The 231,506-nt window shown below is 36.9% G+C and overlaps 1 protein-coding gene, 1 non-coding gene and 1 pseudogene across 12 annotated transcripts; 1 reads left to right on the top strand and 2 right to left on the bottom strand.

Annotated features, from left to right (window-relative positions):
• Window positions 1–57,104: 57,104 nt before the first annotated feature.
• On the bottom strand, window positions 57,105–216,556 carry COBLL1 (cordon-bleu WH2 repeat protein like 1). Of its 11 annotated transcripts, XM_055291935.2 has the most exons (17): window positions 216,333–216,496; window positions 215,530–215,620; window positions 175,738–175,758; window positions 116,094–116,282; window positions 102,014–102,215; window positions 99,867–100,095; window positions 99,014–99,052; window positions 94,220–94,317; window positions 93,870–94,106; window positions 76,771–76,924; window positions 76,257–76,331; window positions 74,925–75,041; window positions 72,671–72,905; window positions 71,553–71,647; window positions 66,412–67,982; window positions 64,371–64,547; window positions 57,105–58,394 (listed from the first exon to the last, which is right to left on the bottom strand). In XM_055291935.2, the coding sequence occupies exons 1-17, from the start codon at window positions 216,418–216,420 to the stop codon at window positions 58,308–58,310; spliced, it is 3,705 nt and encodes a 1,234-aa protein (XP_055147910.1). In that variant the 5' UTR covers window positions 216,421–216,496; the 3' UTR covers window positions 57,105–58,307. The 11 variants fall into 11 exon arrangements, with proteins under 11 accessions (XP_055147910.1, XP_055147911.1, XP_063465519.1 ...); XM_055291936.2 differs by lacking the exon at window positions 175,738–175,758 and having other exon boundaries at window positions 66,412–67,952; window positions 216,333–216,494; XM_063609449.1 differs by lacking the exons at window positions 175,738–175,758; window positions 215,530–215,620; window positions 216,333–216,496 and adding exons at window positions 211,760–211,863; window positions 214,884–214,897 and having other exon boundaries at window positions 66,391–67,952.
• LOC129490880 (small nucleolar RNA SNORA70) lies at window positions 59,823–59,957 on the bottom strand. The gene has a single exon (XR_008660355.1). It is a non-coding gene; the product is annotated as a small nucleolar RNA SNORA70 (small nucleolar RNA).
• LOC129490956 (uncharacterized) lies at window positions 118,720–118,797 on the top strand (annotated as a pseudogene).
• Window positions 216,557–231,506: the final 14,950 nt, after the last annotated feature.

The following is a 231,506-nucleotide window of genomic DNA, read 5'->3' as shown; positions in this document are numbered from 1 at the left end:
ACCACGCCCGGCTAATTTTTGTATTTTTAATAGAGAAGGGGTTTCACTATGTTGGCTAGGCTGGTTTCGAACTCCTGATCTTAAGTGATCCGCCCACCTCAGCCTCTCAATGTGCTGGAATTACAGGCATGAGCCACCACGCCACACTCAACCTTTATTTTAGAATCAGGGGGTACATGGCCGGGCACGGTGGCTCACGCCTGTAATCTCAGGACTTTGGGAGGCCGAGGCAGGCGGATCATGAGGTCAGGAGATCGAGACCATCCTGGCTAACACGGTGAAACCCCGTCTCTACTAAAAGTACAAAAAAATTAGCCGGCGTGGTGGCGGGCGCCTGTAGTCCCAGCTACTTGGGAGGTTGAGGCAGGAGAATGGCGTGAACCCGGGAGGCGGAGCTTGCAGGGAGCCGAGATCGCGCCACTGCACTCCAGCCTGGGCGACAGAGCAAGACTCCGTATCAAAAAAAAAAAAAAAAGTAGAGAATCAGGGGGTACATGTGCAGGTTTGTTACGTGTGTACATCGTATAATGCTGAGGTTTGGGGTATGATTGATCTTGTCACCCAGCTACTGAGCATAGCACACAACAGTTAGTTTTTTGGCCCTTGCTCTCCTCCCTCCCTCCCCACTGTAGTAGTTACCAGTGTCTATTGTTGCCATATTTATGTCCATGAGTACCTAATGTTTAGCTCCCACTTATAAATGAGAACATACCATGTTTGTTTTCCTTTCCTGAGTTAATTCACTTAGAACAATGACCTCCAGCTGCATCCATGTTGCTGCAAAGAACATGGTTTTGTTCTTTTATAGAAACAAATTTTTAACTAACTTTTATTATTAATTTCAATTGATATGAGAAACCCTGAAAATAATCTGCATAAATGTGTAGAATATTTGGAAGGTGTCTGTAATCTCCATGTTTATTTGTTGTCATTAAAGTACATTGGTTGGCAAAAATAAGAAAAGCAATACATGTCATAGTAAATATTATGTTAGGGGAGGGCAAACATAATATAAAGTTTAAAAAGATGGGAAACAATAGCAATTTAATAGAGTGGCCTCTAAAATAAACTAATTTGTTATAGTGTAAGATGAAACTATCAAGCCTCCAATTTATAAGTATTTCTTGCCTAAAAAATAGAAAAGAAATTAAGCTTTACTTATCATTAATATAGATATTTATACTGGCACCTTCACACCCTCTGTATATTAGCAAAGTTCAGTTCATACCAAGTGTATAAGTTATACCCAGGGCATATTATGAGAGTCGATGCTGTTTGAGAATTACTCTAACACTCTTGGGTTCCCTTTCACTGTTTTGCTATGGATTGTGATTTCCCTGTCCCATTAAGTCACTTTTAAAACTTATTATTTTCAATATTGTAACGTTTAAATACTTTGTAATGAGGAAGACAATGACCACGAAATTGTTGTGTTCTACTGGTTATCTTCCCAAAGTACTTGAAGTGGTTGTTGAAATAAAAAATGGAGTTTACATTGCAAATTAGTTAAGTGCTCCAAATTTGCTGAACTTTGCTGCAATTACAGGTAGGCCTCTGTAGAATGCTACCTGGTAGATACTTTTTAAAGACAGTTTAAAATTGATTCCATCAAAATAAAATTGGTGTTTTATCAACGAGTGATTCATCAACTGTCTTTTTGAAAGAAACTCACAAAAGGAAAAAGCATTTTGAAAATGAGTCTTTAGAAATATTTCTATTGTTATGTGATTTTGCTTCATTTTAGCAGCAGCTGTAAATATGTCACCTGTAAGTACTCTAATAATTGCTTCTTAATTAAAAAGACACAAACAAAAGAAAAATTCTTAAGCCAAGCACACTAACGGGGTGCCTGTAGTCCCAGTACCTCAGGAGGCTGAGGTGGGAGGATTGCTTAGGCCCAGAAGTTTGAGTCCAGCCTGGGAAACTTAGCAAGACTTCCTTACTAAAAACAAAACCCAAACCAGCAACAAAAAACTTGGTAACATTTTATACCTGTTTACAAATTTTCTAAATAAAGAATTTCAGTGGGTCATGAACTCATTGCTAAAAATGTAACAATTTAACAACTTCTGATTAGGTGTCAAAAACAAGTATTTAAGAAGACACCACGTTGATGAATTTCAACAAAACATTTGCATAATTGTTAGATAGGATTGAAAAATTAGTATCATGATTTTTTAAATGCTACCTTTCCTGTACTCTTTCTATTAGAAATACAGATTTTTGTGAAGTATAATTTTCATTCAGCCAGGTTTAAGAAGCTGAACTAAACTCTTAGGTTGCAAAATATTAAAGTAACACTTTCATACAATTTCGGCATATGCAATTATATAACTTTCACTAAAAAAAAAAATTTATTAAGAGCAAAGATTTTATATATCAATAACTTGAAAATTATATAAACATTATTTTTTCCTTTTAATCTAGTCTTTAAAATATTCTGCTTATATATCTATAATTATTGTTAAAATAAAAACTTCAGCTGAATTAAATTTAAAAGAGTTTAATTGAGCAATGAACAATTTGCAAATCGAGCAACCCCCAGAAGCATAGCAGATTCAGAGGGACTCCAGGGGTGCCTTGTGGTCAGAAAAGTTTTATAGACAAAAAAAGTAAAGTGATGTACAAGAATTGAAAGTGAGGTACAGAAACAGCTCAATTGTTACAGGTTGTCATTTTGCATTATTTGAACACAGTTTGAACACTCAGCAGGGTATAAGTGGTTGAAGTATGGCTGCTGGGATTGGCCAAGACTCATCTATTGTTAGAAGCACATACTTCTAAGTTAGGCTTTCAGTCTTGTCTACCTATTAAGTTAGGCTGCAGTTCATCCAAAAGGACTCAAATATAGAAGTACAGAGTCCTTCTCAGGCCATACTTAGTTTGCTTTAACACTATGCATATGTCATACCATGTATAATATAATGGTACAGTAGTCTATTATCCAAATAGTTTAGAGCCCATTAATTTAATAAGCTAAAACAAGCAAAATAAAATGTATTTCTTTCAGAATAATAATTCTATTGAAGAGTACACAGTACGTTAATGTCTCTTATTATATAAGCAGTAACATGGGTGCTATCATGACTTCCCTATGGGTCCTTTTGCTTCCTCAGTCCCTTCCTCCATAAAAATATTTAAATTATATTTTATGAATGCTTTGGTATAAAGGTGAATATATTATTTAAAGTTACTTTTTTATTATTAAAATAATTAAATCACTTTATGTACCCCTAAAAGTATTGTAGGCCCAAAGTGCTGTGTCTACTGAGCTGTATGAATATGTTGGCCCTGGGACCAACACCACAAGAGACGACATGGAGCTTCTAAAGGGCACTCCATTTTACCCATCCTCACATTTAGGTTTGTTTCATAACTAATATTCTGTTTGTTACAAAAATAGCCACACATGAGGGCCAGGTGTACTTTGAGAAATGGCTAATGAGTCACAGAATATGTGTTTTCTCCAAATAATCCCTTAAAGACATGAAGCCTTCCTGTTTGAAAGATGGTGGTTTCCTCAAAACAGCAGCCAGGACAAGAAAAGGGAGAAAACATGCACCTGAATCCACCAGCTAGGAACAGGTGGACACGGAGGCAGACTGTATGCAGGTCCTGCCAGAATCAATAAAACAGGAAGTCAGTGCTCCAGTCTTCAACAGAATTAAAACCCAAGCTCCTTGCCATGGCCTACAGCCTGGCCCCATGCCATTCTATCCTGTCTCATCTGCCCCCTCATTTTTCCTTCGTCATGCTGGCCTTCCTCCTGTTCTTCAAATACAAACATACTAAGCTCACTCGAGCCTATAGGCCCTTGCAGAGACATTCTTTCTCCACATTGAGGAAAAGCTATCTCCTTTGTGTCACTTAGGCCTTTGATACATGTTACTTCCCCATAGAGCTTTTCCTCAACAACCCTTCCCTCACCACTCTGGTACATCACCCTGTTTTATTTTCTTCATAGAATTCACTGCTGCCTGAAGCCATCATGAACATTTATTCATCTGCATATTGCCTATCTCCCCAAATTGAATGTATGCTCCATGGTTGTGGAGAGCAAGTCTATCTTGGATCCTTGGAGCTCCTTGGTGCCTAGAACAGGACCTGGTCCAAGAAATGCTTATCCAATGAGTAACTATGCTCAACTGAACATCTCCCTCCCAATCCTTTCTTCCTCTACTTCCACTCAAGCAGTTCAGTTCATGGCCCTGACTCGAGCATATGACCTTTCATTTTCAGAATATCAAATCTAATTCAGCACCTATTTTAACATAATATATTTGAAAATAGCAATTTGGACAGGGTACAATATATTGTTGTACAATCAGGAAGCTGAGAAAAATCTACCTACACATCTTAAATCTTTTTACTTACTGGTACCAATGCGCTTCACATGAGTATGCATCACATTATTAACAAACTGAAACATTGTTACATAAAACCTTTTTGTGCTACATCCAGAACTTGGGTGACAGTTTGGGTGAAATGATGTAATACATACATTGTACCCAGTGATCATGCATGTTTTTCTCAAAAGTGAAGGCAATGGTAGAGAATATAGTACTTGATATTTATTTATTTATTTATTTATTTATTTATTTATTTATTTTTGAGACGGAGTCTCGCTCTGTCGCCCAGGCTGGAGTGCAGTGGCGCGATCTCAGCTCACTGCAAGCTCCGCCTCCCGGGTTCACGCCATTCTCCTGCCTCAGCCTCTCTGAGTAGCTGGGACTACAGGCGCCCGCCACCACGCCCAGCTAATTTTTTTGTATTTTTAGTAGAGACGGGGTTTCACCGTGGTCTCGATCTCCTGGCCTCGTGATCTGCCCACCTCAGCCTCCCAAAGTGCTGGGATTACAAGCATGAGCCACTGCACCTGGCCAAATGCTTGATATTTAAAATATGAACAGTAGTAACATTCCCAGGGCCTCTTTCTACAGCCACGCAGAGCTATTTCCAAGCAGGAAAGTTTCTGAAGTGCCTCACTGCATATTTTCATTCTCTGTGGAGCAGTTGTAAGCCTATTGTTAAATGGTCACTAATTGGTAATACTCAACTAAAAAACAAAACTATGGAAGACAATTTTTAAGTCTCCCCTGCCTCCAGAGACTGATTATTCAGCTGCTAGACTTTCTGCTAAAACCACTTCAATTTTCCACTCCCCCTGCTCACACTTCATTACCCATCCTTCTCCACACACACTCACAGACCAGCCAACCAAGAGGAATTTACTTACTGCTGGTGGTGTGTTCAGTACTGTGCCAGAGCTTTGAGGATAAGGAGGTAAAGTGTGAAAAAAAAAATCGTTTCTGTTCTTGGAGAGTTATAGTCCAGAAAAGAGACAAAATTACTAGGCATAAAAAAATATTGAATCCTAAAGGACAAAATACAACTACAGGAAGCAGACATAGAGCTCATTCTCCAAGTAAGAGAGAAGGGCATTTCAGGCAGATGGGTAAAGACATAAGACATAAAGAAAGAATGAATATGGCTTGTTTGTGGACTTTGAGAAGACTTTCTTAAAATGAAGTCTATGTTGGGAAAAAGTGGGAAATGAGGTTGGTTAGCAAATCAGAACATATCATCAAGACATGGAATGTTAGGCAAAAGTATTTAGATTTGTTTCAGCAGAAAAGTCGGTATTGTATTTACTCTCATCTTTTTTTCCTATGTCCCATTTTGTAGAGAAAATAAAAGACTTCTTTTTGTTGAATAACCCCTTCCTGGAAGTCTTCTATTTGTAGTAAAGACAGTCAAAATCCTTTGAAGGTATGTTAAGAATAGTGACTGAAACCTCAAGCTGAAATTTTTAGCATTGATATGTTTTTTCAATGTTCTGCTATTTTAAAACTTAAATAATTTGGTCTGGAGGAATGAGAGAAATGATCTTTAATGAGATGTGACTTTTTATGACAATGAATGGATTTTTTATTTCAGCTCATCTTAGAACACAGTTGCTTTCTCAACTATTATAGCAGCTTTTGGTTTGTCTCAGAACCTAGAATAAGAATATTGTATGCAGCTGGGTAATACACAGCCTAACTTTTAATACTTTTAAAAAACTTACTGGTTATTTCTAAATTATTGTCAAAAGAAAGAAGAAAACTGACATTTGCAGAGCATGTTTTATGGATCAGTCTATTAATTAGGATAGATTAGGATAAATTGCTGTGAAAAATTTACTCTCAAATCCTGGTGGCTTAACAAAACAAGGCTTTGTTTTTATCACGTGGAAAGGACCCCTTTGGCAGAGGTTCTATTCCACATAGTTGCTGGGGGATCCTAGATGACACAATTGTCATCATCTGCAGCTCCACCATCTGGAACACATGGTCTCCTTGGTTCCTGCAAGGGGACAAGAGTGTGAAAAATCACATGCTGGCCCTTCTGTGCTTTCACACCTTGGCCAGGACTGGTCACAAGGCTCCCCCTAACTGCAAGCAGGATTCTGGGAAGTGTATTCTTCTATTTCCATCTGGGAAATGTCTTCCATGTATCCAGGACAGGGAGGAAGGCCAGATTTGAGTGGGCACAAGTAAGGTCTACCATGATCAGACATTGAGACAATGTGCTTCCTATTTTTTTAAATCACCACACAGCTTTAAGGAGTAATGTTATCCTCATTTTGCAGATGAAAAAAACCAAAGGAGAGGTAAGGTAGAACAAGGTTTGGGTTTGAGTTTAGTGCCGGTATATACTAGTTGTAGGACAAATAAGCTATCATTTCACCCCATGATCACTTTCTGAGCCTCTCGTTGGTGTTAGGAGCTCCTCTTTTGTCTTCTCATAGCAATCCGTGCTACCCCATCATCATCACAGTTACTGTATTAGAACTGATTTTATAACGGTAACTTTCTTGAGGAAAAAGAGATTTTCTTTTTCAGTTTTACCTCTTGTGCCTAGTCCAGTAACTGGTACCTGGTAAGTCCTTAATGTTTATTGAGGTAATAAACTCAAATACTTACCTTTTTGGCCATCTATTGGTGTAAGAGGTCAGAAGATGGCGATGTTGATAATGACAAAGTACCTTGCTATGTTCCGAAGAGGCATACCACAAACATGTACTTTTTAAAATTCTTGAGTTTTAAAAAATCCATAGGAAGATTATTAATATGATATGGTGGCAAACAACATATAAAACTCACAGGTATGTTTACTTACTATGGCATTAGTTTCACAAGACCACGATAACAAAGTACCACAAATTGGGTACTTAGAAAAACAATAGAAATGTTTTGTCTCACAGTTCTGGGGGCTAGACGTTTGCAACAAGTTGTTGGCAAGGTTGGTTCCTTTGAGGAATTTGAGGGAGAATCTTTTTCATACCTCGCCTCTGGCTTCTGATGATGCCGAGTCCTTGGTGGTCCTTGGCTTGTAGATGCTTCTGTTCAATCTCTGCTTCAGTCTTCACATGGCATTCTCGTAAGTATTTTTCTCTTTTCTTCTTCTTATAGTGGCACCAGTCATATGGTATTAAGGCCCATCCTAATGACCTCAATGTATCTTGATTACATCTGCAAAGACCTTATTTCAAAATAAGGTCACATTCACAGGTATAGGGGTTAAGTCTTCAATATATCTTTTTAGGGGACACATTCAACGCATAACAACTGTGAATAGTATTTTTAAAATATTTGCACCAGTATAGGTAAGATCAGTAGATTTCAAATGAAAATGCAAATCTCTACTTCTCTGTAAAAATCAGAAGATTTGGGGAGGATGTGCATTCCCACATAGCATCAATTCCCTATGAATAGCTACCCCTTTAGGTGGGCCCTATGCTCTCCAGTTTGCCACACTTCCTGCTGAACTCCCATGTCTCCCTAGCACCAAGGCTAAGTTTCAACTGTACTATTAAAATGCTAATACCAGAATTCTTATACCCAGACTGCTTCACTACACTGTATTACCTCTCTGGCCCTGGGGATTCATGATTTTGAAACTCCCATTATATAAAGGAAATCAGCTCTACAAACAGAGACAAAAGTTTGCTAAATTCATTTTACCATATAGTACTTCTTTTAGACTTCCAGTATTATTCACTACCAAAAATAATTTATTTACGACAAATCATTTCAGAATAATTTATTTAAAGAGTCTGGAATATAATCAAATAGAACTCGAGACCTGAAAGGGTACTGTGAAAAGAGAAGATATGGTCAATAATCACTTTTGTACAAAAGCAGCTGAAATGATGTTGGCAATAATTAAGAGGAAGAGATAGAAAATCAGTTGTATTATATGAACCATCACAGGCAAGATTAGAAGATACTGTATTCAAAATCATTTTAATGTGGTCAAAACATAGTAGAAAATTTATGATTTTAACCATTTTTAAGTGTGCAGTTCAGCGATACTAAGTACATTCAGAATGTTGTACAAATATCACCATCATCCATCTCCAGAACTCTTTTCATCTTACAAAACTACAACCTTATGCCCATTAAACAATAACTCTCTATTTCTCCCTCCCTCTAGTCCCTGGCAATCACCATCCTATTATCTGTTTCTAAAAGTTTGACTGTTTTAGATACTTCATATAAGTGGGATCATGTGGCATATATCTTTTCCTGACTAGCTTATTTCAGTCAACATAATGTCCTCCATGTTGTATATCGCAACAGGGTTATTCCTTCTTTCTTCAGGCTTAATGATATGGTTTGGATCTGTGTCCCCACACAAATCTTATCTTGTAGCTTCTATAGTTCCCACATGTTGTGGGAGGGACCCAGTAGGAGATAATTGAATCATGGGGCAGGTCTTTTCCGTGCTGTTCTTGTGATAGAGAGGAAGTCTCATGAGATCTGATGGTTCTAAAAAGGAGAGTTTCCCTGCACAAACTCTCTCTTTGCCTGCCACAATTCATGTAAGATGTGACTCGCTCCTCCTTGCCTTCCACCGTGATTGCGAGGCCTCCCCAGCCATGTGGAACTGTAAGTCCATTAAACCTCTTTTTCTGCCTAGTTTTTGGTATGTCTTTATCAGCAGCATGAAAATGGATTAATACACTGAATATGTTTTTTAAAATCCATTCCTCTGTTGGTAGACATTAATGTTGCTTCCACTTCTTGGCTATTGTGAATAATGCTGCAATGAATGTCAGTACACAAATATGTTTCTGAGTTCCTGTTTTCAATACTTATGTGTATGTACCTAGAAGCGGGACTGCTGGGTCATGTGATAATTCTATTTTTAATTTTTTGAGAAATGTCTATACTGTTTACATTCTCACCAAGTGTACAAGTGTTCCAGTTTCTCCATGACCTCACCAACACTTGTTATTTTCTGATTATTTTGAAAGTGGCCATCTTAATTGGTGTGAGGTGATATCTTACTGTGGATTTGATTTGCATTTCCCTAATGATTAGTGTTGTTTAGCATCTTCTCATATGCCTGCCGGCTATTTCTGCATCTTCTTTGGAGAAATATCTATTCAAGTCTTTTGTCCATTTTTTAATTGGGTTGCTTTTCTTTTTCTTGTTGAGTTTTAGTAGTTTTTTATGCATTCTGGATATTTACCCCTTATAAGATATATAGTTGGCAAATATTTTCTCCTATTTCATGAGTTGCCTTTTCACTCTGTTGATTGTTTTATTTGCTGTGCAGAAGTTTTCAAGTTACATTAGTCTCATTTGTCTATTTTTGCTATTGTTGCTTGTGCTTTCAGTGTCAAATCCAAGAAATCATTGCCAAATCCAATGCCATGAAGATTTTTTCCTGTGTTTTCTTTTAGGAGTTTTATAGTTTCAGATCTTACATTTAGGTCTTTAATCCATTTTAAGTTTTGTATATGGCATAAGGTAAGGGTTGAATTTCATTCTTTTGGATATAGATACACGGTTTTCCCAATATCATTTGCTGAAGAGACTATCTTTTCTCTCTTATGTAGCCTTGGTGCCTTTGTAGAAGATCATTTCATCATTGTGCTTTGAGATTCCATATGAATTTTAGGATTCTTTTTTTCTATTTCTACCAAAAATATGCCATTAGGATTTTGACAGTGATTGCATTGAAGTCATTGATTGATCTGGGTAGGGTGGATATTTTAACAATATTAAGTTTTACAATCCACAAACATGATGCATTTCCATTTGTTTGTGTCTTTGTTGATTTATTTCAGCAATGTTTTATAGTTTTCAGTGTACAAGATTTTTGCCTCTTGGATTAAGCCTATTCCTAAGTATTCTTTTTGATACTGTTGAAAATCATATTTTTTCTTAAATTGTTTTCAGGTTGTTTATTGTTAATATATAGAAATGCAACTGATTTTTGCATGTTGATTTTGTATTCTTCAACTTTGCTGAATATGTTTATTAGTTCCAACAGGTTTTCTTATAGGATCATTAGGGTGTTCTACATAAGATATCATGTCATCTGTAAACATAGATAATTTTATTTAGTCCTTTTGTGTTTGGATTCTGTTTCTTTTTCTTATCTGATTGCTCTGGCTAGGTATTCCAGTGCTACGTTGAAGGTAAGTGACAAGAGTGGGTATTCTTGCCTTGCTTCTGATCTTAGAGGAAAAGTTTTCAGTTTTTCACCATTGGCATTTTCAAGTGCGTCCGTGTGAAGAGACCACCAAACAGGCTTTGTGTGAGCAATAAAGCTTTTAATCACCTGGGTGCAGGCAGGCTGAGTCCGAAAAGAGAGTCAGCGAAGGGAGATAGGGGTGGGGCCGTTTTATAGGATTTGGGTAGGTAAAGGAAAAAGGGGGGTTGTTCTCTGGCGGGCAGGAGTGGGGGTCACAAGGTACTCAGTGGGGGAGCTTTTGAGCCAGGATGAGCCAGGAGAAGGAATTTCACAAGACGATGTCATCAGTTAAGGCAGGAACAGGCCATTTTCACTTCTTTTGTGGTGGAATTCATCAGTTAAGGCAGGAACCAGCAATCTGGATGTGTACGTGCAGGTCACCAGTGATATGATGGCTTAGCTTGGGCTCAGAGGCCTGACATTCCTGTCTTCTTATATTAATAAGAAAAATAAAATGAAATAGTGGTAAAGTGTTTGGACAGCGAAAATTTTGGGGGATGGTATGGAGAGATAATGGGCGATGTTTCTCAGGGCTGCTTTGAGCGGGATTGGGGCAGCATGGGAACCTAGAGTGGGAGAGATTAAGCTGAAGGAAGATTTTGTGGTAAGGGGTGATACTGTGGGGTTGTTAGAAGGAACATTTGTCATTTAGAATTATTGGTGATGGCCTGGATACAGTTTTGTATGAATTGAAAAACTAAATGGAATAAGAGAGGGAGAAAAACAGGTATTAAAGGTCTAAGAATTGGGGCGACTGAGGACATCTGATTAGAGAGTGCCTAAGGAGATTCAGCATAGTCCTGCCAGCAAAGATTATTTATTTACTTCAAGAGTTAAGAGTGGCAGTTTGGGGATAGCACCAGGAGATATCAGCTGTGATGGCTTGGAGAAACAGTGTAAACCGGCAGTGTAAACAAGAGCAGGGCAGGTATGAGTAGTTGAGAACGGTGAATAGGAGTATGACTAGACAGAAGATAGTAGGGATGACAAGTTTTTGTGGGGCACAGTCTAAGTTGGTCTGGTGTCTGGAATGAGACTGGGGCCTAATAAAAACGAGTGCCTACACAGGAGCTCAAATGGGCTGTACCTTGTAGCATTCTGAGGACAGGTCTGACTTCTGAGAAAGGAAAGTCGTAGAAGTATTGTCCAGTCCTTTTTAAGTTGGCCGCTGAGCTTGGTGAGGTGTGTTTTTAAAAGACCTTTAGTCCGTTCTACTTTTCCTGAAGACAGAGGACCGTAAGGGATATAAAGGTTTCACAGAATATTAAGAGCCTGAAAAACTGCTTGGCTGATTTGGCTAATAAAGGCTAGTCTGTTATCAGACTGTATAGAGGTGGGAAGGCTAAACTGAGGAATTATGTCTGACAGAAGGGAAGAAATTACCGCGGTGGCCTTCTCAGACCCTGTAGGAAAGGCCTCTACCTATCCAGTGAAAGTGTCTACCTAGACTAAGAGGTATTTTAGTTTTTTGACTCAGGGCATGTTGAGTAAAGCTAATTTGCCAGTCCTGGGTGGGGGCAAATCCTCGAGCTTGATGTGTAGGGAAGGGAGGGGGCCTGAATAATCCCTGAGGAGTAGTAGAATAGCAGATGGAACACTGAGAAGTTATTTCCTTGAGGCTAGATTTCCACGATGGAAAGGAAATGAGAGGTTCTAAGAGGTGGGCTATTGGCTTGTACTATAGCATAGCCTGCCTTTGCTGGTGTGTGGCAATTAGGCCTGGTGGAACTGCCAGCCATAAATCAAGCGTGATCAGGGTGAGGAACAGGAAAGAAGGAAATATGGGGAAATGGGGTGAATGTCAGGTGGATCAGAGAGATACAGTTATGGGGGTCAGGTGTGGTATCAGGAATAATGTGGGAGGCCAGATTGAAGTCCGGGCCAGGAACAATGGTAATTGTGGGACTTAACAAAGAATGAGTACAGCTGAAGGAGCCGGGAAGCAGAAAGTATATGCGTCAGGTATGAGGAAGAAAATAGATTTTGGAAGTTATGAGAAATGTAGAGAGTAAGTTGAGCATAGTTTGTGATTTTGAGGGCCTCTAAAAGTATTAGGGTGGCAGCAGCCGCTGCACGGAGACATGATGGCTAGGCTAAAACAGTAAGGTCAAGTTGTTTGCACAGAAAGGCTACAGGATGCGGTCCTGGCTCCTGTGTAAGAATCCTGACCACACTAACCATGCCTAGGAAGGAAAGGAGTTGTTGTTTTGTAAGGGATTGAGGTTTGGGAGATTAATCGGACACGATCAGCAGGGAAAGCACGTGTGTTTTTATGAGAATTATGCTGAGATAGGTAACAGATGAGGAAGAAATTTGGGCTTGACTGAAGTGATGGGGGCTGTCTGTGAAGCCTTGCAGCAGTACAGCCCAGGTAATTTGCTGAGCCTGATGGGTGTCAGGGTCAGTCCAAGTGAAAGCGAAGAGAGGGTGGGATGACGGGTGCAAAGGAATAGTAAAGAAAGCATGTTTGAGATCCAAAACAGAATAATGGATTGTGGAGGGAGGTATATGAGGATAGGAGGGTATATGGGTTTGGCACCATGGGGTGGATAGGCAAACCAATTTGGTTGATAAGGCATAGATCCTGAACTAACTTGTAAGGCTTGCCTGGTTTTAGGACAGGTAAAATGGGGGAATTGTAAGGAGAGTTTATAGGCTTTAAAAGGCCATGCTATAGCAGGCAAGTGATAACAGGCTTTAACCCTTTCAAAGCATGCTGTGGGATGGGATATTGGCATTGATCGGGGTAAGGGTGATTAGGTTTTAATGAGATGGTAAGGGATGCATGATCGGTCGCCAAGGAGGGAGTAGAGGTATCTTATACTTGTGGGTTAAGGCGGGGGAATACAAGAGGAGGACGCAAAGGAGGCTTTGGATTGGGAAGAAGAGCAGCAATGAGATGCAGCTGTAATCCAGGAATAGTCAGGGAAGCAGATAATTTAGTTAAGGTGTCTCGGCCTAATAAAGGAACTGGGCAGGTGGGGATAACTAAAAGGAGTGCTTAAAAGAGTATTATCTAAGTTGCCACTACAGTTGGGGAGTTTTAAGAGGTTTAGAAGCCTGGCTGTCAATACCTACAACAGTTATGGAGGCAAGGGAAACAGGCCCTTGAAAAGAAGGTAATGTGGAGTGCGTAGCCTCCGTATTGATTAAGAAGGGGACAGACTTACTTTCCACTGTGAGAGTTATGCGAAGCTTGGCATCCGTGATGGTCTAGGGGGCTTCTGAGGCGATCGGGCAGCGTCAGTCTTCAGCCGCTAAGCCAAGAAGATCTGGGAAGCAGTCAGAGAGCCTTGGGCCAGAGTTCCAGGGGCTGTGGAAGTGGCTGCCAGGTGAGTTGGACAGTCCGATTTCCAGTGGGGTCCTGCACAGATGGGACGCGCCTTAGGAGGAATCCTGGGCTGCAGGCATTCCTTGGCCTGGTGGCCAGATTTCTGGCACTTTGTAGCAAGCTCCTGGGGGAGGAGGTTCTGGAGGAATGCCTGGCCGCTGCAGTTCAGGCATTTGGAAGTTCTTGTGTGCTGGAGATGTGGCTGGGGTTTGTCTCACAGTAGAGGCAAGGAATTGCAACTTTTTTCTATTATTGTACACCTTGAAGGCAAGGTTAATTAAATCCTGTTGTGGGGTTTGAGGGCTGGAATTTAATTTTTGGAGTTTTATTTAATGTCGGAAGCAGATTGGGTAATAAAATGTATTTTGAGAATAAGACGGCCTTTTGACCTTTTAGGGTCTAGGGCTGTAAAGTGTCTCAGTGTTGCTGCCAAAGGAGTCATGAACTGAGCTGGATTTTTATATTTGATGAAAAAAAGCCTAAACGCTATCTGATTTGGGATAAAGAAAAAGGAGCATTAACCTTGACTATGCCTTTAGCTCCAGCCACCTTTTTAAGAGTAAATTGCTGGGCAGGTGGGGGAGGGCTAGTCATAGAACAAAACTGTAAGTCGGACCAGGTGTGAGGAGGGGAGGTGATAAAAGGATTATAGGGTGGAGGAGCAGAGGCTGAGGAAGAATTGGGACCTAGCTTGGCCTGGCGAGGAGCAGCCTGGGGAGGAGGGGAGAGGTCAGGTGGGTCTGTAGAAAAGGAAGATTAGAAAGACTCAGCAACGCTTGGGGTTAGGACTGAGGAGACAAGTGGGAGGGAAAGAAGGAAGATTTGGGATGAGTTGCACTGGGAACAGAGACTAGAGAGGGACCGGTGTGTAAAAAAATGCCTGGACATCAGGCACCTCAGACCATTTGCCCATTGTACGACAAGAATTATTTAGATCTTGTAAGATGGAAAAATTGAAAGTGCCATTTTCTGGCTATTTGAAACTACTTTCGAGTTTGTATTGGGGTCAAGCGGCATTGCAGAAGAAAATAAGATGCTTAGATTTTAGGTCAGGTGAAAGTTGAAGAGGTTTTAAGTTTTTGAGGACACAGGCTAAGGGAGAAGAAGGAGGAATGGAGGGTGGAAGGTTGCCCATAGTGAAGGAAGCAAGCCTAGAGAAAAGGGAGAGTAGAGACACGGAGGGAAGGGGTTCGGGGTTCTTAACTTCCAGAAAAGCAGGAAAGGGATTGGGGAGCGGAAATAAGGGGTTGGGGTGCAGAGATATAAGAGGTTGGGGTGCGGAAATAAGGGATTGGGCGCAGAGATAAGAGGTTGGGGCACAGAAATAAGGAATTGGGGCGCATAGATACGAGGTTGGGGTACTTTCCCCTGCTCTAGAAAAGCAGGACTTGCTGCTCAGGGTGAAGGAGAAGTGATTGGGGATTTCTTGCCCCTCAGAAAGGCAAAGAAGGGGTTCAGACATGGAGACAAGGAGTTAGGGTACTTGCCCCTTCCCCAGAAAAGCGGGACTTGCCGCTAAGGGTGAAAGACCAAGGCAGGCATCCCTGCGTGGTCTGACACCTCTGAAACGTGGGTGAATAATCAGAGAGGCGTCCCTGCAATGATTAAACACCAAGGGAAGGCTGCCTTCCCAGTCTATGACCGGCGCCGGAGTTTTGGGTCCACAGATGAAATGTGTCTCCTTTGTCTCTACCAAAAGGTGAAAGGAATTGAAATTAAGAGAAGGGAGAGATTGAGGAGTGGAAAGGAGAAAGTGGTTGAGGGACAGTGAGAGAGGTTGGAGAAGAGAGTAAGAAGAGGCCGCTTACCCGATTTAAAATTGGTGAGATGTTCCTTGGGCTGGTCAGTCTGAGGACCTGAGGTCGTAGGTGGATCTTTCTCACGGAGCAAAGAACAGGAGGACAGGGGATTATCTCCCAAGGGAGGTCCCCCGATGCGAGTCACAGCACCAAAAATATTTCATGCGCGTCCATGTGAAGAGACCACTGAACAGGCTTTGTGTGAGCAATAAAGCTTTTAATCACCTGGGTGCAGGCAGGCTGAGTCCGAAAAGAGAGTCAGCGAAGGGAGATAGGGGTGGGGCCATTTTATAGGATTTGGGTAGGTAAAGGAAAAAGGGGGGTTGTTCTCTGGCGGGCAGGAGTGGGGGTCACAAGGTACTCAGTGGGGGAGCTTTTGAGCCAGGATAAGCCAGGAGAAGGAATTTCACAAGACGATGTCATCAGTTAAGGCAGGAACAGGCCATTTTCACTTCTTTTATGGTGGAATTCATCAGTTAAGGCAGGAACCGGCGATCTGGATGTGTACATGCAGGTCACAGGGGATATGATGGCTTAGCTTGGGCTCAGAGGCCTGACAGGCATGATGTCGGCTGTAGGCTTTTCACATATGGCCTTTATTATGTGGATGTCATTCCCTTTTTATTTTCCTTTTGTGTTGAGTGTTTTTATGATGAAAGTTTTTGGAGTTTTGCAAAATGCCTTTTCTACATCAATTGAGATGATCACATGGTTTTTGTCCATCATTCTGTTAATGTAGTGTATAACACTGATTGATTTTCATATGTTGAACCATCCTCACATTCCAGGAATAAACTCCACTTAGTCATGATGTATAATCCTTCTAATGTGTTATGGATTTGGTTTGCTAGTATTTTGTTGAGGGATTTTGCATCAAGAGGCAGTGTTCCCCCACTTACATTTTTTTTTAAGAGTTTGAGAAGATTAGTTTGTCAATTTTGTTGATCTTTTCAAAGAATGAGCTCAGTTTTGCTGACTTTTTTCTCTTCTGTATTGTATTAATCTCTGCTGTACCCTTTATTATTTCTTTCCTTCAGATAACTGTAGGTTTAGTTTGATCTTCTTTTTCTAGTTACTTAAGGTGTAAATTTATGTTGGTGATTTGAGATCTTTCTTCTCTTGTAATGCAGGTGTTCCTGCTGAGAGACCCACTTATAATCTTATGGAAATTCCCTTGTATGTGATGAGTTAGTTTTCTCTTGCTGCTTTTAAGACTCTCTTTTTGTCTTTGTCTTTTGACTTTATAATGTGTCTTAGTGTGGGCCTTTTTACATTCATCAACATTGTAGTTCCTTGAGCTTTTTGAATTTGGACAACCATTTTCTTCCTCAGATTTGGGAATTATTTCTTCAGATAAGCTCTCTGCCCCATTGTCTCTCTTCTTCTTCTTCTGAAATTTTTATAATATATATATTGCTCTGCTTGATGGTGTCTTATAAGTTCCTTAGGCTTACAACACTTTTCTTTGTTCTTTTGTTGTTGTTATTCTCTTGATAATTTCAAGTGACCTTTGAAATTTCAATGTCTTTGAAGTCATTGATTCCTTCTTCTGCTTGACCAAGTCTACTTTCATCTGTTCTAGTGAATTTTTCAATTCAGTTATTTTATTTGTCAGCTCCAGAATTTGTTTGGTTCTGTTTTACTAGGTTTTTAAACAATCTATTTAATGATACGTTCAATTTGTTCATGCATCATTTTTCTGATTTTGTTTAGTTTTCTGTCTCCTCTAAAAGCACATTGAGCTGCTTTAAGACGATTATTTTAAATTCTTTGTTAGCTAGTTTCACAGATCTTTGTTGTTTCTTTAGGACTGGTTTTTGGAAATTGGTTTTATTCTTTTGAATTGGCCATGTTTTCTTATTTCTTTGTATGCCTTGTGTTTTGTTGTGACTTTTGCATTTGAAACACAGCCACTTCTCCCAATCTTTGTGCACTGGTTTTGTACGGGGAAGACCTTCATAAATAGCCTGCATAGAGATTCTAGTGGCCTTACAAGCCTTTTATGGGAATGTATCTTCCCTGAACTTGTGCATGTAATTTTATAGTGAGAGGTTTGCCAGTTTATTTTTCAGGAACTTGTCATCCCTTGCTCTCTCTGATGTCTGTCTGTAGTACTGCACTTTCTCTGGTGCTGCCACAATTCACGGAGCTGCATTTTGTTCTCAGGCATCCAAAGCATCCCGGTTCCCTGTTAATGCTCCAAGTTAGGAGAGATAGAAACCAATCCCTCAGGCAGTGCCCTCCTCCCACCCCAAAAGCTGAAACTTGGACATACATTCCAATCTTCTTCTTTCCGCCAAGGGAGAAGCTGTACATTGGGGCTTTTCATTCAGATTATGAACAGTAACAGCTTAGGAGGAGCTTGCTTCTCCTTCCCATTTCAATGGGGCTATTCTTGGCTTTGTGTTTGCCTGGTGTACTTCAACTTTCTAACTGAATTCTACCATTGTCACAAAGGCTTTTTGAGCTGTGTATTGTTGTTAAGTCAGTGTTTCTGTCGGGGAGCAAGGTCTAGGCACCTTCCCCTGCCAGCTTGCTGGCATTATTCCTAATATTATTAAAAGTTATAACACCCAACTTTAAGGAATACACAGAGAATTTACAAATGAGAAAATGAAATTACTCAAAGGACTCATTAAATGATGCTAAAATGTTAATTTTTTTCAAAATTGTTGTTTAAATTTATTACAAAATATAAAGTAACCACTCTGCAGTATTCAAAGAAAATTTACTTAATAATAGGGGAGCAATAATAGATCTTTAAACCTAGAGTGGCCCTGGAAATATGTCCCTCAGTCATTAAATTTTCAGTGTTCAAATTCATTTTGTCTCACTTTTTACCTCCTCCAGCAAATCGGAAACTGTTTCTCCTAGTATAACCATTATCTTGAGTAAAAACAACATTACCAGTCACCAGAGCAATAAATTTTCCTGTCTATCTCCCCTTTTACCCTCAGCCACATATGATCAGTGATTTGGTTCTGTCATTTGCTTTTTCGTTTTTGTTTTTCTTTCTTTTTTCTTTTCTTTTTTTTTTTTTTTTTTTTTTTTTGAGACACGGTCTTGCTCTGTTGTTACTCAGGCTGGAGTGCAGTGGTATGATCATAGCTCATTGTAACCTTGAACTCCTGGGCTCCAGTGATCCTCCTGCCTCAGTCTCCCAAGTAGTCAGGTCTACAGACACGTGGCACCACACTCAGCTAATTTTATGTAGAGATAGGATCTCGTTATGTTGCCTAGGCTGATCTTGGACTCCTGGCCTTCAGTGATCCTCCTATCTCAGCCTCCCAAAGCACTGGGATTACACACATGAGCCACCGAAACTGGCCGTGGCCTTGTCACTTTTTACCTTATAAATACATAGGGAGAAATGTATCTCCTTTTTCTTTTTATCCCCCCTATTTTCCCCTTCATTAGGCCCTCTCCACTACACCTTTTAGAAAAGTTTTTCCTCATTGTTTTTGGTAGAAGCATTAGTACTCCATGATAATCAGAAACAGATTACCTTTTTGCATATTTCTTAAGTGATAAAACACTATAATGTAATAAAATCATTTGTTAAAAAAAGAAAAAAGAAAATTCAGCTATGAATAATCACATGAATACATTAAATAATTCAGGCCTTCGTTACCTCCTAAGTGAACTGTTGCTCTTCCTGGAAACTGGTCTCCCTGTTCATGACTCCCCAGTGTGGGATTATTTTTCTACACTCACACCATGGCAATTCATACCTCTGTGTTCTATATAAAATAGTGCGTCTACTCAAACATTTAAATGCCTTCTTTTGAATGCATTTAAATGCACCTTTTGTTACTCATCCTTCAACTCCGTCTCACTTCCTCTTTGGATCCTACATAGTTCAGTTAGTTTCTTTTCTTCTGTGCTCTGGTAGCATATCTCTGTTTATATTTTATTACACTCACTTCTCAAACTGATTCACTGATCAGCAGTATCCATAGCCTGGAAGCTTGTGTGAAATGAGGAATCCCAGGTCCCACTCCAGACCTAGTGAACCACAATCTGCATTTTAAGGAGATCCTCAGGTGGTTCCTATACACATAAAAATTTGAGAAAGGCTTTTATTGACCATATCGTGTGAGGTTTGGATGTCTGCCTTTCACACTAAATGCTGCATTTCTCTGGACAACAACCATTTATTTCATTTTTTAATCTAATTCAGTGTCAGTTTATGCTAACCACTAAATATATATTAAATAAGTGAAAGAGAAAATGGAAACAGATGGTTTAGTGGTCACCTATGTTGGAGTGACAAAGCCAGGATTCTATCGACATTTATACTATGCCACTTACAAAATGTCTTTCCTTTCCACTTCTGAACCTCCAAGAGGATGGATGACACACTTATAGTCACTAAGGCTATTTTAAGTGGCAAAGAGGACTCTAGAACACCAGAACACTAGTTTTTTTCTTGAGACTTAGTTGAAGATCTTCCCATTGTGTCATTTGGCCTCTATCTGTCAGAAGAACAAATGGGAAACACATTAATTGAACTTCTGTCCTCACAAGGCAAGTTTCAAAGAGCATCTGCCATGATGAATGAAAATATGTGTGTTGTTCACAGTGTGTTTCAATTCATTAGTACTGGATTAAAGTCCAGTAAGCCAGGATCAGTGAACATCTTTATTCCAAAGTTAAGGCAGATGCCCTAACTGAAAAACAAAAATGAAAACAAAAATGTAAGAAATAATTAGGAATATAATTAATTTACCAATTTGATTTTCTCTATCTGGTGCAATAATTTTCTTGTAGCATTAATTATATTTTATAGTACATTCATTTAAATATGTGATACATAATGATTACAAATTTCCATTTTGAATAAGACATATTTATACCCCAAATGACTCTTTATTTATGTATTCCTAGTATGCTTGAATATTTTGGGCAGAAAACATACATGATGTTTTATAATTGCCACCAGTATATCTTGCTTTTCTTTGTTTCAGTTTTGAAATAACTATCATGCCATAAGTGGCCTATTTACTCATTATTCCTTTATTTATGGGATATGCACTATGTTCTAGGCACTGTGATATGCTATACCATCAGGAAATTCTACCTCTGAGAATCTTATGGGGAAGTCGGGGAGATAGCCAAAGAATCTAGTAGTTTACAAGGAACTTTTACAAAGGGGTAAACAGCAGGTACTTACTATGGTCTGAAATTCATATGTTGAAATCCTAACCCAAGGTATTAGGAGGTGAAGTCTTTGGGAGGTAATTAGATCATGAGGACAAAGCCCCCATGAATGGGATGAGTGCCCTTTTAATAGAGGCTCCAGAGGTACCTCGCAACAAGGCACCATCTATGAACTAGAAAATGAGCCTTCACAAGACACTGAATCTGCCAGTGCCTTTATCTTGGACTTCCTAGCCTCCAGAGCTGTGAGAAATAAATTTCTGCTGTTTGTTAGTCACCCAGTTTATGGTATTTTGTTATAGCAGCCTGAATGGACTAAGACAGTACTAAAGGGCGTCTAGTAAGAAATAGGACCAGGCCCAAGTTTGGAGAATAGAAAAGCTTTTGCAACGATAACTATGAAGCAAGGTCTCAAAGAATGAGTAGAATTTAATATGACAAATTATGTAGAATAGGATGTTCTAGGAAGAAGAAGAGAGCCACATGTGTAAAGCCCTAAGCCAAGAGAAGGAATGAAAGTTTCAAGATAACTACAAGTAGTTCAGTAAGGGTGGAGCAGAGCTTTGCTGGTGCCAGGGAAAGAATGGTATGGAGAAAGATGAGTTAAAGCCAGACAAGAAAGCAGGGGCAAGATCATGAGGGGTGCTGAATATCCCACAAAGGAATTTGGGTATCATTTTAAATAATAAGAGTAATATGTAATGCATTTCTAGTGCTTACTATAGGCCCTGCACTGTTCTAAACTCATCTCACTTAGTCTTCACAACCACCATATGCTCCAGGTACTGTTACTACTACCAATTTTTCAATAATAAAACATACTCTGAGAGCCACTGCAAGTGAAATCTTCTCTGAAGATTTGGTCTTGGTTTGGCATTGGCTGCCAAAAGATGAAGCCAGGGAGATTCCCTGTAGGTATTTTCCTTGGGAACCATCACAGATCCACTGTGAAGAGGAAAGCCAGCCAGTTCTGGAGTATCATCACCTTTTGCTCCAAGAATATTTGCAATCTTTCCCGAAGGAGGGAGAAAATATTCTGTATTGGCTTAAAAAGGCTGAATCATTCTCAGAGGTGAGATCTAGGCTACTGAAGGAATGACTCAGAGGAGGTGAATTAAACAGAAAGTTGCCAAATTTCCTCATAGAAAACCTTGGAACCTAGTCTCTCATGAAAGGGTTTCTGTACCAAGAACCTACATCCTTGGGAAAGGTGTTTCCTGAGTTTGCTGTCTGCTAGTTTATATACTATCTCTAGACAATCAAGCTGTGCTGTAGTTCAGAAAGCAAAATGAGATGATGTAAAAAAAAAAATTTTCACATTTCTGCTCACACAATGGAAAATTAGATGCAGAACCACTACATTTAACCAACTTTGTTCAATAATCTTTAGTTACACCTGTTTTATAAACACACATAAAACAAGCCATTGGAACATCAAAATGTTAGCCCACTTGGTTCAATAGGAGTTTCATGATATTCGTGCATTGGGTACTGCCAAGTCCTGGGCATATGGCTCCACCATGTGGATGAGACTCTGCAAATAATACAATTTTTTTTCTTTTTTTTTAAGACAGATCTTGCTCTTTTGCCCAGGATGGAGTGCAATGGCACAATAATGGCCCACTGCAGCCTTGACAGCCCAGGCTCAAGTGATCCTCCCACCTCAGCCTCTTGAGTAGCTAGGACCACAGGCATGCACCACCATGCCTGGCTAATTTTTAAATATTTATTTGTTTATTTACTGTAGGAATAGTGTCTCCCTCTTGCCCAGGTTGGTCTCAAACTGCTGGTCTCAAGTGATCCTCTCACTTCAGCCTTCCAAAATGCTGGGATTTTAGGCGTGAGCCACCATGTCTGGCTGACAATAATTTTTAAAAAATAATTTAAGGTTATAATAAAAATCAGAGATCACAGGTCAAACCCTTATTTTATAAACAAAAAGAGTTAAAGCAATTATATGAACTAACTCTTAATTCACCCATTCAATCATTTTAATTATTTTTTTCATCTTCTTTCCTATGGTTTTCTTTTTTTTTCTTCTTTTCTTTTTTTTTTTATTATTATACTTTAGGTTTTAGGGTACATGTGCACAATGTGCAGATTTGTTACATATGTATCCATGTGCCATGTTGATTTCCTGCATCCATTAACTCGTCATTTAGCATTAGGTATATCTCCTAATGCTGTCCCTCCCCCCTCCCCCCACCCCACAACAGTCCCCGGAGTGTGATGGTCCCCTTCCTGTGTCCATGTGTTCTCATTGTTCAATTCCCACCTATGAGTGAGAACATGCGGTGTTTGGTTTTTTGTCCTTGTGATAGTTTACTGAGATTGATGGTTTCCAGTTTCATCCATGTCCCTACAAAGGACATTAACTCATCATTTTTTATGGCTGCATAGTATTCCATGGTGTATATGTGCCACATTTTCTTAATCCAGTCTATCGTTGTTGGACATTTGGCTTGGTTCCAACTCTTTGCTATTGTGAATAGTGCTGCAATAAACATATGTGTGCATGTGTCTTTATAGCAGCATGATTTATAGTCCTTTGGGTATATACCCAGTAATGGGATGGCTGGGTCAAATGGTATTTCTAGTTCTAGATCCCTGAGGAATCGCCACACTGACTTCCACAATGGTTGAACTAGTTTACAGTCCCACCAACAGTGTGAAAGTGTTCCTATTTCTGCACATCCTCTCCAGCACCTGTTGTTTCCTGATTTTTTAATGATGGCCATTCTAACTGGTGTGAGATGGTATCTCACTGTGGTTTTGATTTGCATTTCTCTGATGGCCAGTGATGATGAGCATTTCTTCATGTGTTTTTTGGCTGCATAAATGTCTTCTTTTGAGAAGTGTCTGTTCATGTCCTTTGCCCACTTTTTGATGAGGTTTTTTGTTTTTTTCTTGTAAATTTGTTTGAGTTCATTGTAGATTCTGGATATTAGCCCTTTGTCAGATGAGTAGGTTGCAAAAATTTTCTCCCATTCTGTAGGTTGCCTGTTCACTCTGATGGTAGTTTCTTTTGCTGTGCAGAAGCTCTTTAGTTTAATTAGATCCCATTTGTCAATTTTGGCTTTTGTTGCCATTGCTTTTGGTGTTTTAGACATGAAGTCCTTGCCCACGCCTATGTCCTGAATGGTATTGCCTAGGTTTTCTTGTAGGATTTTAATGGTTTTAGGTCTAACATTTAAGTCTTTAATCCATCTTGAATTAATTTTTGTATAAGGTGTAAGGAAGGGATCCAGTTTCAGCTTTCTACATATGGCTAGCCAGTTTTCCCAGCACCATTTATTAAATAGGGAATCCTTTCCCCATTGCTTGTTTTTGTCAGGTTTGTCAAAGATCAGATAGTTGTAGATATGTGGCATTATTTCTGAGGGCTCTGTTCTGTTCCATTGATCTATGTCTCTGTTGTGGTACCAGTGCCATGCTGTTTTGGTTACTGTAGCCTTGTAGTATAGTTTGAAGTCAGGTAGAGTGATGCCTCCAGCTTTGTTCTTTTGGCTTAGGATTGACTTGGTGATGCGGGCTCTTTTTTGGTTCCATATGAACTTTAAAGTATTTTTTTCCAATTCTGTGAAGAAAGTCATTGGTAGCTTGATGGGGATGGCATTGAATCTATAAATTACCTTGGGCAGTATGGCCATTTTTACAATATTGATTCTTCCAACCCATGAGCATGGAATGTTCTTCCATTTGTTTGTATCCTCTTTTATTTCATTGAGCAGTGGTTTGTAGTTCTCCTTAAAGAGGTCCTTCACATCCCTTGTAAGTTGGATTCCTAGGTATTTTATTCTCTTTGAAGCAATTGTGAATGGGAGTTCACTCATGATTTGGCTCTCTGTTTGTCTGTGATTGGTGTACAAGAATGCTTGTGATTTTTGTACATTGATTTTGTTTCCTGAGACTTTGCTGAAGTTGCTAATCAGCTTAAGGAGATTTTGGGCTGAGACAATGGGGTTTTCTAGATATACAATCATGTCATCTGCAAACAGGGACAATTTGACTTCCTCTTTTCCTAATTGAATACCCTTTATTTCCTTCTCCTGCCTGATTGCTCTGGCCAGAACTTCCAGCACTATGTTGAATAGGAGTGGTGAGAGAGGGCATCCCTCTCTTGTGCCAGTTTTCAGAGGGAATGCTTCCAGTTCTTGCCCATTCAGTATGATATTGGCTGTGGGTTTGTCATAGATAGCTCTTATTATTTTGAGATACGTCCCATCAATACCTAATTTATTGAGAGTTTTTAGCATGAAGGGCGTTGAATTTTGTCAAAGGCCTTTTCTGCATCTATTGAGATAATCATGTGGTTTTTGTCTTTGGTTCTGTTTATATGCTGGATTACATTTATTGATTTGCGTATGTTGAACCAGCCTTGCATCCCAGGGATGAAGCCCACTTGATTATGGTGGATAAGCTTTTTGATGTGCTGCTGGATTCGGTTTGCCAGTATTTTATTGAGGATTTTTGCATCAATGTTCATCAAGGATATTGGTCTGAAATTCTCTTTTTTGGTTATGTCTCTGCCAGGCTTTGGTATCAGGACGATGCTGGCTTCATAAAATGTGTTAGGGAGGATTCCCTCTTTTTCTATGGATTGGAATAGTTTCAGAAGGAATGGTACCAGTTCCTCCTTGTAACTCTTGTAGAATTCAGCTGTGAATCCATCAGGTCCCGGACTCTTTTTGGTTGGTAAGCTATTGATTATTGCCACAATTTCAGAACCTGTTATTGGTCTATTCAGAGATTCAACTTCTTCCTGGTTTAGTCTTGGGAGGGTGTATTTGTCGAGGAATTTATCCATTTCTTCTGGATTTTCTAGTTTATTTGCATAGAGGTGTTTGTAGTATTCTCTGATGGTAGATTGTATTTCTGTGGGATCGGTGGTGATATCCCCTTTTCCATTTTTTATTGCATATATTTGATTCTTCTCTCTTTTCTTCTTTATTAGTCTTGCTAGTGGTCTATCAATTTTGTTGATCTTTTCAAAAAACCAGCTCCTGGATTCATTACTTTTTTGAAGGGTTTTTTGTGTCTCTATTTCCTTCAGTTCTGCTCTGATTTTAGTTATTTCTAGACTTCTGCTAGCTTTTGAATGTGTTTGCTCTTGTTTTTCTAGTTCTTTTAATTGTGATGTTAGGGTGTCAATTTTGGATCTTTCCTGCTTTCTCTTGTGGGCATTTAGTGCTATAAATTTCCCTCTACACACTGCTTTGAACGTGTCCCAGAGATTCTGGTATGTTGTGTCTTTGTTCTTGTTGGTTTCAAAGAACATCTTTATTTCTGCCTTCATTTCATTATGTACCCAATAGTCATTCAGGAGCAGGTTGTTCAGTTTCCATGTAGTTGAGCGGTTTTGAGTGTGTTTCTTAATCCTGAGTTCTAGTTTGATTGCACTGTGGTCTGAGAGACAGTTTGTTATAATTTCTGTTCTTTTACATTTGCTGAGGAGAGCTTTACTTCCAACTATGTGGTCAATTTTGGAATAGGTGTGGTGTGGTGCTGAAAAAAATGTATATTCTGTTGATTTGGGGTGGAGAGTTCTGTAGATGTCTGTTAGGTCCACTTTGTGCAGAGCTGAGTTCAATTCCTGGATATCCTTGTTAACTTTCTGTCTCGTTGATCTGTCTAATGTTGACAGTGGGGTGTTAAAATCTCCCATTATTATTGTGTGGGAGTTTAAGTCCCTTTGTAGGTCACTCAGGACTTGCCTTATGAATCTGGGTGTTCCTGTGTTGGGTGCATATATATTTAGGATAGTTAGCTCTTCTTGTTGAATTGATCCCTTTACCATTATGTAATGGCCTTCTTTGTCTCTTTTGATCTTTGTTGGTTTAAAGTCTATTTTATCAGAGACTAGGATTGCAACCCCTGCCTTTTTTTGTTTTCCATTTGCTTGATAGATCTTCCTCCATCCCTTTATTTTGAGTCTATGTGTGTCTCTGCACGTGAGATGGGTTTGCTGAATACAGCACACTGATGGGTCCTGACTCCTTATCCAGTTTGCCAGTCTGTGTCTTTTAATTGGAGCATTTAGCCCATTTACATTTAATGTTAATATTGTTATGTGTGAATCTGATCCTGTCATTATGATGTTAGTTGGTTATTTTACTCGTTAGTTGATGCAGTTTCTTCCTAGCCTGGATGGTCTTTACAATTTGACATGTTTTTGCAGTGGCTGGTACTGGTTGTTCCTTTCCATGTTTAGTGATTCCTTCAGGAGCTCTTTTAGGGCAGACCTGGTGGTGACAAAATCACTCAGCGTTTGCTTGTCTATAAAGTATTTTATTTCTCCTTCACTTATGAAGCTTAGTTTGGCGGGATAGGAAATTCTGGGTTGAAAATTCTTTTCTTTAAGAATGTTGAATATCGGCCCCCACTCTCTTCTGGCTTGTAGAGTTTCTGCTGAGAGATCAGCTGTTAGTCTGATGGGCTTCCCTTTGTGGGTAACCTGACCTTTCTCTCTGGCTGCCCTTAACATTTTTTCCTTCATTTCAACTTTGGTGAATCTGACAATTATGTGTCTTGGAGTTGCTCTTCTCGAGGAGTGTCTTTGTGGCATTCTCCGTATTTCCTGAATCTGAATGTTGGCCTGCCTTGCTAGATTGGGGAAGTTCTCCTGGATAATATCTTGCAGAGTGTTTTCCAACTTGGTTCCATTCTCCCCGTCATTTTCAGGTACACCAATCAGACGTAGGTTTGGTCTTTTCACATAGTCCCAAATTTCTTGGAGGCTTTGTTCATTTCTTTTTGTTCTTTTTTCTCTAAACTTCCCTTCTCACTTCATTTCATTCATTTCATCTTCCATCAGCGATACCCTTTCTTCCAGTTGATCGCATCTGCTACTGAGGCTTCTGCAATCTTCACGTAGTTCTCGAAACTTGGCTTTCAGCTCCATCAGCTCCTTTAAGCCCTTCTCTCCATTGGTTATTCTAGTTATCCATTCTTCTAATTTTTTTTCAAAGTTTTTAACTTCTTTGCTATTGTTTTGAATTTCCTCCCATAGCTCAGAGTAGTTTGATCGTCTGAAGCCTTCTTCTCTCAACTCGTCAAAGTCATCCTCCATCCATCTTTGTTCCGTTGCTGGTGAGGAACTGCGTTCCTTTGGAGGAGGAGAGGTGCCCTGCTTTTTGAGTTTCCAGTTTTTCTGCTCTGTTTTTTCCCCATCTTTGTGGTTTTATCTACTTTTGGTCTTTGATGATGGTGATGTACAGATGGGTTTTTGGTGTGGATGTCCTTTCTGTTTGTTAGTTTTCCTTCTACCAGATAGGACCCTCAGCTGTTGGAGGGTCTGTTGGAGTTTACTAGAGGTCCACTCCAGACCCTGTTTGGCTGGGTGTCAGCAGCGGTGGCTGCAGAACAGCGGATTTTTGTGAGACCACAAATTCAGCTGCCTGATAGTTCCTCTGGAAGTTTTGTCTCAGAGGAGTACCCGGCTGAGTGAGGTGTCAGTCTGTCCCTACTGGGGGGGTGCCTCCCAGTTAGGCTGCTCAGGGGTGAGGGACCCACTTTAGGAGGTAGTCTGTCTGTTTTCAGATCTCCAGCTGTGTGCTGGGAGAACCACTACTCTCTTCAAAGCTGTCAGTCAGACAGGGACATTTAAGTCTGTGGAGGTTCCTGCTGACTTTTTGTTTGTCTGTGCCCTGCCCCCAGAGGTGGAGCCTACAGAGGCAGGCAGGCCTCCTTGAGCTGTGGTGGGTTCCACCCAGTTCGAGCTTCCTGGCTGCTTTGTTTACCTAAGCAAGCCTGGGCAATGGCGGGAGCCCCTCCCCCAGCCTCGCTGCCGCCTTGCAGCTTGATCTCAGACTGCTGTGCTAGCAATCAGTGAGACTCCGTGGGCATAGGACCCTCCAAGCCAGGTGTGGGACACAATCTCCTAGTGTGCCGTTTTCCAGGCCCGTTGGAAAAGCGCAGTATTAGGGTGGGACTGACCCAATATTCCAGGTGCCGTCTGTTACTCCTTTCTTTGACTAGGAAAGGGAACTCCCTGACCCCTTGTGCTTCCCGAGTGAGGCAATGCCTCACCCTGCTTTGGCTCGCGCACAGTGCGCTTCACCGACTGTCCTGCACCCACTGTTTGGCACTCCCTAGTGAGATGAAACTGGTACCTCAAACAGAAATGCAGAAATCACCTGTCTTCTGTGTCGCTCAGGCTGGGAGCTGTAGACCAGAGCTGTTCCTATTCGGCCATCTTGGCTCCACCCCCCATTTTAATTATTGAATAATCAGATTAATATGTTCAATGGGTATTTGCTTTATTTTTGTCTACATATAATCTAAGCCCCTTTTGTACTTGGGAGGAATTTTGTTGTGTAAATGTGGTGAGGCAAAAACCCTACTTCCCTCTAGGGAACTGGAAAGAACATTCAACCTCTCTTCTCACCCTATGAACTAAGATATAGGCATGTCTCTTAGTAACCAACAGGATATTCAATGCAGGAATGTTGGATCTGTAGTAAGTGACAGATTGGGATAGTTAGAGGTTGTTCTGGAGGAGGCAATAGAACTTGACTAGGTCAAGTAGTCATAGTCGTGGTAGCTGTTCATGCCAGCAGCAATGGTGAGGACCTAGTGGTGGCACTGCTAGTGACAATGTCCTATCAAGCTGTTACTGAGATATAAGTTTAGATACATTTTCTCTTTCCACTCTCTAAGGCCCATTTCCTGAGCATGGCTCTTTAGCCTTCCTGTGGACTGTCTGAGCCAACCTATATTCTTCCAGTGTAGTTCTTTTCTGTTTAGTAAAGCCAGAGTCTGTTTTTGTTGTGCAGCAAAAGACCCTGATTTAAACAGAAATTGTTACCAGTAGCTAGTTACAGCACAGAGCCTCAGTGAAATGGGCAGAATCTAGGGTTTTTATCTGACCTTGTTGAGGCTGAAGGAATTTTAAATCCTAATCATTTTAGGTATGGAATTTAGATCTGCCTCATCCTAGCATGGAAAAGTGAAACAGCTAATTAAATTATTTCCTGTGGTTACCTGGAACAAATCCTACTACCCTGTAGTTGTCACATGCTGTGTGGTTGCCAAGACAGGCTGCGTATAGGTGCCCCAGTCACCAGTCCTAGTCTTTGAGTGAGACCAGTGTAGGTACTAGATATGTGAATGAACAAGCTTACAGATGCTTCCAGCCCACAGCCATGGAGTCATCCCCAGGCTTTGAGACTTCCTAACTGAGGTCACAGATACCATGGAGCAAAGATAAATTGTCTCCCACATCAACTCCTTACCTAGAGAATCCATGATTAGAATAAAGTGATTGTTTTAAGACACAAAGCTGTGGATTAATTTTTTATGCAACAACAATAACTAGAACAGGAACCTACACCAATTCAGCTGTTAAGGCACTGGTTAGACAGGCAGGCACTTGAAAATAGTGAACTCGGAGCATTGTGGAGGAAGTTTCGGGAAAGGGTATGCTGAAGGGGTATGATCTTTTATAGTGAGCCCAGCATGAGAATATATTTCTTGGAAAGTTATATATTCACCACAAAGCCTCTAGTGTGAATAAGGTGACCCATTCAGTAGACGTAAGTCGCCCTTCTTTCTCAGAAAATTCCAGTGGACATCACGAATGGAATGAAGGTTATTCACCGTTTCAACAACATGGAGTTCTTACCATTGGTAACATGGCTACGGTCTTTATGAATGCTCCATTTTTATTTTTTATTTTTTTATTTTTGCAGTTGCAAGATTTGATAGAGTGAAATAGAGTGAAAACAGAGCTCCCATACAAAGGGAGGGGACCCAAAGGGGGTTGCCATTGCCAGCTTGAATGCCTGGGTTTATATCCCGATCATTGTCCCTCCCACTGTGCTCTCAGGCAACAGATGATTGGCTATTTCTTTACCTCCTGTTGTTGCCTAATTAGCATTTTAGTGAGCTCTTCTTACTATCTGATTGTTCATGTGTGAGCTAAGTTGTAAGCCCCGTGTTTAAAGGTGGAAGCAGTCACCTTCCCAGCTAGGCTTAGGGATTCTTAGTCTGCCTAGGAAACCCAGCTAGTCCTGTCTCTCAGTCCCCCCTCTCAACAGGAAAACCCAAGTGCTGTTGGGGAGGTTGGCCGACAACCGCTCTAACTGCTTCCTGCTGAATTGGGGCATAGTAGGGGTGGTGCAGTTGAGATTTCCTTGGGAGGGGTGCCTTTGATGTCATTAACATCAGAGCATGGGCTAGCAGGCCGGTCCAGGGGTCTGCGGTAGATCTTAGTCATGGACTGCATCTGGGGCTCCATTTGAAGAACGATTTGTAGTTTTACAGCTTCGATTCTGGAAGAGACAAATGTAACAAGGAGGTTAAAGATACAGGGATTGAAATGTATGGCCTGCAGTGCAGGGGATTATTTCTTTGGCACACTTCACAGGCCCTGACCATCTGCCTGATAGTTTTGAAAAGGCCTGGTCCAGCAAATAATAATTTGGCCATCTGATGAGTGCTATCAATGCCTAAGTGAAAGATTTGGTGAAGGGTTTTAAGTAATTTCCATTGGTTAGCTGCAGGCAAAAGTATTTTTCCTTCTTCGGTGGCTAGCCATCCTGAGGGGAGAAAACTATGTCCTCATGAGGTTCCCCAATCTATTTCTCCTGCTGAGCATTGGGGCTTGGTTTCCCGGAGGGGATTACCCCATGCTAGGGGTCCTTCTATAAGCATTTCTAATGGAGGGTCCTGCCTTGTGGCTCTTTTGGCTTCAATATCTGCTTGACGGTTCCCTTCTATTTCCCCTTCCTTTCCTTTCTGATGACCCCAGCAGTGTAAGACTGCCACCTCTTTAGGTTTCTGTACAGCCAATAATAATCTTCTAATGGCTTCCTTATGTTTGATAGGTGTTCCCTCGGAAGTTAGGAATTCCCTTTCTCTACATATTGCTGCATGGGCATGGAGGACTAGATAAGCATACTTAGAGTCTGTATATATATTTATCCTTTTCCCTTCTCCTAATTCTAGTGCCCAAGTGAGGGCTATTAGTTCTGCCAGGTGAGCACTAGTTCCTGGAGTGAGGGGATTACTTTCAAGTATTCCATTACCACTGACCACTGCATACCCCGCTTTTTGAAGTGCTTTTTCTACAAAGGAACTTCCATCAGTATACAAGTTGAGGTCAGGATCAGTCAAGGGAAACTCTAAAAGGTCCCCTCCAGTGGCATAGGTTTGAGGAATTACTTGTTGACAGTTATGTTCTATCTTTTCTTCATTGTCTGGAAGAAATGTGGCTGGATTAAGAGTTGCACAAGTGCGCAGTCACAGCACTGGCCCTTCAAGTAATAGAGCCTGATATTTAAGTAAATGGTTGTCTGACAGCCACAAGTCTCCTTTAGCAGTGAGTATGCCATTCACATCATGAGATGTCCACACAGTAAGATCTCTTCCTTGTATTATTTTAACTCAATTTTCTAATAGCAGTAGACCATTGTAAGTCCTTATAAGCATTATACCTAGAAGGACCAAAGAACTGTTTGGTGTCAGGTTGTCTAGAGTGGGAAACTGCCATCTTTTAGGGAATAAGGAGTGAGTAGCAGAAATCTTTCCTTCTTGCAATAAATATTTATTCTGGATTCTTTTTTTTTCTTTTATTGATCATTTGTCTCTGTCCTTGCTCTATCTATAGATTGTCTACCATATGTAAGGGCATGGTATCCCACACAAAATTCCTTCAGTTTAAAGGAAATAACTTCATAGAGAAACAAGGCAATGAGCTAACATTCAAGGGATTTGTTGGTATTGCATACTCCATGAAAACTCAGATGAGCTTCATCCAGAGTCAACAGCTTGCAAATTTGAGATACTGTCCTGCAGAATATGGTTTATGTTCTGAACAAGTGACTACCACATGGCGTTCTTTTTCCCCCTTAGCTAAAATATATGCATCTGGAATCCTAGGACTGGAAACTGGAATGCAAGGCTTTGAGATTACACTTATTGACACATTCTAATTGCTTTCTGTCCTTTTGATTTTGGACTCTGATAGCATAGCACCAAGAAAAGGGGAATTCTCTACCAAGAGACACAGTAATATTGCATTGATTTGGAAACTAAGGCTGTACCTGATGAGTTTGGATTTTTAATGCTGTAAGTAAACAGGGAAATAAAAAGATTGTTACTGTTGTTAATGTGATATTGTGTTTTCTAGTTCCTCTTGGGGGAAAGTAGAGTTATTGCTATACTTGGGGATTGGGAGAAAGTGTCAATGAAATTATACTGCATCCTGATTCAGGAGGGCCACAAGGGGTTCAGATCCCTCACTGTGACCCACTGAGATTCAAACTGAAGGCAAAGGAAGTGAAGTAGAGGAGGAGACTCATAAAGTTCCACTGAGGCCTCAGCTGAAAAACAAGCCCAGTAGTACACTACCTACGTTCCTTTTGGTGTATTATACTCAGACTGTGTTGCTTTGTTATTAATGGTTTCTGTCAATTTGTAACCAAGAGTTGACTGGTACAGTTTCCTGATTGGTTGTTGACTCATTTTTATGGAAAATGATACAAAAAGCAGCAGACATCTAAGTTCATATGTAACTGGAATCATATAAATTTGCATCCATTTTAACTAAATGACATTATATAAAGCAATCATAGCTCTTGAATAATACTATATTTTAAGTAACTGTGCATATAAAACATTACAAAATAGGGTTTATTTGATTTAAACGTTTAATCAAATAGTGATTTACACCCTAATGGGACTCTTATTTCCTGGATTTTATAGTTACAGAGACTGTACCTGTGAAGTTATTGATTTTTAGATAGTATTTTTCTGATTCAAAATATTTATTTGTCAGCTTAACATAAAATCTTTCATGTGCCAAACATAAAAATTACATTTCAACTAGTTTCTACCATGAAATTGAACTCCTTTCTTAAATATTCTTTATAATAAAAGTAATGGAGTTTGGGAGGAGAACATTACTCTTTAGTATATTACATTCAGTACCTTATTATTGGGGGAAAGAGTGTCAAAGTTTAAGAATTAATCATTTTTGGAGACTATAACTCACTATGATATTTATATATTAAGAAATAAATATTGTGAGTTTAAAAAAATGATAACCAGCTATGGGATGGAAATAAGCATTCTATGAGTATTAAAATTATTTGCCATATGACAGGAAAATGAATCCTTGAAGGATACAAGCTTTGGCTCATACAAAGAAGAAACTGTAATGATTTGGGGTTGAAGTCTTTCACAATAAATTGATAGTTATGTAAGAATATTATCTTAGTTTGTTTATAGAGCAATTTATCATAGAAAAGTGTTTAATTAAGACTAAAATGATTTACCACTGACATTTTAAGCATTTCCAAACATTTCCACATAAATTAAACATGATGTAACTGAGTGGTACATTAAGCAATGTTCCACTGTTGATTCATGTGGAAATCACCGAAGTTTCACTGATTACTATCTTTCCAGTGTGTATTAATGTAGATGTCATAGGTATTTTCATGAGAATCACACTTCAATGTGCCATTTTAAATATTGAAATAGAGTTTTCAAAATGTCATAATCTTTTGCAGATCCATATCCAGTTTGGAATTTAATTTATAAATAAGTACTATAGTGTTAGGATTACTTCAAGTAAAGCCATATATTTAACTTAAGGCATATTTAATTATTTGTGTTTTTCAACAAATAAATATTTATTGTTAAGAAGTCATGTTTTTTATGGTTATTCATTTTTGATTCTAGCATAAAAACAATTTTGGCAATAGGCTGCTTCTTAATTCTGCTCTTTTGAGCTTCCTAATAATCACACAAACTATTCACTCTTGTTTTTAAATTCCTATCCAGATATGCATCAAAAGCAATTTAAGGCAGGTTACTGAGATCGTTTTTAATATAAAGAAATTCAACATGTTTTGAATTCAGAAGTATTTTTAAACAAGGTAAAGGAAAAATAAGTATGGAAAAGTTAGATGGAGCCAGAAGTCGAGTTAACATCTAAAACACATACACTTGCTAGTGATGAGCTGCAAATTTGGCTTCAGGCTCTCCAGCAGCCAGATATTCCTTAAATAGCTTGGGTCTGTCTTCTCACAGAAGCCAAAAACTTGTCTGAATGACCTTGAGGCTACTCAGCCTTGCTTAGTAAAGCATAAGATTACAAGTAGACCTTGCTTCACACAGGAGATTTGTTACCAAGAAACTGTGTGGAAATGGAAATTTTGCACATGGAATCATATTATAAATACACTAATGAAGGAATCATAAATGGCTCCTTTCAAAGAAAACCTACAAGTACTCCCTGTATAACATGGAACTAATAAACTTACTTCTGTTATGCATTTAGCATTTTTAATGTTGGATTTTCTGAAGAGTCAGTGATATAGTTTCAATATATGTCCCTGCCAAATCTCATGTTGAAATGTAATGCCTCGTGTTGGAGGTGGGGCCTAGTGGGAGATGTTTAGATCATGGGAGTGGCTTTCTCATTAATGGTTTACCACTATCCCTTTGGTGCTGGGTTAGCACTATCCCTTTGGTGCTATCCTCGTCATAGTGACTGAACTCTTGGGAGATCTGGTTGACTAAAAGGGTGTGACAACTCCCCTCACATTCTCTCTCTTGCTCCTGTTCTGGCCACGTGACATGCCTGCCCCCATCTTGCCTTCTGCCATAAGTCAAAGCTTCCTGAGACCTCCCTGGAAGTTAAGCAGATGCTGGCACCATGCAAGTATAGCCTGCAGAATGATGAGTCCATTAAATCTCTTTTCTTTATAAATTACCCTGCCTTGGGTATTTCTTTATAGCAATGCAAGAACAGCCTAATACAGTCAGTATAATATCATGGCAACATCCTTTCATCTCAGTTTCATGGTAGTAGAGATATTAAATATATGCATTGGATTTTTCAGGGCAGGGTTTTAGTCAATATGTAAAAACTTCTAATTTCCATTTTGTTTTATCATGTTTTATTGCCTTCGTTTAATATTCTGAAGGCATAGGGCAACCTACACATTTAAATTTTTTTCTTCAATGCACATACATTTGAAAATGTAAATAAAGGTAGCTATAACTATAATCCAACATATCCCTAATATTCACCAGTTAATGTCTACCACAATGCATTCTAAATATTGAGCCATGAATCATTTAAAATATCTTTATTTTTTAAAGTCCTTTTTGAATGCTTGTTCACTGTTGGTAGGAATGTAAATTAGTTTAGCCACTGTGGAAAGCAGTTTGGAGGTTTCTCAAGTATTTGAAAATAGAACTACAATTCACCCCAGCACTCCCATTACTGCATATGTACCCAAAGGAAAATAAATTGTTCTACCAACAACTATGCAACAGAATTCACCACAGCAAAGACATGGAATCAACCTGGGTGCTCATTGATGCTGGATTGGATAAAGAATATGTGGTACATATACACCATGGAATACTTCACAGCCATAAAAAAGAATGAAATCATGCCTTCTGCATAAACATGGATGCAGCTGGAGGCCATTATCCTAAGGAAATTAGCACAGGAACAGAAAATCAAATATTGCATGTTTTCACTTATAAGTGGAGCTAAATCTTGGGTACACATAGACATAAGGATGGGAACAATAGACACTGGGAACTCCAAATTAGAGAAGTGAGAAGGCAAGGACTTAAAAACTTCCTGTTGGGTACTATGTTCACTATTTGTGTGACAAGATAAATGGAAGCCCAAACTTCACACAATATACCCTTGTAACAAATCTGCATATGTACCCCATGATCTAAAATAAAATTGAAATTAAAAATAGAGGAAAATAAGCTTTAAAATCCTTTTTGCGTTTACTAAAATGTATAATCTTTTATGATCCATAAAATAAAAACAATCAGATTTATTGGAGACTTTATACCAAGAAGAGGCTTAACAGATGAAATGACAGTTTCCCATTTTGCAAAAAAGAGCCCATGATGCAGAGAGGGTAAGGTTTTGCTTCCTGTTCTATCCCACTGAGTATTGTTAAATGAAGTCCTATGTATTCGCACATTATTCTCTGATGACATTGCTCAAGTAGTCACCAATTATGGTTAAAGTATAGATAAGCACTAACATGTCATCTACGAAAACAAGGGAGTCATCCCATGGTGTTACATTACCATTTGGAGAGCCATAATTTTCTTTCCTAATAGCTAGTATTTTCAGATGTTAAAAGACACAAATCAAAGAATAGAGTCACATTAGAGTCACTGCCTATATTTGAGACTTCATGACAAAATGAAAAGTTCAATATTATCTTATATTTCTTACATTGAAAAGTACTTTAGGGCAATGATCCACTTGGGAAAGAAAGTATTTCCATATGAATAACTCAAAAAATAAATCACCAGCCGCACAAAATGAGGGATAATCAATCATTGCAGACAAAGTCAATGAATACTTAGCTAGTTTACTCCAACACGATTAAAATATATAAGTACTATTCAACCATAAGACTAAACTGTATAAACTAAGTGACAAAACTTTTAATAACAGGTGAGTAAGAACAGTTAATTTCTTCATAAGGCATCTATTTATATTGAATAAATAAAAATAAAAGCATTTTCTCTGTTTACAACAGAGCATTTGAATACAAGATGAGAATAATGAGAAGATGCCCTTAGTGACACAAAACCATGGTCATTTAGTTCTCCTGAAAAATTAACCAAATAAAGTGCTGTTTAAGAGCTGGCATTGAGTTAACCCTTATGTCCAAAACTGAAAATGAAAGTGTGGCTAGTTAGCCAGGGTGCCTTTAAAAAATACACAAAACAGGGTGAAAGAAAAAGTACATTAGAGAATCAACAAATAGAAATGAAAGGTTAAATGGTCATATCAAGATGGCAGATAAAGGAAAACAAAAGTGGGCTGGGCACAGTGGCTCATGCCTGTAATCCCAGAACTTTGGGAGGCCAAGGCGAGCAGATCGCTTGAGGTCAGGAGCTTGAGACCAGCCTGGCCAACATGGCGAAACCCCGTCTCTACTAAAAATACAAAAATTAGCCAGGTGTGGTGGTGGGCGCCTGTAATTCCAACTACTCAGGAGGCTGAGACATGATAATCGTTTGAACCCAGGGACGGAGGTTGCAGTGAGCTGAAATCGTACCACTGCACTCCAGCCTGGGGTGACAGAGTAAGACTCTGTGTCAAAAAAAAAAGAAAAAAAAGGAAAAGAATGAATAGCTACTGAAAAGGGAGCCTGAAATTCCTGTTGATGGTCAGGAAAAACAGTCAGTAACAGGAAAGAGCAACATAAGTGTCTACTGTAGTTTAAAAAAAAAAAAAAAAGACATGGCATAATTTTTGAAGTGAAATCTTACTGTAGATTGAAGACCCTACTCCAGAAATTTATTCTCGATCTTTTCTAAAATGGCTTATTCGGAAAGAAAAAAATTACACAGTTGATATCCCTGTTTTAACACCATTGCTGCTATTTATTCAATATTACCTACCGTAAGCTGGATGGTAGCTATTTTTTATTAAATTAATTCAAATGTTGTTTGAGAAATGCAAAATAATTAATAAATGAGCTAAATAAAGGGAGGAAGAGTATGTGGGTTTTTTGACATTAGAAGAGTGTGTCAGTTTTCCTCTTCTCACCTCCAGCAACCATAACTATTTAACCAAACACATCAAAAACTACAGACCTTACCATTTGCCTTCAAGGAGAATGGGTATGTTTCAGGTTTACAGATGCATTATCCATCCTGGTGAGAAAACAGATTGAGAGTGCTAGTGTTCTACTTTAGAATGATGATGTTAACAATAGTATATTATATAGTTTCAAATAGCTAGAAGAATATTGAATGTTCCTAACAAAAATAAATAAATGTTTGAGATGATGTGTGATACATATGATAATTAAGCTGACCAATCACTATATAGTTTATGTATTGAAACATCACTATGTACCCCATAGATATGTATAATTATTATATGTCAATTAAAAAATAAAATAAAACTCTGAACATGAAGTATAGTTATACCTCAGAGATACCGCAGGTTCCATTCCAGACCACTGCAATATAATAAATATTGCAATTAAGCAAGTCACACAAATTTTTTGGTTGCCCAGTACATATAAAAGTTATGTATACACTATACTATAGTCTAGTAATTGTGCAATAACATTATGTCTAAAAAAAAGTACATACCTTAAAAATACTATATTGCTAAAACATGCTAACGATCATCCGAATCTTCAGCAAGTCATAATGTTTTTGCTAGTGGAAGGTCTTGCCCCAGTGTCGATAGCTGCTGATAAATCAAGATGGTGTTTGCCGGAGGTTGAGGTGGTTATGGTAATTTCTTAAAATAATACACCAATGAAGCTTGCCACACTAACAAACTCTTCCTTTCACAGAATTATCTGTAGCATGCAATGCTGTTTGATAACATTTTACCCACAGTAAGACTTCTTTCAAAAATTGAGTCAGTCTTCTCAAAACCTGCCGATGCTTTTTCAACTAAGTTTGTGTAATATCTAAATCCTTTGTTGTCATTTCCATCTCAAGAAAACACTTTCTTTGCTCTTCCATAGGAAGCAACTCCTCAACTGTTCAAGTTTTCTCATGAGATTGCAGCAATCCAGTCACATCTTCAGGCTCCACTTTTAATTCTAGCTCTCTTGTTATTTCTACCACATCTGCTGTGATTTCCTCTACTGGAGTCTTGAACCCTTCCAAGTCATCCATGAGGGTTGGAATCAACTTCTTCCAAACTCTTGCTAATGTTGCTGTTTTTACTTCCTCCCATGAATCACAAATGTTCTTAATGGCATCTAGAATGGTGAATCTTTTCCAGAAGGTTTTTAATTCACTTTCCTCAGATCCATCAGAAGAATAACTATGTAAGGTATAGCCCTACAAAATGTATTTCTTAAATAATAAGATATTTATTTAATACTATATATTAAGCATTAATCTCTTTATATATCTTCAACAGAGGTCCTGGGTGACTAGGTGCATTATCAATGAACAGTAATAGTTTGAAATGGATCTTTTTTTCTAAGCAATTGATGTCAACAGTGGGCTTAAAATATTCAGTAATCCGTGCTGTAAACAGAGGTGCTGTCATCCATGCTTTGGTGTTTTGAGCACAGGCACAGTAGACATAGCATAATTATGAAGGATCCTCGTATTTTTGGAATGCTAAATGAGCATTGGTTTCAACTTAAAGTCACCAGCTGCATTAGCCCCTAACAAGAGAGTCAGCCTGTTTATTGAAGCTTTGAAGCCATGCATTGACTTCTCTCTAGCTATGAAAATCCTAGATGACATTTTCTTCCAACAGAAGGCTGTTTTGTCTATGTTAAAAATATGTTATTTAGTGTAGCCCTGCCTTCATCAATGATCTAATCTAGATCTTCTGCATAGCTTGCTGCAGCTTCTACATCAGCACTTGCTGCTTCACTTTACACTTTTCTGTTACAGAGACAGCTTCTTTCATTAAACCACATGAACTAACCTCTGCTAGCTTCACATTTTTCTTCTGTAACTTTATCTTTCTCAGCCTTCGTAGAATTGATGAGAGAGTTAGGATGTTGCACTGGATTAGGTTTCAGCTCAAGGGTATGTTGTGGCTGCTTTGATCTTCTAGCCAGACCACTAAACTGTCTCCATATCAGCAATAAGGCTGCTTTGCTTTCTTATCATTCATGTGTTCACTGGAGTAGCACTTTTCGTTTCCTTGAAGATCTTTTCATTTGCATTCGCAACTTGGCTGTTTGGTATAATAAGCCCGTCTTGGCTTTTTTTTTTTTTTTTTTTTTTTTTGAGATGGAGTCTCACTCTATTGCCCAGGCTAGAGGGCAGTGGCATGAGCTCAGCTCACTGCAACCTCTGTTATTTTCCAGTTTCTCTGTTATTTTCCAGTTCATGATTGTCCTGCCTCAGCCTCTCAAGTAGCTGGGACTACAGGCATGCACCACCACTCCCTGCTAACTTTTGTATTTTTTGTAGAGGTGGGGTTTCACCATGTTGGCCAGGCTGGTCATGAACTCCTGACCTCAGGTGATCCACCCGCCTTGGCCTCCCAAATTGCTGGGATTACAGGTGTGAGCCACCACGACTGGCCTGTCTCGGCTTTTGACATGCCTTCCTCACTAAACTTAATCATTCCTAGCTTTTGATTCAAAGTGAGAGACATGCAACTCTTTCTTTCACTTGAACACTTACAGGCCACGTAGGGTTATCAATTGGCCTAGTTTCAATATGTTATGTCTCAGGAAATAGGGAGGCCTGAGGAGACAAGAGAGATGGGGGAATCGCTGGTTGTTGGAGCAGTCAGAACACACACAACATTTCTCAGTTGTTTGCTGTCTTACATGGGCAACATTTGTGTTGTCCTTAAACAATTGCTACAGTAACATCACTTATCACATATCACCAAAACATGTATTAATAATGAAAAAGTTGAAGATATTACAACAATTACAAAAGTGTGACACAAGGACATGAAGTGAGCACATGCTGTTGGAAAAATGGCACTAATCAAATTACCTGATGCAGGGTTGCCACTAACCTTCAATTTGTAAAAAATCCAATGCTTGTGAAGTGCAATAAAACAAAGCACAGTGAAATGAGGTATGCCTGTATATTTAGTGCCCTGCTTTTTAACTTTTCCTTTTTCTCTGTTATTTTCCAGTTCATGATTATAATTATTTGAAGGAGCAAAACATCCTTATCTACTTGTCTATTGTTGAACCATCAGTTTGCTCCTTGGGTTTCATTTATAATTAACACTTCATTTGAGTTCTGCCTGAATTTATATACTTTTTTCTTTTTAATTATTGCCTTAGGATAAATTCCCAGGAATGGGAGAACTGTGCCAAGTGGTATGAAATGTATGAACATTTACAGCACATTTACAGTACACTTCATAAGTGTTGCTAAATTGTTTTCTAACAGGAACGTACCAATTTATCCTTTCCTTAGCAATAGCTGAACATAGTAGTTTTTCCCCCAAAAGTTGACAGCAATTATGGTTTATCATTTGTCCGTCCTGTGTTTTTAGATACTTTTGTTCTCTTTTTTTCCTCATTATCTGAAAGGGAAGAGTTGATGGACTCAGAGAGCATAGGATTTTTAACTTAGTTTGGAATGAATGAGGAATCTTGTTTTCATTCAATAGCCTTTGTTACATCCACTGAATGAAATATTATGCAGGAATAAATAAGGACAAACATGAATGCTACCTGGTAATATAAAAAAACACATTCAGATTGCTTCTCAGCCTTTTGGCTGAGAACAAATGTAAAAACACATTCTGGAATTCAATTCAAAGGAAAAGGGAGACTTACAGGGTTTGGCTTGTCCACTTATGTTTCCAAACCAATGCCATATGAGAGACAACTGTGTATACTCAGCCTTGTTTTATGCCAAAGACTTTCTTGCAACATGGTCTGTTTCCAAGAGTAATACACATCTATTTTTCCAAGAACACTGCTTGCTGCCCAACCACTTCTAGCTACCCACAAAGTTCAGAAGAAATGGACTGAATGTGAAGCCCTGTAACTTTGCTGGATGTACCCAATTGGGAACACTGCAAAACATTCTTTCTAAAAGGATAGGACATCTATCTAATTCTTTTCTGGGTACTTATCTATCTGGTTCAATTGATTCCATTCACATTCCAGTTTTGCCACTTCACTGTGAAAATTTGCATGTGGCTTAAGCTTTGACTCAGTTTACTCATCTGTAAATGGGAGTAATAATGTTTCTCATAGGTCTGTTGTAAGGATTAAATAAGTTATGATATTACAGTATCTGGGATCACATAGTAAAGCATTAAGTAAATTGTCTTTTTGTCGTTGTTGTTGTTGTTGGTGTGTGAGAAACCTGACTTTCTGTATTGCACCAACTCCAAATGCCCAAGTCAAAATAGCTTGCTAGGGACTGTCATTTCCTCTCCTTGAACTGTTATTTTTCCATTGAAAATATAATACAGATAATAAAGAGCATAATAACAGTGGCTGACATGATTGAATGCTTATTGTATACCACATTCAGTATTGAGTGTTTTATATGCATTTTCTTATTAATCTTCACAAGCACTCTATAAACTTGGTACCAGTTTTCAGATGCAGTGACAGATGCTTAGAGAACCTAAATAACTTGCAAAGACTGACCAGTAAGTGGAAGAATTTGAACTTGAAAGCAGTCCTTCCCATCAGAATATATGTAGAAAAAGAGAAAAAAAAAGTACATAAATGTTATCAGTGGTTGTTTCTGGATCATAAAATTAGGAGTGATGTTTTAATTATCTCTACATCTATCTTTTATATGTATAAGAACATATTTCTCTGATAAGAAGTTTTTTCAATCTATTCCAAATAATGAAGATAATAGCATTTCTAGCTAACAATGAATAATAGCAATCTTATTGCTCACTCTTGTGAATTAAAAAATAGTCTATCTTTGAATCAGTCTTTTTATCCTTTGCACAAAGAAGTTCTGTTATGGCTTTCTAAAAATGAATACAGTGTTTTAGAACCTGAATTCCATCTACTTTTACTTAGCAAAAATGTAACGTGCAGATTTTTTAAAATTCAAGTTAAAATCCAACATCAGTTTTAAGTTGGGATGAGAAGGCCTCCTTGCCTTTGCCCATGATGACCCTGTGGGAAATTCCCCCCAAGAGCCTGCATGGTGATCAGCAACAGAGAAGAGAGGCCAAATGGAAGCAGAAACCAAGGCTAGTGACATGCTTAGAAGAGGAAAGTTTGTCCCACACTCAATTATTTCTCAGAACTCATGAGGAATGGAGAAGAAAGAAAAGCAATGGTGGCAGATCAGATTCATGGCCAATTGACATTTTTTCTAGTGCCTGCCAAGTCCTGGGTGCTTTCACCAGTATTATCTCATTTCATTCTTCAAGAATAGCGTAAAACAGGCGTTATTAGTCCCACTTCACAGGTAAGGGCAATGAAGTCCAGGCATCAAGCAGTATTCTGAAACCCACACAGATGATAAGCAATAGACAAGGGATTAGAATTCTGGTCTGCAAACCTCTTACTCTTTTCTCTATATAATGCGGCCAATACCTTCATCACTCCCAATTCTCAGAAGTAAAGGGCATGCAGTAATCTATTATTAGAAGCATTATATGTGAGAAAGTATCTATAAATTAGAATACTATAACAAAAAATAATTAGTAAATAAAGAAGTATGGTTCTATTTGCACACCAGTTCTGTACTTCCTTTTCTTTTTTTTGTTGTTTTTTTAAATGTAAGAACCTATTCTTTGATGACATGTTTCTGCTCAGGACAGTGTTTGCTAAGCCTTGCTATGAAGTGCAAGGCAAAATTTCATTTAGTGGTTTATAACAGATTTTATGTGTAAAAACAAATAGACTCATAATATTACTTTAACTAGAACCACAATCCACAACAGACTTGCTAATTATTCTCTCCTCTGAGGTCTCTGGAAAGGTGATGACCAGTTCCATGACTCATCCCTAAGGCTCTCATCATCTTTGACATTTCTGTCAATTTATTATTTTTGATATCTGTCAACATAGAGATTAAACAGAGGAGAATGTGGACTCATATTGCTTCCAGAGCTTTATGAGGATAAGGACATTTAGACAATGGAATAGGTTACTGAAGCACGTTATGAAGATTTTTTTTTTTTCCAAGAGGCTGAGCTGTCATTTACTTGGAATGGCTCAGGACAGTTCTTACTGGAGGCAGGACTATGGACTCATTAACCTCCTAGCCCTGTAACTCTATCAATCTCAATTCTCACCACAGTTTCAATCAGATACGGCTGCCTCTAGTTTCATTCTGGTTGGTTTAGTGTGGTTGTGTGTGTTCACGCAATTTTCTGTATTGCAGGGGAAGGAAAGTATCTTCAGTATGTGTCTATATCTGTGCATGAGGCAATGTGTATGGTAGGTCTTTCCTTACCAAAAGTCTCAGCATAAAATGTATTGATAGAGGTGTACGCTGGTATATAGGAAAGTACCCTGTGACAAATATAGATGATTCTTTTTATTTCTCTTTGCATATAGATGAACACACAGCTGCAGTGCTCTCAGGAGGCCTAGGAGTTGACTTAGTCCAAAGGAATGACTGTGCTATTTTTGCACTTTCCCTCACATTATTTCTCAAGGCTTGAGGGAATTTAAATGTGACTTACTTGGCAATGACAAGTGTCTGTCCCTTCAGTGCCTCCTGAATGAGATCATTTACACAAATCACTTCACCATAGCTCACTGTATTTTTCATAGACAAATAGTATCACTTAAATAGAATCTAGATTTCAAGAAAGGAGAGGGTTTTTTCTTCTTCCCTTAAAAATGACTTCGTAAAAAAATGTCACCATGAAATTCACAGTATTGGTGTGACGATTCATTATAATATATGTTTTCTGGAAGAGACAAGGGTATTTCAGAAGCACCTTAGTATTACAGTTAAAAGACTTGAGGCTCTGAGAAGTGAAGTAACTTGGATAAGGTCTCCTGGTAAATTGGTACATCCCCAGGCCCATAACCCAGATTTCTGGTATCCTGGTCCAGACTGCACCCTCCCTGCACTGTGTAACTGGAGCCCCACACACTCGTGAATAAAACTGATTCTAGCAAAAACAACAATAATTTAAAAATTCCCTTCAATTAAATGTTACTGAACTTTTCTCATGAAATATAATTTTGGAAAAAGCAATTGTATCTATAAGTATACATAATTCATGTCTGTTATTCTTGATTTTTATGAGAACTTTCTTATTACTGAAATAGTGAAATTTGTTCTGTTGTTAAAATCTATTAAAATGGAAAAAAGTAATAAAGCTTAAAATACATAATAAATATAAAATCTGAGAATGTGACCAGGCTTATTCACCTCTACGGAAAGAATAAGAAAGGCCCAACAGAGAGAGGGGCATTAGTTAGAGGCATAGTACTTTATATTGTGGGTACTTGGTGAATGTTTTTAAGCTCCATCAGTAAGGCTGGGCGCGGTGGCTAGGCCAGGCGTGGTGACTCACGCATGTAATCCCAGCACTTTGGGAGGCTGAGGGGGGCACATCACTTGAGATCAGGAGCTTGAGACCACCCTGGCCAACATGGTGAAACCTCATCTCCACTAAAAATACAAAAATTAGCCGGGTGTGGTGGTGCGTGTTTGTAATCTTAGCTACTAGGGAGGTTGAGGCATGAGAATCACTTGAACCCAGGAGCAGAGGTTGTAGTGAGTTGAGATCGGGCCACTGCACTCCAGCCTGGGTGACAGAGACTCTGTTTCAAAAAAATAAAAATAAATAAATAAATAAACTCTATCAGTGAATTCACTTCACAGGAATTTCCAAGTTTGTAAGCCACTTTTACAAGTACTATGAAAGAGTTCTGTGCTTATATGTTTGTGTATTGTTCATGGCAGAATATGTTTAAATGGAAATGAAAACAACTTTGGGCAAATTAAACCTAACCAAATTTTAAAAAATATCTATTTAGAAACTTGAGAGAATTCTACAATTACATCAAGAATGAAGCTGGCTATTGTCATATTATTATGCTATAAATAATATTGACTACCTCTATTATAACATTTGTAGGAAGGTAGAATTGGTATTTCTAATGGTCTATGCCTCATTTAGTCAAGCTAAAATATAAAATTTACTGTCTTTTTGGGGTTTTTTTTGTTGTTGTTTTGAGACAGAGGCTCGTTCTGTCGCCAGGCTGGAGTGCAGTGGCACCATCTTGGCTCATTGCAACCTCCACCTCCCAGATTCAAGTGATTCTCCTGCCTCAGCCTCCCCAGAAGCTGGGACTATAGGCATGCACCACCCCACCCAGCTAATTTTTGTATTTTTTTTAGTTTGTATTTTAATTTTAATTGAGATGGGGTTTCACCATGTTGGCCAGGATGGTCTCGATCTCTTGACCTCGTGATCTGCCCACCTCGACCTCCCAAAGTGCTGGTATTACAGGCGTGAGCCACTGCGCCCGGCCAAAATTTACTCTTATTCATGCATTCTTTCAACAAACATTTATTGCATGCCTAATATGACAGGCAACATAGAAGAATGAGGACTCTAGAGTCAAAATGCCTGGGTTCATGTTCTGGCTTTCTGTTTACTAGATACGTAATCTTGGATAATTTGTTCCTCAGCTTCCTCATTTATAAGATGGAGGTAATAATAATACCTACTGTTATTATTTATTAAATGATTAACATCAATGAAGCATTTAGATGAAGATATGGTAAGGGCAAAAGCTCCTGTTGTTATGATGTATTATGGATTGGGGATAGAGGGCAAACAAGATAGATATGGTGTCTACCCTCATGGGGAAAATTGGGTAAATAGCTTTTACACTACAATTTTGTTAAGTGCTAAAAGAAGGTATAGCATGAACAATATAACATAGTTCTAACATCTCTTTAAACATTCATGCATAATTTTCTTCGCTATTGCAACCAAGGGAAGCCACACAGTATATTGCTATTTCACATGTTGGTAACTGAGATTTGAAATCTTTGTTATTTCTACAGTAAATCATACCCTTTTAAATGAAGCAAGTGAAATTTCATATCTGTGACATTGTGTTGGGCAGGCATCCTTGGAATAATTCATTTCTCCATTTTATTCTTATTTCTTTATGACCACTTAAAAGTTTCAAGAAAACAGTCTTAATTTCATTGTGCTACATTCCTTAAGGCACAAATCTTTGTGATGCTTCAGGGACCTTTGTCTTGATAAAGACAAGTACTTCAGGAAAGAAAAAAAAAATGAAAAGACCAACAGCCAGTGTTTGTTGACGATGAGCTCAGTTGTTCTTCACATGGTGCAACAGATGGCATTGACAGACTGATGGTTGGGAAGGAGGAAACCTGCATCCCCAATTTCAAATACACCATTGTCTCATACCACAGCACCATGTCATAATTACATATTGATTTCTTTTCTTCTAATCCCACTGTCAGCCTTCTACAAGTGAGCTGATTTGGATAATCTGAAAAAATATTAACCAGATATCTCTCAACACACTTGTCATTTTGGCCCTATCTCAGATATCAAAGAGGCTTGAGGCACAGATTTTAAATTTATATTTAAATAAATATAGGCTTGTTCTGCAGACAGCTCATCTAGACAAGAATTTAAAAAAGAAAAGAAAGCTGCCAAAGAATCTTCAAGAAGTCAAACTCATTTCTCTGAGATTTTTCTTAAAAAATAAAACAAAATGATTTTGTAGGATTCCCCAAATGAGGATGGGACAAAAAGTGAGCCAAAAGTCCCAAGGTTGCTAAAAATGACTTACTTTATCTTTAGCATGCGTATTAAATGTCTTATCTTAAATTTTAGACAAGGTTTTTGAGGTCTCTTCTAAAATACAGGGGTAATAAAAATGATTTATTGCTTTTCTTTTCTTCCACAATGACATGGGTATTCTTTATGGTAGGAGAATAGAAAACTTGGGACTCACCCTTTACATTGAAAGACAGATAACATAAGCACTGGCCACCCGCTGCCAAGCAAGATGCGGTCCAGTACTGCTGTGGTTATATGGTGAACTGTGACAGCATTTCCACGGTGTGGTACTTGAGTGCACTAAAAATAGGCAACCCTGAACTATACTGCAGTTGAAGGACAAGATAAAAATAGGAAAGAAACTTGAAAAATAATTGTATAAATAGAGTACAGGGATTAACAACTCAACCCACAGGATTGAATTCCCTAATAAGTTTTGCTATTTTTATTGAACACAGGAAAGAAACTAACATTTAAATATCTAAGAGAAATGTTTAGTATAGAAGTGTTTTCCGAATTTAAGAATGGTTGACATTCAAGCAGAGATAATGTATACCATAATTTCAAATAGAAGTTCTTTAATCTTTTTAGCTGGGATGTGCCTTTATATCTTTTAATGGTACTCCTTTCACTAAACACACACATATAAACACACTCACATACCTGCACACAGACACACACACACACACACAAATTGGATAATATCTGTCAGCTATAAAAAATATAATTGATCTTGTAGATGTAGCTAAAACCTGACCTTTATTTGCAGAGTCTCAGCTTTGGTCTTGTATTCAATTCCCAGAAAACAGTAAGGACTGGGAAGAGCCCAAGAAATAAAGGCATCTATGTCATTTGGCATAAATGTAACCAATATAGAGATGGCATCAAATAGTTAAATATTCTTCATATTTCCTTAAAATATTTAAAATGCTGGTTTCAGTAATTCTGGGATGGAAAATCTGTACCAGATTACCAACTCTTGGCCTCATATTTCAGTCCTCTCTCATTTTGCCTTCTGTATTTCCACCAAAAATGCCATCGATTCTTAACTCTGCTTTTTTTTTTTTTTTTTTTTTTTTTTCCCCTTTCTCTGCCAGGAGTCTAGAGGCAGAATCCCATCAAAATCAGACTTGGATTTTGGCAAAGGATCATTAACTTCTGAATTTCTGGCCACTTCCAGGAGATTAATTTTATGATTATGTCACCTGTCTGCTCAAAACTTCATAGGATTACTTAGAGGAATTCTACACTCTCTAAACCTGCTATTCATTTTTAACAGTAATACATTAATTATGCATTTATTTTATTCAACCAATTTATATAATAAACATCTCTAAATCCACTGTTCAATTTATATCACAGAATAAACATCACTGATAACTTACCTATGTGTCCCTTGCCTAACCTAATCCTATCCCCCTTTCTCCCTCTCACAGGTAACCAATCTCCTAAATTTAATGTTTATCAAGCCTCCTTTTAAAAATCTCTTAGCACATATATGTACATCTAAGGTTATAATTTTATATGTTGCCTTCTGTGGCTTTCTTCAAACTTTTTTTCCTTGACATTGGCTTACTATTATTTATCTGTGTCCATTGGAACTTGGGCTGTTTCTTTCTTTTTCTTTTTTTCTTTTTTTTTTTTTTTTTTTGCTATTACTAAAGCATCCAAAGTGTACTGCAAACATTCTTAACATGTCTTCTGGAAAATGTACCTACTTTGGTTTCTCTTGGGTAAATGCCTAAGAGTGAAACTGTTGAGTTTTAGGTTGTACCAGCAAAGGTACTGGTAGGAACAAGATCAAATTGTGTAACTGAGGAAAGTTTAAAAAAAAAAACTATTATGGGACAACAAAACATGCTAGGACTAGCAAGGGCAAGGATCCTTAAACATCCCTAGCCCTAACAAGGCACAAAGAGGGAGCTACTACTTAATCTCAAAAGGGTAGCTGCAGCTTTAAAAGATTACTCAACAGAGCTCTAGCTTTCAGTAGAACTCAGTTTAACAAACTGGCAGAGAAAGAGTTGATCTCACTAAGAACCTTGACCTGACTCTCTATCCTTCTCTCAAATGTCTTGCCATGGTCTCTCATTGGCTGAACCAAATCAGAAGGCAGAATGCAAGGAAACCATTCATGGTCCACTTCCAAGAACGCAGTGCAGGGTGGAGAGGGCTAGGATCTAGATCTAGAGAGATAAATGGATATATGCAAATGTTAGATATTACAGAATTCCCTCTTATTTTTCAAAGTGTTTGTACTAATTGATACTGCCACCAACAGTGGATAAGATCATACTGGGCCATATCCTCTCCAACACTTAGTATTATTAGACTTCTGAATTTTTGTAAATAGGCTCAAATTGTTATCTCTTTGTGGTCTTGATTTGCATTCCCTCAGTTAACTGCTAACACTGAGCTATTCTTCGTGTTGACTAGTTAGACACATTAACTCTTCTGTAAAATTTCCAGTCATATATTATGGAAATTAAGTTTATGCTAAAATTTACAGAGAAGAGCAAAGAGCAAGAATAGCCGAAGACATTTCTGAAGGAGAAGAAAAACGAGCAACTTTTCTTCAAGATATAAAGGCTTATTATAAAGTTATAGTAATTAAGACAGTAATATTGGTGCAGTATACACATCTTGACCAATGGAACAGGAAAATAAAAGCCCCAAAATAGACTTAGGAATTTAGGGATCATCAAAAATGATGGAGATAATATGTCAGATCACTGAAGAAAGGCATGGTTATTTAACTAATACAGTTAAAATATTTGACTATTCATATAGGGAGCAAGAAGAAAAATGGATTGCCATCTGAAACCATACAAAAAACTTCAGATGAATTCAGACCTTAAATTTAAGAAGCAAAGCCTTAAAACTTTCAGAATAAAATACCAATGAATGCCCCTGTCTGACCTCAGGGTAGAAAAGGATTCCTTAAACATAATACAAAAAATCTTAACCATAACAGAAAATATTGATGCATTCAATTATGTTAATAAGAAATTTTCATTAAGACAATTTAAATAAACAAGCTACAAACATGAAGAGAATATTTATAATTCATGTAACTAATAATGAGCTAGTATCAAGAATATATAAAGCACTTCTGAAAAAAGGCAAATGACCTAGTGGAAAAAGGGACAACTTACATTTCTAGCATACTTTTCTTTTATGACCGTGTTTTATGAACCATCACTAGTCTATAATTCTTGGAGGACTAAAATTGTCTTAGCTATCTTTGTTTCTTTATGACCCAGCACAGTGCCTGTTGGAAAGAAAATGGTCAATGCATGTTCATCAAATAAAGGAACAGACTTGTCACCCCAGAATAATGCAGACTGTTAATAAAACTCACCACATGCATGCCCTCAGAGTCTTTCCTCTTATATTCACATTACCAACTCCTATCCACCCAGTTTTGGAAGTCCAGATCACCAGTCCCTTTACATCATGTCTTCGCAGCCTCTAGCATTTAGCAAATGTTTCTCTGGGACATCTCATGCACTGTTGGATTATGTTGCTCCACATTTCTATGTCTGTCTCCTCTGACTTCGATTCTAGACTTCTCAAGAAGGCCATACTTCTCTAAAGCACAGTGCCTAGTAAAATTCTAGGAGGTGTCCCATATTTATAGGGGATGTGGTGCAACACCTAGTACAAATTACCAGCCATCCATCAGGTTTCAAAATAGCAGAATAAGTGGTCTTGGAGAAATACTAGTCACTTTCATTATGATTTTTCTCAGGTTTAGGCAACTGAGATAAGGTTACAAAGATTAGAAATGTAATTTATGAGGTACTCATTGCAAAGGAAAAAAAAACTTTTTGAAGATTGTTCAAGTACATAGTTACAATTCGAATAAGGCAGCAGAGTATAACAGAAAAAATGGGGCCATGGTATCAAATATGTCTTCAACCCCAGCACCACCCTAGGGTGCTCTGAGCTTCATGAGTAAAATGTGATAAAAATCTACCTCAAGGGACATGTAGCAGAGTAAATGGTAGAGAAGTGGTATTTAAATTTCATTTTCCCTATTTCTCCCCTCCCTCTTAAAAATAATGCCGTGTTCCAGGAACAGAAAACCAAACACTGCATAAGTGGGAGTTGAACAAGGAGAACAAATGGACACAGGGAGGGAAACATCATACACCGGGGCTCTCAGGTTGGGGGGGGGCGGTTCTAGGGGAGGGATAGCATTAAGAGAAATACCTAATGTAGACGATGGGTTGATGGGTGCAGCAAACTACCATGGCACATATATACCGATGTAACAAACCTGCATGTTCTGCACATGTATCCCAGAACTTAAAGTATAATAAAAAAAAAAAAAAAATGCCATGCTCCATCAGACCTTGCAGTGTATGGTGTTTTTTAGTTAAAACTGAACCATAACACCCTTAATTAACTGCTAATAGTGAGATGCTTTTGCCAAATTCCTACTTGCCTCGCATCATCTATCCTGACTTGACTAACATTCTTAATGGGTGGAGGGAGAACAAATGGCCACAAATTAAATGTCTTTACCCAAATGAATAGAGTGCAATCGGTCACTGTAACAGAAGTATGTGAATAATTTATTTACTGACTTTATTATAAGTTCAAACATGCAGACAAGTTAAAAATCATGTACAATATACCCACCACCTAGATTTAACAATTGTAACTGTCATAATAATAACGTAGAGAGTAATGATGACATTACCAAAATTTCCTAAGTATATTATTTTCCGATCCCTTGAAGGTATCCAAAACCCACCAACAGAAATCTTCCAAAAAGCTTCTTCACTATGAACTCTTCAGTGAACTTTTCCCCATTCATAACTTGAGGGCATCTCTGAGGGAGAACTACCAAGGAGCACACAGGGTGTGTTACTCTTTTCCGTAATGACGCCTCTTGGTTTCTTGACTTAGGGAGTCCTGGGCCTGCTCACTTCTATTACTCATATGGCAGATTCTGCTTCTTCCTTCTTTGTACACTTTCAGGTTTTCAACGAAATAGCACAGTTGCCAGATTTAGCTAAGAAAAATACAGGATGCCTAGTTAGCTTGAACATCAGATAAACAATATAAAAATATAAGTATATCCCAAATATTGTATGGGATATACTTATACTAAAAAAGTAATTTGTTGTTTATCCGAAGTTCAAATTTAACTAGGCATTCTGTATTTTATCTTGCAATCCTGTGAAATAGACAAATTTAATGACCTTCTGAAGGGGGTCTAGATGACTTTGACAGCTGGGCTCTCATGCTTCTAGGTCTGAAGATAAAATGAGAGAAAACTATAGAGAAAGGGAGAGAATATACTTTTGCACCACAACTAAGAAAAAAAATATTTAGAATTGCTTTTAACTGGTTGGGAGCTAGACAGAAAGTCTGAGGTGTGTCTGTGTTGGATTTAGTAAGTCATCTGTGAGATTCTGGAGGAAACAGCATTGTGGAACTGAACAGACTGAATGAATTTATGATTGGGGTTAGAGTCATACGTGTATGGTTTGTTTAACAGGGTGTATTGCACCTATTGCCACATTAATGCTGTATATAAACCAGCCACAAACCTTGGTGGTATTGCTGGGGCAAGCGTTTATTGCTCACACATCAGAGTAAGCTGGGGGCCTGGCTCTTGGATGATCTAGGCTGGCCTCAGTGGGGAGCTCTGCTCCCTGCATCTCTCATCCTTTTCTTAGGACCATTCAGCTGTCTCAGAGATGTCTTTCTCACAGCAACATTTCAAATATAGTGAAAGCAAGCAGAAATACGTGAACCTTTGAGGGCTGGTCTTAGAACTGGCACAGTGTCATTTTCACTTCATTCTGTTACTCTCAAAACCCGCTTCTATGGGTGGGAGAGGGGGCTCTGCCTCTTTAATGAGAGGAGCTGCAAAGTCACCCAGCAAAAGATATGGATGCAAGAGAGGGAAAGAACTGAGGCCATCGCTGCTATCACAGCAAAAGGTATGGATGCAAGAGAGGGAAAGCTTGAGGCCACACTATGCCTATTGCTATCGCAAGGCACGTGGGCTGGAAACGAAGAATAAACTGGGGAGCAAAAAAGTTGCTTCTTTTGAAAACTATACATTTGTTTGCAACTGTAGCATTTTTTTTCTTCTCCAAGAAAAGTAATTAGCAAGACTTCCAAATGATTTTTTTCAGTTTGTGAAGCAGAGATGCCAACAGATCTCTACAAATTACCAGAATGTTCCACAACTCTTTTCAAAATACCTGTCAAAAAAGTTCTGAGCACATGGTGGCATTTTTTCCTTGTTGTAAACACAATGTATCTATATGAAGAGTCTAACATATTAAGGACGGAAATTTGCAGGAAAGTGGTAACATTTAAGAGAAAAGGAAAACCAACTGAAGATTCAGAACAAATAACTTCCTATTCTGGTATCCCTTGAAATCTAGCACCAGTTTCTTCATCATTTGCTACATTTAGTTATGGGGAAGAACAGACCAGTAATTGCATGTGGGACTCTGAGACTCCTCTGCTTGTGTGGCCTTTGTAAAACAGCAATCTTTGCACACCTTTTAAATATGTGGATCAAATAAAAATCTTGTTGTAAACTCTGAAATATCAAATAAATAGGAGCTATTTTTACATCTAAAACCTCAGAAACCACTTTGACCCTGGAAATCTTCACTATGACCTCTAATTGCAAGTTCTTTTCTTTCAAGTCAGTTATCAAAATCAGTAGGTTTTAAAAATGATGAGTTTGATTCTTAGCTCTTTGATACTTATTTTCTCTACTGGTAGTGGGTACAAAGTAAACTGGAATTAGACACATACATAATTGTATCAATTGGGATGCTTTGGGTTTTAAGCACCTATAAGTAACTAGGTCTCAGGAGAAAGATTGGTCTCATTTCAAGGACTTGGATAAGGTGACAGAGTGCGTATGCTGTTGCCAGTGCCTAGTGGCCAAGGCCAGATCTGGCAGTTCATGAAGAGGTGAAATCGGAAGAAGGGTCACTCATCAAAGAATAGGGAGTATATTAGGCAAATAATACCTGTTCACTAATAGTATTGACATCAGGTAACTTTAAAAGATGAATTGCCTGCCATTTTTAAAATAAATGTTCATTTTTATTCATATTAATTCATTTTTCAGAAGAGAAAATGAAGCATAGAGAAAGTAATTTACCCAAGATCCCATGACTCATAAGTGGCAGACTTGTGATCTCAACCCCAATCTCCTCATTCCAGCCAACATTATGTACCGAAGCAAGAAACAATAGAATGGCTAACGGAAATACGATCGATCTGTATGTGCAAAAAGAAAAGCTCTTCCAGAACACTGCTGGTATAAAAGGCAAGTTGTTACACAGTATTAGAGTGTGACTCCTTTCATGTTAAGAAACACACACACACATACACACACACAAAGCCCCCAACAAACCTGCACACATGTACTTCATATAAACACATCTATATAGGGCTTCATATCAAAATATTAACAGCTATCTTTGGAGAGGGGAGTGGGATGCTGGGGATGAAAAAGAATGTATTTTATGCTCTATCATATATATATATATAAAATCTGAATTACAATTTTATTATATAAATAAATAACTTGATTGGGGGAAAGAAGGAAAAGCAAAATGCCTAGATGCTAAAAATAATACATGAAAGTCAAAAGTTGGTTCTAGACCATTCCTGTATCTTACTTGTGCTGTTATTTTAGGATATGATGAGTGAAAACTACTTGTCACAAATTTCTTTCCCCATTGAGAGGATAGCACACATTCTCCTAAAATGGTGTAGATAAGGCAACTTTTCAGAACATACATGTATTAATGGTTTATATACATAGCCCCCTAAATCCTATGTAACCTTTGAAACATTATTTTATTATAATTATTAATTACAAGTAAACTAGAATCTAGAATATAATAAGCACTTGTTTTCAAACAGCAGTTTATAAAATACTACAAACACAATTGCTGCCTCTTATAAATCTCAATTCAGTCTTTCTTGGTTCCCACAGGTAACCACCAGCAAATTTTTTTTCTACATATACAGCCATAATTTATAGTATCATTTTTATATTTATACTTTATGTAACTAATTTTGTAAAACATACCTTGTCCCACCACTCACTCTTGTCACTTGTTTTTGAGATGTATTCATGCTGACACACATAGCTCTAGCTTGTTCATTTTGACTGCTGTGTGGAAGTCTATCATATGAATATATGCATTACCAAAGCTGAGCACGGGTGAGGACCCCTTTCCGCTGTTTTACACAAGGCTGCCGTGAACATTTTTGCAGATGTCTCCTTATGCATGTGCATAAGTACTTATTTAAGGAATCTTTAATTTTACTAGATATTGCAGAACTGGTAGTTATGCCAGTGTATTTTCCCACCAACCATTAGAGTTCCCACTGTTCGATGTTCCTGACATTTGCTATTTTGAAACTTATGTTTTTGCTAATTTGATGTAGTACCTTTCCATGTTTTTAACTTGTATTTCCCTTATTATCAGTGAAGAGTATTTTTTTTTTTCCATGTTGGACTTTTGAATTTCCTCTTGTAAGAATAATGTGCTGATATTTCTATTAGGTAGACTTATCATGAGTTGTAGGAAATTTTATATCTTCATAAATTAAGCCTTTCTTATATATTAATATATTGAAAACATCTTACATGTCACTTGTCTTTAAGTCTTCAATCCAACTCAAAATATAAGAAGGTTTAAATTAGGGATCCAAATTTATATTTTTATAAGTAGATAATTATGCCAACACAATTTTTTTAAAAAAAATTCACTCCTTTCTCTACTTGCTTATAACAGCATAACTTAAGTATCTATATATGAGGGTCTCTCCAACTGATTCAAGGAAAACAGCAGCAACATTTAGCATTTAAGATGGCCATGCCATGTATCAGGAACTATGCTAAACATTTTACATGCTTAGACCATGCATTTTGGAGTCAGAATGCCAGGGCTTAAATGTACACTAGGGATCCCTGGTAAATGGTAAATCTTACAAATTTCTTGTTTGTTCACTGGCTAATAGAAATGCATGCATCAGGTAAGGGAAATAAATATGCTGGTTGACACAAACTATATATTTTAAAAAGCACCCCAAATATACAACTTGCTTTTATTAAATAGAAAAAAAAATCCCCAAGAAGCAGATATCCCAGTAGTTTTAGTGAAAACAAATTTAATATCATCTTGTTTGAACAAAGCTTTTAGAATAAGTGAGCAATTAAATTCTTAAAGTAGGGACAGAACACCAACAGGCTCTAGACTCCAGAAGAGCTGTAAGCCGACAAATTGGCATTGTTTTGCTTAACAGTTTTAGCTTCAATGTAAATATATATTGTTACTTAGAATATTAGCATCTGAACTATATAATGACTATTTTATCATTTTACTTGAATTAAAACCAGAATTTCTGGAACTTCCAAATAGTCTTTAAAGTTTTTCAATATAAACATAAAGTAACCCCTATTCCTCTCTACATATCAAATGTGAAATAACTGTCACAATATATCAGCATTTTCACAGAAAGATTTTTAAGGCTTCTGGCACATAAAATGTGTAATTTCTGTGTGACAATGTCATAATTATATATAGAAAATATTTAAAATTCTTGTAGAATTTCAGTTCTAAAGATTAAAAAAACAAGAGTTCCATGTTAATAAAATATTAAAATACTATGAGCTTCCCATAAAATTGACAGTGATTTGTAATTACATAAAGAATACACAAGGCAAGTCTTTCACATTAACTGATTCATCATTGAAAATAATTACTGAACTGAATATACTCATTTGGTATCACTAGTTTTCTAAATCATTCTTTCAGCCCAAAACAGGCTTTCATATAACTTATAAATATTTCCAATCGCAACACTGAGGCAGCAAATGTCATATCTATGTTTGTCCTAGTTGTATGTCATACAAATATAAGTCTACGAATCTTATACTTTTGTCTAAGTCACCATTGTAGAGAATGTGCTGGCAAGTGAAATCAATACAAAGGGATTATTTTTCATTTGTAAAAAATGAAAATCATTTACACCTTGTTTTAAAGTTCTAAAGCAGCATATTCAACTCTTAAGGCAAAAAAAAAAGATAAAAAAATTACTATAAATTATAAATTCTGGTAACTTTTCTTTTGGCATTAAAAGCCACAGCACAAATTCTAATATTTTAACAGGTAATATATTAGTGTACATCTGAATATACATTTGCCAAAATGTTCCATCAGTATGAAGTTGGTCTGAAGTGGAAGTGAAGTGCAGTGGTGTGGCAGGGTAACATTTAACAGCCGTCCTGGGCATCGGGGGACATGGAATGGCTGAGTCTTGACCTTCCATTCACAGATATTGTATTTGATGGAATGGTAACCTAAGAGAAAGAAACACACTTTGCACCCATCAATTTAAAATGGGACAGCTGTCTAATTTTCAATTTTCAACAGTTACCACATTTTAACTTCTGCTTAATTGTAAATGGTATTTATTATTCAATAAATTACAATCAAGAATAAATGTTCATGTTACCATAAAATTTAAAAAGAGTTGTTATTTTCACAACAAATAAATAATCCATTAACACATCTTAATCTATACAGAATTACCAAATCAACACAAAGGACGAGAGCACAAACAGACTGCAAGCCAAGCTGTTAAAGAGCATTTTTAGCTACATTAATTCTGTAATTCTGGCTCCCCAAAACTGCCTCTGAGAATGTAGAAAGATAAAGTGAATTCCACAAAGCAATGAATTTTACAAGTTTTGTACTGATGGTATAAATTAATGTGAAATCCCCCTCCCAATGGCCCCCTATTGATTCAAAACAAAAAAACTAGCCCTTGGTTTTAAAAATGCTTTCATATGAAGGGTTTAAAAATTAAAATCTGTGACTGTTAAGCCAAATGATTGCACACTGAAAAGGAGTTTGTTTTTTTTTTTCCCCAGTAAGTAAACTCCTACGTTTCAAAATTCTATGGCAAAGTCTTCTATTCACAAACTGTAAGTGAATAAAAACACTAAAACAAGAATTTTCTCATAGTGTAAAATTCCAGCTTTTGAAAAATGTAAAGTCATCTGGATTCTGAATAGTAAATATCTGTATTTTAAAACATCATACTTGCAATATAATGAAGATATTTTAGACAGTTTAGATTATAATTTGTCTAATTTAGATTCATAACCAAACACTATCATTTTCTCACAAAAAGACAACTGGAGTACAAATGGCCACAGATTTTCCTATCAACCAAGTAAATTGGTTAAAAGGAAAATGAAATTGGCAAATTTAGTTTGGACTTGGCTTCCTTGTGCTTCGTTTTTTGCCTTTTACTAAATAAAGATTGGTCATCTAAACTAATGAGTTTTCTCAATTGTCTGACGAATCCAGGATGGAGCAGAGTGATTGACGCTACACACCTAAAAGAAAATGGGTAAGAAGAAGAGTTGCCACCAGCAGAAGGGAAAACTCATCTGCACTCTCTTTAGTATGCCTGTGAGATTTCTTTCCAAGTATAGCCAACAAATGACAGGTAATGACTTTCTTTTTTTTTTTGGAGAGGAGGTAGAATTTATTGGTGAGTATTAAGAGGCGGCAGCACAGTGGAAGCCTTGAACTTGGCCCTGTGCAGGGCCTCAATCACATGCTCCTTGTTCTGCAGCTTGGTGCGGAAGGACATGGTAACTTGGCCAATGTGACCTCTGGCCACAGTGCCCTGGGGCTTTCCAAAGGCACCTCGCATGCCTGTTTGGAGCCTACATTGGGGTAGTGCAAGGTCAGAGACATGAACATACATCTGAAAGGCCTATTACCAAGGTCCCTTAGAGCAACCTATATAGGAAACAGGTTGCATACACTACCAAGGAAGCTGCTGTTTGCAGCCATTGCACACTGGGCCCCCATAAGGAAAGGAACTCAGAACGCTTAATTGGCTGCAGAGGTAATGACTTCCATTGTGGAACCTTGGTCCCAAATGTTTCCGTGTACAGAATTATTTTGTAATTCTTGCCAAAATTGCAGTTCTCATAATTCTTTGTGAAGGAGAAAATTTGTTTTAGGCATTTAGAAAACATATCAATGGCTCTAAATGTCTCCAAGTAAAAGATGCTCATTGTAGCGCCATGTATAGAATCCAGTTAAATGTCCACCAATAAGGAACAAATAAGCTATGTCACATTCATAAAGTCAAATCCTATGTAAAACAATTTGAAAAAGCTTCAAAGAGACATTTGTTTATGAATGGATTTGCAGAGGATTCCATTTTGTAAATTAAATAAATTTACATACTACAAAAGCGGGCTAGAAGCTTACAGAGCAACCTATCAAGAATGGTTATTTTTGAAGAGAAATGACATCTTCTTTATTATTTAAAAACTTGTTTACTAAACTTTTAAACACAAGAAGCCGTCATTAGAATACTAGTTTATGCATTCTGAGGGCAGAGATCTTATTGATTTTAATGCCAGTTTATACCTACTTTATATCAATATTTATTTTAGTGCCTGGGACAGTGTAGTGCTCAATAAATATTTCTTAAATGGAATATCATAACTTTTTACAAACATTCATAAACAAAAAAGAAGGTATCACTTGAATGTTTTTGAATGAGAAACATATTACACTTATAATACAGATACTTAAAAAAATTTAAGAATTTACTGATGTGAATATCTACTAGTTGATTGTCTACTCTTGAAGTTTAAAGCATTTTTAGGAATTTCACATAGCTTTCTTTTTTCCATAAGGAATGTAACTATGAAAATTTCTATCATTTACATTTACTTTAAAAACGTAGAAATCGCTGCCAACCTGAAACTCTTTGGTTGTTCAAATTTAAACTAAGGAAAAACGAATTAAAAAAACTAATTAAATAAACAAAACAAGCCAGCAAGATTCTATGTGACTTACCCAGTTTTTTCCTTCCCTCCACCTTCTGTTGAACCAAAGATAAATCTTACATTTGAAAAACACGTAATACATAGTGATAAATATCAAAATATCATTCACTATTTTCAGACCTTACTTGTAATAGGGTAATAACTTGATTTTTAGTAAATCAGAGACCATCGAGTACTGAAAGCCAAAGTTGTTCTTATGTCAACACAGGCCAAGGGTAATGAATTAATCTGTCTTACTCTCTGTAAATAATTTGCTGATTCATAAACCTTAACATCACACAATTTATAACATACTGAACTCGATTTATTAATGCTTTACTTGAAGAAAAGACTAATCTCTGTGACTACATGGGGGTTGAGTAGGGGTAAGGTATGCAAAAAATCCCTTCTGAAACATGAAAAAAAAACATGGCATATTTATGACTACATATACACTAGAGCAATCAACTAGATAATTGTTCTATTGTGAACCAACCATTATAATGAAGGTTAATTGCCTGCGTATGAACCAGAGCCATAAGACAAGTGGGTACCTGGAGTTAAACTGAACATTAGGGTGCCAAGATATAGAGAAACACAGAGCCAACTTTCTGATGAACAATCTAAAACTACTATCAAAATCACTGGAGATTTTATTTGGCAATATAATTGTTGTTCTATAAAAGAAATGTCAGAATTCAAAAGAAACTAGAAGAAATCTTCAGTACAGAACAGAAACATAAGACTTAAGCAAAGATCACAAGAAATTAAGAGCCTGCCTGTGCCCATTTTTACTTCCTTTTGCAATTTTTTGAAATAGAATATATGTATAGAAAAATTCACTAAATGTAAATACGCAGCCCAGTGAAAAACAAATGTGCATACAATGCACCACTCATGTCAAGAGAAAAAATACCTCCAAGTTCCCTATTAATCTTCTTTTAAAATTGTGGTATTTTCTTCAGCATAGATTTTAGCCTTATTGTGAATATTTTTATTGCATTACAATAAATAACATTTATCTGGATTACTTAGCTTTTTGATTCCGCCTTAATTTGTGTGCATGGCCTACATCAATAAGCCCTCACCAATCCCTTTTTTCCCCTCTGGAAGTAAGCACTATAATAATTTTTATAATTACTTCCTTGTTTTTTAAAAATAACTGCCGCTTATGCATGCATCACTAAATAATGTAAATTAGTTTTGTATGCTGTCAAACTTTATGCGTATGTATCTGTGTATTTTTGTGCACATTGTTGCATTTTACTATATTTTGTCCATTTGATGGCTATATGACAGTCCATTCTTTGAATATACTGCTATTAATTCTACTAATTAGATATTAGGGTTATATTTATTTGGAGTTTTTACAAATAATATTCCATGAAAATTCTTATGTATGAGAGTCCTGGTACACAATAACAACATTTTTAGGATATGTAACTAGAAGTGAAAAATGCTGGTCATGAAGTTTGCATATTGTGAACTTTACTAGATACTATGTCCATTTTTAGTGAAATGAGATGGATTATAGATGAGACTTTTATTTTAAAAACATTAGAATCTGGCACTAAGTGCTATCAATCAGGTTCCACTGAAAGACAGAAAATTTTAGATTCAATAGAACCTAAAGTAATTGGTTTTAAACAGGAAACAATTATAGGATAATCATTTATTGCCCACTTTTTATGTTGATTCATATTCAGCTCATTCTAGAAGCAATGAGAGTTTTGTGTGTGAAAGGACTGCCAAGTCAGGGCCCATAACACACCAAGTATATAGCTGCTGGCCTGTATAATTCTGTTGGCCTAAAAGGCATTTCCAACTTAGTGCAGTTTTCTGCAATTAGTTCATTGAAACTGATGAATATCTTCACTGACCTAGTATAAAGGCATTGCAATCAGTTTCTGTGTAGTAACTTGGTTCTCCCATGGGCCTGATATACCACTGTATCTCAGGACCAGGCTGTGAATGCACAGAAGACAGAGGCTTCATTTTATTCATTTTTGTGTTCTCAGTATCTAGTACAATATTTGTTACTTATGTGCTTTAAAAATGCTTGCCAAATTTATTGAACTGAGAAACCAGTAGTGCTTGGTTTGAAACTCATCCTTAATTTACAAGATCGGAAAAAGAAAACTTTTCTAAGTGAGGATGTGTAATTTATTAACATGGGCGTTTATCCTCCTCTAAAAATATAAATTTGTCATGACCGATGAAAAACCAATTTCAATATTAAAAGCTATACCAAATTGTTATGCTGCCTGGCACGTAAAATCAGACTCTACAAATAATTTACAAAATTCAAATCTAATCCACTGTAGTATTCCCTCCTGTTTCCTCCACTCCTGACAGCACCCAGTATTCTGCCTTGTCTCCATGTTTGCCCAGACAGGGTGCCAAGTCCTCTGGGAGGAATGGCTGTCACTCATACCTCTTCACATATACACCAAGGAAGTTGGCTTATGCAGTCAAGTTTGGCCAGTGTTGATATGGTTGAAAGGCCCGGAAAGCCTTTCCCCATTTCTTTTCCTGTCTTTGTAGCATTCCTGTTCCTTTGCAGATTTAATTTCTGTTGAGCTCAATGTTTTGCTCAACAAGTCTCTTACTATTCTCTAAATGGCTTTTAAAATGATCACAGAAGGAATTCACAAAATGAAATGCCTCGGGAGTTAATGGAATAATAAGTACTTTCCTTGTCTTAGATGCAGAGGTGCTTCCAACCAGGAGAATTAAGGGGAGAAGACAACAGAGGTTTAGGGAGAGGACTCCCTCTGGGGAGTCTAAGTGCTGATGCCTTGTTCAAAGCTTCACCACATCATCGTCTCAGTGGATGAAGGGAACCCAAGGAGGAAATTCACCTGAAAAGAATTCCCTGTGACACTTGAGTGTTTTTCCTGAGAAAAAGCAGACTTCCTCTTTTTTTCTTCTTCTACCCCACAGTAAGGAGGAGCTAGATAACTTTGGCAGGACATTATTAAGATTTGAATTTCTGCATTATCTATCATCTACATTCTCTATATATTCTGCAATTTTTTTGGTTTAACCTATAAAACTCTTCCCTAAGCCTCACATATGGTAGTAACTAATCATGGTAAGAGCTGTGACTACAAACTTGTAGGTTCCTATCACTAATGTACCTTTTTTGGAACAGGAAGGTATTTTCCAAAGAGTCTTTCTCGAGGTGCTAACATAATCTCTTAAAATCAGAGTCCAGGGCATTCTCTATATAGTTATGTAAGAATGAACAAAATGCATGTTCTGCACCTGGCCCATGTTGTGGAAAACCGACCTGACATATTTTTCAAGTACGTGTAAGACTCTGGAACTCTTTCAGCTTATACTTTAAAGACATAGAACAGTAACTTTGGGAACCCTATTTAGATTTACGTGCTAGAAAATTTTTCCCCTAAGTATTAGTTTGACAGTGGTGACAATAAACCCAGTGTCACCCATCTGATAAAGAAGACTTACCCTTTTCAATTTGGCAGCAGCCTCTCCTGAACGGATTGCAGTCAGCAAACTCTGTCGCATCTGTTCTGGGTCAGAGCTTTGGAATGTTAAAGAACTTTGTCTCATAACAGTGAATGATGGGCAATCAGTTGGAGTTGGTATTTGGAAATTCTGTTCATTATGTGCAGAGTTATTTTCCTACAAAAATAAATGTGAAATATTTACATGAATGCCAAGAAAAGAATGGGCCATTTTTTGCAAAACGTTTTCATCATCAATAGTTCTTTAACAATCACCGTTTGCCACACTGGTGCTTCAGACACAGCTCTGTTTCCTCACCCACTGAATTATCTCTGCTGCCAGAGCTAAGCTGGAAGATGAGGGCATTATTTTCTCTTGAACTCAGGAAGCCAAAGAAGAAAACTGGTACCACTCTTAAATTCATAAGTACAGTGGTAATTTTATTGTTCTTGAATTAAATACTGCTGACTTCACCAATACACAGAATTGGTTAGAAAAGCCAAATGAAGATTTTAAAAAATACTACGAACTAAAAAATGACCCATTTTCATGGTTTCAACATACCAGGCTATGAAATTGCTACTTTTAAATGAGCAAAACAGTCAGAAAATGTCATATATGTTGAATCTAATATATCTTCTAATAAAGGAATACTAATTACTATGCTACACTTACTAGCTTATTTTGTGTTTCTGGAAGTCACATGGACTAAGTGCTAACCATGTTTTATTTTTTGCCATAAGAATCAATATACAAAAATTAGGAACTTCCAAACTGAAGACTAAATAATTTAATTTCGCTTCTCAGGAAGGAATATTTAGTAACTGATGTAAAAGGCATATGTTATCAAGTAATCTTAAATGTCTTTTTCAAACTGCCAAATACGTATCTTTACCAAAAAATGAGCCAAACAGGGCTCAGGCAATGACTTAAAAGCTTTATTATCTAAACCAAGCTTCCATTGTTTAGGAATGGTATTCTATTCCAAGAAAAATCACAGGCTTTGTTTCCAAGTAAAGAACTAATCTCTGTATCATACTTCTATTCCTGATGCTATATCAAAGTAATAAACATAAATGTAAAATACATGAAAAAATATTAAGTATTGTTATACAATTATGGAAAAATATTTACTTGGCAATATGGTTAACATTCTTTTGCTCTAGGAATGTTTGAAAAAGTAATATTAAATACTTCTGGAACCGTCACACAAATATGAACGTATTCTTTAAACACTATCAGAGTGAAAGTACACAAAGTATTTCTTTAAAATTGCATGAGGATTATCATAAATCGTGCTGTGAATTTCATCTTCTTCTTTGACTCTATTATCTGAAGCTAGCAAAATACAACATTTAGTTGACCAAACACTAAGTCAACAACACTCCTTTTTGGTAAATATTTAAGGTTACATAGTGGTTAGATAACAGTTTGGTCAACATACATATTATAGTTGAAAGTTGACACTGAATTAACAGAATGGGGAATTAAGAAAATTACATTTTAAAACTCTGCTTTCAATGTATTTATATGTGAAAATGTACAATATATGCAAGCTGAAGTTGAGTGTATATGATGGAAATCACAGAGCTGAGAGGCGCTCAGTTATTCTGGCTAGTCTCTCATACTGTTATTTTTCCATTTCATTAAGACTATTTCCTTTACTATTACATAGTAATGTAAAATTGGAGAATAAACTAGAAGATTTAGACAAGTTAAAAACAAATTAAGATAACACAGGAAAATAGAACCATAAACTAGTAAATACATCATACAAATGATATGAGCAAAGAAACTTTAAAACATTTGCTAATGACACAATTATATAATGATGACCTTACAGTAGTACCTAAACAAGTTATATAATTGTGAGCAAATAATCAGATTTTATGTATTACCACTCTCTTCACTACAATAGCTTAATTTCAGATTAATATGAGTTCAGAGTTAAGTAACACACAAACATATCAACATGCTTGTTAACCCCCATTAAACCATGTCACTAAATTTGAATACTTACTTTTAAAAAGGCTACAGTTACCTTATCAGACACACCAAGTTGTGGGAGGTCCACGAATTTCTTTACAGAATGAGTCTTCCCTTCCTCTGTGTTGGCTGGAGGTTGGACCGATGCACGGGCACTAGGTGACTCGGTGCGCTCTTTACTGAAAGACTGTGACCTTTTCACTACAGCAAGAGCAAACGGTGAAGGACCAGAACTTGAGTATGGTCGTGGGGCACCAAAAGTTTTCAAAGTCTTCAGATTTTGTGTGGATACCTGACTAGCAGGAATTGTCGCAGGTTTCGGAGCTATGGGAGGAGGGGAGGCTTCAGCAGGAGCCTGACTGATGACATCATCAGTTTTTTCAACAAGGGGTTGTGGAACAGAGTGAGGCGTTTTACTTAAGGGAGAAAGAGTCTGCTCTGGAGAAGGCAGCATATCCCTTTCGGTCTCTTTATTTGTCAGTTCTTTTGGAGCAGGATTAGGGGCAGCATGGACACTCTTGGCAGCTGCAGATGTCACATAGTGACCCGATACTCTCTTCTGCATCTGCAAAAAAAAAGAGCTGGGTTTGGCCTGGGGATTTGAAGCCCGAGATTTAAATTTTGATTCCAAAATATTGTTTATGTCTTCCAAATTTGGTGCAAAAGGAGCTGCGCCAGTGTCTCTTGTCATTTTGGGAGTAGGTTTCAGAGGACTAACCATGGCACCATCAGGTGAAATCACAGAACTGTGCACTTGATGCTCTGTTCTCAGGTTAGGCTTCGGTTTAAGGTTTGACAGTGGCCCTTTTGGGCTTTCAGAAATAGCAGAATCTTCTGTTTGGATGGCAGTTTCTTTCACATTCTCATGAGTGTGTTTTTTCCCTAACGCATGCATGTCCTGATCATCTTTATACTCTATGGTTTCTGATTGCCAGTCTTTCGATATTTCCAAGGATTTGGGAGGCACTATTTTATAAGTAGTCATGCCAATTTTGGGTATATACTCTCGTGTAATTTCATTTGAAGGTTTTGGCTTGGGATTGTAGTCTTGTCTATAAAGTGGGTAATTCTTTAGGTAAGAAGCAGTTGAATTTTTGTCAATCCTATCTATAGGAGGCAAAAGATCATCATTACCATGTGCACAAATTGGATCTTTTATGGTAAGTGGATCTTCTGAATGTATAATTAGGGTGCCTTGACTCCTGAATTCCCTTGAGGTATCTACAGAATCTTGTGAACTTAAGGATGAGTGTTGAGTTGATATGTTGTTATTTGAAGTTTGCACACTTTCTTCAACTTTGGAGTCAGACAAATTATGATCTTGGTGTTTCCCAACAAAGCTGTTACAAGAAGGGGTTGTCTGAATTGCTGCATCTTGCATTTTTGTCTTTTCTGCGCTGGGTTGATTCAGTTTCTGATCTGGTACTGATGAAGCTGCTAGATGGTTTTCCTTGTAACTTATAGCAGTATCAGTTTCATGTGCCTGAGAGTTTGATGGTCTCTCAACTTCCATATCAATGTTGTTATTTTTGGCAACACTTCCTACATTGATTTCTGTTTTCTTCATTCCATTTTTCATATTGTCTTCTGTGTTCTCTGGAAAGACAATTATTTCATTTTGAACTACTGAGAGAAAAAAATCATCAAGTTAAATATATGAAAAAAGTAGAAAACCTCAAGTTTTTAATGCCTACTTTCTCCAACCCGAAATAGTTTGGTTTGAATTCTACAGATAATTTTCAACTCATTGACTATATAAAGGTAGGTAGTAGCATACAGAGAAAACAGTACGGGCTTTGGATGCATACAGACTGAAGTTTGGAATCCCTGGCTTAACTAGTGTGGCTACAACATGTTAATTAACCCCTTTGAGCCTCAGTTTGCTCAGACACAAAAAGGTGAAAATATGTATATTATATGTGTGTCATTTAGATAGCATGCTCATTAGTATATTGACCAGAATAAACACTCCATAGAAGGTAAATAAAAATAAGTTTTTACTTTTTAGAAGATGTCATTCAGTCATTGTTCATGACAAAAAATAGAAATCGACAAATTCAAAAACTGTATTTTTCCTCTATTTTGACTGTCTTTTCTAAAGCCCCTAGCATATTTATATTTTCATACCTAACATTAAAAGGAAAAGAATCCCAGCAAATGCAGTTTTAATGAAGGCCTTAACAGAAAACATTAAGATTTACAGTAAAAACAGAATCTCAGTTGATTGTCTTGTTAACTAGGTATCTTTGCTGAAGGCTGTTAGAGGACTTTATTTTTAGTTATAACATGGGTGATTTCAATGACATGAAATCAGTCATAATGGTTTTGATTTTTCTTTGTTGGAAATAGGCATCCTTATTCTACAGTCAGAGTCAAAATCAAAGTAGAGAAAATAACCTTCCTCTCCCTTGCACTACTTTTCCTCTTGATTCTAATTCAGACCTCCTGAAAACAAAACTCATTTGCCAGTGTCTAGGTTAACAGAGCAACAGCTTCAAGTCAACAACATGACGGCAAAGCACTGGCAGGAGGCATGTGGAAGGAAACAGGCTTTGGAGTCTGCATCATGTGCCCAATACTGAATTAAGTCATTCCTCTGCTCCTCTATTCAAATGCCCTGAAAAATCATGCTTCCTACACGATCACTGTGCTTATCTTCAAAACCCTAGTGCCTTTTCACATATGGCAATGGTTTGCACAGCACAAGTTAAATGTGAGCCTTGGGGGTCAAACTGTGAAATTATGTCAAGTTATTTCTCTATAGTTTTATCATTACCCACTTTTACCTGTAAGGACGAGATGAAGCACACTGCCTAAAATGTAATAAGCTATATTATATAGTTCCTCTCTTAAAAAAAGAAAAAGAAAAAAGATATGCATGCAGAAAAATATCATGTTAGGTAAATTTGTATACAATTTAAAAACATATCTTCACATTTTTAAACTCTGCCTGATTGAACAGTTATTTGGTTGTGGCAGTTAATATTCTATATTGTGTTGCAAGATTCCTATATTAAACATGTAATTTTAAAATGGAACTCATTTTTATTCTTCCCGGATAAAATGCAACTGAGTATCAGAATGCATACCATCTACTTAGGTGAATTCTTTTCTCAATGACCAATTGTTATTAACTATTTTGATTTACAAAATTAAGGACCCATGCTCTTAGGAACCATAGAAGAGGCACATTTCTGCCTCTGCTCTCAATTTACTTGGTTCATAAGTATTTTTCAATGTTCGTATGAAAAACACTATTTTGAACACTGTTATAAGCATGAAAGAATTTAAGAAACAATCTCTGGCAGCAGGAAATGAGTCTAAATGTATTTCCTTCTTTCTTTCTTATTTCTAATTTTCCACTGAATATATGTATTTCCCAGAAATACTTTCCAAAAGAAAGTAAATCAATGTAAACATATATTTTCAATTGAATCCCCTTTTAAAAACCCTAATTTATTGGTTTTAGAATTATAAGTCTCTGTTTTTCATATTTTTGGTAGGTTACACCTACTTTACCATTGTCTAATTCTGAATTTCTTCTCAACATTCCATGATTATTTCCAGTGATTGGCAGTCCTGGAAACCCAGAATCCATCCTCATATACAACTGACAATGATGTTAGCCAAGTGTTTATAAACGGCTAGATCATTTTCCAAGAATGGCCAGTAAAGGGAGAAGGTATCTTTTATACTATAGTGACCCTCTACTCAAAAGTGACACTGACATTGACAAACTTACAAGAAGGTGATTTAGATAAGGGTAGGTAAAAAGGAAAACAATAAAACTACTTTAAGAATAATAGACATTATTTACTTTAAAAAACAACTACAGTTGACAAAGGTCATAGCAAAACAAACCATATGCAAATCAAAATACTACGTAAATGTATTTGTGACTCTGGCACTAACTTGACAACAAAAATCTTAACAAAAATGATTCAACTTGACGTTTTAAAGAGAAAGAAGCGGCTTTTAAGTCATAATTTCTCAATAGGAATGCTATTGCCATCACAGTACATGCTGTGAAAAACTGACTCAAGTGGAAAAGAATGAAAAAATTATTTGCTTTTCGACCTTCTCAGTATGATATCTCACAATGGTATTGAATGTGGGAGAAAATGAATCAGTAGCATACATATTCAAGTTAACAAACACATACCACAAACATACAATTTTATATATATATAATTATATATATAAGTATGACATTGCGATTATCTATGTCTTATTCAAATATGAATACTACATCCCTAAGTTTTCTAAATATCTTAACCTGGTTTTCTAGATTAACATAATAGATTAGACTATGAGAATTCATAAGCTACTTCCTTCTTAACCCCTTAAAACACCATTGTATACTTTTTGAATTTTCTATTTGCATAGGATTGTTTTTCTGAAATTCAATACTAAGTACATATTTCATGAGTATCTCAGGATTCTGCTAGGTGCCATGAGTAGTGCAAAGTATCAAATGTAATTTATCTGATCCAAGACTGCCTAATTCAGTTAAGGAATCATAAATATAGAACCACAAAGCTTCTAATAATCAAGTAAAAAAATGAAATGTTATGATTTGGATAAAAATCGAATGGGTAAAATAGATGAAAAATTGTCTTTCAGGCAAAGACAACATGAATATATGCCTTATGATATAGAAATGAGCAAATGACATCATGAGAAAAAATAAGTTGAGCTAATATGAGGATGGGAACTGGGAAATAGTGGTAAATAAGGTTATATTATTAGATGATTTGGGCCTTGAAAAATCAGGCAGAAAAGTTTCATCCAAGGAAGTTAGATGGAAAAAAAACAGAAACAGATCGCAAATAGATACACAGAGGAAACATTTTTAAGATCCAAAGTCTAAATTAGATAATTTCTATGTTTTAACAACAAAAGTAGTACACATGGTAGTTAAGGGCACACTCTAGAGCAATATTGCCCCAGTTTAAATCCTAGGTTCACCACTTACCGTAGTAGTTGTGAGACCTCAGGTGAGTTATTTAAGATCTCTGTGGCACAATCATCTGTAAAATGGAACTAAAAATAATAGTACCCGTAATATCCGTAAATGAGGTAGGTATTAAGTGAGTTATAGGAGATTAAATGAGTTAATACATATAAACTGTTAAGAACTGTCCTTGGCACATAATAAAAGTAAGAAAGTGTTGGCTATTAATTTATATAACTCACCATTCTCTTGGTTTGGGCCCAACGACTTCAAGTTTCTTATATTGTCAACTACCTTCTTTTCATTGCTTGTATCATATACTACACTGTGTGGTTCTCTGGAAGATATGACATTGTATGTTATATGTTGATACTATTGAAACACACACACACACACACACACACACACACACACACACACACGAGAAAACAGGCAATAATTTCCAAAGACAGATGAACTAAAATAATCATTTATTTCTGCCAAACATCAGAAATTTAATAGCAGAGAAAAAATATAACTGAGAAGAAATGCTGCTATGAAACATTAGCTTTCATGTGGTGGTCCCATTAAAAAGAAAGAAGCTTGGTAAAATAGACACTTTTCCAAAATAGTGGCTTTATTTTGTGATTATCAGTTATTTGCCTTTTAAAGAAAAAGGAAATTAAATGAAACATTTTAGTTTTTCATCTGGCAAGGTCAACTATATAAATCAGAATGTAGATTGACCTCACTGATCTTTTTTTCCCTTTGGTGATAGAATAGTTTAATAAGGAGACAATCTCATGCAAATTATAGTAAACCTCTGACATATATGGTTTATTTTGCTTGGTTGATTTCATCTTTATCCACATTGTTGCATTTCAAACCTAAGTGGACTAGACTATAGCTGTCCATTTCTAGACTCAAGCGGAAAGTACATTCTCTGTTTCATAAAGTTGACTGCAAAGATAATGCTCGTGATTTAACATCATACTCTAATATGCAGAATTGTTTTCATATACCAGTGAAAATCCACCAGGAATACTTGGTAAAAATTGAAAGTTAAATATTACATATAGGTCACATAGGTAACAGGCAAAACACACACACAAAAACTTTCATTTTTGAATCACACAAATAAACTATTTCTCATGGTTTATCTGACACAGGGATATTAGAACTGTCACATTTGATTTTCTTTGAATGTAGTTACATGCAAATAAGTACTTCATTAATAAACATTCTTATATAATGGTAAAAGGGATAAAGTCAAAACCAAAGGGCTGACTATATTTATGTTTAAAATATCAGATCTATATTTCAGAAGACTAGTATTAATTAAACTAATGGCCACCAACACTCCAGCACAGAGACTACTTACTGTCCATCTGTGCTTTTAGTTTCTTGTTTTTCTTCCATGGAGTTTTGTGAGAACTCTCCACTACCATTGCCAAGGGCTGAGTCAGGATCATTTTTCAGTGTATTTATTATATCAGTAGATACAAAAGGAATATCTTGTGACTTCGAAGAAATATTTTCAGCTTCAACTTTAGGCACTTCACTCAGTTCTTCCTTTTCATCTATCTCTTCAAGGCTATAATCAGAGCTTATTCCAGCTACAAAGAAATGCAGATATAATCCTAAATATTAATTTGCCTCATTCATCATATGCAATTCTGGCAAGGAAGGAATTTTGAAAAATAATAATTAGCTGGACTCTTTTAAGTTCTGCTTCAAAAATAATAGTGAAGTTCTTTCTCCTGGTGAGTAGCCACGTTAACATAAAACCAGATTATCTCAGACTCGTAATTCTCAAAACAATCTGCTATCACTCTAGGTTTTATTAATGGTAGAGACAAGATGTTAGTTAATCTCATAAACTTCAAGTTAAATATTTCATTTAAGAAGTATCTTTCAATTGAACAGTTTTTACACTCATCCAACAACTCAATAGTGCAAATTAAAGGCAAATTAATAATTTTAAGAGTGAAAATGAAAAGCACATGAGAGTTTTGTATTGTCTACAAGGGCACTCATAAAATTTGACTCAATAGTTATTAGTACCAACTATACTTGAGAACTACCTGAGCCCCCTTTAAAAATACTGAGGCTCACACCCTACTCCACAAAATCAGAATCTCTGAAGAGTGGGGCAACGGACTTTTAAGACTACTTAGATGATTCTACTATGTAACCTGAGTTAAAAGCCACTGACCTAGATGCTTAATTTTTGAAAATACAAATAGAGCAAGTATTGGACAATGAAAATTAAGTTTTATTCCTATCCAGTTTGATTCTCAGAGGCAACTTGCTTTAACAGTTTTTCCTGCATGTCCTGAGAAAGTGTAATATACATACATAGGCTGATAACCATACTCACGTTTCCTTTTGTTACTTTATTTAATATAAATGGAAGCATACTGTAGCCACCTAGCTTTTTTCTCCACTTACAATATCTTAAATATCATCCATATTAATATATATGTTTACACATAAATATTTTCAATAGCTGTGGTTAACATTTCATTGTATAAAAAATGTATTTTATCACCAACAACCAATAGCCAGCAGGGTAAAAGAGAAGGAGGCATCCTGAGCAGTTAATGTTCATGCTTATTGTCAAGATTAGCCATGGAAGTAAATATAAGCCAAACAGTGAGGTTCTGGATTTTTGCTAAATATAATTAAACATTTCCATATACATCATAGTATCTGAATGAAATTTAATTTTATCCCAAGGCTTGGGATGTGGTGGGGGGGTGGGGTGGGGAGGTGGTATAGCATCCAATTATAGTAATCAGCACATTCAGAAAATTTAATTTAAATTTTTAACATAATTCAATATTTAAAGTACTCAAAATATATTTTTAAAATTTTATCTCTAAGTATATAGACAGAAAAGTGTGCTATTTGTGCTCTTTGAGAAATAAACATGAGAAATTTTAATGGTATTTTTATCATTAATAAAAATAGATTACTCAATAAAAAATATTTAAAAATTTAGGTTTAAGTGAATATTCAAACATACATATTTTGGCAAATGATGCTTTATTATGATGTGAAATAGAAATAATGTGTCTATGATAGCATATTGTATCTATGTGTTAAGAATGTATTTATATAATTTGAAAACTCTGTATTGAGAAAAATGAAAGGCCATGATGGTTTAGATACAAATGTGTTTTTTAATTTTTATTATAAGGTCTTGCTTTGTCACCCAGGCTGGAGTTCAGTGGCATGATCATAGCTCACTGCTGTCTCAAAATTCAGGGCTCAAGCAATCCTCCCACCTCAGCCTCATGAGTAGCTGGGATTATAAGTGTGAGCCACCATGCCCAGTCTCAATTCTGTTTTCAAAGTGACCCCTCAGTATATATAAGCCAAAAAGAAGAGAAGCTAAAATTCTTCTGAACCACTGATTTTATTTAACTAATCCACTCTGTTGTATTCATCTGTATGGTTGGGAAAAACAATAAACTCTAAACCCAGATAAAATTTCAAGTGAAAAAGAAGCAACTTCTCTTTCTTTATAAAATATGTTTACACAAGGTTTCAACAGCTGATCAAATTTACAATCAATGATATCTTAACCTGCCTGATACAAAGCACCAGCCAGGAAAGGCCTGACCACCTACATGTCAATGATGTTATGGCTGCCTCAGGTGTCCCAGGGCACTCAAAGACAGAGGTTTTCTCCATCAGTTTGGGCGCAGTGCACTGCTCCTGACTGAAGAGCCCAGGGTGAAAGGTTTCTGCCAAAGAAGTAGAATCTGTAGAAATGGCACTTAGACAACAGAGTTAAGGCAAGCAGAGACCAAGAAGCATTTTGGAAGAAATCAGATTTGTTAGCTCACAATTATCCATGCATTAAACAAGAAGAGGTAAAAGGAAAAAAAATGAAAACAGATATGAAGCAAAGTTTGAATAGCATGCACTCCTTTTTATAATACTTCAGTGACTTCTAATTTCACTCAACAGTTGTAATTGTTATTATTCAATACATTTCCTTTGTGGAAAAAAATGGTGCCATTTATATTATTCTGAGTAAAGGCTGAGAAAAATCATTACTAGTTATCTGAGAGTAAGATTTAAAATCACAGAGGAGTGAAGAATTCTTACATATATATGTTAAAATTCCAAATTCTTAAATACCACTTAAAAATTAAATATTCAAGAGTGTTGTTCCTAAATGTTTCCTGTATTTGGAATATAAATTATAAAAATTAGGTGAGTTATATTAAGCATTTTTTATACTTACAAAATTATCCCCATGATAAAGTCCTAGCATGATCATATTCTATTTTTGGTATGATATTACTAGTCTATCACATTCATTGATGTCTAATAGTAACTCTAAAGATTAAAACATTTTTATCATACTTCTTAGAAAAGCTACTAAGTAGCTATTATTAAAAACACTGGAAAAGTATTAGTATAAATTATGTAACTTGTAATGGAATTTTGTTTGGAAAGAATCCTCAAGGAGAGCCATATACTGCAACAGAAAACATTTTCATGGTAAATTTTTACCGTTAGATTAGGGTAACTTGTATGTTGAGTTCATATCTAGAACAGTTGCATAAAGAAATTGTGCTTACACTTTCCTGTAAGTTTTCTTCTGCACACACCAAGGTACATTCCTAATTACGGTGTGTCATTACACTTGGGAAGGAGGTTAATAAATGTTAACCTGATACTGCATAAGGGAAAGCAGGAGACCACATAGAGAAAGTACTCAAGGACAATTCCAGAACTGAAATTTTGATCTCTGCTAGCTTCATACTCTAACTGGATTGAGGGGCAGAGGGGTGGGGGCAAGAATTCATTTCATAATAAAAAAATTGGGGAAATAAGGCCAAAGAATCTGTATCTCTTTCATGTACAAAGCATCACAAATGGATTCATTTCTCAATTATCATGGAAGTCCTTTTTCAGTAATTACACCATGGAGAATAAGGGTGTCATACCTGGGCTGGATAGCTTCTCAGGAGAGTTTGCTTCTGAAGCACTGTCTGGAGGAACTCCATCTATTGGCTGTAAGGCTAAAGGAAAGAAGCAACACAACTTATAAAGTCATATTCACAAATAAAACAATTCCTTAACAGTTTAACTTAGTTATTTTTGTATAGTTCAGAAAGCAGTAAGCCTTGCTAGAAGCCATTTTACTATCTAGCTGTAAAACACTAAAATCCACTTAGACTCCCTTTTCTACATTCAGCTAATCCTGAAATGGCAGCATCTTTCTGAATAAATTCACGGATTATGACATGCTCATCTTAGGATAATGGAGCTGTATAATTTTGACACTTTATTTGGTGATGTTTCAGATTTTTATACGGCAGCAAAGTGAGGCTAATCAAGATATATTTAAAAAGCCTAAGTATTATTTAAAAAGCATAACTTACATATCCATATCTTTCCTACTGTCCATATTAAACAAAACACGATACAAATGTAATGTTAATGAAACAACCACATTACCAGTCACACAACTATTTTCATCACTTTGATGCGGGGGTATTTTGGAGGGTGGGGAAGGTGCTTTTCGCTTTGTCCTTCTCAAAGATGAATTCCCTGCAGACGTGCTGCTGAGCTGCAGTGAACCTGCCCTCACTCTTGCTGCTTCACAGGGACTCTGGAAAACAAAATGACCAAATACAGTCCTACATTTAGAAATCAGTAGCAAACTTTAGGAAGACACTGAACTTTATGTCAAGCACAGGATATACCCAAATGGAACACAATAGTCATTCCTTAAAAACGTTTATGAAGCATCTGCCACACGCAGAAGCTGGGTACTGGGATAGATACGTAAAGAAAAAAAAAATAACGGCCTTTCTCAAGAAACTTGGGCTAGAATGGGAGACTGCCACACAAACAACTAACTGTAACGTAGAGGACTCATAAGTAACAGTGTTAAAAACTAACTTTTAAAGAAAAATCTGGAGACATTAAAAGGAAGGGATGAAAAAGGGAACATTATTTGTATAGTAGTATCTGGCTTGATTAAATCTACCTCTTTACAGCTGCAGTGTTTCAGTGAGGAACACTGCAAAAATCTATATGTCTACCTGAGGCAAGGTCCTTCAAGGTCACCTACTGCAAAGAGCTACTGCTCACACTCCTAGCCCGTGACTGTCAGCAGATCCTAAGACATCCTCCTTCAGCAGGAGTCAGTGCCTCCTGACCAATTGCCATGTCATCTTTGCTCTTTGCCTTTACCAAGAATGAATGAATGAATGAACGAATGAATGAATGAATAACTATTTAAAAGAGTTGTTCAGGTGGCTCACACCTGTAATCCCAGCACTTTGGAAGGCCAAGGTGGGCAGACTACCTGAGGTAAAGAGTTCGAGACCAGCCTGGCCAACGTAGTGAAAGCCTGTCTCCACTAAAAATAAAAAAATTAGCCAGGCGTGGTGGCATGTGCCTGTAATCCCAGCTACTCGGGAGGCTGAGGCAGGAGAATCGCTTGAATCCCAGAGGCGGACGTGGCAGTGAGCCGAGATCGTGCCATTGCACTCGAGCCTGGGCGACGAGTGAAACTCCATCTCGAAAAAATAAATAAAAAATAAATAAGAGTTGTTTGCAGTTTGTGTCTCCAATTTCTCTTATCCCACTTGAATCCTTTCAATGATACTTTTCCCAGCCTTTGATCCATTAAAATGATTCCTATCAAAGTCACCAAAGACCTTGACTATGAAGAAATCCGTGGCCACTTCTCAGAACTCACTTATGAGACCTATTAGCAACATTAAACAAAGCTGACCACCCTCCTAAAATACATTATTTTTCTTCCAGGAGACCACATTTCTTACTCCCTATAGATCCGTACTCTCTGGCTACTCAGTTTTCTGTGTCTGCTTCTCTTCATCTCCTGATCAACACTGGTGTGACCCAGAGCGTGATCTGTGAACACATTCCATTTAGTATCTCTGCTCCCTCTCCAGAGGATCTCATCTATTTAAGTATTATTTGTATGCCGACGAATTCCAAATCCATGTCTCTATCTTGGACCTCTGTTCTGATCTCCCCTTAATGTCTGAAGCCTCTTCAATTTCGCATGTCTAAAACTGAGATCATGATACTTCCTCTTTATCCCTCTGCCGCATCCTATTCTCACAGCCTTCCCTGTCTGAGTAAAGAACAAGTCATCCTTCCATTCATCCTCATCTTGTATCTGTCACATCTCACACTGAGTCAACTTTTTTCCCTTCCCTTAGAAGACGTCCAGCAACCAGCTTAACTGCTACTATGTAGTCTGAATCATTAGGAAGTACCTAATTAGACTCCATCTCCACATTGTTTCCCTATAGTCCTTCAACATAGCAGCAAAAAGAATCTGCTATCTTTAAATAAGATCATATAAAAGGATCCTATTAAAATGCAAGCCAGATTAGGTAACTTTGGTCAAAACCCACTAATAGTTCTCTTTATAAGTCCATTAACAACCTGGCATCTAGCTTTCTCTGGCCTCTCCTCTGGTAATGGAATGGCTCACTCCACTCCGGCCACACTGGCCTCTTTGCTGCTCTTCAAATGTGCTGGCAGAGTTCCTCCATCACAGGGTGGTCACCCTTACTGCTCCCTGTGCCTGGAATGCTTTTTCTTCTGATAACTCGGTGTCCCTTCATTTTCTTCGGGGCATTTCTCAAATGTCATTTTTTTTTTTTTTTTTTTGAAACAGAGTCTCACTCTTCATCCAGGTTGGAGTGCAGTGGGTGACTTGGCTCACTGCAGCCTCCACCTCCCAGGTTCAAGTGATTCTCATGCCTTAGTCTCCAGAGTAGCTGGGATTACAGGCATGCAATATGACACCTGGCTAATTTTTGTATTTTTAGTAGAGATGGGGTTTCACCATGTTGGCTAGGCTGGTCTCGAACTCCTGACCTCAAGTGATCTGCCTGCCTTGGCCTCCCGAAGTGATGGGATTACAGGCACGAGCTACCATACCCAGTCAAATGTCATCTTTTCAATGAACTCCTCCCTGACTCCCAACATTTCTTATCCCTGCTTCCTAGATTTATTTCTATGATGAGCATTTAATTGCTCTCTAACATACTATACAGTTGACTTATTTGCCTTGTACATTGTCTGCTCCCACTGGGATTGACCACAGAGGCAGGGATTTTTTTCCCCTACTATTTCACTCGCTGCTGTATGTCCAGAACAATGTCTGGCTCACAGAGGTTTCTAAGTAAATACTCCTTGAATGAATAAAAAAAATGAATGATATGCTGCCATCTTCATTTGTAAATAAAAGACCTTGACATATTCAGACCAGGGGCATGTGTAAAGCTTGGGGTATTCTAGTCTTACAAGACAACATAGGTACCTCTAAGGGAAGTGAACTAATTCATAAGATATTTTTCAGTCTTTATGCCTTGCTACACACCAAGAAAAATTTGGCAAATTTACTATTTTGTAATTTTGTAATATATCTGCCAGAGAGAAAGGGACGCCTGCCCCCAAAGAAAAGGGTTTGAGTTAGCCGTGCTCTTTGCCAACTGTATTAGATACTAAAGAGGAAGGCAGGTCACTTCAACAGGGAGAGAAACATTTAGGTCTACAGTGGCAGGAGCTTCACTGAACAAACCTCTCATAAACCCACTAACTGTGCCTCATAACAGGGGGGTGGGACAAGGTGGCACCAGGGAGATTTTACCAATAGTTGAAATGTTAAACTTCTTTCCTACTAGCTGGTAAACAGCTGCCTCCAACCCCATCCCATTACTCTGATTCCTCCTCCAAAATTCTTCAGATTTCTCTATAATCCAGCAGGAAATGAGTTAAAGCCTGCCACCCAAACTCAGATTCTGGTTCAGAGTCACTAAAGTCAATTCTGACTAAATATTATGATCATCCTGACTGGGGTAGGCATGCGGCTGGATTCTCAATGGATGTTTGAAATAATTCAAAACAAGGGCCCGCTGCAACAAAAAGGTAAGAAAGAAACGCACCAAGGAATTGGCAGTATTTAAATATTGTTTTGAATAGAATATAAAGGTTAAATAGAAATCTTTCTACTGATAATGCCTTTGTGTTCTAAAACCTTCCCTTGATATCTTAAGAGTAACACATTTAGGAAACATCAGAAAAAAAGGCCAAAAGTTCTCCCAAAAGAACATGGCCCTTCACTTTAAAAAAATAATTATCTACAAATCAAAAGCAGTAGAAGATGTGATTTTATTTCTCGGATTTACTTCTGTAAAGCCCTATTAAAGCCATGCTCCACTCCTATGGCAGATCTAGTTTACCAGTAAGAATGCAATAGGTGATAAATAAGTGGCAGCTTAATGCATGAAGCAACAAGAGCATTTGATTTTCCTCCCTAGTTCCATGTTTCCCGTGTTTCAACTGATTGCTTTCATGAGGTGTATAATAAAAATGTGTTCACCTTTAGGTCACATTCCTAATCATTGTCACTTATTGGTCTTTTCCATGATGAAAGCAGCCATGACATGAATTTCTCAATGAGAATATCTATTTGGGAGTTAGAGTTCTTATATTTTGGTTATAATAAAGCAGACAGTATAGAAATAAAAAATGGAGGAATATATACAGACTCACAAAGTTTTATGAGCCTATTCATAACTCAAAGACAGAATAACCATAGACTCATATATTTCATTATTCAGCCTAGAGGTCTTAAAATAAGCTAGCTTTTTGTAAAATGGAGTATTTATATTTTTATGGATAAAGAACTTAAAATTTGTCAAAACAGACATATTTCAGTTTTATAAATGCTAAATGTTTTTCAACAGCATTTATGAAGATAACTGGGGGAAATGCATATTGAAAAGACAAAGCCATGGACATCAGGGGAAGCATTTATTTTACAACCCTATTCTGTGACATTCACCACCCTTACCATGTTGTGCATGGGTATCATGATGGTACATGGACATGGATTACTAAAGCTGAAATTTGAATTAAAGAGGCTAAGAAAAAAGACACTGGCTGGGTGCTGTGGCTCACGCCTGTAATCCCAGCACTTTGGGAAGCCACGGTGGATAGAATATTTGAGGACAGGAATTCGAGGCCAGCCTGACTAACATGGTGAAACCTCGTCTCTACTAAAAATACAGAAATTAGCCGGGTATGGTGGTGTGTGCCTGTAATCCCAGCTACTTGGGAGGCTGAGGCAGAAGAATCACTTGAACCTGGGAAGTGGAGGTGCAGTGAGCCAAGATCGCGCCACTGCACTCCAGCCTAGACAACAAGAGTGAAATTCCATCTCAAAATAAATAAATAAATAAATAAATAAATAAATAAATAAAAATAAAAAGACATTAGAGGAAAGTGAACATGATTGTCACTAATTGATATGAGGTACAATTATGTGGTCTGTCATAACGAACTTACGCTGTTAATAATGGTTAAAACTTAATAAAGTTGAGGACAAAATGTAAATTTAACAACCGGTATAAGTCATGCAAAGGCAAGAGTTTTGAAGAAATAAGAATAGTGAGTTTAAATAATAGCCAACAGATTAATGAAGGACAGAAATGTAAATTTTCTTTTGAAATATGAGTAATATTCATATTAGCATTCAAGGAAATAGCTATATATATATATATATATATATATATATTTTTTTTGTCCTATAAGACACAGAGGCAAGAGGTTTTATGAAGACTCTTGGAAAATAATTTCAATTATTTAAGAAATTGCCAAGGGAAGTTAAGATAATAAAAATCAAATGTGGAGTTATTGTGTGTTAACTAAAACATCACTGTTAATACAAAACGGAAGAACAACTGGGACTTGAGAAAGATGTTCTACATCTACTAAAAAACCTTCTCTTGGGGAGGCGTGGTGAAAGTCTGAAGGAAAAGAAGGGACATTTAAGTCAGGAGACTTCGATATTTCTAAATAGACTGTAGCCAGGAAAGCACATGTATACACTGGGATTTACAGAGAATATACATATCTAACATGCAAGAATGGAGAGGCTCCAAACCCAGGAATGACTAATGCTAAAAGCAGACTTACTAAACTGCCACAGCATTTAAGTAATATTTAAGTAATACACATCATGAATTTAGAATGCTAAAAAATTAAATCAAAAGGCTGGGAAGACCACTGATGCCAAAACAGCAGCATTTTGTTTTTTGTTTTTTGGAGACGGAGTTTCGCTCTGTTGCCCAGGCTGGAGTACAGTACAGTGGTGCAATCTCAGCTCACTGCAACCTCTGCTTCCCGGGTTCAAGCAGTTCTCTGACTCAGCCTCCCGAGTAGCTGGGATTACAGGCGCCCACCACCATGCCTGGCTAACTTTTTGTATTTTTAGTAGAGACGGGGTTTCACCATCTTGGCTAGGCTGATCTTGAACTCCTGACCTTGTGATCCACCTGCCTCGGCCTAGGCATGAGCCACCGTGCCCGGCCAGCAGCAGCATTCTTAAGCTGTATTTTCTTCTGTGCACTTCAGGAGTATGCTCCAAAGAGTCTCTCAATAGTTCTGCTCTTGCATTCATCATAGCTAAACTACCCACTATTTCTGAATGTGAATTTGTCTAGTTGGAGAGAGTCTTACAGAGAGTTTGCAAGGTAGAAGGCAGCCCATTACAATGATTCCCAAAGAAATGGGTTTTGGAGTCAATACAAGCGGGTGAACCAGGAAACATGCCATTTATTGTCTCTGTGACCTTCGGCCTCCTCATTCATGAAAAGTAATAGCACCTATGTCAAAAGGGGCTGGGATGCTTAAATGAAATGTTATACGTAAAATACATAGCACAGTGCCTAGCATACAATACATGCTTCATAACCATCAGCTGATATTATTACATGCAATTTGTCTGTTTTCAAGTACATGAAAGTGTTCCATAAATAAAATTAGAATTATAGTTATATAGATGTTGGAGTAAAAAGTATAGGTAAAAGGAGGTATTTAAGATTGTACTCTCTGGTGACTGTGTTGGTAAGAGTCCTACTGGAATCAGTCTCAGTAATAATTAACCTTAAAACTCAACAGTGCCCAATGTTCAGGAACCGATGCTTAGTTTACTGTATAAACATTCATTGTGGGTCTAAAAATCTCCACCTTTAAGTCAACTCAGGTCTCTTCAACATACTTTAAAGGACTTTAATAAAAGTTAAATATTTAACACTACTTTGTTGAATCAGCGATGAATTCATGGATGTGTATTATAGTACATACATTTGAAATGTCTCATAAGCAAATTTAATGTGAAAAATTAAAGAACTATTTATAACTGTCTTTAGCTTTTACTACCAACAAACATTTACTTTGTTCAAATTAAGACTACATTTTAAAAAGTGGTAGAGATTAAAATTTATTAAGTCTAAAGGCTTTACAAAATGAGAAAACACAGAGGTTTCTACTTACTAGGGGAAACTGCTTTGGTTAATCATTAGAGATGTTCAATTATTTACTTTAGTTAGAGTCACTGATAAGTCTGCTTGCCATTAATGAAAACTACACTTCTAACAGGAATGCACATCACTGAATTTTATGGTCTGTAAAAAGGAAAATACCACAAGGAGAAACAGAATCTACTAATGAAAGTGGCAAGGTCAGGTTGAAAACCATGCCAGATTGTTAATCCCCCAGAATTCACACCCAGATCAGAATTTACTGATTCAAAATCTAATTAAATTTAGCTGAAGAAAATGAATCAAATGGCATTCAAGAGATTTACTGAATACTTGCGCTGTACTAGTTATTAGATATCACTTATTAATCATAGTTGAATTATAAAATGTGGGTCATTGAAATTGATGTATCCTGGATTAAAGAGTTAAATGAAAGAATACATATGGAAAATAAAAACACTCAATTAGGGGATAGAAACATAGAAGCTCAACTTCAATAATGTTGTTAAATGTTTCTAATAGAATCTGTTGGTTCTGTTTATGATTTTCACAGGTGGAAAAGGGCGGGGTTAGTGGAGAGAAGGTAAACAATCCCTTGAAATTGTCTTAAAACTCATGTTTTGTTTTTCAAGGGACAGACTCACATTATTCTTCTCCAACCTGGACATTCCCAATAAACACTATTAAATAGTATAAAATATCTTATAAATTGACATTAATTTATGATATTTGCTATTGTGTCCCAATAACTGAACTTTTCATATATCTGATGGTCAAGTTTTAACTCTTAGCTCTTGATGGAAGAATGTTAAAAAATTTTTACAACTTAGACAAGCAAGTCAATTTTAAGTGTCATTATTATATATATTATTACACTATAATAAATGTAATTTAGAAGTATGAGGTCTTGTATTGAATTTGCAAAATAAGCTATGAGTTTTTATCACAATTAAATCAGTTTTATGGTTGATGTGATAAAATTAGCTCAATCTCACAAGACACAAATAATGCATATAATCATGAGGAAAAAAATATCACTGAATCCCAAATAAAAGTCACCTCATAGAAGTTTTGGTGTCCATTGTTATATGTGTATCTTTTTACACCTGTATATACACAATGCACATAGACACACACACACGTGCATGCAAATTTTGGCTTGTATTGTATGAAAGCATAGATGCCAGTTTCTTCGTTATATTATTGTGATTTGTAAAAATAAAATGTTATCTTTTGGTGGAGTGGGGGAAGTTTATTTCTGATATCCTGTATCTCCCTGTTCTACATCCTTTTCCTCTTTGGATGGCACTTCCTCCCCACTCCTGAAAATCTAGGGCTTATGCATTCTATTTTCTTATTCTCTATATAAACCTGTTTTAAGATTCTTCACTGATGGCATAGAAAATCTTAGCCTGCCTAGGTTTTGTAGATTAAGAAAAGTCGTATAACATCAAAGTGAAGGGGTATAAGGAATAGAGGTGGCATGTCAGATCCCAGACAACCATAATAACGAGAGGAGAAATAGGACAGCAGTACCCAGGGCCTGGAGCTCTTACATCTACAGTAGGCCAGCTATCACTATGTGGACAATTTTAATGCTGCTCCTACCAATCTGCTGAAATAAATACTATGAGAGGAAGCAATGAGGTTACAGCTAGGTTCACTTATATGTGATCTAAATACCACTACCAACAGTAACTTGTACCTTTTTGGTTAATAAAATTAAACCCATTCAGGGGATTCTGAGTGGCCAAGCTTGCCACTAGATTTCTCTTAGTCATCTACTTTAAAACTCATTATTAGTCAATGATAACATGGTTACTATGGTTAACAAACTCATTAACCTAAGCATGTCGTCATCAAACATCAAGTCTTCTACCTCTTTTTAGTAATGCAATACCTATGCAAGTGTGTTAACTTTTGTGTTACAGTCAGGAGTTTAGGAAGAAAGATGTCAATCAATGTTTTATTTTGTTATTGTACTTTAAGTTTCTGAAATCCTCAGAGGAGTAATGCCAGGATTAGACACCATGATCTCATTAATGTTGATCAAACCAAAACAAGCACGTTCATCTGTTAGAGGCCAATTTTTAAAAATAGCAAAATAGCATAATTTTGTAATACTAGAGTTGGAAGAGACTTTGGGAAATTTAATTACACAACCTTATTCTACAGAGGAGAAAACTAAGTCATAGAGAAGTTCAGCAAAGGTGAAGCAAAAAAATGACAACAGCAAAGAAGAAGATCATAGACCTATTAGTAGAATTCAAGATTCTCTCAGGCCAGGTCAGGACTTCTTTCCAGCCCTTCTCTAGGCACAATAGAAAGAAACACACACACACACATTAAAAAATCCCATGTTATCCCCCTGAAGTTTTTTCCATTTGTCTTCCTGAGGCAATCCGTGCTTTCATCAACCCTATGATACTTTGATAAAGTATATAAACTAAGTCTTATTCGTGATAATCCTTTGCATACAGCATTTAGTAAAAGCCCAATGATGAGGGTCTAGCTCAATGGTACATCTTGGATGAAAAAAAACAAAAAAAAACAGGATGAACCACCAGAAAGCAGAGCTCAGGATCAAGTTTAAAAGACAGGGAATGGTGGCAACCGTGATTCCCTGTGATCACAGTGATGAGGATACAGGTGTTTTTAGCCACAGGGTAGGAGAATGTGAATAATCTAGAAGTTAACCGAGTTTAGGACCTATACCAGAGTGAAGCTACAGTCAATCAAACAAACTGGGGCCAACTCAGTTCATCCAGAAAGGGAATTAAGGCTGGGAGCAGGCTCATCCCAGTGACACCATAAGGTTATCACCGTGGCTCCAGGAAAGAGGCCTGCTTCTATCTGCCCTGGCCTCTGTTAACACATGCTGGTTACCAGAGAAAGGCAAATCTCCCCATGAGGTCACAAACATCACAGAGGTAGAGAGGGTAAGTAAACTTCATACTGGTAAAATCAGCCTCCTAACACTAATTATTTTCAATACTATTTTATTAACTCAGCATGTTATTTCAGAGAGGTACGACTTTTTACATACTAATAGATAAGAATGAGAAATCCATATTAATTCCACAAATGACCTACTGCTCTTTGAATAACATATTTTTCCTTAAAGTTTAACAATTTATTAATTCCTCATAATTCATAGTTCTTTTAGGCTAGAAGTAGAACTGTCAGAAACCTAAAATGTAATGGCCCAAAGGGTCGTCATAAGGATTAAATAAGTAATGTTCTTAGAGCCTTGTCTGAAACATTAGTAAGCATTATATAAGCATTCACCATTGCTTTTGCTATTGTGATTATGACCCTTTGAAAATCTGATGAAAACTACAGTGGCAAAGTATGTATTACATCTAGGAAAGCCTCAAAAAGGGGAGCAGATTAAATATTATACTGTGTTGGTACATTTCTCTACTGAATGAAACCAGTCATATTTTTGGAAGTACAGACAGCTGTATTCTGTACAGCAAACTGCAAATGCCATGGTAACCACTGTTCCTAGGCAATTGTAGAATTATGCATGGTGGTCCACTTTCTATATAATAAATATAAGAGGAAAATGGAGGGGAAAATAAAATATGACAACCTGTGTAAAAATCTAAAAAGGGGGATATTTCTTAAACATTGCAAATACATACTCTATTACAACAGAGGGTACAACCTTACATATTCTATGTAAAATAACTAGGATTAAAATTAAGTAAAATAGCAAAACATGTACCTGTACATTTAATAAGTATATGACAATATATCTTCTTATCTGCTTATAAACCAAGATATATATTAGAATATAAAATTGCATAAAAGATGAATAATGTAAAACATTTAAAAAATTAAGTCAGTTATTTTAAAACTAACACTCTAGGTATTAAATTTCACTTGCATAATACTAGATGGCAAAGAGTTTCCGTTTCTCAATAGTTGAGTGTTTGTCTGAAGCAGGATGCAAAATGAGACAAAATAAAATGCCCAATGAAGATCATTTCTTACAGTGTTTCCAGCCACAATGTAATATCCCAAAGAAAATGATGTGCCATGCCCATAGCCAGGGGAAAAATTGATTGCTGTTGTATATTCATCATTCCAAGCAGCAGTCACACCAAATGTGCCAAATGAAAAATTCTTCAAAAGGTTCTGTGAATTCTATGGGTCAAGGTTACCCAATGCTTTTTCCTGACTCTTCTTCCACTTATTCAAATGTGAAATCAGCTTATGAGGCTAATTTGTCAATAAGACCAGAACATCCTTTGGCCATTGATTTTATTAAATGTGCTCTTCATAAACTCTTGGTCAGCAGATACGGTACAGAAACCAGATTTCTGAACTTAGATTTATCTAAGAATTCTAAGTCACTTTCAATTTAAATCAATGTAATCGAATTTCTGACTTCCCATTTCACAAATGACAATCTTATTGTAAATAACTATGTACATTTTATATAAGAATATATGTTATATGGTTCATATAAATAAAGCATGATCTATTATATGTCTTGTTGCACAAATGGCATTTCAAATCATCAGGAAAAATCATATTTTAAAAATGCTCAAAAACTACCAAGAAATACTGCCAGAAAATTTCTAATGGGAAAGTTTTCTTTTCAAATGAACATTTTCATAGAAGATTATATATTCACCTTCATAGGAAAAATGACATGAGACTTGAAATAATGTGAAAGAGGGTACAGAGAAATTTAGGGATTTGAAAGGATACTGCAGCAATAATAGTAAAATATGTGTTCTTCAAAATGTATTCTTTAGATGGAAAAAATAATTTTAGATGCAGAAATATTCTAAGAAAGCTTGGGTTAAATCATTTGCTAACTTGGATCTTTGCTATCTCTACTAACTTTGAATAGTCTCTGGAAACTGCACAATTAGTTTGTCAAAATTAGCTCAGCAAATCAACAGCCTTTTATGTGAGCATTTTCAGTATAAGCTCTAAAAAAACACCATCCATATACTTTTGCTAATATTGAGAAATATCTTAGAAGAATGAGGCAAATTATTAAATATAGACAGCCAAAAAATATAAAATAAATGTGGTTGACAAAATTTTTCCTAAGCTACAGATTTACTGACATCAGTAAACCTTGACTAAGGCAAACATAGTTTCTGTAGCTCTTAAAAGAACAACAAAATGCATTACAAACTCAAAATGAATAAAATTGCTAATTATAAATCCCTTTGTCATGTGTTACTGACATTTATCTCTCTATCTTTATTTACCTGCATGAATAAGCATTTTTTACTTCTCATGCAATGTAACTATTTTCAATATTTTCTTTCTGCTTTATTAAAAGGTGCTTTGAAGAAAAAAAAATGGAAAAATTAGAATACTGTACTTCTGTCAAACAGCGCACCCTTGTGGTTTATTTTGTATCCTGAACAATAAAAATTAAGTGTCTAAAATTCACATACTTAGAACCAATTTGGTCATACATATTTTTCTTCCAAGTTATGTTTTCCTCAACATGCTATCATTTTCAATCACTAAAAATAGTGACATTTTACATTTTCAAATTGAAAATTAAATTGTTAAAATAGATACAAATGTTTATAGTGATAATGACCATCTTTGATTTTAAATTTAAAACAAGCAAGCAGTGAAATAAGTATGATTCACTTGTAAGTTCATATGTTTTGCTGAATTTCCTGAATATTTGCATCTGGCTATATAAACCACATTTTTACTATTTTAAAATTCATTATTATTTTTTAAAGACACGGTCTCACCCTGTCACCCAGGTTGGAGTGCAGTGGTGAGATCACAGCTCGTTGCAGCTTTGAATTCCTGTGCTCAAGTGATCCTCCCACCTCAGCCTCCTGAGTAGCTGGGACTGCAGGCACACACCACCATGCCCGGCTGATTTATTTTATTTTATTATTTTTTGCAGAGGCAGGGGTCTTACTTTGTGGCCCAGGCTGGTCTTGAACTCCTGGCTTTTAAGTGATCCTCCTACCTTGGCCTCCCAAAGTGCTAGGATTACAGGCATGAGCCACCAAGCCTGGGCTATAAACAATTTTAATTCAAGGATCAATTATATTTATATGCATTATGCAATGTACAGTCTAGTTTAGTTGGACCTTAAGTTTTCAATATAACCTTATCTAAATTCTAGCTTTTCTCTAAAAGCTTAAGAAATATATTGCTAAAAATTACATGGTCCAATTACCATAAAAGTAAATGTAAGCAATCTTTAAGTTATCCAGTACTTCTGAAAATTTACCAGATATATGAATGACATACTAAAATTTTACGATATAAGTGTGACACATTCTCATTGTATATACTATACCTGGCTATGAAAGCAGTGATTAATGTTTACTTATCAATTCTCTTGAACACCTACCATGTTACAGAATTTTGCTGGAGAACACAATTCCTGCCCTCTGGGTGGGGAAAAGAAAAAGGTAAAATTTAACAATGCTGCAAGCATTAAGCCATAATACAACCCTAAAGTTTATCTTTAGAGGATGAGGTAAGTAAGTCATGCTATACCCATCAATGTAATATTATTCAATCCTTCAAAAAGGGAAGCCCTTTATGAACTGCTAAGAATATCCAGAATAAGTCATTCCATACCAAAAAGTAAAGTATAACATGCATGTAGTATATGGCCACCTGAGGAAATAAAATAATATCTAGCATGAATATTGGTTTAAATATGCATACATTATCTCTGGAAAGACACACAAGAAACTGTTAACAGTGGTTGCCTCTGGGCAGGAGAACTTGGTTGGGGATAGGGAAGGAGAATTTATACTGTATTCCTCTTTTTATCTTTAGAATAACATATAAAACCTATACATAATGCAAATTAAGAGAAAATAAAAAGGGATAAGAGGGACAAATTCAGAGAAAGTAAAGATTATTCTGCGCTGGAATCTTTAGAAAACTCTCCATGAATCTGATAAAAGAATGGACATCCTTTGGATGGGTAAGTAGAAATGAAGAAGATGGAAGTGGGGCCATTCCATTCTGAAAAGATAGAACACAGGATTTTACATCAGCAACAATAAGTCAAATCTTCTGATTAGAGATAGAAGTATCCTATCCTATCCTATAAATGACGAGGCATTAAAAAGTTTAAAAGTAAAATTGTGATCATTCTGTAGAGGATCTTGAATGCCTAGAAAAATGACAACAAGCTATGTAACATTTCTGAAATGAGAAGTGATAATTAAGAAATACAAATGTGGCAGCTTGCCACATTGAGTATTTCAAAGACACGTTAAGTATGGGTTTTCTCTTTATACTCTGTCCTGAATTTCTCTACAAAAGATGTCAGCAGAGGGAATAAAAAAGACATCATGAAGGGAGACTGAATGAAGGACTGGTCTCTCATTAGATGTAAAAAGAAAAAAAATCAAAGATGATCTGAGCTTTTCAATCTGGTGAAAAACAATGATTCGGGTCTTAAATACGTCTTCCAGGTAGTGATAAGTCAATAGCAACTGTGAATTCAAATTGCAACTGGAAGAATACCAAGACTGGAATTACGAAGTCGATGTACAGTTTCCTAGGGCTGCCCTAACAAATTACCGTGACTGGGTGGCTAAAAACAACACAAATGTATTCTTCCGCAGTTCTGAAATACAGAAATCTGAAATCAAGGTGTTGGCGGAGTCATGCTCCCTTTGAAGGCATTAGGAAGAACCCTCCCTTGCCTCTTCCAGCTTCCAGTGACTCCTGGTAATGGTTCGCTGTGGCAGCATAATGCCAATTTCTGCCTCTGTCTTCACACGACCTTCTCTGTGTCTCTCTGCCTGTGTGTCTCCTCTTCTTATAAGGATATCTGCCACTGGATTTGGGCCCACCTCAAATCCAATATGATTTCATCTCTAGATCCTTAAATACATCTGCAAAAATTCTATTTCTAAATAAGGTCAGAATCACAGGTTTTGGAGGGGTTAGAGCTCAGACATAGCTTTTGCAAGGAACGTATTCAAACCACTACAGTTGAGAACCATCAGCCCACAAACTCAAAAAAGAAGAGACGTGTTCTCTGAATAAGCACAGAAATATAGGCCAAGACCATGGATTTAGTACCTCCAAATTTAGAAAATGAATAAAAGAAATAGTGACAAGAAAAAAAAAATAGAAGACGGCTGAGATATAAGAAGAGGCTCAAGACCAAGGAAGAAAAAGACAAATCAAGACCAAGGGGGTAATTAACCACATCAAATATATCAAGAAGTTAGTTGCAGAGATGCTTAAGAAGGTATGAATTTGTGTGTGCACTACAGCTTAATCACTACAGCTTAAGAATTTTTGCAATGAATAAATAAAAAATGGTTCTTCAGCTTCTCTAGAGAAAAACAAGTAAGTCTGGGTCCTACTGAACAATACATCAAAGAACTATCCAGATGTCTAGATCAAAAGAAAAAATAATTAGAAAATTGTATAAAGATGTGTAGTTTGCCAAAGGCAACATACTAAAAAAAAAGATTACTTAACACAGGGGCAGCAACTGGTCACAGAGCAGAGGGAGAGAATCAAAAGAAATAGCTTTCAGTGAGGTCACTGGTAGCACAGCCGAGAATTTTAAGAAACAGACTATTAGAAAGACAACATAGACCTCTTGGGGAGCCAAGTACAAAGGAAGTTTACTGAAATAGATTGGATGAGGACAGCTGGAATAAAGATTTGTGAGCATGGGCTAAAGTATATTTCTATATATATTAATATATGCAAAAAGTTAGCTACTCAAGAGTATAATTTACACTCTTCTATGATACAACAACCCTAAAAATGCTACTTCTTATTGTGAATAAATTTAAAAGGGCTACAAGCACAAAATAAAGTCTTCGGGACCCTGACTTGACCCCTGCTTACCATGCTTAATTTCAATCTCTGTTTCTTTCTCATGTCTAGGCAAGTCATAGTGTTCACATTCCTGCATCTCTGAACAGGGTTCCTTTGCCTAATGCACTCCCACACACATTTTAAGAGTGAACTCAAGAATCATCCCTTCTGTGAAGATTCACCCAACTCTCAGGCAGTTACCCTGCAAATTCTTTGTCAGTATGTGACTCTATCACTTGACAAAAACATTATCCTCCTGATTTGTGAGATTAGATGAGATTTTATAAGATTTTTTACCACAAATACTAAATTAGACAAGAAAGTCTTCATAGAAATAAGAAACTTAATAGATCATTTTCCAAGTACTGAGGTTAAGCATTTTCAAAATTCATTTCTATCTCTTTGAGTTGCACGTATGATAGTCTATAAACTACATTTAAAAACTATGGTTAATTTTTTTTAAGTCAAGGAAGCACAGAAATGTGTATCAGGTGCTTGGGAAGAGTTAATTTACTTTAGCATTGCATTTCTGAGCTCCCAAGGGGGAAACAAAATCTTTCAACTAGATACAAGAAAACTTCTCAGTGTCTCAAGTATCTCCAAATAAAATCTGCTCTCAAAGTTACTTAAATCATTCTGTCTGATTACCAGCAACAATATATACAGTCTCATCTTCAATCATATATACCTAAAAATTCATTTATTTTTCACATGGATAAAGCAAGGAATATGCGGATTGTTTAGTCATGAAAAGTAGTTTGCAAATGGATCTCCACAAAATGGCAAACTCAGGGAAAATTTGAGATTAAAGGTGAGTAATAATAAGAAACTTTGAGAAAAAGGTACACGTACAACTGTGCTTTGAAGATAAGGGTGCATAAAGGTAACTGTGATATATCCTATATAAAAAGGCTCATTTTCTTTTTTCACTGTGGAGTATCTATGTACTAGGTAGATACCAGGCTATTCCCTGGAGAATCTGTCAGGTCAAGAAGATACGTGTGGTTAGAAACCCATGAACACAACTCAAAGACTGTGTTACGGTTTAAAAAAGAACTATTCAAAAATAAAGACTGTATTTCCATTCCTATTACATGCACCAAGCAAGAGCCCCTAGTTAGGCCTTAGTAAACCAAGACTTTAGGTTTTCTGATTTTTTTTTGCTTGAATATGAAAGTTACTTAAAATGGACATTTATCCTTTACTGCATCACAGACCTGTACGTATATAAAAGATCTATTCCTAGTACCAATCTTAGAATGAGCTATTCATCTTATTACATATTAGTAACTGTTACTAATTACCAACGGTTATAGGACTACGTCTTACTAGTCTACCTAGAAAAGATAAGTTAGGTAAGAGGAAAAATAAATGGTACCCTGCCTCATCCAAAAAAACAAAATAGAAAACAAAACTACCCACCTTATCTGTCTCATCCACACTCATGGATTTCACTATACAAGAAGCAGGCCTCTCCTGGATGTGTGCAAGGTCTTGGGGGACACTCTGAGATGCTGGCATCGGGGGCAGTGGAGCCCGCCTCTTCTTGGGTGCATCCGATGGCAGGGTGTTGGAAATATATGGTTTGGAAATGGTATTGGACCTCGTAAAAGTCAGGCGGTGCTTATTTACTAGAGGGGTTGCAGGGGCACTTGCAGTCTAGTAAAGAATGACAAAGCCGAAATCTAGTAATTTCAAGATATTAGTAAAAAGCATTAGTAATTAAAAATATTTGAAGAATCTTATAAAATGCAATATAAGAAAATACTTACTTGGTCCTGCTTTTTCTTACTGCGTTGAAAAAAACTGAAAAACCCTTTATTTTCTTTCTCCTTCATAATATCTAGGTTTTGTGATATTTGGCAGGACTCTAAAATAGAAGAAAAGCATCTTACTTTTGTACGTGAGATTGACTGTTCACTTCCAAGATTTCTTTCTCTTACTTCCCCTTTGCAAACTTATCTAATGCTAAAAGCTACTAATTATAGTCTAGAAACAAGGCACTCTGCTAAGCACCTTAAATCTTATTAAGTTCTCAAAGCAACAAGCAAATATTGTCCCTATTTCACAGCAGAGGAAACTGAAGCTTAAAAAACTAAAATAGACAATCAAGGCCAACACTCAGGAAATGACAGAGCTACGACACAAACTCAATTTTTTTGACTCAGAGTCTGTGTTCTGCTTTTGAAGTATAGAAGCAAAACAGAAAAGACACTTCAAATTAAACAAGATATGAAATTGCTACCACACAGTTTGTTTCTTTATTTTGATTATACTTTTGTCTCACAGCTAAACAACTATGAAATATCTTATTCTACGAAACGTTGAGTCATTATAATTGCTCAGTACTTTGTTAAATGTTTCATAAAAGTTATTTCTTTAATAGGGTGGGTCTCAACTGGGACCAATTTTGTCCCCCAGAGGACATTTGACAAAGTCGGGGGACAATTTGATTGCCACCATTGGCAATGGGGTTAGGAGACTGTGCTGTCAGCATTTACTGGGTAGAGGCCAGTGAGGATTCCAAACATAGTACATTGCAAAAGACAGTCCCCAATGACAGAATTATCTTGTCTCAAATGTTAATAGTGCTGAAAATTAGGAAGCCATACTTTAGTTAGAATGGCAAATGTCAAACCTCAAGGTTGTATACATAATATTTATATAAAATTTTCCAAAAAGCATCTCCTAATATCAACTGAAGGGCCTACAAACAATGACACAGCCAGTAGTGCTGAGCCTCCCTGGCCCAAATTGGCTACAAATTCCATTTCCCATTAAAAGAAACCATGATTACTTGAGAATGGTTGATTATCTGTTGGTATCAAACAATGTACAAGGTAAGCTTGGGACATCTAGCCATACTAGAAAGAATGCTATCAAAGTCTACCAGGTTGTGTTAGAAGGACTCAGGAACCAACTTGAGATGGTTTCTACTGTTAAAAATAAGGATAATTTGGACATCATAAAAGTAACTCAATAAACTGAAACATGTCACATGTGTTTAATTTCATACATTCATAATGATACTAAAAAAAAAAGCCTCTTTGTTCACCTTTGTGTTACGCTAGAGAACCAGTCCATTATTTTAAAAACTGATGAAACAAAATCATCCAACTTTTATTATACCTTTTTCTTATTTATTTATTTACTTATTTATTTATTGGGACAGAGTCTTTTTTTTGAATCTCGCTCTGTCGCCCAGGCTGGAGTGCAGTGGCATGATCTTGGCTCACTGTAACCTCTGAGTCCTGGGTTCAAGCTATTCTCCTGCCTCAGCCTCCCAAGTAGCTGGGACTACAGGCATGCACCCCAATGTCTGGCTAATGTTTATATTTTTAGTAGAGACAGGGTTTTGCCATGTTGGCCAGGCTGGTCTCGAACTCCTGGCCTCAGGTAATCCGCCCGCCTCAGCCTCCCAAAGTGCTGGGATTACAGGCATGAGCCACCGCATTCAGCCTATTCTACCTTTTTCTGATTGAATTCGACCTATGTAGCAGTCATATAGCTGACGTGGGGAAGCTTGCTTTTTTAGTAATATTGATTGCAATAGACTTTCACCATTTTTCAACTCTTAATTAAGATGTAGACAAAGATCACTGATGGCTAACATCAGAAAAAAATAACTCGTTGTTACATGTTTGCTGATGGAAGTACACAGCAACACTTGAGAAGTATTCTTGCCAAAAAATCTCTTGCCAAAATCTGATCAAGCCTCTAGATTTAACCATCAAGTTACAGGAAATCGAGGGGAAATTTACATTGAAATAAAATTTCAATGACATTGGCAATAAGTTAAACATTAAGTGACACCACAGGAGGCAAACAGTAAAAATCTGAACACGGGAAGCTATAAGACAAATGACCTAGTTTCTTCAATAAATGAGTAGCGTATTTTTCTAAAAGCTTGGAAAAACAATGAGTGGTGATCTGTAAAATTCAAAAAATATTTCTTCTACCAAGCAACATATGGATTTTATGGTAAATCACAATATAATTTCAGTAACATTTGACATAAAATATTGTGTATTAAAATTTGTGAGACATAACTAAAGCTAAACCAAGAGATAAATATGCAGTCTTAAATGCTTTTATTTAAAATACCTGTCTAAAAAACCAAAATAAATTATGGCAAAATAGGGACTACTTTAGGAAAGGAAAGCTAGTTAACACCAAATAAATATAATAATACAATATGCCTCAATAACATATGAAAGGAATACTATTTTACAAAGTAAAACTTTTAAATCTGATGATTCAAATATTAAATAAGCAGCATACATTCTGCACAATGAGTTTGACAATGCTAGCAACTAATAATAATGAACACGTGGCTAGCACTTTATGGTTAAAGTTTTTTTGCGTGCCTAATATATTTCTTAGAATGACCTTGTGAGGGAAGTATCAAAAGTTATCACTCTGAGCCCATTTTCTCATTGGAAGATGCTAGCATTTACCCTGCAGGATATACATATATATAAAATGAAAGTAGTGGTATTACTCCATTATGCTCTCAGGAACTATAAGTGAACAGAGAGTTTTAGTAACTTGCACAAAGACAAACAGGCATTAAACAGTAGAACTAAAACTGGTAAAGATCCTAGCAAATCATTTTTCCTTGTATGAGAGTAAAGAATGTTTTCCCACACTGTTAGAATAATTTTTAAACATTTGTTGAAATGAAATTATTATAATTAAATTCTGAAATCAAGGGGAAGGAACCTATACTTTTTTTATATTTTGTTATTTTTTTTTTAGATTTGCCACTATTTCAATTTAAGATGGAATATACCACTTATCGCATATGGATACACAATTAAATTTAGTCACAATAGTAGATGAAAAATTCATATGGTTGTGCAATACAATAAATATAACCAGAATATTTTTTATTTTTATTTATTTTTTTGAGACAGTCTCACTCTGTCACCCAGTCTGGAGTGCACTGGCAGGGTCATGGCTCACCACAGCCCTGACCTCCCTGGGCTTAGGTGATCCTCCCACCTCAGCCTTCTAAGTAGCTGGGACTACAGGCACGTGCCACCACACCCGGCTAATTTTTGTATTTTTTGTGGAGATGGGATTTTGCCATGTTGCCCAGGCTGGTTTCAAATTCCTAGGCTCAAGCCATCTTCCCACCTCGGCCTCCCAAAGTGTTGAAATGATAGGCGTGAGCCACTGTGCCTGGCCCATATGGTTATTTTTGGTGAGGAAATTTTCAGGTACATGGTCATCCTCCACACTAATTAGCCCTTAAGCTTTCACTTAAAGCTCTACATCAGGGATCATAGTAAGTCAGGTTAAACAGTAAGACAAGCAAAGGCTTTAGCTTACTTAGAAAAGCAACACAAATACTGTAGTTTCCTGTTTCTAGAAGGCAGGCTAAAAATAATTGCATGGAAAGTTCTAAGTTTTCAAAATAGTATCAGAAAAAATAAGGAGGCAAGGGTAGTGACAACATTTGGATTGACCTTGTAGATTCTGATACTGTAAACTTTCTTTAATATTCCACTCTCTTAAGATTTGTCCACAACATTTCATATTCTGAATAAACCACATCCTTCCATTACTGGAAGGGATATTAGAAATCAATGCATTCGACAACCTCAAAATGAGGCCAGGAAGTTTATGGAATTTGCTTAGTATTATGCAGATAGAGAGTGGCAAAATTAGGAATAAAAGTCAAGTACAAGTAAAAAAATGTTGTTGCTAGAAAGAACCACAGAGACCACTATTTCTAATCTCCTATTATTATAGAAGTAGAAGGTGAGATTTCAATAACACATAATATATGCAGTTTGTTAAGGCTCGTTTTTTTAGTAGGCTGGTAATTATTAGGGTAATCAATTATTTGAGACTTTTTCTTAATGGGTGAAAAAAGACTTCCACAATTTATTTTTGGACAATTTTTAATACAGTTTTTCTCTATGAAAGGAATGTATGCCCATTATATAATTCTGTATTATAAAGAAAATAAATAATAAAAAAATCACATACCATAACCCTACCACCCAAAGGTAACCACTATTGAAATTTTTTACGTATTTCCTTTCAGCAATTTCATATGAAAGCATTTATTCACCTATTGTGTTAAACACACTTATATGGTATAAAAGCTAATTTCAGCATAAGCATTTTCCATGTTATTACAAAATATTCACAATGACTGCAAAATTTCATATGATTAATATAACACCATTATTCTGAATTACTGTTCAGTGAAATAATCTGAGATGCTTCCTTGGTACTACCAAGCTATTAGCATTTGTACCCAGTAAAGATCCTAGCAAATCATTCTTCCTTGTATGAGAGTAAAGAATGTTTTCCCACACTGTTAGAATAATTTTTAAACATTTGTTGAAATGAAATTATTATAATTAAATTCTGAAATCAAGGGGAAGGAACCTATACATTTTTTAAGGAAATAAAACCCAAGTATTTTCTAGGTTAAAATGTCATACAGAATGAACATGTTAGTGATGTTAAGAAAAGGTAAAATTAGAAGCTTATTTTCAATATATCCAATTTCATGTTATAATTTGTTTCTACTGATTCATACATCTTACCTTGTAAAGATGACTTACTGAAGACAGTAACAGAAGTGGCTACAGAAGGAGGGGTATAAAAGAGGGTAAATTGACTGTGAAGATGATGTTTGTTCAAGTATAAAACATCACTGAGTTGAAAAAATAGTCTATGGATTACATAAAGACACAACCTCAAGATAAATTTTGAAGTCTCTATGCAAAGAGTATGTAAATAATTGTCAGCTTCACTAAACTTTTATTTCTCTTAGTGAAACAGATTCATGTTGAATAAATGTTTGCATTTGTCTACTAGACATCATACAAACCAGCATTACCTAAGATCTCCAAATTTTAATACTTCATTTCTATAGATTAAAACTGGGAACTATTTCAAAAATTGTTTGAATTAGACTGATACATTTCATAAGCCAATTTATTTTGGTGTTGACCTCAGGAAAAATTTGGCAAGAAACTTCCAAACTTGAATGATAATTAAGACTCAGATAAAATCATAGTGAGTCCACAGTAATTCACACTTGATTAGAATAACAATGACTTTATATGTAAATTCTGTTTAAGCCTCAAAGCCATGAAGAATTAAGTTAAATCCTACCAAAAAAAAACCAAAGAAAAAATATAAAATGTGGATGACGGCTAAAAATACAAGTTTTAATTCCAATCTGAATAACTGAAATTAAGTTAAATGTTATATTTAACTTGATTTATATTTATTAACATTTTTTTCTTATTCCTAATGCCATGTAATTACTTTTATCTATAGGACCCATTAACTGCCATTATGAACTTGAGAACACCTACATACAAACACAATGCACAAACATATACAAATATACACATCCCACTAAATAAATAAAATAAAAGTCTTACTCACCTCTGTTGACATCCATCGCATATAATTCTCTTAGTCCCAGGTCATTAAGAGATTTTGTCAAGTCGAGGGGCTCCTGCGATTGATAATCTTTCAACAGTAGTGTATGCAACGGATCAAACTCACATTTGCTACATATAATAGGGGCAAGCTCTTGAAGTGATGCATGTGGACTCACTCTCACTATGGTCTTCTGTGTTTTCTTAAAATTAATCACTACTCTCACAGTTTTCTGAAACACATATTAAAGCCATAGTTGTACCATAATTTACTGAAACAAACATTCTACAATAATGTCTAGAATAATGAGATAACCTACAGTTACATATTCAAACAATAAACAGTACTTTCCTATTTGGTATGAAATTCTCTTTTTCATTAATGTTACTTCCTAAATCCAAAGCAAGTTCTTAGAAGCAAACACATTAGTTTATTTATTTAATAATCCAGCCATTCTATAGTAAGATTTTAATTAAATTTGAAACTAAAAAACTAGCCTCCTATCTAGTACTACTCATGTTTTCACTTTGTTTCTTAAAATATTTACTTTAAAATTAGCAAATATACATAGTACAAAATTATGTATATTTTATCCTACCCTTTGAGGAATATTTATCTTTCAAATAATTTCTCTATTGCCTCAATAAAAAAGGGGTATTTTGGTTAAGTCACTAAAATTTTTGTTTCTATTTGAAACATTATAAATGAGATAATATTTACTTTAAAATATTTACTTTAAAATTAGCAAATATACATAGTACAAAATTATGTATATTTTATCCTACCCTTTGAGGAATATTTATCTTTCAAATAATTTCTCTATTGCCTCAATAAAAAAGGGGTATTTTGGTTAAGTCACTAAAATTTTTGTTTCTATTTGAAACATTATAAATGAGATAATCCATATGAAAAGCTTAGCAGACTTTCTGGCACATAGTCATTTATCAATAAGAGAACATTAGCTATTGTGATTAGCTTTTGTTGTTACTATTACTACTTTGGCTAATTTTAATATTTTAGTAAAGAATATTTAAATCTCTTCATTAGATATCTAGTACTAATAATTTAAAATTACTAGGAAGATTTTAAGCATCTCATCATTTTATGTAATTGAATTAAATCCTGTATGGAACTTAGCAACATGAGACCATACTAGGTGAAATGTACATTTTGCAGGTCCTTAAAGACCCTTATTCACAAATATTTATTCACATATATAATCCCATGCTATAGCATAAATATAACTATTTCCATCTAGAAAAATAGCAGGGATATGTAATAAACACCTAGACAGAAACAAATACGTAGACAGAAGGCAGTCCAATATCCTAGTATATATTAATAATATTAAATCAATATTGTAGAAAGCAAGTATGTTTTAATATTTTCAAAAACTCAACTTCTTTGAAAAAAGCTTCATAACAATATGAAGAAAATGCAAGAATATGTATATTTAAGTCACATGTATCAATTTAATATACAAACTTTTATATATATTATAAAATGAAAATGGTTGATGTTCATAATGAAAGAGTATTTCTTGAAACCCATAAAATTCTACCCTATTGCTTATAGCAATAGAACAATTTTAATAAGAACCCATATTAGAATGATTGTGGTTAAACATTTTTGCATAAGATTTGTACATTAAAGAAAATGGAGTTAATGTGTAGCACACATTAATAGTTTAGATGTTAGTAAATTCAAACACAATGAAGAATTGGAAAACAAAACAAAAACACACATACAAATAGATGTTAGTAAGTTACAACTGCTGCTTACCAAGTACATAGAAGCCAAAAAATTACTTTAAGAAATTATTAGATAAATTTTCATGAAAAGATTCTAAAACCTTCCTTTACATATAAAATACTTTTTAAAAGAGTAGGTTAAAATACAAATCATTCATAATTGTTACATTCTTATGCAATCATATTGATCATTTTAGAGCACTTAAATCTAAAGTACTGCTCAAATTCTATTTAATCCAGGGATCAATAACCAACTGAATCCTAAACTAAGTGGCCTAGAAAAACATAATACCCACGTTCACATCAAATTTAACCAGGAAAGTCCATTTTTATTTCACTTAACAATGAGCTGCTGATAATGACTGAATAAGACATCAAAATATATAATGGAATTCTTACCTCTGGTATTATAGGTGTTGGTTTTTTCTTATCCAACATTTTTGGCTTTAAAATTACCTTCTCCACCTCCAACATTCCTATTGGTGTGTTTGGCTTAAATTTAATGTGGTTCTGTTCAGCTGACAACAGATCGATTGTGTAACTTGATGGATTTAAGTGATACTGTGCACAAAGGAATATCAACAAGTCCATCATAGGTTTACTGTAAAACAAGAGTATTTCATTACCTGTTATTGTTTTGAGAATTTTCTTAGAATGCTTGTCTTCAATAGATAAACAAGGCTACAAGATAGTTTTTGGAAAAGCAGCTTAAATATTGAACTATAGGCCAAGCTATAGGCCAAGGCAGGAGGACTGCTTGAGCCCAGGAGTTGGAGACCAGCCTGGGCAACATGGCAAGACCCTGTCTCTACAAAAAATAAAAAAAAAAACCAATAGCCTGCTGTGGTGGGTGTGTGCCTGTAGTCCCACCTACTCAGGAGGTGGAGGCCAGAGAACAACATGAGCCCTGAAAGTTGAGGCTGCAGTGAGCTGAGATCGCGCCACTGCACTCCAGCCTGGGCAACAGAGCAAGACCCTGTCATAATAATAATAATAACAATAACAACAACAACAACAACAACAAAAATAATCTACAAAAAAATTGAACTACAAGATATTTAAACAGACAAAATTGTAATAGTTAAAAAGTCCTGGGATAGTCAAGACAGCATGGATCCTAGTGTTAGTTCAACAACTACTTTTATGTTTTTACCAAATTGTTTCCAAATTATAAATTTCAAGAGGAGGAGCCCTTTCCTTACCCAAGAACAGTCCTTCACAACACATTATTTGTAATACAATATTGGCAGTCTTTAGCTTATGAATTGGTTACAAAGTTCTCATAAGAATGAAGCATTTGGAACAACCACCACCACTTTTTGGCTTTAGAAAACAGACTGTAAATATCTACATAGGAAGTCTACAAAATCCTAAAGGGTGTAGTACAAATTCTTTAATCATTCAAAGGTTATAAATATTCTCTAGGCACTGGAATCACAGTACAAGTATTATAGTATATCTGTTCTCATAGATCTAACACTCTACTGGATGAACTAAACCAAGTATCAGCAAACCACAATGTGCAGGTCAAAATGGGTCCACAGTCTGTTTTTGTAAATAAAGTTGTATTAGAAAATAGCCATGCCTGTTTGTTTACATAATGTCTCAGGCTGCTTTTGAGTTAGTTACAACAGCAGAATGGAGTAGGGTGACCACATCTACTATATAGGCATAGCCCACAAAGCCTACTATTTTTACTTCCTGGCCCATGACAGAAAAAGTTTATCAGCTCTTGTGCTAGAACATAAAATTGAAATAAATAAATGCATGAGATAATTTCAAATAATGAATGAATGTTTAATACTATTGGTAATACAGGACTTATTTCTATGGAAACTTTCATACCCAACTTGGGATTCAGGGATACTTATCAATTTTTTGCTTCCCTTTCCATAGATTGTCATTGTTGACACGGACTTATATTTTCATTCATATCATCAACAGAACAACATAGTCTCTGAGTCTTTCTTAATACTGTCAGCCCTTAAGGAAAGCAAACTACAAAATCTTTGGTAACATGTGCTTTCCCCAAATGTCAGGTGATCCTAAGCTGTTAGTTCACACTTAAGAATAAGGCACTAAACTGCAGTATGTAAATCGTATTTTTATGGATGGAGGCATAGGTTCATGGGATTCACTTTAGAGTAATCGGGTAGCCAGCCATCTGCATCCCACCTCGAAAGGGAAATGCACATATTAGTAAAAAGTTATTCTCCAATTTCTTGACTAGAGATATAAACCTGGTTACTGGCTTTTGGGAACTTGACAGGGAAATAGGGCTAGAAATCCCACCATTCAGTATGCTACTTTTATTTTAGTGCACCTGTTTTCATATGGCATGTCACCCCCAGTAAGCTCCCAGGCCTGCAGCCTCTCTGATGCAGTTCTTCACGGAGTCTCCTCCAGAGGTGGGGAAGGATTCACTGTCGGACACTGTGTGGTCTTGAAGTCAAACAACACGTTACATAGATTTCTGATCATCCCGTGTTCAGCCCCCATTTCTACTTTCTGTAGTCGCTGCCTACTCCTAGGCCAGTCCAATCTTTATGGGATAAGGAGTATGTTTCTTAATGGTCCCTCACACCTCCCTTCTCCCCCACATACAAGTAGCACCCTATTACTTGTATATATATAAGGAAAAATAAATAAAGGCTCTAAGTCCTTCAATTTAAAAAAAAATTCTCAGGAATACATTTCAATTCTCAAAATACATTTCCTGTGTCTTTATTAGATGGTTGCATAATATTTAAGAGTTTTACATCCTTCTTTTGAGCCACAGGCTATGCCCATAAATGTATCTATATTGCCCATGTTTTGGATTTAAACAGGACATTTTAAATTTCATCCAGAGAGATACTAGCAAAATGGTCTTGTGGAAGTTGATTTTTTGGTAATATGGCACTCTACAAGAGCAATTGGATGGCACATACCAATTCTAGAATTGGAAATAGTACTTTCTTTCATAGTAAATAAAGTTAAGAAGGATTAGGTAATGTCTAGTTAAATACAATTACAAATGCAGTTTAGCTGGAGGAGGAGAGAACTTTCATTGCCAGCTGAATGGGTAGCTGTCTGCTGTTGTCTATGAGTAAATGATGATACATGCAGACTGTATTTCTTTCTCTCTATAAATAAATGTGTCAAGTAATAAATGTAAAAACATTGAAGTTTATTCTTCCAACATCTTTTACTTCTTAAATATACAGTTTTTTTGAATCTCTGCCAGAAATACATAAGTTAACAAGACAAATGGCCGGGTGTGGTGGCTCACTTCTGTAATCCCAGCACTTTGGGAGGCCGAGGCGGGCAGATCACGAGGTCAGGAGATCAAGGCCATCCTGGCTAACACGGTGAAACCCCGTCTCTACTAAAAATACAAAAAATTAGCCGGGCGTGGTGGCGGGTGCCTGTAGTCCCAGCTACTTGGGAGGCTGAGGCAGAAGAATAGCGTGAACCTGGGAGGCGGAGCTTGCAGTGAGCCGAGATCACGCCACTGCAGTCCAGCCTGGGTAACAAAGCAAGACTCCGTCTCAAAAAACAAAACAAAACAAAACACAAAACAAAAAATTATTAAAGTTTTGTTTTGTTTTTATCCCTATTTTTGTGCCATAATTTTCATCGTTTATGTATAAACATATAAACATTTAAAATACATTTTTGATTTTTTAAAAAAGTTAGGACAATTTGATTATTTGTGTAGAAACATTGGTATTTCTATCTGTGATAAATTAATTTTCTAATCTAATAAATGGTGTGGATAATTGGTCAAGAATATTAACATAATGGCCTATTCCCTCAGTCATATTTTATTTATCTAGGAACTTTACACACTATATCAGATTTCATGAGAAAAAAGTTGCCGACTATATCATGACCTTTGCACTCAACACTGCCTACATGTTTTCTACTAAAAATGCCTCTTTGAGAGGCAACTGAAAACCACAGAACTTCTTTTTGACTTTATTCTCTCATTTTATAATTCCAGGTCCAATTCTTTATTCAATAATTTTAGAAGCCAAATTTCTCTTGAAAATATTCCTATTCCCAGACAGATAAATGCAGCAATCCAGAAAGTTCTGCAATAGACATAACTACATATGTGAATTTAATACTGCATATGAATTGTTTCTGGGGAAACAACTGAATTTTCAATAAGTGGTATTAGGAAAACTATCGGATGAAAAAGAAAAGTTGTGTATCTAACCTGATTCCTTACACCAAAATAAGCTCCATGTGGATCTTTATGTGGTTTGTGTTTTACAGTAATATGCCCAATGGAATTTTCTGCACTGATGGAAATATTCTATATCTGCACTGTCCAACACAGTGGTTACTGGCATAGTGGACTCCCAAATTTTTAATTTATTCAACTTAATTTAAATTCAATGTAAGTAGACACATTTGGTAAATGGCTGTCATACTGGATAGAGTAATTCTAACACGCTGGTTCTCAAGGTGTGATACATAGACCAGCAGCATCAGTATCTGCTGGGAACATGTTAGAAATGCAAATTGTCAAGCCCCAGCCCAGATCATTAATCAGAAACTCTGGGAATGAGGAACAGCAATCTGTGCTTTGACAGGCACTCCAGCCTATTCTGATCATACTGTAGTTTATGAAGTTTATGAAACTCTGATCTAGAGAGAAGAGAAAAAAGAAACAAGTAGAATATATAAAATATCAGATGGTGTTACATGCTCTGACAAAAAAAATAAGGAAAGAAGTTAGGAATGTCCTAATTGAAAAATGACACCAGAATTGAGACCTTCAAGGGACTGGGGTATCTGCGGAAAGATAGCTTTGACAAGTACAAAAACCTGAGGCAGAAATGTGCTCTAAGTGTTTAAAGAAAAACAGAAACTAGTCGGCTAAGGTGAAAACAATAGGCATGAAATCAGAGTGATAATCTTGTAGTGTTTAAAGGCCTTTCAAGTGAAGACTTGAGATTTTACTGAGTGAGACAGAAAGCCTCCAAAGAGTTCTGAGGAGTGATGTGATCTACTCTACTTTTTAAAAGGATTACATTCTGGTTTTTGTATTCAAAATAGGCTGGGGGAGCAGCTACAAGGTTATTGCGAAAATTTAGGTGGGAGATGGTGGTGGCTTGGACTACTCAGATTCTAGTTATATTTTGTAGGGAGCTGATAGGATTGAAGCTAATGCAGAAAGGAGACAGAGACAGAAAGAGGAGCTAGCCAGTGGAAAGGGGCCAGGATTGGAGGGACAAAGTGGCAGTGTTGCTGAAAGTACCCAACAGGAGACCTAAAATGCAAATTTCAATGATTTGCTATGTGGTGTGCTTACTGTAACTCCACAAGCCATCACTAATGTTCTGGTAGCCTTGAAAGGTGTCAAATAAAGGATGAAATTTCAAAAGCAGAAACTGAAAAATATGAATCCAGAGGTGGTAAGGCATGAAGTGAGAGCCAGAGGTGGCCCCAAGAACATAAAACTCTTGGGAGTTTACAATAAGATTATAAAGGGGATTGAACCTTCCACAGGAAGTGGAACATGGGTTCAGGCCAGCCTTACTTAGATCTTAAGCAGCAGAGTGACCTCAAGAAGTTATCTGGGTTCTGTGTGTACATGGATGTGAGCTCCCCTCTAGCAGGACCACATCTTAGTAATCTTCAGGCACCTGGCTAGGTCGCTGTTGTCGAACGGGGAATTTAGAGAAAACAGTGATTAATTCTGCTTGAAAGTCAAGGGGCTCAAATGCATAGTAGACTAATACAACTGACACATGAGAAAGCATACTTGTTGAGAGGAAGTTCATATGCTTTAGATAAAAGTAACATGGTGAAAGCTCTGTTGTTTTTTATAATTAATAAGCTTGTTTTGCCTAAGCCATGCCATCTTTACACAAAGGTGAGACACAAACATTAAATAGGGTTAAGATCTTTTCCAAAAATAGCCTCAGACTAGTTTGAATGCTTTAAATATTTAATTGACGCCTCAGCATTCAGCACTGTAACACAGGAAAGCTGACCCTGACCACAAGATTTTGAGGTTGGGAATTACTGACTGTCTAGCTTTACCATAAAGGAGTGATAACACTATAAAAGTAGGACATTAACTTTTAAGCAGGTCCTGCATCCAACGGAGCTGCCGCTGGGGTTAACTAGTCACCAAGTGCACCCACAGGAAATAAAATAATCTCTTGAATAGAGCTCAGAATTATCCACCTGGATGCCAAACTACTTCTGCCAAAGATAACAATTCTGGTTGGATAATCATCCCCCAGTCGATGCACCTGAAGGCAGTTGGCTAATGGGTTTGACCACGGGATCACCACAGAAAAGATGCCTGTCTTCCTGTTTCCTAAGGCGGGAGCACACATGAGCAGTCCACCCAAAACCTGAGGCAAATTATTAAAAGTGGAAAAGGATTGGATGAACATTATAATCACTCCTCTATATTATTACACCGCATTGAATTTTGGGTTATTTTATTACTCAGCAGAGTCTGCTTTGCATTAACATTATTTACAGAATTTTTTCTCTTGTAAGATAATATAATAATTTTCTGGAGGGCTGATTTTTTCTTTTAAGACTCTAAAAGCTCTTCTTTGAAATGAAGAAATCCCTATGCGATTTCCCACTTCTTTCAGAAATAAATAACAATTCCCTGGATTAGTTTCATATCTGTACAGTGCTTGTAAGTGCACACCAACAACCCAATTATACATACCAGTAATAGTACAGAAATTTTAAAAGATTCTCTATTGCTGCTGATGTTTATCAATCTTATGCTAACCCATGTAATTCAGTAATGAGTTCAGGAATGAAGCAGGGCTCTCTCTGTGTGTGCAAGAAATGAAAAGTACCAGGTACACAAAACAAATAGACCCATTCTCAAAATTGAGAATGCTTATTATGCTATAAGAAACATTTTGAAGAAAATAACACATGAAATTAAGATTTGAAGATAAATAGTAATAGGTCAGATTACTAAGCTGATAAGTTCTTAACATACTAAAAATAGATATTACTAAATGTAAAAAACCCCACAATTTTTAGAAAGTCACCACTTTGGACTCTATCTGGTTGTTTATCTTAGGTGTTATACTCAGAGCTAATTATAAATAATTACCGTCATACAAATTGTGATTTAAGAACACACCTACTAAACACACATACATGCCCCTTATAAAAACAAAAATACTACAAATATATCTCACTATAATTGAGGCAATTTGAATATAGACAAAGGATAACATTTTATTGACATGAAAGATGGAAATCATTAACTGAAAAAAAGCAGGTTACAAATAGCATGTAGAATATAGTACCATATTGTTGTAAAAAAGAAGAGTGCACATATAGATGGGTGTACATATATGTGCATGCCTAAGAATAAAAGGTTAGACACTACAATGTTAGAAGTTGCAATCTGCCTGCTTAATGAAATTGCATTTACAATTTTTTGGCTTATCTGTATTTTCCAACTTTCTAAAACATCTAACTATTGCACTTGTAATCACAAAAATTTAAAAACTAAAATTAGGGCTGAGCACGGTGGCTCACATCTGTAATCCCAGCACTTTGGGAGGCCAAGGCAGGACAATCACTTGAGCCCAGAGTCTGAGGCTGCAGTGAGCTATGATCACGCCGCTGCACTCCAGCCTGGGCAATGGAGTGAGACGCTGTCTCTAGAAAAATTTAAAAATTAAATTAAGTTAAAAAACAAATTAAAAAGGGTCATTATTATAAGGTGTAGATGCCAGAAAAGCAAAGGGAAGAGGGTGGCCCTGCCAGGAACAATGTTCTGAGGACATTTGTGAATACTTTGTCACCCCTTTCCCAACCAGGGGAGCAGGCAGGTGACAGAGGCTGACATTCTCCTGATCTCAGAGCCATGGGGGATATGGGAGGGCAGTGACAGAACCTAGATGACAGGATGATTAAAAACTCAAATAGTACCGATTAAAAACTCAAGTAGTACTGTTATGTTTAGGTACTTGCACAGTTAAAATGCCAACTTTTGTTTTAAGCAATTACAGCAGAATAAGGATCTAAACCAAAATTTAAGCATCTTATATAGTTAAACATGGTTTGTACCACCCTATAGATTGACAGTTTAAAAAAAAAACCCTATTATACACATATATTTATCACACATTTGTCATCAATAGACACTTCTCAATAAATATAAATATGACATGAACTTCAGAAATTTTTCTAGATCCATACTGTTCTGTTACTCTCGTTTTTTTAGCAAAAATCCCACACTGATCCAACTTTATCTTGTCATTTTTCATAGTCTACTTTTTCCCAATAGGTGGCGCTGTAATCCATGTAAAATGCTCCCCAGTTCCTCAGCGGCCCAACCCTATGCCAGTCAAAACCGCGGGCTTAGGCTCGACTCTGCTGTAAACTGGTGCTATGGCACAGGCAAATCAAGCTGAAAAGCATGTGCGACATGTCTCTGGGTTATTTTATGGGAAAAGCCCAGAGAGGTGAGGTGACTTGCTTGAGATCACACAGCAAGTCTAGAACAAACTGTAACGTCTAGTTGGGACTTCTAGCTTGGAGTTCTGTGCTTTCTTTGTGTTTTCATTTACGACATCTCACGTGTGCTCAAATCAAAACAAATTCCTATTTGTGGTAGGGGCGTAAAAGAAATATCTTTTAAATGGTGCTTATTTCTTCCTCCCTCTTGTAGGAAAGTGTGATAGCATGGCCATTGAATGCTCTCTCTACAGGCTAAGAAGTATTCGTGTCAATCTTATCAGATTTCCCAAAATGAACATTTTGCTTTAAAAGTTTAGCCTGGAGAAAGGGAAAAGAGGAAAAAGGAACTAATACTTATTCAATGAGGAATAATTACCTATGAAGCAGATACCCGACTATACGATGAAGACCTATAATCATATACAAATGTACCCACATATTTCCTTATTCTATGTGGTTTCTATATCTATTTAGTCTATAGGCTCACTTTCATTAAAAATTAACTTTTCCCAAGTACTAGCAGACACCACTGCTTATGCTGTTGTGAAGTATAGCATCTTCTGAGAAGAGGAGCCACTAGTTCTGTAACAGTAGTATCCTTTAATGTTCATTTCTAGAAAGGCAAAGAACTGCTTTGTCTGGTGAAAAAGATGTTTATCGATTATATACATGATACACAGACACACAGAAACAGGTTGAGTATCCCTTATCCAACATTCTTGAGGCATGAAGTGTTTTCGATTTCACGTTTTTTTCAGATTTTGAAGTATTTGCATTACTCGAGTTGAGCATCCCTAATCTGGAAATCCAAAGTTTGAAATGCTCCAATAAACATTTCCTTTGAGCATCATATTTACACTCAAAAAGTTTTGGAATTTGAAGCATTTGAGATTTTGGATTTGGTATATACAGTCTATACATAGATGCACACATTTATATATGTGTGCAAACATATATACATACATACACATAGGCATACACACACATACATCTATACTACACCGTATCTTATATATAAATAAAGTATTTTAATTCTTCCTTCTTTCAGTCCAACCATCCATGATATTAGGATATGCAGAAATGCCCAAGAGTTTTCAGGTTAGCATGGCAACCCCCCTTAATGTAAGCAGAGCCTCACAAGGGCAAGATAGTAGAGACATGGTGACTTTTGGTCATTAAAGAGATGGCATCACTAAGTTCTGGTACCAAAAATAGTTGAGCTGGCAGATGGCTACCAACCTAATTCAGGATAATAAGTTTCTCCCTGAGCATAAAGTCTATGACCACCTCCAACCCCACTGTGTTTCCTAATCTGAACGAGCTCTTTGGTGAAAATCAATGTACAAACAAGTGCATTCTTCTGAAGATACCACTGCACACTCACATTCCCCAAAAGAGAACATCCTGAGCCCACCTGTGCATGAGATCTATGGGAGGACTTTCCAAAAATATTCCCCAAGAATACATTTTGAGTGGGAAAATTATTTCCGAAAAGTGAAGCGAGGCATATAAGTTTCTGAAATCTGTATTTCCGTCAAACACTGATAGTATTCTTCACAATAAAGGCATAAGAAATAATACTACACTATCAAAATAAATATACAAGAAATATTCAGACAAATTCAGAAAGCATGGTCTCAAAAAACTGCATTAAAGTCTTTGTTCAGAGTTACATATAGAACTCTATTTATCTAAGAAACCCTCACACAGTTAAAGTTACCTCCACCAAATTATTGTATTATTCTGTTGAGATTTTTCATATTCCTTTTATATGGTAGTAACAAAGTCATAAAGAAATTTTATTTTTGTCATTATGAGTTTTCCCATTAGGTAGTTAACATTTTTCAGTAGTAGTACATAATTTTCTATCTGAACATTTCTTTTTGTTGTTAAACAGTTTTGTGAAACAATGGGTCAGCAGCAGCTGTGACACTCAAGACATCCCTAATCACACTATTAAGATATCCCAAGTCACACTTGTAAGATATACCAAGTCAAACTCTGAAACATCTTGGATCGCATTAAGGTATCCCAGAATCACACTCCTAAGATATTCAGAATCACACAACTACTTTAAATCACAAACACTTAAAATAGAAAATTAGTCATAGCATCGATGAGTCATGCCTGAATTATAAAACTACTGTGAACAAAGTCCCTAAATGAAACCCCATAGTAAAAACACTGATATACAGGCTGGGCAACGTGGGGAAATCCCATCTCTACAAAAAATACAAGAATTAGCTGGGCATGGTAGCACACGCCTGTGGTCCTAGCTACTTGGGAGGCTGGGGTGAGAAGACTGCTTGAGCCTGGGAGGCAGAAGCTGCCGTGAGCCCAGATCTTACCACTGCACTCCAGCCTGGGTGACTGAAATCATGTCTAAACAAACAAACAAACAAAAACACCGATATAAATTCTACTCTCAGAAAAACTCTTCAGCCCTAAACAAAATTTAAAAAGCAATCGGAATTTGGGGCATTCCATTCCTACCTTGCTCTCTGCCTGGAGAAAATATCTTTACTTAAAAGATTCTGGGTAAACAACTAGGACTCATTCCAAGTGCTTCTTCACACCATTTATGTTGCTACCTCCATCTACACGTAAGGGTTTAGGAAGACAATATTCATTTTGATAAATTTATGAAATGCCTACTACATTGCAAGAAACTGTGCTAGGCACTATAAAGAAAAGTAATGATATTCTCATGGCTCTGTGGTTTCTTCAAAAGGTAAGACCCACACATACATTGCAGCATAGAACAATATGTAATAAATATGATATAAAGTGTCAGAAGAGTTTGGAAGCCAGAGTTAATCACTGATTCTGGGGAGATAAGGGAGCCTTTATATAAAATATATCACCTGAGCTATATAAACTAACTGTAGAAAATGAGGGTAGTGAGTTACACAAGAGGGAAAAAAAAGTTCATAAAGGTACTGAGGTAAAAGAAATGGAGTATTTGTAGAAGAACAACGGAAGAGCAAAGAGTCATGTGGTGAAGCTTAAGATACACAAAGGAGGGCCGGGCACAGTGGCTCATGCCTGTAATCCCAGCACTTTGGGAGGCCGAGGTAGGTGGATCACCTGAGGTCAGGAGTTCGAGACCAGCCTGGCCAAAATGGTGAAACCCCATCTCTTCTAAAAATACAAAAATTAGCTGGGCATGGTGGTGTTCATCTGTAATCCCAGCTACTTGGGACAATGGGGCAGGAGAATTCCTTAAACCTGGGAGGTGGAGGTTGCAGTGAGCCGAGATCCCGCCAAGGCACTCCAGCCTGGGTGACAGAGCAAGACTCTGTCTCAAAAAACAAACAAACAAAAAATACACAAAGGAAGGAGAGTGGTGGTGAAGGAAAAGCCTACTTAATTTTGTTGGAGAAAATAAGGTATCCCAATCTCCAGGCTAGGTAGTTTGGACTCCTTTAATTTGATATTGAATTGCTGTCCTGCAGTCTTTTATCAAAGGTAGTACCACAAACAGAGAGGCATTTTAGATTAATCTGAGGGTAAAAGGTCAATGAAGAGAGCTCAGGGTTAAGAAAAGCAGTTCCCAATTAAAAAAAAAAAAAAAAAAAAGAGAAAGCCAATAGGCGCCAAGCCCTGATAGTATTTCATTTAATCATATTTAATCCTATCAATTCACTTATAATACATTTTCATAGATAAAAAAACTGCAGCAATTCAACAACAGTTGGCCCAGAAACATAAAGCTGATTGATGGAAAGTTACTCAGATTTAGGGACCTGATGAGGCAAACATACTGGAAGGAGGTGGGAAAAATCTAGGGTGCTTGTAAGTACAAATGTAGGAGCAATGTTTGATGCAGAATCTATCAGGTATGAAGAAAAAATAGATATGAAGAAAATTTAGACATGAAGAAAAATGCAGCATCCTATATAACAGTCATAAATTAGACTTGAGGAGGATGAAGAACTAATTCAGTTAAAGAGAAAGTGGATAAGCTAGATGTTTAAAAAGGTGGTATTCAAATAAGGAACCCTAAGATCTCAGGAATGGAACCGTTTTAAAGTGATGAGATTCCACCATTCTCTGGTGGAAACAGGGAAGTTGACCATGGATCTTGGTTTCCACAGTTGAGGAAACAGAAGAAAAGTTAACTCGGGGTGGCATGTGGAAAAGTCTAAAATAACTATGACGGGTGACAGGATGGAGAGAAAAAACACGCTTCTGATGTTAAAGTCACTGAAGTTAAAAAAAAAAAATCTGAAGAACCCAGAGATTCACTGAGAGCAAACAGAGAATAAGGTAATATAAAAAGATGACTGGTAAATCCCCAAGAAGAAATTTTGAGGCCAGGCGCAGTGGCTCACGCTTGTATTCCCAGCACTTTGGGAGGCCGAGGCAGGCGGATCACAAGGTCAGGAGATCGAGACCACGGTGAAAGCCCGTCTCTACTAAAAACACAAAAAATTAGCCGGGCGTGGTGGTGGGCGCCTGTAGTCCCAGCTACTCGGAGAGGCTGAGGCAGGAGAATGGTGTGAACCCGGGAGGCGGAGCTTGCAGTGAGCCGAGATTGCGCCACTGCACTCCAGCTTGGGCGACAGAGCAAGACTCCGTCTCAAAAAAAAAAAAAAAAAAAGAAATTTTGAAGAGTATTTGTGATGAAACCAACGTGACCTGAAACCCTAATAGCCAGAAAAAAAGTAGACTTTTTTTTTTTACTTACTTTGAATTCAGGAAAAATAAAAAAAAATAAATAAAAAAGGAATTGCCTTTATTACCCCCAGCCAGATCCATTTTCCTTTTAAAACCAGAGTAACATTATTTCAAGAATTCATGATAATGGCCATTGTCTCTAACTTTCAAGATGTCTTTCTCACACATACGAGGCCATCCACAGCTGCAGGTGGGAGCCTACCACAGACAGTTTTCTCAATCTCATAAATAGGGTTCAATGTGTGATCTCCAAAATGACTTTCAATACAAAATAAATGGCAAAATGCAACTTCCTCAAATTTAATCAGAGTTAAATAATACGATATTATTTGCTAAAGCTGAACTATTTTGTTTTCATCTACTTTAAATAATCTGTAAAGTTACACATTATTTTAATGATAAATCTTAAAATTAAGGTTACCTAGAATGAGTTTTTCTAGACAACATCAGATTGTAGGAATGCAATACCTAATATATTCTTTTCCTTATACATAACACACACATACAAACAGAGAGAGAGAGAGAGAGCGCACGAGAGAGTGAGCTAAGGTCAAAACAGCTTAAATTTCTAAAACAGGATTCCTGATAACAAATAGGCAGTTGAAGGTGAAAGAACAAGACCAAGTCTATAGTTCATGTAACTTTCCACTTCAAAGTGAAATGGAAAATTACACTTGGCTTTGTTCCATTTTTCCAATTTTCACAAAGGTATTTAAAAATATCAGTCTTCTAAATCACATCTTTCCTTTTTGCTGGGATAAAGTTTGATTTTATTTTTCTACTTAATTCACCCACATTTTAAATAAATTAATTAAATCATTCAATGAAATAAAAAAACTGCCAATTAATTTACAGACAGATTTAACTGTTTTGATAAATACAAAAGTATTACATTTTAAGAGTAATAAAACTCTTAAAATTAAGAGTTTTGCAAACTTAAAGAAGCAGCTTAAAGTGGGAAGAACAATTTGAGAAGAAAAGGATAGGATTTTCCTGTGCGTCACTGGGCTTGTTTTCTAAGTTTGGTTTACAAAATCAATATAACTAATGGCCATTCCTCCAGGAAAGGCTTATTTTTAAAAACTTGTTAAATAACTAACGAGATATGAAAGGGTTCCAAATTTCAAGAGTCATTTAATTGGGTTTGTGGAATTCATAGCACTGATATTAAAACATTGATAGAAAGTTTTTAACACCATTTTAGCACTCTTTTTTTAACAGGTAACTAAACTGAGTGATAAATGAAGTGTTTTGTCAAAAAACAAACATTAAGACTTATATCACAGAGACTTTCAATGGTAGAGTAAGAAGGGGAGGTCCTGATATTTCATTCACTCCAGCGTACCTGCCATGAACAGTAGTAGATTTGATAATATCCCCAGGTAGGACCACTGAGAGTTCAACATCTTTATCTATCATGTTTTCTTTCTGTTCCATGATGAAAGCAGTGGATTCTACAGAATCAGCAGCTGAAGAGACATCAGTGTGTTTGGTCTCAGCTGGAGGAAGTGGTGCCTTGGCTTTTGGTTTTCTCCTAAAATATAAAGAAAACACAAAAAACACAAAATATTTTATTTTTAAGGTAACTTTTTAATATGATGTATTTTTATAAATATGATCTAGTAGTGGTTTTTCACATCTAGAAAAAATGTTCTACAACGTTAACTGTTAGTGTTGGATGATCGAATTAGGATTTTGTTTTCTTTTTCCAGTCAGCATTTTGTTTTGTTTTGAGTACTATGCCTACATTACTTGGACATAAAAAGAAACATGATAAAGAAATTTTATATTGGCCTCTATTACATTTAGTTACTGTGTGTTCACTATAGCAAGTCGAGGAAAATGTATTTTCTTTGGTTAGATAAATTACAAAACTCCTTAACGTTTCAGGATAGAGATCAGTATCTCACTCTCTCATTTCACAGTAACTCTTACCTTTGGGCCCTTCATCCTATTTGTTTCCGACGTAGAATGTTCCACCTCTCGTTTCAGATAAACCCTACCTTATCCTTCAAAGACTAGTTAAATCCACCCTGTTTACCCCAAACGACCCCTTCCACAGAATTTCTTCTTTCTTTGAATTGATATAGCACGTACCAATTCCATAGATGCAACTTTTTAGATTTTTTGGGGGGGTACCAGTTTCAACCCTCTACCTACATTTATAACTCCCTGCAAAAAAGAAGCATGAAGCATTTTAGCCAGATGTGGTGGCACACAGCAGAGATTCCAGCTACTCGGCAGACAGGTGGGGGGATCCATTGAGTCCCAGGGTTTGAATCCAGCCTGGGCAACATGGTGAGACCCTATCTCAAAGAATGAAAGCAAGAAAGCAGCATGGTGTGGATGGCTGTATTTCCCGCTGCACATAGATGGCTATTTCCCACGGTACCTAGCAATGAACTATGATGGGTTGTTTGATAAATAATATATCTGCTTCAATGAAAAACATTACTAATAATTTTCTAATAAATATTTTTGCATCACTAAGACAACCTCTTAACTAACTTATAACAGAAATAGTAGACATTCTGAACTTACATAGGCCAATCCAATGATTTCATGGGTTGAAAAAATAAAATGTGAAAATAAACTATAAGTAAGGACATATTTATGGTTTTATTTAAAACACTGTGAATTAAAGTTTTTGAAAATATTTCCTTTATAAAAGGCTAATTGGTTTTAGAAAAATGAATACTACTCCTTTCTACTCAGAAAAATACAGATTTCAGTTCCTCCCATCCTTACTTGCTAGGCAAACATAAGAACCAAACAAGATCAAAAGGCTTCTTTGTAAGTAAATATATAACATCCACCTATTCGGTATTTTCAAAATTTAAGGTCTCACAACTCCAACTCCTTTAACATACGACTCATCATGAAAAGACTGAAGCAAGGTTCCTACACTGTACATTCATTTACAAAAATAACAAGCCCTTAACTCTTAGTGGTATAATAATAGAAACATATTGTACTTCAGAAAAGACTTATTTTACAAGAGCAACAAAACTACATTTTAAAAAACTGTTACAATGAATAAAAGCTTATAAAAATCCCTGTAAAGAAGAATGCCCCCCAATTTCAAATTTCAATTTTGAAATCTGCGGAAATTGACCACTCATGTATAACAAATACTTATTTTATAACAGACAATTATCAGAGCAGATTCAGCTAAACACAGGAAAGGTAAAGATGAGTAAGACTCAGTTCCTATTCCTGCAGGGTTCATAGCCCCAAAGGATTGACAGGCAGGCAAAATTACCATCAAGTTTGATGACTGCTCTAACACAGGTATGCAGATGGTGCAGCTGCGGGTCACAGGAAGAAAATGCAACTTTCTTAGGAATCCAGAAATGTCTTACAGATGGGAAACATGAGCTGGGTTTTGGAGAATGAATAGAAACACACAGAAAAAGGCAAGAAATAACTGATATTTTTGGCAGAGAAAAGTGAATAGAGCCATAAAAGAAAATGGTACTTTTTAGAATTAAATGGTTTGGTAAAATTGCACAGAGAAGTCAAAAGAGATGAGAAATCAGTGAATCGACTGAAACATTTTATAAGTAAGAGAATTCAGTAAGGTAGGTTGGTACAAAGTTCATATATGAAAGTGTCAATAGCCTACCTAAATATCAGCAAAAACTCATCAGAAAGTACAATGAAAGAAAAAGTAACTTTGGTAATAGCAACAAAAATGAATTTTAAAAAGACTCTCCAAGTATTCCCATCTCAGTCAATCACATTTCTTTCATTTGTCCAGGCCAAAAATCCTTGTTCTCATAAACATACATCTAATCCATCTACAAATTCCGCCAGCTCTATATCATAAGTAGACCCAGAATCCACCAACCACCTGGATCACCAAATACATCTGCTCAAGCTGCCAACTGGTGTCCCTGCTCCCAACCTTGTCACTTCGTAATCTGGTCTCAACGAAACAACCAGGGTGATCTTTTTAAAATACAAATTAGAAGACTAAACTTTCAGGGGTCATTTCTATAGTTCATTACTAGAGAAGTTTCTCTGAATGTGTGGAAAAATAAGTCAATAAAATAATAAAATAAAATACAAGTCAGATCACTGCCTCACTTCTCACATTCTCCAATGGTTTCTTGCCTCAACCAGAAAAGATCTGGAGTGCTATACAAATGTTCCTCCACTTACGATGGGATTGCAACCTGATAAATCCACCCTAAATTGAAAATATAAGTCCAAATGTACCAAATACCCCCAATAAACCCATCATAGAATCAGAAAATCATAATTCAAACCATCATAAATCCAGATGTCCCTCAATTTATGACGAGGTTACATTCTGACAAACCCACAATAAAGTTGAAAAATCATACATCAAATCATCGCAAGCAGGAGACCATCTGTAATAGGTCCTTCCTTCCTCCCTTACCTCCGGCCTCTCCAGTCCCCTATCTAACACTTTCTCCCTAAGCTCACTGCATTCCAATCTCAGGACTCTTGCCTTTTCCTTGAACACATCCAGAATACCAGGCCCTCTACAGAGTCTGCTCCTGACCTTCACACCCCCATCTCTCTGCTTTACTTTTGGCCATAGGGTTAATGAGCAACATACTTATGTCTCCTTCTGTTAAAGGGTAATTAATTCCATGAGAGTAGGGACTTGTCTCCACCATCTTGTCCACACATTTGCAAATACACAGAATCTCTGGGACCATGCCTGCTGCATAGTAGGCACTGATATTTGCTGAAAGAGTGAATTCAATGACTACTTTCCACAGAAGATGCACTACCTAAGCCTAAAATTGGGAAGGAAAAGAGTCCTTACCACCAAAAAATAAAATGAGCTTTCATATCAGGATTACTTGTCTGGGATTTTTTTAAATTAAATGATTATGTTTTATACTTTACAAGATGAATGAAAAATACACACTGGCTTTATCAGCAAGGGATAACTGAGAACTTCGTAATTCTGAGGAAGTATTCCCTGTCTATTGCACACTGCAGTGAACTCCTCTCACTCACAGTTTTGATGTCTGTGTGTGACAGTTTTACTTCCTCAGGTAGTTTGAGTCTATGATGAAAATCCATCTCTAATCACTATACATAAGCCAGTTTCTTTTAAGACGGGGAAAGTAGGACAAAGCACTAGTTGAAAAACCATTCACACAGAACTTTTTTTTAAGACAGGGTCTGGCTCTGTCACCTAGGCTGGAGTGCAGTGGAACGGTCTCAGCTCGCTGCAGCCTGTATCTCCCAGGTTCAAGCGATTCTTGTGCCTTAGCCTCCTGGGTAGCTGGGACTACAGGCACACACCCAGCTCATTTTTGTATTTTTACTAGACACCGGGTTTTGCCATGTTGGCCGGGCTGGTCTTGAACTCCTGGACTCAAGCAATCCTCCCACCTCAGCCTCCCAAAGTGCTGGGATTACAGGCATGAGCCACCACACCGAGGCATTTACATAAGACTTCTAGGAAAAACATCCTAATGTTCTCAGTTGTTATTTCAATTTAATAATGTATGTTACTTTTGTTCCTGAAAAATGGAAAGCACTGTGAATAAGACCAACATCCTTCCACAATGAATGCGCAATACAACTGAGAAGATGCAATGCGTAATTAAATAATACAAAACGAAAAAGAAGGGTCATCAAACAGATGGCAACTTTGAAAATTTAGGTCAATGAAAGCCAGCTGAGACCAGCTGTGTGGGGTGGGGAGCAGGATCAAGGCATGCTTCAAAGAGAAAAGACAAGAGACTCAGGTCTTGAAAGAAAAGTAGAATTTTGATAAGCAGAGCCTGTACGATCAATTATATGTTAGTTCCCAATTGTGATACATACACATTAAATTTAGGAATGTGTTTATCTAGTTTGCTTACTACATAGTCCAGTCTAGTGAAAAGAATACCAGATGGAAGCCTGGATTTGGCCTGAATCCTAAGTAGCTTTAAGACTAACTTATTTGACCTTTTAGTCACCAGCGAAATTTTGAAAATATCTTTTACTTACTCACAACTCTACTAATATTAATTTTTCGGTCAGAGGCTCTGAAGTAATAACAAAATTGTCACCCAAAGTTAAAAGTACAGTGAAAATAATCAAACGTTTATTATCATCTAAATATAGGAAATTCTGATAAAACTAAAGAGAAAAAAGTAAATTAACATTCAATAACAACCATACTTAAGAATACTAAGTTTTAAAAATATTTAAAAATCACAGTAACTGCCATTGAAACCTCCTCACCCCTTTTAAACAGGGATGTTTGAGCCAGTTTCCTTATCAAATAGATTTTCAATATGCTCTTCTTCACCGGTGGCCCTTGTTTGACTATCAGCCTACTTTTGAGAGGGTTTTCCCCTTAACAGTAAACAATAGCAAATTTCACATAAGGTAGGTGGAGGGGAGGTTATACTGGAAAGATATTTATAATAAGAAAACTCCCCCACATCAGGGCAAAAATTCATTATTCAAGCTTAAAAATAACAAGCTACAGTAAATTATTGCTTATGCAAATCATTGCTTTATTAAAATTATCTCAATATTATACTCATTTTTAATAATGAGAATTAAGGCAAAATTTGCATTACTCAATAATATATTTTGAAAATATCATAACCTCATTTTAACACAGAATTCAATTAGTGTCCTACTATTACTGCTGATTGGTCTTTTCATCATCTTGATTTACAGGGCACTCCAAAATCATGTGCCTTAATGTCAATATAATATCCTTAAAATAGATCAAAAGGGGGAATAAAAGAGCTCAGCGAAACATAATTCTAGTCTTGATTTGAAAAAGCAAAGGTTTAAAATGCTATATGAGATATATTTACATCCTTAATAAGCTACTCAACTCCAATGGGCTCTCATCAGTTTGCTATATTTATCATATTTATAAAGTATTCTTATAGATTCATTCAGAAAAGTGCTATACAAAAAATACGGATTCAATATTAAAGACAAAAATATAAGAGTGAATTCTGTCTTAAAACAATAGGGTTTTTAAGTATTCGGTCTAAAGACAAAAAATAAATTTAACAGTAACCCTCTCTCAGCACAGAGGGCGATTAAACATAGGATTTATTGTGGTAAGTGTTGATGAGGCAGTCCTTCAAAATAACTGGTAGTGTTTTCATGGCCACTAAACTATGTATTTCAATTATAAATTGAAAACCAATTTCTCAACAAAATTTCCCAGTTTCTCTGTCTGGGTTTAATGAAACAACAGAAGAATTTTTTAAATAAGATTTGTTCAGAAGTGGGCATAACATTGTATTATGTGCTCAAGGGAATACAATTAAAAACAATAAAGCCCTCTTTTCTTGATGAGCCTAATTTCAAAGAGTGAGTATGTCGAAAGGGCTTGAAAAGATATGCAATAATGAAAATCGACAAGGAGAAACGCAAAACATTATATGACTCTCATATTACATTTTTTTCTCAAGGTTGCCAATAACTTATGAGGATCCAAATCATAGACAATTATCTGTCTCATCTTGGTCACACTGAGCACTATTTCACAGCCACTCAAGTCCTCTGTGAGGGATTGTCTTCCCTTGGCTTCTTTGTGTGGGCACACAATCTATTGTTCTCTTCCTTCTTCACTGCCACTCCTCAGTCTCCCCATCCTCACCTCCTCTGATTTCTAAATGTTGGGGCAACCCCAGGGTCCATTCTCTGCCTTTTTCTCTTCTTTCTACAACCTCCACCTCCAAGGGACTTCATAAAAGCCCATGGCATCAAATATCACTATATGTCAGTGGCTGTCAAATTCCCATCTCCAACCTGACTTGTTTATTGAGCTCTGACTTTTATTCCCAACAATCTCATGGTTATCTCCATTTGGATGTCCCATAGGTATCTCAAATGTTATATAACCAAAACTTGATTCTCCTCTTCATCTCTAATCCTCATTCTCACACAAACCTACTCTATATTATTCCCCATCTCTACAAATGGCTCCACTAACCACCCAGTTAACTCAAGCAAAAAAACTCCAGCAGGCATACTTTAATTCCTCTCTGTCCTTTATCTCCTATTTCCAATACGTTAACAATTCCCCTGGGATCTAAACTCTTAAAACATATCCTGAACTTCTCTACTTTTCACCAGCTCCCTGCTACCACCCTGGTAATTAAGGCATCATCTTTTCTTGCCCAAACTGCTTCAAAAGCCTTTTCACTGGTCTCTCCCGTTTCTCCTCTTGTCCCTTAAAATCTATTCTCTCCTGTAGTAGTCAGAGTGAACTTTTAAATATGTATGCCATTAGGTCAGTGGAGGAGAAAAACAAGAAAAAGGACATAAATCAGATCACATCTCTCTGATCCTTCACTGGCCTTCCAACACATTGATGAACCCAAATTCTTTTCCTTGGCTTGCAGGCCCCAAATGAGCTAGCCTGGTGGTTCTCAAAGTATGGTTTCAGAGGAGCAGCCGTAGTACTTGGCCGCCGTACCCCTGAGACATACATAATCAGAAACACTAAGGGCAGGGCCTTACAATCCACATTTGACAACCCTCCACGTGATTCTGATGTATGCTAAAGTCTGAGAACCAATGAGCCAACCTCAGCTCCCCTCGTTACTCCCAGTTTCAATGCCCCGTGTAATTCACACTGGCATTCTTTCCTGAAATAGACCCAGTCTCTTCACATCCAAGAGCCTTCCACAGCTTTGCCCTTGGTCCAAAATGCTTTTAACCAGAAAACTTCAAATTGCATGCTCCTTGAGGTCATTCAGAATTCAGATAAAATATTTCCTCCTCTTAGAGGTATTCTCTAATGACTCAAAAAAGGTAGCAAGGCCCACCCCACCCATCGTGGCCCACCCCTCACATTGCCCTGCTTGGTCCCCATCACATTCATCACTATCTGAAATCATCCTGCTTATTTACTTATTTCCTTGTTTTTTATTTGACCCCAGAACAAAAATTCCTGGAGGGCTGGGACCTGGCCTGTCTCATTCTCTGCTGGCACTTAGAACTATAACTGGCACAAGATGGGGTTCTCTATGAGCATTTTTTTTTTATTCAGTTGAGGAAGGAAGGGAGGGAAGGTCATATTAGTTTCATCAGTTCATAGGAGAGCAAAAACTTGGTGGGTTGCTGAGAGTCAACCTATTCTATAGCCAGAGGTATAAGAAGTCATTCAAGTCATTCATGAATATCTACTGCTAAGTCCTATAAAGGTGCTTTTGGTCTACATTTAATCTTAGGAGGCCACTGCCACTGCCATTTAGCTGGGGTTTACAGAGGTTTAAGAAATTTGCCCCAAAGTGCATAGAACATGGGACAATTACAAATGAAAACTCACCAAATCCCCCCGCCAATAACTCTAGCAAAGGCCACCCAAATAAGTCCCAATGTTTAAATAAGCCCCAAAGACATCCACATGGATAAAAGAGCTCAATCCTCACGAAGTTTCTAAATGGTTTTCCTATTTGGGGAAAGGACTAAATTGGGATTGACAAAATTTTAGATTGTATGAAGACTCCCTCATTGTTCCCAGATGCTCAGTAATTTGCCTGAAGCCATATAATCTGTGGGATGGGATTCAAATGTTTCATCTGTAGCTTCCTTTGACCAATGAGAATTATGATTAATATCAGAAAAGAATAATTTTTCATTTTTAGGAATGGGACTCATCTTTCAGTTATACTTGGTATAATGTACCAAGCAAAGAGGCAGTGCGTATTCTTCACATCAAAGCAGCACATATGGAATGCTAGTGTCATGTCCCAACAGTAAAAGCCACAAAGAACACAAGAAAAAATAGTTTTTATCCAGTATCAACAGCAGCTAATCCTTGAATGTTGACTGTCTGTTAGAAAATGTTTTTTACCTGCACTAACTCATGTCCTTACTACACTATATGAAGCAAGTGCTACCACCTCCACATTCCAGACGAGGGTGACATGCAGAGAGATTAAGGAACTTGCCTAAGGTTCCTTAGCCAGTAAGTGGTGGAGCTGAAATTTAGATCCAAGGTGTCTGATTCTAAAGTCAGTGCTCTTTACTACCACATTACATCATTTCTTTGAGATCTTAAACATTCATCAAAATAAACAAAACAACAAGTGAATGAGCAAAAGCCAGGTAGTGAAGGAGAAAAAAAAATGTGGTTATTGAATATCTTCTTCTAAGTCCTGTACAGGTGCTTTTTGTCTACATTTAATCTTATGAGGCAGTTGCCACTGCCATTTAGCTGGGGTTTACAGAGGTTTAAGAAATTTGCCCAAAAGCACAGAGAACATGGGACAACTACAAATGAAAACCCACCAAATCCACGCTCCCCGCCCCCCAGTAACCCTAGCAAGGGCCATAAGCCTCAACATTTAAACAGGAAGGCAGATGCCAAATGTACCCATACCGCAGCCATACCACTGAAACAGCTACTTCCCCAGGTGAGGTTGGAGAAACAATATACTGGACATCAAAAGGCCTGGGAGTATCCTAAATGGCCACTTGTGTTACCATAAGTAAATCACTTAATTTCTCTGGTCTTCCATTTTCTCATTTACAAAATACAGGTATTGAACAAGATGATCCCATGCCCCTTTACCTCTAACATAAAATATTTAAGCACAATTTTGTTTAGAGACTGGAAATGGAGATAATATAGTTAGGACTAGGGTCAGGGCAGGGCACAGTGGCTGCACTAATTTACAAGTAGCATTTGGTTGAAAGAGTCACATGGACAGGATGCCCATTCCTAGGGAGTTCTTCCTTTGCTGAGAACACTTCTGCCCCTGGTCAGGAAAGGGTCTCCTCTGAGGCTCATAGGAAATGGAAGCCTGGAAAATGGGATCCATTTCCAAGTGCTTTTCTCTCTCTTGGCATTCACACTAGGAAAAAATGAAGGGAATGGCAAACCCAAAGGAAAATTTTGAAAAGCTCTTGTTTCAGTCTCCCACATTCAATTATTTTACATTTCAACACCTAGAATACCAAGTCCCTATGACAAGCCATTCATCACTTCAGGCTTTCTGCCCCCATAGCACCTCCACTCAAGTCTGACCAATAATCCATAGTCACATCAATTACATCCCATGTTCCTGCCACCTTAGATCTCTCTCTCCAAGGTACACAGAAAAAAAAAATGCAGAGATTTCTATTATCTTATATACGACTCGCCTGATTCTTCCAAGTACTCTTCCAAGTACCTCGTCATTACCCTCCCTTCTTCTGCAGCAAAACTTCTAGGACTCTGCTGTCCAATATGGCGGCCATGTAGCTACTGAGCACTTGAAGCATAATTAGTGTGACTGAGGGACTAGTTTTAGTTTATTTCGTTTTAATTTGAATTTTAATACTGATACTTGATTCAGTTATTGGAAAATGTTTAAGTATATTTGGGATAACTTGAGTATGGGAATCTTTTTTTTTTTAAGACAGAGTCTCACTCCGTCACCCAGGCTGGAAGGCAGTGGTGTGATCTCAGCTCACTGCAACCTCCGCTTCCTGGGTTCAAGCAATTCTCATGCCTCAGCCTCCTGAGTAGCTGGAATTATAGGCATGCATCACCACGCCCAGCTAATTTTTGTAGAGACAGGGTCGCACCACGTTGGCCAGGCTAGCCGTGAACTCCTATCCTCAAATGATCCACTTGCCTCGGCTCCCCAAAGTGCTGGAGTTACAGGTGTGAGCCACCGTGCTGGCCCAGAATCTATTTTTTCAAGTACAAATTTCATGACATCTAAATACAGATCAGGTATTTCCAATGAAAATATAACATCTGAGTTGAGAAGTGCTATAAGTGTAAAATATACACTATATTCCATAGACTTAGTAAAAGGTATTAAATATCTATTGGTAATTATTGTATGTTGACTACATGTTAAAATAATATTTTTATTATTATACTTTAAGTTTTAGGGTACATGTGCACAATGTGCAGGTTGGTTACATATGTATCCATGTGCCATGTTGGTGTGCTGCACCCATTAACTCATCATTTAGCATTAGGTATATCTCCTAATGCTGTCCCTCCCTCCTCCCCCCACCCCACAACAGTCCCCAGAGTGTGATGTTCCCCTTCCTGTGTCCATGTGTTCTCATTGTTCAATTCCCAACTATGAGTGAGAACATGCGGTGTTTGGTCTTTTGTCCTTGTGATAGTTTACTGAGATTGATGGTTTCCAGTTTCATCCATGTCCCTACAAAGGACATGAACTCATCATTTTTTATGGCTGCATAGTATTCCATGGTGTATATGTGCCATATTTTCTTAATCCAGTCTATCGTTGTTGGACATTTGGGTTGGTTCCAAGTCTTTGCTATTGTGAATAGTGCTGCAATAAACATACGTGTGCATGTGTCTTTATAGCAGCATGATTTATAGTCCTTTGGGTATATACCCAGTAATGGGATGGCTGGGTCAAATGGTATTTCTAGTTCTAGATCCCTGAGGAATCGCCACACTGACTTCCACAATGGTTGAACTAGTTTACAGTCCCACCAACAGTGTAAAAGTGTTCCTATTTCTCCACATCCTCTCCAGCACCTGTTGTTTCCTGACTTTTTAATGATCGCCATTCTAACTGGTGTGAGATGGTATCTCATTGTGGTTTTGATTTGCATTTCTCTGATGGCCAGTGATGATGAGCATTTTTTCATGTGTTTTTTGGCTGCATAACTGTCTTCTTTTGAGAAGTGTCTGTTCATGTCCTTTGCCCACTTTTTGATGGGGTTGTTTTTTTCTTGTAAATTTGTTTGAGTTCATTGTAGATTCTGGATATTAGCCCTTTGTCAGATGAGTAGGTTGCGAAAATTTTCTCCCATTCTGTAGGTTGCCTGTTCACTCTGATGGTAGTTTCTTTTGCTGTGCAGAAGCTCTTTAGTTTAATTAGATCCCATTTGTCAATTCTGGCTTTTGTTGCCATTGCTTTTGGTGTTTTAGACATGAAGTCCTTGCCCATGCCTATGTCCTGAATGGTATTGCCTAGGTTTTCTTCTAGGGTTTTCATGGTGTTAGGTCTAACATGTAAGTCTTTAATCCATCTTGAATTAATTTTTGTATAAGGTGTAAGGAAGGGATCCAGTTTCAGCTTTCTACATATGGCTAGCCAGTTTTCCCAGCACCATTTATTAAATAGGGAATCCTTTTCCCATTGCTTGTTTTTGTCAGGTTTGTCAAAGATCAGATAGTTGTAGATATGCGGCATTATTTCTGAGGGCTCTTTTCTGTTCCATTGATCTATGTCTCTGTTTTGGTACCAGTCCATGCTGTTTTGGTTACTGTAGCCTTGTAGTATAGTTTGAAGTCAGGCAGCGTGATGCCTCCAGCTTTGTTCGTTTGGCTTATGATTGACTTGGCGATGTGGGCTCTTTTTTGGTTCCATAGGAACTTTAAAGTAGTTTTTTCCAATTCTGTGAAGAAAGTCATTGGTAGCTTGATGGGGATGGCATTGAATCTATAAATTACCTTGGGCAGTATGGCCATTTTCACGATATTGATTCTTCCAACCCATGAGCATGGAATGTTCTTCCATTTGTTTGTATCCTCTTTTATGTCATTGAGCAGTGGTTTGTAGTTCTCCCTGAAGAAGTCCTTCACGTCCCTTGTAAGTTGGATTCCTAGGTATTTTATTCTTTGAAGCAATTGTGAATGGGAGTTCACTCATGATTTGGCAAAATAATATTTTTATATACTCAGTTTAAGGAAATACATTTACCATGGTGGGCTGCCTCTAAGATGATCTCCAATGACTTTGCTTCCTTGTGCATTCTCCTCCCTTTGAATGTGGGCTGGACTTAGTGACTCACTTCCAGTAAACAGAATGCAGCAACAGTGATGGGCTGTCATTTCTGAGATTAAGTTATGAAAAGACCATGGTGTTGTTTTAGGTACCCTCCTGCTCTGAGAGAATCCAGCTGCCCTATGGGGAGTCTCATGTGGCAAATGACATCTCAGGCCAATAGTCAGAAGAGTGAGCTTGGAAGCAAATATCTCCCCAGTAGAGATTTGAGCCCCAGCCTACACCTTGACTGCAGTCTCACCACTCAACCAGCAAACTAGAGAATGACAGTTCTACATACACCCTGTACCTGAGTTTCAGTTTCAGGTGATTCAACATACTTGGTGTGCTCTAAAGCACTGTTCCTGGTATGACTTACATTTAGAGCACATTCTCTTTGCAATCCAAGAACCTTTCTTGTTTCACACATAAAAGTCCATTTTAAATTCTTTTAGGATCTTGTCTATATTTAAAGGAAACATGTAAATCGTTTTGTTCAATAATTAGCTATGATGATCTATCACACCCATCTCTGTGTGACGATGAAGTGGAGCAAATCCAAAGACAAGACACAGGTTTCCGGCTGGGTGCAGTGGCTCACACCTGTAATCTTAGCATTTTCGGAGCCCATGGCAGGAGGATCACTTGAACCCAAGAGCCTGGATAACATAATAATACTTCATCTCTACCAAACAAATTTAAAAAATAGCCTGGCATGCTGGTATGCACCTCCAGTCTCAGCTACTCGGTAGGCTGAGCTGGGAGGATCACTTAAGCCTGGGAGGTCAAGGCTGCAGTGAGCTATGATTATGCCACTGCACTCCAGCCTAGGTGACAGAGCAAGACCCTGTCTGAAATAAATATATAAAAATGTTTTAAAATGTTGTTTTTAAAGACACAGGTTTCCCTCTAGCATGTAGAGTATGGCAGAAAGAGTAAAGACGTAGCCAAGTGACTAGCACAATGCAGGAGTGAAATACCCCAGGGTACCTTGTGCATAGTTTCCAAAGTACCACCTTATCCGCCAGAAAAAATTTTTGAGGCAAAAACCATTAACATAATTTTGGCATTTTTGATTAGTACATTACCTTCTGCAGAGTATGTTCAATTAATTCCTAAAGAATGAATCTACTTAAATATAGTTTCATTAGGTTGATTCATTTTTTGTTGTTATACCGCTCTCAAATCTTCCCCTTTTACTATTTTTAAGGAACATAGCAATTATGTAAAGTGGGCCACAGGAACACAATAGAACCTCTTTGTATCATTAGACCTTTGAGAATAAGGTTAGCGTGAGTACATGAAGCTTTATTGTAATTTAGTTGTCATATACCCAGAAAGGCATAACCTGCTCTGTGTTCTAACTCATGTAATAAAAGGGTCATGTAGGTAATGACAGGATTCTTTAAATTTAATTTAGGTCTCAACTCAAAAGCTGTTATTTCTTAAGTGAAATTAGATAGTTCACTTGCTTCTAAATGCCCTTTTAAATTCATGTAAACAAGTGACAGTATTTATCATCCTGTCATACTTTTCATGTATATATAAAAAATCACTATGCTGTGTAAGGGTGGTTCCCAAATACATCTTAGAAGTTGTTCTGACTCAGGCTTAGTTATCATTTCAGACCTTTAAAAGACATAGGGCCAGCTTTTGTTCACCTTACTCTAAATACATTCTATACATATAGTACACATATACACATATACAAATGTGTGAGTATACATATGTGTGTATATGGTAGCATGAGAGAGAGAGAGTGACAGAGGGAGAGCGAGAGCGAGAGTGAGGGAATGTGCTAGTGAGCACCATAAGCACTTATTTTCCTTTGGCTTTCACTAGAGGTCTATTCCAAATTCACTTGCCAAGTAACTTTTCCTGAAGCAACTCTTATTCTCCTATTTTAAGCAGATACGTACTCCAGTAGAAAACATATAACTCCTAAAAATAATTCTGGTGAGGAAAAGTTTAATATTCACTATGATAGCCACTTACTGAGATGCTAAGTAACATAATTCTCTCTCTCCATTCCCCCTCTACTCATCATCACCAGGTAATTTCTAGGGAAATTTCTTCAACATTTAGTAATATCCTAATAATATTTTCAATTCCAAAACCCTGGTTTCTATTTTTCGTTTTGCTTATACTATCTAAAATAGTTAAAAAATGGCAAAATATATTTTTATAAAAGTTGATAGAGTAATAGTTTACTCCTAAGCAGCATCTCTAGGTCAATAAACTTATTCTAATGTCTATAAATTTAAAATAAGTGCTTTAGATAATCGTCGTATAATTTGGCCTTCACTGTTTTTGGTGGGGACATGTGGGGGATATGGCAGGGAGAAAACAAAAATATCTAGCTCACTAAATACATACAGTGTAATCTTCCAGTGACAACATTAATGCATTCCAGAAAGGCACAGGGTAATAAAAAAAAGATACATACTTGCAATTAAAAAGGAAAAAAAAATCTACATACTAATCACCAAGAGTTATTGATAAAAAATCAAGATTCAGAGTCAGAGATCGTGGTTTGTGTCTGGGTCTGCACAAATTAGTTATTAGGTCATTTGATCTCACTGGAACTTGAATTGCAAAACTGGAATAACACTTCCTGCCTCTCAAGGTTGCTGAGAGGGTTAAATGGGTAAGGTATATTCATTGTCTAGCACAATGGTTCTCAAACTTGGCTGCACAATGGACCCACCTACATTTAAGGAAATACTGAGGACTAGGTGTCACTTTCAGAGATTCTGATTTAATTGGTTTGTGAGGATTTTTAAAAATCTCCCCAAGAGATTCTAAAGTGCAGCCAATTTTGAGAACCACCGGTCTCATATAATGCCTAGCACACCGTTAAGTATTCAGTTAGACTTAATGATATACCTTCATTGGAACTTTATAAACTCTAATACACACATAAAGGCTTCTACCTAGTTCAATCACATTTATGTAAAGTCAAGGTCTCAGGATCAGTGAATAAAATGTATCTTAAAAGCAGTCCATAAATTTAGTAATAAATGTTTCAAATTTAAATCCCTGTTACATTTTTGTTTCCTTTTATTGAAGAGGAAAATTCCTCATGAAAGAAACAAAAATGATCTTTTACTTTATATTTTTTACTGAGATACAATTTACATAAGAAAATGCACAAATAGAAGTGAATAGAATTTTACATATATACACACACACCTCTCTCTGTCTGGGTTTCTCTCTCAAGGAGTCACCAACACAGACCAAGATATAGGATAGGAAAATATAACTACAAAGTAAAAATTAAATATTAGACCAGGCATGGTGGTTCATGTCTATAGTTTCAGCTACTTGGGAGCCTGAGGTGGTAGGATCACCTGATCCTGGGAGGTCAAGGCTAGAGTGAGCCAAGATCATGCCACTGCACTCCAGCCTGGGTGACAGTGAGACTCTGTCTCAAAAAATAATAATAATAATTAAATATTAAATTTCTTATATATGTCCCATAGATGTTCCTGCAATTTCAGTTTGTCTCTGGGTTTTCCTAAATATCTTACAGGGGATGTTTACTTTTTGCACAGTTAAGAAAGTCAAACTTTCTTAACAAGAAAAGGGAACAAGATGAGAAAAAACATCTTTTTCTCATCTTGGGGAAAAAGATGAGAGAAACCTTCAGCAGAAATAGCTATATGAAAGGAGGAGATATAAAATTAATATAAACAAATGAGCAATTTGAAAAAACAGACTTAAAAGAAATATTTACAATGAGTCACAAGACAGTCAACAACATTTACTGGGCACCCACTGTGTACTCAGTGCTATATAAAGAAATGGTGAGCAGATTAAATACCATATGAGGCCCTCAGATACCAATAATTTAAAAATGAAATAAGTCCAACTAAACAATGGCAAAGATGCCCTAAATGCACTCTAGGAAAAAACTCTATATTAACTGGATGCTTATCTAGTTGCAGAAACTATGCCAAATGTTTTATATATATATATCTCCTAACAAATACTATGCTTTTTTGAATAGAACCCTAAAATAATTCATAAACATTTATGGAAATGACCAAATAACTTCTCTCAATAACAAACCCAAACCACAAAACCATGTCCCAATGCTCACTTATGATTCCAGTCATTCTTGCACAGCTTTCTGCCTATACAAGTGTCAGCAGCAACTGGACTCAACATCATCTACTGAAAGCTTCCTTTGCACTTGTGTTTGCTGCGTTGCAGGTAACATATATGGGAGAATCACTGTGGTTTAGAAAAATTAGTCCAAAAAAGGTCATAAAAATGTGATTGACACTACAATTAAATTTTTTTTTAATGATTAACAAAAACATGAGAAGAGAGAACTATGTGAAACTCTGACCTCTTTTTTCTTTGGCACATAGAAATTAAGTATAAAAGGCCTTATTACAAATATATATTTCTACTTTAAAAAGGCTAAATTATTATTCATAAAAATTTGAATAAAAAGTTACTCATTAAAAAAAAATTATCTGTGGATTTTTTTAAATTTTACTATACCTGCTCTCTGAAGAAATAAATGTAGAAAAAAGTTTTCCACCAATGGAAGTTAAAAAGTTTTAGTTTTTTTTTTTTTAATTTCAAACACACGCTAGGTTAGAAATCTAGCATTTAAAATATTAAATGTTAAGAGTTATAATTATTAAAATATATGCACATATACATATTAAAGAGTGGGAATGCATATGTCAGCCAAGCAAGCCCACTGGTAGATCAGCCAACCAAACAATAAAACCAAAAGTTGCTTTCAAGTCACAATGTGAATAACCTACTCTCAAATATGAACCTGGGTAAATATTAAACATCGTTGAGTCATCAGACTCTGTTAAAATTTTAAATTCATGTTGGGGTAAACCTATCATTCACCACATACTGATAAAGAGAACTCCCTGAAATAAATTTGCCAAAATAATTTTCCTAGCTACAGGTTTTGACAAATACTAGCTAAAAGAACTATTTGGACATAGTATCTTAAACAGAGCTTAGAAATATTAAAATCAAAAGTAGCACATTATTTAAAAATCAACTTAAATTGGATCTAAATTTAAAACATAAACTTAAAAAATTTATAGATAAAAACATAAGAAAAAATCTTTGAGAACAAAAGTTGGGCCATAGGATTAGCTATGACACCAAAGGCACAATCCATAGATTTAGTATACATACATGTATATAAAAAAATTTGACTTCATCAAAAATTAAAAACTTTTGTTCTGTGAAAGACCCTATTAAGGGGATGAAAACGCAAGCCACAGACTGGGGAAAATATTTGCAAGTCACATATTCAGCAAAAAGACATATCTAGCATATACAAAGAACTCTCTAAACTCAATAGCAAGAAACAATCCAGTCATGGGATGGAAAAAAGGTGTAAACTTGTTACCAAAGAGGGTACATGAATGGCAAATAGACACACAAAAATATGTTTAACAACATTATCTATTAGGAAAATGCAAATTAAAGCCATGATGAGCTACCACTACACACCTAAATTTTAAAATACTGGTACTACCAAGTACAGACAAGAATGTGGAGAAACTGGCTCTCTCATAAGTGGCTTGTACAATGTGAATGCAAAACGGTGAAGGCCACTCTGGGAACCAATTTGGCAGTGCCATATAGAACTAAACATACACATAACATATGACCCAGTAATCTACTCCTAGGTATTTGCACAAGAGTAGTGAAAACTTATATTCACAAAAACCTCTACATGAATGTTTCTGGCTGCTTTCTTCATAAAGACCCAAACTGGAAACAACCCAAATGTGCTCCCATGGGAGAAAAAATAAAAAGCTATGATGCATCCATACAACAGAAAACTACTCAGCAATAAAAAGCAGCAAAGTTTTGATACATTCAACTCGGATGGATCTCAAGGGTATTATGCTGACTGAAAAAAGACAGTCTCAAGGAGTTACATACTGCATGGTTCTGCTTACATAACAGTCTCAAAGGGACAAACTTCAGGTCACAGAAAAGAGATCAATGGCAGCCAAATTTGGAGGCATGATGAGACTATTAAGGGTTAACATGAGGGAGTTTCTTTGTGGTAGTGAAGAGTTCTGTACTCTGATAATGAATGGTGCAGTTACATAAATCTACACATGTGGCAAAATTTCATAGATCTATAAACCTAAATCAACAAACAAAATGATTATAGAATGCATGTAAAAAGCTGATGAAATCAGAATAAGGTCTGTACCTGTGTTAATAGCATTAGTATCGATGTCACTTCCTTGGTTTTGACAACATACTACCATTATATATGATATTATTATTGAGGGAAAGCTAGAAGAAGGGCACAGAGAAACTTTCTGCACTATGTCTGTAACTTCTTTCAAAGCAAACTAGTAAAAAAAATAAAAGTTACAATAAAAATATATCTAAGGTAGCGATTCTCAAAATTTGGTAGATATTAGAATCACCTATGGAACTTGTTTATAATACATGTTTGCTTCGGTTCGTACCTATTTAAAGTAAACCTGCATACAGGGTCCAGGTAATATACATTGATTATCTAGCACATTACAGTTTGAAACCACCGAACTAAAATAAAGGCAAAGATACTAGAAAAAATGATGATCCCCATTAATAACTCTTGTTCTATTTAATGGCCAATTACTAAAGTCCTACCCACACAAGACCTCATTCACAGACTATATAACTGAGTCAAGAAGCTGTCACAGATACAGCAAAAGACATGCAATGGCGTTATGGATCTATTTAATAATGCAAATACTGGCCGGGCACGGTGGCTCATGCCTGTAATCCCAGCACTTTGCGAGGCCAAGGCGGGCGGATCACCTGAGGTCGGGAGTTTGAAACCAGCCTGACCTACATGGAGAAACCCTGTCTCTACTAAAAATACAAAATTAGCTGGGCGTGGTGGTGCATACCTGTAATACTAGCTACTCGGGAGGCTGAGGCAGGAGAATCACTTGAACCTGGGAGGCAGAGGTTGCAGTGAGCCAAGCTCGCATCACTGCACTTGAGCCTGGGTAACAAGAGCGAAACTCCATCTCAAAAAAAAAAAAAATGCAACTACTGTTAGTCATAACACATCTGATAATACAGAAGTGAAAACACTGACATAAGAAAAAAACCCATGCTATGAAAACAAAGGTGTGTAGGCCAAATATATCCTCAATAAGACACAGGCGTCACATATTTAAATGTCTATTATAGGCTTTTATCTATGCTTTTACATGAAATAATTATTGTTGGCAAATCATAGACAAAAATAAGCATCAAGGTATTTGATGATTTAAAAGTTTCCTTTGTTCGATATAACTCATGGAAAGATCAACCTAAATATTACTCCATATACAACATAGTAAGAGTTAAAACCCAAGAAGTTTCCAAATCTTCACTCAAATTCTCTCCTAACAGGATGTCCACAGGAACATCCAGGTATACAATTTTCACATTTATATTAGGCAGCTGTATGCCAAGTACCTACCAGGCCCTTTTCACCTTTTCTCAGCAAAGAATGAATCACAGTTTTCCCACTATCTCCCAGCCATCTCATAAGAGAAGTAGCAATGCAACTAGAGAATAAATCAAGTCTTAGAACATCATTTCTGAAAGGCTGCTATTCTCTAACTCAAACAGTTCCTATAACCTCTGAAATGCTAGCTTACTTGCTCTCCACTCTGTGGAAAAATAAGTTCTTTTGGATAAAAAAATATGGTCATTATGTGATTATGCTCAAATAGTTCAGCTGATTAATACTGGCCTCAAGTGAATCCATAATTATAGGCTTAATCCTTCCTTATAGGGCTATTTAACCCGACCATGCTCTTTGGCCACAGGTGACAGTGCCAACCACTGAGCCAGAAAAAAAGTGAGCATCATTGGGCAAAATAAAAGTCAACTGAGCACGTGTGTTTGAAGGAGGACAAGTCTATGACAACTCAAAGTACTTTCAATGTAAGTTTGGCCAGTAGTAGCATCTACTGTACCATACATGAAACAATCCAATATATAATGTCCTGAACTAACCAGGAGAGGTAGTGGGGAACTAGGAAAGAGTGCTGCATTACAAGACAGTATACTTCAGTTGTAGTATCAATCCAACATATACTGAGCTGAGTCTCAGCTGTCTCATTTAATCAATATATTAAATATATAGTGTATTATACGAGAACAAACTAGCTAGCCTGGTAAAAGTATCTAATCATCTTAAATCACTTGCATTATTAAAAATGGCATAAGGTAAGGGTGAGCAAACTATGGCCTACAGGCCAAGTTAAGCCTATCATCCTTTTTTTTTTGAGACGCAGTCTTACTCTGTCACCCAGGCTGGAGTGCAGTGGTGTTATCTCGGTTCACTGCAAGCTCCGTCTCCAGGGTTCAGGCCATTCTCCTGCCTCAGCCTCCCGAGTAGCTGGGACTACAGGCGCCCATCACCACGCCCGACTAATTTTTTGTATTTTCAGTAGAGACGGGGTTTCACCATATTAGCCAGGATGGTGTCAATCTCCTGACCTCGTGATCCACCTGCCTCGGCCTACCAAAGTGTTGGGATTACAGGTGTGAGCCACTGCGCCTGCCCGCCTATCATCCTTTTTTTAAAAATAAAGTTTTGCTGGAACATGAACATGTTCATTTGTTTACATATAATCTATGAGTGCTTTCACACAATAACAAAGTTGAGTAGTTGTGACAGAGACCTTATCGCCAGCAAAGTCTAAAATGTTTACTGTCTGGCCATTTACAGGAAAAGCTCACTGATTCCTGGCATAAAGGGTCACATTTCCAATAAAGTCACTATACAATTTTAAAATCCTTAGTTTTATGCAAAAATATACTTCATACGTATCAGGTTTGAAAAAAGTGTCTTTTTTCTTTTTTTTTGTTTGAGAAAAAAATGTAAAAAATTTTACAACACACACTATAGGTATGGTTGGGAAAACAAGCACTCTCATACCTTGCTGGTGGGAGACCAAAATGGAGGAATTTTCCCTATAGAGAAATATTTAGCAATAACTAACACAATCAAATACGTAGTTACCCTTTGGCCCAATAATCCTACTACCAGGAAGTTATCCCAAAGACACACCAGCTTATGGCTTATGCAGAAGGTTAGTTCTTGCAGCATTTTTGAAAAAAGACTAGAAACAAACCAAATATCCATGAAGTATAGACTATATCAAATTATGGTACATCCACTTGATAAAGTATTATGCAATCATGAAAAGGAAAGAAAAAGATCACACACATTCATGACTGGAATATATTATCAAATGAAATAAAGAAAATAAGTGCTTTTAGTATACTATCTTTTGATAAGAAGTAGATGGGGTTCTGTATGGAATATAACAGAAACAATGTCAAGATAAAAATAAAAATGATTATGTGGGAGAAAAGGAATAGGGATGAAAGTTAGATCTCTACAAATGTATCTTAAAATTTTGCCTTTAAAGATTAAATGTTTTTAAATAAGAGCTTTTCTTTTTCTTTTTGTTTGAGACAGAGTCTCGCTCTATCATCCAGGCTGGAGTGCAGGGGCGTAATTGTGGCTTATTGCAGCCTGGACCTATTGGCTCAAGAGATCCTCCCGCCTCAGCCTCCAGAGTAGCTGAGACTACAGGCATGTGCCACCACATCTCGCTAATTTTTTTGTTTGTTTAGTAGAGATGGGGTCTCACTATGTTTATCAGAGTGGTCTTGAACTGTTGGCCTCAAGCAATCCTCCTGCCTTGGCCTCTCAAAGCGTTGGGATTACCAGGTGTGAGCCACCACACCCAGCTAGCTTTTCTTTTTTATATGCTCCTAGTATGATATATTCTAAAAACAAAAACATTAAAAGTTTTAAAACTGTAACCAGTTGTCTTACTATTAGTAGTAATTTTAACATAATATTATTTTGAAACTATATTATTCATATAATTGTAAAATAAATATCTAAATGTATACTATTAGAAGTCAATATTTTCTGAATAAGAGACAAACATAAAATTGAAGTTAAATAAAAATGCTGTAACTTTAGATTTGATTGAATATATTAGTATGAACATGATTTTCTTCTTTCAAAAATGCATATTATCCAGCTGTCCACTTGAAAGTCCTCACCCAGTAGCAAAGAGCATGTACTTATGGTCTGAAAATATATTTCCCACCAAAGGAACCAGGGTTCCTTGAAAAAATGGCTGAGTCCAGGTGTGGGCCAAAAAAGCATATGAGACTTTTTGGGCAAACAGAACGTTCTAGGATCAGAGAGGTTATCACAGACTATGGAGGTCATGGCAAAACGACTAAGCAGGCAACTGGAAGGGCCTCTTTCTGGCCTAAGATGGGATAATTTGAACACTAAAAGAATGACTACGTTGTATTGAAACATAACGTTTATTTTAAAAATCCATGAGTTATTAATAATAAAAACTAAATAGTCACTAGGAAGGCTGCTAAGGTAGGACATCTCTTAGCACCCTGAAAATTTAGGGAAAGAATCAATCAAGCATTTATACTGCCTGAAATACAGTTCATATAGAAATATAACATTTGACAAACAAAGGTTTCCTTTAAAGAATTCTAGCTAATAAAATACAGAAGGAATAAAATAATTAGAAAATTATTGGTTTCAATATTTGCTCAAAAACAGTATTAAGCAACCATTCATCAATGAACTCTAAGCCATGAGGTGAGAATTTAACTGGGAACATAATAAATGGATCAGATGGACACCACCTGAATCCACTTTTCAAATTTAGCATCACCAAATACTGGACAGACATCATGTGCTTCATGACATCTTGCAATGGAATGCACACAGTACCACATATGAAGTACTCTATCTAATACATTTGATATGACTCTAACCAAAAAATTAAGTAGATCGAAAAACAATATAAACACAACCACAAGAATGTAATTAGCAAGATTCTGAATTTGCAATAGTCTGCAAGATCAATAATCCAATTTAACTAACGAATCAAAATGTAGGAACAAAGAGAAGGGAGTGAGAAAGAACCCATATAGAATGAGAGACTTAAGTGACATAACCACCAAATGTTAGATACACTAATGCTATAAAAGATATTTTTTAAATTTCCTTATCTGTTACAGACATATAACAAAATATGAGTAAAATGGCTATGTGTGGATTTTCGTGAGATGAATAAAAGGGAAAAAGTGGAGATAGCTAAAGCAAAATTCGCAAAGGGTTTGTGACGTTTAAAGCTGGGTGAAAAGTGAGTAATGAATACTCTCACCTTTTGTGTTTGAAAATTACTAATGTTTTTACAAAAAAAATCTTATGCTCTATGGTATACATGAACAAAACAATAATTGAAACACACAGAAACAAAAGAAATTACTAAAGCTAATCAAAAATACATTTGGGAATATTGACCTCCTAAATGAAGGTCACTTTTACCTTTTCATCTGTAAAATGAAGGGCTGTCTGGAAGATCTCTGAAGTTCTTTTCATTCTAATATTTCTTATTTGTGCTTTAAATAAGCCAAGATCATAATTTTTTTCTTTCTAATATCTCTGCTCTAACCCTAACCAACACCCAGCCTCAGGCACCCATTAGAGTGTTTTCTGTCTCTCTGTATTTGCTTTTTTTGGAGATTTCCTATAAAAGGACTCATGCAATATGTGTTCTCCTGAATGGCTTCTTCCACTGAAGCAGCTCTTGAGGTTCACCCGTGTTGTAGCATATATCCATACTTAGTTACTTTTTATTCCCTAATAGAACGCCATTGTATGAATAGACTACATTTTATTTACCCATTCACCAATTAATGTATGAGTTGCTTCCACTATTTGGCTATTATGAATAACGCTGCTATGAACACTCACATACAAATCTTTGCATATACCCTTTTTTGTATGTGATATGGTTTGGTTCCCTGTCCCCACTCCAATCTCATGTTGAATTTGTAATCCCCAGTGCTGGAGATGGAGCCAGATGGGAGGTGACTGAATCATGGGGGTGGATTTCCCCTTAGTGCGATTCTTGCAATAGTGAGTTCTTGTGAGATCTGGTCATTTAAAAGTGTGTGACACCTCTTCTCTTTTGCTCTTCCTCCTGCTGCAGCAACGTGAAGTGCTGGCTCCCCCTTGCCTTCTGCCATGATTTAAGTTTCCTGAGGCTTCCCTAGAATCTGAGCAGATGCCAGAATCATGCTTCCTCTACAGCCTACAGAACCTTGAGCCAATTAAACCTCTTTTCTTTATAAATTACCCAGTCTCAGGTATTTCTTTATAGCAGTGTGAGAACGAACCAATACAGTATGCCATTCTTAAGACTTCACAGCATAGATACATAGTATGTTCCTAGCACTCTCTTGACTACTCCTACTTTCCTCCATGCACATGGAAATAGTTTAAAGCCACTGGCATTTAAAATTATAAGTTACTCATGAAAGACCAACAGATATTCAAGAACCATAAGCCACACCTATATTACACAAAATACAGCCTTGGACATAAAATTAATTATCCAAGAAATATTTTGATTATGATTAAAACAGCTTAATAACCATAAGCCTCTGCTTTTCCATTAAGCCATTCTTCCTTCAATTACAGATCAATGGGTTGGTATAAATGTTGAGTATATCATAAGGATAATGAATAAACTAACATGTCTAGCAAAGAAAGATGTGGTGGGTACAATGAAGACAGCATAACTGTGTTTAACTTATGTACTGCTTTCACTACGGAAACACAGAGAGCGATGGAATTCTACTCCAAGTGTTGCTTATGCAACAATGGGCAGTTCAAATGTGTACTTTTAAATTCAAACACAAACTGCATGAATGCTTTTTAATTTTTTTCTCACATATTTAAATAAGTTCATTTTTTGGAAAAATCACTAAAGTTTTAAAACATATAGATAGAAGAGATAGTACCATTATCTTATGGAAAATAGTTTAGGATTAATGATTTAGAAAAATTATCAAAAAGGGAGGCAAATATAACAAAATTTTCAACATTTCTAGTCAGTAAGTTATAAAAAGGTCAGGTAAAGTGGGAAATCAAAAGTTCATATAACCTCAAACATTCTAACTTAAAATGCACAGATGTATGAGAAATCAAAAGTTCATATAACCTCAAACATTCTAACTTAAAATGCACAGATGTAAATTCATTCACTGCTCTTTGATGTAGAGTGAAAGCTCTATTTTTGCAAATGTACCCACTGATGGGATTTTCATCCTGTCCTTCTTGCATACATAGCATACAAAGGTTTGCCTTTGATGTTCTCCTTTTCTATGTAGATCAAATATTTCAACACATCTGCAAAATAATTTACATGTAAATTCATTTATTTCATATTTTTATTTCATTATTTTAGTTGTCTCATTCAATTATAATTCAATAGCATAATTTTTTGGTTAGGGTAGGTAGCTCACCAAAGATTATTTCTAAAGTACTTAATTTTGCTTTTATGAAAACAGCTCTTCCTGTTTTTGCATTGTATGTATATAATATTTTTAAAATTACATTATTAAAATAAGCAATTGTAAAAACAGGCCTTAACAGGTTAAGTAATAGTAAAACAAAATGTTGAAGAAATATAACTGGCATGAGAAGGTGAACTAGAAATTACCCTACTGGTCCTAGCCCCAAACGGTGCAAAGAACAGACTGTCAGCATGTGTTACTGAGGGATTAGAAATCTTATTTGAACAAGTTTGTTGACTGAAGTTTAAGAACTTCTACAGGTCACTAGACACAGGATTGCTGGAGAACTTTGATCCATACACTGACAAACCTTTAAGAAATTATGACCTGAAACTTGATTTTTTTTTTTTTTTTTAGTTTATCCAAACACGTGCAGGCCAAGCAAAAGCAACCACCTGCTACTCCTTAATTTATTACACAATTTGTAAGAAAGGCAGTAGAAAATGAGAAGACTGTGGATAGATCACATGCACCAGAAATAATACAAACGATTCTCTCAATAAAATAATAATCTAAGCCATGCTTGTCCAACCTGTGGCCTGCGGGCCACATGCAGCCCAGGATGGTTTTGAATGTGGCCCAACACAAATTCATAAACTTTCTTAAAACATTATGAGATTTTTTTTTTTTAGCTTATCAGCTATTGTCAGTATATTTCATGTGTGGCCCAAGACAATTCTTTTTCTTCCAATGCGGCCCACGAAAGCCAAAAGATTGGACACCTTTGAATTAAGATATAAATACAGAAGCATAGTTTTCCAGAAACCATTTTTATTCATCTATACAAATAATCCCTCTTATCTGGGGAAGAAATGATCCAGAACCATCTTATGTCTATTAGTTAAATGCCTCCTATCATCTATCCCTTAGTAAACCATTTGATAAAAAGAAATTTTAAAAATCTACTGTAAATCTTATTAGTGTCATCAGAATTGAAAAATCACAATTAAATTTAAAGATAAGTAGTATGTGTTGACAAACGACATTTCTAAAAATCTCTGTGAAAGCACTGGCATTCCTATTTCCTTAACTATTTTTAGGTATATTTGTATTGCAAGCACACGATGGCACACTAAGCAAAGAAATCTGTTTACACACTAAATGTTTCCATACAAGCAACAATATGCAAATGGCATATTGTAAATGTTCACAATTCTTAGTGATTAATTCAGATTAGCAAGTTCATATTAGCAAATGGAAGCTGACTGAGTCCAGGCTCCTTAACTCCCTGGTTTAATGCTGTGTCTTGAAGCATCTAGAATATTTATTGGAAAAAAGAAGATGCTCAATAAAACATGGTTGAATGATTTATCTTTCAGATACACACATACTCTATCATGTGTTCAAATGTTTTCCTAATTTTGAAAAAAAAAAAATCTCATTTCTTAAAAGCATGCTCGGTTAGAATTTTTAATGTATTTAGTGTGAAATAACAGTTCCTTTCAGCATTTGACCCTGATTCATAGAAAACAAGAACCTGCACAAAGAATAAATTATCCTCAGCCATTCAACAATTAGGCTGTCTTCTAGCAATGTATAAAAATAACCAAGCTGTAGGGTTGCTAAACATCTATATTCCATGAAAATCATTTTCTTCTTCCCATCTATTGTAGAGACATTTACCTTTTACTTTCAGACTGGTGGTTTGACAACTTTACCAAATACATCATTTTATATATATTCTCCCCAATCATCAGTAAATAAGGATATATTTTATATTCCTGTTTGTGAAAAAGGTCAAATTACAGATTAATTAAAATGAGCTCATTTAAGAGTAATTGGGACAGATGTGGTGGCTCATGCCTGTAACCCCAGCACTTCGGGTGGCCAAGGGAGGCAGATCACTTGAGCTCAGGAGTTCGAGATCAGCCTGGGCAACATAGTTAGCTCCTGCAGCCTGGGCAACATAGTTAGCTCCTGTCTCAATTTTAAAAAGAGTAATTGCACAGAGTTAAAAGAAGCAATGCATGGGAAATAACTCTAAACCAGGAAGGGAAGAAACTCAAGTTTTGCCACATGCACCCCCCCCACCCCGCCCAGAGCAAGCATTTATTAAGCACCTATGCTGGCTTTGGGTAAAGAATAAGTACAATTCCTGTATTCAAAGAATCAACAGTTTATTATTTTACAATATTAATCAACTACACATAAAAAGTCTCAAATGTTACCTTGTTCTCCCTTTCTCTTTAGGTGTCTTTGGTCAACAAATGAGCACTTCTGAAGCACCCATAAAAACATAAATAATTGAATTTACTAAGGTACAATGTGCAGAAGACTATATATGAATTAAACTAATTATTACCGCAACACTATGAGTTGTTGTTTTGTGTATAATTTACAGGACAAGGCATAAATTCCTGAGAAGGGAATTAACTCGTCCTCAGTCAGTAAACTGCAGCCCTAGGTTTAAAACCCAGAGAAGTTCATTTCAAAACCCATTTCTTTCTCCTATGCCATTCTGTTACTGTATGCCGTATCTGTGTGCCCAGCACCACTGAAACACCAATCTAAGATCTTAAAATTCTATTTAGAATGACAGATTGAAACAAAAAGAAAAAAAAACACACAATACATTATGTGAACCTATCTAATAAATATTTCTTCTGAAATGACATCTACTAAAAGAAACACTAACTTATCAAAAGAAAACCATTAGCTATATGCATACTAAAGACTAATTCATTATAATCATGCCTTCATGATCTGTAAAACTATATTAAATCTTTTGAAACAAAGGAAAAAATACCCATATTCTGAAAAGGAAACAATGTTTTCATCTGCCTAGTTTAAACAAACAAAAATACTACTCCTGGCCCGTCCAACTACCATGACATTCAGTACCATAGAAAGGTATCTGATTTAATGTATAAACACCGTAAAATCCATTGCAATTCTTCCTCCCAGAAACAAGAAAAGGAAATGACAAAGAAATATACAGTAGTCTCATTTATACAAACTTTCCCTGAGGAAATAGGTGGACCTAGAAACAAAGGCATATACAACACGCCAAGTAATGGTGGTGGTCAGTACTTAGCAATGTCTTAGCAAAGACTTTGTTCAAAAATAGCTGTTGGATATCAAAGCCATTAAAACAACTTTTATAGCACAAGAATTTTGGTATTATAGGTGTGGTCCAGTTATTATGAATGTCAAGATACAGGAGTTAAAATCCTAATTTACACATTTACTTTTTGATCCTAAAATAAAAATAAGATATTTTTATTGTACTGATCTCACATAAAGATCATGTTCTATATTTTGTCCTCAATTTCATAAGCACCACTTACGTTACTCTTACAATATTTTCTTAATTGCCTTCTACCACTTTTCTTATAAAAAGCTAGAAAATATAAAAATTTTATCTCAAAAGCAAAACTAATTCTATGTCACGGAGACATCATTGCTTATATTTATGAATTTAATGAGATACGTATAATTTATGTGCACTTTAAGAAACCACAGATGACGTTGACCAACAACCTAAGGTTTTTACATCAACAGTATGACTTTGAAAATCATCTTTAGTAATTCTAAACAAAACAAAAAACACACATGTAACACGTAATCAATTTGATATTCCATCCAAATATTTTGTTGTTTAAACAACAGGGTATCATTGTTTTCTAGAGTTTCTCATTAGAAAAAAAAATTGTGTACTGTGTTTCAGTTCAAGCACTACAGCATGAGTAGAGTACTCCTATTAGACAAAACATAAACTCAAACTTAAGTACATTTTGCAAAACGTGAAAACTTTTAACAAACAAGTGACCTCAACTAGAATTATAAATGGGCTTGTCCATATGACTTGGGAGTTTCATGACATAATTGACAACAGGCTGACGTTAAAAAACAAAAATGGGTCAGTACAAGGCACACTGTTCTGAATAGATGGAGACAGGTTTAGAAAGCACGAGTTTCTAATTGTACATCACCACATATATGGTTTATATGCCAACTACTGCATGTGTCTTTGTAAATTACTATCTACTTTCCTTTGACGAGAATAAATTGTGATAAGAAGGCATCTAAACATTCCAAGTTATAGCTATATAACTTCAAAATTCTATAGAAAAGTCATCCAGTTCTAAAGATTAATGCATAATTATTTCAAACATGAAAATGGAATATAATTATACTCTTAATATTGAATGTATAATTAGTTGTGCAATTCTATTACCTTAGTTTTTTCCTTTTCCATATGGTTGAGCAATTTGCTTTCTAAAGAATGTATGCATAGTGGGAGTAAACAAGACACCGAGAGGTACCTTCTCCTCTTCCTTATTAATGACATCATTAAGTTTGCTTATTTATAGTCTCGATCATCTGACCTCATGCCCTACATGAATAAGCGGATTTGTTTAGTTGTTAATCCTCACAGTGTGTGGTTAGCAGCAATAAACCAGTGACAGATAGTAACTCAATACTATCTTTTTTATTTTTAAAATAAAACATGGCGAGATTGCAGTTTGTGCTGTTCTGGTTTATGTCAACCTTAAATGTGATAAAGTTTCTTTATCAGCAAAATTTGGAAAATGTAAATCTCATGTATTTATTTTTATAGGAAATTTACATTTGAATTATATAAGTTAGATTTCTGCAAGATATTTAGAAACACAGCCCTTGTTTAAAAAATATACAATCAATGATTCTATTGACTATTTTTCACATTTTAGATACATTTTATAATAGCAAGTAGATTTATAATTTGAACATTCAGAATCTCTCCTAAGTACATGTATTATTTCTCCTTCATTCTGTAAAGGTTTTTAATTAATCTTATCACTTCTTCTAAGAAGACTTCTTTAAATACTAATTAGCTCTGCTAGAAGAAATACTTTATACCACAAAACAACGTTAATTCAATTTTTTCTTTTAAGTCACCAAACTTTCAACACAAACCATTTGGAGTTTCAATTAAAGGATGCATTTAGCTATCCACAGATATTCTATACCACAATTTTATCTTACATAAAAAGACTAATTCTCACATTCATCGAATATTACATAATACCAGACATCTATTTAAGGGATGAAGTTAATGCGGTCCTTAATAAAAGAATAATATTTTAGCACACAAAGAAAGTACAGTACTGTAAGCAAGGAGATGAGTCAAGTTGCATAATTCAGTTAGTTTAGCAAAGTTGTATGTAATCGTGTACCAGCCAATTTAGAACGTCCACGAGCAACCTTCTTATTCCATGCTGACAGAGTTAATATTTCACTCAAAGTCTGCTCTAAGGGTCTTGTGCTAAAGGATTCTTTATTTTTTAATTTAATGCAGGTAAATTGACTAACTGCAATTGTTACTACCAAGAGGGTTGTTAACACAGAGAGGCCCATGCCAGGATCGTACAGGGGAAAGAGTGCCAATCTAGAGATCAAAATGCTTAATTCTAGTTTGAATTTCTGTCCAGTACCCGAAGAAAATACCTGAAGTTAGCTTCATAGGGTTCTCATATTTTAAATGATAGAGACTATTCCTTGTAAAAGCTAAAGCCCTAGATTAGTGTGATTATCATATTGTTTATTGAAGTATTTACCATAATTTGAAAGGAACCTCACCATGTCTTAAGGCTAGGAAGTGTTTCTAGTAAGAATATAATGAACAGCAGTAGTTAATATTATATACACACAGAGTTTAATGGATTAAGCATTAAACTTAAAATAATTTTTCTTCTCTAACATGCATGTACATTTAATCATTGCACATACATTTAATGCATTAAGAAAAAAATTCTGTACTTTACTCTCCAAAGCATCAATTCAAAAAACATAACTACTTCAGCTTTTTCTACAAAAATGCTGACGGAGAAAAAGAGTCCTCAGACATATTAAAATGTGAAAGGGTAATAATAGTTTGAGAGAAAATATTAGATATTTTTAAAGCAAAAGATTAGGAAAGGTTAAATTATTTTAAGTTTTACACAACGTATTTACTTACAACTGTTCCAGAAAGTCTCTATAAAACAGTATTGTTCCTTTAGCACTTTACTTTTAGAGAATGCTGAACCAACTGTCCTGCTCTGTTACAAACTCAACTGTTTATCATGAATGTGTAAGCGCCAGGCACTTCTTACTTCTGGCAAATATGTAAGAGAAGGAATTCACTGGTCTTATCCAATCATTCTGGGAATAATCATGTTAACATTTTCACAGGCTCTTTTTCTGAAGAGAATGTGTTTTACACAATAAAAATTACAAAAATAAAAAGCAGCTTATCAAGCAATTTTAAAATTGGAGAATCCAATTTTTTGTTTCCTTTATAAAGTTATAAATGCAGATTCTCAACATATACAAAATCTTTAATTATCTTAATTCATCATTTGATCTTACTGCTAAGAAGCACATCTGTATAATATTTTTTAATGCCTTAAAATTACTTGTAGGATGATAGTTTGAAGAAAGCTGAGTATATAAAAATAAAATTCAGAGAACAAAGCAGGTATTTAATTTTGTAAAGAAAAAAAGAACCAGGTAAACTTCCTGGCAGATGCCCTAAAATGTCTCCCAATGGGTCCAGGGCAAACATCATTTTCTACCACGGAAGCCTCAATACGGCCAATGGAAGCTGGTATTTCCGTTTCATGGCTTCACTTCTACTAACATTCTCCTGCAAAGGCCCTGATGTGAAAGGAGAAAAATTTAAACAGCTAGATTTTATCGTCAGTCCTCTTCTAAATCAAAGGGCATCTTTGCAACAATTCCGATTTTTCCAGAATGTTCAAAATCAAATGCAGACTATTCTGAGTGTCAGAAACTTTGATACAAAATTACACATCCCATTACTTTCACTGACAGAAGCATCATTTCTTCTTCCATGTGTGCAATACTGCCTGATAAAGTTATAGCTCAAAATATCACAAGAACTGTCACTGGCACTTGCTTTCTAGCCTCGACTGTGTCTTACACAGCTCTATGTACTTTGTACCTACATCTCTCTCCACAACAAAACATTTTTAAGAAGGTGTTCACAAGAATGAGTCTAGAGCTTTAATGCATAGCATGAGGATTGTGGCTAATAATATTGTATTGTATACTGGAAACTGGAAATTTGCTAAGAGTGGTTTTCAGTTGCCTGTATCATTTTTTTTCAAAAAAAAAAAAGGTAACTATGTGAGGCGATACATATTTTAATCTGCTTGACTGCAGTAATCATCTCAATATGTATATGTTTATCATAACATCATGTTGTATACCTTAAATATATACAACAATAACTTCAAAAAACAAGATGTTCAGGTTAGCACGGCAGTACATGCTGTAGTTCTAGCTACTGGGGAGGCTGAGGTAGGAAAATTGCTTAAGCCCAGCAGTTTGAGGTTGCAGTGAGCTGAGACTGTGCCACTGTACTCCAGCCTCGGCAACAGGAAGAGACTCTGCCTCTTAAAAAAAAAAGTGCATTCATAGTTTCTACTTCTTTACCTCATAGCCTCTCATGAGCCCACTTCCATCTGGCTACCACCCCCAACCCCACCCAGACTGTCCTATATCTTCATTAACACCAATGCCCCTCATGCTGCTCCAGATATTGAAGAACAGTATTCTTCTGTAATCTCATCTTGCTTGATTTCATCATGGCACTCTAAACATTTGATGTTGCCAATCCTGAAATCTTTCCCTGAAAACAGACTCCTACATGCAATACATTCTGTTTTGTCTCTGTTGTCCTCCTGGTAGTTTGTTTTGTTTTGTGTTTTTAAAACAGAGTCTCACTCTGTCGCCCAGGCTGGAGTGCAGTGGTGTGACTTTGGCTCACTGCAACCTCCGCCTCCCAGGTTCAAGTAGTTCTCCTGCCTCAGCTTCCTGAGTAGCTGGGATTACAGGCGTGTGCCACCACACCCAGCTAATTTTTCTATTTTTAGTAGAGACAGCGTTTCACCATGTTGGCCTCGAACTCCTGATCTCAAGTGATCCGCCAGCCTTGGCCTATCAAAGTGCTGAGATTACAGGCGTGAGCCACGGTGCCTGGCCCCTGGTGGTAGTCTTTAGTGCCCAAAAGCTCCCTCCTCGTATGCCCTCAAAGATACTCCAAGTTGTATAATCAGTTATAAGGGATCACCCTACTTGGGGGTCTTACTACCCATATTTTAAAATCTCTTGGCTGCCCATTTGTAATCTCAAACTTGATAATGCCAAAAGTGAACTTTTCACCCCTCCTCCCTTAGTTCCCCCCCCCTCAATAACAGCCCCAATACAGTCCAAAATCTAAGAATTTACCTTGGTTCATTCTTCTCTTTCCCTCACTTCCATTTTCAATCCAAAAAAGATGCTGAATTAATGTACTTCGTCTCCACTTCAACAAACCCTCCTAGTTCAATTCAACCCCCTTTCCTCTCCCACTCCACCCTGACAGTCTCCCTGCCTCTGCTCTCAGGCGGCATTCCAATCTCTTCCACAAAACTTCCATGTCACCATTTTAAAATGTAAACTATCAATTCATTCTCTCTTTTAAATCTTCCAAACGCTTCCCATGGCCCTTAGAATAAATCTCAAACTCCTCATCCTGGTAAAGGAAGCCCCAAACTGCAGCGCTATCTAGTTCTCATGGCTCCTTTATCAACCCACTGTGTTCCAGCAACACTGGCTTTTTCTAGGTCTGGTATATGCAAGCACCCCCGGTCTTACAAGCTTTGCCACTACTGTTCCTTGGACCTGGAATGCTTTTCCTCACTCAGATCCCTGTTTAAATGTTACCTTCTCATAAAGATTCTTAATCGAGTCTATGGTAGCATACCAATTGCTATCCCATCACCCTATTTTAATTCTCTTCAAAGCATTTATCACTGTTTGTTTGCTTTTTTAATTTATTTTGTCTGTCTGCCCCCTCCCCCCCACCGCCAACCTGGTTCCCCCTCAGAATCTAAACTCTGAGAAGAGACACCTTGTCAGTCTTCTCCTGATGCCTAAAACAGGGACTGTCACTTGACAAGCAATCATTAAGTCTTTGCTGTCAAATAAGTGAATCAGTTATGAGGAACACTTTTCTTTTTAATTCGATCACTTAACTGTTTACATAAATTGCGATTAAGTGCCTTTGGAACAACATTATGATTAACATATATAAAAAGGACAATACTATTAGCCCTTGGAAAAAAACACAAAAATAATTACGATAGATATTTAATTTTTAAAAATAAACGTATTCTTTTGGAATAATTTTAGATTTACAGAAAAGTAGTAAAGTAACTAAAGACAGTTCCCATATATACTTTACTTAGTTTCCTTTAATGTTAACATCTTATATAACAATGTACCTTTGGCAAAACTAATACTAAAATTAGTGATTATTAACTCCAGACTATATTTGGATTTCAAGAGTTTGTCCACTAATGTCTTTTATATGTTCCATGATCTAATTCAGAATACCATATGGCATTTAGTACAAGTTTAATATTGAATTGTAGCTTGATTTTTTTTTTTATTTTTCAAAATGTCTTTTCAGTTCTGTATCTGGCATATACAAACCTTACTATTGGTCTTAACTTATTTAAAAAGAAGTAATTTGATCCAATATAAAAGAAATAATATGCCAGGAAAAACAAAAATTCACTAAATCATGAGTTACACGCACACACACACACACACACACACAACTGTTAAAGACAGACAGAATGATTACTACAGTATAATCCAAGATTCTTTCTTAAATTTTCTTTGCATACCTTCCTAATGATGCTGCCTGCCCTAAGCTTCTCCTGAAACGTTTTGTATATGCACCTATGCGCCTGAGGATTCCAGGCAGCATTAAGGGAGAGTGACATAGGAATGCTGCTATATACCTGAATGTAGATAATAGCAAGAATGCTCACAATGATCCTTCTTAGGAAAAATGAGAACACAGTCTTCTAAACCAAGATGAATGACATTCATGAATAATAAGCTTAATATCAGCTTGATTTCCTAAAGCAACTTTTAAAGAGTGTAAAACAATTTCCTTAACACAGGTGCCACTGAGGCACAATAGAAATGAAATGGGTCAAGTGTAAAAGAAACTGGCATGGGGTACCTGCAGCCAGCTGGAGAAAAGGCTAGCAATAGTACAGGGTATTCAGATCTAGCTAATTAATACTCTGGGAAACGAGAATCTGTGTTAGGAAGTTTTCCAGTTTTTCAAAAGACCTAAGAACTCTGAATTTTTATGTTAAATTTTCTGTTGTCAAATAATTTGCCCTGCTAAACACAGCATTCTATGTGGCCTTGGGAGAATGGCACTGTAAACTCTAAGCCAGTGGCTAGATCTCACCACTGTTATCTGTTCCTATGCATAGTGGCCAAGAGTTGCCAACAACAGCCACAAAAAGATAATTCTGGTGCTTCTAATAGGATGGCTCTAATAGGAATAGCCTCAGATACATGAGAAAAGCAGACAGACTGATCAGGGGAAACTCACTCAACATTGACTGAGCCTTTATGACATGGAGGATTGCAAGACATTGAAGGAATAAAATGCCAGCTCAGAGGATGGGTGTGTCAGAAAGGGTTATACTTGGCAGGAATAGCAAATGCAAGGGGAGAAAAGAAGTCTTAATGCTCCAAAGAAAATAACTTTCCAGCCCAGCACAGTGGCTGATGCCTGTAATCCCAACACTTTGGGAGGCCAGGGCAGGCAGATCACTTGAAGTCAGGAGTTCAAGACCAGCCTGGCCAACATGGCAAAACCATGTCTCTACTAAAACAAAACTTAGCTAGGGTGGTGGCATGTGCCTGTAGTCCCAGCTACTCAAGAGGCTGATGCATGAGAAGTGCTTGAACCCAGGAGGCAGAGGTTGCAGTGAGCTGAGATCATGCCACTGCACTCTAGCCTGGGCGACAGAGTGAGACAAAAAAGACAACTTTCCAAGCAAAGCCTTGCAGGCCATACTGAATTTAGGTTATCTAAAATCAGTAAAACAGGGCAGTCATATGATCTTATTTGCATATGGAGATATCATTATAATGAAAATAGAAGGGATTGATTAAAAGGTTAAGACTAGGGACAAGCAGACCAATTAAATGATCAATAATCCAGGTAAAAATTGCCAAGACCTGGTAGCACTGGGAAGGGAGGGAAAGAAATAGGTTTAGGAGACATTTAAGTGATAGCAAATTTAGTGACCGAGTCACAGGTTGACAAAAGGGGAGGGGGAAGACCAGGAGAAATCCCAGTGTATGACTACGATAATTCAGTAAATGATGAGACCAACCACAACTAGGATAGAAATTACAGGAGGAAGACAAGACTTCACAGGAAATGAGTCATTCAGGATTTTTGAATTTGAGAGTCATATTGGAAACATGGTCTTTAAATTTTGCGGTCTCCAAATGAGATCAATTACTTGTTTCTTTTTGTTGCTGTTTTGTTTTGTTTTGTTTTTTCCTATCCAAATTGTTTTTCTTCTATCCAAATTACTTTCCTATTCCTAAGTAGGGGTACGAAAATTTGGTCTTTTCTTAGATTCTAGGTAGAAAAGTGATCCAAACATGTAAATATTACCATAGATCACAGGTTCTCTAATGAGAAAGGATAAACAGTATGAATCATGGCAAAGTCACCATCTTTGCCTAGGAAATTTTTATCAGAACTGTCCTGCTCTCTCGATAACTTGAAGGAATCTGGGCTATCCCAGTCTTCTATTTTCCCGACAGGAAAAGCCAGGGAAGTTCCTTGTTCCCTTCAGCCTTAAGAACAATATTAAAGAGCCTTCACCAAAACTGATGAGGTCTTGAATCCCTCAGAGAATTCCACGTAAGCTTCAGGAGATGCAGCGTTCTTCCTCCTTGTTCTTAATGTACCTGTCCTGCCCTGCCCCACCCATGTCATTTCCCAGAACACAGAGCCTATTTCCACAGGACGCTTCCCAGCCTCCCACAGATTCTCAGGCCCAGGCAGGACAGTCACCTTACAGCAGGGACATTCTCTCTGAGTCTCTTGACCAAAAAGTCCCTTTTAGCTCCTCCAAACAGAGACCACACAGAATAGAGCCTTCCTTCACGTCTTTTTTCATCAGCCTCTGTCCCAATAACTGAGCCTAGAGGGAAATAGAAGACTTAAGATGATAGCACTCCACAAGTTTAGACCAAACATTAAAGGGAGGGTAGGGAATGAGACATGGGTCAGGCTTCCATCTATGGGAATGTTCTCATATTGCATTCAGGGCCAAGATGAGGCCTAATGAGAAACAGGTTTGCCTCATGAATTTTAAAATATTTTTAAAATATGATATGATACTTTTATTTCTTTTATAGCTTAGATAAATAATGACATCACTCTGCTATCCTACAATTCAAGCAAAGTGTTTCTTTACTAAATGTGAGGCAGTCTAGCAACACAGAGCTGACTACCTGGACCCGATTCCTGGTATTCCCGTAAACTGTCTGCGTGACCTGGAGCAAATTACTTATCCTCATTCTCCTAGATCCACATCCGTAAAATGGGGTAGTAATAACCGCCACTTAGGGGACTGTTGTAACCAAAGTTCTTAGCACAGTGCCTACAACATAGAAATGGCTGACGCTGAGGGTTCTAATGCCACAAACGAGAACATAAGAGGCCTTTGTAGTAAACATTTCTGGGAATGAAAGGAATTCCATGTAATTCCTCCCTTTTATAAAAGTTTAAATTTATAAAAATTATTGGCTAACTTAAAGACATATGTTCTTTTTTTTTAAGCCTTCTGAGTCAGTCACATGGAAAAGTTTTGAGATTTTCATGGCTTTTTTTGAGAGCAATCTTTTTAGCATGGTTTCCTCTTGGACGATAATGAATAATTTAACATTAGTTGAAGATCTAATTATTATTTTCCTTGGATCTCAGGATAATGGGCTATGAGCTCAAAGACATAGATGATATTATCACCACAGAGAATGGACAAGAGCTGCAGTGCTCCTATTTATTCCACAACCATTCCACTTTTGTGTGTTTTCAGCTTTATGCCTTATTTAGAAACCAAATAATATTTGCCCTGGGTGGTGCTGCCAGAGTATCTGCCGGGCTAAGTGGAAATCCACAAGGCAGGGTAGACGACAGACGAGTGTAAATGCTGTGTTTTCAAGGAGACTGCTGTCGCCTTGTGAGGTCTCTGGGCAAGGAGTAAATGTAATTCTCAGTCAATAATTTGCTCTTCCACTAAGTCAACTTTAGAACAGGCACCTTTAAGAATACCTTGCCTGTGATGTGCATATTTTCTCCTGGGCGTTTCCTTATACTTAGGAGAATTTTAAATACACAAACATCCCTCCAGTATTTCAACAGCAGTAACGCATTTCCCTCTGTAATAGTCTGAGTTTCATAATGTTGCACTGTAATTATAAAAGTTTACTGCTTCAAAATCAAAAACACAAAAAATAAGATTCAATACCTTTTACATACATCACAATGAATACTACACAGAGAAAACAAACATTTATCTTCTTTACATTGATTTAAGTTATTAGACTTTCTTTTTTAACCCAAAACCTTTTATTTTTTAGGTACCTCATATCCATATGACAAAAATAGCACAATAATGGCCCATGCCTGTGATAACAGTATGTGAATACTTGTGGAGAGAGGTTGGAACAGTTTTGAGAAAGGCTGATAAAAATAAAATTGCTACTAACAAGTTGGAGAAGCATTGGACCAATATTTAATTTTTAGATAAAAGAATGCTTTGGTATCATCATGGTCAAATCAGAAGCTTTCATGTTCACTGTACACTTACTGCAGACCAGACACTTTGTAAAGTGCTGCTGAGGTGCTCTTTCCCCTTTCTCACAACCCACAGACACATATCTTTATGGATACTTTACAAGATACTTCACTGTAAGGGTAAGAACTATTTAGCGAGTTAGTCAACGCAGTAGTACACCTCGGAGGCAGGACTTGAACCTAGGCAGTCTGACTATAGAGCTACATTCTTTTCCACTGAACTAAAAGTCAAAGTTAATTTGAAATTGTGCCTCAAATTAAAACATCGACCCTGACTTTATTTCAAAGGCTTTATCTGTGAAGGTGCTCAAGACAAAACAAAGCATAAAGAAACCACATACACAGAGAAAACCAATAAAGTAGATCTATTTTCAACAAATCTTAAAAGTATAACAAGGTATTCAAACCTCATTACTGCTTTTTAGAGAAATTGTAAACATGCTTCCCTAAAAACATTATCAATGTGTTGTTGAATTTTTAAAAATGGAATAAAGCTCTCCTTTCTTTTAACGGTTTTTTTTCTTTAGCCTCAGAGAAGGCTATCCAGTTTAAAAAAAATGGAACTTTTATCCTTATAACTTAGGACATTTTTTATTCAGCCAACACTTCTAATTCTCGTTACTTTGAATTGTCTTTTACTTTTATGTTTGCAATTTTATATTCCCACGAATTACAAAAGTGTGAAAAATCTTGATGGCTGGCTTCATTCTTGCAGTTAATTCTCAGTATTATGAAAGTTTAAGAAAATGCCTGGCCTTTATTACTACTTCTTCTTAATTTTGTGAGTTTCATTTGCTCCTTTAATAAAATTACTGTTTTAATAAAAAATTCTGCAGTAGAGCTCCTCATCCCTAAATTAACTGTTACGTTTTTTAAATCACCTAACTGAAAAATTAGTCTAACAAACCGAATAGAAAAGCTTTATTTTATATCAAGTGAGCAAGAAAGATCAAACCAGTTTCTTTCCACTATTTTGCAATCTATGACATCATATTATTCACATTAAAAAAAGAAAAAGCAGATTAGTAGATGCCAGGGGCTGAGGAAGAAAGGGAATGGGGAGGGACTGCTTTATGAGTAGAGGTTTCCTTTAGGAAATGTTCTGCGCTAGGATAGTGGTGATGGTTGCACAACACTGTACATGTACTAACTGTTACTGTGTCTTACATTAAAATGATTAAAATGGTAAATTCTATCTTGTGTATTTTACCACAATTTTAATAAAAACAGCCAGATATTTTAAGACTGTTATTAATATAACAAGTAGATTTCTGGTCAAAGATTTATACTTCATAATAGCAACTGAAATATAAAAATAACATTCTATAAATATATCACATTAAATGTTTAATAAAAGTTTAATGTTCAAAATAACAAGAAAACCCACTGCAAGTATAATTTTATCACCTATAAAATCAGAACTTCCCCAAGATACATTTTAAATGGTTATACTTAAAATGTTATAACTTCAATAGTTCAGTAGTTTGCCTTGCTTTCCCATTTTTTTTCATGTATTACATAAAAGGCAGATTAAGCCTTCAGTATGCAATTATCACAACTATGTATTTTTTGGATTTCTACAGCAATATTCCAAGAATAAATGCCCAAATCCCACAGGTCTTTCAGAAAGGCAAGATGAAGGACAGGCATGGTGGCTCACACCTGTAATCCCATCACTTTGAGAAGCTGAAGTGAGAGAATCAGTTGAGCCCAGGAATTCCAGACCAGCCTGGGCAACATAATGAGACCTTATCTCTACTAAAAATAAAAATTAGAAAAAAAAATTAACCAGGCGTGGTGACACACGCTTGCAGTCCCAGCGACTCAGGAGGCTGAGGCAGGAGGATCACTTCAGCCCAGGAGGTCAAAGCTGCAGTGAGTCGTGATCATGCCACTGCATGCATTCTAGCGTGAGCACCAGAGTAAGACCCTGTTGAGAAGAAGAGAAAAGAAAGGAAGAGAAAAGAAATGAAAGGAGAGAGAAGAGCAGAGAGGAGAGAAGAGAGCCTCTCAAGTTGTGGGCTGTGGCTCTGAAGAAAGCAGTTCAGTGAATCAGTGTGGTCAGAAGCACATGTCCTTGCTCGGCTGGCCAGACCCAAAATTAAAAACTCCTCCTCCATCCCAGACATTCAATTACAGCCAAGATTTAGCAGTAGTGGTTTCAGACACTTTCATATTATAAGCAAGAGATCAAAATGAAGTTAAAACCATCACACTGGCCAGGTGCGGTGATTCATGCCTATAATCTCAGCACTTTAGGAGGCCAAGGAGAGAGGATAGCATGAGCCAGGAGTTTGAGACCAGCCTGGGCAACATAGCGAATCCAATCACTACAAAATATAAAAAATTAGCCAGGCATGGTGGTGCATGCCTGTGGTCCCAGCTATTTAGGAGGCTGAAGCAGGAAGACTGCTTGAGCCTGGGAGATCCAGCCTTCAGTAAGCCATGATTATGCCATTGCACTCCAGCATGGGCAACAGAGAGCTACCCTGTCTCAATCAATCAATTAACCCATCAAACACTTCTGATAAAAGTGGTATTTTCACATTCTTTCTAGAGGTGTGGAGCCAGGCCAGGAGAAGGAGGTGGCAAGACCAGAGTCCAGGCAGGAGAAGCAGCAGATCCAAGTGGACCACTGTCATCTTCTCAGGCTTCCTTTCTCTCTCGTCTCATGGTACATTCTCTCATTTCAAAGTGTTCACAGCATTTAGCTCTAACTTCATTCACATTAAGTTTTCATTTATGCATGTTTTATACGTTTTATATTTTATAGACTTTAAGATCCACAAAGGGAGTAGTATCACCATACTGCACAACACACAGAAGTCACTCAATAAACATATGCTTTTGTATACAATCCTAGGTCGTTTTATTATTCTATTTTTGTATCTGCATTTTGTATCTCTAAATTTTAAGTTCATTTCTTTAAGGCATAATTTGTAGATATTTCTTTAGTCCTCCAAGTTCCTTACACACTGCTAAAGCATACAGAAAGTGCTGGATCCACGTATGTAATTATTTCATGTGGCTGCTGTGGTGAATTCCAGAGTGACGTGAGCATATCCACCCATTGTCCACAGCACTGTATTCTCTCTGGAAGGGCCAGCTCTAATGTGAATTTCCCTAAGAAGGCATCCTAATCTCTCCTTCCTTCCTTCTGTTTGCATACTCTGCTTCCCAGTCTTCTGTTCCCTAAGCCCTTAGAGGAGGCCATTCATGGGTAATCAGGGTGCAAAAGTGTTATATGATACTTATGCATTTATCTGTTTCCCTTTACACTGTAGATTCCCTTAGAGAAGGACATTTGCTATTTTCATTTTTGGATTCCACTGGTACTAGAGCCAATACATGTTTTTTTAAAAACAATTAAAATACATATAAAATGAAGGTGGCATAGTTTGACTGTGTCCTCCCTTTCTAAGTTGTGTTAGAAACATAATTTCTAATGTGACCGTGTTGGGAGGCGAGGCCTAATGAGAGATGTTTAGGTCACGAGGGCTCCATCCTAATGAATGGATTAATGCTATTGTAAAAGGGGCTTGAGGCTGGGAGTGGGCTCTCTTGCTCTTCTGCCTTCTGCCATGTGAGGATGAAGCAAGAAGGCCCTTGCCAGATGTCCAGGCCTTGATCTTGAACTTCCCAGCCTCCAAAACTGTGAGAAAGTACATTTCTAGTCTTCAGAAGTTACCTAGTCTGGTAATTTCGGATGGAGTCTGAGACCAGCCTGAAAAACATGGCGAAATTCCATCTTTACTAAAAATACAAAAATTAGCTGGGCGTAGTGGCATTCGCTTGTAGTTCCAGCTACTGGGGAGGCCGAGGCACAAGAATCACTTGAACCCAGGAGGTGGAGGTTACAGTGAGGAGAGATTGTACTGCTGCACCCCAGCCTGAGCAACAGAGTGAGACTGGTCTGTGATGGTCCCAGATAGTCACACGAACGGACTATACCAGAAGGGTACTCTGGACATTCACAAGAAACTTCCAGCCAACCCCATAAATGAATAGAAGTAGTCAAAGATTTTTTTTTTTTTTTTTTTTTTTTTTTTTTTTTTTTTTGAGACGGAGTCTCGCTCTGTCGCCCAGGCTGGAGTGCAGTGGCGCCCTCTCGGCTCACTGCAAGCTCCACCTCCCGGGTTCACGCCATTCTCCTGCCTCAGCCTCTCCGAGTAGCTGGGACTACAGGCGCCCGCCACTACGCCCGGCTAATTTTTTTTTTTGTATTTTTAGTAGAGACGGGGTTTCACCGTGGTCTCGATCTCCTGACCTCGTGATCCGCCCGCCTCGGCCTCCCAAAGTGAGAAGTAGTCAAAGATTTAAAGAGTTCTGTTTCGTTCTGGTTTCTTTAAAGCAAGGAAAACAATAGGAAAAGCCCTTCATGATGAGCCAGGAACAGACACATAACTTCAAGCAGGGGTTAATACAGGAAGTTTACAAAATATTTTCATAGGAGCTAGAAGTTCCAAAAGTGAGAGACAATGTAGCTGAGTAGTTGCTATGGCAACAAAAATAAACTTTATACCAATATTCCAGTCATCATATAACTATTCTTTCTCCTTGCTGGGAGTTTTCAGTGGTATTTGAGTCCAAGAAAGGAAAGAAAGAAAGAAAAAAAAAAAGACATCTGAGGCTTATTCTCAAAGAAGAAAATAGGAAGCTGATTCAGGGACATGGGCTACAGCTGATGTCTCCTTTGATTCAAAATAAATAGCCAGAGGAAATCCTCCTCCATAACAAAAGGTAGATTTTTCTTTTTTTAAATACCAGGCAGGTATAAAACAGGCAGCTAATTTGATTAAGGAATTGAAATGAAGCAGTCACATTAAAAAAGATGGTAAATCTAATTTTTCAGATGAATAATAATGTCTTAAATTTGATTTCCAGTGTTTCTATGTATTATATAAAACTAATTCTAGTTAACAAAGTTGAATTTGCTGCATACAGAAATGAATTAAGAATATTTTCATATGTAGATCAAAACTTCACAAACCCAGAGGGCTTTTCCTACACTATGTTTGGAGTCTTTTCTGACTGCTCATATTCCACCCAGTACTTTGATACATGTAAAGTGCAAGGCACCTTACTAGAGAGCATAGGAACTATACTAAGATATGGAGTCCTGCCACAAATACACACAAAATAACATGAATACAAAGTGTCCTAAAAGTCATGCCAAATAAAACAGAGCATATAACTGGGCAGAAGGATGGAGAGTCACATGCTGGAGGAGGTGAGCGTTCACATGGTCTTATGGGATATGAACTTGAGATGTTGAAGTAGAACTGAGACATTTCTGGAAAACTAGATGTATGAACAGAAGCAGGAGGAATAGGAAATGGTTTGGAAAACAGCAAGAAGCTCAGTTTCTTGGCTGATCCAGGAGAAGCTCAAGCAACAGTCAGTGATAACACTAAAAAAATTAAAAATTTTAAAAGTCTGGAATCACAGCATAAAGAACCCATATGCAGAGTCTTCATCTCCAGCCCTGTCTCCCTCAGGAGACAGAGATCCAGAATCACTTCCCAGAATGGCTTCAGTGTCACCTTCCCAGATTCTTTGTCACCAACCCTTACCCACACCATTCTAATGATTTCCATTGTACTTGTTGAACTGCTAATTCCCAAAAAGCTTGGTACACCATTCTTAACATTTTCTATGACATCATCCTCTACTTCCTTGTCTTAATGTATCTTGTCTTTTTCTTGATTATGCCATCTCCATCACACACTTCTCAAATGGACTCTGTTCATTCTCTGCTTGCCTCCACAGACCAGGGAAAGGGAGCAGTCAGCATTTTCCTGAATCCCTTCTGCACTAATGTATGACTGTAGTTCATTAACAACCATTCCTTCACCCCCAAGGGTCTCACCATCCATGTCTATCACTTTAACCATGTTAATCACTTAACTTCGAGTTGCCTTCTACAAACACTGAGGAATTGGACATCTGGCTAATAGTAAGCTTATCCTTCCTTAGTGCTGTCACCACTCTAAATTTCAGTGCCCATATTGATAGACCATTCAACATCCTACCTAGCTCACTGGCCTTTCCAAACTTGCACTCCATTACCACTAGGAACTTGTCATTACCTGAAACATCTCCACATCAGAAAAATCAAACATCAAATATAAGGATTATAATGTATCAAATACAAGTTATGCAGATCTAATGCATGGCATGGTGACTGATAGAACTGAAATTTACTAATAGAGTAGAACTTAAATGTCCTCATCACAGACACAGAAAATGGTAACTATATGAGATGATGAATATGTTAATTAACAGTGGTAATCATTTTACAATGTAAACATATATCAAAACATATTCTATATCTTAAATATATACAGTTTTTATTTGGCAACTATACCTCAGTAAGGCTGGCGGAAAAAATAAGTATCCATCCTCTGAATATAGCTTCTTATACCTTTCCACTCCTGCATCCCTTGCCTGTGACCTTGAGCCCTCAAATAAATACCCTAACTTCATTTACATGCCATCCATCATTGAGTACTTGAAGAAACACCAGGGCTACACTTTCACTTGCAACCTCAATTACTTTGCATCCTTGGTCTTCCAGCTTATATGGCTCATAACATCCCAACTTGTATTTAATAATAGCTTCTCTGCTCCCATAGGAGCCTCTGAAAAACGTAAATCCTGCAAAATTATTCCATTGTTGATTTCACAGTGCCTTCTTTTATGACTTGGTTTTCTAAATTTCTACAACCAAACCTGAAATAAACTATTAGAATTTGAAAATGTGAGAAGCCCCTTATATTGAATAAAAACATCAATCATTGTAACAGACACTTGTCAGATGCTTCCTCGGCCTCCATTTCATACTTTTTGCACAGGTTAGCAGTCTGGTTGACTAGATGGGATTCATTATCTGATTGCTCACATAAGTGGGCACAGATTGGCCCACACCAAGTAGAAAGATCTCCCAAACTTAGTACTATGATTGACCAAAACCCAAGCCCAGGCCAGCTAGATGTTGACATTACTCCGGCCATGGCAACTGCTTTGGCCACTCGGTTAACGCTAGTTCAGAGAGAGGCCACAAGTCTTGTTTGACAATCAGAGAAAGAGATTTTCTTCTCTAAGAAAGACTGATGTGCAGATGTGACATTTGGAGCTGCTACATCCATTGTGCTCCACACATCATAAGGCCTAGGTTCAAACACAACTCTGAACCTTTAAAAAAAAAATCTACAAGTTGCTGATAAAAATAGCTTTCATGGAGCTTATGAAAATTACATGAGATGCATGCAAAGAGTCTTCCACTGGGTTATCAAGGCCCACTTTCTCCCTCTAGAAACACCTAACAGCTGGACAACAGAAATAGGAGATACTATAGTTTAGGCTGATTCCATTTTATGGTTAGTGACATGTTTGGTAAAAGTTTGTCTAGAAAGAAGGAAAAGCCTAAAATTGAGCCAACTTTGAAAGTAGTTAAAATGACTGATGTTGGAATTTACACAGAATACAGAAATAAATGCATGAAAAGTCAGATAACTGGCCAGGCACAGTGGCTCACACCTGTAATCCCAGCACTCTGGCAGGCCAAGGCAGGAAGATCACTTAAGGCCAAGAGTTCAAGACCAAGACCAGCCTGGTCAACAGAGTGAGACCCCATCTCTATGTTTAACCAAAAAAAAACCAGATAACTAAAATAAAAAGTTCAAGAGATGTACAGAGTAGTAGAAAAGGGTTAGTTGGAAAGGTAGCAGAACAAGAATTTGTAAAGTGAGTGGAATTTCTGAATTTCAGAGGTATGCTCATTCCAGTTAGTAACAAAGGAGATTAAAAGGAGATTATCTGTAGGAGTAGAGGTTTAAACACACACACACACACACACACACACACACACACACACACACACACACACACACACACACAGATGCAGTGGTGCATGCCTGTAGTCCCAGCTACTTGGGAGGCTGAAGTGACAGGATCACTTAAGCACAGGGGTTCAAATCCAGCCTGGACAAGACCTGGACTCAAAAAACAAGCAAGATCTTGTCTCAAAACAAAACAAAAACACATTAAGATAGGGTATTAGATTGGTCATACACCCTATTTTAATAGAGATCATGATGATAGAAGGTTATAAGGGAGTGAGGTGGTAGAAATGGGGAAGAAATGACCTGGCTGGTAGATGGAGGACAAGAGAGTGGTCACGTGTGTTTAACCAGATGGTATCCAAAGTAGTCATAATTTTTGTCGTACATATCCTGTCTTACAAGGCTGATAGAATATGAAGCAGAAACGGGGCATGAGAAAAGCCAATATTACCTCTGTGCTAAGGAGAGTGAATATCTTCAAAGGAAGTGCAATCTTTTTGAGGAATAAGAATGTGGGGAAGGAGAGGGAAGTGTGAAGTTTAAGTTGTTTGGCATAGAGGGGGAGCTCAGAGGGTATGTTAGAATACTTAGCTATTCCCATCAAAAGCCTATATTTTTAGCACTTGCATTATTTCTATTCAGATTTAGAATAGGTGAGAATATGAGATTTAAGGACTACTTAACTCTCTACTTGAAACCCAATCATCAGCAAGCCTATTTCTCATATCAAAACTTAGATGGTAATTGCAGATATTCTCTCTGCTGTTACCCCCTTTAACGGACATTTTGAAAATGAAGTAATTGAGCAGCTGGGTAATTCTCAGCTAAAGCTACTGCTTATTTTTTTGCCCTTAAATTGATAGATATTTTACACACATTGGACTGATTACAAAAACGTGAATACTTCCAAAACAGCCAGCTGATTTTGGTTTGTTTGTTTTTAAAGTTTACCATTTGTTTTTTCCTCCTTATATTCAAATACATTAAGGGAAAACAGATGAAGGGGAAAAATACATAGCTTCAGATTCTTTTTTTTTTTTTTTTTTTTTGAGACAGAGTCTCGCTCTTTCACCCAGGCCGGACTGCAGTGGCGCTATCTTGGCTCACTGCAAGCTCTGTCTCCCAGGTTCACGCCATTCTCCCGCCTCAGCCTCTCCAGTAACTCGGACTACAGGTGCCCGCCGCCGCGCCCACTAATTTTTTGTATTTTTAGTAGAGACAGAGTTTCACCGTGTTAGCCAGGATGGTCTCGATCTCCTGACCTCGTGATCTGCCCGCCTCGGCCTCCCAAAGTGCTGGAATTACAGGCGTGAGCCACCACGCCCGGCCCAGATTCTTGAACAATGTTGTTTCATTCAATGTTGTTTCATTATAATATTAATGAGAAGAGAAATCGATTCACGCTGGGTGGGGCCACCATCTATGTGGAGTTTGCACTTACGCCTCATGTCTGCGTGGGTTTTCTCCAGAATGGCTGGCTTTCTCTCACTTCCCAAAGATGTGCACGTCAGGTTCATTGGTGTGTCTACATTGTCCCAGTGTACGTGAGTGTGGATGTGTGTGACTGCACCCTGCCATGGGACAGCATCCTATCTAGGATGGCTTCCTGCCTTGCACCCTGAGCTGTTGGGATATGCTCTGGCCACCCATGACCCTAAACTGGAATAAATAGGTAAATCATTATCCCACATGATTTGTTAACCTTTCTTAAATGTATGTATAGCTCACATTTATTTTAATGTTTAATAATGTGATAGTTTTGGTTTTTATTTAGAAGTTTGGTGATGCTTTTGTGACCAGAAATGTCACAGGTAGTCTTGTTTACATCAATTAACCTATAGTAAAACTGGTTTCCTTATACATCATTTTACTTAAAGTTGCAGTTTCCATGAACCCAGTGACAACACTGAGGACTTAACTGTATACATAAAAAATCTGAGAGACAAATGTCTGAAATTAAACAGCAACAAAGAGCCTCCCTACTGAATTGTTTCTCTTAACTTATACACTGGTATTTCACACTTGCCTGCTACATATAAAAGGTTTAAGAAGTAAAGAAAGAAAGTTGTAAGACTCCACAAGGAACTCCAGAAAAGAAAACATGGTTTACATAATACATCATTGATCGCTGAGGGGAAAATGCTTTGGAAGACTCTCCACCTCTCTCTAGAAACTAATTAAACTTTTGAGTTTAGGCACCTGAGCTAAGAACAATCCTTTGCACACTTCTGCATAACTTGAAATATCATATTATAATGTGCTCTCCAAAACATAACTCCTATCAGAAGTCTCCAGTAAAGTCCGCATCTAAATTACTTTCCATTCTGAAAAGTTACGTATATAAATACATACATATAACAATGTATTCTATACACATACTTGATTCTCTGCAGCCTGTCTTTGAAAAAGTGCAGAATACTCTGCCAGATATAATAGACTCAGAACACTCTCCTAGTGTTATATCTGCTAATTACTTTTTGCTGGTATTTTGGAATTGAGAGCTAGAGTTTAGCTCTAGCACCCCTTGTCTTACTTGCCAAAATAACTTCTCAAAATACTTTTTAAAAAGTTACCTACATATATTAATCAAATATTTATTTTTAAATTATTTATTCACTGAGAAAGCCTTTAATGACATGGTTAAACAAAACAAAACAAAAACACATGACCAGAAAGACAAAAGTCACATTTTAATGAGAGCTGGGAGTGAGGGAGGTCAGGAATTGTAGACATGGAGACAAAGCAAGGTCTTATCCCATTGCTATCAGATAGATAGATAGATACATACATACATATAGACATACATACATACAGACATACATACATACATTTTTTTTTTTAATATGGTGGGTAACCTCCATACCAACTGTCTTCCTGCATGCCTGCCTGAATTGCAGAGGCCAAAATCCTAAATACTTCTCTTCTCAGGCTCCCTTACATCCAGACATCTGTTAATTAGATATGCCACCATGTATAGTGCTGTCTTTGTGACTCCTGGATCACAACTAAGCTTGAGGAGCAACTTCTCCACCTTCCTGATGGTAGCAGAGGTAGCAGTACCTCTGGCAGGCCAGACAAATGGTGTCACCAAACCTGAAGGCACAGGTGAGGTTCTGCTGCTCCAAACTGCCAACCTTTATATACGTATCAAATTCTCTGGTTCTTGTTGCTTTTTTAAAAAAAAAGCAGCTGGCTTTTCCTGTTTTTTGAAACTAAAAACTGACTGATCATACACATTCGTATTTCAATATCAAAGTGGGTCAGACAAGTGCTCAATTATTTTAATTTTTTAAATCCACAGCCTCTTTTGGTAAACACATAAGAGATGCTGCTTTAAGTAGAGAGTAGATACACTTCCCGAACCAATCCCCAGTGGCTCTTTTTCTTTCTTCCTATTCTTTATTTATGATTATGATTATGATTATGATTATGATTTTGAGACAGTCTCACTCTGTGGCCCAGGCTGGAGTGCAGAGGTACAAACTCAGCTCACTGCAACCTCCACCTCCTGAACCCAAGCAATCCTCCCACCTCAGCCCCCCTTGTAGCTGGAACTACAGGTGTGCACCACCACACCTGGCTAATTTTTTTATTTTTATTTTTTGTATAGATACGGTCTCACTATGTTTCCCAGGCTGGTCTCAAACTTCTGGGCTCAAGCCATCCACCTGCCTCTGCCTCCCAAAGTGCTGGGATTATAGGAGGTCCAACTCCACTGGACCTTCTTGGCTCTTGGCTGTCCTTGGGGTTCAGCCATCACATAATTAGAAACAGCCTCCTTTTCACAACAGGATCATGACTAAGAAATAACTCAAGTTCAAAAGACGTAGGGCCTAATTTAGACTCCATTATTCATTATGTAACCTTAATTACTTAACCCCCAAGTCTTAATTTCCTCAACTTTCAAATTGAGTAGTACCAATCAAACAGTGTTTAGATTAAATTATACACATAACGCGCAGTAAGCATTAAATGTCTTTAGAGGAAAAAGACATAATTGTCCCTTTCAAGTATTTATAACATCAATTTTGTATGTATGCTTTACATATAGAAAGAACACTTTTGAGCATTTAATCTTTCCTCCTGGAGATGTTACTCCTCAAACACGCCTGTCCTGCAATCAGTATGCAGGAAGATTAAGTAATGTACTCTGCTCCACCTCAGGATTAATTCCATTCCTAGGCCCACTATATCCTGGAATCTCTCCTTGGAATGAACATTCTACTGGCAGACACACCCTACAGTTCCTCCCCATAAAAATTCCTACCCCAAAGCTCCATTCAACTCCCAGTGAAGGATCACCACCCAGTCTGAGAAAGAAAGAGCCACATGCTTATCTTCTGCTTCTTACTTTTGAAAAACAGGCCTGAGATAATCAGCCTTTGGAATCCTACCAAAAGGCAGAAACTCTTAAATTCATGCTATGGGCCAGACCCCCCAGTAGAATGTAATTCAAACCTGTGAAACACCCAATTTATTCCTTGTGGGGTGACTTCTGCACTATTTAAATCGTCAAACAGAAATTTGTTTAGCTAGAACAAAACATGATAGTGGTTTGTAAACCTTTTTAAAGAAAGGTTTCAAGCTTTTCTTAAGAAACAAAACAGAACAAAACAAAAAACAAAAACAAAAGTTTTTCAAAATATAAGTACCATCTTATATTTACAGCACTATCAAAACTGAACCTTTTACACAAATCTCATAAATTTAATTCTTTAACAAAACTTCATTTCAGGTATTTTCATGTTATTTTGACATACATTTTACTATGCTGAAAAATACTAAAGGAAAACAAATGAGAGATTATGATAATATTATGCCCTAATTTATCTATATTCTTATGTTAGATCCTTTTTGCTATCTTCAAAAAACTAAATGGCTAAAAATCACTGGTGATCTGAAAATATGTTCTACTTTCAGAGACTTTTGTTGTTATAGCTTCCATGTTAAGTTCCTTGTGAAATTCCTTTCCAATACTAACAGATCCCTATGGGACAAGGAAAAAAAATGCAAAGAAAAGAAAAATTATCCTAGTATGTCATGGAATATAAAAGACATTTGCATGAGTAACCATTTAACAATTCAAAACCAAGCCTGCTTTATAGCAGACTGATAAGACTATAAGTATATTCCTTTGTAAACTGTGACGGAGTATGGAAATCATTAGCATCATCTATTAGAAAAGTAATTTTCGGGCCGGGCGCAGTGGCTCACGCCTGTAATCCCAGCACTTTGGGAGGCCGAGGCGGGCGGATCACCTGAGGTCGGGAGTTTGAGACCAGCCCGACCAATATGGAGAAAGCCTGTCTCTACTAAAAATACAAAATTAGCTGGGCATGGTGGTGCATGCCTGTAATCCCAGCTACTCAGAAGGCTGAGGCAGGAGAAGCGCTTGAACCCAGGAGGTGGAGGTTGCGGTGAGCCGAGATCATGCCATTGCACTCCAGCATGGGCAACAAGAGTGAACTCCGTCTCAAAAAAAAAAAAAAAAAAAGTAATTTTCAATTACAGATTAGGAATGTGTATGTGTTTTAAAATTGTAAAAGTAATGTTATAGAAAGTTTTATCAGATGGTTAAAATGGCTTTTTACATAAATTATTCATCATAATTAGAACCCCCTCCATGTGGTCTCCTATTTATTAATACAAACAGAAGGTCATACTTACTTAGAAATGGCAGAGTAAATTTGAAGGAAGTTCACAGCAGAGCTCTCTTTGTTAAGAAAAAGAATTGTCTACCCATTTAAGGTGCCAATTCCTTTGGAAAGAAAAATCCAGACCTCAAAACTGAAGGGGTGGAAGTTGAACCACAGCCTTCTGATCTGTATCCTGGTGATAGCAGTACCTATTCTTACAGTGTTATTGTAAGGCTTAAATTATGCATACCATAAATCATTCCATAGATGCAAGGTAAAAGAAAACTGCATTTGTCTAAATGCTCTGTGTTAAGTGTAAAAAGAATGTCCTTGAGTTTGGGAGGTATGTTACACCTACGGAAGGTCCTGGTAAAAACCGTCAGAAATATACAGATAAAAGTTCATTTCGGGTTATTGCAGAGGGGAAGGGCAGCAGGATGGAGTAAGGAGGGTAGGGAAGAAAAAAAATCAGATTAGGGAAAATACAGACACACCTCTGAGGAGTCATACAAGACTGTATTTAGAATTCTGACATTTCGGTGACCCTTTACTAGGCACAGGGATGGCCTAGCAAATTTTATTCCACTTGTTCAGTCAAGTGCACACTCCTGAACAAGGCAGTGACAGGGAAAGGAAAGAGAAAAAACAAGACTTACTGGGGCTCGGTACATACGTAGCATAAGTACTTGAATTCCCCAGGAATCACAAAGCAATTTCAATCCCCCACATGAAGACTGATGGTTCACAGACACAGACCCTCTTGCCCCAGAATGCCCTTGTGTTCTTCTATTAAGTTAACACCATTTACATGTAAGAGCAAAAGACATTGTTGAATTCACAAATCTTTGCCCCACACAACAAGTACTAATGTTTAAGATTTAGTATTAAGAAAAGCAAAGAAAATGAATTTGTAAACCTTCTAAATCAATGCCAAGAGCAAGAGCCAATAAAAACAAAAGTGAATTGTGAGAAATACTTATCACAATGACCATTCTTCACTAAGTCCACTTCCTTCGAGGACTCTTTTCATCTTCGTCTCTAGGGAAAGTTGGTTCCACATATCAAGTAATCAAATATGCTTATTTTGAAAGGGAAACTACCCTAAATGTCTCTTTAAAGGTACTCCTTTATAATAATGTTCTAAAGGAGAACTTTTAGAAATAATGTTTTTTAAGAAGCAATACAGTACTTTGAAGCACTCACAAAGCTAAAGGGGTATAAACTGAAAATTTTTTGACAGAATATTAAGCATATATATGAGGAGAGTGAGAGACGAGAGATATTACATGGCAAAATAATACCTTTTTGCTTTTGATAAAAATATGGAGTTCCCTCAAAGTTTAGTAAGTTAAAATGAATTAAATGTCAATTAAAAACATGTTTATGGCATTATTGTTAATCATTTCTATTAATTCATTATATTTTATTAAATTAACCGCTGCAAATATCTTCTAAATCTTTCTTACTCCCATAGTAGCTAGATTGACCAATGACCCGCTCCCAGTTAAATTATTTCTCTCCAGGATCGTAAGCTATGTCTTCATCACAACTTCTTACAGGCTTTAAAAGTCTACATGTATTTTTTTTTTAATCCTACAGAACATACATCTATAATATCTAAGGTGTTTTACTGTTTTCTTGAGACTAAAGGTGCCACATTAGGAAACCAAAAATAATACATCCCTAGTCTTAGAGAAAGCCCTGATAATAGTGTGATCAACAATCTTAAAATACACCTTTTCTTTAAAAACTGAGTTTTTTCAAAGTTACACTTAAAATTAACTTTTAAAAAGTGCATAGTTTTTATTAGACTAAAAAATTATGACTCTTTGATATACAGTGAATCAAACATAAGCAGAAGCATATCAGACTTAGAAAGCAGCACTGACACTGTGGTCTGAAGAGTGTGCCCCATGAATGGTGGCCCCTCTAGACACTGTGTCTCCTGGTGGGACGCATGGTGGCACACAGGACCCCACCTACAATATGTTCTAGTTGAAATCTACTTAACTTACATCTATGTTGCCTAGATCTTGCTTTTCCATATACAAGGATTTAAGAACAAGTTAACACCACCACAAAGAAGAAACCAGAAAGATTCAGATGGCACAATATTTTGTAGGGCAACTATCTTGATCCCCTCAAAAAAAGAGTCATAGTGGACACTACTTGAAGGTTACAGGGCATAACCAAATGCAAAGCAAAGTCCCAGATTAGACCCTAATTAGGACAAAGTATCTGTACATGTTTTAGGGGCATCTGAGTCAATGTAAGGATGGACTGGGTATACATGAGGATGTGGGAATGGACATAACTAAGATGAAAATGAATTAACATGAAAAAGTGAAGAGCATTAGCAGAGAAAAATCAGTTGACAAATGAGGATAACCAAAACAGCATTTCATTTTGGTATAAACAAATGCATACAGAAATAAACAATCCAGAATTCTATACATTGAAGAAAATAGGAATAAACTTTGCAGAAGTTTGCTTTATTTTACTTATGCATATTAATATCTTCAAAATTTCTACAATGACTATTGTTTATAATAAAGTATTTTAATATAAATTTACTATAATTAATAAAAACTTTAAAAACCTGTTCAGGCAACCAAGCTCCTATAAAATTTAATGGTGGGTGATGATAGATGAGGTAGCTGGCCTTCCAAAAGAAAAAAAAAAGGAGAGGGAAGGTCAAGGGGGAAGGATTGCTGAGGCCAGGAGTTTGAGGTCAGCCTGGGCAACATATTAAGACTCTCATCTCTACAAAATATTTAAAAATCAGCAAGGTGTGGTGGAGCACACCTGTAGTCCTAGCTACTAGGGAGGCTAAGGCAGGAGGATTGCCTGAGCCCAGGACTTCAAGGTTACTGTGAGCTATAATTGCACCACTGCACTTCAGCCTGGACAACAGAACGAGACCCTGACTCTAAAAAATTTTTTAAAGAAAAGAGAAAGGGATATACTGTCAATAAAATTATCTGATGAAAAATATTAATTGAAACAATTTCACATTTGGTATTGCCTATAAAGTTTCTAAAAGTCAATGCTATTCACAAGGCTGGAAGGAAAATGAAATATTATTTCTGGGACCTTTGTTGATGTCATTAAGTCACAGGTAGAATGCCAATGTAACTCAAAGTCCTCTCATATGCCGGCATTGCCACACTAGGCAATGTTGGGCTTCCCTGATGGCTGGAATCTGCCCATATTAAATAAGCTAATCAGTTTCCTTGCTACTCATCATGTGATTTTTTTCAGAAAGTTCTAAGCTATTAAACTACTTACTTTTTCGCTCTAACTATTGTATAATGACGGCACTATTTCTTATGCCACTATATGACAGGCATAGTTCTGGGTCCCTTTACAAGTGTTCTTGTTAAATTCACTAAACAAGCCTCTGAATTAAGTAGGTAAATCAACTGTACGTAAGACAGAAAAAAAACCCTTAGGGTTATTAAACAATATATCCACCATTTTAATGACAGAGCTTAGATTCAAACTCATATCTCTCTGACCTTAAAGTCTACGCTTTTTCAATTCCTCATGACCATGTAGCCAATCCTGCTTCCAGATACCCATCCTTCATCAAAATGAGGTATAACTGAAATACCAGCTAGTTTTTTCAAGAAGTTCTAATTATGGTATTTTTTTTCTACAGTACATATTTCTTCCAAGAAAAGCAAAAGGGAATATAGAGCACTTTTCTCCCACTTTTGAAAAAGCAAGTGAACACTTTCTTCCCCCATTGCAAACACAAAATTAACCATTTCTTTACTTCGTTTTTCTTATACAGGAACAAGTAACAGCAGATACAAATGCTACTAAATATCTTCCGTTTTAGGGAAAACCAGATTGGAACTGAAACTATATAACACTATCTCTATATCATTATACTAAGCCAGAACATAATTAAAACTTACATTGAAAGGATCAATTATTACAGGATATTGGTTCAGAAATCCGTGGCTTGTGCTTGGCATACCTAAAACAAACCTGGAACAAAGTGGCCAACAAATGTAAAAGAAAATGTATTTGCACTAGCTACAACACAAAAACTTTAAATACTCTCACTGCAGAATTCTGGCTAGATAAATCAGCTTTTAAAGCAGTGAATTTTAAAAAAATCTAAGGCTCTTATGTAAATTAAGGGAGTTTGTTCCTTCTTTAAAATATCTGCCTTCACATCTCATCATTTACTTTGTTATATAAAAGTTTTAATTGTGAAATATCAAATTCCTCGTACACACATTAATTTTCTAAATATCAATCCTCCACTTCTCCCTAGAGTTTGCCAAGGCTGCCAGCAGGCATTCTTAAATAACTCAAACCTAGTTATGTAGATACAACACTATGACTTCTTTTCTTCAAGAAAAATTGTCACAAACAGATTACTTTGACATTACATACTCAATTACAACTATTCAAGCCAAAAAAGGTTATCTTTCCCTAATCAATACTTAAATGAGATCATAAATAAGAGCTGAGTATTCAGGGCTGGGATAGGAGTTGTACTGTCATTTTCTTGAGAGGGAGTGGACAAGGGAAGAATGCTGCAAGATCTCAATACTCGGGACTATCTGTTAACAAAACATATTTACAATGTTTTTCAAATTATTGTGTTCTATTCACAGCAAAAGAAAGTGGTCTTGCTTCAAGTTTCAGTTAGGAGGAGGTAAGCAGGCCGGGCGCGGTGGCTCACGCCTGTAATCCCAGCACTTTGGGAGGCCAAGGCAGGCAGATCACAAGGTTAGGAGATCGAGACCACCCTGGCTAACACAGTGAAACCCCATCTCTACTAACAATACAAAAAAATTAGCCGGGGCAAGGTGGCGCACGCCTGTAGTCCCAGCTGCTTAGGAGGCTGAGGCAGGAGAATGGCGTGAACCCGGGAGGCGGAGCTTGCAGTGAGCCGAGATTGCGCCACTGCACTCCAGCCTGGGCGAAAGAGCAAGACTCTGTCTCAAAAAAAAAAAAAAAAAAAAGAGGGGGTAAGCAAGTGGTTGCTTACTCTACCTTAAGAGAATGCAGCTATAAAACCCAGACAGAATCCATAAAGCAACAATTTGAAGAATCTGAAAAGTAAACTGAAAAGCAGATGAATAACTACTTTTCCCCCCCAGTATACCCCAGCTTGGACTCAATGCAGCCTAAACTCAGAAGCAAAAGATTAGAAGGAATACAAGGAGATGCTCTATAGCTCAAGGCCAAGGAAAGAGAAGGGGTTTCCTAATGCACAGAGGGAGTTGGCCTTTTTTTATTGATTGAAAGCCACAAATATTTCCATATAATAGCAATAAACAATTTTTTTTATTATTATTATACTTTAGGTTTTAGGGTACATGTGCACAATGTGCAGGTTTGTTACATATGTATCCATGTGCCATGTTGATTTCCTGCACCCATTAACTCGTCATTTAGCATTAGGTATATCTCCTAATGCTGTCCCTCCCCCCTCCCCCAACCCCACAACCGTCCCCGGAGTGTGATGTTCCCCTTCCTGTGCCCATGAGTTCTCATTGAATAAACAATTTTTAAGATCCCAAAACGAAAATACTTGACTGTAACTCCATCAAAATGTGTAGAGGATCCGTATTTTGAAAACTACATAACATAGATGAAGGAAATCAAAGATGACCTAACTAAATTCAGAGGCATATCCTGTTCATGGATTAGAAGACTCACTACAGGGAAGTTGATCTGTATTTTTAACACAATTCCAGTCAAAACTCCAGTGGGATTTCTGTAGATATAGACAAGCAGATATTAAAATATACAGTATGATAAAGGAACTAGAATTTTAAAAATGTCAAAAAAGAATAGTAAGCTGGAGAACTGATACAATTCAATTTCAAGACTTATTATAAAGAAAGCTACAGTAATCGAAACAATGTAGTATTGACAAATAGACACATAGATCAATGGAACAAAATAGAGAACCTAGAAATAGAGCCACACAAACATGAACAACTTGTTTTCGACAAAGGTTCAAAGGCAATTCATTAGAGAAAGGATAGTCTTTTCAATAGATAATATTGGAATAATTGGACTGTATGCTAAAAAAATGAATCCAGACCTAAAGCTTATACCTTTAACAAAAATTAACTCAAAATGATTAATACATCTAAATACAAAATGAAAAACTGTAAAACTTTAAAAAACAAAAATACATTCATGATCTGGATTTAGGCAACAAGTTCTTAAACAAGACACCAAAGCATAGTACATTTTTAAGAATTGGTAAATTGGATTTTATCAAAATTAAAAACTTTTGCTCTAAAAATACACAATTAAGAGAATAAAAAAGACAAGCAACAGTCTAGGAGAAAATATTTGCAAATCACATATCAGACAAATAACTTGTATCCAGAATATATAAAGAACTTAGAATATTCTGCAGTAAGAAAACAGCCCAAATTAAAAATTGGCCAGGGACTTAAACAGTTCTCTCAAAAGGGGATACACAAATGGCAAATGATCACATGAAAAGCTTTTCAACATCAAGTGCCCTTACGAAAATATAGATTAAGAACAAAATGAGATCTCATGACACATGTATTAGAATGGCTAACATAAATACCAACGATACTATGTTGGTGAGGATGCAGATCAGATAAAATTCTCATGCACTCTTGGTGGAATGCAAAATGGTACAACTACTCTAGACAATGGTCTAGAAGTTTCTTATTATATATACACTTACCATGACCCAGCAATCTCTCTCCTAGTCAGCACACAAAAGAAATGAAAATTTTGTACTTGAAATGAAAATACTGTACTTGAATGTTCTATTCATAATGACCCCAAACTGGAAACAATCTAAATGGTATTCAGTTCAATAGGTGAATGGATAAAGAAACTTCAGTACATCCATACTACAAAATACTACACTTAGCTATAAAGAGGAACCACTGACACACGTAAAAGTTAGATGAATCTCAAAGGTATTATACCGAGTGAAAAAAAGTCTCAAAAGGTTGCATACTGTATGGTTCAATTTTTAAGACATTCATAAAAATTCAAACTACAGTGACAGAGAATAGATCAGTGGTCACCAAGTGTTATTGATAGGGAAGGTCTCATTACAAAGTAACAGCAAAAGGGATTTTTCTGGAGGGATGGAACCAGTCTATGTCCTGATAGTGGTGGAAATTTTATAAACATGTGCATGGGTTAAAATTCCTAGCACTGGAGCTGGGTGCAGTGGCTCACATCTGGAATCCCAACTCTGGGAGAATAAAGAGGGAGGATTGCTTGAGGCCAGGAGTTCAAGACCAGCCTGGGGAACATAGTGAGATCTCATCGCTACAAAAAAATTAAAAAGCTTAGCTAAGTGTGGTGGCAACACACCTGTGGTCCTAGCTTCTTGGGAGGCTGAGCTGGATTGCTTGAGCCCGGGAATCTGAGGTTACACTGAGCTATGATCACACCACTGCACACCAGCCTGAGAGAAACAGCAAGACCCTATCTCAATTTTTTTTAATTTAATAAATTCCTAGAAGTATACACCCAACAAAAGTCAATTTTACTGCATGTTAATTTGTCCAAAGTTTTAATAGCCTTAATTGATATCCAGGCTGCCACACAGTTTTCTATTTGTTCTTGTCCCACCTCCATTTTAAAGTAAAAGTATCCATGACAGGAGAAAGAAATCACACAAGTAAATAGTACATTTATTTCTATTATCTGTGAATATGCTGTATATTTCTAGCAGAATAATGGCATCCAGAAGCTGAAAGAAGAATCGGCTGCAGTGCAAGCTCCTGCAGACAGAACCAGTCATTTGAATCGCATGTCCTATTTCTTGAGCATTCAAAAGGAGAAAAAAATGTATTTTCTGATTCTTTGTAGCTGCATTTGAAGTAAATGTGAAATTTCATTTTAGCTTAGAACCTAGAGTTTAAAAGTTAAAACAAAATTTAAGCAAAATGTTGTAAAATACTTAGCATGTTTTATATTTATTATTTACAGTCAACTCTCAAATTAGAGAGCAGATTAAGATTCATAAATAATTGCTAGTGACAAAAGAAAAGTGTATTTGTAGAGAAATTAAAATTGCTAAGAAACTGAAAGAAAAAGTAAAATGTTTCTACTTTTGTAAACCTCACAACATTTGGCACAATATCTGGCACATGGTAAGCATCCATCATAATTTCATAATGGGTCCTCTGATAATAGCTTTAAACAGAAAAGTCCACAGATCAAACTTGCACCTCTATAATGTAGGCTAAGATTGAACAATTCATACATCCAAATGTGCATGTGTATTTGCCAGTAATATATCTGAAGGCAAGAGATGATGGAAATAGGGAAAAACTGAGTTTACTTGGCCCAATACAGCAGGAAAAAGCACAGGATTGAAGGGAGAGAGGGATTTTGCTGAAACCAAGAGAAGATTGTGTGCACAGCTTCCATTGCCTCACTCACTAGACAGTGTTGACTTTCCAAATAAGGTCCATTGGGTGATCTGATAAAGTTAGAACATACATATGTTCAGGTTTTAGATATAGAAAATCTGTAACAAATTAAAAGTCTGAGATAGTTTATTTTAATACTGAGAGTTTTTAGTCTTCGAAGTATCAGTATTTTGACACATAACTGTTTTTGAAAGTCTATAAAATTCCCTGAATAACATCCCATTAGATTTACAAGTTGGGAATAACATTTTAAACTAAAACTCACACTTAAAGGAGGGAAAGAGAGGGAGGAAGGAAGGGGAGGGAGGCAAACTGAAAAATGAATAATTAAAGGAAGACATGAATAGAAGTTTTCCAAAACTAAATAATCAGGTGACATAATCAGTGCTAAATGGTCTTTCTCTTTCTGAAGAACAGAAATTGCCACTTCAAAGATTATAGATTATAATATATAGATTTTTTAATTCAGTTTTTATGACAAGTATTTTCTCAAATATAATAAAAAATTTTCCACTATTATAAAGACTTAGTGATCTTCTGGAATGTAAACTTGGTCAAAGGATAAGAACCAAAATATTTGGAGAATGTTAGTAACTTTTACTTCAACTATTTTATGTATGTCAGTTTAAATTTTTGCATATTTATCTTCCTCTCAATAAATGCATTAGTAATATGTGATATCTTTAAAAGTGTTAATCATACAAGATTTAAAAAACAAAGTTTGACAAACAAAACTAGCATTGCTTATAATCCTTCATCTATTTTTAGATAAGTAGGTTTATAATATCTTTTGTCAACTAACATCATACAAAATATCACCTTCCTTCTAAAATATGGCTTTAATCAATTTGTCTAATCACAAATATGTATTATACACACGACGACAGCTAAGGTAGTAAGCCCTAGAGGTACTTGAAGTTTGTCACAGTGGTGACAAGCAAATACCAATAGTCCAGGCCTAGCGGACTAGGCAGGTAGCTATTTAAGGACACATCACAGCCAAGTTAGAGGCAGAAAACATCTTCTTGAAGGAAGTGAGGGCTCAACATACTTGAATAATGAGACAGACACAGGCTAATGAAGAGGGCAATGAAATTCCTCTAGATACTCATGACAGGCGGAGAGAAGTATCTTTCAGCAACAGGGATAGTAGGAGATAAGGCTAGGGAGGAGGACCAGGCCCCTATCAGTGTCTTACATGACCAATGTTAGGCCTTAGCAACAACAACAACAAAAAAGTACGTGTTTTAAGCAAGAAAATGACAGAATTTGAGTTGCATTTTGGGGTGCTTTTCTTGGTGGCAATATGAAACATGGTTTGGAGGAAAGTAAGACCAGAGATAGGAAAACCAGCTGGGAAACTGTTGGAGTCATTCAGACCAGCAATCTCCAGATGTATTGGATCACACAACTATGAGTAAAAGAAAAAGAATTAACACAACTTATAAATAACATGTGCTGCTGTATTCATGGGTGCTTTTTTAAAAAATGAAAATGAAAAGAATAAAAGTTTACTTATGAAAACGAGTCTATAATATGAAATGTCTGTTTCATATTATATAAAACAAACATGTAATATGTGTTATTAATGGTACATTTTTATTAAAGGTGAATATTTCAAATAGTCTGATAACTGCTTTTGGGGGTTCAATTCTTATCAGATCTGATCGTTTCTTATAACGTGGCTGACAAAATGTTGATACAAAGGATAACCGTCAACTTTGCTATTTTCTTGTGGTTCACCGGTACTTGCATTTCCACTGTATTCAATGTACAGCTTCTTTGCAAACATATTCACCTGTCCATCATGAAGATTAGTTAATAAATAATATAACGTGTAAAACACTTACCTGGTTTACGTAACCTGCATTATACTGAAAGATGCTAACTACACAAGGCCAACAAGGCAACTCCTAGTGCAGCTCAAATCGACCTCTCCTCCCACAGCCCAACTCCAACACCACACATGGACTCTCTGACCCACAAACTGAGTAACATTCTAATGCCTACCTATGTGTTATTAGTAAAGCATAATTTCTGATTTTAAAATTACATATTAATAGAAGTTCTAGTGCTTTCTTTCTCATGCGAGTAAGTCATTTTATATGTCTCCTTTCTCTGGAAATTCAACTGATCTAGAAGACAAATGATGATGGCCTCCAGTGGCTAAGGGAAAAGATGCAGATTTTTCCATATTAATTTTTGATTAGTAAATTTTTGGAGTAATTTTAACTTTACAAAAAATTGATCAAAAAGTACAAACATACTCCTTTCATCTCCTCCCTAGCATACACATACAGTTGTCTCTATTATACACAACTTGTATCAGTATGGTAATTTTGTTACAACTAATGAACTAATACTGATACATTATTCTTTCTCTCTCTCTCTCTCTCTCTCTATATATATATATATATGTATATATATATATATATATAACTAAAGTTCATAGTTTACATTAGGGTTCATGCTTTTTTATTGGTTTAGAAAAAAATGTATAATGTGCCCCTTATTACTGTATCATATATCATGGTTTTACCACCCTAAAAGTCCCATGATCTATCTATTTATTTGTTCCTCCTTCCCCATCTCAAATCCCTAGCAATTCATCTTTTTGCATAGTTTATGTCATATAGTTGGAATAATATAGTATGTAGCCTTTTCAGTTAGGCTTCTTTCACTGAGTAATATGCATTTAAGGTTCCTCCATGTCTGCTCATGGCTTGATAGTTCATTTTCTCTTGTCATGAATATTTCATTGTATGGGTATACCACAGTTTGTGTATCCATTTACCTATTGAAGGACATCCTGTTTCCCTCCAAGTTTTGGCAATTATGAATAAAGCTGCCATAAACATCTGTGTGCAGGTTTTTGTGTGGACTTAAGTTTTCAGTTCATTCGGGTAACTATTAAGGAGCATGATTGCTGGATCATATAGTAAGAACATATTTAGTTTTGTAAGAAACTACTAACCTGTCTTCCCAAGTGGCTGTACCATTCTCATCAGCAATGAATGAGAGTTCCTGTTGCTCTACATTCTCTCCAGCATTTGGTGTTGTCCATGTCTTACATTTTAGCCATTTTAATAGGTGTTTACATATTTTTTATATCCAGACAATTTCTTAAATGTTTTTATTGGTTTTAAATGAAAGGTTTCCTTTGATTCTCTTAGTTACTATTAGGGGTCTTGTTTACAAAAAATAAAAGGAAGAAAAAGGGAAGAAGAAAAAAAAAAAAACTCCAACGTCACTCCTTTGAAATTTGTGCTGCCATTTCTTCTCTAACAGTGACTTCCCAAGGAACATACAGTGACTATCTGTGTACCACAAAACTGAGTTTGATACCTAGTTCTGCCACGTACAATCTATATAACTTTAAGCATGATTTTTCTTTAATTAATGATATGAATAATTTTCTACTAACTAAGCCATTCTTGCACTCCTGCAATAATCCCACTTAGTGACAGCAATTTTGGATTTTACAACCATACTCATAAGAGAGGACGGCTTCTTTTTCATTTTGTGCAATTTCATTGTAAAATGTTAGTAGAAATGTACTCACTATATGAAATAAACTCAAGCTTCCTGGCTTCTTTTATGCTCTGTAAGCTATAAAGAGTTGGTAGTGCCTTCCTTAGAAGACTTAATAAGCTTGTTTCTATGAATGACCCCAGAGCCTTTGGAGGGTAGACCTTGGATAACTGTCTTCATAATTTCCATTCCATTATTGATAGATCCAACAGCTCTAATTCTGGATTCAATTTATTTATTTTTCTTTTCTTTTGAGACAGGGTCCCACTCTGTCACCCAAGCTGTGGTACGGTGGCACAATCACAGCTAATTGTGGTCTCTACCTCTCGAGCTCAAGCCATCCTCCCACCCCAGCCTCCTGAGTAGCGGGGTCTACAGTCATGAGCTGCCACACTCGGCTAATTCTTCTATTTTTTTGTAGAAACAGAAACAGTGTCTCACTAGTTGCCTAGGCTGGTCTCAAATTCCTGGGCTCAGGCCATCCTCCTGCCTTAGCCTTCCAAAGTGCTGGGATTATAGCGTGAGCCACCACGGTCGGCCTATATTTTTTTCTAGAAACTCATCCATTTCATCTGCAATTTCTAACCCATTACCACAAGTTATATCTAACTCTGGAAAGCCATTACAACATTATTGTTCTCTTTTTCATTAAATTTTCAAGAAGTCTATTTTACACTTCCCCTAAAAAATGGCTACATAGGGCCAGGCATGGGGCTCACACCTGTAATCCCAGCACTTTGGGAGACCGAGGTGGGTGTATCACCTGAGGTCAGGAGTTCAAGACCAGCCTGACCAACATGGTGAAACCCCATCTCTACTAAAAATTCAAAAAGAAAAAAGTTAGCCAGGCGTGGCAGTGGGCTACTCAGGAAGCTGAGGCAGGAGAATCACTTGAACCCAAGAGGCAGAGGCTGCAGTGAGCCAAGATCGTGCCACTGCACTCCAGCCTGGGCGACAGAGTCAGACTTCATTTCAAAAAAAAAAAAAAAAAAAAAAAAAAAGCTACATAGTTTTTCAATTCTACATTTGTCAAATAATTAATTACTACTTATATGTGTATTATTTATATCCTCTCCATATATTTGTTTTGTTGTTTTAGTATCATGAGTTGAATTTCTTATTCATGTTCTCATTTTCCACTTTTAACAATGTAAATACAGTACAGATACTTATTTGCATCTGAGTATAGCCTATTAATAGTATTAGCATTGTTTTTACTGTTTATACTTGTTTTGATTTCTCCTTTGCATTTAGAATAATTTAATTATTCTCCTATTAGTTTGTCCTCTAAGCATTTAGGATAATTTAATTATTATTTCCAAGTGGTTGAGTTTATTTTTGTTTGAGCTTTATTTTATCTTATTTTATTTTATTTCATTTTGTGACAGAGTCTCGCTGTCTCCTAGGCTGGAGTGCAGTGGCAAGATCTCGGCTCATTGCAACCTCTGCCTCCCAGGTTCAAGCAATTCTTGTGCCTCGGCCTCCCGAGTAGCTGGGACTACAGGCATGCACCACCACGCCCAGCTAATTTTTGTACTTTTAGTAGAGTTGGGGTTTCACCATGTTCACCAGGCTGGTCTTAAATTCCTGATCTCAAGTGATCTGCCCACCTCAGCCTCCCAAAATGCTGGGATTACAGCCATGAACCACCGTGCCTGGCCTGAGCTTTATTTTAAATAATATCTTTGGGTCCAAGAATGTCTCTGTACAATTCATATTTGCGTAAATGAACTAGATTTTCCTTCTGGCCCAATCTGTAATTAGTTTTACAACCTTCCTTAATAAGCACATTTTACCTCAGTTTGATGCTTTATGGTCTTTTGACTTGGTAAATAATTTTTAATACTATGTCTTTGCTGGATTATACAATAGCTTAGGGACTTACTGATATATATAGGCCCTTGTGTTAAGGTTTACAGTTTTTGAGTCTAGTTCTAATAGCTTTTCTGTCTCCTTTTGTTTTCATCATCAGTGCTTACTGTTAGTCCAACACATTTATAGCAGTCTATCTTCCACCATTCTAAATCACTATTTCTACCATCTGCCTTTGGTTTTGAAACCAAATAGCTACATGTTAGGATTAAATGTTAAATAAAAATTGATAAGGCATGAACAAAAATCTGTTAGTGTCTTTTAAGAAACATACTTGAATTTTGTGGTACTTCCTTTAGCTAGTCTGACATTATTTCCTTACTTCTTTGTTTTAAAGTTCAGTTTTCCAAGGAAGAGTGTAAGTTTAACTAGACTTTTTAAGCATTTAAGCCCATTAAAAAAATACAACACTATTACTTTTTTAAAAACTTTAAAATTTTAAGTAAATAACATAAAAGTCCACAGTGTTTTATAATCTTTCATATATCACTGCATTTGAAAGAAACTATCACTAAGTGAAGTTGTTTCAACCAGAAATAGCTGGTTTGTTGCCCCACTCACACATTCTTAAAAAGCAAGAACAATGTTTCTTTTTATAGCCAAACAATGTGGTACTTTCTACAGCATTCACTAAATACTCTCAAAGTACGTTGGAGAGCAGCACTAGAGCAACACTTGGAATTCATTAATCACCAGACTGTCATCCTCAAAAAAATGTCAATATATGAAGCAGCTGAAATATTCCCATTCTTGACTACAACAGTGTTTTTTTGACTTAGAGGATAAATTCTATCATTTAAATTAGGTATGAATAAGATTTATATTTGAATTTTAATTAAAGAACTTTCAGCAATCTGTTCTCGCCCTTCAATAGAAATCACAGTTGAAAGATATGTGCAGTTTATATATTTTAATATTCTGGTAGGTATGCTTGATAGCATCCATAAAAGCCATTTTAAAAATGTCCAACTACAAAGGAAATAAATATTCATTATTAAGTACCAAACATAATGAACTCTTATTCCTACAGGTAACAAAATGTCCCTAGCCAGCAAAATCCCTGTTTCTGAGGACATTCTGGGGATTGCTATTTATCATCCATAAAATCAGGATATTAACACAAAAAATATTTGGGGGTCTAAAATTCAGTATGATTCATTGCCTAAGCTAAATGACAAATAGCTCAAAATTATAGAATTGGTTTTTCAAGAACAAATAGCCAAATCTCAGGGTATTAAGGACAATCCAAAGACAACAATGACAAGAAGATATTTAACCTCTAAAGAACTGACTTTACAAAAACTATTTTTAAAGTATCTAAATAAGCTGTCAAATTAAAGTGACTGTTAGTCATTTCCATTAAACAGACTATGAAATAATTTGTTTTGAAGCACCTGGAGTCAGCATCTTTTAATAATTTGAGTTGCCCTGATCATGATATATAATTTCCCAAATACAAGTACTGTACACATTTAAGCTCAAAATTTTATGCAAGATATTCACATGACATTAACATCATATAATACAACTAGAATTTTATATATAAAGAACCACACAATTCTGGTAATTATTTAAACTGTTTAGTAACAATTTTAACAAAAAAGCCCTCTTTTAAATAAATGCCAAAAGAGCTCTTTAAAAAAATCATCTATCTTATTTTACTTTGAGATGTTTAGAAAATTTTACTTTAGAAAAAATAAAACAAATATCAGATATATTGGCATATGTATGACAGAAAAAGGATTTAATACAAAAAAATCATTCACTTCTGTAGATCTCAACCCAAATAGACATCATCTTATAATCATATGATTTTTTCATTACCTATAATTCTAGTAAAAAGAAACATCTTTTGATTCAAGACTATGGACAATTTTCCTTTCTGGTATTTGGGATATATTTATGAATTTTTTTCCTAAAAGAAGAGATTTGAAAATCAGATTTGGGGTTGGAGAGGTATGTTCTAGAAATATAAATCTGTCTCATATACAGATTTTATATTTATCAGAAAATTTATTTTTAAAATTTTTATTGTAAAAATCCAAATTATATAAAAATCCAAAAGCAATTATATAAGCATATGCCATATAAAAACTAAATGAATGACATAGCAATGAAATTTAATATAGATATTAAAATGTTGATTGTTATAGCAATATAGAAGTATTCATAATTGTCATAAAATTATAGGATCCAAATTTTTAAAACAAAGGAAACACCCTAAAATCAAAAGAGTTGACTATTTTGGTATGGTAACATTGAAGTTAATTGTTATATATGTCACAAACATATTTTAATAATTTATAATTCTCCAAGTCACTAAAGCTCAAAATTTTTACTATTGAATTTTATTCAAGTTCTCTAAAGGGAATTCAGATATCAGATATATGGTGCACAGTGGAAGCTTTAAAAAAAACTATCCAAAACAAAAGTTATTTGAAAAGAAGTATAAAGAAAAACAAAATATATGAAAGGCATGTTGAAATATATGAAAATAAATACATGAAGCATGCTTCAAGCATTAATTTGTCAAAACATTCTTACTGACTTTGAACAGAAATTGCTTAACTTCAAGTGACATGTTACTCAACTGTGCAATAAACAAAACCTAGAGTTAGTCAAATAAGAAAATGGTGGCAAAAACTTGCATAATAGATATAATCCACTTGAAAGAAAACCCCAGGGACAACAGAAGAACATTTCTGATTACAGAAGTATTGAATTAGTGATGCAATTCATTGCATAAAGAACAAGATAAGTGAAGTAACAGTCATTGACCACTGGGAGTTCAAACGAAGAGTCAGATCTGAATCTGAAGAAGTTTGAGAAACACCTTAGGGCCGGGCGCGGTGGCTCACGCTTGTAATCCCAGCACTTTGGGAGGCCGAGGCAGGCGGATCACGAGGTCAGGAGATCGAGACCACGGTGAAACCCCGTCTCTACTAAAAATACAAAAAAATTAGCCGGGCGTGGTGGCGGGCGCCTGTAGTCCCAGCTACTCGGAGAGGCTGAGGCAGGAGAATGGCGTGAACCCGGGAGGCGGAGCTTGCAGTGAGCCGAGATTGCGCCACTGCACTCCAGCCTGGGCGACAGAGCGAGACTCCCTCTCAAAAAAAAAAGAAACACCTTAAAACTATTTTGTTTACATGTTTCTTTTCATGAGTGCACAGGGTATGATGACAACAGGAAAAATTAATTTAAAATCTTTCAGTATCATTAAATATAAAACTAAGCAATAATGCATTGTGTTTGGAATTGTTCTAGATTTCAATTGTGATAGTGCCATTATGACTGCATGTGTTTATCAAAACTGGCAGAACTATAGGTAATTTTACCATATGCAAATTATGCATTAATTAAAAATTGTAAAGCACTGTATCAGTTTAATTGGCCGTGATTGTCTTTCAGTGAAATATATATCATGGTGAACCTAAGATTTGATGTCATCCTAGATTCAATGGAATATCATGTATCTAAAGATTGACTCTAGTTAAAGAGCTAGAATTCCATCATCTGTGACCAGCATTCTATATTGGGTTCCAGTATCTCTCTCAATTTCTTGGCTCTAAGATTACTTATTTTAAAATGGTATTCTGACTTCCAGAAAAGTCAAAGTACATTTTTCAAACCCCTATCTGAAAGACATTTAGTGAAAGAATCAACAAGACATAACTGAAAAAATTGAACACCCAAAAAAGTATATCCAGGTTTCTGTTATCAAGACTATAAATACATAAAGAACCTGAGCAACAGTCTGCAAAAGTTCACCAAAAAAGAAAAAAAAAGTTTTTATATTCTCCAAATTGAACGCTAGAAGCATCTACACTTGGAACTATCAACCTAAATTCATAATCCTCTGTGGTAGCATTTTTGCAGAGGTTCAACAGTTCACATAGATTGAGATGTCAAGACCTGTTTCCTTTCATTCTAAAACTAAAATACCTGCAGCATGGTCTTGATTTCTCCTGAGACTCTTCTTGATTAGATTCCAATTTGTAGTAACCATGACAACCCATTTCAAACTAAGTCTCTGGAAAAAAAAAACACTTTTTTCTGACATCACAACTAACTGAAGATATTTTAAGACTTATGCTATTTTCATCAACATCTAGAAACACAAATAAAAGAACAAAACCATTTTAATTTCTGACACTGTATTACGTACGAAACTAGGTCAGCCAGTCAAGAACACTTGAATGTTGGTTTTACACACAAAATTAAAATCATGATGTATATAGGATTTTTTAATATCACTATTCTACAACGACATTTTAATTGATTCATTTTACAAAAATGAATTAACTGGCCTACCATGTGCTAGGTACATAGTGAAGTAAATAAGGCATGCATTGTCCCTGTCCTCCTAAGATTTTTATAAACTACTTAGTTCCTGTCTGTTATTTATCAGTTTATATTCTAGAAACATTAAATTTCTAGAAAAAAGCCTTCATAAAAAGGTGAGCAAATAGCCTTTTTGTGACCCTGTAGAGGCAACAACAGACTAATGGTTAAGTGAATGTGAATACGGTTTCACACTGTTCCTCCCACGACCTTCCAAACCTCCTGTAACTCTGGCAAGAGTTCACCCTTCCCTGCCTAGATTTCTCCAGATATAAAACAAGTATCTTAGCACCCATCTCTGAGTTGTCATAAAAATAAAATACATGCTAAGCCCTTGGTACAATGCCTAGCATATATTAGAGTAAGCATTTGATAATTGTTAGTTGATTCTTGTATTAAAAATTATAACCCTGATTTATTTTTAAAAAGACTTTGTAAAAAAGTCATTGTTTAAATAAGCATTATGCAGTTGCATCCTACTGTATACTAAAATAGAAATAATTTAGTTTTGCACTTTCCCCATAAGTGTGGCATAACCAAATTCATCTATACAAACTCAAATAAATTAGGTCTTGATTATTCACCTCAAAGATTTTACCATTAATTCTTTTAAACAACAACTTTTTTCAGTACATGTAAGACCAAAAATTAAATTTCCAAATTTTTTTAAAAAACCACAACTGATTTCTAAACAACTTTTCTAAAATTAGATTTTAGAAAGTGACACACACTTCTAATTCTCACAGGCCTATCATCAAATGGATAGATATATGCAAAAATATTGAATAAATACATCTTCACTATATTCAGTTACTACTTTAAGTATTTTAAACCACAACAGAACAATATGCTAATGTGAATCTACATTGTCATATGAAATTTTGGTTTAATCAACAAAGATCTCTTAGTAATGCACTTATTTTAACCACTAGATGAACAACCATGTACCCCTTGAAAGACCTCACAGGGGTAACCAACGGTACAAAATGTATAAAGTCAAACTGGGCATTCAGGAAGCTTCTCAGGAAAGACTTTTGATCTTGAATCATGGTTGCTTTTTTAGCTAAACAGATAGAAACAGTATTATTTTCATTATGTAACCAGCTACCATCATCCAAATGGAACATCAGGGGTGTTGGTTATTTCTCCATCTGACTGCTGAGTTGGTGGCCCTTTCAAGCATCAACAAGTAGTAAAAACTCATAAGCTAATTATTAAATGAAAGCATCTCCATGTCTCAAAATAAGAAATGAACAACAAAGTAGCAAAATAAATACAGGGCTTCCAATTTCAACTCCAATGTTTACTCTCCATCATCACAACTGAACTTATTGGGCTGCTGAAACACCACAAGGAATTTACAAGGAAACTGTTTGTAGTCAAGCTGAAAATTTCAGCAAAATCTTTTTTATATGACCACATGATAATTTTGAGCTATTTTATGGAAATGCATAAGAGGAAATTGACTGGGAAATAAAATTTTAAGGTCTTACCAACATGTGCTTTACACAGCTATGCAAAATGGGTTTTAATCTACATTTTACAAGCTAGGGGACAGAGGCTGTGAGAATCAAGTAACTTTCTCAAGGTTACCCAATAAGAAAATGGCACATCCTTCATTCAGACCCATGTCTGTGTAACAAGGTCAGAACAGGAACAAGGAATGCTACTTTTATAAAGTTTTGGAAAAGTAATCTCTAAAAATCCTTCACACAGTATACACTAAAATAATATACAACTTAAATAGATGAATCAGAGTAGTAAGGTAGCGAGAATGATTACTTGTAGAAGCTGCTTAATTTCTCATTGTCTCTATGGTTCCCCTCTACCCTTCCCCATCGATAAATTGGGACAAAGATAGTAGTATCTCTCACACACAGTCATTATAAGGATAAAATGCTATAATATTAATATATTCAACATACCTAACGTTAGATCTAGCATCTAATAAGGTCTTAATAAACAATTGATTTTTGTATTATTACTTTTATTCTTATATATAAAATTAAAGAGTCTTTACTTTCTGCTAGGTGATCAATTAAGCAATCTCTGAGGAAGGCGTTGGGTGTGTCTTATCTCTCATCCTGATGGAGTTTGACACATAGATGTTTAATAAATAGTCATTGAATAAATAAATCAACTAAAATTTTCCATATACGTTTATCTCAATGTATGTATACTGATGGAGAGTAAAACAATAAGGTATTCCTTCTGCTAATCTTTCTTTTTTCCCCACAATAATTCATTGATTCAAAAGTTTTCTGAGGACACAGTATCTCCATAGGAAGTCCTACTTGGTTAAAGAGAAAGAGGGGAGAAAAAGACAGAATTTGCATATATCATATAAAGAAAAACAGGTAGACATGTACATACAAAATAGCTCAATTCAGTCTTTCCTCCATTAAAAGTAAACTATACCTCAACTTCAGAAAAAATGTATAAATTCTCACTATCCTCTAAACCTTCCTCCACCCTACAACTTCTCTTAATTACCTGTCATCTAATTATATGCAACAAAGGAGGAGCCAAAAAGTGACTATATTTGACATAAGTGTCTCAGCATTTTAGTCTCTTTATCTATTATTCAATTTGATAAGTTAACTTATCATGTTGACTTCTTGAGCTAATGAGCTAATTTGGAGAAGAGCAGACAGTGAAATCACTAGTTTCTACTGTGAGCTGGTGAACTTGATTTGATCTTCATAGCAGGAAAGTGAGGTCAGAAATGCATACTTTCCAGGCCAGACACAGTGGCTCATGCTTGTAATCCCAGCATTCTGGGAGGCCGAGGTGGGCAGAGCACTTGAGGTCAGGAGTTTGAGACCAACCTGGCCAATGTGGTGAAACTCATGTCTACTAAAAATACAAAAATTAGCTGGGTGTGGTGGTGCACACCTGGAATCCCAGCTCCTTGGGTGGCTAAGGCATGAGAATTCCTTGAACCCGGGAGGCGGAGGTTGCAGTGAGCCCAGGTCATGCTACTGCACTCCAGCCTAGGGGACAGAGTGATGCCCCATCTCAAAAAAAAAAAAAAAAAAGTCACAGAAATGCATACTTTCCAAATGCTTAAGGCAAGAGAGCACAGTGATACAGAACACAGGCTTTGAAATCAGACAGATCTGACATGAAAACCTGACTCCATCTCTTACTTAATCTCAGTTAAGAAAATTGTATAAGTCTAGTTTCCTCCTGTATAAAAAGGGATAAAACATGAACCCTATAGGGTTGTTGCAGGAGGATGTGAAAGTGCTGCCCCAATACTTGGTATTAAGAATATCAATAAATCATTAGGATTATGATCTATTTTTAAACAATTTTCAAACAAAGTATTACCATTATCCTAATTGGTTAAAGATCCATGGGAATTGTTCCTCCCCAAACCATATTATTCATTCTAACACAGCCTCAAGCACTCACCCAGATTCCTCTACCTGACACGCACAAGAGAAAGGGAAGGGGTTAGAAAAAACAGACAACTATTTGAAAGACTCAAATTCCTCCACTGTACCCTTCTTTGCAAAAAGTAAAATTTCTTAGACCATCAAAATCCTAATTATGGAAAAAACAATTTTTGAAAACCCAGTAGGGACAAAACAATGTGAGCAAGTGCTAATGTAGATAAAATGAGAAATCTTGCACTAAGTTTATAATTTTGTGTAAAAGCAAGCTTGTACACAAAAACATAGAAGACAGAAGGTAATATATACTCTGATAGAGTTAAAGTATCATGAAAGAAAAAGAGAAGAAACGCATTTGGTTTGAGGATCTGTGAAAGCTTCAAGAAGAAGGTGGAATTTGGAAGTGGGTCTTGAAAAATGTGTGGATTCCTCTGGGAAGTGAATTGAGCCAGAATTCCACACTGAAGAAACAGCAGGCAAAGGCAAGGAGGTGTGAAACTCCCCAGTCTTCAGAAGCTACAGTGGGCCCTCTAAGTCTGAAAAGAATGTGGGTGAAAGGACAGTGTGAGAGATAAGGCTACAAAGGAAAGTTAGGACCAGACACCCCGCATTCTCAATGCCTTCTACAGAATCTGCCCTTTACTGTACAGACAGCGAAGACTTTTGCGAAGAGAAGGAAAGCTTGATAGGAGTTGACCCGTAGTTTGGAAATAACCCTGTAGTGTATTAAGTTTTTAAAAGCTGAGGGCAAGAAGAGGTTATCAAAATAGCCCAGGCCTAAATTAGAAATTTTATTTTAAAGGATATTATATTGTAAGAATCCACAGAATTTAGCAATTTCTAATCCTTATAATATAAAAATATATATCTTTCATTCAGGATAAAAGTCAGTGGTTGGCTGTGTGGGACTAAGACAAGGGGGACTTATCAACATGCACGACCAATAGTCAAAAGAACCCCAAGAGTTGCTAAGTAGAGGTTCAATATTAGTTATGAGGGGTTATCTACACTCTACTAAATAGGTATCATCTGGTGGATGAAACACAACAGCCAAGGTCTCAAGGCACTTTGTACCACCTGTAGAAGTCAGGACGGGATTTAGCCAGGGTTCCCAGTGGATCTCTCTGATTCATAGCAGGCTTACAGCTGGTTATGGAGGCCACAGAATTCAAGATCAAGGCCCCAAGAGGAAAAGGTCAGGAAAAGCTTAGCAAAAGCTAGCCAGGGAGTCAGAACCCAGCTAAATGAACTGAAGTTAAGTCAGGACTCCAGTGAGGTTATACGCAAACATCCATAGGCTCAGTGGGGAACACTGTAGAATCTGGAACATGAATGATGAGAACTCACTGAGCAACAGCGTTGCAGGTAGCAAGAATAACTCATAGCCACAGCCACTGGTGGAAGAGGCTTTGTCTGGATTAACCAACCAACTTTTGAACCCGCAGTTGAAAGCCTTCAGGGCTGAGAAAGACTGAATAGAACCCAAACTAAAATTGGGATGTATGAACGTGTACTTGTAATATGAAAGTTTTCCTGAACTTCTAACCTAAATTCCCTTATCTGAGTGTAATGGTATATATTTAAAAAAAAAGAGAAGTACTTAGAACAACAGAGATAAAAATACTGTTTATCTAAAAATAAGATAAATATTAAACAAAAGTCTCCAGTCAACCACAGTATCTGAAGAACTTGCACAGTTTCACCTGTAGCCTCACCTGCCAAGCCTGTACGTTCTCCTCACCCTATGTTACTCCTCAATCTCCAACATTTATGCATCATTTAGAATATCTCTTCCTTGTCTGGCTTGGCAACTCCCATTATATCCTTCACTATCACTCTAAGACCCCAGTGGCCTCAGGCAGAACTAATCACTGAATGAGTTCCTACAGTATATTCTACATACCTCTCCTGGGATAGGATCTACTTATTCTTCAAGGTCAGCACAACAGTTCCCCCTTCTAGGAAGGGAAGCCACCTGGCGGCTTCTACAGCCATGCTTGTTTTTCCTTTATTACTGGCCTTGCCATAAGTAATATCATATCAGTGGGCTATTTCTACCTCCCAATTATAAACTGCTCATGAGCCACATCTAAAGGCTGATCATCCTTTTAAGCTCACTTAGCTCAGTTTCTGGCATAATTTATCAATATGTTGAATAAATTACATCATTTAATTTTTCCAGTTTCTCAATCACAAATAAGGCTTTGTGTATTTACTTTCTCATATTAATCTTTACCAAATGAAGATATCAATCCTTATTCCACTGGAATACATACATACATGTATATACATATATACGTGTATACTGTGTATACACGTATATACTGTATACACACACATATGTATATACACGTATATATGTATACACACACATATGTATATACACGTATATATGTATACACACACATATGTATATACACGTATATATGTACACACATATATTTATATACATGTATATATGTATACACATATATGTATATACACGTATATGTATATATATGTATATACACACACATATGCATGTACATATACATATATGTATATATACATACATGCATATACATATATCCATATATACACATATGGATATATGTATATGTACATGCATGTGTGCGTGTACATACATGTACATGTGTGCACATGCATATGTGTGTGTGTACATACATGTACATGTATGCACATATGCATATTTACAATGTATACATGTAAACATATACTATATACATCATATGTTTACATGTATATATACTATATATGTATATATGTAAACATATATATGTATACATAGATATATATAATTTTTTTTCGAGATCTTGCTGTGTCTCTCAGTGCTGTGGTGCAATCATAGTTCACTGCAGCCTTGACCTACCGGGCTCAAACAATCCTTCCAACCTCAGCCTACTAAGTAGCTGAGACTACAGGTGTATGCCACCAAGCCCGGCTTCCTTTTTTTTTTTTTTTGGTAGAGACAGTGTTTCATCATGTTATCCAGACTGATCTTGAACTCGTGGCCTCAAGGGATCCTCCTGCCTCAGCCTCTCAAAGTGCTGGGACTACAGGTGTGGGCCACCGTGCCTGGCCTGTTTTCTGTCAAATATTTAATCTACCATAAACTTAAAGTAATATTTTAAAGGCTTATAAAGTGTAAGCATTTCCTTCCCAGAAAAGGGAAAATAAGCAGAATTGTCTCTATAATAATAATCAAACTAAAATGCTAAAAATGTTCACATAAACAAAGCTGCATAACAAATGATAAAACTAGCAAAATATTTAGAACATAGGTCATAAAGCATCAATAACTTTTACATATTAAGAGCTTTTATAAAGTCAACAAGGGAAGAACACATATATAAACATAAGAGATAAAGCATAGGAAGTGAATTTATAAGGGAAAAATTAAAATTAAATATTGTAAGAGTTTCTCAAACATTATGAATATTTTAAGAGTTTGTCAAATACCTAAAAAATACAAACTTAAAATAATCAGATATTTACTCTGATCATATTGGAAACCACCAAAATCTGACAACATAAAAAAAAATTTTTTTAATCAAACTGAAAAATTAGAAAATGCAACGAAAGCTCAGAGATGTCAGGAAATGTGCCAAAGTGTCAAATATAAAGTGAATTTCAGATAGGGAAAGAAACAATTGTTCAGAAACTTGTGTTTCTACTGTTTATAATCTTGGGTCCAGGTTTTCACTGACTTTCATTTAAAATATGCCCTTAGCTTTAAAAGCTGGGAGATTTTAAAAATGTGTTTTTATTTAGTTATTTCCACGGGGTAAAAAAGAACATCTAGTTTTTTTGCCACTGTTTTGTTTTTTTGTTTTGTTTTTATTTGTTTGTTTTTGAGACAGAGTCTCACTCTGTTGCCCGGGCTAGAGTGCAATGGCGCCATCTTGGTTCACTGCAACCTCTGCCCCCTGGGTTCAAGCAATTCTCATGCCTCAGCCTCCCAAATAGCTGGAATTACAGGCACCTGCCACCATACCCGGCTTTTTTTTTTTTTTTTTTAATTTTTAGTAGAGATGGGGTTTCGTCATGTTGGCCAGGCTGGTCTTGAACTCCTGAACTCAGGTGATCTGCCTGCCTTGGCCTCCCAAAGTGCTGGGATTACAGGTGTGGGTCACCGTGCCCAGCCACCACTGGGTTTTTTAACTTCATAACTCTAAAATCTTTCTCTATTCAGAACAGTTTATTGGAGTGAACAAAATGCTGTCATTTCCTTACCCCCACTTTTTTTTTGAGACAAGGTCTCACTCTGTTGCCCAGGCTAGTATGCAGTAGAAGAATCACATCTCACTTCAGCCTCTACCTCTCGGGCTAAATTGATTCTTCCACCTCAGCCTCCTGAGTAGCTGGGACTACAAGAAAATGTCACCACACCTGGCTAATTTTCTGTATTTGTTATAGATTTGGGGTTTTGCCATGTTGCCCAGGTTGGTCTTGAAATCCTGGGCTTCGGTGATCTGCCCACCTTGGCCTCCCAAAGTGCTGGGATTACAGGCATGAGTCACCGCGCCAGGCCTGCTGTTAATTTCATAAAATACACAAGTACTGTCAGGAAACAATAACATTTTACAAATCTTTAAAATTATCTAGTTCTCTGAAATAACAAAATAGTAATGTATTCACACTGTTCAGCTAGCTTCAGTAAGAATACCTGCATTTATCAGAAAACACACAAGTTCAAAATGTGAGCACACTCTAGTGGGCTACCCTCTTGCATGATCACACCTTCTTCCTCCATGACTTTGAGGTTCTCACCAATTTTCAGCAGTTTGTGAGCAGTGGTAACCTGGTTAGGATTCCTTAAATAAGAAAAAGTGCAACTGTGTGCTTTATGATTAAAATAATAATCTGCCTTGTTTCAGAAATGACATGGACAATTTTTTTTTTTTTTTTTTTTTGAGAGGGAGTCTCGCTCTGTCACCCCGACTGGAGTGCAGTGGCATGATCTTGGCTCAATGCAACCTCCGCCTCCCAGGTTCAAGCGATTCTCCTGCCTCAGCCTCCCAAGTAGCTGGGATTACAGGCATGCACCACCACGCCCAGCTAATTTTTTTTATTTTTAGTAGAGATGGGGTTTCGCCATGTTGGCCAGGATGGTCTCAATCTCCTGACCTCATGATCCACTCACCTCGGCCTCCCAAAGTACTGGGATTACAGGCGTGAGCCACTGTGCCCAGCCATGGACAATTTTTAATTAGATGAGTATCCATGTCGAAATGAATGTGACCTGACATGAAAATGGCACCACAAAGCTCAAAGAACTTTGAGAAAGAACACCTTCACACAAATGCCATCCCACTCTCCACACGCAAGGGAATTTGTGCTGTCAAGAGAACTAACTTCGTCAAAAACACAGAAAGGAAATGCATAACCTATTCAAGACACGTATTATCAACAATCTTACACATTGTTTATAATGTAAAGGGACTATTTCTAGTTTACAGATGTGGAGATGTGGAAATTATGTGATTACTGGAAGACAGCATAGTGAGTGTTCCCAGTCTGTATATAAGAGATAAAACCCAAGCCATAGATATGGGAGGAACAAAATTAAAACTATCTTCTTACACAAGAGGACTGTCTTACAGGCTCAGAGACAAGGCCTTTTCATTAGGAACCATCGCCAACAATAAAGTTTAGGGAAGGAACATATTTGGCTAGTTGGTTATTTTATTTCCTACAGGAAAAGGGAATTATTATAATATACACATTGTGTGCTCACTATCTCTGCATCTTACCTAGTAGAACCTTTTCTAATGATTAAGGGCTGGAAAACCTGCTTACCAAGAATCCCATTGCATGAATTCATGAGTTACAAAACTACCTTATTTATATTTGGAAAACAGTGATCCTAAACCAAGTATCCACTACTAACTTACTGAATAGAAACTGAGAGTGGTGAGCTTAAACCAATCTTGTTAACTTTTCCTATGGCTGATGTCCAAAAACATTAATAACTTAGCTACAGACATTTAATCACTAAATGAAAATCATGGTCCATAACGTTTATTACTTTGTCAATATTTCATGGCTTTACATATAAATGCTTCCAATTAATGCCCATGAGCCTATGCAATAGCTAAGTAATCCTCAATTTCAGATGGAAAACAAAAACACAGAGTCAAAGACATTTATTTGTCCAAAATCTCGTAACTGTTCAATGTCTGAGCCAAGATTCAACCACAAGTCTCCCTAAAATGACACACCAGTGTCCCTTGGACTATTTCCAGTGTCTCCTAATTGTCACTTCTAAGTCACACGTTTAAGGCAACAAAGGTGACTGCTAGAGTCTGGTCATATGAAGAATAACCTCCCCTGTTGTCTGATGTCAAACTGGCAGCTTTGCCCCCGTATCTGCTGAGCTGGGGGCCCTGGGAGCCCCAGGCAGGGAAGGGATCGACCAAAACCAACCACCTCTTGCTGCCTCAGCAATGGTCCTCATATGCCCTCTGGGTTGTTGGCTATTCCCTTTGGCATCTCACTGGCCCTTGCAATCCACTGCCCCTGACGAAGGTAGTATTCTCCAAGTCTCGCCATTAATTATCTCAAGCTGGGAAGGTCAGGTTTGAAACTTGGCTCTGGTCAAGAGAAGTCAATGTTAACTTCCCAAAGTCTAATGAGATGAACTAATCTCAGGGAAAATTTCAATATAGGTAGAGAGAAGGTATATACATGTTTACATGCTCCATAGTCATGTAAGCTCTCTGAAAAGATTTATTGTTATTATTTTAGAGACAGAGTCTCATCCTGTTGCCCAGGCTGGAGTGCAGTGGTGCAGTCTCAGCTTACTTGCAACCTCCACCTCCTGGGTTCAAGCGATTCTCATGCCTCAGCCTCCCAAGTACTAGGATTACAGGCATGCACCACCACACCTGGCTAATTTTTGTATTTTTAGGACAGACAGAATTTTGCCATGTTGGCCAGGCTGGTGAAAGTTTTCTTAAGAGATCTTATGAACCAAACATAAATTCATCCAAGGAACAACAAGAAAAAGTATTTGAAATTGCATAGTAAGTGGCATTTCAGAGATTTGGACTTTCCTTATTTTAAAACAGTGAGAGTATTGTTTACACTGCACTGGAGGTTGTTCAAAGATGTGTATTTTTAATATGATTCAATCATGTTTTCATTACAAGCAGTTATATTACTCCATAAGTATAATTTCCATGTACTGTATAGTAATATTTTCAATACAATTGGCTGCTAGTGCCCAGCACAGTATCCGACACATTGTTTATTTAACAAATACTTATTGAAAATCAACAAACTGTTGATTCAAGACTTCTTGTTCTTCTTAGAATGAGTTATTGATTAAATGGCTTCAAACCCAGTCCTCTACAACTAATCTAACTCTCCTTGTTAAATCGATCCCTGTCCACAGGACCAGTTTCTTCACCCTTCAAGGAGACTGCAAACTTTCAAACCTCTTACCCTCCTTCACCACAGCAAAGATTAATAACCGGAACTCCTCATGTGTCCAGGCTTCTCCAGTACAGCCTGGGGAGCACCCAGGCTATACTTGAATAATTCCATACCTCTGAACCAAGTGTGTAATTACACACGCAGACACCTAACTTACCAACCCATTCTCATAGATGACGTCTCGTTTTTTCCCCTAAGAATGTCCCTTCTCTGGCTTGTCTCTCCCATGATGGCCAATCACAGGGGATCTTACACATCTTATACAGATTTCTTAAGAATTTGTGATGGCTTTTGCAGTTTCTAGCTGTGTAACAATCCCTGTGGTTGGTTTCCTCACCTGCAGGATCTGTAACCTTTCAGTTCGGGAATCACCTTCACCCAAATGGAAAACTTTCACATCTAACGATTTCATTGGAAACTGCAGAAATGTTCAACAGGTGAAAGGTTGAAAAAAAATGCAGAACATACATACACACAGGGTTTGCTATGCAAATATTTCAAAACACATTTTTAAATGAGTTTCAAATAATTGAAATAGCCTATAATATAATCCTGAAGAAAAAGGAATATATAAATAGTATACATAGTTAAAAGCCTAAATGCTTATTAAAAAGTCTAGGGCCGGGTGCAGTGGCTCGTGCCTGTAATCTCAGCACTTTGGGAGGCCGAGGCGGGTGGATCACCTGAGGTCAGGAGTTCGAGACCAGCCTGATCAACATGGAGAAACCCTGTCTCTATTAAAAATACAAAATTAGCTGGGCGTGGTGGTGCATGCCTGTAATCCCAGCACTTGGGAGGCTGAGACAGGAGAATTGCTTGAACCCGGGAGGTGGAGGTTGTAGTGAGCCAAGATCACGCCATTGTACTCCAGCCTGGGCAACAGAGTGAGATTCCATCCAAGAAAAAAAAAAGTCTAGAAGGATGCAATCTATCCACAGCATTATCTAAAATATATTTGAAAAAAGAATAATTTCAAGACATTTATTTCTGATAAATAAATTGGGAAAGTGTTACTTATTAAGTTTCCATTTTGAAAGTCCATTATGCATGTTCACATATTAAAATCTCTGGGAAAGCCTGGAGAGAAGAAAACAGTTTAACAGTTGTAACTTTTTAACTTTTTAAAATCTACACTTTCCCAAAGTTATGTGACCATGGGAGTTGTTTTTACAGAAAGCATGTTAAATTATAAATCAGAATACACCTTTAAAAAGGCTGAAATGCAAGTCAATTGTGTTATTTATCTCTAGGTGGCTTGCAAAATTATTTTTCTTTACATATTCCTATTGCTTTCAAACATTCTGTGACAAGCATGTTTACTTTGTAATCGGAAAAAAATATTTAAAATACAAAAAAAAAGTGTTCAGTCCCATTTAAGATCACTCTTGCTATTACTTATCTTACTGGCTTTGTCAGTAAAGCCAGTCTACAAGTTGTCTATAAGTTGTCAAAAAGCAAAGTGGTCAAGCAAATAGATTCCAAATGACATCTGGATTCCAGGCTCATATCTACCACTGCCTGGCCACATGACCCCAGAAAAGTTATACCTTAAGCTGCAGTTTCCTCTTCTGTACAATCTGGATAACATCTACATCTACTGGATGTGGGCTGGATGTGACCATTAAATATAGCAAAATGTCACGCATTTAGCACAGGACCTGGTGAATCATAAATGCTCATTACTTGTAGAACCAGAGTCCTGCAAGCCACTGGTCACTGTTCTTAAATTACTGTGACCCTGATACTTTTAATTAGTGGAAACTTGAATAAATTTACAAATATTCATTCAATCTCTCAAGCAATTAAGGCTCCATATTATTTTATATACTACTTGTGAAACATATTTATTATAAGGTAAATTTACCAGGAGCACTCTGATGCTTAAGAAACTTTCCAAGTGCAGAGTTTATGCATGGTTATAATTTATTCTACCTGAAAATTTCCATTTAGTTTACTTAGGAAAAAACAGATCTTAATTATGTTGAGATTTTGATAGCAGCCAATTGCATTGAAAATATTGCTGTACAGTACATGGAAATTATAGAACAAAATCACTTTCTTCTTACATCAAAACTTAACCTGCAAGAAAATTTTTTGAAGTTTCTATATTACAACGAGTGAATCCAGAAAAAAATACAAATCAATAAATCTATTTGACTGTATTTACTCTATTATAAGCTTTTAGTCAAGGGTGTGTGAGGCTAATTTTCAGACTATGCCATCATGCTGCCACCATAGCTGAAAGAGTTACAGCTTTAAACAACCTGAAACAAATGCCACCCACTCTTATCCCCTGTACTAAGTGAGGTGGTCACAGTCATCCTGAGAGATGGAGGAGTCAGAAGTTATAGATTCCTGTTGCTCTTTTCAATAACTGAAGTCAGCTTCTTGACAGTTTTACAGCATTTGTGGTAAAGTATAATACCTCAATTTCTTGTTACAGGAGGTAGGAAATCTGATTTTAATCCATGTTTAAAAAAAGTATATTTAATATATGATAAACTGTGATTAGGATGGGTGTCTCAAGTTCCTACCTCCTCTTTGAGTAATGATGCTCATGTAAGACTTCACCACAGAAAATTTTCAGTCACTGCATATCAGTCTTAACAAAAATCAAAGAAATGCAGTTAGAGTTACTTTCATCTTACATAAGAGAAAAGTGAAATATTAAGAGGTAAGGCAATTCCAAGAATGGTGAAGCGAGGAAAGAATCAGAATTACAATCACCTTGGTAGCATATTCCTAATCTCAGCGGGGGCATTTTTCTCCTCTAAAAGGGAATGTGATTTTCATTAAGATTAGTACACATTTTGCATTTAATGTGCCAAGAACAAGTTCCCTGCATCTGGCACAAGAAGTTTCACAGCAGACTTATGAACTTTCTAACCAACTTCATCGTCCACTTCCTGGGAGAGGCAAATGAGAACAGGGAGTGTACTGTCCTTCACTGGTTTCAAAATAGTACAATAATGATACCCACATCACAATCGCCTGTTTTCTAGCAATGTAGATAATATTTAAGATTTCACAAACATAAGCCAAATGCCTGGCATACAGTGGTATTATTTTCACCCTTTCATTCTATATTACTATCCTCTTCCACAGTGGAAGGAACTGTGGGTCAGAGAGGGGAAACAAAGTGCCTAAGCCAGCAAGTGGCAGAGCACAGACTGAGGTCCAGGTCCTGTCTCCAAGCTCACTCTACAGTAGCTGCCTGCCAAGTGCTATCTGACTTCTTGCTGGACCAGTTTTTTTTGAAACCAAAACTAATGCTGTTAAATGCCAGAGTGCCAAGTGCACTGTTTCATTGCATCAAACAACTGTAAGGCAGCTGGCAGAGTTAAATGTAGAGTATTAGGCTTACTTAAAATGTTTTATGGAATACCTGATCCCATTAAATGATCGTTTCTTTAAAATTTTTTGTCTTTGTTTTCTTTTTTCTTTTTTTTTTTGTTTTGTTTTTGTGGGTTTTTTGTTTTTTGTTTGTTTGTTTGAGACAAAATCTCGCTCTATCACCCAGGCTAGAGTGCAGTGGCATGATTTCAGCTCACTGCAACCTCCACCTCCCAGGTTCAAGAGATTCTCGCTCCACAGCCTCCAGAGTAGCTGAGATTACAGGCATGCACTACCACGCCTGGCTATTTTGCATTTTTAATAGAGACGGGGATTCCCCATGTTAGCCAGGCTGGTCTTGAACTCCTGACTCAAGTGATCCACCCACCTTGGCCTCCCAAAGTGCTGGGACTGCAGGCATAAGCCATCATGCCCGGCCCGTTTCTTTAAGGTTTTTTTTCATGGTAAATTCTGGCTTAGAATTTCATCTTATTTGGGAATAATGTAAAATGTTGATTTGTTGCCAAAACATTTATTTTTTAAAAAAGGACAGATCTGATTTCTATATAATATTTGCAGTTTTGTAACCATTTTGAAGAGTAACACTCAAAAAACACCGGGAAGAAAGAATAAAAGAATACTCATACTTGTTTTTCTTTCCTATGTGCCCACATGACAACTGGATTTCTTGCATTTCTGAGACCTCTAAATTCTCATCTTTTCTTTCATGAGCTGGAAGAAAACACCCACCATTATTTGGTCTTTTTCTTCAGCTCATTATTGTTCACATCAAAAGACTAATGTCCTCTACCAACTGAAGTCTGGAATCAAAATAGCAAGGCAATTGACAATTTAGATTTCAGGGTGTTGACATAAATGAGTATGAATTCTTATGTACTAATTAGTCATACAATTAATGACTATTTCACTCTCAAACATACAACATGTTCTGTAAATAAAATAGCACTCTGCTGTAATTACTCAAATGGGGATATTTAGGTTGTAAAAAATATACCCTTTATGTCTTGTTAAACAACCTTGCCAATGATGGACAAAGTTTTTGTCTTCTCTAGATATAAAATGAAAATGTTATTCAGAATTTTCAGTTATATAGTAATCTTAATGAAATGCACATTTCTTTCAAAAATACTATGGCAGGGAATAATCCTAAATGAGAAGCTCAAACCAACAATGGAATTTTATAATAGAATGCTGAGAGGTATAAAAGAGTAATTTTAATGGTGTGGCATTTAATGGTGTCTTAATAACAATTCGTTGGTTAATGGCTATAAAAATGAATATTAAATACTCGGTTCAATACTCCGCATAACTGAGTTCCTATCGTTCCAATAGACAAGTAATTTGTCTCCATCTCCAACACTGACTTTTTGCTTGAGTTCACACAAACTCAAATACCACCTATCCAATAACTGATCATTGTTTCTAGGTATATGTGGAAATGATATTAAACCCTGCAAGTTAAACAAAAGAAGGAATAAAGAATATGGCCTTTTCCTTTTAGGGTTTCACAACAAATTGTAAACTGCATAAAGGTTATGAAAATGACAACTCAATAGCAAAGGGTGAGTGAGGGGAATAAACCTAAATATCCATCAATAGAAGACTGGCTATATAAATTAAAATTCATCCCTACAAAGATCTAATACATAGCTAGAAAAAAAATAAAGCTATTTATGTAATAAAATGGAATAATTACAAAGTAGATTGTTAAGTAAAAAAGCAATGTATGAAGCAGCACTCACTGTGTATAAAAAGGGGAGAAACTATATACATACACACACTTGCTCAAGAATATAAGGACATGCACTAACCATACAGTAGCCACTACGCACATCAGGCTCTTGAGCAACTGAGACGTGGCTAGTGTGACTAAGAAACTGACATTTTAATGGAATTAATTTACATTTCAAATCTGACTTGGTATAAGATTTTTTTTGTTAAAGACAACTTTATTGTTTTGAAAGACTTATAGAATCATATAACCATGTGTCATGTAATATGTTACTTACATTAATTTTTTAAATGTGGCTCCTAAAATATTTAAAGTTGCATTTGTGGCTTATATTTCCATTGGACAGTGCTAGTTAAGAACGCTACCAGGATTCAAAAGAACTCATAACACTGATTGCCTCTGTGAAGGAAGTGGGTGACAGGAGCCAAGATGCTAGAAGGAGATGTCTCACCGTTTTGTCATTTTTCTCTTTTGCTTTTTGTGACATTTGAATATGTTGCCTATTAGAAAAATAATAAATAAATAACATGACCCATAAATACCACTGTAAAGAACTGTCATTGGCACAACCATCAATTTAATTTTGGATGAAATATTTTCCCCCACAATCAGATATGGTACTTTGGAAGGGGTTATATATAGTCTTTGGCAGAAAACACTTCATAATAACCTAAGATCACAGATGTGTCCCACAAACAGTATCTGAGTTACAAAGTGAATACAAGTGATCACAGCCTTCAAACTGCTTGTTTAGTGGCAATACAGTCCAGCATTAACACAGCTGCCTCTTCTTCTACCATCAGAAACTGTTCTGCTTTTATTTTCCCACTCACTAAATATATTTCGCTTGTTTTGTTCATTCATCTTCATCCACATCCCCAGATAAAAACACAATTATTCTTACATTTCCATTTAGCAAAGCATGCATCTACTTAGCTAACTAAAGCAAAAAAATAAAAATAAAATTCTCCCCTTGAAGAGAACTCCATGAAATTTAATTTTTTTCCATGAAGCAGTAGTGTAAATACATAAGCAGATCACACAGGGCAAAGGGAAAAGAAGGAAATATATATCACATATACAACTGAAAAATAATATATTTAAATACAAATGAAATATCAAATTGTATATGAACGGGGTATTACCCCAAATCTCCCAGATTTTCCAGTTTTATTTTGAATATAAATACTTTAAAATTTTTTTCTTGAGATAGCCAATTATAGAGCTTCAGATGCATATACAATGAAAACTATTTAATTAGCAGTGTCAAATTTAAGAAGCTGGCTGGTTCTCTAAGGTTTAAGAATAAAGGCAAATCCTAAATGGTCTCCTCCTTTTCTTGCACTCCTTCCACTTCCATGAGAATGTTTGACATAGGTCCATATTGGTGTAACATAGATCCACATTCTGAAAAAAAGAGAGTCCTAGGGCCACGGTGATAATTGGTAAAAACCATCCACAGTTCAGCCACTGAGTGGCAACTAAGCAGAGACGAGTTCCTCAGTAAAAGTAGTAGCAAAAGATGCTGACCATGGAATTAAATCATTTCACTGTACTACTCACTCCCTGCTTCCTAAACTGTATTTCTTGGTGCCCCAAGGCTATTCCTTTAATACCATTGGTATTTGTGGTACCTTTGTGTTCAAACCCTTTCAAATATCCATGGGATGCCAGAAACTCGGTCTCTACCTTACCTATGCTTTACAGTAATATACGGAAACTGTGAATGTCCCAAATCCAAGACATTTAAATCCCCCATTGCTGTCAACAAAAAAGAATGGATTTGGGTGATCAAAAATTATAGTAAATATTCAAAATCCTCAGATAATTTTTAGAACTGCCACTAATTCAAACATGCATAACCTTAGTGTCCTAAATGATACACAAAAAATGAAAATCTCAAAGTGTTGCACCCCACATATATATATGAATCTTGAATTTGATTACAAAGCTATAAAAATTCCCCTAAATTTAAGATTATACTACTTATAACCGTGTAACTAAATTAGTGTTGGAAATATACTTCTAGATTTCACAAGAATACCAGCACAAAATTCTGGACTATGTTTTCTTAGCGTCATCTAAGAGTGAATTTACTACATATTTCTAAATAGAATCACAGACATACAGTATGAATTACTCTTGAATATTGTTCGTTTCAGATCAGATTGTATTTCAAAATGATGTATGGTAAAGTGAAGTAAACTAGAAGATGGAATAGATTCTATATATAAAATTCATCCCAATTCAAATGTGAGAGGAAAAATGAGTATATTTCCTCTTTTCAGAGTACTAGCATTAAATATTTTTCATTCAATCGAAGTCAAATCTCACTTTCCTAATGGGAGGAACAAAGTTCGTAGGTAATAGTCACAATAAAGCTTACCCACTTTCAGAGAAAGAAGAAACTGAAAAGACTGATATCATAGGATCACAAACATTTAAAATTTTGTTTTATTTTTGGCAGGGCACAGTGGCTCATGCCTGTAATCCCAGCATTTTGGGAGGACAAGGCGGGTGGATCACCCAAGGTCAGGAGTTTGAGATTAGCCTGGCCAACATGTGAAACACCATCTCTACTAAAAATACAAAAATTAGCCAGGCCTGGTGGCGCATGCCTGTAGTCCCAGCCACTCGGGAGGCTGAGACAGGAGAATCACCTGAACCTGAGAGGCAGAGGTTACAGTGAACTGAGATCAAGCCACTGCACTTCAGCCTGGGCAACAGAGTGAGACTCTGTCTCAAAAAATAATAATAAAAATAAAAATAAATTTTAACATTTAAAATTTTATTAAATTTTATTTTGAATTTTATTTAAATTATCTAGTAGGGATCATTTAAATTTTACTTACCTTGTAGAAATCGTTTAAATTTTATAAAATTTAAACGATTTCTACAAGGTAAGTAAAATTTAAATAAAATTAAATTTTATAATTTATAAATAAATTTTATTTATTTATAATTTATAAATAAATAAAATTTAAACATTCTTTTCACCTGCTGATGTTTTTTTCTACCACTTTCAGCTTTGCTTTCCTGAAGCACAGAAAAAATATTTTTTTTTGCTTTAAGTTAAAGCACCTAGCTGCTATCTGGAAATGGGGAACAACACATTTTATGTCGGAGCAAGAGACAGGAAGAACCCACTCCCACAGTGTGGCAGGACAGTTTGCTCAGGAGTTTGCCACCAATAACTGAATCACGGATACCTGAGAATTATGGGAGCTGCCATAGACCAGGAAATACAGATATTGTCCTGTAAGACAGTGACCCTGTCTCTTTCCTAATTCTGTTAAAGCAGTGATACAGCAAGTGACTATCAGGCATAAAAAAAAAAAAAAAGAGAAAGAGTTGCTCTACCCTCAGACACTTCCATTTTGTGTGTAACTTGCATTCATCTTAGCACAAAGAAGAAAATGAATTCAATGACTCCTGTAATTATCTTGATTACGGTTAACTGGCCTAGAAACTGTGGCACATCCTATCAGGTCTGGGAATGGTAGGATAGTAGTCATTTTCCCGTTTAGCAGCTCAATTTCCTGTTTTTCCAGCACATCTCAATCAATACACAACTGTAGTAGCTATTAAAACTTTGGCTTCAGCCCCCGCTACTCCCCTTGGGCTCATCTAATACTTCCTCGCTTCCATTTCTCCAGAAATAGTACGTGTGCATGTGCATGAAGGCAGATTTGAGAGATGGAATCCTCAAGGACTGTCGATAAATGTCTCACCTAGATTTGAGCATCTTAACTCAACTTCCTTACAAATATATGTTGTTGTAATTACAGAAGCTATGATGTAAAGCTTTACTTTAGGCTATAAGGTAAAATGGTGTATTTAATTTTTAAAATATACCAGAATGCCTACCAATTACTTGGTGTTAATCCCTCAAATTAATCACACTGAGAAACAATGTAATTTTTCTAATGATTAATATTATTTTAAAGACATATTCTGATGCCTTAGCATTCAATCCTATGTAAAGTCAACCTACACATCATATTTTAAAATATCAGATTTTATAAGTACAGCCATATTTTGAACCCAAACTACTATAACTCAGCTTCTTATTCAACCACATTTCAGAGGCTTGCTTCTGAAACACTTTGGCTATTTTCAAATATGTGGTATTTTTACACCTTTATGTCCAAAGGAATTTTCTACAACTCTGACGTCATTACAAAAGAAAACCTCTGTCCTATTAAACCACATTTTTAAAAAATAATAATTGTTTATATTACTCCTAAAGCTCTGATTTCAACTGAGGAATTAAAAACTACAAATGGCCCAACAAATGGCCGGGCGCGGTGGCTCACACCTGTAATCCCAGCACTTTGACAGGCCGAGGCGGGCGGATCACCTGAGGATGGGAGTTTCAGACCAGCCTGACCAACAAGGAGAAACCCCGTCTCTACTAAAAATATAAAATTAGCTGGGTATGGTGGCGCATGCCTGTAATCCCAGCTACTCCAGAGGTTGAGGTAGGAGAATTGCTTGAAACCGGGAGACGGAGGTTGCGGTGAGCCGAGATCGCGCCATTGCACTCCAGCCTGGTCAACAAGAGTGAAACTCCATCTCAAAAAAAAAAAAAAAAAAAAAAACTACAAACCCGGCACGGTGGCTCATGCCTGTAATCCCAGCACTTTAGGAGGCTGAGGCGAGAGGATCTCTTGAGGCCAGGAGTTTGAGACCAGCTGGACAGTATCTCTCCAAAAAGTACAAAAATTAGCTGGGCATGGTGGCACATGCCTGTAATCCCAGCTACTCGGGAGGCTGAGGCGAGAGGATCACTTCAGCCCAGAAGGCAGAGGCTGCAATGAGCCGAGATTGTGCCACTGCACTCCAGCCTGGGCCACAGAGCAAGACCGTGTCTCAAAAATAAATAAATAAATAAATAGCTACAAGCTACAAATAGAAGTAAGTTTTCAACTTTCTATGAGTTGAGCTTAATAGGCCATTTCTCCTGCCTTTACATTCTTTCCTGCCTTCACATTGAGATGACAATTCCAATTAAAGCACTTCGCCAAAATGCTCCAAAATTCAACTCCACAGATTTCTTATAACCAAACAGTTTTAAAATATTTAAATGTATAAACAGTACAGTGAACTTAAATGAAATAAATTACCCATGCTCACTCTATCATTTTTCTAAAGACTAGCCAATCTTTGAGAATCTTTTCCAAAGGATTCATTCCTCAGATATGAAGTTTGTATGTAAAACTGAAGACGTTTGGCCTTTTATAAATAGTCATGGGAAACTTCTTTCTCTCATACTTTTAGTTTGTTTTCACTGTAGCAGATGGGGGAAAAAATTTAGCAAAGCAAAGTCATAAAAAAAGTCTCATAACAACTATCATACTAATATTAGAACACCAAAAGCTTCAGTATATGAGTATCTTGAACAACAGCAATAAAAATGCTTGCTGGAAATTATAAAGACATTTTGACTTTTAGACTCAAAATACTGGATAAGAACTCCTTCCACCTTTGGTCCATTTCCTCCTAGGCACATTTGTTTCTAAGTATCATCTTAATTATATCAGTCATTTTTTCTAAAGTTTCTCTGGCACAGAAGTCTGGAATTCTCTTGAAAATATATTCTAATATCTTATAAATGTTAAAAAGTCTAAAATGTTTGCCAACAGCCAAGTCTAGTCTTTATTTGAAAAAGGAATCAATCACCAATCTCCATTCTGCAAAATCCCCTAGTATAAGATATATTTCACTCCATGCAGATAACAATTTTGTTTTAACTGACATTTCAGTTCATACTTAGAAGTCTCCTGTATGCAATACATTTTTAATTAAACAATTACTAGTTTATTTACCGATCTTATAAATTAGGCCAGTGGGTCAGCAAACTTTGTCTGTATAGAGCCAGAGGGCAGATATTTTTAGCTTTGCAGGCCATATGGTCTTTATCTGGACTACTCAACTATAATGTGAAAGCGGTTGCAGGATAATATGCAAATGAGCATGGGTGGCTGTTTGCCAGTAAAACTCTATAAATACAGGTGGAGGATAACAGGTTAACATCCAGAATATATACAGAATTAAAACAAACAGATTGAAAAACAAAGGACTTGAACAGACATTTCTCCAAAGATGATTTACAAATGGCCAATGAAAAGGTACTCAAAATCACTACACATTAGGGAAACAGGAATCAAACATGCAGTAAGATACTACCACATGCCCATTAGGATAGCTGCTGCAGGGAAGGGGGCTCTATAACATAAAAGTTGGTGAAGAGAATTGGAACCTCATGTACTATTGGTGAGAATGTAAAATGGTACAACCACTGGAAAAAAAAACAAAAACAAACGAACAAACAAAAAACAGTATGGCAGTTCCTCAAAAAATAAATAAATAAAACTGCTATATGATCCAGCCTTTCTATTTCTAACAACATACCCAAAAGAACTGAAAGTAGGGTCTTCAAGAGGTATTTGTACACCCGTGTTCATAGCAACAGCACTATTCACAATAACTAAAATGTGAACACAACCCAAGTATCCACTGATGGACGAATAGATAAGCAAAATGTGGTCTATACATACAATGGAATATTATTCAGCTATAAAAAGAAATAAAGTACTGATATATACTACAACACGTATGACATTATGTGAAATAAGCCAGTCAAAAAAAGACAGACTTTGATCTCACTTGTAAGAGGTACCTAGAGTAGTCAAAATCATAGAGACAAAGTAGAATGGTGGTTTTCGGGGGCTGGAGAAAGTGGAATGGGGAACTTATTGTTTAATGGGTATAGGGTTTCAGTTTTGCCAGATGGAAGGAGTTATAATGATGGATGGTGGTGATGGTTCAACAATATGAATGTGCTTAACACCACTGAACCATGCAGTTAAAAATGGTTAAGATGGTAAATTTTATGCTATGCATATTTTACCACAATGGAGAAAAAGGGGGGAAAAAAGCAGGTAGACTTTTTTGACTTTTAGGACATAGTCTGCTGGACCATAGTTTGCTGACCCATAAGTTAGGCTGTTGCATTTTAAATTCTAAGCATAGACATAATGTTTTAAGGCAGTAACAAAGTACCATTTATACACTAACATCATGTTCATTTTATTACTACAGATACATATAATTTCTGTAGTGAAGTTCTTAAGATTAGAAGCCTATTTCCCAGTGCCTAGAAAAATATGTTTTATATAAAGTAAGGGTTCAGGAGTTTTTGACTGATTAATTAAAAGTAGTTGTCTTAATAACATGAAGTTTGGCATTTATTATATTAACACATCTGGCATTTCAGTACAAATATAAGGTCATAATATTGTTATTCAATATCCTCTAACTCATGTAGACATAATTGATGTTGAAGGGCAGGTATAGCATTTTTAATAAATAATTTCATTTTTGTTATTTGGTAACCAAAAATCCTACTTTTGAAATATTGTTATACATTTAATAACTGCCTAATATCAAAAAATAAGTATAGACTTTGTCATATGATGAAAAAACTGCCAGTTTACTATGAGTTAAATTACATCATACTATACATAGGAATATGTTACACATTACTTTGAAGACATAACCCAAATAATTAATCTCCTTTTAAATGCTAGACATTTTATATGCATTGAAATTTATAGTTTTTAAATATAAAATGTAAACATGATTTTAAAAAGAATCAGGATAATGTTTTTATAAGGCTACTTTAAATAAAAATCATTTTTAGCCATTCAGTATAATCCATGGTAGCAAACATAGCACCATGAAAAGCATAGGTTTGGAATCAGAGCTTGTTTCTAAAACTCTTCCATTCCTTAGAGTTGTATGACCTTCGATGTGTTAATTAAGCTCTCTGATCCTCAGTTTCATTCATTGTAAAATGAAGTTAATATACTTATTCAAAAAGAAGTAGCAAAAGCTTTAAAAATAGTAAAGCAGCTACATGGAATCTTTCAAAAGGCAAAATAATGCTAAAGTTACAATCTTGAGTTCCCTACAAATGATTAGTAACAGCCTCTATTCTCTTTTTGGCATCAGCTCTATGTCAGCTATTGATATCTACTTAATCAATGATTCTCAAATCTGGTCACACACTACAATCATCAGAGCAGCATTTTAAAACTAGCCATCCACTGGTCCCAGACCAAGAGAATTAAAATTAGAATGGGTGGGGGCGTGAGAGCCCAAGAATTAGTGTGAAAGTACCCAGATGACTCTCATGTTGAAACCTCAGAGAAGTCACTGAACTTCAAGTATTCAAGAACTCAGTTCATACAATCAGTGAAACTTTAGAACCAATAACGCTCCTCAACAAAAGCTTAAGAAAGCAACTGTTAAATCATTCTTTCATTTTTCGTATGCCTTCAATTAACTCCATAGCTCCAAAGATGCAAAATGAGAAAGAGAGCTTTTGTCCCCTCTGTACATTCCTGAAAATGTGCTTCAGAATCAAAATATTAAGATCCCTCAGAGCAAGATCAATTAAGCTTTTGACATTTAAATTTCAAAGGATTTTTTTTTTTAAAGCATATCTGGGCAAGTAAAGAACATAAGCACTAGTTCCAAAGATAAGCACCCAAGTTGATGTCAGCAATCATGTTGCTTTTTCTAAGTGATTAATGTCACTTTACTAAGTACTAATATAGAAAACTTAAATAAATTTACTAATTGGATATCCACGTTAGAGAAGGAAATCACTTTTGTCTATCACTCTCTTCTCCAATGCAGCATTTCAATTTTCCAACCAGTGTCTCCAACAGTGTTGCTCTCTGCAAAAAAAAAAAAACGCAAACCAACCTAGGATTTCCACTTCGTAGAAACAAATATAAAAATGATTTATCATTTTTCATCTAGATCACTATGGAAGTTAAACCAGCCAACTTTCACATACATATGAAAACATATATATATGAATTAGATAGGAGTATATATGTATATGTATAGTATACATAAAATATGTAAATATATTATATATGAATGTACATATTACATTTGAATATATATAAAGTTGCATGCAAACTTTTTTCTCAAAGGAAAACCGAAACTGTTGTGACTCAATGTCTTTTGACATCTAAACTCTTAGCCTCATAACAAATTCCAAAAAGAAGCCCATAAGATACAGAACAACAAATATAAAGTGGATACTGCTGCATGATACTAAGAAAGTGATCTAAAGCCAGGCACAGTGGCTTGTGACTGTAGTCTCAAGCTACGCAGGAGGCTAAGGTGGGAGGATCACTTGGGCCCAAGAGGTCAAGGTCAGCCTGGGCAACATAGCAAGACTCCATCCTGTCTCAAAAGAAAGGGATCTAATCTAGAATGATAAGGGATTAAAGCGGTACAATGGAGGCCAAAATGAAAGACATTCAAGATGACCACAGGATCAGACCCTTTTAAGGCAGGGACTTCACCAGCACAGACCCTACAGCAGCCACTATTTCTGTGCACCGTCGCTTCCACTGAAAAGAAAATGACACCCAACCCATATAATTCACAATGTTGTAGAATGCTAAATGCGAGTTAAATGTGTGAAGGCACCAAACAAACTTCAGACTATCCCTTTTGATGTTACAATTATTATTTAGAATGTTTCAAAGAAAAAGCAGCAGCTGAGAGGCCATAAAACAATTTTATTTTCCTAAAATAGTTATTCCCCGAATAGGCTAATTTATCATAGAATTAATAAAAGTGAAGATAAGGAGGATATCAACTACATTTTTCCTGAAATGTATTAAAATATTACAGAGTTAATGGTTAAATATAAGTTATCCGTTAAAATGTATAACGTTATGGTATGGTATATCATACCGTGGTCAAGAAAAGATTAAAAGCAATTAACAAAATGAACTAGGCACTTGGAGTTTTTCTTCTGGTTTTACTACTAATTTGCTGGGACTTCAACACACTCACTCAGTGTTTCTGAGCTTCAGATTCTCATCTATAAAATGTGGAGAACAACACTTGCTGCTGTGTTAAAATGACATGTTACAACAATGTAAAACTTTGAAAATTACAGAGGAATTCTTTCCAACAGTAATATACAAGGATAAAGACTAAACTAGGCTTCATTGTCTATCAAAGTAATGAGTTATGATATAATTAGTCAGTTTTATAGCAAGAAATTTATCTCCAAAACCTAACAATTATAACATATTAAGATTTCTGCCTGCCACCTCCCAAATACCCTTATCTAGGTATTTTTCCCCCAGTTTAAACCCTTTATATTCTGGGCTTTTGAGAAAGAACAGAAGCAATACTGAATATTAAATATTCAACAAATCTTATATGACAGGCATTCGGAATATGCCAAAGGACAAGTTAGACAAGTGAAAGAAGACAAATGAGGTAGAGAATTTGTTCATGTTGATATTTTTCAGGTAGTGATAACTTCTCTGAGAAGAATAATGTAAAGTAAAATGATAGGACTACTGTGTTATTTTAGATAAGGTGTTGACACATTTTCCCTACTTAAATTTGAAAAGGGGAGGGCAAAAGTCCTTTACAAATGTTTGACAAATTAGATAAAGCTCTTTTGTACTTTGTTTTTAAGCAAAGAACTTATCAGTTTAACCTTTAAATTCTCAAAAGGGGCTGGGCGCACTGGCTTATACTAGTAAACCCAACGCTTTGGGAAGCCAAGGTGAGAGGATTGCCTGAAGCCTGGGGTTTCGGATCAGCCTAGGCAACATAGCAAAACCTTGTCTCTACATTAAAATAAAATATCAAGAGTAAAGTCTGAAGGTTCTTACTATAGTTATGATTGCCAGCAAAAAGTGTTCTTCTTTTTCTTCAACACAGAGCCATCTGACCTCACCTATTTTACTTAAAAGTCTCCAGTGACTTCTGAACACCCATGGGTGTATTTTGTGAAAGCAGGTATGTTTTTCTTTCTTTTTTGTTTTTTAAAGTACCTTAACCTAATCCATTTCCAAATCCAATTTAATTCTATCTTATTTTGCAATCCCTGAATACTGAAATGTATCCTGACAGCTGTCTCATCGTCAATTCACATAATTCTGCAGCTCCACTTAGGAACCTTGCTTGTATGCTCAATATCTTTCTACCAATATATTTCTTTACTCATCCTAATGTGAGAATATATGTAAGGATATATGAAAATATTTAAGCAATGAAAAACCTGGGGAAAGAGAAGAAATGAAAGTCAACAGTGAAAGGAATATTTGCAGAAAGGAGAAAGTGAATTTGAGCAAAATGAAATAATTAATACACTACATGTTTCCTCTATGTAAAAATTATACTAAATATCTTTTAGATTAGTCATGTTGCTTTGAGACTTTTCCATGTTTCCTCTAGACAGCTGCCAATGTTCGCATGGTCTCTGATGAATAAACATGCTGTGACTTGCTTCTAAGGAAACGCCTGTCATGTTCCAGGGAAAAATGACTTCTACACTCTTAAATCAGGAAAACTGTACAAGTCTCATTCATTAGTGACAACGTCGATTTTTCCTTAACGTTTCTATTTCTGGAATGCTCGTATTCTCATTAGGGCATTTCTGCGTTCAGATTAACTAAGAAAATAAACTATGTTGGAGGAACACTTATGCTGGGGGGAAAAAAAGTTGTACTACATCAAACGAGTTTCCCACTTGAGAAACTCAACTACCACCCAGGTTACTCCTGAACTATTTACCAAGACCAAGGTTATTTTCAGGTTTTCTTCATCTCTTGCAGAACTACTTGTTCTCATTACTGTTTACTCAAACGCTTAGCAAGGTGACTATTAGCATATCTGGCAGGAAGACATGCCTCATTTAATATTAACTCACCATGTGACAGCCCCTTCCTCTCTTCTCAAACATGTGAGGATAAAAAGAAAAGTAGAGTTGTTTGCAATCTGATTTGCGCTGGGTTTTGGCACCAGCAATTGGCCACAGGCACACACACCCCCAATCAGAGGCGCGCACCCCGCTCGCTCCCGGAACTGTCATGCGGGCTGACAGCTGGCACACCCTCCTGTCGCCCTCCACCCGCCTGCAGAAAGCCCACTCCTTACAGTCACCTTGACATTGCTCACCTGCCTGGGCCTCAGCCCACGACCAAGGAAACTCTTGCCCTCCCTCCCCAGGAGCTCACTTACAGGTATCGTCCACCGCTCCCCCAGAGCCCAAACAAGGGTCCCTTTGTTACAATTTTTGCTCCCGGACTCCTCACCCAATTCCTGGCATTCAGCTGGCCTTCAGCAACCCAGGGCAGCCCTGGTAGGAAGGCAACCAACAACGACCCGAGCCCTCCGCCCGGGCGGCCTCCGAGAAGGCCGGGAGGAAGCAGCCTCCCCGGCCGCGTGGAGGACAGTCAGTGAGTCAGCCCGCCGGCAGGGCAGCGAGTTGCCAGCCAGGTGAAACGGCCGAGGCCTCGTTGTCCTCGCCGGCCTCGCCCTCCCCGGTAAGAGGCGGCGCGGCGCTCTGGGCTTACCCGGCTGCGGCGTCCTGCGGGCGCGGGGTTCGGCCGTCCATCGCCCTGCGGGGCGCTGCGCGGGCTCCAGCTCCCAGGCGGCGCGTCACTGCTGGGGTGGGAGAGGCCGGCGGGTCAGGGCGGGACGCACGCCTTCCCGAGGCCGGAGCGAAGCTGGCTGAGCGTCAAGAGCCCGCCCGAGCCGCCCCAGCCCCGGCCGGCCCGCCTCCCGGGTGCGCTTCCACCTGCGGACCTCGGCTCCCAGCCCGCGGGCGCCGCCGCAGTCGCTGCAAGGTCTAGCGAGCGCCCTGAGCACCGCGGAGGAGGCGGCGGCGCTGCAGCCCCCGCCCCGTGGGGTTTACTGGGTAGCCATTTGGCGCCTCTCGGGGAGGGAGAGGAGCTGCCGGGGCTGGAAGAGGAGGAGGAGCGGGGCCGGGCGCACGGGCACCGCTGCCACGCCGGCAGCGCACTCCCAGGCTCCTCCGGCCGAGTTTGCACAAACAAAACGCCCTAGGAAAACTTTTCCCGAAGAGAAGTTGGGAGGGCTGATCTCTTTTTTCCCACCCAAGGCTCCTACGTTCTTTTCCAAAGGAGACAGTAGCTCGCCTGTTCTCCCTCGCGGCTTCCTCTCCTACTCTTCCCTCCCCCGGCCCGCGCTCCTGCTGCTCGGCTTTCAAGCCAGGACTTGAATGGAGAAGCGGCAACCCCTGCGAGGCTCAGCCCAGCGCGGGCAGGGCAGACTCAGCGCCTCCCCTGTCCCGCGGGCGGGGTGCGGGCGCTGGCTGGGCGCTGGGGGCCTCGCTGGAGCCCGCTCTCTCACTCACCCTGCCCCATTTCCCTGCCCGGAGTCCAGGAGCTCGCCGCCGCGTCTGCAGCACGGCCGCCCAGAAGTGGGGACCAGCTCGGCGGCATCGAAGCGAGGGAAGCAGCGAGCCGGAGAAGGGAACGGGGCGGGGGTGGGCCGGGAGCGAGTTGGAATTTCCTTCCCCCAGGGCTTCGGGTCTTTGGGATCCGGCTGGGGAAGCTGAACCGAAAGGAAGCTCCCAGACGAGGTGTTCCCATTCCCACCGCTAGGGCTGCGCTTCGGGAAGGCTGGTGCCCCCGAGCCGGACAGGTGCGGGGGGGAAGGGAGGTTACCTGCCTTGCCAGGATCCGCGGGGAGGATTGGGGCCTCCGCGGAATGCGGACAGAAACTCACAGAGTGGGGCCTGCAGCTTGCCCTCCCTGGAGTCTGACCCTCGACGTCCAGGATTTTTTTTTTTAAATTTGTGTTTTTAACTTGACCTTTTAAGATTGCCATTCTTTTAAAAGTGCACCTGTGACACAGATCTAATTGGTGGCAGGTTTAAGCTTGCCCTGTCTTCAGAGGCATTTTTTTGTAAAAGCCTGTAACAGCTCTGACATGAGAACTGGACAACAGTATGTCTGATGACGGTCTATAAACTAAGAATTAAGTAATAGATTGTATTCACTTATTGGAAGTTTTACAAGGGTAAAGGAATCAGACACAGCTGTGTGCTTGTTTGTACGTTTTAGTATCCACGTGCATGCCCTTTAGATTATTCTTTACACCGGACAGACAGGTACTAGGTTGGTGCAAAAGTAACTGCGGTTTTTGCCATTTTTAAAAGTAATGACAAAACCGCAATTACTTTTGCACCACCCTAATATATTTACATATTTTATATTTTTCATAAGTGCCAATTGTTTTAAGATGCGCGCCATTCTGATGGGCCCAAAAATGTGTTTTCAGGAACATCCTGCAGGGGACTTCTGTTGTAGCACTAACATCAAGTAATAAACCTGTGTTAGCCACTGATAGAATAACATTTGGCAGGTATTACAATTAAATTGATATTAATGCTCCTTTAGTTGTTTATCCATTGCAGCAACAAAAAAGATTGCTGAACTAAATGCCTAGCAATGTGCCATTTGTCTATCACACGCAGGCATTGGTATTTATTTCAGTGCATAATGTCCTTTCAGTGCATCTTAAATATGAAAAGAAAAAACACATGGCTCATTTGGATTACAATACTGGAACCATATTAGAAAAAGTTGCTTTTAGAGATTTTAACTAAGAGTAAAGCAATTTATTTAAATACCTCTGGGTTTTAGTCTTTAAACAATAACTGATTAAACAATTTCATGAATGATTTATGCTTCTGAATACGGAGCTGTTCAAGCTTTTACAGTTGCTTGCACAGACAATGATGCAAATATTGAGTAACAGTGAAACTACCTGAAAGTCCGTAACTTTCAATCACAAGACAAGATTAAATCTTTAATTGGTTTCAGCCTTAATTTATGACATACTAGTAATATTATGGACTCTAATACTAGTAAGATTAGGCTAATCTTAGTCATAAAACATTCATAACATTTCGTAACCGCTGAAGGCATTTTCAGTGCTTACCACTTTTTGCTGTCCTCCTTCTGGTCCTAGGGAGAACTATATGCTCCACCCCATGGAAATTAGGTATGACCCTGTGACTTTGATAAGTGGAAATGTGAACAGACATGAAATGCTTTATTTCCTGGTGAAATTACTTAAGCCAGTGTTTGAGTCTCTGTGTTCCCTTCCTTTGCTGCTGCAATCATGAAAGCATGTATTAAAATGAAGGTGACACAAGACTGAAGGTTCTTGGAATGCTAAACTATTACTTAGAGCACAGCTGCCCTGGAGAGTCCCAGGACCTACAACAGAATCCACATAAGCAAGAAATAAGCTCATGTTGGGCAAAACCACTTAAGAGCACTACCAAGCTTGGTGGTCTTCACATATGGTACTAAGCTATCCTCACTGTAGCCAGTGATTAGCAAAATAATAATCACAGTTGCTATAAATCTTTTTTTTTTTTTGGAGGAGGCTTGTTCTTGTTGCCCAGGCTGGAGTGCAGTGATGTGATCTCGGCTCACTGCAACCTCCATCTCTGGGGTTCAAGCGATTCTCCTGCCTCAGCCTCCTGAGTAGCTGGGATTACAGGTGGCCGCCACCATGCCCAGCTAAGTTTTATATTTTTAGTAGAGACAAGGTTTCACCATGTTGGCCAGGCTGGTCTCGAACTCCTGACCTCAGGTGATCAGCCCACCTCGGCCTCCCAAAGTGCTGGAATTACAGGCGTGAGCCACCGTGCCTGGCTGCTATAAATCTTTTCACATAACAGGAGAAAACTGCTGTTTTCTAATCTTTCTAGTTATGCAGAGCTGTTTCAAAATTGCCCACGTTTCCAAGATTGTGCTCAATTTCCCCATTTGGGAATCTCCCCCTCTCTTCACCACCCAGCTGATCATTTTAAGTGCCTAAGCATAGGTATTATCCCCTCAAGAATATTTCCCTCATTGCAGAGATAGAAGTAGCCCTTCCCTTTCTTGGCCCCCAGTAGGTTCTGTTAGGTAGGGCAAGACCCCATTACGCTTTGTTTCAGTTATTCGTTTACATAATGCAGAGTTGGAGAGGTTTATTCTTTTTTTTTTTTTGAGATGGAGTCTTGCTGTCATCCAGGCTGGACTGCAGTGGCACGATCTTGGCTCACTGTAACCTCCACCACCTGGGTTCAAGTGATTCTCCTGCCTCGGCCTCCCGAATAGCTGGGACTACAGGTGTGTGCCACATGCCCGGCTAATTTTTTATATTTTTAGTAGAGATGGGGTTTCACCATGTTGGCCAGGCTGGTCTTGAACTCCTGACCTCATGATCCCCCTGCCTCGGCCTCCCAAAGTGCTGGTGTGTCTGGAATTGGTGGATTCTTGGTCTCACTGACTTCAAGAATGAAGCCACAGACCCTCGCAGTGAGTGTTACAGCTTTTAAGGTGGCACGTCTGGAGTTGTTCGTTCCTTCTGATGTTCGGATGTGTTCGGAGTTTTTTCCTTCTAGTAGGTTTGTGGTCTCGCTGGCTCACGAGTGAAGCTGCAGACCTTTGTGGTGAGCGTTACAGCTTTTGCTTTTTTTTTTTTTTTTTTTTTTGAGACGGAGTCTCGCTCTGTAGCCCAGGCTGGAGTGCAGTGGCGCAATCTCGGCTCACTGCAAGCTCCGCCTCCCGGGTTCACGCCATTCTCCTGCCTCAGCCTCTCTGAGTAGCTGGGACTACAGGCGCCCACCACCACGCCCAGCTAATTTTTCTTGTATTTTTTTAGTAGAGACGGGGTTTCACTGTGTTAGCCAGGATGGTCTTGATCTCCTGACCTTGTGATCCGCCCGCCTCGGCCTCCCAAAGTGCTGGGATTACAAGCGTGAGCCACCCCACCTGGCCGAGTGTTACAGCTTTTAAGGCGGCATGTCTGGAGTTGTTGGTTCTTCCTACTGGGCTCGTGGTCTTGCTGGCTTCAGGAGTAAAGCTACAGACCTTCACGGTGAGTGTTACAGCTCATGAAAGCAGTGTGGACACAAAGAGTGAGCAGTAGCAAGATTTATTGCAAAGAGCAAAAGAACTACGCTTCCATAGTGTGGAAGGGGACCCGAGCGGGTTACCGCTGCTGGCTCAGGCAGCCTGCTTTTATTCTCTTATCCGGCCCCACCCACATCCTGCTGATTGGTACAGCCAAGTGGTCTGTTTTGACAGGGCGCTGATTGGTGCGTTTACAATCCCTGAGCTAGACACAGAGGTTCTCCACATCCCCACCACAGTAGCTAGTGTCAACACAAAAGTTCTCCAAGGCCCCACCTGAGTAGCTAGATACAGAGTGTCGATTGGTGCATTCACAAACCCTGAGCTAGACACAGGGTGCTGATTGGTGTATTTACAATCCCTGAGCTAGACATAAAGGTTCTCCACAACCCCACCAGACTCAGGAGCCCAGCTGGCTTCACCCAGTGGATCCCACACCAGGGCTGCAGGTGGAGCTGCGTGCCAGTCCCGTGCCGTGCACCCGCACTCCTCAGCCCTTGGGTGGTCGATGGGACTAGGCACCGTGTAGCAGGGGGCGGTGCTCATTGGGGAGGCTCAGCCGCACAGGAGCCCATGGAGGGGGTGGGAGGCTCAGGCATGGCGGGCTGCAGGTCCCGAGCCCTGCTTCGCAGGAAGGCAGCTAAGGCCTGGCGAGAAATCGAGCACAGCGCCGGTGGGCTGGCACTGCTGGGGGACCCAGTACACCCTCTGCAGCCGCTGGCCCGGGTGCTAAGCCCCTCATTGCCCGGGGCCGGCAGGGTCTGCCGGCGGCTCCGAGTGCGGGGCCCCCCAAGCCCACGCCCACCCGGAACTCCAGCTGGCCCGCAAGCGCCGCGTGCAGCCCCATTTCCGGCTGGCGCCTCTCCCTCCACACCTCCCTGCAAGCTGAGGGAACCAGCTCCGGTCTTCGCCAGCCCAGAAAGGGGACTGCCAGCACGCTGTCACCTCTCACTGGGATTATAGGCGTGAGCTACAGTGCCTAGCCTATTCTTAAAGGACCACGTCTTATCCTTTGTCTCCTGAAAGCATAGCCCAGAACACAGGAGACTTTCCACCAATATTTGTGCACTGAATAAAGGCATGAAGGAAATCTTCAGGCCTTCCCTCCTCAGAAGAATCCTAAAAGGAACTTGAGTCAGGGAAAGACTTCAACTCAAAGGGGCTGGTAGGCCATTTTAAATGGAACAGATGGAAGGTGAGTTTGTCTTACTAGAGAAAGAAGACTTGTTCTTCACATGGTTACCTGATGGGATTAGTACCAAAATCGATGGGTAGAATGAAGCTAAATGAAGGTCCACTTGGCTATATATTTCTCTGAATAATAATCTAGATTTCAGATTCCTGCTGGACAGTAATAAATGGAAAGGAGGTTTACATGCTTAATAAATACCTGTGTGCTTATATAAAAAGCAGACAGGCATGTTAAAGTGGGCCATAATGGTTGGAGTTTGTCTAAAATTATTGTAAACTATTTGGAATAATGAAAACATTTTTAAATGCTTATTTTAAGTATGTTTTTATTCCACTATAAGTACCACTTGAAAAGCTTTATTTAAAACTGAAAAATTACACTTAAAAGGTAGTTAATATCATTCTGTGCATTTCACCTTTGCATATTACAACCTAAAGGAAGTGTTTATTTTATGTCTTCTTAGATTGTGTACACATGTGTGTTTGTGGTTTTATATAACAAGATCAGGGTTGTTACATTTCAATTTTAATAAAAGTCTTATTTCAGACTTTGTATTTCATGGAAACTGCCCAATCTCAGACAATGTTACCTTATTTATGCATAAGACTTTGTTGATGAAAACAGGGAGCTGAAAGTCAGAATTGTAGCTTTATTCTCAATTCAGTAATATATGCATAATAGTTAGTTATCCTTTCATCTCTGTGTAGTGCTTTCATAATTTAGAGTATTCCTACATGTATTAACACATAGAAAGTGTTTTTAGAATTTGATGTCCCCATATAAATGCTTCATGAGAGATTTATCCCAAAATACCAAAAATATTTTCTTTGGCTGTCAGGAATCCTGGGCCAGGTTTTGTAATTAGCCACTGCTGTCTTTATCACGGGTGTATCTCCTTTTCCGTTCCCTCCTATTCCAATTTATAATCTTATTTTAATGCCTTTTTTTCAAACTGACCAACAATTAGTAGGTAAGAATAAACTCAACAGATATGTTTGTTGAAATATTATAGTTTCCTTAACACAGAAATGTCTATTCATGAAAAAAAATTTTTGATTTTGTTTCGTTGAGAACTTTTTTCTTCTTTGTGCTGAAGTTAGAAATATACAAAGGAGGCCGGGCGCGGTGGCTCACGCTTGTAATCCCAGCACTTTGGGAGGCCGAGGCGGGCGGATCACGAGGTCAGGAGATCGAGACCACGGTGAAACCCCGTCTCTACTAAAAAAATACAAAAAAATTAGCCGGGCGTAGTGGCGGGCGCCTGTAGTCCCAGCTACTCGGAGAGGCTGAGGCAGGAGAATGGCGTGAACCCGGGAGGCGGAGCTTGCAGTGAGCCGAGAGGGCGCCACTGCACTCCAGCCTGGGCGACAGAGCGAGACTCCGTCTCAAAAAAAAAAAAAAAAAAAAAAAAAAAAAAAAAAAAAAAAAAAAGAAATATACAAAGGAAAATATGAAAAATTGTCAACAACTCTTAAATAATTAAATCTTTACTTTGATGTCCAATGTATGCAATTATAATAAAAACTCACAGAATTAATTTTTTCCATTGGAACTAAAGCCAATTGTTAAACATTTTAAAGTCAAATGTAATAGCTAAAGGCTGTATTGTTTATGTAGTTTTTTTAATAACCATAGTAATTGTAGCCATTTTAACTCTCATCATATCTATTTTAGTATGTGAGTTAAATGACATACTCAAATGAAGTGATAATACATTTATTCATACTTTCAAGTTTAATGCGTGCCCCCTTCTTTAAGTACTAGAGATAACAAATATTTTTGTAGAGTAATTGAGTGTGGGAGATATTTTTATCCAGTTATATTGTTTAACAGAAGAAATAAAAATCATATTTGGCTAATTTATTCTTAAAATGTAAATAAATCCCTGTTTTCCCTGTATGAAGTTTAGTATTTACTTTGATATCAAAGTTTGAAGAAAATAAATACAATACTATTTTTAAAGGGAAAATATGAATTACACTGTTCATGGTCCCATATTTGGAATTACAGAGGTATTTTGTATACCTTTTCTATTCTGGAGGGTCATTTACAAATAAGCCTTCTAGAGATTGAAAGAACCAAAATAGATGTGCTTTGTTGTCCATTTTAATGAGTTTTTAACTCATCAGATTTTATATTTTGAAACATGAAAAATCACTGAACATTTTTTAGAATAGAACTTCCAAGAAGATTATATATTCATGAATTAAATTTTATTTCAATAAAAGGAGAATTTTATTGGATATCTGCTATACCAAGAATTGGGCTGGGAAAACAAAGATCACAAAGATAGTGCCTTTGCCCTTGAGGGGCTCACGGACTATTGGGCTCATCAGTACTATTTTTGTGACTCTCAATCACTTAAAATCTTAAGGAAATTGGTCAGTAATCAGTGTAGGGCCTTTTACTGCTCTCCCAAAAGATAAATAATTTCTCAGTCCTAAGTATCAGAAGAAGAAATGCCTGAGTTTGGTATGCTACTTCTTAAAATGGTGCTATATTTCTATATTATCATATTCAATGCTAAAAGAGACTCTTTATTAATATGTACACATTCCAGAATAGAGGTGAGGCCTGGGGAAACGTGCACGAGCATGCAGATGTGTAATTTTGTGCTATGAGCATGAAAGAGGGCAGAGTTTTCAGTGCCCATTCAAATTTCAAGCTCAGATTCTCCTCCATCAACACGAAGTTAACTAAAATCTACTTTCTCATTTCCCTCTTTAAGATACCCTTTTGTCAAATAAATTTCTGTTTCTGGATTCTGTAATTCTGTTGGCAGTAATTTTCTTACTCGTTGGTAGTAAATAAGCCCTTTTATCACATTAAAGTATCAGTTTTGTTCAAAGTACCTTGGTAATTTAAAATTCAAATACCATTCAAATATAGGCATTTCTTTAAAAAAAGGGATAAGGACAAAAAAAAGTCAACTTTTATCTATTTTATATGATACAATTAACTAAATCTTGGTATTTAGGATTTTACATTGCCTATTCAATTCTAACTATAACTGGAAGCTGCATCGCTCCCTTTCTGTCTTAAAGCGCTTCCTAAAGCCTTAACTGCTTGTCAGTTTCCATGTATTTCAAAATGTACAGCTTTGAGCCGGGTAGCCACTGATTTGGCTTTCCAGGCATAAAACCTAACAAGTCTCAGCATATTTCATCCTGGCAGGGTTCCTTGCCCCTCCTGTGCCTTTTCTCCTGGGAGGCTCAGTGTGTGTGTGCGGTTAACTAAGTACCACAGTGGTTAACAGCTCAGGCTCTGGAGCCAGACAGATTTGAGTTTACATCCCTGGATTTGATTCTTACTATCTGGGTGACATCAGGAAATTTACTGTTCCTGGCAAAGAGTAAGTGTCCAGTGAGGGTAATGGAGGCCCTTATTAAACAAATGTTACAAATGGGAGCCAGCTGTGTCTCTGTAAGCCGCCATCTGTAAAGCAGAAAATTTCCTCCTCCAAGGTGAGAGCTCTGGCTTCTTGCTCTATAGTGACCTTGGGTAAATCACTTAACTGTGGGATCTTCAATTTCCTTATCTCTGTAATGAATCTGTAAATATTCTGTGATCTCTGAGTTTTCTCACTATCTATGTTGAGTAATCAAGCTCATTGTGTTAAAAACTATTGAATTCATATATATGGACTATTAATAACAAGATGTCACAAACAGCCCCTTGCAAAGCACTCTCACTTATTGAATCTAGTTTGAGCCACTTAAGGGCTTGCAGAGATTCACATTCGTATCCTTATTTCACTGTTCTGGAAACTGAAGCAAAGACTTGCCCAAAGCCTTGATACTAGTAAAGTAGCAAAACTAGAATCAAGTTATTTCTTCTGGTTTTTACTTTATTTTGCAGTAGCATTACAGTTACCTCGTTGCAATCATAGCAGATTTAAAAAGTTATCCCAGGGCAAATAAATATTATTGTGTGAGCAGCATGCTGAATATCTTCTCCTATCTCCTAGGCCAGCTTCAAAGGTACTGCCTACCTGAACCTGCCTTGTCTCAAAGGACACACTTCAGTCTGGAGAGAGTTTAAGGTTGTAGACATATCCATTTTCATTTAAGGAATATGAAGATCAGGGAGGCAAAATATAAAGAGGAAAAATTAAGAGATGATCAGAAAGTCAGATGCATTCTGGAATGAGCACCCTTGACCATACCAAGAACAACGACTCTATAAAAATGTGAAGTCTTGTTATTGTTAGTCCATGTTCTACGTGGGATCCACCCAAGATATTGAAAACTGTACAGAACAGGGTGAAATTGAATCAGATCATTCTGTACTCCTAACAAGGTCCACCCCATGAGAGACTTGCAGCAGAATTAATGACACTGTATATTTTCCTCTACTAACAACAACAACAACAACAATCGAGGAAAATCAAAGGCAGCCTGACATGGAAAATAACACAAAATGAATATTTGGATTACAAATAGTATGATGGGAAGAACACACTGCCAAAAGTCCACCTAGTATGTTGGAATCACTGTTTCTAGCACATATAAGGTATGATTTTTTAGTGTTTTAAACATTCATTATTGGCTACTTTAACTATTTTTCCTTGGTAACTGCAGCAGAAATTGAAAAATGATAGAAAAGCAGAAAAGAATGGCATAACTTATTAGATATATGTAAGTGTGTGAACTTTGGGTTTTATTGTTTAGCTCATCTAGTAACTTGGGAAAATAATAGCTATTCCATAAGATTGTTGAGAAAATTAAATGAGAGAACACAGTTAACAGACTTAGCTGAATGTCTAGCATATAGAGGGCACTCAGGCATGCCTGGCATACAGGTATGAGTCTGCAATTAACAAGGTAATGGAAAGAGTGTTGCAGATCTCTGACTGAAGTATTTTCTCCTGGGCTTACAGTATTTATCAGCTATCATAATACAAGTGAGTAGCAAGATAAGCTTACTTAAATAAGGTGATTTTCTTGTTTGATGTATTTTTATATGATTGCATATTTACAAGGGCTACAGTGTATATTTCAGGGATAGTGATACATATTTTCTAGATCTTTGCAATTTTCTGTTGTAATAAATAGAGTGCATAATTTTGATCAACAAAGAACAAATATTTTCATTCAGAGACCTAGGAATGTACTAAGTAAATAAATAATTGTTTTTGGAATGAAAAACAAAAATGGGATTAAGATTTTTTTTTTTTCTGACCGTGTTAAAGGAAACCATGCCATTTTTTCGTTTTACTTTTTTTTTAAATACCCAGACTTCAAAACTACCGTATCAGTTTTAACTTCTCAATCTCCTACTACATAGGGACTGTTTGTGATAATCAGTGACCTTTTACATAGAATGCTATTAAAATATAGTTTTACGTCTGGCAAATATAAGACTCCTTTCTTCTCTACATATTTTGATTTAAATGAAGTATTGCCTCATTACTCCAGGTGTGATTCTTATGTATGTTATAAATTTTGCGATCTGTCAATACCACAGAACAAGCTGAGCTATGGTTAACACTATTTCAACATTGAAGAACTTTCTTCCAGTTCTTTCTGAAATATGCCAGTCAAAGAAAAAAAGTTTGAGGAAGTTGAAGAATGTAAGAAATTGGTGGAGCAAGCTAGTGGTGGTTTTAGAATACAGTCTTTTTGTGAGTTCTGTGCTTCAGTCGAAATCAGTCATAGCAGTCTAGCAAAACCAATGAATTACCTAAGTTATTTCAGAATTAATATGTATTTTAAATATCAAAATCAAGTCAATTCACTGAAGCTAGGCATTCTGCAATTATCATAGTTTCATTAGTGGAAATTCAAAATCCTATATCTGAAAAATATTTTTAAAAATAATTTTGTAATTTTTAGTTTCTTTATCAATAAAATGGTGATACAACAGTATCATCATCTGTGTTGCAGGGTATGAATTATGAATAAGTATGGCAAATGACTGTGCTCTATTAAAAATATCTGATTGTAACAGAAATCATACAACATTAAACCTGAAAGACTTTAGATAACATGTGCTCAAACTATTCATTACATATATTAGAAAACTGAAGTTTATAAATAAGATAACCAGATTTAGTAAATAAAAATACAGGATAACCAGTTAAATTTGAATTTCAGATAAACAGTGAATAAGTTTTTGGCATAAGTATGTCACCTGCAATATTTGCCTGTTATAAATAGTTATTTGTTATCTATCTTAAATTCCAATTTAACTGAATATCTTGCATTTTACCTGCCGACCCTCCCTGTAGAAGTATCATAATTCCTTTTGTTCGCTTCTTTGACCATATTTTGTACATTAAATCTCTAGACTTATTCATCCTATATGACTGTAACTTTGGAGCCTTTCACCAATTTTCCACCCCCAACCCCAATCCCACATCCCCCAACTCTAGTAACTATCATCCTACTCTCTGTTTTTATGTATTCAATTTTTTAAAAAAGATCGCACATATAAGAGAGCATGCAGCAATTCTCTTTGTGTGTCTTGCTTATTTCACTTAGCATAATGTGCTCTGGGTCCACCCGTGGTGTTGCAAATGGCAGGATCTTTTTTCTTCTTCTTCTTCTTTTTCTTCTTTTTTTTTTTTTTTTTTTGAGACAGAGTCTCACTCTATCACCCAGGCTGGAGTGCAGTGGTGAGATCTCGGCTCACTGCAGCCTCCTCCTAGCAGGTTCAAGCGATTCTCCTGCCTCAGCCTCCTGAGTAGCTGGGACTACAGGCACGTGCCACCACACCTGGCTAATTTTTGTATTTTTAGTAGAGATGGTGTTTCGTCATGTTGGCCAGGCTGGCCTCAAACCCCTGACCTCAAGTAGGATCTTCTTTTTGGAGGCTGAATAATCCATTTACACACACACACACACACACACACACACGCACGCACAGTGTTTCCTTTATCCATTTATCCATCAATGGACACTCTGGTTGTTTCCACATCTTGGCTACTGTGACTAATGCTGCATTAAACACAGGTGTGCAGATAGCTTTATAAGGTGGTGGTTTCATTTCCTTTGGGTATAAACCCAGAATAGGGATGACTGGATCATATGGTTGTTCTATTTTTGATTTGTTTAGGAACCACCATACTGTTTTCCACAGTGGCTACATCCATCTACATTCCCAACAGAGTGTACAAAGTGTACACGGGTTCCCTTTCTCCTCACCCTGACCAATGCTTTTTATTTCTTATTTTTCCTTTTTTTTTTTTTTTTTTTTTTTTTGAGACAGGGTCTCTCACTCTGTTGCCCAGGCTGGAGTACAGTGGCACAATCATGGCTCACTGCAGCCTTGAACTTCTGGGCTCAAGTAATCCTCCCACTTCAGCCTCCCAAGAAGCTGGGACCACAGGCACATACCACCACATCCAGCTAATTTTTGTACGGACAGGGTTTCACCATGTTGGCCAAGCTGGTCTCACACTTCTGAGCTTAAGTCATCCTTCCGCCTCAGCCTTCCAAAGTGCCAGAATTACAGGCATGAATCACTGTGCCCTGCTAATTTTGTGTTTGTTGTTACTGTTGTTGTTGTTTTTGGTAAAGATGGGGTTTCACTATATTACCCAGGCTAGGATTACAGACATGAGCCACCACACCCAGCCACTTGTTATTCTTGATAATAATTTCTTGATAACCTAACAGGTGTGAAATGATATTTTACTATAGTTTTGATTTGCATTTCCCTGATGATTAATGATATTGAACACCTTTTTACATACTTGTTGGCAATTTTTTATTTCTTCTTTGGAGAAATGTCTATTCAGGGCCTTTTCTCATTTTTCAATCAGGTTATTCATCTTTTTTGCTATTGAGCTGTGTGAAGTACTCATATATTTTGAATATTAACCCCTTATCAGATATATGGTTTGCAGCTACTTTCTCTCAATTGTAGGCTGCCTTCTCATTTTGTTGATTGTTTCATTTGCTATGCAGGAGCTTATTAGTTTTATGTAGCCACACTTGTTTATTTTTGCTTTTGTTGCCTGTGCTTATGGCATGCGAATAAAAAAATCATTGCCAAGACGAATGTCAAGGAGACTTTCTTCTGTTTTCCTCTAGGAGTTTTACAGTTTCACGTCTCATGGGATATGATCATTGTTTTCAAAGGGCATATACCTAATTATATGCCAGTGCAGGAATAACAACTGAACAATTACAGAGTTTACAGATCACTCCTACAGTTGATAAAGTTATATAGTAGCATGTTTTCGTAAAAGAAAATAACCATATTTTATAACCATAGTTCCACAAGAAACTGAAAAACATCTAATAATTTAAGATGAAAACTTTTGAAGCTTTTTTGTAGCTCCTCAATTGGTAACCATTGTTAACCAGAGCTGAATAGCAGTTCTTCCTTAAGGCATGTTTTCTGAATACAAGCATACCTTGGAAATATTGCAGGTTCCATTCCAGACCACTGTAATGGAGCAAATATTGAAATAAAATGAGTCACATAATTTTTTTGGTTTCCCAGTGCATATAAAAGTTATGTTTATATTGTAGTTTAAGTGTGCAGTAGTAGTATGTCTAAAAACAATGTACATATCTTAATTTAGAAGTATTTTATTGCTAAGAAATACTAATTATCTGAATCTTCAGTGAGTTGTAATCTTTTTGCTGGTGGAGTGTCTTACCTTGATGTTGATAGTTGCTGACTGATCAGGGTGATGGTTGCTAAAGGTTGGGTGGCTGTGGTAATTTCTTAAAATAAGACAACAATGAAGTTTGCTGTATCAATTGACTTTCCCTTTCATGAAAGATTTCTCTGTGGTATGTGATCCTATTTGGCAACATTTTACCTACAGGAGAATTTCTTTCTAAATTGGAGTCAGTCCTCTCAAACCCTACTGCTACTTAATCAACCAAGTTTTTATAACATTCTAAATCATGGCAGGGCACGGGGGCTCACGCCTGTAACCCCAGCACTTCGGGAGGCCGAGGAGGCAGAACACCTGAGGTCAGGAGTTCAAGACCATCCCGACCAACATGGAGAAACCCCATTTCTACTAAAAGCACAAAAATAGCCGGGCATGGTGGCGCATGCCTGTAATCCCAGCTACTCGGGATGCTGAGGCAGGAGAATCACTTGAACCCGGAAGCAGAGGTTGCAGTGAGCCGGGATCATGCCATTGCACTCCAGCCTGGGCAACAAGAGTGAAACTCCATCTCAAAAAAAAAAAAAAAAATATATATATATATATACACACATACATATATATATATATATACACATACATATATATACACACACACACACACACACACATATATATATATATTCTAAATCATTTGTTGTCATTTCAAAAATGTTCATGGCAACTTTACCAGGAGAGATCCCATCTTAAGAAACCACTTCCTTTGATAATCCATAAGAAGTAACTTCTTATTGGTTCAAGTTTGATTATGAAATTGCAATAATTTAGTCATATCATCAAGCTTCACTTCTATCTCTCCGTCTCTGGTTATTTTTACCACATCTGTCATTATTTTATCTATTGAATGTTATGTACTGTAGTTATTTTATCTACTGAATGCCTCAGAGTCATCCACAAGAATGGTAATCAACTTTTCCCAAATTCCTGTTAATGTTCATATTTTGACCTCCTCCTATGAATCACAAATGTTCTTAATGGCCTCTAGAATGTTGAATTTTTCCAGAAGGCGTTAAATTTACTTTGCGCAGAGCCATCAGAGGAATCACTATATATGTCAGGAATAGCCTTATGAAATCTATTTCTTAAATAAGACTTGAAAGTCAAAAGTACTCCATGATTCATGGACTGTAAAATGGATCTGTTAATAGGCATGAAAACAACATTAATTTTTCTGTACATCTCCATCAGAGCTCTTGAGTGATGTGGTGCACTGTCAATGAACAGTAGTATTTTGAAAGGAATCTTTTTTGTGAGTAGTAGCTCTCAACAGTAGACTTAAAATATTCAGTACACCATACTGTAAACAGATATGCTATCATCTAGGCTCTGTTGTTCCATTCATAAAGCATAGACAGAGTAGATTTAGCATAATTGTTGAGGGCCCTCGGATTTTTGGAATGGTGAGTGATTGTTGGCTTCAACTTAAAGTCACCAGCTGCATTAGCCCCTAGCAAGAGTCAGCCTGTCCTTTGAAGTTTTGAAGCCATGCGTTTACTTCTCTCTGGCTATGAAAGTCCTAGATGGCATCTTCTTCCAATATAAAGCTATTTCATCTACATTGAATATTTATTGCCTAGTGCAGCCGCCTTCATCAATGATTTCAGCTAGATTTGGATAACTTGCTGCAGCTTCTGCATCAGCACTTGATGCTTTACCTTGCAGTTTTATATTAGAGAGATGGTTTCTTTCCTCCGAACTCTGTTAGCTTTCAACTTTTCTTCTGCAGCTTGCTCACTTCTCTCAGCCTTCATATAATTGAAGAGAGTTAGGACCTTGCTCCGGCTT

Source organism: Symphalangus syndactylus, chromosome 9 (assembly GCF_028878055.3).
Source record: "Symphalangus syndactylus isolate Jambi chromosome 9, NHGRI_mSymSyn1-v2.1_pri, whole genome shotgun sequence".
NCBI lineage: Eukaryota > Metazoa > Chordata > Mammalia > Primates > Hylobatidae > Symphalangus > Symphalangus syndactylus.
Note: the sequence above shows the minus strand (reverse complement) of the source record. Positions and strands in the feature narration are given on the sequence as shown.

What these genes read in the sequence shown, in the direction of transcription:
- COBLL1 (XM_055291935.2), bottom strand. Translation starts at nt 216,420, where the DNA reads ATGCCGCCGAGCTGGTCCCCACTTCTGGGCGGCCGTGCTGCAGACGCG. An exon ending in TCTACTACTGTTCATGGCAG is followed by an intron (nt 102,216 to 116,093) that starts GTACGCTGGAGT and finishes CTTGTTTTACAG; the next exon opens with TAAACCTATGATGGACTTGT. An exon ending in TGAAAATAGTTGTGTGACTG is followed by an intron (nt 76,332 to 76,770) that starts GTAATGTGGTTG and finishes TCTTTCCTTTAG; the next exon opens with CCTTACAGCCAATAGATGGA.